The sequence below is a fragment of the Diabrotica virgifera genome, chromosome 10, assembly GCF_917563875.1.
Source record: "Diabrotica virgifera virgifera chromosome 10, PGI_DIABVI_V3a".
Lineage (NCBI taxonomy): Eukaryota > Metazoa > Arthropoda > Insecta > Coleoptera > Chrysomelidae > Diabrotica > Diabrotica virgifera.
In genome coordinates this window covers 12092320-12364565 of record NC_065452.1, presented here as the reverse complement: position 1 = coordinate 12364565, position 272246 = coordinate 12092320, and the positions used below count along the sequence as shown (strand labels likewise).

Genomic DNA, 272246 nt, shown 5'->3' with positions numbered 1-272246 from the left:
AGATATAGGGCTGCTAAAGACTGTTAAACATCAGAAAATGTCTTATCTGGGACATACCGTGAGGGGAAATCGATATAAAATATTACAACTGATCTTTAAAGGCAAAATAAACGGCCGTAGGGGTGTAGGAAGAAAACAAGTTTTTTGGTTAAAAAACATTCTGAATGGACTCAGTTATCAAATGCAGGACAATTCCACACTGCAGAAGATCGAGAAGCTTTCGCAATGGTAGGTGCCAATGTCAGATAATTCTGATATGGCACGTGAAGAAGAAGATTCCACAGTTCCGGGTTCAATTTTTGCATGCAGTCTCTTGTTTGTCCTATCTATTTTTTATGTCTTCTTCAGTCGTTCCTTTGTTCGACATTATGAAACCTAAATATTTGTACTTGTCTGTCCCTTTGATTTGTTGATCTTGTTATATTTCCAGCTGGTTTATTTCTCTATTCTCCGTTGCTAGGTATTCAGTTTCTTAAGGTTTATTTCCAAATTTATTTTTAAATTTTAAAAATATATTTAAGTCACGAATATGATATATTGTGATTATCACAGGCACAGCATAATTTCTTTCGCAAATTTGTAGAATTCATTCATAAAATAATTTGACTTTTCCAGCAAGGTCAGTATTAATTCAAGGGTTAAAAATGATGTAGAAAAAACAATAATTGCTGATAAATTGTAACACATTTTGATTGCTTAAATAATTAACTCGTGTGGAGATGAATAAGCAAAACTAATCACTTTAAAATAGCTCCAAGTGTAAACTAAACTGCAACTTGCAAAGGTGGCAATTATCTTAAAAATTAATTGCTGCTGATAGTAGTAGACTAAAATTGTGAGTATTTTTATAGATAATTCAAGAATAATAATTCTTATCAATAATGACGTTTGCCGAACTTTGAAAATTGAAGAATGGTTACATGTGAATGAATAAAGATAAAAAACTCTAAATTTAGAAATGCACAAATTTTGTTAACCATGCTTTCCCATTTCCTTACTTATATTTCGATCAATTTTCATTAGATTTCCTATAGACCAGGGCTTTTGTCGCAAAAACACTGGAGGAATAAATTGATTTTTAAATACAGCACCTAGAGACTTGCAGTTTTTTTTTATTGTGTACGAGATGATACCAGGATCTACTATACAAAATTGGGTGGAAATGCAAAATTTCATCTTAAAGTGGATCAAATGCACCCAAAAGTGCATAAACATGTCAAAATAAGCATATTAAGGGTCCCATTTTGTTACACGGGGATTTTTGGGGTCGCTGAACATGAAAACGCCATCAGAACCGACAATTGAAGCACCTTTTGTCTAGGGTTACGTCATCTTCTGGAGTTTCGAAGGTTTTTAACCTTGAATGCATGCAAATAGATTTTAAGGCGGTTTTTGGGGTCGCTGAATACGAATATGCCATCAGAACCAACTCCTGGAAGACCTAGTGCCCAAGGTCACTACTAAGGCATGTTATCTTCCATAGTTTGGAGGGTTTTTGGGCACCAGGTGTACTGGGGGTCGGTTATGATGTCGTATTTTTTTCAGCGACCCCAAAATCACCCGAGTAATCGGTTTGCTGTATGAATTTAGTGCTGAAAACAATCGAAACTTCAGATGACGTGCCTTAGCAGTGAACTGAGCAACAGGTACTAGGTACTACGGTGGTAGATTCTGATGGCGTATTCGTCTTCAACGACCCCAAAAACCCCCTGCCTGGCTATGTCCTTCCATTCAGATCTCTCTTGTGTCCTTCTTCTCCATCATCTTATGTTCATGGTTTTCAGGTCGTCTTCTACGTCATCCAACCATTTCTGTCTGGGCCTTCCTTTTGTTTGCCTTCCTATCGGCTTCCATTGTAATATTTTCTTCCTTGTCTATATTTATGATCTTGTCTCTGGACATGTCCCAGCCATGACAGCCTTTTGTCTTTTCACAAATCTTACAATATCATAACCTTCACTCCATTAACCTCTTCGTTTCTCCTGATTCTACATGTGCCGTCTTCCTCGTGCACCTTGCCATATAAAAGTCTGAGATGATGAAACTCAGCCCATTCGGCGATTTGTTCTCCTTGTTGGTTACATTGGTTATATCCCCATGTAGTATGGTGGCTGTTAAAGTCTCCAGTGTATATTGTCGGGTGAGAAAACGTGGGAAGTACGTTTGGTGGCCATCCAGCGTTTGGTGGTTTGTATATATTGACTATAGTTATTTCGTCTACTTTCACAGCAAGTATAAAAATCTTTTGTGTCGAGTTAGAGTGAAATATGCTGTAATGTTTAATGTCTGCTCTACAATAAGTCGCGATACCATACTGAGCGTGGTTGAGTGAAGCTATTAGTGCACCGAGAGAAAAAAATTCTTGACATAAAGAAACTTTATTAATATTTAAGAAAGATCGACTTGGCATATTGCCTAAGAAATATATCTTTGTATGTAAGATATAATTTTCTAAAATATTTCAAATAAATTCCACTATAGCCAAAGAAATATATCTTAACTATCACTTTCTGGCAAACTTCAAACCCATTTATCAGAAAAAGATTACACTTGATGTTAATTAATTTTATTAGTCATAAAAATATATTTTCTACACATTACAAAACTATTCTTTCTGAGCAATAATATTTCTTAGTAAGGAATATTATTATTTTACTATTAATAATTAATGTATTTAATGTTAAGAAATATATTTCGCAGAGATAAACGTATATTTAGAGTTAAGTTAATATTTCTTGAAAATAAAGTGATATTACATACGGCGAAATAAATCATTGTGTTAAGGTAAAATCATTAATTATTAATAAAACAAGATATAAAACGTTATTATTACATACAAATATTTTCTCCACTCTTAAAACCACTGGCTTCTACACAACAATAGAAGGATGGAGAGGCAAATCCAACTTCCTCAAATTTTCCTTCTTTTGTTAATAGCACTTTGTATATCAGCAATTCACTACAACAAAATCGTTATGTAGAAAGAGTAAACTTACTTTAATAAAAAATTTTTTATAAAGATATCTATAGATATTTATTTTGATAAATTTAGGAAATACAAAAAAAAACAAATACACGGCCCCATATAAGAACTATTAATACTAATAATAATCAATCATATTTAGTTCAAACATGGCATTATTTAACCTATACATCTTTGTTTATTTTTTTCTTTTTGTTAATGAAATATTAATTATTATTTATCTGTATAATATTAAGTCACACAATAAACATTGTTTAGCTAAAACAAGAGGGAAAACAACCAATGTAAAACATTGAAGCAGACATAATAATATGTAATTTTCTTATAATCTGAAAGAGACAGCTTACCTAATCATTAAGAAATTTTATTACGGGAAAGTATTATTAGTTTACATCTAAGTCATTTAATACATATTAACTAATTCACGGTTTTCGGCAATAACATTTCTTAACCATAAACATATATTTCTTTTAGACTAACTGATTTCTTTATTTCAAATAAATTAACAGAAAACATCCTCAGCGTTGCAACCGCCATGTTTGATATAGCGTTGTATTGTATATTTTTATAGAAGACGATACATTCAAGAAACCTATTATAGTTGATACATAAGTATACACATTTTTAAAAAGGTACTTACATGTATGAAGTTCTACCCTGGAAGGCCCCGCAGTTGGTTAATAACTCCTTTCTTAATATTGTTCTGAAGCTATATATTATATCATTCTGTCCCAGCTTTAAATTGTGGCATATTTCCCAGTTAGAATAATAAGCTCCTTTATTTCAGAGTCGTCCATTATTATACCTAAAAAGCATATAAAGATACTATTATGTTTCTTTTTTAACCATTCGGATACGCAACAATATTATTATTACATCTTCAATTACTCAATTTACTTTTATTTAATACCTATATATGTACGTACCTTCAAAATATCCGTTAATTTTTAAAGAACACCAATAAATCCAACATCCATCTATATTCTATATGAACATGAACATATCACGCCATCTTGACAAACACTGACGACTAAATCATAAATAGTTAATCTGCGCAATTCTTTTGTGGAAGAAAATCTCTTTGCAAGTAACATTTAGGCATTAATGACAAAGTTTTTATTTTATAACCACAGTTACTACAGAGGGTATTTCGGAAGAATTATTTCTTGTGGTTTAAAATATTTATTTGATTGCAAGAAAATTTCTTGTTCACAAATATAAATATGGATTAACTTAACATTATATTTCTTATACTGCAAAATATTTGTAGTTTTCAATTTAAGAAATAAAAACTTTAGGATAAGAAAATTAAATGTAACCATTAATGCATTTCTTAGTATTGAAGAAATTATCTGTAAGAAATTATTGAGTTGTGTTTAAAAAACTCGTTTCTTTATATGTGAACCGGTGTGTTTAAGTTAATAGGATATGTTAACTTTTAAGAAATATTGCTCAAAGAAATCGGTGTTTTAGGAGAAAAGAAATTGTTCTCTCGGTGGTGTATCCATAGGGATTTGGCCACGGTTTTTTAATTGTATGTCGTCTGCAGTGTGTGTTTCTTGAACGGTAACCACGTCAACATTATTCTTTGCCAAGAGCTTGCCAAGATACTCGCTCTTGCTTCGGCTGATGCCTTCGATGTTCAATTGGCATATACTCGAACCGTTGGTCCGATTGTCAACTGGCTCTGACAAGAGCCAACATTTGATCGTTTTGTGTTGTTCATTGCAATGTGTTCGCCAGGAGATCTACGATAGACAGGTCTGGCGGTTCTATTGTTGCTAGTTCATTAAGCGTTACCCAGGGTGCACGTGTAGTATTCTACTACGGACGCGAACTAGCTTTACACCCCACCTTGCCATATACAGTAATGTCTCATTTTATGCGGTGGATACGTTCTACAGAAAAGCGCATAAAAAAAATCGCATAAAAAAAGACTTAACTTGCATTGAAAAAGTAGGGATACGTTCCGTAGTTTTCTAAAATCACATAAAATGGTGGACGTTTGTCCACCAAAAATTGTATGTGTTTGATGTTTTTCTTCTCCATTAGGCCAAATAAAATCTTAAAGAAGGAATTAAAAACGCAAACTAACGATATTGAAATTGCAAAAACCTCTTCTAATAAAACATAAAACTTTATAATACTTAATTAAATGTTTCAACCCAGAAATCAAAATGGGCTGTTTATTATACTGCAACTTGAAATCAGCAACATTTACACCCGGTTTCATAATCAACTTATAGTGAACATTAACTAAAGTTAACTTTAACGTTGACATTTACCCGTATGAATTGCGTTGATAAAGGTACCAACTTAAAATTTAAAGTCCACTTTAACTGATTATGAAACTGAGCGTTAAACTCTTAAATACTTAATAGACCAGGGGGCATCTGTAAAAATATTAGTACATTTGGACGTTGAGAGGTGACTCAAATTTTTTTGCAGAAATTGCTTGAAAATAATTCAAATATTAATATTTGAGTTATCCTCCCTCTCAAAAAGGTCCGGAACATTGTTTAAATAATCAAAATGTCAAAAAATGAAAGAAAAATTCGATTTTTTTCTTGGTTTTTTGATTATAACTTTAAAAGTATTCATTTTCAAGAAAAGTTGTATTTACATAAAAGTTGCGTAATTAAATTTCCTATAACATAGAATTGGTGAAATATTTAAAAAATAGTCACCCTTGTTGCAAAATAGCAATAATTGCCAAAAAACCATACAAAAACAAGTATTCGCATTTTACGTTTTTAAACCATTTATGCTACACTTAGGACCGTCATATTTCACCCAAAAAAACTATATAATACAGTAAAACAATACTGTAAATTTCATTAAGATCGGTTCAATAGATATTGCAAAATAAATTTTGCAATCCAGCTTTCGCAAAAAAGATTCATTTTTTCAAAATGGTACAGGACTGAAAATAAAGCAGATAGCAAGTTGAAATTTTTTTTGCTTATAGAACTGTACTGTACCTTTCATTTGCAATTTGTAAAATTAAAATCAATTAACTACCACGGCGTCAGGATTTTTTTTAAATAAACATTAATTATTGGTGCTGTGCGCAGGACAGCGGATAGTTTGCTCTGATTGGGCATTCCAATGACCTTTGATAATGATTGATACATTTTAATTTTTATTACATTTCGATATAAATAAATAAATTTGTTTATTGCAAAATAAAAACACATACTCTATCCTTTGAAATAACACTTTTTTAGCAAAAACTTTCTTTGTTCATATATTTTAACTTAGAGAATAAAAGTTTACTATTTTTATACATATGCAATTGTTTAAACAATATTTCACAAACAATAATAAAACTAGTTTGATTTTTGTGGAATTAAAATATTAAAGTACAACAAAATGTAGAGTAAGAAAATAATATATTACATAAAGATTGAAAGAAATTTTGGTGGAAATCAACTTGTGTGAATCCAACACCGCTGTCCTGCGCGTAGCACCAATAATTAATGTTTATTTAAAAAAATTCCTGACGCCGTGGTAGTTAATCAATTTTAATTTTACAAATTGCAAATGAAAGGTACAGTACACTTCTATACGCAAAAAAATTTCAACTTGCTATCTACTTTATTTTCAGTCCTGTAACATTTTGAAAAATTGAATTTTTTTGCGAAAGCTGGATTTCAAAATTTATTTTGCAAAATCTATTGAACCGATCTTAATGAAATTTACAGTATAACTTTACTGTATCATAAAGTTTTTCTGGATGAAATATGAATTTCCTAAGTGTAGCATAAATGGTTGAAAAACGTAAAATGCGAATACTTGTTTTTGTATGGCTTTTTCGCAATTATTGCTATTTTTCAACAAGGGTGACTATTTTTTTAATTTTTAACAAATTCTATATTATAGCAAATTTAGTTATGCAACTTTTATGTTAGTACATCTTTTCTCGGAAATGAATACTTTTAAAGTTATAATCAAAAAACGAAGAAAAAAATCGAATTTTTCCTTCATTTTTTGACATTTTAATTATTTAAACAATGTTCCGGACCTTTCTGAGAGGGAGGATAACTGAAATATTATTATTTGAGTTATTTTTAAGCAATTTCTGCAAAAAAATTTGAGTCACCTCTCAACGTCCATCTCAAAACAGATGGGCCCTGGACTATAAACATTTAAATTTAATTTCAAAAGAATTACAGGTTATACCTTTCAATGCGAAACTCAGATTGATGTAATAGCTACATGCTACATCATGGAACAAGGGGAATACCCGAATTGCAAACCCTCAGATTAATGACATTTGGATGGGAATAGTTAATAATAATGATACTAGTTATTAATAATAGAAATTTTTGGATGAAATACAAACCGCATAACTTCAAAATCGCATAAAAAAATCCGCATAAAAAGAGACCTTACTGTACTTTTCTCTGTATTTTTTTCTCGAATGTCCTGAGTTGGGCTTCATCTTTTTTCCTTAAGCAAAATACAACCTTGTCTGACTTCTCGTTGTATGGAGATTTCATCGGTGTAGTTATCTCCAATTTTTACGATAGCAGTTTGATTCCAGTACAAATTTTTAATGACACTAATATATTTGTTATCTATTCCTATATTTTTCAGCATCAGCATTCATTTTACATGCTAGACTTTATCGAATGCCTTTTAAAAATCCATGAAAGATGCAAATACACCTTTTCATTGGTCACGGCATTTTTGTGATAGGTTCTTTAACGCAAAAAGTGCCTCCTTGTAGGTGCAAAAAGAGGGAACTCGTGTTTTAAATATGTTGCTTATTTCTTTTAGTTTTTGGACAAATTAAATAAGTTGTGCCTAGATATCACATCCTCCATTTCATCGCACCTTGCTCTTATCCATTTTTCTTTGGCCAAAGAATACACCAACGGCTTTGCTTTGACTAATTTGATCTCTTTTTTATTCTTCTCTGTAGGTGTCTATATTCTGTTTCATAAGATTTTATAAGTCGACTTTATTCCATCAATTTCAAGATGTCGTCTGTCATCCATGTACTTTTCTTGATTAAGTTATTTCTATAATTATTGTTTGTGGAGATTCCATTAACTTAGTTTTTAAAGTCATTCTATAGTTCTTCTGGACTTCTGGATATTCTAGTTGCTCTCCGATGTTTCTTATTCTATTGTTAAATATTTTTTTAATGTTATGTTTTATGCTTATACATATCGTCAAAGTTTTTTTTTATTTCAAAAAATCACAAATTTACAATAAATATAATAACAAAAATATTTGTAAAAGAACAATATGTGATTTTAGCCTAAGCGTTGGAACCGTCTAGATCATTAAAATTTATTAAAAAGAATTCATCCAGACTATAAAAAACATATTGACCTAACAATTTTTTAATTTTTTTTTAAACTTACATATTGAAAGTGCTTTAATCCCAGTGGGCAAATGGTTGTATACTTTAATACCGGAGTACAATGGACCATTTCGAGTACGTCTATAATTATAATTGAGAAGAATTATATCTTGCCTGCGTGTATTGTGACTGTGTATATCAGGGTTTTAACAATTCATGTCGTTTTCTATGTATAAGTAGAGACATCTTATAAATATAAATATTAATAAGCGTCATTATTCCATGATCTTTGAAGAGAGGTCTACATGAAGTTCTATTTGTTAAGTTGAATAGTGCTCGAATTGCTCGTTTTTGAGCCACAAATGTGGATTCTGCTGTGCTAGCCGCGCCCCAAAATTCCACACCATATTGCATAATACTTTGAAATTGAGCAAAATAAACTATTTTTGCCACACAAAAATTTGTATTTTGTCTAATTGCTCTTATGGCATATGTAGCTCTGCTGAGGGTTTTATTAAGTTCAGTTATGTGGTAACTCCAATCAAGTTTGCTATCTATGTTTATGCCTAAAAATTTAATTGTATGACAAGAAGTAATGCTTTCTTGATCTACTTTAATAACAACATCTTCCACATTTTGATATCTACAAATTAAAACGGATACTTTGTGTTTTACTAATATTCAGAACCAATTTATTGGCGAGAAACCAGTCTGATATCTCTTCAACTGTAGTAGCCGCACAGGATGTTAATGTATCAGAACTATCGCCTTTAATTACTATACTCGTATCATCTGCAAAAAGTGAAAATGTGGTATTCGGGAAACTAGCTACCAAGTCATTGATATAGATAAGAAACAGTGTTGGTCCTAAAACAGACCCTTGTGGAACTTCACACTGAACTTCTGCGAAATTTGAATAGGATGCTTCACAGCTACTATCAGAATTATTTATTCTAACACACATTTTTCTGTGTGATAGGTATGTCTGAAACCATTTATGTGGTGTACCTCTAATGCCGTAGTAGTAGATCTTGTCCAGTAGTATTTGATGGTCTACGCAATCGAATGCTTTCGATAAATCACAGAAAATACCAAGAGGATGGTGTTTTGCTTCCAAGATTTTATGCACATTTTCGATTAGAGAAAATGCTGCATCTGTAGTACTCATATCAGATCTAAAGCCATATTGAGAAGTTGTTAGAATTTTATGTTTATTTAAAAAAAGAAGTAATTGTTTATTTACGCAACATTCTAATAGTTTTGAAAGGGACGGTAATAGAGACACCCCGCGATAGTTCTCTATATTACACCTATCACCTTTTTTATGTACAGGAATAACTACCGATTTTTTAAAACATTTGGGAAATATTCCGTTTTCAAGAGACAAATTAAAAAGAAAAACTAAAGGCCTACAAAGGGTATCAATATTTTCTTTTACAAGGGTAATTGGAATTTTGTCAAGCCCCGCGGATTTCTTTGGTTTTTGTGACAAAATGCACTCCCTGACATCAGTTTCTATTAAAGGTCCAAAAAACAATGAACTTACATTATTTGCCGGTAAACTCTGCAAATAGTTATCACTAGATTTTTTACTTTTGATATTAGGAATAATACTTGATGCAATGTGTTGAAAATAAGATTTAAATTCTTCTGCAACTTCAGTTGGATTTGTGATATCAATATCATCTTTTTTAATAAATATATCTTTCTTAGCTGTTATGTTTTTTTTTTGTTAAAATGTGAAATTAAATCCCATGTCGCTTTAGATTTATTATTTGAGGAGTTGATTATACCGTGGAAGTACTTATTTTTTGCCTCTTTAATTATTTGTTGTAACCATCGACAATACGTTTTAATGTAGTTTTTTATGGTAATATTATTTGTATATTTTTTTAGTTGTAATAAGAATCTTTTGTTTTTTGACGATACTTTTATTCCGGGAGTTAACCAACCTTTAAAATTTCTTTTTCCTGTTTCCTCCAGAGCTTGTCTCCACTGTTCCAGTTTTTGTTCTAAGTCTCTTTCACTATTTCCTATTAACACTACATCATCAGCGTACATTACGCACCATGGAATGCTACCCTGTAGTTTCGCTGTTATCTGGTCCAAAACTAATGAGAATAAATAAGGAATAAGCACCGAACCTTGGTGCAATCCTACTTTCACCTGAAATTTATCAGTCTCTCCCACACCTGTCCTAACACTAGTCGTTACTCCCTCATACATATCTCTCACAATCTTTACATATTCACCAGGGACTCCTTTCTTATTGAGTGCCCACCACATAATCTCTCGAGGAACTCTATCATATGCTTTCTCAAGATCAATGAATACCATATGAGCGTTGGTCTCTTTATTCTTGTATTTTTCCATCAGTTGCCTTACAATGAAAATTGCATCTGTTGTTGATCTCATTTGTTGATTGTTGTCATTAACAATAATAAAATTAGAGACGTCCAACTGCTAAACAAGGCTACACCAATGGACCGAGTAAAAAAATATACCTAGCTTGGAACAATAGCAAACGAACAATGGGATCACTCACAAGAAGTGAAATGTAGAATAGAGAAGGCTAGGAGTACATTCAAAAACATGGCTGTTGGAAATTCCATACAATTGATTTGTTGTGTAAATAGTTCGAAATCATGTCCCTTTTTTTACCCTTGTCGACGCCCGTGGTTCCTCGCTTGCATATTTTCGAATGCACATCTGGGCCGCGGCCAAAAGGACTAATCACGTGAAAACCAGGAATTCTGTTCTCCCTTTGACAGACCAGAGAAACATTTAGACGGCCCACGAGAAAAGACGTAAACATAGTGACTTGGTCGACGCGTCCTGAGTAACGATTGTAAGTACCTTATTTTTTACCTTGTTTTGTTGTCACCTATATTATTTATCCATTGTTCCTTTGTTATCGTTTTTTGAGCTATTTGACCACCAACAATTGATTTAAATGTGTGTATTAATAAGTTTATATGCGCATATGAGAATTTCCATTAATCTCTACCAATAGTAGCTATTCGAAGAGACATAGTAATTGGCAGGTAATTTGTATTGTTTATTGCTTGTGTTGATTTTATTAAATTGTTTTCGTTCAATACCTGCTAATAACCTACAATGGCCAAACTCTTAAAAGCCACAACCTTAATCTGGAGCTAAAAGTAAGGCTCCTACGATGTTATATCTACTCAATATTATACTACGGAGTTGAATCCAGGATACTCACTGTGTCCAAGAAAAAACTTAAACCTTCGACATGTGGCTGGCTATACAAGCGAATCCTGAGGATATCATGGACGGACAAGATAACCAACGAGACCGTACTACGAAGAATGAGGAAAGAAAGAGAAGTAATGTATACGATTAAAATGAAAAAGAGAATATCTCGGACACATAATGAGAAACGGCACTAAATACAGATTACTGAAAATAATACAGAATATCATGGTTAAAGAACCTGAGGAAATGGTTCTCCACAACAAGAACTAATCTATTAAAAGCATCAGTTAATCAAATAATAATAATTATAGCCAGAATGATCGCTAGTATTCGAAACGAATAGGAACCAAAAGAAAGCGAATTAAGAGCGATATTGTTCAAATATAGAGGCATTTCTTCTCTCTCCCATATTTTAATATTTTATGAGCTCATTCTTCTGCTGATTTTATCCTTCATATGTAATAAGTTCTGGATTTATTCTATTTTTTAATCCCTAACTCTTACTGTTTTTTTTTAATATCTTATTTTATTTTTATTTCCTCCAGAGAAGGTGGATGGACGATTAATGTCATAGTCAGCTTACTGACGGTTTTTGCTCTAATTTTAAAGAACCGCTTGGATTGACATTAAAGGGCCTAGCCGGGTAAGATGGTGAAAAGTGCCCCCAACTCGATTTAAATTCCATATAGGCCACTTTTTAGCACATACAGAGGAACTCACTTTCTGAAATTTTTAGCCCCCTAAGTGGTCACGTGACCCCCCTAGAGCCTAATTAGGCTTTTTATTTTTTTATTTTTTATCTCAGCCGCATCAAGAGCTAGCCAAAAACTTTATTTAAAAAAGTTGTAAGTTTCAAAAAGGTATATATATAAAAAAAATTTTAAATTTTTTGGCAAGAAATTCGAATTTTTAGAACAATTTTAAACTTTTAAATAACTCTGAAATAAAAACTAAGATACTCGTTTTTACGAAAATCAATTATAACGTGTATTTTTGCACAATATTTCACCCTGAATTTTTTAGATTTTTAAAATTGGTGAAACGTACCTTTAAAAATAAAAAACCGCATTTTTTCGTTTTTTTTTTTCGTTTTTTGATACAATTTTATACATATTTTTCAAAAAAGGTAACACCGTCACTATAATAGGTAAAAAACTGAAAAATAATTGGGGTTTGTTTTATAAAATTTTTTTGTAACTCCATCCATTTTCAAGATACAGGGCGTTGAAGAAAACAAAATTTTACACATTTTTTACGATTTTGCTGAAACTACTGGCAACATTGTAATAAAACTTGGCGGGTTTTAAGAGGTAGTTATTGTGCATGTTTTGACATACAATTAAGGATTTGATATTCATCATTGGCGCGCATAGGGGTAATGGTCTGAACTTTTTAAAGAATAAAGATAGTACGCCACTGACCTATCTCAAATTAACAATCGTTTTTGAATTCCTCGTTCAATTTGTGACAAAAAATCTATCTTCTTATTTTTTCGTACGACGCGCCATTTTTATTCAAAAAATAAAAGATCTTAATCCTTACAAAGCATTTGAACTTCAAGTAGTTTCTACATCTACATTCATAAACTCGTACATCCATTATAAAAATTAATTCAAATACTTTGGAAGCGTTAAGATATTTTATTTTTTGCAACAAAACGGCGCGTTGTATGAAAAAATGGAAAGATAGATTTTTTGTCACAAATAGAACGAGAAATTCAGAAATGATTGTTAATTTGAAATATGTCAGTGGCGTACCATCTTTTTTTCTTTAAAAAGTTCAGACCATTACCCGTATGCGCGCCAATGATGAATATAAAATTCTTAATTGTATGTCAAAAAATGCACAATAACTACCCCTTAAAACCTGCCAAATTTTATTGCAAAGTTGCCAGTAGTTTCGGCAAAATCGTAAAAAATGTGTTAAATTTTGTTTTCTTCAACGCCCTGTATCTTAAAAATTGATGGCGTTACAAAAAAATTTTATTAAGCAAACCCCAATTATTTTTCATTTTTTTAATTTTTTTACCTATTCTAGTGACGGTGTTACCTTTTTTTGAAAAATATGTATAAAATTGTATCAAAAACAAAAAAAAAAACCGAAAAAATGCGGTTTTTTATTTTTAAAGGAACGTTTCACCAATTTTAAAAATTTGAAAAAATTCAGGGTGAGAGATTGTGCAAAAATACACATTATAATTGAATTTCGTAAAAACTAGTGTCTTAGTTTTTTTTTCAGAGTTATTTAAAAGTTTAAAATTGTTCTAAAAATTCGAATTTCCCGCCAAAAAATTTGAAAAAAAAAATTTTCATATAGATCTTTTTGAAACTTACAACTATTTTAAATAATGTTTTTGGCTAGCTCTTGACGCGGCTGAGATAAAAAATAAAAACATAAAAAGCCTAATTAGGCTCTAGGGGGGTCACGTGACCACCTAGGGGGCTAAAAATTTCAGAAAGTGAGTTCCTCTACGTGTGCTAAAAAGTGACCTATATGGAATTTAAATTGAGTTGGGGGCACTTTTCACCATCTTACCCGGCTAGGCCCTTTGGCTACACATGGCTAGCCTGTCAAGTAAAAAAAGGATAATATGCCTATAATGTGTGCTTTTGCCTTGGAGGTGAGTTTCAAAAAAATATACGTCCAAAATAAGTCCAGACTGACTAACCTAAGAAACTTTTGTTCTATAGAGTTTTTTCACTAATTCAATACTTTTCGAGTAGGTTCATTTTTCAACAAAAATACCACGTTTGTAGACGGTTTTTCAAAAATAACTCAAAAAGTAAGTATTTTATCGAAAAAGAAAATATATTCCTAGCAAAATATAACTTATAAAAAAAGTGAAAAAAATTGTGTATAGGTATGTGAAGTCTGTAGACCTATTATCAGAAGCAGAGTTGTAGATAATGGAAAGTAGGTTCTTATTTGTCAAATTTCAAATAGAATATTTCAACGTAAAATAACCAAAAAATGAAGCACTTTTTGTGGAAAACTCACTACAACTTTTTTAAAGTTTTTAAAAATAGCTTTATTTACGTTTTTTAAAAATGTTTCTTGCAACCAATCTAGCTCAAAATAAAGTTGGTCCCTATTTTTGGGTAAAAAAAAATCGTAAAAATTATCCCCTTATTAGCATCCCAAATGAAATTAGTCATTACCTCTTCACACAAGTTACTTTACTTATGTATTTTTTATAATATGATGTGTGAGTTTCATCCGTTCAAAGTGCCCATTTTTGATAAAAATTCGTATTTAAGTATTTTTTTATTTTGAAAAAAATTCTTTTTGTTCAAAAAAACTTAAAAATTATTAGTGATACGAAAAATCTCAAGGAGTGAGAAAATGTAAGCTTTGCTTTTCTAAATATGTTTGATTCTTTGTTTACTGTAAGACAAAATTTGGTTAAGATATGGCTGTTCAAAATTTGCATACACTCGGGATTAGTGCCTGGTTCAAAACTTTTTAACCACAGCTTTTACTAAAATAAAACACTTTGAACTGATGAAAATTACAGATCATGTAAATACTAAAATATATAAGTAAAGTAACTTGTGAAGCTAGAAATATTTTTCACGATTTTTTCTTTGCCAAAAAAAAATGGGCCAACGCTATTTTGAGCGTAATTTACTTACTTTTGATGTTAGAAACTTTTTTAATAAACAAAGATAAAGATTATTTTAAACACTTTAAAAAGTTGTAATAAGTTTCCCCGGAAAGTGCTTGATTTTTTGGCTATTTTACGTTGAAATATTCGATTTTGAATTTGACGAATAAGAACTTACTTTTTATTAACTACAACTTTGCTTATACTAGGTCTGCAGACTTCATATATACCTACACCATTTTTTTTTTAATTTTTTTATAAGCTATACACTCTGGACCAAAATTAACCGGCCACCTTAAAAATGGGTTATTTTTGATGTCTTATATTTCCTAAACCTGTTGTCCGATTTAAGTGATTTTTTAATATGTTATAGCCTTATTCCATGACAATATCGTTATAATAATATTGTTGCTAAACACATAAATTTTCATTGTATACCGGGTGTACGAATCAAACTGTGTTTTTTTCTTAAAGTTTGCATCACCCTGTGGAATATTCTAGGATTTGTAGAATACTGAAATGAAAACCTAACTATTGCCTCATACTTTCTCAACATTTTTTTTTTGATTGATTCGCTTATGTTGGATAATAAAAAAGTTAGGTGCTTTAACAACTAGACATGTTGTTTATCAATACAGGGTGTTTTTTTAAAAAAATGTCAAAATTTAAGGGGTAATTCTGAGATGAAAAAATAATGACAGTTTGCTTTATAAACTTATGTCCGCAAATGCTTCGTTTCCGATATAGGGGGTGTTAAATTTTTTCTGACAAACTGATGATTTATTTATTACTTTAAAACCGGTTGAGACATGCACATGAAATTTAGTGAGTTTTAATACGTAGTTATTGCACATTTTTTTGGCATACAATTAAGCATTTCATATTCACCATTGGCGCGCATACGGGTAATATGAAGGCTCATCCCGTATGCGCGTCAATGGTGAATATTAAATTCTTAATTTTATGTCAAACATATGCAATAACTACGTCATAAAACCCACCAAATTGCATTTGCATATCTCAACTGGTTTTAAAGCAATAAATAAATCGTCAGTTTGTCAGAAAAATTTCAACAGCCCCTATTTTAGAAACTAAGCATTTGCGGACCTAAGTTTATAAAGCAAACTGAATTACCCCTTAAAATTTGCCAAATTTTTTTAAAAACACCCTGTATTGATAAACAACATATCTAATTGTTAAAGCGCCTAACTTTTTTATTATCCAACATAAGCGAATGAATCAAAAAACAAAATGTTGAGAAAACATAAGGCTATAGTTTGATTTTAATTTCAGTATTCCATAAATGCTAGAATATTCCACAGGGTGATGCAAACTTTAAGAAAAAAACACAGTTTGATTCGTACACCCGGTATACAATGAAAATTTACGTGTTTAGCAACAATATTTTTATAACGATATTGTCAAGGAATAAGGCTATAAATATATTAAATAAATCACTTAAATCGGACAACAGGTTTAGGAGATATAAGACATAAAAAATAACCCATTTTTAAGGTGGCCGGTTAAGTTTGGTCCAGAGTGTATTTTTGCTAAGAATATTTTTTTGGATAAAATACATATTTTTGGAGCTATTTGCGAAAAACCGTTTAAAAACGTATTTTTTTGTTGAAAAATGAATATATTTACTGGCAAATAACTCGAAAAGTATTGACTTAGTGAAAAACTCTATAGAACAAAAGTTACTTAGAATTAGTCAGTTTATCCAAATCCGTGCTTATTTTGAACGTATGTTTTTTCACTCCCAAGAATGGGTAAAACTCACCCGTGGTGTAAAATCACACATCGGCACAATATCACGTTTTTCTTAGACATGTGTATGCCAAGTTTCATGTCAATCCAAGCGGTTCTGTAAAACCTGGAGGTATAGCAATATTTCACCGTCAGTGAATGGACTATCAATAAATACATCGAACAATAAAACAAAAGCAAACGAATTAGACACAGAAATGATAAAAATAATTTAAAATTAAGTAAATAAATTTTAGTTAAAATAATACGTTACAAAAATCGCTGTTGCTATAATACATATAATATTATAAAACTCATTGATAGAGATTATCTTAAGAAAATGCTGAATCTGCAAATCTCGCAATTTTTATCGAATCTGCGGGTATAAATAGTGGAACATCTTTCTGATCTGTACACTCCGACCAGTATCCAGTGGTAAAGATGTGGTCGCAAGTTGTCCTCTGTATGTTAGGTAAGTGTTGTCCAATTTTTATTTGTATATTTTTTAATTATTATTTTATTGTCTTTATAATTTTATTTCAAATATTTTGTTTACAAATTGAGGATTCTATTTTTATTCTATTTTAAAAACTTCTGATAAAATTACAATATGGTCATAAATGATAAATGAGCAATTTCAGTTTATCCTAAATTACTACAGTAGTTTCTTAAAACTAAGAGCTTATATTATAGCGCCTTTTATCTAAACTAACAAGACTATTCTAACATTCATACGCAATCAAGCACTATGTTCTGCTTTTCAGTATCACTCAAACTAGTTCAAAAGGCTTTGTCCTCTTCAATCTTCTAGCTTGCTCAGTAGTATCGAGGAGTTGGATTGCCTCAATATTCTCGTGCCTATGAAGTCCTTGTTCGTGACTTCCTGTCACCTTCTTGATAATTATATCCACAGTTTCCATTCCTAGGTTCTTATGGAGGTCACTCTTTGCCACGTAGCAAGGAGCATCTACAATGTTTCTCTACAATGTTATATTGCTTGGTTTATCACATTATAATAGTGGACATGCATAAGTGCATACAGGTCTCAATATTTGTTTGTACAGTAGTAAGTTATAATGGATCGAGTGAAGTTTCTTCCAAGTAGCCAATACAATTTTTATACCTTATATATAGTTCTTCACTTTTTTTCTTGGCGTGCACCTTCCAGCCAAGTTTGATCATTAAAACAGATTTAGCACCATTCAGCCTGATTCTCCTTTCTTATGTCCATTTCTGGATTTGGTTCACTGCTATTTGGATGTTGTAGGTCACATCTTCACTAGCCGTCCCTACTGCTTGGATAGCCGTATTATCAGCAAAGGTAGCAACTGAGTTGTCTTTCAGTGCAGGTATATCACACACTTTATGGGACCTGACCTATTCACTGGCTCGTGGAACACCTGTTCTAATTTCTTAGTTTGAAAAACAGCCTTTCTGCCTAATTCTAAAATGTCGTTTATTTATGTACGACTAAAAAAGTTTTAAGTACTTATTGTGCAAGAAACTTAATTTAAGTATTAATTTGTTTTCCTTCTGTATTTTCTCTGTTGATTTTATTCATAGTAGTGGAAACATACTATTAGGTCTTCTATCATCACCATTTTCCATTTGATGTTCTTTATGCTTTATGATCATCATCATCCAACCCGGATCTATCCACTGCTGGATACAGGCAGTACCGGCGCTCGGGTATAAGGTGCCCATCTGCAAAACTAGCAAAAATAGGCGCCCTTCTGTTTTTCTAAATTAGTATTTTGTACCACACTAGCAGAAAAAAAGCTCATTTTGGCGCACCCTAAACAGGGGCTGCCTGCAGTGCATCCCTTTTAGGCCCGTTAACACCGGCCCTAGATACAGATATCCCTTAATCTTTTCCATGTATTTCTCTTTTGTCTATTATTCGCTGTGTCCATCTGTTATCCGACATTCTAGAAATGTGCCCTGCCCAGTTCCACTTAAGGGTCATAATTCTTTCTATGGCATCTGTCACACCTGTTCTCCGTCTTATTTCCTTGTTAGTAATTCGATCCCTACGAGAAATGCCTAGCATTGAGCATCCCACGGCTCTTTGGATAACACAAATTTTATTTTTTACTTTCTTGGTTACTGTTAAAGTTTCTGCACCATATTAAGTACTGGCAACAAGCACTGATCAAAGACTTTTTTTTGAGACACATAGGCAGTTCTGACTTAAGAACATAGCTCAGCTTGCCGAATTCCACCAAGTGAGTCCTATGCGGCGGCTTAGTTCGCACGTTTGATTATCTCTTCCTATGCGTGTCTCATGCCCTAAGAACTTACAAGAAGTGGTCTCTTCAATATGCATGCCATTTACTGAAATTTGTCATGGTTTGTGTTCTTGTGTGGTTGATTTTTAATCCAAGTTGTAGGCTAGGTATAGTTTATCCAGTTGCGATGCTACATCATCGATGCTGTCAGCAAAAAGAACAATATAGTCAAGGAACCTCAAATGACTAAGTATTTCTCCGTTGACATTAATTCCTGTTTCCCTCGGATTTGCGTTCTTAAACATAATATGTTCTAATAATGTTGTAAACAATTTTGGCGAAATTGTGTCTCCCTGTCGCACTCTCCGTTTTATTTTAAATGCGTTGGTATATTTACTTACCCGTTTCACGCTTGCTGTCGCATTTTGATAGATATATTTGGTCATTTTTATATAGTGATAATCTATACGGCATTGTTTTAAGGCTTTTAACATTTTTTGATGACTTATTTTGTCGAAAGCTTTTTCGTAGTCAACAAATATCAGGACTAATGGTTGGTCATATTCAACACTCTTTTCTATTAAGTTCTTAATTACTTGTAAATGTTCATTCGTGCCATATCCTGCTCTAAAACCTGCTTGCTCTCTTGGTTGATGGAAATCCAACTTACTTCCTAGCCTCTTCCTTTATAGCTATTCAATATTTAGTGCTGTATATAGTGGCTGTCCAGCTTTTTCCTGTCTGCCATAATGCTTTCATACTTATCCAGATATATTTCTTGGTCCCACTGCTTTACCTTTCTTTATTTTTGTATTGCTTTAGTAACTTTTTCGTTGGTTATTTTGGTTACTATTGATGTTACTCTTTCTATCAGTTATACTTATTTTCTGTAAAATTCATTAAGTAAACTATTCAAGAATTTTTCATCGCCTTTTGATATGTTTTTCTTACACTCATTATCATCAGTGGCGTTACAACTCTCCGTGAGTCTTTGCAGCGTTTACTATTGCCTTCCAAGTTTGGTGGTCCTGTGCCACTATTTCCCATTGTCTCACTCTCATTTTTCCAGATTGCTTTTCCACTGCATCTTTCCAATTTTTTCTAGGCCATCTTACAGCTTTCTACCCTGGTCTTTTCCAAACCACATTGTTTATGCGACGATTGTCGTTACTACCCATCACATGTCCTGCTCATCTTAGTTTATTGGCCTTTACACCTCACTGGATTTTCCTTTCCGAAAAGAGACTTTAAAGGCTGATTCACATTATAGCTCGGGTCACGCTCCGCTCACGCTCAGTTCAAGGTTCGGTCAACTACTCCATATTTAATGTTTTCATCCTTTGTTTTTTTTTTTTGACCATATACTGGTTTGAGATTTAGTCTTGTCGCTTTGTATTTTGTCTTCTATTTATATTTTTACTGAGGGTTAATGACTTTTTATTTTTTCTAGTGGGCCTTGCCTACGCAACAAATACCCCTTCATGGACCGATAACCAGGAATATGTTTACCAAGTCCGCGGACGGACTTTAACAGGACTTATGGACGTTTCTGATGAGTACTCCGGTATTTTTTTGAAAAGTAAGTTGAGGATTCAAACAAGAGGTGATGGAAAATTGCAAGGTTCGATCGAAAATCCACAATACACTCAGATCCATACAACTTTAGATGATGGATGGGATGCTGAGGTTCCCGAAGAAGAGCTTAGTTGGAAACCTCTCCCAATGAGTTCTAAACCTTTCCAAATTCAAATGGAAAATGGTAAGATTGAAAAACTTATTCTTAACAGAGACTTAAACAACTGGGAAGCCAATATGATCAAGAGTATTGTAAGTTTGTTCCAACTTAACACCAACGGAGAAAATACTCTTCCTAGCCCACTCAACAGCTTACCGGAACATGGCTCAAACTCTGGTGTTTTCTTAACTATGGAAGATACCATTTTAGGAGAAACTGAGACTTTATATAAGATTAGACCTGTTCCCGAGCACACATTACTTTCTAATGAAAAAGAAGCCCGATTTGTTGAATTGAAACAAAAGAGACAACAAAACGGAGACCTCATTGAAGTTATTAAGCATGAAGATTTTACAAACAACCGTGAACTTCCCGCCTACGTCTATGGATTTGGTGACTATTTACTTCCTAACAAAGCTGCAACCAACCAAATGGGAACTTACTTTAGCAGAGATTCTAGCAGCCGCGCTATTCTTGCTGGTAACTTGAATCATCACGACGTATTGTTTACTAGTACAAAAAACACTATTCTGATTAGCCCATCAGTCAATGACGAACAAAAAGGCGCCGTTTACAGTTACTTAGAAGCTACAATGGAGGATGTAAAATCTGGCACACAAAAAATTGGAGAAGTTAATCAAGCTGTACACTTGGAAAATCTCGTATATTCATATAACCAACCCTTTTCAAAGGATAACCACGTTGAAGGAGATGAAAACCAAAACCAAAGAAACCAAAGAACCAGCGATGCTTATAGATACAGCTCTGGAGAAGAAGAATATGAAGATCGTGATTCCTATAAAAGATTATCTCATCGTCGCTACCAACGCTCTCTTGCTAAGAAATATGGACCTAAAAATGACAACTCTGAAGAAAACCTACAAAATCAACCCAGAATTAACGAAGCCCCTGAAAGTCCTTTATTAACGTTAACTACTGGATACAAAGGAATGTCAATTAAAAATTCAGTTAACGTAGTCAAGGAAGCAGAAAAGCTTATTAAAAAAATTGCCAGCGATCTCCAAGACCAAGAAAAAGATCACCATGAAAAAACATTGGAACGTTTTGTCAATCTTGAAACTCTAATGCGCCTCATGAATTTCGATGAACTCAAACAAGTATCCGACAAAGTTATGAGGCAATCTCGCAACGCTCAAGAAGCAGCTACCTCAGCTGTTACTAGAGACGTTATTGCTCAAACTGGAACTGGTCCAGCTCTATTGGTTATCCAAGAATGGATCCAAGAAGGTAAAATTGAAGGTGAGGAAGCCAGTCAAGTTGTTATCGTTGCTTTTAGCTCAGTTCGTCTACCAACTATGGAACACTTGAGAACAGCCTTCAAACTAGTTAAACACCAAAAAGTTGAAGATCAATTCCCTCTTAACAACACCGCTTTAACTGGATTTACCGATCTGCTCAGAAAAGCTGTTATACAGAAAAACGTTGCCAAATCTGAATACCCTGTAAATAGTTTTGGTCGTTTCCGTACTGAAGAATCAAAACAATTTGTAAGAGAAGAAGTTATGCCATATCTTAAAGAAAAACTTCAAAAGGCTGTACAAAGAGCAGAAACCCACAGAATCCATGCATATATCCGTGCTGTTGGAAATCTACCAGATCCAAGAATTCTAGAGATCTTTGAACCATTCTTGGAAGGAAAACAACAATCCTCTCAATTCCAACGCTTGCTAATGGTTTTAGCTATGGGAAAGCTAACTGAAACTCATCCAGAAGATGCCCTTGCTGTATTCTTCAGGATATACCAAAATCCTGCTGAACATCAAGCCGTAAGAATTGCTGCTGTATTCCACATAATGCGTAGCCGACCAACACCACAAATTCTTCAAGTTATGGCATCCAATACTAACAATGAAGATAACGACTACGTCAACGCTGTTGTCAAGCAGTCCATTGAAGAACTCACTGAATTGGAAGCACCTGAGTTTGCATATATGTAAGTTATATATAAATAATAATAGTATGTTAAATACTTATATAATCTTGATAATTTTTCAGTCGCTCTATAGCCAAAGGAGCACAACCTCTTCTTACGGATAAAGAATTCCCTGCACAATTTGGTGGTAATTACATTCGCGATTACGTTATTGAGGAATTAAACACTTTATACAAAACATCAACGCAAATCATTCCTAGTAAAGACGAATATGTTCCTAAAGGATTCAGATACACCATGAGAGCCAACTTCAACGGATTATACCAAAAGCTAATCAACATGCAAGCCATTGTTTCTAGCGTTGACGACTTAATGGCAGTTGCCTACCAAAAAACACAGAGTTTTGCCGAACAACAACAACAACAGCAACAACGTGCTCAAGAACAACTTAATAATCCTTGGTCAAGTCAAAATATTGCAAAATTGTTGAACCTTAAAGCTGAAGAACGTGAGCAACTCGAAGCTTACTGGTATTTGGAACTACGTGGTACTCCCGTTGGTATGTATGGTTTTGATAACACAACCATGAACCAGTTGCCTAAACGTAAGTATTACATGATTGTACATATGCCATTTTTTGTTAGTATTTTAGTAGCATTCTACATTTGTTGGCATCTTCTACTTTTTATATTTTTTACAAGGTGTGCGTACATGTCTCGTACTGAAGTTCTTTTTGAAGGCATGACATGGTTCTTTACTGAAAGAAGATATTTTTTCTGTCAATATATTTGGTCAAGTGTGAAGATAATTTTTTTGAACTCACTCACTTCATTCTCAATTAATCTCTGGTTCCCAGCTATACCAAATAATTTAAAGATAGAGTCCCCGTGTTTTGTTTTCAAATCTACCACGTTCTTGCTACTTTATTATATTACATTTACTAGTTGTCTTAATCTTGTCCTGGTTTTATAGCTATATAACACAAAACCTTATAGTTTAGCTTTGCTCTTATACCATGCTGTTGCATTCTCTTCTTCTTCTTGAAGTGTCTAACCGGTTCGGATGTTGGCGACCATCATGGCAATCTGTACTTTGCACACTGCTGCTCTGAAAAGATTTGTGGTTGTTGTGTTGAACCACCTACGTAGATTTTTCAACCAGGAAATCCTTTGTTTTCCTTCTACTTATCCCTATAAAATTAGTTGCAGCAATCCATATCTTTCGATGTTCTTCATGATGTGACTGAGGTATTCTATTTTGGCTGTTTTTATTGTGGTAAACAGCTCTTTTTCTTTTTGCATTCTTAATAACACGTCTTGATTAGTAACGTGATCGATAAAGCCACATTTTGAAAGCTTCAATTCTCTTGTTGGTGTCGTATGTGAGAGGCCACGACTCACCTCCCACGGTTGAGGAAAAATATAACATCCAAGTAATCTGATTTTTATGGGTATTGTCATATTGTTATCGCACTTCCACAGTAGGTACTATCTCAAAGATCTCTTTTGTGTATACCTTTAACATAAATATACGTTTATACATATATGTTTAACCTATTAGAGTTTTAAGAAAATCCTGTAAAATCACTATCCCTACTCTTTTATGTGTTTTGTTTCATTTAGTTCTTTGTACAGAAAGTTTTTATTGTTAAATCTGGTTGGTAGTCAAGAGATGTAATAAGAAACCAACACTGGTACTCTTCCAAGTAGATCTCCACACACTGTAAATATTTATATACCTACAGTTTATGTCCTTTATATCAACGTGTTAAGTAAATTATTGTTATTTTCAGTTCTTAGCACAATGGAATCCGCAATGAGCAAAGGCAAACAAATCAACCTGTTCAAACTTATCAATGACCAGGAAATGGCCATAGCTGTCCCTACCGCAATGGGTATTCCTTTCTTATATACTTACGATTCTCCAATGCTCGTTAAGGTTCAAGGACAAGTTGGAGGGCAAGTTAAACCACAACTAGTCCAAAACCAAAAAATTCAGACCCCAGAAAATATTCAACTTCAAGCTACAATCAGAGCCACCGTATCTGGAAAAACACAAGGGCGCGTGACTGTCATTGTTCCATTCGAACGTGAGCAATACATCTCTGGTTATGACAAACACTGGGAAGCAAACACCCCCAAGCTCAGCATTCAATTAAATGTCAACTTGGAAAAGCAAGAAGTTAAAGCTGAGGTTGAACTCAAACCCGAAGGCAAAGAAGGCAAAGTTAAATTCTTGCATTTCCGTTCTTGGCCATACACTGCTAAATCTGATGTGACTGACTTAGAACCTCTTTCCGCTCAAAAGAGCACTAGAGAAATTGTGCCTGATAACATGCACGCTTTCAAAACTACTGTAGGACAAAAATCAGTTGGACTTGCACTAGAAGTAGAAGTTAAACATGAAAGAAAATTCATTCATTCTGAACTAATTAATCGTTTGTTTTCACAAAATGGAGTTATTGATGGAGCGAAGGCATTATGGGATGTAAATATTCTCCAAAGCAGTGAAATTAACGTTAACTTGGATGCTGAGCAATCATCAGTACGCAAAATCATTCTTCGGTCTCGTTACGATCAAGATTACCAACAAAAAGGTGAGTCGCCTAAATCTGAATACAGATTAAACGAAAAAATGAGTCAATCGCAGAGACAACAAGAAATTATGGATGCAGTTGCATCTGGAATTAATAGTGTATCAGTTAATTCTTTGGACACAATCATTGAACTTAAAGGTGAAAAAACCATTCAGTACCTCTTGACTGGAGCAGTAGCAAAGAGTAATGTTGATCCTAAATCTAATGTAAGGATATGTTTCAAGAGATCTTCACAAGACAAAGAATTGAAGGACTACGAAGCTCATTTCGTATCCGAAAGTATGATTCCCAACACAAATGCCCTTGATCTCCAATACTCACTGTCCAAAAATGAACCTAAAATTGACACCAAGATGCAACTTGTTTTTGGACCTTCTAAAGAAAGCAAAAAATCTAAAATCGTGGCTGAAATTAAACATAGAAGAAGTGAAGAGCGCAAACAATATTTGAAGGAACTTCCACTATACGAACAATGCAAACAGGAAATGAAAGAGTCCAACAAACAACTCTTCTCATGCACCAACCTCACCATGGATTCAAACTTACTCGATCGTATTGAAGTTAAACTCCAATCTCAAAACCTAAAACCTGAATTGTTAGAAGCCATCGAAATGACATATGAGGCTGCTCGTTTTGAATTACTCCCAAGCCTACAAATTAAAAACAAACAACAATCTGTACAGCCCAACAGTGCTGAAATGGACATCAAATTCCACCCAGATCTCTCCTTTGTTAATGTTACAGTCAGGACCCAAAACCAAAAGGTATCCGCTAAAAACATAGAAGTTAATGATAACGTCAGAATCATAGCAGTTGCCCATCCAGTTTTCAACCTTCGCGACAGAGTACTCTCAAAACTCTTAGGAGGCGATACTTTCAGAGGTATTTATTTTTTTTATTATTTTATTACCATCTTATTCACTGTTTGAACATATTTGGTTATTCTTAGATTATTCACGTAGTATCAATACATATTTTTATCATTATCTATTATTCATCCTCTTTGAATGTGAGTGTGATAAGTACCTAATCATCATATGATAAGACCTATACATAATCATTAACTTAAACCTCTTTTTAGATTTCTGTACTGTTGACCGATCTGCAGTAAACACCTTCAGCAACAGAACCTACGATGCTGAACTGTCTAACAAATGGACTGTAATGGCTCAATACATTCCTAAACTACCTCGTCAAAGTGGCCAACAACAACCACAAGAATCTGCTCATAAACAATTACAAAACCAACTTGAAAACTATGTAGTCCTTGTACGCCAAAGCAAGCAATCCGGTAAGAAAGAGCTACAAATCGTTCTCAGTAGCCCTCGCAGCGATTTTGAAACCATCAGTATTCTATTGGAACCAAACCAAGGACAACAATCTAAAGCACGAGTTAGCGTCAACGGACAAAAGATCCAAGTAAACGACAAGCAAAGTAATGACATTAAAGACGGATACATTCAAATTTATGAACTCCCTAACGGAGAAGTTAAGGCTGAAATTGATGGAGTTTTCTACGTCATCTATGATGGAGAACGTGTAAGAATGACAGCTGTAAATGGAAAAATGAAGAACGCTATTCGTGGTATTTGTGGACAGTTTAACGATCAAGACTCTGAAGATTTCTTAACATCAGAAACCTGCATTGCCCGCAAACCACACAAGTTTGTCAAGAGCTTCGAAGTTGAAGGTGATGAAGGAAAGCAAGTCAGAAAAGAATTTGCAGGAAGCAGCAGCCAGTGCGTTGAAATGCAAGTTCCTTTGTACATTAACGTTATTACTGACGAAAACGCTAGACGCAATTCCCAAGACAGATCTAGCAAGAATTCCCAATATTACTCCGGCAAGTCTTCTTATAGAGGAAGTTCTAGAGTAAGTTCTAGAGGAAGTTCTAGAGACTCCTCTGAAAAAGGAAGCGAAGAAGATAACGATTGTTTGTTCCATCAAACCAGGTACGTCTTCCAAGGAGGAAAAATTTGCTTCAGTACCAAACCTCTGCCTTCATGCAGAAGCCATTGCCAACCTCGTGATCAAAGAAAGAAGTCTGTAGGTGTACACTGTATCCAAAAGAGCGACGTAGCCATGTTGTGGAAGAAGCAAGTCGACAAAGGAAATTCTCCTGACTTCAGTCAGAAGAAGGAACACACAACTTTGAAATTCGAAGTACCTGAAAGTTGTTCCGCTTAAATTAATTGACTAGTGCGAACTGTATTTTTGAATAGTTTGTAAGAGCATCCAAAAAATGTAAAAAAAATTACAATGAATAAATATATTGATTTTATTATATCTCTCCTCTTTTAATTTCACCATTCACTTTACCTTTACCTCTAGGTACCACTATGAGCAGGTATTTCTAGCTATATTCATAAGATTCTATCTTGACTAAACTAAATAGAGGACATACTAGACTGAATATGTTTGAATATTTACATACATATAAGAAATCAAATTAATAAAAAACATGAAATTATTAGTTTTCTTCCTACAAAGAAAAGAGAAGAAAACCAAAGAACAATAAATGACAATATTCTTCCAAGCTAAAAAAGTTTAACAGTAAGTTAAGAAGAAGAAGAATAAATGGCTATCTAAGTATTACAGAATATTCACTGGTTACATTATGATCACGTATTCACTAATCCGATAATTTATATAAAAAATGTTATTTAAAAAAATTATCTATTAAAAATCTTTTATTTGGCTGGTACTAAAACTGTAACAAATCTATTGGTTGTATCATTGCAGTTATACTGTAATTAAAAAATTCTTCTCCTTCCATTGGGTTTAAAACCCCTCCCAGGGCATATAAAAAAATATAAAGAATAGTAGGAAAATGTAACTTGTCTTTCAAAAACAATACAAAAAAATTTCGGTGCCCAAGCTAAGCTAGGACAAATAATCCCGGACAAAAATCTCCACAAATTATCTCTGGACAAATAATCCCCGGACAAATAATCCCCACAAATTTTTTTTGACAAAATATCCCCACAAAAAATCCCGGACAAAAAATCCCCAAGAAATATTTGCTGTCGAATAGTTCTCTAAAAATCTCCCCATGAATGCAATCGACTCAAATGTTTTTCATTTCATGTCAGTGCGTGAGAGCTATAGCAATCGCCATGAAACCGCTTTCGGCACGAAAATAATGTTTGGCAATTAAGATTAAGCATGAATTGTAATTTCGATTACCAAATTTCAAATTTCAATTCCATGCCGAAAACTTCAAATTTTACATGACAAACGAGTGTGAGTTTTTTCAAAAATCGTGGAGGATATGGGAATCATACTGTAATTATTCGCTTAAATCTTTTACTCACTCTGCTTTGAATAACTGTGTTCAAAATATTGCCTATTCGTGATGAGAACTGCTGGTCCCAAAAACGATAATCTTGATTGTTATGCAAAAAACCTTTTACTTTTTGTAAATTTAACGTCAAAAATATTTAGTTATTATCATTATCAATAGCGTTATAAGTTATAACTAAAGACTGGATTATATGCAAAATGCATATGCATATATATGCTGCATATTTCTCATGTTTTTCATAAATGCATATGCCTTGCATATTTGGAGATTTAAGAGCATATAAATGCATATTTTGATGGGAATTTACTCTACCCCATTTAAAAATAAGGTATATATTAGTAACATCAACATCCATTAAAATAAAATGTGAAAGTAAATATTTTGCTGTTAAGCTCCTTTGTTGTTGTACCCATAAACATAATGGGCGTTATTTATAGCTGCAGGTATCATTATCCGGATATTTAAGATTTATAGACTTCTCAGAATTTACAAATTACCTAAGTAAATACCGATTATATTTTGAATAACATTACAAATATTACCTGTACTTTCTGCTGGTGTCGGCCAACTATGAATTATTCTGGGAAAACCAACCAAAACGAAATTTTAAGCATTTTAAGGGTAGGATAGATTATTTTATTTTATGAATGGTTAGTCTTAAATCAATCGCCGATTATTCAACTTTTGTGATTGCAAGTTATTGACTATACTGTGTAAAAAAATCATTTTATTATTATTGTGAAAATGCCTAAAGTAGCAAGGGAAAAATCAAGTCTTCTCAGAAGTTGGATTGGAAGTAACAATCATCTAAAAGTTATCGACAGTGAAAGTATGTTTTGCACCATTTGTGATAAAAAGGTAAGTTCTCCACTTCAATAGATTTTTAAACTTATCAAACTTCTTTGCACATCTATGTGTCTGTCTATTCTAAAATGACAAACCGTCCCATTTCTTCAAAAACTGTTTTTTAAAGTTCGCAACGGTTTGGCTTATACAGAGCGAGGTGTTGAGAGTGGCCCACCCTGTATACTACGGTACACTGACTGTACTTTATTGTTTGACGATTTCAATTTCACTTTGAGAAATAAAAAAAAATTGGGGGAGGTTTAAAAAGTTTGATCATTTTAATGTAGGTATCTATTTACGAAAACATCTAAAACATCATTATCATTATATTCCAGATTCCATGTCAAAAGAAATTCCAAGTAGTTCAACACATAAAAACTTCACTTCACCAAACTAAGCTATCAAAAAATGATAATAAACCTCGCCAGCAGATTCTACAGAACAGTTTGCAGATTCAGAATACGTCAGTTGGGCAAGAAACCTTTGCAAAGGATTTATGCCATTTTTTTTTGAACTGCAATATCCCTCTGCACAAGTTAGAACATAAATCGTGTCAAAACTTTTTAAAAACTTATTGCAAGATTAAAGATAAACCAGCTCAAATACCAAGTTCTTCAACTCTTCGGAAAAAATATGTCAGTGCATGTTACAAAGATGTGATGACGAGTATTAAAAATCAGTTAAAAGCCGAATATCTTTGGATTTCCGTCGACGAAACAACGGATACAAAGGGTCGACAAATTGCGAATCTAATTGTTGGAGTTCTTAACGACTCTGGCGATTTTAAAAACTCATACTTAATTAGTGTAAAATGTTTGGAAAAAACAAACTATGCTACAATAGCTAGATTTGTTAACGAATCCCTAACAAATTTTTTTTTACCTGATCAAGTACCATTTGAAAAAATATTATTAATGCTTAGTGATGCCGCCTCATATATGATGAAAGCTGCATCCAATCTTAAAATCTTTTTCCCTAATTTAATTCACTGTACATGTTTGGCGCACGGCCTAAACAGAGTTGCAGAGAAAGTTAGAATTGAATTTCCCAATGTAAACACCTTAATAAATAATGTAAAAAAAGTATTTCTGAAAGCACCACTACGTGTACAGGTATATAGGGAGATGCTTCCCGATATTCCTTTACCACCAGAACCAGTATTAACCAGATGGGGAACTTGGCTTAAAAGTGCTATATTTTTATCTGAACACTACGACGACATCAAAAGCGTTATTTCAAGTTTTGATCCGACTTGTACCGCTATTGATAACTGTCAAAATATTTTTAAAGAAAAGTCTATTAAAAATCAATTGTTGTATATAAAATCGAATTTCGATATCATTGAAAGTTCAATTACAAAATTAGAGGCTCAAAATTTATGTCTTCACAATAGTATGTCTATTGTTGATTCGGTTAAACAGAAAATAACAAATCTGAATGGGGAAATTGGAGTAAAAATTAAAGATAAACTTGATGACGTTTTAAACAAAAATGAGGGTTTCACTTTATTGCGTTCAATAAATAATATAATCAATTTTGGAAACTTCGATGAAAATATTAATATGGATCCGTCTCTAATAGCAAAGTTTAAATATGCCCCAATTACATCTTGTGACGTTGAGAGATCTTTTTCTGCCTATAAACAAATATTAACAGATAGAAGACATAATATTAGTTTAGAAAATATGAATCAATATATGATTATTTATTGTAACAATAAAAATATGTAAATTTGTTTTATTGTACTCTTTTTATAATATTAGTTTAGAAAATATGAATCAATATTGTAACAATAAAAATATGTACATTTATTTTATTGTACTCTTATTTATCTTGTGGTCAAAATAAAATATTAAGAAATAATAATACAATTTGGTTTAAATTCAAACCTATTTATTTATTTTTATTATTTTTTATTTATTTATGTATTTAACGTAAACCATAAAATTATTCATATAAAAATAAGTGCATATATAAATGCATATTTGCATGTTAATTGTGCATATTCAGCTTGTTTTAAAATGCATATTGCATGCATATTTTAGACATTTTTTAGTGCATATTTTCCAGTCTCTAGTTATAACTCTTCGAGTGTCCTTGCGAATGGTTTACTATTGCCTTCCATGTGTCGGTCCTGTGCCACTATTTCCAATTATCTTACTCCATTTTCTCCATATCTTCTCTGACTGCACCTTTCCACCTTTTTCTAAGCCGCCTTACAGACTTTCTTCCATCTGGCCTCTCCCCTAGCAGCTATCTCGGTTTGATCGGCAGCTATCTCAGCAATCTCGTTTGATTTTTGGATAAATTTTTCGCATGGCATATTCTAAAGCCAGGTTAAACAACAATGGGGACAACGGATCTCCCTGTCCAGTCCAGAATTTACGCAGAAAGCATTTGATATTTTCCCACTGTGCAAAGAAGTTACTTACACACGTTTGCGTTACCGCAGTTAGTTTCTTGGGTACAGTGGCGTGCTGGAACTTTTTAAGCGACCCGGTGATTTTATAGAAAAGCAGCCTCCCATCCTTATTTTACCTTCTATTATCAGAAATTTGTTTCTTATTTATAAAACAAAAATACTTCTTCTCCTTCTTCTTCTTATATTTGTATAAATATGACTGTCTGTTTTTTCAATGTGCCTCTAGTAAGTTGTCGTTCCATCGTTTTCATGGTCTTCCCACTGATCGTCTTTCTATTGGGGAACTGTCTCTCGCTGTCCTTACTACTCTATTTCTTGTCATTTGGCGTATGTGGTCATTCCATTCTATTCTTCTGTTTCTTATTCAGTTATTAACATTATCCACCTTGAATCTCCGTTGTATATCTGTACTTCTAGCTCTGTATCCCATAGAATCTTACCATCGATTTTTCGAATGGTTTTCATCTCCGCTGTTTCGAGCAATTTTTTTGTACTCTCCGTGTCGGGTCGTGTTTCTGCCGCGTATGTCATTTTTGGTCTGATGACTACTTGGTAAATTCTGCCTTTCATTTCTTTTTCGATATTTTTCTTCACTTGATCTTCCACTTCTGTTTTCAGCCTTCCGTAGCTAGATAGTGTGATGTCTATATGTTCTATCAGCCTTCCAGCTCCAATTTACGTCTTATTGGATTTGCTGTATAACCATGAATTTTGTCTTTTTGGGGGAAATTAACATGTTAAATATTCTGGCGGTTATGTTAAATTGATGCAGCATACGTTGTTAGAAATGTTTGATCTCCTGAGAAGAGTTGAGTACGAAAGCAATAAAGTTGCTGTGAAAATCAATAAAGCTAAGAACAAGACAAAAATAATGGTGTTCGACAGATTCGACACTATTCAACTAACTAACATGCTACAGGAATATCAGAGAGTAAACACCTTTGTCTATCTCGGGTCTAGTATAACTAACGATGGTAACTGTGAAGTAGGAGTTCGTAGACGTATTCATCATCATCATCATTGGCTCGACAGCCATTTCTGGCTCTTGGCCTGTTCCAGGATTCTTCTCCACTCTGATCTGTTTCGTGCTCTTTTTCTCCAGTTTTTTATTTTTAAGTTTTTTATATCATTTTCTATTTGTTCTAAATATCTCAGCTTCGGTCTTCCTCTTGTTCTTTTTCCTACTGGCATCTGTTTGAATATTTTGTTTGGTATTTCGCCTTCTTCCATTCTTTCTACATGTCCCATCCAACGCAGCCGTCCTATTTTAATGAATGTTATGATATCCGGATCCTGGTATATTTCGCATAGTTCAAACTTGTACCTTCTTCGCCAAATTCCATTTTTTTTGTGCCCTTATATATGTGTCGCAAGATTTTTCTTTCAAAGGTGTCTAGCAATGTTTCCTCTCTTTTAGTGAGTGTCCAGGTTTCTGAGCCGTATATGAGTACCGGTCTTATTAAGGTTTTGTATATTTGGCATTTTGTTTTCCTTGCGACGTTGTCTGATCTTAGTTGCCGAATTAAGCCATGGTAACTTTTATTGGGAATAAATATTCGCCTCTTCACTTCCTCTGCTACGTTATTATCAGATGTTACTAGGGATCCCAAGTATGTAAAGTTTTTTACCCCTTCAATGTTGTATTCTCCTATTGTTATATTTTGTGGCTGCCTTATTTCTGTGTTTTTACTTACCTGCATATATTTTGTTTTGTTCTGGTTGATTTTAAGGCCACTATTTTGTGCCAAAGTGTGACAAAAATAATGGTGTACGACAGATTCGACACTATTCAACTGACTAATATGCTACAGGAATATCAGATAGTAAACACCTTTGTCTATCTCGGGTCTAGTATAACTAACGATGGTAACTGTGAAGTAGGAGTTCGTAGACGTATTGGTATAGCAAAAGATGCGATGAGTCGCCTAACTAAAGTTTGGAAAGACAGATTTATCTCTCAAAATATCAAGATGAGACTGGTGAATGCCCTTGTATTCTCAATATTTCTATACGGAACAGAGACTTGGACTCATTGAGTCCAAGTGTGATGCGGATGCCTTTGAGATGTGTTGCCGGAGAAGAATGCTGCGCATACCTTGGACAGCTCATAGGATAAACGTTTCCATTCTAAACCAACTCGAAATTAAAAAAAGGCTCTCCACAATATATCTGCAACGAATTCTGCCATTCTTCGGTCACGTGGTTCGCAGAGGTGACGATAGTTTGGAGATATTAATTGTTTCTGGAAACGTTCCGGGGAGAAGATCAAGAGGACGATCACAAACTAGATGGTCCGATTCAATTAAGAATTCAGCTGGAAAGTCATTCTGCGAAGCTCTTAGAGCAGCTAAATATAGAGAGCAATGGAATAAAATTGTTAAGAATATTGAAGGAAATCACGATCCTCAGTAATGGGGAAACGACAAGAGAGAGAAATACGTTGTAAATCATCTTCACTTTGAGACATTATTATTGCATCGTCTGCATAGCAGATTTATTTAAGTTGTTTTTCCATTTATAGAAAATATTATAAATTATACATATTATTATATATTTCTAATGGATCTATCCTCGCTAATTTCAAGATAACCGTTATACTCCGCCTGGTTCTGTCCACTCAGCAAAACCGAAAACATCCAAAAATACTTGACGAACTTTTTCCAGAAACACATACAGGGTGTTTCAAAAAAAGGTAACCCCGTCTCTAGGGTAGGTAAAAAACTGAAAAATAATTGGGGTTTGCTTAGTAAAAAATTTTTGTAACGCCATCCGTTCTCAAGATACAGGGCGTTGAAGAAAAAAAAATTTTACGCATTTTTTACGATTTTGCCGAAACTACTGGCAACATTGTAATGAAATTTTATACGAATATGTTTTGGAAGCTGATACATCCCATGAATTTGTTTTTATATCTGATTCTCATAGAGGGCGCTAGTTACACGGATCGTACTAAGTATTAGTCAATATAACTTTTTTAAGAGTATAATTATTGATCAAAATTTCAAGTACACTTAAACATCATTCAATTTTACACGAAAAAGGTACGCTTGGTAAAATTCGATACTGTGTACCGTTTTCGGAATATTTTGATTTGAAAATTATGAAGTAATAATTGATGCTGGTAGTAATGATAAAGTTCTAATAGGTATACCTCTATTTTCTCCAAGTGTGCCATGGAAATCTGACATTTATTGATTGTTATGACGATAAATCAACAATAATTAGAGTTTTTAAACCTTGTTTCAATTTTTCAATTTTCAAAAATGCGTATAATTTTTTTTCTTCAACGCCCTGTATCTTCAAAACGGATGGCGTTACAAAAATTTTTTACTAAGCAAACCCCAATTATTTTTCAGTTTTTTACCTACCCTAGAGACGGGGTTACCTTTTTTTGAAACACCCTGTATATGAACAAAATATATACAATTGCTGAGTCGTATTTTGTGTAAAAATCTGTGTTTATATTATTCGCCGAATAATGCCTATTCATGGCTCAATTTAACCTCTTAATTTTAACCGTTTTGAAATACAGGATGTGTACTTATAAGACAACTGGAATTAATGCAATATTTTTCAAATGGCTCGAACACTATGTATGAAAATAAAATATTTTTGAAATGTTTTAATATCATTCGATTAGAAATTAAAAAAAAATTGTTACATCTAAAATTTTTTGTGAAAAAGACTTATTTGACCGGCCTCAAAAGGCCGCGGCCTCTCGGTGATTGCACCGATTCGTTTATATGGCCAGCACGCCACTGCTTGGGTACACCCAGCTCGACCATTGTATTCCATAGCGTAGGATGATTAATTGAATCATAAGCCTATTTGAAATCTATAAAGATCTGATGCCCGTCTTGATTATACCCCCAATCCTTTCAAGCATTTGTCTAATAGTAAATATTTGATCAACAATCGATCTTCCGGGCCTGAAATCACACTGGTAGTCACCAACTATTTCTTCGGCGTATGGTAGTAATCTTTTTAGTAATACATAACGAAAAATATTTAGTCATCAGTTTCAATTCACTGCAAGCAACATTTCAGAAACCTGCTTCAAAAGCTTTCAAAAACTATGTCAAAAACCCGTTTTCTGCATTTTCATAACAAAGCTCATTTTTAATAGCGCAAAAATTTTTCATGGATGCACACAGCTAATAGGCAATGTTTTGAACTTAGTTATTCAAGGCAGAGTGAGCAAAAGATTTAAGCGAATAATTACAACATGATTCCCACAGCCTTAGCTCATTCCCCATATATTCCACGATTTTTGAAAAAACTCACACTCGTTTGTCATGTAAAATTTGAAGTTTTCGGCATGTAATTGCCTGTATCTACCTTAATTTTATATGATGTAGAATAAAAAATACATACAACCCTCAATTTTTACTCTTCTATCACCAACCCCTATTTGTTAATAGTCATCTATATATTTACATCTATACAATTCTCCTCTCACAGTGTTAGTCCATACTCCTCCGAGACCGCTTGACCGATATTTATGAAATTATATATGTATATTCGGTAGGTCTTAGAATCGGTCGTAATCTATTTTTCATATCCCTGAGTGATAAGCGGAGTTCTCCCTAACATTTTAGATTTAACACTTAGTTTAGAAAATTGATGCCTTTATTTAGATAATTTAAAATATATATCACTAGCTGACCCGGTGAACTTCGTTGCACCTTAGATAGTGTATCATAATTAGATAATCTGTCATAATTTTGATTCTAGATCAGTTGCTTGAACGCAATTGCTAAAAATCAATTACTCAAAATCAACTGCTCGAAAATGAATTGCTAGACATGAAAATTGATCGAAATGCAATTTGCTCGAATAAAAAAGAAAATTATATGTCTAAATATTTTTTCACAATATTGCAAAATTTGTAGGTATGGTCGAATGAAATTCGATAGTTTTAAGGCATTCCAGAAGCCGCTACAGATAAAATGTTTTAACAACTCATTAATCATTCAGAATTAGTCGACAGTTATTAAAAGTTAAAATAATTAAGACGATAACTTAACGATAACGATTTAATGAGTGAAATTTAAATTTTTTTCTACTTTAATGACAAAAAAGCAAACTCATTAGCAGAACCCAATTAAAAATTATTTTGCACATCATATTTGAAACAGTATTTGGTTGAAAAATCTCATTTCTGCTGGAAAAAATATATTAATTTGTCTGGACTAAATTACAGTTCTGTTTATCTTAAAAGGGATATGTTACTATCAACATTCACACAGTGTTGCCAAACTGGATTTTGTTATGTTGAGTGTAAATTTTCCTCCGAGGGTACAATACATAAAAAAGATACATAATATGACAAATTATATTATATTCCACGTATACAGTATGTAAATCGTTCAGCTGGACATAGGGAGCATACAATATATAGATTTAGATAGATACATAAATACATACATTGTATTATATTGAGATAATTGAAGCAACTGAGCTTTCTAGATGACAATATGGTTGTTAGCATTAAGGGGCATTAACCTCAAAATTGACAAATCATTTCGACTGACACAAATAAACGTCAAAATATGAGAATGTAGTAGGTAGCTAAATATTTTTGGCCGAAGAGAATGGAAAAACTGTTTAGTTTTTAAAGTAAAATAAATTTTATTATTTTAATTCATACCTTAACCTTTAACTACACGCGCTGGCGTATTTTTGTACGCCACATATAAGAATTCTATTACAAATGTATTTAAAAATTTAATTTTTGTCTTTGTTTATTTATCTAACCTACCACTGGAATGTGCTTTACACTGGATTTAGTTTCGTTATAATCGGCGTTCTAGGAAGATCGTAATTTACAGTTTATTATTTGTTGTTTCCGGTGGTGGATAACATATGCCACAATAAATTATAGTAATACAATTAGTAATATAAGTACATATTTCAAATGTTTTTTAGTCATTCTGGCACAAAATATATTTTTCTTTATAAACAATACTTTTTCTCTGGTAAAAAATATTTAAAAAAAATTTTTATTAGCAATTTTATTTATCATGGAATCAGATTCCAGTTATATATCCCAATTTGCTTACTGAGAAGGAACTCCAAGTACTCGCTGACGCCGAGTAAGGTTTATAACAAACAAATAAGTGTAATTTTTCAAAAAAAAAACAAATCCGCTGTTTTTAAGTGTATTTTCTTGTGGCGTATAAAGTACGCCACGCGTGTAGTTATGTTATATTTTGATGCGCGGGTAGTTCCCACATAACAATTTCATGTTCTTAGTAGATTCATAGAACATACTTTTCAGAAAAAGTATATACTGAGAATGTGCGTAATTACCATTGCGAATGTGCAGAGCAGATACTGAGTATATACTACATTACAGTACTTAAACGTTCTATGTATATACTTAGAATGTACTACCGCACTTCTTTTCAGTATATACCAAGAATGTTCTTTTTAGAACATTCCAAGGACGTGCTATAAACCTTCTATGTGTATACTTAGAACATACTACCGCACATCTTTTTAGTTTATACCAAGAAGGTACTTTTTAGAATATTCCAAGGAAGTGCTATAAACCTTCTATTTATATACTAAGAACTTACTACCGCACATCTTTGTATGGGAAGAATATTATATTTTTAAGAATATTCTAAGAAAGTGCTATCAAGTGCTATATTGCTTAGAAGTATGTTTTCAGCATCACCTAATCTCATCTTAGGTTCTACTGGTTCTACCAAATATCTATTTACATATTTTAATTGCAAATGAGAATGTAGTTAGTACCTACATTCTACAATATTACTTAAAAAGTAAGTACATATTTATAAATTTTAGTTATTTATATAAATCATTATATAATATTTAGCTAAACTAAACTATGCATAATAAGTAACTAAAATTTATATAATACTTATATGTACTTACCTATTTAAGTAATATTGAGTTATCAAAATAGATTATATGTATTTTGAAGCACCGCAAACAAAATAAACAGATTATGTATGTTCTTTAGTCCTAGTCCTACTACTACATCATTCGCCTTCATCCTTAACACTGCATCTGCATAGATCCATAGATGATACAAATAATGAAATAATGCCTGTTTTCTTTTTCATATTTTACGGTTTTTTCCTATCCCTGATCCATTCAGGTAATAAGAATAGAAATGGTCAGAATATGATGGGGGAGGGGGGGGGGGGTTATGAATGTATTGTGGAATAACAAAATCGGTGTTGCCAAACGGAGAGAAATTTCCCTTTTTGCGGGAATTTTCAACATAAAAGGTGATAAAGGGAAAAAGTTAACTCAAAAGGGAATTATTGTTCCAGTCCAAATTGTAAAATATTAAGAAAAAATCAAAATATTTGAAAATAATTCAACATATCTTCTCAGATTTTGTAAACAGGAGGGATGTTTTTTTTATAAAAGTGGGAATTTTTAAGGTAAGTTGACGGAAAAAGCTTACTCGACGGTTGGCAACGCCAAAGCCTCTGGTTGCTTTGGTTGTGCAGTTTGGCACGTTTTGGTTCTGCGAAATGGCCTATTGAATTGAATGTACCTAAATTCAAATTCCAAGGATGTAAAAATACTAATGATTCATGATAAACTCGAAATGGTAAAGTCATTTCAATTATGAAAACGAATTTTTAATAGTATCTATGTAAACGTTAATACAATTAATGTTTAAACTTTTTTACCCTACAACAATTTTGAAATGAAATTCGTCCAATACTACCTACATACATAAATTTTATTAATTATGTATTCTAAAAAATAACGAAGTTGATAATCTATAAGGCTAATATTATACTTCCTATACATACAAATTATTTTTAAGATATTTTAAAAGTATCTACTTATAAGTATGTGTTAAGAATGTACTTATAAGTATGTGTTAAGAATATTCGATAAAGGTATATTCTAAGAATAAACCTTTACGAATATTCCGAGATCCTACGTACACGAATATACTTAGTATATTCGGTACGAGAATATACTCTGAAGTATATGCAAAGAACATGAAATTTAGAATGTTTTTTAAGGTAGATGCTATGCTTGTACTACACATATACTAAAAAGAATATACTCCGACGAATGTTGGTAGTATATGCTTAGAACATGATGCGAACATCATTGTTATGTGGGTTAAAGCTTAAAATTTTAAATATTAATTAATTATGACAATAACAAAAAATATTATCAATCATTTAATACATGCAATAGTGTACATGATATTTTTGAGTCCAAAAGTTAATCTGTTGCACTTTTCTTTTACGAAATTTCCCGTTCGTTCTTCTTCTGTGCTCAGAATTTTTCTACGGCTTACGGTTCGCTATTTCGGAAACAGACTGCGTTAGAGAAGAAAAATAGCAGCGTTTTGTTCGGAATTCAGCAGGGAGTCTACCTGCCAAATTTCATAAAAATCGGTCAATTCGTTTCGGAGGAGTATGGCAAAAAAAATGTAAAATATTTAAATGGCTATTAAAAAATAACGGTTGAATATAAAAAAGTGAAAATTTAGGATTGTATGTATATTTTGCTTCTACATCATACAAATTAAGAAAAAACGGTTTGTCAAAAAATTAAAAAAATATGAGTTTTTGAGTTATTTTTGAAAAACCGCTTTACACCCTGCATTTTTTTGTTTCACGAAAAAATTCAAATTTTTGATCTTTAATAACTCAAAAAGTATTGATTTACTTTAACAACATGATAAAACAAATTGTACTTAAAATTTGTCCCTCTATCGATTTGTGGGGTGATTTTTAATGAAATAATTTTCACCCCCGAGAAGAGGTGGTATCCAACCCCAGGGTAAAAGTGCAGGTTGGCACCAAATCAGTTTTGTTTCTTGAGGTATGCTCTAACTATATAGTCACCAATTTTCATGCAAATCGATGGAGGTATAACAAAATAGAAGGTGAAAACCTTTAATGACTGCACAAACTTTCCCCTTTCATCCCTTATTGCTACTTCCTGTATCCCGGCGCTAGGGTATAAGGTGCCCGCCTGCCTGCAAAACTAGCACAGTCGCCCCCTCCCTCACACATACATACACACAGATACTCGTACAACCCCAGCCTTGGAGACATTATGTGTGTTCTAATGGAATAGTGGGACCCATGGTACAATAAAGTTTCATGGTACAATTTGCGCATGACATTTGACAGCTGAGGCCAAGCGAGTGACGTAGCAAAGATCCCTGTGAGCCATTATTTGTAATGGTAGTTACTGTTATATATTGGATTATTTTGCAAAACTCTTATAATTAATTCGTTTTCAGGGATTTTTTCCGTTTTTTGGATATTATATATTATGTGTTATAGTTTGTATAGACTACTTTAAGAACATTTACTCGTTAGTGACTAGTTTTATTTCCTTTCGTGTATTTGTTTGTTTTGTGTTTGGTGTTTGTGTAAAATGCGCTGTGCAGTTGCTTGTTGCAATAATGACAATAAAGATAACTACTTCTTGTAAATGCCAAGAATTGAGTTGTAATTCTCTATGATTGTTAGAGGAATGTTAGTTGAATAATGAATGGACATTTTACTATCTATTCATTTTATTTATTTTTATATGTATTATATGTTTACGAATGTAATAATTTAGAAATTTACATGAATAAATCTATCTATCTAGTTTTTAATTTTGCTACTAATATATATTTAAACAAAACGAAGATAATTTTACGAGTGAAAATTATAAAAGATTTCATATAAAACATTGTGTAATATTTCGTGACCTCGCTGTGCTCGTATTCGATGACCAGCTAGCTCATCTCATCTAAATAAAGTTTACTTTATAATTATTTATTTCGATTTTGTGTTTAGTTCATTATATAGCTACAAATTTTGAGTACCTTAATTACAAAGTGATCCTTAACAAATTAAGAAGTGGGATACCCTGTATATTTGAAAATAATTTTAAAATTTGTTGCTGTACTCGACCCATTTTTATGTGGATATTCCCTTTTTTGTATCTTTAAACAACTGAAATATCGAACTCTGGAGTACCTACCACTTGATAAACCTGTATGTATAATAAACAAATAATAATTAAAAAATGTTTTATAATGGATATCTATGTTAACAAAATAACAAGTTTCTAAAATATTAGTTTCAAAACCTCGCTAAAGTAACTACCCGAAAATCAATAAATAACCTCGTCCAATTTACTTACCGTTGCACGTCATCCGCGCCATAGCCTGTGACACGATACCAACACGAAATATCTAGGCGGTAGGTGTGTTCCCCTTTAGAATCATTTTGATTCTAAAAAAGAACACACCCACCGCCTAAATATTTCGTGTTGGTATCGTGTCACAGGCTATGGCCTAAATATTTCGTGTTGGTATCGTGTCACAGGCTATGGCGCGGATGACGTGCAACGGTAAGTAAATTGGACGAGGACGATTAAATATTATATTACAACTTTATCATTTCTTTATAATTACTATAATTAAATTAGCCACATTATATTAAAAATTTAAAATTAATTAGTCTTTCCTATAAAACTACATTCAAATATTGCGTGAAGAAGGATCTTTACTACGTCATGCGCGAAAGCGACCGATTTTGGAACATTACGTGCCATACCTGGCGGAATTTATTGTACCATGAGTGGGACCCACATGCCCGAAGATCAAACCGGTCACACTGCATAACATGGAGTCAGTGTTACCAATGGCTGAGCATGGAAAGATGCACCTCCATGTCAAAAATTATGCGATTTTATCCAAAATTATGCGCTCTGTCGTAAAACGTAAAAACTTATTTTAAAATTTACTGCGCATGCGCAGAAATTCAAAAGTCTTGACGTGTCAAAGCATTTTTTTGACAAATGACATTAAATATTTTTGTAAATAAATATTTACGAATAACCTATCAAATTTTTACATATAATAAGATCTTAGACCCAGATAAAAATTAAAATCATTGAAAAGGGTAAAAAGGTGAATTTAATTATTTTGTCATTTAAAAAATACCATAATCCATAATAATCATCTTATAATTATGAAAATGCAATTATTAGAAATACTACTTATTTTAGGAGTTGTTAAAATACTTTTGCATATTATGGGTATAAAATGGGGAATTTATGGACAATGTATTATTAGGGAATAGTGGACCAGTAGTCAACTACCTAAAATGACACCATTAGAAGATTCACCAAGAATTGTGATTGAAAGAACATTTGGTATTTCGAAGAGATTTCCCATTTTAACGTGTGTAATAAGAAGCAAGTTACCATTTTTTCAAAGAATAATATGAGCTTGTTGAGTTTTACATAATATTGCATTAGTTAATAGAGGAAACATTGAAATACTGACAAATAAGGGTGCTGTTGATATTGATACAGAACATTTTCAACCAGAAGCAAATCTACACTAAAATCACAATAAAGATGCACTAGAAATAAACAAACCAAGACACGTTGAATGTTACGAGGAGCACTCCCGAATCATGATTTACAATGTATAAATTTTGTAAATCATTATTTGGGATTTACAATGTATTCACATTGTAAATTATGATTTGGGAGTGCTCCTCGTAACATTCAACGTGTCTTGGTTTGTTTTAGTGATGTAACAAATGTCATTTTTTTAACATTCGTGAATACGATTGTGAATATCTGCTAACGACATTCGTGAATGCGGATGCGAATGCAAGTGTTAAATTTTTTTAAATTTGTTTCTATTTTTGCAGTGGTTTATTTTATAATGAAAAATTAATTGATATTTAGTGAAAATCAATGTGAATCTTAAAGCTTTATTGCATAATAGCAAATAATAAAATAAAGTGAAGACTGATAGATAATGTACCTAGAAGTAAGTACCTTCTCTGAATAAATAAAGATGAAAAGTGAATAGATTTTGAAAAATATGAGAATATTCGCGAATGCGAATACGAATATTTGTTACATCACTAGTTTGTTTATATCTGGTGCATCTTTATTGTGATTCTAGTATAGTGCAACTAAATTTTGTGTGTTTGTTTTAAAATATTATTCACCATTCAAGAAAAGCTTACTGTTGTAATTTTATTTTTACTGGACTGCAGTTTGTTAATAATTTTATAAATAAATATATTATGTAGTGGCTGATTTTAAGTATTTTATTATTATTAGCAGTTTATAAATACATAATTGATATTGGTGTTTGACTTTACGTATCATTTAAAATATATTACATCTCTTTTGAAAAAGTAATATTTTGATTAAAAACTTTACGGATTCTACTTTATAAAGGATTAAAATTTCAAAAATAAATACTTAAACATTGTTTGTTTTATTGTGTTACCTGTTTATATTATTAATACCACTTCATATAACTGTTGAGTTGAACTCTGTAATTGTAATACCTGTTAAGTAATTTTAAATCCATAATTTTAACAAATCCTAAACTTTTCCACAATGCCTGAAGCATATTTGTGTAAAAATATTTATTTCTATACAAAAATGTCAAATATATTGAGTTTAATAAATAAGTTATAAAGATATAATGTCTGATCATTGTAATTATTAAGCACTTTAAAATCATTTAAAAATTCCTTTTTGCAAACTTTTTAATAACTCCAGTTTCAATAAAATGTTCTTTTTATATTTGTTTGAGTCAAAACATTAATAATATATATCAGAGAATCAACTTTAATTTACGAGTTATTTTTAATAAACAAAATTAAAACAGAACATGATAAAACTATGATCAAAGATAATCATAATCCCATCCATAATTAAAAATGTGATAAATAATATAAGTGAAGTTAGACATATTCATATTTAGACACATTTGACAAATTTGTCACATACGTTACGTCAAAATATTATCCTGTATTTTCTTTTACGTTTTACAAGAAAAAAGAAGACGAGGATTCTTCTTATAAACTGACGCTTGTCATTGGTTTTTTCGTTTTTTCTTTTGCTTTGCTGGATTGTGCGAAATTATGCGTTTTTATGCAGGATGCGAAAATTATGCGCCGGCCCTTAAATTATGCGCAAATCGCATAATTATGCGCCGATTGGCAACACTGCATGGAGTGGTATGTATCTGGCCACCAAGCTATACCACCTCCCCTTTCTATCGCAGTACATAACGAATGAGGAGGCTTTGTAGTGAACGTTACCTTGGATGCCCTGGGTAATGGGACATCCTCAATATTACTTGATGTGGTTAAACCCCTGATTTTAGAAGTAGTTAGACAAGCTTTTCTCCCTATTAATAACTTGATTTTAGATTTGTGTCCTTGTATTCCGGGCAGCGAGGCACCGACTTAAGTCGGTGTCCCACTATCCGGAAATGTCCCAGGTAAATAAAATTACAGTTCTACGGTTAGAGTTTTATTGGACCCATCATCTGACAAAACAACTTTTTTAAGAACTTTTTTAACTTTTTTAAGAAATTGGCTAAGAAAACTCAGATTGTTTTCTCTTTGTCATTTCTTCTTTTTAGATTTGTGCCCCAGATAATTTTTTTGAATCCATTTTTATTTAACTAAATAAAAATAATAACTTTAAAACCTCAAAATGATGCTTCTGCAGTAATGTGAAACCGTAATTTAATAATATTACTGAGTACTTAATAAAATTTTATATTAATTGAATGCAACACTAGATTCTTTAACAGCAGAGTGGAACTGACAAACTATTATGTATTATAATTACATGAAATAATACTAAATCTAAAGAGCTCTAAACTAAATTATTTGTAAAATGTTTATTTTAAATATTATGTTTTTATGGGATTAATACTTGATACCGCTTAATAGGTACATACCTAATACTTAAATTAGACAGGCGGCAAGAAAACAGTATCACGATCTTGTTTATTTCACTAGAAATCATTCATTCCCTCTCATAACATAACTGCTGGTATAATACAAACTAACAACTTGCAAGAAATTTGAAGAAAATAAACAAAGCATTCTCATTCTAAGTTGTTAGTTGAAAAATGATATCTTTGACCAATAAATTATATTATTTACTAAATGGTAAGAATTCTATGCGGCATTGCATATTTTTGTATATTTTACATGTGTGATATGCAAAATTAACAAACACAGATTTAGGGTATTCTAAAAAGTTCATTATGGCGCCCCCCAACAGGGGCGCCCGCCTGCAATGCATCCCTTGCAGGCCCGTTATCGCCGGCCCTGTATCCACTGAGGTGTCGGCCTGAAAGGGGTCATAATTATCAATATACAATAGACACATTTCACATGCCAAACTCCATATTACTTATGACGATGATTTTTCGGCTCTAGCTCTTAGACTATAATATGTAATAATTATTATTATAAAACTTATTGATGGTTTTATCTTGAGAAAATGCATAATCTACAAGTCTCGCAACTTTTATCGAATCTTCGGGTATAAATAATGAAAAACACTTTTGATCTCTACATCTCTACACTCCGACCAGTATTCAGGGGTAAAATGTGGTCGCAAGTTGTCCTTTGTATGTTAGGTAAGACACCTTTCATTTACATATTTTTTAAGTACATATTATTTTATTCTCTTTACATTTTTATTTCAAATATTATGTTTATAAATTGAGGATTCTATTTTTATTCTTCTTCTTCTTCTTTATGTGCCATCTCCTCTTAGAAGGTCGGCAATCATCACGGCAATTCGCACTTTCGATACAGCTGCTATAAACAGATCATCAGAAGTGCAGTTAAACCAGCTCTCAAATTATTTATCCAGGAGGTGCGTCCTCTTCCACGACTTCTTCTACCCTGTATTTTTCCTTGTATTATTACCCACATAACAATGATGTTCGCATCATGTTCAAAGCATATACTACCAACATTCGTCGGAGTATATTATTTTTAGTATATGCGTAGTACAAGCGTAGCATGTACCATAAAAAACATTCTAAATTTCATGTTCTTTGCATATACTTTAAGGAATATCCTCGTACAGAATATACTGAGTACATTCGTGTAAGTAGTATCTCGGAATATTCACAAAAGTTTATTCTTACAATATATCTTTATCGAATATTACATAAAAGTATATACTTGACACATACTTATAAGTACTTTTAAAATATCTTAAAAGGAATATGTGTATGGATAGGAAGAATAATGTTAGCCTATATATATAGGCTAACAGATTATCAACTTCGTTATGAATAATTAATAAAATTTAAAAATATATGTATGTAGGCAGTACTATTGAACTACCGAATTCATTATTTAAAATTGTTTTAATTGTATGGTAAAAATGTTTAAAAATTAATTGTATTAACGAGAAAGGAGAAATTCTCGTTTCGCTTTCATCATTGAAATGCATTTACTATTTTGGTTTAATAAGTTTATCATGAGTATTCTTAGAATTTTATTTTTACATGGAATTGACATTCAGATAAGCTGAGCCAAAACCCACAAACAAAGAGGAAACGACCGCTTCATACCTGCATAAGGGGTAAGGGGTTGGGAACAAAGGCAAAATACAAAATATGAAAAACAGTTAGGCAAGGCATTTGGCATAGGGTCTAGGACATTTCGCCGTCGCCGCTTCGCCGTCGCCATTTCGCCGTAGCCGTTTCGCCGTCGAGCCATTTCGCCGTCGCCGTTTCGCCGTCGAGCCATTTCGCCGTCGCCATTACTTGTATATAAGTTTTGAATGGCTTTCGAACGATTATTTTTCGAACACTTTTGCATAATGAAGTTTTTTATTTTTGATACAGTAAAAACAATTGAAATTGAAATCCCTTTTCTCAATATTGTTTATTTCCGGGAATCTGATATTAGTCATATTTTTAATACTGTAAATATTTTATTTTTCAGACAAAAACAATCTATAGTTGAATACGAAAATATAACTTGGTTTAACTACCAACATCAGCATTTTATTTACACTGACATTTAGTATAAAAAAAGTTAGTATGTTATCACGTTCTTGTAAACTTAACCAATGCCGGGATGGCGAAACGGCCGACGGCGAACTGGCTCGACGGCGAAACGGCCGACAGCGAAGTGGCTCGACGGCGAAACGGCGACGGCGAAATGGCGACGGCGAAATGGCGACGGCGAAACGGCGACGGCGAAACTTCCCAGTCCGTTTGGCATATTGGCATTTGTATTTGTATCTACACTCAACACTATCACTGTCTATGCGGGATGTGTATTTTGGTCTGTGCTGTGTTATGAGGAAGACCGAGTATTTCTACAAGGAATAGGAACATGCATAATTAACCTATTTATTTTGTTTGCGGTCAACTTACAAATAAAAAATTCATTTTGGTACTTCAATATTACTTAAATAGTAAGTATGTATGGTACATATAAACAACATATAAATTTTAGTTATTTACATACATATTTTACATAATATATATTTGGGTACTATAGGTATATTCAGCATTTTTATTTTTATATGCAAGTAAACTAAATATAATATATACCTAAATATATATACCTACTTACCTATATAATATTTATATAACTAACAAAAATTTATATATTTCATATTTACTTTTTAAGTAATATTGTAGAATGTACAAACTACATTCTCATATATAATATGTAAATTTAGTAGAAAGTAGAACCTAGGATGAGATTCGGTGATACTGAAAACATACTTCTGAGCAATATATAGCACTTCCTTGGAATATTCTTCCCATATACTAAAAAGTGCATTCTTCCTATATACTAAAAAGATGTGCGGTAGTACATTCTAAGTATATAAATAGAAGGTTTACAGCATTCTAAGTATATACATAGAACGTTTAAGTACTGTAATGTAGTATATACTCAGCATCTGCTCTGCACATTCCCAATGGTAATTACGCATATTCTCAGCATATACTTTTTCTGAAAAGTATGTTCTATGAATATACTAAGAACATGAAATTGTTATGTGGGTAACTGCAACAACTTATAAAGGCGGATCCACATCAATAAAAATTTCAACGCACACGAGCAAAGTGGTGTGGATCCGTCTTAACGCTCGACCCTCATGACATGTCCCAGACATTGCAGTTTTCTAACTTTAATTGTATTTAAAACTTCTTTCTTTTTCCATTTTATCAACACCTCGACACTCGTTACTCTGTCCACCCAACTTATTATTAATATCCATCTGGAGGCCCATAACTCGAAGTCTTCTAATCTGTCCGAAACATCTTTCTTTAATGTTCAAGCCTCCAACCTATAAAATAATACAGAGAACACGTAGCATTTCAGAAGTCTTATCATTAAAGAAATTTTAATACCTACCCCTGCTACTGAATACTTTTTTCCGTTTGTTGAAAGCATTTCTTGCCTGTCCTATTCTTAGCGTCAGGACGGTAGCAGGGTTTCCAATTTAGTAGATTTTCTACTAGATCTAGTAGAATTTCTTGTGATTTAGTGGGAAAATTTTAAATCTAGTAGATTTTAGAATCTGGTAGAAAATTTAGTAGATTTTAGTAGGATTTGGTTGTAAGTAAAGGAATCTTTTATTTTGACAAATGACAATGACATTACATATATTTATTATTTTTGTAAATTTGTAAAAAATAACTTCTAAAATGTGCTAAAATTCTATTTGTTACCTCTGTAATATAGATAAAAAGTAAAATAAGATCATGGAAAAGAGTAAAACGTTGAATTTAATTAGTATTTTGTCATTTAAAGAACAACATAGCCCATAATACTCATCCTACAATATGGAAGTGTATTCAGAAATACTCTATTTTAGTAGTTAAATACTTTTACATGTTATGGGTATATAAAATGGGGAATTTATGGACAATGTATTGTTAGGGAATATCAAGTTCTCAACTACCTAATAAAATGACACCATTGCAGAATCTTCAGACAGCAGTTAAAGTGCTGTTTAATCAATCATAAATTATTGCTTCAATTGTTATTGAAAGAAGGTTTGGTATTTTAAAGAGATTTTTCATATTAATATGTGAAATGAGATGCAATGCAAGATACCTTTTGTTCAAATAGTATCAGCTTTACAAATATTGCAGTTGTTTAGAGAAAACATTGAAATACTGGCAACTGAGCCTGCGGTTATTTAATCCAACAAGCTATGGCAGTACATTTATACATTTTTAACCAGGACAAAATCTAGTGCAACTTTTTGTGTAGTGTGTGTTTGTTTGTTTTAAAATGTTGCCATTTAATGCAAATACAGTAAAACCTCCGTTAACCAAAACATCGTTAAACCGAAATGGCTGACAGTTTCAATAATTTTGTCAACGAAAAGTAAATTAAACAAAAAGCAATTAAATTAAGGAAAATGAATATGTTGAGTGTTTTTTTAAAGAAATCTATTTTCTTTTGTGTTTCCCTTTGACAATGATAATGTTTTATAGCTGTATCTCTCCAATACTATGTAATTTGATAAAATAATAGTACAAAAAACAATGTCATTTTTAACTGAAATTCTTGTTATCCAAAACGGCCTAACTCCCCAATTATTTCGGTTAACGGAGGTTTTACTGCAAATGGTTAATATTGATAATATATTATTTTTCTTGGACTGCAGTTTGTTAATAAATTTATAAATACATACATGATATTGGTGTTTGATTTGAAATGATTTTAAGTATCATTTAAAGTATGTTATATCACATTCCGTTAAAAGAACTTCCACAACTAGCAAAAATGTATGAATAAACAAATTGTTTTAAAGGACAAAAAAAATAATAGTAAAAGAATTGGCTTTATGGTGGTTTTTTATAGCACTTTAAATAAACAAATGTTGGTGGCATGCAAATGAAAGTGTAATACTTTTGGTTCAAAACTTTATAGATTCTAATACATAAAGTATTAAAATTTAAAAAATTAAATATTTAAACCTTTGTTTTATTGTATTAACCTGTTTATATTGTTAATACCATTTATGTTATATATCTGTTGAATTGAACTCCTACTTTTGAATCTTTCCACAATGTCTCGTCTCAAGCATGATATTTGTGAATTCAAATTAATTTACATTGCATCTTAAATACCTTAGATTGCGTATCAACCAAAGGATAACATGGAACAAACACCTCCAAATGAAATGCAGGCAGTTGGATCTCAAGTTCAGACAAATGTACTGGCTCCTTGGTAGGACATCCAAATTGTCATTAAATAACAAATTACTACTGTACAAAGCCGTGTTGAAATCAATTAGGATGTATGGTATCCATCTCTGGGATTGTGCTAAATTAACACACATCACAACAATTTCAATCAAAAGTCATTAGACTAATTACTGGCGCACCCTGGTATGTCAGTAATCTCACACTGATCTGAATATTCCCTTCGTAATAGATGAAATACAGCGACCAACCATGAAAGTCGAACAAGAAACCAAGACAACGAACTGATCAAACATATCTACCAATGGACCAATAATCAGAAGATTCAAGCCACAGAATATATAACCATACAGAAGCGAATCTTACTGTCGTTTCCATTGATTTTGTGGTGACCGAAATATTTTACCTTGTGCACCAGTTACAGAATAGAACTTGATGTTCTGAGGAATAGACCATTCCAAATTAGGTAATATTTTTTACAAGTAGTTATTAATTAAATATGAAATATAAAATTTAACTATATAATATAAAATAAAACATATATAAATATAAAATTTAACTATAAACAACTGTCACGTCAGTCGCAAAAGTGAGGTTGCACCAGTTACGTTGACACATGAGCATGAAAATTATGTTACCGTTTTCTGCAGGAGTTTCGCTTCGGTGTGGTTATTTATTCTGTGTTCAAGCTAACGCAGTGGCGTGCTGCAACTTTTCAAGCGGCCCGGTGATTTTATAGAAAAGCGGCCTCCCATTATCATTTTACCTTCTATTATCAGATTTTTTTGTTCGTTATTTATCAAAAAAATATAAATTATTTTAAAATAAAACATAAAATTTTGAATTTTTAAATTGACTATGTTCTTTTATTTAAGAATAAGCAATCTTACAAATAATAATAATAGATAAATATTATCACATGAATTTCCTGAACAAATATATGAATTTAATGTAATTAAAAAAATAAAATTTTGAGAATTTTTCAATTATCTAAAGTTGAATTTTAGTAAATCAATTATACAAGAGAGTACAAATTTAAGTAGGTATTAAATGCTTATACGCTGTGAGCTCGTACGTAGAGGGGATATTTACAAATTCGCGAACGCCAGTAGTGGCAAGTCTGTAAACGTTTACCGGAAATTTGACATAAATGTCAAAGTGATTAATATAAAATTAAAATTAAAAACGTTAATTATAAAAAATATTAGTTGGTCAAAGCTGTGGTATATATTTTTACCTTAAATATACTTACGTTTTAAATACTGAATTTAAGTTTTTTTTAGTGTTCCGTAATATGTAATGTAAGTGTATAAATTAATCTATTAATCTTAGCGCCATCTACACGATAATTGTGAAAGTATCCGAAGTAAGAAATTCATATTTTATCAATAGAACGTCAAAATGATTAGTAAAATCTTAAAAAAATCGATTACAATTTAATTACTTTTTAGCGTTGTAAATATTAAGCAATAAAAATTAAATAATAAATTTAAAAATTACCGGTGAAAGTTTTTTGCGCTATCAACAACATTATCATTTGTTACGTGCACAATCCTATTTTTTAATACGATTTATAATCAAAATCGACAAAAAGTCATAGCATGTGATCTGTCTTTAAAAAGACACCCACATGCTATGAATTTTTTTGTGATGGATATTCTTGAGTTAAAGTTGATTTCTTGTAATCGAATGAACTATCTTTCAATAAAGTGGTCCCAGGAACGCAACTCATAAATATTGGCAATATAATTTTAAAGTCTTCTACTTTAAAATGTATAATACCTATATGTCTGAATTGCCGATAGAAATGAGTAAGAATTAATTAAATTATTAGAAGAATTTTTTACTAAGCAAAAACATTTTTGTTTAATTTATTAATATTTTGTATTTTGACAACGACGTCCGATCTGGACATCGAAACGTTAATAAAATCTTTTTTTTTTAAATTGTGGCTTATTTCCCATTTGGAATAGTTAATTACAAAAATGCCACAAATAAACAGCTTCAAACCAATATCATTCGATTAGAAATTAAATAAAAAAATGTTACATCTAAAATTTTTTGTAAAAAAAAACTTATTTATTTGACCGGCCTCAAGAGGCCGCGGCCTCTCGGTGATTGCACCGATTCATTTATATGGCCAGCACGCCACTGAGCTAACGTAGCTACAAGATTTAATACAACAGTAAACAATACAATAAACCTATAATCATCAGTGATCATCATCCTTCCTTGCTTAAAATTTCATTCAAACTTGCTTAAAACTTTTAAGAAATTGATTGTAAATAAAAGTTCACAAGGAGATTTTTTTGCCTAGAACTTATAGTTGTCTTTTACATGTTTAATATGTAGAACTTTCCTTTCAGTTAAATACAACTTATTTTTAACTACTTATTTCTTCTTAGAGATGATATTTTTGTGATATGTGTAATCAGATGAAATTGTCAATGCTTGCAGCATTTTATCAGTTGGGGTTTATTGAGTGTTAGAAATGAACTTTAATGCACTATTTTTACTGGGAATAAGCTATAGTTTTACATTAAAATAAGTTTACAATTCGAATCGTTAAACTAACTTAATTTTGAAGTAAAAGTTTGGATAGTAAACTGTGTTAAGCACAAGAAAGTGACTTTAAAAAAATTAAATGTACAAAATGTATTAGCATTGTTTAAAAAAGGGTAGTTCTTAAACAATGGTATTAGTTAAAATGTAACTTGTTTCTCTTGTTTTCACCACTTTCTCCTAGATATGAATATTTTTCTATAGAATAAGTATTTAACATTTTTTTAAATTATTTTTTAGAAGTTTCAGTTATGTTGTTCATGTAAATATTTATAAAAATTATTATATTTTAAATAAAAATGGTTTTTGTATATAACAAAATAGCCTGTCATCTGTCATTTCTTCTTCTTTTTCGGCTGTCATCTGTCATTTCTTCTTCTTTTTGGGCAGTCATCTGTCATTTTTTCTTCTTTTTGGCTGTCATGTGTCATTTGTGAGCAAATAATTTAGTAGAATTTTTGGTAGATTTTATCCTCAATCTAGTAGAAAACGAGGTCGATCGAAGAGGTTCGGTCGTTGGCAACCCTGGATAGGAGACAGGACACAGCCCTGCCTGACGCCCCTCTCAATCTGTATTTCATTTGGAAAGACGTTGTTCTCTTTTATTTACCACAGCGATCCGATTATAATAGATGTCTAAGTTTTTCTTTTCAAGTAATTCGATATGGCGGTTATGTCTGACCTTATCGAAGGCTTAGTTGTAATCCAAGAATCACATATACCTACGCTGGCTGATTAACATACATGCACCTTTGCACAATTACACAGTGGCGGATCCAAGGGGGGTGTCACGGGGCGCATGACCCGTCCCCAGACGAAAATAAATGTCAATTCAATAATCCTAAAAAAACCGAGAGCCGTCAAACACAAAAAATTTAGGCCTATCCAAAAAATAATTGAAAACCCACTTATTCTAGGGGTGCAAGACTAAGTAACCTTGCATCAGGGAAAAGTAATTAAATCACTCTCAAGATCCATGACTTCCCCCCAAAATTTCTGGATCCGCCACTGCAAGTACATTTACAGCGAATAGAGCTTCCCTCTTTCCCACCGTGCATTCTAAATCCACCCCATAAAAATTTTATGGTGGTTTTGTTCCCTTAAACCCCCAGAAAACTTTTGTTTACGTTCCAATTAATTTGTTATTGTGATACCATTAGATAAACGCAACGTTTTTAAAACTTTTTTACCTCTTAGTATTTTTCGATAAGCCAGTTTTTATCGAGATATGGCTTCTTTTTTAATATATTTACCTAAAAATGTTATGGAGGTTTTGTTCCTTTAAACCCCCGAAATGTTTGTGTACGTTCCAATTAAACTATTATTGTAATACCATTAGTTAAACACAGTGTTTTTAAAACTTTTTTGCCTCTTAGTCTTTTTTATCGACAAGTCACCTTTTATCGAGATCTGGCTTCTTTTTAAACGCTTTTATTTAGTTCAATAGTTTGCGTCAAATCTTTAGACGTTAATTTGACTGCCTTTTCTTCAATGCAAATGAATGAAAACTTGTAGACATTTGCATTCGTGGGAACAATACACGAATAGTGAATAAATTTTTTTTTATGTTTATTAATTGTTTAAATAAAAAAAAACGATTTTAATGGAAAATGCTTAAATTCTCTTGCTATTTACAATGTAGAAACTTGAAACTTCTACGGATTGTAGCTAATGATATGAACTATACATAATTTCACTTTTTACGTTAATTGTTTACGTTATGCTTCATAAATAAACAATAAGGTTTCAAATTTTGAACACTCATATATTTGTTTATATAAAAATCCGCGCTTATTCGTGTCAAATTTCAATACGATACGAAACCAAACTTCAACCAAAACTCGAATTAAAAAGATTCGGGTTTTTATCGTAGTCTTAGAAAAACCACCGGTAGAGACGTTTTGTGCTACAATTAACATTAGAATTCGTTTTGGCGTATTAATTAATTAAACGCTTTTCTTTAGTTCAATCGTTTGGGTCAAATCTTTGGACGGTAATTTGACTGCCTTTTCTTCAATGTAAATGACTAAACATTTGCAGACATATGCATTCGCGGGAACAATGCAAGAATAATTAATAAAAAAAAATTTATGTTTATTAATTGTTTAAATAAAAAACGATTTTAACGGAAAATGCTTAAATTCTTTTGTTTTCTACAATGAAGAAACTTGAAACTTTTACAGATTGTAGCTAAATATATGAACTATACATAATTTGACTTTTTACGTTAATTGTTAACGTTATGCCTCATTAATAAACAATACAAATTTTTTGCCGATTCCGACTACTTTTCATGTTTGTACATCATATGTTTTATGCATTTTATGCATTGTTTTATGCACTTTCGTTAAAGAAAAGCGTGGGGCGAAAACCGTTTATTCGATGAAGACGCGCCACGCTTTTCTTTGACGAATGTGTTAGATTTCTTCAATTTTTTTTTATTTTTGGCTTTTTAGTTGATTTTTTTATAATATTTTTAATGTTTAATTTTTAATGTCACTGGTAACTAAAGAAAAGCGTTTCTTAAAATTTTTTTTTCATATTTTTTTTATTCAAAATATACCTAAAAATGTAAATTATAAATAAATTTTCAGATTATTAACAGGTCTCTAGAATCATACTTAACCATATACAAATATGTGGTGGATTCGACAAATATTCAAAATATGTCGATAAACACTGGCTTATCGAAAAAGTACTGAGGCAAAAAAGTTTTAAAAACATTGTGATTAACTAACGGTGCCACAATAATAATTATGTTGGAACGTACACAAAATTTGGGGGGGGGGGTTAAAGGAACAAAACCCCCATAAAACTTTTATGGGGTGCACAAATTTCACTTTAATTTTTTTTAAGACGTTGCTGCCATAAGAATGTCACATGTCCATTTTCAATAAAAAATCTCTAATAGTTTTCGATGAAAAAAAATCGATTTTCATTTTGTAACTTCAAAGGGCTGTAACTTTTTTTGTGTGCACTATTATATATAGATAAGTGAGGTTCAATCAACCTATTTTGACCCCAGAATCTGTGGTATAATAATTATGGCCAATCTTTTCGGGACACCCTGTATAATGAAGGCTGTTCAGCTTTTGGCCTTCTGTGATAATGCTTCTACACTTATCCAGACATTTCGCTTGGTGCTAGCATACTTTACTCTTTGTATTGCTTTAGCAAATTTCTCGTTGGTTATTTTGGTTACCATTGATGTTACTCGTTCTATCAGTTATCCTGATTTTCTGTAAAATTCTTCGTTAAATAAACTATCCAAGTATTTTTGATCATCATTTAATATGTTTTTCGTGCACTTATCATCATCAGTGGCGTTACAGCTCTTCGTAAGTCCTTGCTGCACTTACTATTATTGCCTTCCATGTTTGTCAGTCCTGTGCCACTATTTCCAATGGTCCCATTGCTCCCATTTTCTCCAGATCTTCTTTTACTCATCTTTCCATCTAGGCCGTCCTATAGACCTACTAATAAATCTTTACTTTTCCAAAAACACATTGTTTATAAGGCAATTATCGTTACTATGTATCACGTCCTGTCGATCGTCCCAGAGAACGGAAGTTCTCGCCAGTGGCGCACAGCCTCCCTACATGCGACACTATATATTCACGAAATTATCAATTTTCTAAATAGTCCAGGGCTCATCTGTTTTGAGATGGACGTTGAGAGGTGACTCAAATTTTTTTGCAGAAATTGCTTAAAAATAACTCAAATAATAATATTTGAGTTATCCTCCCACTCAAAATGGTCCGGAACGTTGTTTAAATAATCAAAATGTCAAAATATGAAGGAAAAATTCGATTTTTTTATTGATTTTTTGAATATAACTTTAAAACTGTTCATTTTTGAGAAAAGTTGTAATGACATAAAAGTTGCGTAATTAAATTTACTATAATATAGAATTGGTTAAAAATTTAAAAAATAGTCACCCTTGTTGAGCAATATTTGCGGAAAAAAAAACATACAAAATTAAGTATTCGCATTTTACGTTTTTCAACCATTTATGCTAAACTTAGGACCTTCATATTTTGCTCAAAAGAACTTTATGATATAGTAAAACCGTTGATTGATAAATACGGAAAGATACGAAACCCTATGCATTATTTTGTTGTCTTTAAAACCTGCCCGTATAGTGGCGCGCCTAGCTTAAATTTGTTGGAACTAACCTTAGAGGGAAGTGTAAAATTCCCCCTACTCAAGGAACTAGCCAAGAACACGCGGTTATTTCACGTGGCCCGTATTCAAAATTTTAACGCAGCAGTCACTATCATATTAATCTGTATTAATTTTTTTTTTGTTTCTGCAAAAATGTTGAAAATATAAATTGACTATAGGGTTTTTTTCACTACTCTTGACCTCACAAGTAAATACTTTTCGAGTTATTTGCGAGTGAATATATTCATTTCTCAAAAAATAGTAGGTTTTTAGACGGATTTTCGCAAATAACTAATAAAGGAAGTATTTCACCAAAAAAACATTCATAGCCAAAATACAGCTTATCAAAAAGTGAAAAAAATGTTTTATATAAATATGACATATTATGAAGTCGTAGACCCAGTAAAAGTAGAGTTATAGCTAATGAAAAGTAGGTTCTTATTATTTGTCAAATTCAAAAGTGAATATTTCTACATGAAATAACCAAAAAATTAAGAACTTTTCGGGGAAAACTCATCATAACTTTTTTAAAAAGTTTAAAATAAGCTTTATTTTTTGAGTTTCTAGTATCAGAAGTAAACAAGTTGCGCACAAAATAAAGTTGATCCTTTTTTTTTGTAAAAAATATCTAAAAATCACCTCCTAATTAGCATCTCAAATGAAATTAATCAGTAGCGCTTCATAAGTTACTTTACGTATGTATGCTTATTATAGAGGATCTGTAAGTTTCATCGGTTCATAGTGCTTATTTTTGAAAGGCTGTAGTTAAAAGGGCTTCAATGAGTCACTAATCACGAGTATATGCAAATTCGGAACAGCCATATCTTAACCAATTTTTGTATTACAGAAAAACAAAATATTCAGAAAACCAAAACCTTTAAACTTTGGGATATTTCGTATCACAAGTTATTTAAAAAAAAAAGGCATTTTTTTTCAAAATAAAAAAAATACTGTAAAACTAAATTTACGATGAAATTTACAGATCATGTGTATGATAAACAATACATAAGTAAAGTCACTTGTGAAGCGGTAACAATAATTTGATTTTATTCGTCTTGAGGGGCCAAACGAAAAACACTAACTACTTTTTTTCTTTTTAAATCGTGTGCTGTTGTGATTTATAGCAAATTTATAGCATCTCTTTCGAAATAAAAATTTTATGCAAGTTCCCTTTTAGAGGGTGATTTTCACGCTTTTTTAAAACTATTTTTACAAAAAAGGACCTACTTTATTTTCAGCGTAACGTGCTTACTTTATGCTAGAAACATTTTTAAAAACAAAAGGAAAGCTTTTTAAACACTTTAAAAAGGTTGCGATGAGTTAGCAAATTTATAGCATCTCTTTCGAAATAAAAATGTTATGCAAGTTCCCTTTTAGAGGGTGATTTTCACGCTTTTTTAAAACTATCTTTTACAAAAAAGGATCAACTTTATTTTCAGGGTAACGTGCTTACTTTAATGCTAGAAACTTTTTTAAAAACAAAAACAAAGCTTTTTTAAAGAAATGTGCTTTATTTTTTGGTTATTTCACGTTGAAATATTCGATTTGGAATTTGACGAATAAGAACTTACTTTTTTAGCTACAACTCTGCTTCTACTGAGTATAAAGATTTTATACAGACATTTTTTTTTTAATTTTTTATAAAGTATATTTTTATTGAATACCTTTTTCGATAAAATACTTACTTATTGTGTTATTTGCGTAAAACCGTCTAAAAACGTGTATTTTTTTGTTAAAAAACGAACATATTCACTCTCAAATAACTCGAAAAGTATTAGCTTAGTCAAAAAACTGAATGGAATAAAACTTGCTACAATTAATCAGTTTATCCACTTGATAGATACTAGATAGTATTAGACTTATCGATATTATAGCTACCTAGCCTTATACAAAGTGGATTTAGAAAGTCCACATCTACATTAGACAACCTAGTGGATATTGAATCTGTAATTCATGGGTAATTTGGATGTGATAAAGTATGTTTGGCTTATGGCTATCTTTTATTATATTGTATAACGCGTGCCATTTGGAGATTAGATATAAGAATTCTATTAAGTTGGTCAATTCTAGGAAACATAAAATTTATTAGTAATTTCCTATATAGACGAAACTTATTCGAATAGATAACGTCCTTTTAGACTCAAAAATCCAATTAAACGACATTCCTCAATGGTCTACTCGTTGCACTTTTCCTTATTGCAATCAATGACATCGCTAAATCACTTAACCCACTAGTCATTTAGAAATTAGAGAATTGGTCAAACACTACTGGCCTAGAATTTTCTCCCACTAAAACGAAAACAATAATCTTCAGTAAAACTCCAAAGAAGCACATTATACTACCAAAAATCTACCTAAAAAATTTCTTCTTCTACTTTTTCTTTTATATAGGCAGTACTGCCTGTTTTTCTTCAACGGTGCCTTTCATTCTGTCCCTAAATTGTCATTCCATCTTTTCCTTGGGCATCCTATACTTCTTCGGCCTAACGGTGACTTGTCCCTGGCTATTCTTATTATCCTTGATTCAGACATCCTGCTTATGTGTTGATTCCACTCTTCTTTTCTATTCTTTACCCAGGTATTTATATTGTCTACCCCACATATGCATCTGATTTCCTCACTTCTTACCCTGTCCCGTAGTCCTTTTCCAGCAATCCTTCTTAAAATCTTCATTTTGTTGGTATCCAGACATCTTTGTATTTTGCTTGCATCTGGTCTTGTTTCGGCAGTGTAAGTCATAACTGGTCTAATAACTTCAGTCAAATGACTTATATATTCGGTCCTTTGATTCCACTCTAAGGTATTTGTTTTTCCAAATTGTGTCGTTTAGGCATCCGGCCGTTCTACTGGCTTTAATTATTAGTCTTTAACCTCTTCTTCGATATTATTGTCGGCTGATAGATTAATTCTCAGGTATTTACTTTTATTGTCTAAGTCCAATTGGCATCTTATTGGTTCTTTGGATATTACTAAGCTTTTTGTTTTTGGGCTGATATTTTCATATTCATTTCTTTTGCGCTAATGTTGAATTCGTGCAGTAATCTTTGTAGGTCGTCTTCGCACTCTGCTACTAACACGGTGTCATCAGCGTAACAGAGTATTTTTATCTCTTTATCGCCCATTTTTTACCCTCTTTTTTCTTCACTTATTTTATCATTGCATCCAGCGTTATGTTTAACAGTAGAGGGCTTAGTGAATCTCCTTGCTTGATTCCTGTGTTTGCTTCTATATGGATTCTGTTATTATTCCATTGACTTCATTTCTATTTTATTTCGTACATAAAGGTTTTCTATCAGTTTTATAATATCCAGTGGTAAATTTTTGTCATATAGTAGGTGTATCACGTCTTTTAATTGTATTCTATCAAACGCTTTCTCTAGGTATATAAAACAGAAAAACCCTCGCTTGTTATACTCTAATACTCTAATGATTTCTCCGCTATTTGTTTTATCACAAAAACTGCATCGTTATGATCTTCCCCTTCTAAATCCTTGTTGTTCAACTGGTATATTTATGCACGCCATTATTTTCTTCATCAGTATTTTTGTTGGGAGTTTCAGTATAGTGCTCCGTAAATTAATCCCTCTATAATTACTGGGGTCTGCCCTATCACTTTTCTTAAATAACGCTATCATCTAAGTGGTACTCCATTCTTCTGGAATTCTTCCTGTATTTATTATTTTACTTATCAGGATATTCAGTTCTTTGTGAAGTCTCTCTCCTCCGTATTTTAAAAGTTCATTAGCTATTCCATCTTTCCCTGGTGCTTTTCGATTTTTCATCTGTTTTAAGGCGTTCGTTATCTTCCTCTTTAATTTCTGTTTGCTCATCCGATTCTAATCCTGGTTTTCCAGTTCTTCATGATTAGCTGTTTGATACAGGTTTTCTAGGTAAGTTGTCCAGGTATTTGTATCAATATGTTTTACTTCTACTATCAATTCCTTCATCTCTGCTGTTTGACCTCTTATCATTTTCCACATTTCCTTTTGCATCCCGTATAAGTCGTGCTTCATCTCTTTTGAAAATGCTTACCAATGTTCTGTTTTCTTCCTTCTTACTATTGAGTTTAACTCATTTCAAACTCTTTTATATTCTTCACATATGTTTGTCTCGTTCTTTTGAATTTGTATTCTAGCTAGATTTTCTTTTTTTTTTGGCATTTTATTTTTATTTCTTCACAGATCCATGGGGTGTTCTCCTTTTCTTTCGTATATGTTTACTTATCTTACGATCTCCAAATGCGTCCGTTGCTGCCATTTTGATATTATCTCTAATCTTCCTCCAAATTTCTTCTATGTCTTCATCTGGTGTTATGTAGTTTTCGTTCAGTACTTTTTGCAGTCTTCTCTGGTATAAATCTCGTGTTGACAAGTCTTGTAGCTGTTTTACCTTTATTCTTGTCTCACATTCAATAGGGTCTTTTTTCCTGTTTTTTTTTGTAGATGTATTCTGATTTTTCCAAGTACTAGATTACGATCACTTCCGATATTAGCTGCACTTAAACATCTTATGTCTAGTACTTGAGAATGATGGATGTTTCTGTTTGTCAATATATAATCAATATCGGATCTGTGTGCTCTTGTATTTTTGAATGTATATTTTTCTTGATCTTTGTGTCTGAAGAACGTATTGTTTATTCGAAATTCGTTCTGAGGGCAAAAGTTAATAAGTAGTTCCTAAAGAGTTTACAATAAAATATTCATAATTGATTAACTTCTTGGGAATAAAACTGGATAATCGTCTATCTTGGTAAGACAATATACACTCACTCCGCTCAACTTAATGAAAAATATCTCTCATAAACAATGGGATGTCGACGTCCAAACTCTTATGACTGTTCACTGAAATTTGGGTTTCAACCTGAGATACAGTCGGAAAAATGAAAGAATACCCATGAACGAACATATAAAACACGCTGTATTTTCCTGTCATCATGTCGCAAAGAAAATTGCCCAGCGCAAGTACATGTAATAATAATTATTACATGTACCTGTGCTGGCCAATTTTTGTGTGACACGGTGACAGGAAAATACAGCGTGTTTTTTATGTTCGTTCATGGGTATTCTTTCATTTTTCTACTGTACAATACGCTAAAGTGTTACGTTTGGCTTGTTCTCTTGTATGTAATGAAAGCATGGATAATAAAGGCCAGCTCCACTAACAAACTTGAAGTCTTTGAAATGAGGTGCCTGCACCGAATGCTTAAAATATCATGGACATATTTAGGGACATATTGCTAGGAGAACGATATACTTGTCGGCAACTGGAACTCGAAGGAAATATAGAGGGTAAGAGAGGTCTAGAAAAAGATGTCATGGCTGGTTAATATTCGCCAAATAATATTAATGAAATTACTCTTAATAGAATAATGTAATCGTGACTATCTAATATCTCACCTGACAATACAATGCACGGTGGACGTCTACGCAGAAATACACGGCACCTTTAAGAAGTCAAGTTAATAATAAATAATTCAATAATTATACTTAGTCACTATTTTCCCCCTAACTCGGAAAATATCAACGGCACGAAAAAACTTGGAAGAAATTGTTGGAAATCGCGATTGCAACCATTCATGAGTCCTTACCATTTTTCTCTCGAAGAGTTTAAAGTGGCCGAGCGGGTTACTAAGTCAATTTCATTTAAGTAAATACGTTTGCAATATCTCCAAACAAAATATACAATTATCAGAAGAGACTGTAATTAACGAAAATAACTACCTATTTTTTTATCGAGATTATGAGGCAAATAAGAAATGTACAATATCTAAAATCACCGAGTGAGTATTTTCTCGTTAAATAAATTTTTTATTAAATAAATTATATTATTATACATATATATTATATAAAATTATTAAATAAACTTTAGAATATTTAATGATTTGTTTCAAGAATTCAATGTTTCATGAAGGGATATATATATATATATATATATATATATATATATATATATATATATATATATATATATATATATATATCCCGTTCACAGCGTAATACGCCTTTGGGTTCCCGTTCGCCAAGCCTGTCTATTCTGCCAGTCTTCTTCAGATAGATTTCTTGCTGACATTGCTTTTGAGATTCCTTGGATCCATGTTGTTGGTGGTCGTCCTCGTTTTCTTTTCTCTGGTGGTACCCATTCTAATATCTTTTTGGGTAGTCTTTCTTCCCCCATACGTCTAACATGTCCGTACCATATTAGTTGTTGTTTTTCGATGTCTTCTATAATTGATCTTTGTACTTTCATTTGTCTCCTGATGTCCTCATTTTTCACATGTTCTAATCTAGACTTTCCCGCTGCTCTCCTCCAAAAATCCATTTCAACTGCCAATAGGTTACCTTTAAGTTTTTGTGATAACTGCCACACTTCTGAGCCATAGACGATTACTGGTTTTAATATGGTATTATATATTCGTTTTTTCGTTTCCGGTCTTATATTTTTTTGCCATAATACTGAATTCAACGCACCTATAACTTGTTTTCCTTTGGTTATTCTGTCTTTTATGGCTTCATCACTTCGTCCTGTCTTTGTCAGTTTTACCCCCAAATATGTACATTGGTCACATTTCTTAATAGTTTCATCTTCTAAGTCGAGGTCATCTGGATTATTTTCTCCTCCTGCGCAAAGATATTGTGTTTTTTGGACATTTACTTCGAGGCCCCATTTTTTGTACTCTTCCATTAGTTTTCTAGCCATATACTCCAGGTCTTCTTTGTCTTGGGCAATAACTACCTGGTCATCTGCATAGTGCAACGTATATAACGTTTCATCCCCAATAGATAGCCCCATCCCTTTACACTTCTTCTTCCAGTGCCTGAGTGCTTCATCGATATATATGTTGAACAGTATGGGAGATAAACAACAACCTTGCTTAAGTCCTTTTGTTACCTGAAAACCATTAGACACCTCTTTTCCTATTTTAACTTTTGCTATTGTGTTCTTATAAAGCTCTTTAATAGCATCGATTAGTGTAACGCTGATACTGGTTTTCTCCAATACTTTCCACAACTTCGCAACAGGCACGGTGTCATATGCTTTTGTTAAATCGACTAAGAGTAAATGCACTTCTCGAGATCTCAGTGTTCTTTTCTCAAGTATTTGGGATAAGCAGAAAATACTATCTATTGTGGATCGTCCTGCTCTGAATCCGTTTTGTTCTTCTGACTCAAAAGGGCGGTATTCTTCGCATATGCGTTCTTTTATAAATTCTTCCATATAATCTGCTAAGCGTACTCGTAACAGTTATACCCCGATAGTTATTGCAATCTTCCTTATTTCCTTTCTTATGGATAGATGTAATCCATCCTTCTTTCCAACTTTGTGGCACTGGTTCTCCATGCAAGTGCCTATTGAAAACTTCTGTTAGAATCTGGAATAGTTTGTTGGTTCCATTTTTTATTAACTCTGCATATATCCCCTCTGGACCAGGAGCACGTCCATTTTTCAGCAGTGATACAGCTTTTTTAGTGTCTTCTACGTTGATTGCTAATGGCTCCCCTTGAATCAGGACTTCATGTTGTTCTATGTTTTTGTATTCCGGTCTTTCTTCTACTAACAGTGTTTTATAGTGTTTTTCCCATTTTTCAGGTTCTATGGAGTGTATGGCTATTTGTTCTGTTTTGTTGGATCTGATGTTTTATTGGTTTGGATGTTTTTGTTGGATCTGAAATTTAGCAAATATTATGGAAAAATATTTCAAAATAAAACTATAATTTTATTTTCCATCAAAATGAAAGTACATTTTTGCGCCACGTAATATTCATAACAGCTCTTTTGTATTGTTCAAGCATGTATAGTGTAATGGGTAAGATTATTGTAGCTTTGGGTTGTTCTTCTTTAATATTAGGCCGGCAGCTGGTGTTTTCTGGTAATTAAATATGTAGTTAAAAATATTTATTTATACTTAGGTAAATACCGTTAAAGCAGGACATAATATTGTGTTAAAATTAATTTTATCAATTTTTTAATAACATTTAACCTCACAGGGACCTCCCTCTTACCGCATGCTTGTATTAATAACTGATGTAGAATAGCTTTTATAATTAATCTTGTTATTGTTAGAATTACTGATACTAAAAGAACTTTATAAAAACACAGTTAGATCTAAAATTACTTTAGGTATACAGTTCAAAACTTTTAAAATTCAGCACAAAATGCAAGCATGTCCCCGTTCTTTTTTTTATTAAAAATACAAAATCTAAAAATATTTTTTTAACCGAGTCTTTTCATTAGTACACTTATGCTTGGAAAATGAATTGCACAACACAACAATTAAAATACTGATACACTTAACTCATTTTCTCCTTCTTCCGTATTTTCTTCGTCACTATCATCGCCCAATTCAATAATAAATTTATTTCCACCATTAATGTGGAAGTGCCCAATCTTCTTATAATATTCTTCTACTTTGATCACGTTGGCGATTCTTTTCTGCCAGTCTACTTTGGTAATATTGGCTACTTCTTTTTTAATTATCTCAATTACCTTTTTGTCAAATTTAGGAAATGTATTTGAACGCCTTATACTTGGTTTTAATTGTCCCCAAATTAACTCAATAGGATTGAAAACACAAAAGTAGAGGGGAAGTCTCAATATAGTGTGTCCATGCTTTTCGGCAATACTCTCTAGAGCGTATAATTTTCTAAATTGCTTCGTGTGTAGAACTTCAATAAGTTGTTTTTTTTGTGTAAAAATCTTCGAAATACAAATAATTTTCCATTAAAAAATTTTGCAGGTCAGCTTTGAAGATGTATTTGGTATTTTAGTGAGCTGTCGGGAATGATAGGAACCGTTGTCAAGCACTATTACGCTGTTTTTCTCCAAGTTTGGGATCAGCGAGTTTTCAAACCAATCTTCAAAAATGTCAGCTTCCATATTCTTGAGGTAGTCAACGTTACAATCTTCCATTTTCTTCCCACATAATTTTAAAGCATTCGGAACCCATCCCTCACTTCCTCCGCAATGTACAATAATTAGCCGCGAGCCTTTATTTGCAGGCATTTCTGGTATGCACATGCTTGAACCATCTGTCCATCCTTTCTTTACTGTATCGTGGGTATCATACCAAGTTTCATCTAAATAATAAATTCTCCTATTTTCTTGCCTATATTTAGTAATTTCTTCTAGGTACATGTTACGTCTGTTGACTATTCTTTGGCTTTCCATAATTGCTTGACGTTTATTTATTTTTTTTTACTTAAAGCCCATTTTTTTATCCAATTTTGAAGAGTTTTCTCACAGCAGTTCATATCTCGACCGGTTGTTTCTAATTTCTTTCTTATTATTTCTATTGTAGGTATTTCATTGCTTTTGTAGCAGTCGTATATTGTGATTTTGAATAGTTTTACGAGTGAAGGATTTAAAGGTCTTGAAAATTTGTAGTCACATCGTTTCTTTCGATGATAGGGTTCATTTTTAACTATTTTATATACATTAGAAAGTGGAATTTCTGTTAAATCAGAGGTGGCTTGTGCCAATAGTGTTTCATCGAAGCCGAATTTCTTACGTAGATTTTTGTATACATTCAAACATACTTGCTGTGTTTCTGCATTTAAATGCATTCGAATCTTCTTTACGAGCTCTTTTTTTAGTAATTACATTCACACTAGCACTGGCAATTTCTACAATATCAGCGTTATCGTACGCGATATTTACATTATCCCACGGGCGACACATCACTATTCACATTAATTAAATTACAATAATTAACACTTGACACTCTCCAAACGAAATACTAAACCAATATTCAAAATAATTACAGCAACAAAACACTCGTATCACTTAACACACGTACACTCCAGTACTAACACACTGCTAGCTACCGAACTAAAACTAAGATTTTGCACGAAACTTGTGAATAGATATGCGGGAGGTCTGACCGTAAAAACACAGATGCTTCAAAGGGCCGCTTCTTAAACGTTTGACCTAATATCTATATTTGAAGAATATCATATTTCACCGGCTTAAAGCTATTCCACAGTATTTTTACTTGGACAATAGCTGGAATATTGTGTGCGCCTCTCATTTTTACGGTGTTTAGCTGTTTTTTTTATTTTTGTAGTAATATTGACCTTTATACGAAAAAAAAAATTAGTGGAATCCTTTAATCTGTTCACGAAGAAATCATCTATGAAAATGGGCATAATTTTCTATATTCCTAACTTATGCCTCGTAGTATACAGGGTGGTCCTTAAGTAATTGTACAAAAAGAAACAGTACCTAGATTCTACACTCTAAAATACTACGATTTAACCCAATTTACCTACTTTAATAAAATGTTGATATTAGGAAAGATACAGGGTGGTAAAGTTGAAATTTAAAATTTAATTTTTCGTCATAACTTTGATGTTTATGGAGATTTATTTACAAAAATTTATAAGTAGAGGTTTTGAGTATGAGGAATTATAATTTGATGCATAATTTTGATGTATCTCATAGACGACGCCACATATGCCACATATTTGACATAAATTCGCGCTTAACTTTTTTGCTTTTCGACTTAACACTATTTTTCTGATAAAATATTAAAGATACGATATTTCAACAAAAAAAGGTATACTTGTTAATAGCTTCAAAACTGAACAGTTTTCGAGATAATCGCATTTTACAAATAAGCTACATAACTCTGTTTAACGCAATTATTCCAGGCAACGAAGGAAAAATAGAAAAAAACATCAATACTTAAAAATTTTGGTATGGGATACCCTCAACTAAAGTTGATAGTTTCCAAATCATTAAAGAAAAAATAGTATGCGCTATTTTTTTTACATACATCAGTGATTCTCAACCTGTGGGGCGCGCCCCCCTAGGGGGCGCGGTTTTAGTAATGGGGGGGCGTGAGCATATAAAAAAAACACCAACAATATTGACTAATTTACTAAAATCAAAGCAAAACAAAATTCTGACAAAATAAAATACATATGAACACTGATAAGGAGTTATAGTTATAAAGAGCACTGAATACTAAATTAATGTTTAATGTAAATTAGAAAATTAGTGACTTATTCCTTGAGCCTCTTTTACAGAGTTTATCGAAACAGGATGTAATATTAGAAATAGAAGCTTGCAGTTCTTTTTCTATATTTAGCTGTGATCTACATTTGGTCTTCAAAGCCTTCATCGCGGAAAATCCTGTTTTGCAAAGGTAGGATGTTGAAAACGGTAATAGTAAACGGAACCCTTTGGGTTTCAGTGCAAAAACTCATCATTTACCCCTGCCCAAAATTCAAAGAGGGATTTATTAGGAAACTGTTTCTTGATTTCGGAATTTGCCGTGAAGTCTATGAAGGTTTCTTCTACAGCAGTAGAGAGCCCTTCGGGTGTAATTTGAAACGAATTCCAGGACCTCGATTTTTGACCCTTCGCTTCGTTATCGAACGTATTCGCTTCGTATCTGTTTAGTATACGAAACGAATACGTTCGATAACGAAGCGAAGGGTCAAAAATCGAGGTCCTGACCCACTCGTAACTACGTATTAATTTGTCGTCGGCAAAAAAAGTATCTTTTAAAATGTTTTGTGAGCATTGTTAAATGATTTTCAATGGTTACAAGAACAACTTTCACGTGTTGTTCTTCAACATTGTTAGTTTTAAAACATTCATCCACATTTTCAAACATTTCTAGGTTTTTTGCTTTAAATTTCTGCTCCACAATTCCAATTTTGTACAGAAAGCGTTAACTTTATCATTCGTATCCAATATTTATGTTTATTGGCACCTTGAAGCTGTAGGTTCAAAATATGTATTTAGTTTCTCGAATATATCAACCAAGTAGCTCAATTTCAACAAAAATAAACCATCGCGAAACATCTCGGCTTCCGGTATCTTTTCTTCTTCTAGAGAAATGGCGATTTCATGTCTTAACTCAAAAAGACGTAAAAATTTCCCACGTGATAACCATCTTGCCTCATAATAAAATAATAATGCTGAATGTACTGTCTGTAATGTAGATGTCTTTACAAAGTGCAGAAAAGATTCTAGTTTTCAAGGGTCTTATTTTTATGTAATTAACTACTGTTACAACTTTTGTTAGCACAATATTTAGGCCAGGAGACATTTCTTTGGAAGCCAGAGCTTCTCTGTGGATCATACAGTGTGTCCATATACACATTGGAGACTTTTGTTTCACAAGCCCTTGTAGACTTTGAAACTTTCCGGACATTGCACGAGCACCATCAGGGCATATTCCGATGCAATTCTTCCACTCAATTTTTGCTTTATTGATGTAATAATTTAAGATCGAAAATAATGCAAACGACGCTGCTCTCAATTCTATTGGTTTGCAGAAGAGTAGTTTTTCTACTACTGATGTGCCATCACAAAATCGAACGTAGGCAATAAAATGAGCATCTTTATTGCTATCTGTTGCCTCATCAAGCTGAATCGAAAACAGCTTGTCACGCAACTTTCCGAGTAGCTGATCTTGTACATCTTCAATCACCAATTCGACGGGCAACAGTATCATGCGAAAGAGGTATACACTCCAATTTTTTGGCAAAATTATCTCCAAACATAATTTCTACAATTTGAATTGCAGCTGGCAAAATAAGCTCTTCACCAATAGTGTGAGGCTTTTTAGACCTGGCTTTTTGATATGAGACTTTATAAGAGGTAAGTATAGCTTTTTCATTCACAGTCAAAGTTTTTATTAAAAAAGATTTTTGCTTTTCATGTGAATTTAATTTTAACTCGAAGAATTCTCGGGGTTTGTTAATGTACTCACTATGAATTCCAAATGTCTTTTTAGTTTATTAGGTTTCATGCTGTCGGCTGCTAACATTTTTGAGCAAATGGTACATAGAGGCCTTTCCTCTTCATTTACTCTTATTTATATTTTTATATATTTATATTATATATATTATTTATATATTTATTATTGCATAAATAGATTGTTATTGTACCAGGGGGGCGCGATGAAAATAATTATAGAACATTGGGTCGCAAATGGTAAAAGGTTGAGAAACGCTGACATACATCATTAAGATAATATTAATAATCTGTTATTGGAATCAGCTACATAATAATTCTTAGTTGTGATATTTGTGCGTTAAAGCACTGAATACCTGATAAATGCTTCATTTAGAGCCAGTTTGGATGTCATAATTAGACAACTCCATTCTTATTTAATTCATTACGGCAAATTTTAACATAGTAGGCTGATATCACGAATGATTTTGACAACTTAAAATAAGTATTGTTTCATTAACATAGTAGGCTGATGTCACTAATGATTAGGGAGCGGATTTATATGCGATCAATTTTGATGAAATATGCGCATATATATGCAGTAAAAAATTTCGAAATATGCGCAAGATATGCACAAAAATTAAAAAAATGCGGATTTCGAGAAACCACAAATTTTCTGTTCTATTCTATTCTAGGGGGTTCTTTTATAGGGGGGGCGACAATCTTATTTAATTATTATCTTTTAAATAAAATCATTATTTTTTATATGTATATGCAATTGATTCACATTTTTTACAAAAACTAATACCAATAGTTACCTATTTAAAATAAAACAACAATATCACTATATATATCTTCGATTATAATTCACTATAATATGTTTTTAAAAATTTCTTACGAGGAAATATTTTCTTTAATCAGATAAAATATTTTTATAACTTGAAAAACTCCTTTCAACATCAACAGAATTAATTGGGGCGTATTTAAAATAACTTGTTAAAGCCGAAAATTCTGGACCAAAATCAATTTCAAAATTTCTATTAAAAATTTCGCATATGTCCTCCAAAGTTTTAAAGCCGTTTAAAGACGGGATCTGATCTAAAGCATGAATATTTCAATTTCCGTTAGAAAATCGTAAAACAATATTCTCAAACAAATTCTCTTAACAATAGGGGATTTAAAAGAATCACCAGAATTATAGGTACCTACTAAATTGGGATACAAATTGTACTAAATAATAAAATTGTACAAATAATAAAAGTAAATAAAATTCGGATTTCCCGGTAATACACATTTCGTCATTTTAACATCCTACAATACTTTTATAACGGCGTACTATAAGTACTTTGGGTAAAGATCGGGTATGAGCCGTCTCTCTTCAGGTAGTTCTTGAATTAATAGAATATCCTGTGAGGGGAAATATTTTGTGTCGAATTAAAAAATTAAATTTTTTTTGGACTTAAATGTTTTTAAATAGGCACACAATATGCATGTTTCTTTAAAAATATGCAAAATTTAGTAAAGTTCTCAAATATGCGAAATATGCATGCAATATGCATTTAGCATAAAATCCGCTCCCTACTAATGATGTTGACAACTTCAAATAAGTATTGTGTCAATAAATCAGTGACTTTTGTAATATTTAGTTTATTTTGGTTTATTAAACAAAAGCAGAAAATGCTAAGGCATAATAATTTTTCAAATATCGATATGAGAGATACGATTGCTATTTATTGTCAGCAATATTTTAACGGGCGTGCAGCGAAAAGAGAATATTTAAGACGATACCCAGACAGGCTGCAACCTAATCACCAAACATTTCAACATACTTCGGAACTTAGGCGAAAGTGGTTCATTTCGTCCTAAACGTGACAATTTAGGCCGACCGAAAATGATTACGCCTGATCAAGAAGATGAAGTAATTGTTCGCGTTGACGATGATTCTCAAGTAAGTACACGACGTTTATCTTCAGCGTTACGAATCAGCAAAACTTCAATTTTAAAAATCCTACACCACGAGCATTTTCAACCTTACCAGTTTACACCTGTACAAAATCTATTGCCAACAGATTTACCTTTAAGATGCAGATTTGCAAATGATATCCGAAACAGGCAAAATCTTGACCACTTCTTCGTCGATAGAATATTATTTACTGACGAAGCTACATTCACACGCCGTGGGGTTTTTAATTTAAGGAACAATCATTCCTGTGATATTGAAAATCCTCATATTAAAAGGGAAAGGCATTTATAACATGAATTCAAAATAAACGTATGGTGTGGAATCATTGGAAATCATTTTTTAGGGCCATGCGAGTTACCTCGTAATTTGAATGGTGATTACTATTTACATTTTTTACAAAAAATGATTTTATTGATTTGCTGGAAGAATTGCCATTCAACTTAAGGCAAAATATGTGGTTCATGCAAGATGCTGCACCACCACATTATACGAGAGCAGTGAGAACATACCTAGATAACAACTTTCCTGAACGCTGGATTGCTCGTGGTATATAGTCATTTTCCTTGGCCACCACGTAGCTCAGAATTGAATCCGCTCGATTTTGGTGTATGGGTAGCAATGAAACAACATGTCTACAAGAATGTCATAAACACTCGCAACCAACTTTGGGAAGAAATAAATACTGCAGCTGTTTCTTTTCAACCAATGATGCTATTTAATATGAGACGATCTTTTATGGAACGCATTGATAAATGCATTGAAGAAAATGGTGGACATATCGAACAGTTATTTTGATAAAAAGTTTTATGTTATTCAGTTAAACTATTTCTTAATTTCAATTTGAAATAAAATATGATATTATTATGGCTTTAATTTAATATGAAATGTAAAATGTTTGATGTCAAATCCAATAACAGATTATTAATTATCTTAATGATGTATGTAAAAAAATAATAGCGTATACTATTTTTTCTTTAACGTTTTGGAAACTATCAACTTTAGTTGAAGGTATTCTATACCAAAATTTATAAGTATGTATTGATGTTTTTTTCTATTTTTCATTCGTTGCCTGGAATAATTGCGTTAAACAGAGTTATGCAGCTGATTTGTAAAATGCGATTATCTCGAAAACTGTTCAGTTTTGAAGCTATTAACAAGTATACATTTTTTTTGTTGAAATATCGTATCTTTAATATTTTATCAGAAAAATAGTGTTAACTCGAAGAGCAAAAAAGTTAATCGCAAATTTATGTCAAATATGTGGCATATGTGGCGTCCTCTATGAGATACATCAAAATTATGCATCAAATTATAATTCCTCGTACTCAAAACCTCTACTTATAAATTTTTGTAAATAAATCTCCATAAACATGAAAGTTATAGCGAAAAATTAAATTTTAAATTTCAATTTTACCACCCTGTATCTTTCTTAATATCAACATTTTATTAAAGTAAGTTGGGTTAAATTGTAATATTTTAGAGTGTAGAGTCTACTGTTTCTTTTTGTACAATTACGTAAGGACCACCCTGTATCTCTCACTAGATTTTCCTTTCCAAAGAGAGCCTCTAACTCTTTGTTGTGTCTGCGCCACCATTCGTTTTTCTCACTATCTGTTTGACGATCTGCATCTGTGTATTTTTCTCAAATTCTTTCAAAATGATTAGATCTATTAATTTGAAGAGCTTGTATTGTGAAGATGTGTTAACATGACTTAGATATTTATTTTATTTTACTGCTCACTTATCTCTCCGTCTCACTTACTAGTATCTATTAGCCTATGATATCGTCAATAATATCCGCTATAACCACACCTCAACCCCAACTCCATCCAGATATTTAGCATAATGCTTTTATCTTTCCGTTTTTTTTTGGATCGTGTAGAAGTACTAGTTTTAGTTTTGGTCTTGTTATTTCGCATTTTGTTTTTATCTTCTATTCTATTTCTATTAAGGATTAATGAATCGATATTTTTTCTAGTGGGCCTTGCCTACGCTAAAAATAACCCTGCATGGACGGATAACCAAGAATATGTTTACCAAGTCCGCGGAAGGACTTTGACAGGACTTATGGACGTTTCTGATGACTACTCCGGTATTTTTTTGAAAGCTAAGTTGAGGATTCAACCAAGAGGTGATGGAAAATTGCAAGCTTTGATCGAAAATCCACAATACACTCAGATTCATACAAACTTAGATGACGGATGGGATGCTGAAGCTCCCGAAGAAGAGCTTAGTTGGAAACCTCTCCCAATGAGTTCTAAACCTTTCCAAATTCAAATGGAAAATGGTAAAATTAAAAGACTTATTGTTAACAGAGACTTAAACAACTGGGAAGCCAATATGATCAAGAGTATCGTAAGTTTGTTCCAACTTAACACCAACGGAGAAAATACTCTTCCTAGCCCACTCAACAGCTTACCGGAACATGGCTCAAACTCTGGTGTTTTCTTAACTATGGAAGATACCATTTTAGGAGAAACTGAGACTTTATATAAGATTAGACCTGTTCCCGAACACACATTACTTACTAATGAAAAAGAAGCCCGATTTGTTGAATTGAAACAAAAGAGACAACAAAACGGGGACCTCATTGAAGTTAATAAGCATGAAGATTTTACAAACAACCGTGAACTTCCCGCCTACGTCTATGGATTTGGTGACTATTTACTTCCTAACAAAGCTGCAACCAACCAAATGGGAACTTACTTTAGCAGAGACTCTAGCAGCCGCGCTATTCTTGCTGGTGACTTGAATCATCACGACATATTGTTTACTAGTACAAAAAACACTATTGTGATTAGCCCATCAATCAGTGACGAACAAAAAGGCGCCGTTTACAGTTACTTAGAAGCTAAATTGGAGGATGTAAAATCTGGCACACAAAAAATTGGAGAAATTAATCCAGCTGTACACTTTGAAAATCTCGTATATTCATATAACCAACCCTTTTCAAAGGATAACCACGTTGAAGGAGATGAAAACCAAAACCAAAGAAACCAAAGAACCAGCGATGCTTATAGATACAGCTTTGAAGAAGAAGAATATGAAGATCGTGATTCCTATAAAAGATTAGCTCATCGTCGCCACCAACGCTCTCTTGCTAAGAAATATGGACTTAAACATGACAACTCTGAAGAAAACCTACAAAATCAACCCAGAATTAACGAAGCCCCTGAAAGTTCCTTATTAACGTTAACTACTGGATACAAAGGAATGTCAATTAAAAATTCAGTTAACGTAGTCAAGAAATCAGAAAAACTTATTAAAAAAATTGCCAGCGATCTCCAAGACCAAGAAAAAGATCACCATGAAAAAACATTGGAACGTTTTGTCAATCTTGAAACTCTCATGCGCCTCATGAATTTCGATGAACTCAAACAAGTATCCGACAAAGTTATGAGGCAATCTCGCAACGGTCAAGAAGCAGCTACCTCAGCTGTTACTAGAGACGCTATTGCTCAAACTGGAACTGGTCCAGCTCTATTGGTTATCCAAGAATGGATCCAAGAAGGTAAAATTGAAGGTGAGGAAGCCAGTCAAGTTGTTATCGTTGCTTTTAGCTCAGTTCGTCTACCAACTATGGAACACTTGAGAACAGCCTTCAAACTAGTTAAACACCAAAAAGTTGAAGATCAATTCCCTCTTAACAACACCGCTTTAACTGGATTTACCGATCTGCTCAGAAAAGCTGTTATACAGAAAAACGTTGCCAAATCTGAATACCCTGTAAATAGTTTTGGTCGTTTCCGTACTGAAGAATCAAAAAAATTTGTAAGAGAAGAAGTTATGCCATATCTTAAAGAAAAACTTCAAAAGGCTGTACAAAGAGCAGAAACCCACAGAATCCATGCATATATCCGTGCTGTTGGAAATCTACCAGATCCAAGAATTCTAGAGATCTTTGAACCATTCTTGGAAGGAAAACAACAATCCTCTCAATTTCAACGCTTGCTAATGGTTTTAGCTATGGGAAAACTAACTGAAACTCATCCAGAAGATGCCCTTGCTGTATTCTTCAGGATATACCAAAATCCTGCTGAACATCAAGCCGTAAGAATTGCTGCTGTATTCCACATAATGCGTAGCCGACCAACACTACAAATTCTTCAAGTTATGGCATCCAACACTAACAATGAAAATAACGACTACGTCAACGCTGTTGTCAAGCAGTCCATTGAAGAACTCACCGAATTGGAAGCACCTGAGTTTGCATATATGTAAGTTATATTATATAAATAATAATAGTATGTTAAATACTTGTATAATCTTCATAATTTTTCAGTCGCTCTATAGCCAAAGGAGTACAACCTCTTCTTACTGATAAAGAATTCCCTGCACAATTTGGTGGCAATTACATTCGCGGTTACGTTATTGAGGAATTAAACACTTTATACAAAACATCAACGCAAATCATTCCTAGTAAAGACGAATATGTTCCTAAAGGACTCAGATACACCTTGCGAGCCAGATTCAACGGATTATACCAAAAGCTAATCAACATGCAAGCCATTGTTTCTAGCGTTGAAGACTTAATCGCAGTTGCTTACCAAAAAACACAGAGTTTTGCAGACAAACAACAACAACAACAAGAACATGCTCAAGAACAACTTAATAATCCTTGGTCAAGTCAAAATATTGCAAAATTGTTGAACCTTAAAGCTGAAGAACGTGAGCAACTCGAAGCTTACTGGTATTTGGAACTACTAGATACTCCCGTTAGTATGTATGGTTTTGATAACACCACCATGAACCAGTTGCCTAAACGTAAGTATAACATGATTGCACCTATACTATTTTTTGTTAGTGTTATAGTAGCAGTCATCTTCTACATTTTATGCTGTTTTACAAGGTGTACATACATGTCTCGTACTGAAGTTCTTTCTGAAGGCATGACATGGAACTTTTCTGAAGGAAGATATTTTTCTGTCAATTTTGTCAAGCACCAAGAACATTTTTTGAAATCACTCACTTGATTCTCAATTAATATCTGGTCACTAAATATACCAAACAATTAAAGATAGTGTCAACATATTTTGTTTTCAAATCTACCACGTTCTTACTACTTTCTTTCTTTTAGGTAGCTATTTAACAGCAGGCAAAATAAATCTCCACTTTATCTTAATCTTCTCCTGGGTTCAAAGCTATCTAACACAAGACCTTATAGTTTAAGTTTGCACTTGATACCATGTTGTGGCATTTTCTCCTTCTTCTTGTAATGTCTATCCGTTTCGGATATTCCCGACCATCAAGGCAATCTGTACTTTGCACACTGCAGCTTTGAAAAGATTTGTGGTTGTTGTGTTCAACCACATACGTAAACTTTTCAGCAGTGAAATCCTTCGCCTTCCTGGCGTTGTTTTCTTTCTACTTTTCCCTGCAAAATTAGTTGTAGCAATCAATATCTTTCGATGCCCCTTATGATGTGACCGAGGTATTCGATTTTGGCTGTTTTTATTGTGGTTAAGAGCTCTTTTTATTTTGTATTCTTAATAAGGCGTCCTGCGTCCTAATTAATGATGTCGTCGATATAAGATATCTTTAGGATTCAAGGATACAGCCACATTTCGAAAGATCCAATTCACTTGAAGATAGCGTCTGTAAGTCCACGACTCAACTCCGTACATCAGTATAATAAAGATATAGCATCGAAATAACCTAATTTTTATGGGCATTGATAAATCATTGTCATCAATGACATTTTCACCAATATTATAAACGTACTGGGAATATAAATCAGTCATTGATGTATTGACCGCTTTCGTTTCACACTAGACTGTATGTTGTGGATTTCAAAGATATTGATTGAGGTCGTAATCTTTCTTAAGAGGAAAACTCACAGAACGTGGCGCTACATTTTGAGTGAAATAGAAAAATGTAACAGAAAAAGCTAAAAACTGAAGACGGGATTCAACCCAACGTGAAATAGAGAAATTTCTGTCAAAATTTGGTATTTATGACCCTTAAGATAATACCAAATGCTAAAATTTATTGTCCTGTAGATCGTCTCGTATTTTTCCACAAAGTATCGGTAAAGTGACACACATCAAAGAAAAAAGAGACACGCTTTAAGATCTGTCAAGTGGCCAACCGAGGGTACGATCAGTGCCGTAATTTTATAGTCAAACTACGTTTTGTTTTAATTTGTATCATTATAAGAATTATCCAACTTACTAATAATTTTACCGCCACCACTGAGGGATGTAATCATTTTGGTTGTCTTTATTTTTCGAGACATATGCTTCGACCCATTTTATCACAAAGTCTTCTTCTTTTAGTGCCTATTCGTTTCGAATATTGGCGATCATTCTGGCTATAATTATTTTATTAACTGATGCTTTAAATAGATTAGTTGTTGTTGTGGAGAACCATTTCCTCAAATTCTTAAACCACGATATTCTTCTTCTCCCAATTCCTCGCTTTCCGAATACTATACCTTGAAGGATTACCTTCAGTAATCTGTATTTAGTTCCGTTTCTCATTATGTGTCCGAGATATTCTAACTTTCTCCTTTTAATGGTATACATCACCTCTCTTTCTTTGCCCACTCTTCGTAATACGGTCTCGTTGGTTATCTTGTCCATCCATGATATCCTTAGGATTCGCTTGTATAGCCACATCTCGAAGGCTTCAAGTTTTTTCTCCATTGCTTCAGTGAGTGTCCAGGATTCAACTCCGTAGTACAACATTGAGAAGATATAACATCGTAGGAGCCTTACGTTTATCTCCAGATTAAGATTGTGGCTTTTAAAGAGTTTGGCCATGTTATTGAATGCAATCCTAGCCTTATCTATTCTACATTTTATTTCTTGTGAGTGATCCCATTGTTCGTTTACTATTGTTCCAAGATAGTTATACTGTTTTACTCGGTCCTTCTTCTTCTTGACTGGCTTTACAACTCGGGGTGAGTCTTCGCCGCATCCACTATGGCCCTCCATCGTCTGCGATCTTGCGCTTCGATTTGCCATTGTTGTACCCCAATCCTAGATAGATCGGTTTCAACATCATCCTTCCATCTTTTTCTGGGACGGCCCACTGATCTTCTACCGTCTGGTCTCTCGAAGAACACTGTCTTTAGCACTCTGTCTTCCTCTGATCTTACTACATGACCTGCCCATCTTATCCGATTAGCTTTTATATGTCTGACGATGTTTTCAGTACCATATAGAGTCACCAATTCAGCATTGCGGCGCCTTCTCCACTCTCCTGTCAATTCATCTCTTTGAGGACCAAATATCATTCTGAGGACTTTCCTTTCAAATATCAGCAATTTATTTATTTCTCGCTGATGCAGAGTCCATGTTTCACTCCCATATGTAACAACTGGGCGAATAATTGACATGTACAGTCTTAATTTAGATTGTCTTTTCAGCAGCTTAGATCTTAATAATGATGATAGGGAGTATAATGCTCTATTTCCCGCAGCTATTCTTGCTGAGACCTCTTTTTCTATGTGATTGTCCTCTGTGATTACTGCTCCCAGATATTTAAACTCTTTTACTACTTCAAAGTTGTGGCCATTAATAGTTACGTTCTGCCTAACTCTTGGTCTTGGATTTTTGGTCACCAGCATATATTTCGTCTTCTCTTCATTTATTCGAAGGCCCAGGTTACCTGTTTCCTCCTCGAGCTGTGAAAACACCTCTCTTACGTCTCTTGTAGAATGAGCAACTGCATCTAGATTATCGGCAAAGGCCAACAATAGTTTTGATCCTCGATTTGCGAATCCCCCTGTTAGTTCAGACGATATTTTACTTATTGCGTATTCTAAAGCCAAATTGAATAGCAATGGTGATAAAGGGTCTCCTTGTCTAAGCCCTGATGTTATACTAAATGGCATCGATGTTCTGTTTCTATCTTTACCTGTGCATATGAGTCTGCCACGCACATTTGAGTGAGCTGCACTAATTTTCTTGGTATTCCCATTTCTAGCATTGCTAGCCATAGTCTGCTTCTTTTTATCGAGTCATATGCTTGCTGGAAATCTACGAAGATTTGGTGTACATCTCGGTTAAATTTCCAGTTTTTTTCTAATATTTGTCGGATGGTAAATATTTGATCTATTGTTGACCTTCCACTTCGAAAGCCGCATGGTCCACTGGTGTATTATTGATAAGTAGTTGGGCGTCTCTTATTTAATTTTTGCTGAAATCACAAAGTAAATATTATTAATTTTACCGTCTTGTAGGGTGGTAACTGCGTTCTCTCTCTTTTTCAATATTATATTATTTATTATATCTCTCTTTGCCGACGTCTAAATTTTTAAACACTTGAAGTTCGCTTCAACACGCGCTTCAACCTCATCATTGGTTTGGGCCTTTATACTTCCACAGTAATATCTGAAAGATCTCTTTTTTGTAGGTATAGCCTGCTAGCATAGCTTTTGTAGGTATGTTTAACAGATTAGAAATCAAGTAATCTTATCAAATACTAATTCCTACTCATTTCTATGTTTTTATTTCATTTAGTATTTTTTGTGGATAGTTTTTATCGTTAAATGTGATTGGTAGTCAACTGATGTAATAAGAAATCAACACTGGTACTCTTGTTGTCCACACACTGTAAATGTTTATATACATAGTGAGGTTCAAAACTATGGAATAAATTCATTTTTTCGAGAATGTTAAAAAAAATCCCGAGGCAGGTCGATTTTTATTTTTAAATTGCGATTTTTTAGCATATCCCAGATAGCAATATAAACTTGTTTCAAACTTGCAACAAGTTTGATACATCAAACTTAAAGGCTTGCTGCAAGTTTGCCATGGCAACTCTGCAAACTAGCAGCAAGTTTAAATCAAACTTTCTAGTTACAGTGTGACAAACTTGCATGAAGTTTGTTTTTTCAAACCTGATACAAACTTGATATATCTAACAAACTTGCTGAAGGTTTGTTTTGTTTTGTTGCATGAAGTTTGTTTTTTCAAAGTTCATACAGACTTGATTAAGGTTTGTTTTGACATATTAGCCACAATTTGAATAATTGTTTTATTTGAATAAAAAACAGAATACCATTTTATATAACTATTTATTAATCAATCAACTAAAATACAATCTATTGTATAAAATTATTCATTGGAACTTACATTAAACACCCTAGCTTCAGATTCCGATGTTTGGTTTTGTCTAATAGCTCTGAAACAAATAACAAATAGAAATTGTTAAAAACTCTTGCTGTGTGAACAGAATTAATCTATGTTATTAAAGAGGGAAAAAGATGTTAAAGTAACAATTTTACAATAAAACCTAAAATTTATTTATTATACCTATTTTATAATATATAATTTATTTTAAATAGTATGTGAGTACAGTTAGAAGCTACAAAAAAAACATAAAAAGACTTACCTCAATGCCACCAGAGCAAAATGAGTAGGAGTACTAGTTTGTAATAATGCAGTAAGCATGCAGTTTGGTCTATTAACCCGCCGTTACACGCGTCTTCTATTGTGACGTGGTTGCACGCGTATGAGCGTCGCCCTCACCTACATAAATTCGACTTATTTCGAGGAAGAATGAATGTCAACATGTATAAATATAAAATAGGTTGTACTCACATATTATAGAAAGTTTAGTAAACCAATTTTTTTATTAATTTAACAAAACAAAAGTAAAAATAATATAGATCAAAAGCAAGTTTTCTTAATTTTCAATTTCAGCAAGCCACTGAAGAAGTTAAACGTTCTTTACGCGAATTCATTTTACTAAAAATACAAATTAAAATTAACAACTATTCTGAAGCTATTTCTTTGTGGCATTTATGTAATTAACTATTAATATTTTGTATTTCGATAACGACGTGCGAAGTGAAATTCGAAACGTCGATAATATTAATTTTTCAAGTTAAATTGTGGCTTATTTCCCAATTAGAATAGGTAAATTTAGAAATGGGTTCTTAACCAGTGGCGCACCTAGAATTTTCCTCTAGGGGGGGGGGTTTGCTTGGACACCGAAAGTTTTTTGTATTATTTGTAAAAGGCAAGTTACATTTTCCTACTTTCTTTTATATATATTTCTATATGCTCTGGGTGGGATTTTAACCCCCAACCCCCCCTCGGTGTGCCACTGTTCCTAACCTAATCCAGACAATCATATTCTAATTAAACCTACCTAAATATTAAATAAAATCCTAAAAGTTTCTTTGAGATAACAGAAACGTGATTTCACCGTGATTGCACGCGCAGTGAGTAATTCCTTCACTTGAAGAGGGATGTCTCTTCTTTCAACTATCACACAGCACACTGACCGCCTGAAATATTCTATAACTTTTTCATACCCTCTCATGAACCATGCTAAAGGCATTCCTGGGTGCTTAAGGTTATCGTATTAGTTTACACAATTTCATTGGTTATAAACAAATATGGTGAGGGATTCCCTCATAGCGCGTGTAATGGCGGGTTAACAATGAAGAAAATAGGCTTCAGCTTAGTAATAATAATTAAGGTAAGGTAATAGTCTCGGAGAATTGTACGGAAAATTTAAGTTGTAAAAAACTTTTTAAGAAAAATATCAACATTCAACATAAAACATAACCACAACAAATCACCGCGTACGGCGCGTAGCAGATTATTTTTCCGGTGTTGCCAGCCGTCGAGTAAACTTTTTCCCTCAACTTTCCTTAAAAATTCTCACTTTTATGAAAAAATTCACTCCTATTTACAAAATCTGCGAAAATATGTTGAATTATTGTCAAATATTTTGATTTTTTTTTAAATTGTGCAATTTGGACTGGAGCAAAAATTCCCTTTTGAGATAACTTTTTCAATTATATGTTGAAAATTCTCGCAAACACAGAAATTTCCCTCCGGGTGGCAGCACTTTCGTTGTCGTGGGCGGGACATCAGTCGGGGCGCCGAACGAAAACCGAATCGAACCGGGCTGTGCAAAACTAAGCTTGCAGCAAAGTTGCTACAAACTTGAATAATCATCTTTGTCATAACAATATTGCAGCAAACTTATCACAAACTTGCCTCGTCATATTTGACGCGACAATGAAAAATCAAAGAAGAATCAAACTTGCTACAAGTTTACATGCTATCTGGGATATATATCATACTAGTGACGTCATCCATCTGGGCGTGATGACGTAATCGATGATTTTTTTAAATAAGAATAGGGGTCCTGTGCTAGTTAATTGGAACGGTTATTCAATTCACTATTCAGTAATATAAACATTCACATAATTATTTATAGAGGGTGCCCAAAAAGATTTTATTTTATATAAATTAATTGGCACAAAAAGAAGAATATTATGTAATTTATTTAATTAAAAATATAATATAGTGCTGTCAGAAAAGAGAAAAAAATGTAAGGTAAAGTTTTCAATCCTAACAGCAACATTAATAATACTGAAAAATATTAAAAATATTACTAAAAGATTTTTAAATTGAAACACTTATTGGTCCATTTCCCTGGTAATACCTCCCTCAATGGCTTCTAAAATTTGCAAGCCAGATGGATGCTGCAGTGAAGACAAGAGGGAATTCTAAAAAGATGCAATTCACAAATCCCGTCTGAAGCTCGGTAAAGTTCCAACGGAAAATGGACCTAGTTACTCTATAGGAGTAATACTAATATAAAATAAAAATGTGTACCATTTTTATTCAATTGCAATGCGAACGCAAAACAATCTTATTTTTCACTTAAAAGAGGGAGCGCAGTCCAGCACCAGTCAGTTTTCAATGCTAATAGCAACATGAATAATATTGAAAAATATTAAAAATATTAATATTAGATTTTTAAAGTGAAAACTTATTGGTCCATAATATTAATGTTGCTATTAGGATTGAAAACTTTACCTTTCAATTGCCAGATGACGCTAGTCACCTAATCCATACACGTCAGTTGCAATGTGGGGATAAACTTTCATGGTTTGGTCACTTCGAGCAGAGAGCAGCAGGCCTACGCCTCTCCGATGATGACTCCAATAAGAGTCGAAAATCGTCGATTCAGAGTGCTGGACTGCGCTCCGTATTCTAAGTGAAAAATAAGATTGTTTTGTAAAAAGGTATACATTTTTACAATATACATATACAACTTAGAAAAAAATGTTTTTCACAAATAAACATTGTTTTTAGCTTAAATTCAAGATTCAAGCTGCCACCCACCCGCCTCTTGGCAGTTTAGACATCTAATTTAAGCGAAAAGCAATGTATTTTTTTGTCAAAAAAACGTATTTAAAGTTATACTTTTTTAGGCACGAGGGTGAATTTTTACATTCCCTGGCGCATGCGCACACCGACAGTATGGTATTAGTCGCTACATCTTTTAAGTTATGTAGCGCAAATAAGGTGCGCGTGAAAAGAATATATTATTAGTGTTTTTAGTAAATATATTTATTATAATTTTTATGTCTGTGGATTTGTCTTCCTCCTTATAAGTATTATTGAAAATGTTTATTTTCAATTAATGTATCTGTCACCGTGATTGTAATTATGTCCGAGAAATGATCGACTGAATACAAAAGCGGTGTTCGAATCATGACAAAGTCATATCCTTTTTTTTAATTTTTGGTATTCTTTTTGTTCTTTCTAAAATTAGTTTAATATTTAAATACAATACAAAAAACTGTTTAAAGTAGATAGGTATATTGATTTCGTTGAAATCATAATATGAAGTTAGATTATATTATAATAGAAGTAAACTTCTTACGTGCGCACAAAGTACACACACATTCTTTTTTTTTTTTTTTTGTTTTCTGACAGCCAATTCTAAATTGTATTTTGAATTAAATATATTACATAAATTAAATAATACTTTTCCGCCGAAAAGTATAACCTGACACTATCAACTGAGAAAATCCAATCGATGGTAATATCCAAGAACCCAATTAGATGTAAATTAGTAGTGGACGACCATACAATCGAACAGGTAATGGATTGTAGATACTTGGGTGTGGAAATATCTAGCGACAGGCATCTGTGGCAAATAGTGTTAGACCCGTGCTGACATACGCAACTGAGACAAGGGCGGAGGCAACAAAGACCAAACAAATAATGAGAACAACAGAGATGAAAACCCCAAGATCCATAAGAGGTATCACACTCAGAAATAAAATACGAAACGAAGACACATTGAGAGAGCTAGGAGTTTAAGACGTAGTGAGATGGACAAGAGCACGACGACGCATGTGGAGAGACCACCTAGATCAGATAGACCCTGAACGTATGGCGCATTGGGCGAAAACACAGAAGCCCAACACCAAGCGACCCATAGGAAGACCCAAACAACGATGGTACGAGAGCTGGAGCTCCGGATCGCAGCAGAGACTGTAGAAGACTGTAGAAGAAGAAGAAGGCATAAATTAAATATAATCTTCTTTTTGTGCCAATTAATTTATATCAAAAAATTTTTTTGGCCACCCCTTATAAATAATTACGTTAATGTCTATATTACTGAATAAATAATTGATTAACCTTTCAAATGAGCTAGCACACGACCTCTATTCAAATTTAAAAAAATCATCGATTACGTCATCACGCCCAGATAGATGACGTCTTTTAGTATAATATATATATGTCATAGAGCCGCATTGATAGCCGATATTCGAGGCTAATATGTAATATATATAAAAATGCGACAAGCTCGATACAACTACACGCTAACAGCAACCAAATAAAAATCCACAGAGGTATCCGACAAGGTGATACTTTATCACCTAAACTTTTCATATCGGCTCTAGAAAAAGCGATCAAAACCCTCGAATGGGGTGACAAAGGAATAAATGTGGACGGAGAGATGCTACACCACCTAAGCTACGCAGACGATATAGTCCTGATTGCAGACGATTTGGGACAAACAAAGAAAATGTTGGAAAAACTTAGTACAGCCTGTCATAAAATAGGCTTAAAAATGAATATAACAAAAACAAAATATATGACGAACTTAGTACCGAGTAAACACCTTGAAATACAAAATGAACAAATAGAACTGGTAGACTATATATATATATATATATATATATATATATATATATATATATATATATATATATATATATATATATATATATATATATAGGTCACGAAATTAACACGACAGCATACGGAGCTCTTAGGAACGTTTTTAAGAGTGACATTCCAACTAATATGAAGAAAAAAGTTTTCGACCAATGCGTGCTACCGGTGATGACCTATGGTGCAGAAACATTATCGCTCACAAAGAAAAACGCACAAAAGCTAAGAGTAGCGCAGAGAAGAATGTAGCGATCAATGATAGGGGCCACTCTGCGAGACAGGATTAGATACGAAGATCTACGAGCTAAGACCAAAGTCATAGACGTCATTGAAAGAAGCTGTAACTTAAAATGGAAATGGGCTGGACACGTTGCCAGAATGAAGGACGGAAGATGGGCTCGTAAACTAGTTGAATGGAGACAAAGAGCCGATAAACGTAGCAGAGGAAGACCACCAACACGATGGCAAGATGACTTACGAAGGACAACAAAAAGCTGGGTACAGCAAGCACAAGATAGAACACTTTGGAGACAAACAGGGGAGGCCTATGTCCAGCAGTGAATTGAGAGAGGCTGATGATGATGATGATGACATGTCAAAATAGCATAATTTAAAAATAAATATCGATCTGTTTCGGGATTTTTTCCAAAATCCCATTCACGAATAAATTAATTTTTTCCATAATTTTGAACCTTTCTGTATCGAGTTTATGTCCTTTAGATAAGTGTTTTTCAATCTGTGGGTCGCGACTCCCAGGATGTCGCGAAGCCTTATTAGGGGGGTCGTCGACTGAAAGAAAACGTTGAGGTTCTTAAAACACAGTTTTAGTGGGAAGGATGTGCTTGTTTGTTTTCAAACGGATATCAGATTGTGGTATTATGTTTGAAAGGTTACTAATCAAATCATTTTCTGATTGCAGTGTATTTCTCTTTTAAGTTTTAATGTCTACCATTGAAGAAAATGTCAGTTCACACAAGTATAAAGTGGCGAATTGCACTTTATAATTTAAGAGCTTCCCTGGCGAGCTCTGGATATTGGTGTTTTATTTTTATCCAAAATACGTCGACACTTTGCGAATAAAATTCCATTTTAAGCATGCCATCATCAGCCAAACTTAAAAGAATTTCATTTTTTTGTTGACATCAGTCAGATCTATTGATGTGTCTAACAAAGGGTTTAGAATCCATCTACGCCTATTGTCAGCTTCAGAGTGCAACTCTGGAAAGTATGTCAAAAGTTGCTCTGTAAATTATGCAAGCTCTGTATACTGCAAGGAATGTGAGCCGATACTGCAAAACTTTGGTTTGTGGCATTATCTTCATCAATCTTCTGAACACATGGAAAAGACTCAAACATTTTGTTTTGCAGAGAGGTTGACCACAAAGGAAATTTTGCGTGAAATGGTTTCACTTTATCTTTAGATGTTAAAATATTCTGTATTCTCTTTCTTGAATGTCCTTGTTCAAATAACTTAAACTACTTTCTAACAGACATCGCTAGGACATCCCTGCCATTCCGTTCGTTGCAATCCGTGGCTGCTCTCGGTGTATTATCCTGGTTCAGTCAGAGAGAAGATGTATCTCCTGATGAGGGGCTAAGAAGCCCCGAAACCGGTAAATATATGTACTCCTGTACTCTTTGATTGGACTAGAATATAATACAACTACAGTTTTGGGTTGCAACGAATTTGAAAATGTTTGTTCATTTTTAATATTTTTTCAGTTCTTAGTGCATTGGAAGCCGCAATGAGCAAAGGCAAACAAATCAACCAGTTCAAACTGATCAATTCCAAGGAAATGGCCATAGCTATCCCTACCGCAATGGGTATTCCTTTCTTGTACACTTACGATTCTCCAATGCTCGTTAAGGTTCAAGGACAAGTTGGAGGGCAAGTTAAACCACAACTAGTCCAAAACCAAAAAATTCAGACCCCAGAAAATATTAAACTTCAAGCTACAATCAGAGCCACCGTATCTGGAAAAACACAAGGGCGCGTGACTTTCATTGCTCCATTCGAACATGAGCAATACATCGCTGGTTATGACAAACACTGGGAAATAAACATCCCCAAGGTCAAAACTGACGTAGAGATCGACTTGAACCTAAAAGAAATTAAAGTTTTGTTTGAACTCTTGCCCGAACGTTCAGTTAACCTCTTGCATTTCCGTTCTTGGCCATACACTGCTAAATCTGATGTGACTGACTTCGAACCTCTTTCCGCTCAAAAGAGAACTAGAGAAATTGAGCCTGATAACATGCACGCTTTTAAAACTACTGTAGGACAAAAATCAATTGGACTTGGATTAGACGTAGAAGTTAAACATGAAAGAAAATTCATTCATTCTGAACTAATTAATCGTTTGTTTTCACAAAATGGAGTTATTGATGGAGCGAAAGCATTATGGGATGTAAATAATCTCCAAAGCAGTGAAATTAACATTAGCTTAAATTTTGACCTAGCTACGGTACACTTTATCATTATTCACTCTCGGTACGATCAAAATTACCAACAAAAAGGTGAGTCGCCTAAATCGGAGTACAAAGTGGACGAAAAAATGAGTCCAGACGAAAGACAACAACAAATGATGGATGCAGTTGCATCTGGAATTAATAGTGTATCAGTTAAATCTTTGGACACAACCATTGACCTTATAGGTGATAGATACATTCAATATCTCTTGTCTGGAGCAGTAGCAAAGAGTAATGTTGATCCTAAATCTAATGTAAGAATATTTTTCAAGAGATTTTCACTAGACCCAGAGTTGAAGAACTACGAAACTCATTTCGTATCCCAAAGTATGATTCCCAACACAAATGCTCTTGATCTCCAATACTCACTGTCCAAAAACGAACCTAAAATTGACACCAAAATGGAAGTTACTTTTGGATATTCCGACGAAAGCAAATCTAAAATCTTGGCTGAAATTAAACATAGAAGAACTGAAGAGCGCAAACAATATTTGAAGGAACTTCCACTATACGAACAATGCAAACAGGAAATGAAAGAGTCCAACAAACAACTCTTCTCATGCACCAACCTCACCATGGATTCAAACTTACTCGATCGTATTGAAGTTAAACTCCAATCTCAAAACCTAAAACTTGAATTGTTAGATGCTATCGAAATGGCATACAAAGCTGCTCGTTTCGAATTACTCCCAAGCCTACAAGTTAAAAACAAACAACAGCCTGTACAACCCAACAGTGCTGAAATGGACATCAAATTCCATCCAGATCTCTCCTTTGTTAATATTACAGTCAGGACCCATAACCAAAAGGTATCCGCTAAAAACATAGAGGTTAATGACAAAGTCAGAATAATAACAGTTGCCCATCCAGTTTTCAATCTTCGCGACAGGGTACTCTCCGAACTCTTAGTAGGCGATACTTACAGAGGTATTTAATATTTTTATTATTATATCATCTTATTCACTATTTAAATATTTTTGGTTAATTTTAACTTCTTCACGTAATGTCAATACATATTTTTTATCTTTATCTATTATTCATCCTCGTTTAATTTGAATATGATAAGCACCTAATCATCACATGCTAAGGCCTATACGTAATCATTAACCTAAACCTTATTTTAGATTTCTGTACTGTTGACCGATATGCAGTAAACACCTTTAGCAACAGAACCTACGATGCTGAACTGTCTAACAAATGGACTGTTATGGCTCAGTACATTCCTAAACTACCTCGTCAAAGTGACCAACAACAACCTCAAGAATCTGCCCATAAACAATTACAAAACCAACTTGAAAACTTTGCAGTCCTTGTACGTGACAGCAAGCAGCCCGGCCAGAAAGAGCTACAAATCGTTGTCAGCAGTCCTCGTAGCAATTTTGAAACTATCAGTATTCTTTTCGTTCCAAACCAAGGACAACAATCTAAAGCACAAGTTAGTGTCAACGGACAAATGATCCAAGTAAATGAGAAGCAAAGTAATGACATTAAAGACGGATACGTTCAAATTTATGAACTGCCTAACAGAGAAGTTAAGGCTGAAATTGATGGAGTTTTCTACGTCATCTATGATGGAGAACGTGTAAGAATGACAGCTAAAAATGGAAAAATGAAAAATGCTATACGTGGTATTTGCGGACAATTTAACGGTCAGGACTCTGAAGATTTCTTAACATCAGAAAATTGCATCGCGCGCAAGCCACACAAGTTTGTCAAGAGCTTTGAAGTTGAAGGTGATGAAGGAAAGCAAGTCAGAAAAGAGTTTGCAGGAAGCAGCAACCAGTGCGTTAAAATACAAACTCCTTTGTACATTAACGTTATTACTGACGAACATGCTAGACGTAATTCCCAAGGTAAATCTAGTAATAAATCCCAATATTACTCCGGCAAGTCTTTTTCCAGAGGAAGTTCTAGAGACTCCTCTGAAGAAGGAAGCGAAGAAGATAACGACTGTTTGCTCCATCAAACCAAATACTTCGTACAAGGAGCCAAAATTTGCTTTAGTACCAAACCTTTACCTTCATGCAGACGCCATTGCCAACCTCGTGATCAAAGAAAGAAGTCTGTAGGTGTACACTGTATCCAAAAGAGCAACGTAGCCATGTTGTGGAAGATCCAAGTCGACAACGAAAATTCTCCTGACTTCAGTCACAAGAAGGAACACACAACTTTGAAATTCGAAGTACCTGAAAGTTGTTCCGCTTAATTGACTGGTCTGAACTGTATTTTTGAATAGTTTGTAAGAGCATCCAAAATATGAAAAAAAATATTACAATGAATAAATATTTTATTTATAATTTGATTATTAAATTATTTTATTATATCTCTTTTCTCTTTTAATTCACCATTTTCTTTACCTCTACCACCATGAGTAATTCGAGGAACATTCATAAAATTCTATATTGATCAAACTGAATAAAGAATATATTAAACAGTATGTTTGAACATTTATAAGAAAAAATTAAATAAAAAACGTAAAATTACTAGTATTTTGTCTTAAATTCTTTCTTTAACAACATGTTTAAGATTTAAGACCAGAGATACAATATTCTTCTAAGATAAATCATATCAATCAATTAATGAATGATACAAATAAAGGATGATTGCTAATTAATTAAAACCGCGTTTAATCTATCCAGAAAAGGGCAACCTAACACTGTACAAAAATTGGAGAGCAATAACCTTGCTTACCGCCATAAATGGGATTTTCACGACCATCATACTGAAAAGAGTTGAAACATCACGGCCATCAAACAAAGTTGAATTTCAAGCTAATCAAGCAGGTTTAAGGGCTTGTCCATATGAGTGCGGTTTGCCAACGTCGACTGCGCGATTACCTGTTTTCCCCCCGTTTTCCCTGGTAACTTCAAAGGCGGCATTAGGGTGAGATCAAGTAAAACAGGTAAACCGCGCAGTCGACGTTGGCAAACCGCCCTCATATGGACAAGCCCTTAGGCCAGAATCCTGATACGTAGACCACATTAATAGAGGAAAGGCGCCAATTATGGAATACCATTTTGTTTTGGGGACATAAAAAAATAACTATATAGAAATGAAAACAGTTTAATGTTATGACAAATCAGTCAAACATTTACATATAGTAATTAAAAGAATTCTATGAAATATCTTAATTAACAAAAAAAAAACATGAGCAAAAAACAAAATCGCATTTTAGTAACCAAATATGGAATAGGTACCCATATATGGAATACAAGCATAAATCAACATATCAATAACAAAAACAAACATAACATAATATGAAATCAAATAAATTTAAATAAAAACGTTGTGAAAAATAAAAGAATACTTAATTCACTTGCAGAAATCACAGATCCATGTATCAAACTCTGGACCAGCACATTCATAATGAGCCCAGAGCCCACACATTAGACACTTAATCCAGTTTTCTCCACTGCTGTCAGTGGAAAAAAGTCTTTGGCAAAACATACATTCAGCATCAGCAGAGTCAGGAGATTCTTGGCCCAACAACTCATCAGGCTCACTGTCTGAGTCAAACTGGATAACGTCCTGTTCCTCAGAGTCTTCTTCATTTTCAGAATCAATCTTACTTTTCTTTCTTTGTTTGTTTGTCTTCGTAATTTTCTTTTTACCCTTTATTTTGGCTGATTTATTTTCTTTTTCTAGTTTTCTTAAATTTTGATTTATTAGATCATTCTTGTAGGTTAAAGATGTTATGACAGCTCTTACGCTTTTCTTCCTCTGTTGGATATTTTTTATTTTTCGCTTTTATGACACTGGACTTATTTCATGTGAAGACACCAGACCTAGAGTGCTCCGATTAAGCCCGGAAGTCGAAGGTACAGGTTCAAGTTGTACATTAGCACTTGCTTGTGGCAAAGGTATTTCTCTCAGGGCTTGACCAGGTTCAGATACTGATTCCAATGTACTGATGTTGGTTGTACAACCGTCTCGTACAGCATTTTGTTGTGCAGCAATAAAGTCCACATCACTGAATACATTTTTATTTAAAGGCCATAATCCAGTGACTTTAAAACCGTTGGCTGCAATCTCGCCTGTTTGTACTTTCAAATAAGATTTTCCAAACAGCTCCACGATATCATATGGACTAGGAGGTCTGTTATTGTTTCTAATTCACATGCGTATCTCCTCACTGTAATATGTTTTTAGCGGCCCCATAAAAGTCTTGTCAAACGGCTGCAACTTATGAGTTGTATGTGGAGGTAAAGAAACGATTTCCACGTCTTTTTCCCTAGCGATGTCTATTATGTCGATATTACGAGTATGACTATAGTGTCCATCTAGATTGAGTAAACCTTCGATTCAGGAGTTGAGTTGGTGTGTTAAATAAAGTGCTTGAACCAGTCTGTGAATATGTTCATTTGAATCCACCCAGATGGATGTGCAACTCCGACTGATTCTGGCGGACAGCCTCTCATTAGTTGATCACTCATATTCTTTCTGGGGAAAATAATAAACGGTGGCACAAAATGACCTGTAGCATTCATGCAAACAACTATTGTCATAAGGGATCCTCTTTCTGCTGAAGTAAGTGCAGCTATCTGGCGTTTCCCTCTGTGACCGATGATTTGTGGTATCTTACTCTGTACTATTGTCAGGCCAGATTCGTCCACATTATAAATGCGGTTTGGTGGATAGTTATTCTTGGAGTAAAGGTCTTCCAGGAGGTTGAAAAAAGCGTCCACTTTTTCCTTACTAAAGCCAAATGCTCTGGCAAAAGATGTACCAGTTGGTCTTCTTATCGAAATTTCACCTTTATGACGTTTTAAAAATAGCCTCAACCACTTTTTTACAGCCACACCTGATTGATTAAAGGGATTCTGCAAATTTTTTCTCTTTGCAAGCATATATACCATACGCCGAAGATCAGTTCTTGTCAAACCGTGAAATTTGCTCTCCATCATCAATATGTATTCTACCAGCTGACCTTCGAGTTGGGAGCCCAATATTGTATGTCGTCCTAATGTGGTGGCTGCTGCCTCTTCTGGAGAATGTTCATCTTTTTGGCACAAACGGAATAAAGTTGTCCTAGGCACTTGAAAATGATGTGCCGCTTTCAAATATCCCATTTTCTTTTCCCGGACGAACCTTATAGCTTCTGCCATTTTTTTTCATCCCAGGTCGTTCGTTTCTTGGTCGATTTTGAAGCCGACATTATAAAAACAAAAAAAAAACATAACTTTAAAATAAATAATAGCCAGTTTCTTAATGTTGTTTTGAAGCTATTTCCTTGTGGCATTTTTATAATCAACTATTTCTAATGGGAATAAGCCACAATTTTACCAAAAAAATGATTTTATTAACGTTTCGAAGCCCAAATCTTCTACTTTAAAATGTATAATATACGTCTGAATTGCCAATATAAATGAGTCAGATTAAATAAATTATTAGAATTCTAGTAGTATTTTGTATTTTGACAACGAAACCCGATTTGGGCTTCGAAACGTTAATAAAATCATTTTTTTGGTAAAATTGTGGCTTATTCCCATTAGAAATAGTTGATTAAATAATAGCCAGTACCCAACATGTGGAAACAAAAGACCCAATTATGGAATATTCCATAATTAGGCGCCCATGACTGTCCATATTTGGAATTTTACAATCAAACGTTCAAACAAGAAGGAACAAGACGTTCAAACTAGTGTCAATATTTTTTGAAATCACAATATTTTAATAACAGAAGCTGATATATTGTTAAAATAAACGTAATATCGATATATTCAAGACTATAACAAGTCTGTATTCATGCATAATAATGGATAAAACTTGTTTAATACATACCCTTTTAAACTTTCTGCGAGACGATAAAACAAAACACACCTGCCACACGGATATCTTTCGAACAACTGACCGAGACCGAACTGACCCAAAGGTTTCCGTGCGATAGTAAAGGGAGCGAGTGAAATATATATGAGGCCCGTTCCCCGTTCCAAGTGACATGAAAACCGTCCTTCGTACGCCCTCGTCATGCGCATTATAAAAAATGCGTTCCAAGCGAACATGAACGATGATTCGTATCGTACACTGTGTGCGAGATTTCAGTTTCTCCAGGACTTGTGTTATGGGAGAATTTGGACCAATCACGAGTCACAGATTTTCGATTATTTGACACTTGAAGGCCGCGTCTCACCATCAAATAATTTGATCAAACAGTTTGAGCAAACTCCGGAAGTACGTCAAAGTGACGTCACAATTGCAGTTTTTTTGAAATTCTAAAAATCTGTGCTCTCACTATCAGTCTAGCTTGATCAAATTTTTTGTATTGAGTTGTCTAACTTGTTTGTACTTTATTTAAAATTAAAATTTTTCATTATCATCCAGAATGAACACTCAGGATGTGACGTCACTAACTGTCATTTTCAGTTTGCTCAAACCAGTTTGATCAAATTATTTGATGGTGGGACGCGGCCTTGACAGTTCGATTGTCAACTTTCGAAAATGAAAATAGATCCATTTACCACAATAAAACTAAAAACAAATTTGTTTTTTATATTGTGTGTTTACCTCTTTAATTTTGTTATTTTTATCCATTTTTATTTTGTTCTGTAGTATTCTGTACTTTTGTTGATCTTTGTAGGTTAATTGGATGATTTAGAAGTATAATTGGATTTACTTACTTGTATTTATCAAAGTGCACTCTAAAAATGAATTCAAATTCAGAAGATTAAGTGTAATTATATGTAGATAAATAATGATAATAATTTTAATACTATGAAAATGTAAAATAAAATACACCAATATAAATACAAGTGTTTTAATTTATTACCAAAACAAATTTTAAATAGTAAATGAGGTATATTTTTGTTATTATAGATCCAAACCAGTAAAAATTAGACAAGTTACAATCAAAGAAATAAAATGATTGGGATTTTTTAATTTTCTATAAAAAAATAGTATGTATGTCTTTTACCTTTCATTATAAGACTTTTTCTATGCTGGAGTCACACAAAATAATAAGGTAAATAATTTTGAATGTTCTATAATTTCTTTATACAAAAACAACCAATGTCATCTTGTTCTTATGGTATTCACTACAGTACATCTACTTATAACTTATACAATACTTTTGCTTATATAATTAAATATATAAAACGAATGTAATTAAAAGTGCCTTGATACTTTTAAATACATAATGCATATACAATTTTATTTTAAATAATATATAATCACACACATTACCCATTAAACGTACACACATTTAAAAAATAGCCAGAAAAAGCCTAAAATGAAATAAACACGTAAGTACCATTCTAAATTCTTTACCCAAATCCAAATTAATTATTAAGCTGGATTTATAGTTTGACGGACTGTAGAGGAAGACGCACTGCTTGTCACGCACGGGGAGCTATACTACATATAATATATCACATCGCTCACTATAGTAAATGAATGAGCCTGCACACATGTAACCATTCGTTCCTAGTTAGGAATCGCTGTAGTGAGCAATATGATACTATATAGTAATGATGAGTGAACCTGCACACATGGAACCATTAGTTCCTAAACTAATTAGGTTCCTAGTTAGGAATCGTTATAGTGAGCTATATGATATAATATATTATAGTATAGTTCCCCATGCGTGGCAAGCTTTATAAACAAGAGTACACAAACTTCTATGTTGATCTTTTTTCAGAGTGTCTAAGTATCGTTCGCGGTAACGATCCCGTACTTGTCCAGGATTACTTCGCATGCGCACTTTAAAAATCGCATGCGCACTTTAAAAAAGAAAACGCTCTTTTTTAAAGTGCGCATGCGAAGTAGTCCTGGACAAGTACGGGATCGTTACCGCGAACGATACTTATGTCTACAGTCCGTCAAACTATAAATCTAGCTTAATAAATAATTTGGATTTGGGTAAAGAATTTTAGAATGATACCTACTTATGTGTTTATTTCATTGTAGGTTTTTTCCTGTCCATTTTTTAACTGTGTGTACGTTTAACAGTTTAATGGGTAATGTGTATGATTATAGTTAAAATAAAATTGTATAGGTTAAGGTATGTATTTAATATTTAAAAGTATAAACGCCCTTTTGGTTACATTATATAGTTTTATATATTTTATTTATAAAGCATAGGTACATAAGCAAAAGTATTGTATAAGTAGATGTACTATGTACTGTAGGGAATACCATAAGAACAAGATGATATTGGCTGTTTTTCTATAAAAAAAAATTATAGAAAATCCACAAGTATTTATCTTATTATTTTGTGTGACTCCAAGCATAGAAAAAGTCTTATAATGAAAGGTAAAATATACCTCGTCCAATTTACTTACCGTTGCACGTCATCCGCGCCATAGCCTGTGACACGATACCAACACGAAATATCTAGGCGGTAGGTGTGTTCCCCTTTAGAATCATTTTGATTCTAAAAAAGAACACACCCACCGCCTAAATATTTCGTGTTGGTATCGTGTCACAGGCTATGGCGCGGATGACGTGCAACGGTAAGTAAATTGGACGAGGTATACATACCTACATATTAGGAAATTAAAAAAACCCCAATCATTTTATTTCTTTGATTGTAACTTTTCTATTTTTGGGGGTTTGGATCTAACAAAAGTGTACTATTTAAATTTACTATTACTATTTAAAATTTGTTTTGGTAATAAATTAAAACACTTGTATTTATATTTAAGGTGTATTTATTTTACATCTTCATAGAATTAAAATTATTATCATTAATATTAATTATCTACATATCATTACACTTTATACTACAATATATTTACAATATATATTTACAATAAGCCACAATTTAAGTTTGAGATTAAATTTATTTGACGTTTCCATTTCCACTTCGGAAATCGTTACCAAAATACAAAACATTAATAAATTAAACTAATTAAATAAATGCTTAATTTATTAATGTTTTGTATTTTGATAACGATTTCCGAAGTGGAAATCGAAACGTCATATAAATTTAATTTTAAACTTAAATTGTGGCTTATACCCAAATAAAATAGTAAATTGCATAAGATATCACAAGGAAATAGCTTCAGAAAAATATTAGGGAAAAAAGAAATAGTTTCAGAGATAAAATAAAAATAGATAAATATATAGATACACATATATTTGAGGGAAATACCATGCTTAATTAAGTGCGAATGCTGAGAGGGGTAGGGTTTAAAAAAAATTTTTGTTTGAAATTTTTGATTTTTTTTTTATTATTTTCAATGAAAGTACATAAATAAATAAATAAACTTCAAGAATACTGTCTAAAATTGTCAGCTTGACCGGAGTAAAATTACCGCAAGTAAAGCATGTTTAATATCTCTACTTTCGACTCGCTTTGCAGTAGCTTAAGCGTAGTGAGAAACGTTCAACAGCTGTTCCCTTCTCTTTTGTAAATTACTCTGCGATTCAAAAACATATTCAGGCGTGCATCACTTTACGATTTGATTTGACAGACAAAAAACAAATTGAAATAAAAGTTGTCAAACCAAACGCGTTTTTCTCAAAACTGCTTTTTTCAAAGGCGGTGGACATTGTAACTCAAAAACTACCTACTTGACAGATCCACCTGAAATTTTTCATAGATTTTCTTTGAACATTTCGTGAGGTAACTCTGTCGAGATATGTTTTGGCTAACAATAATAAATATGTTGATTTTCACCATTTTTTACAAAAATTTCCTTATTTTGACTGGTATTTTGAGTGATATCAAAAACTCAAAAATCGTTAAAACTAAAAAACTCAACAGCGTTACCTCGAGAAACTCATAATCTAAAAAAATATTTTTGAATTTTTTGTTTCATATGATCCATTAACGAGTTCTACTGCAAAATCCGCAAAATCCATTTTTTCTTGGAGCTGCCTGTAAAAATGTGCCACCGTTGGCTTATTTTTCAATATTTGGTCTTGAATTTTTTTTGAATAATCTTTGAAGTAAACTGAATATGTTTATTTAATTTAACCATGCCCCCCACCCGTAAACAAAAATAGTAAAAAGTTAAAAATTCGAACATGTGAAGGTAACAAATATTGCGGCCCTCGGTAATAGACCAAAAATATTTTGTGGCCCTTACTAAAAAAAGTTTACCCACCCCTGCCTAGACTTTGTTCTCTCCAAACTAGACTCCGACACAAGAGGGATACAATGGACGTTAACCACGCGCCTAAGCGATCTAGAATACACCGACGATATCTATCTATTCAATATTCCACTGTACATATATGCTTTATAGATTATCATAAGGCGTTCGACAGGGTCAAATGAAGACACTTATGGCGAATACTAAAAGAAGTACGCGTACCACAACATCTTTTTTCGAACACACTACTGGATCAGTTAAAGTGCTTGACACACTTTCAAACGAATTTCATCCAGAACGGGGTGTCAGACAGGGATGTATGCAATCTCCACAATTATTCAATATATATGGGCAGCATATTATGAGAAGAGCACTTGAAGGATGGAAAAAAGGCATCTCAATAAATGGTCATAAAATAAACAACCTACGTTTCGCGTATGCATAGCCCTTCTTGCAAAGAGTCAAGCAGAGCTGATTCATCTTATACGACTGGTTGAAAACGAAAGTCAAATATTTGGTCTGCAATTAAACATATCAAAGACAAAGATCACGATAGTGGATAGACTACATAACATTCATCAACACATAACCACAATTGACCGGTTTGAGATTGTGAGCTCATACTTATATCTGGGATCATTAATCGCAAAAACAGAGTCACTACAGGAAGAGATAAAACGTAGATGTGATCTAGCAAAAGTTGCTACAGCAAAAATGACCACAATATGGAAGAACTGTCCAAAAGCGTTAAAGATGAGGTTAATCAACTGCTTAATATTCCCAAACTGACCTATGGATGTGAATGTTGGACCCTAAGAAAATCAGAAAGAAGAAAGAAAGATGCCACTGAAAGTTTCTGTTGGAGTAAGTTGGAGACGAATGCTACGAATTCCTTGGACCGACTATAGGACAAATAATTCAATTTTAAGAGAACTAAAAGTTAGCCAACGACTCTCCAGTAAAGTCCATCTCCAGCAATTAAAATACTTTGGACATGTTATGAGAGCAAACACAGAAAACATGGAAAGACTCATGATACAGGGAAAGGTGGAAGGCCGAAGATCACGAGGAAGATCCCCAACTAGATGGATCGATCAAATTACAGGAATATGCAAAAGACCTATGCATGAATTAAAAGAAATGACCAGAGACAGAGATCTATGGAGACGGACAATACACGATATCACGTCGACCACTACACTCTCTCCGGGGAGTCAGGATTAGTGTTGCCCAAAATCGGTCTTAGTCTTGCAGTCTTGGTCTTGTTCTTGCATTTTCGCAAGACCAAGACCAAGGCCAAGACCGCTTTATTTTAGCAAGACCAAGACCAAGACTGACAGTGCAAGACTTGAGCAAGAACAAGACTAAGCCTGCAAGACTCTTGCGTCTTGCAGTTAGGATTGAGTGTCGTTTTAGGGAATATAGTAGTTCGGGTATATGCTTAGAGAATATGAGACGCAAAAAAAGGTAAAAGAAATTTGGAAAATTGGACTTTGGATGCGCATTATGAACAATACAATAAACATACATAGCGAATCAAAATATACATTAACCCTCGTAAGGCGGTGCGGGGTGCAGCTGCACCCAGACCTCGTTTTTCTCACCTATCTTTTTTAATAAATTTTTTTGATTTTTGTCCATTTTTTTATTCGCATTAAATTCAATTCTAAATACATTACACCCATTGCAGCATCTAAAACGTTTTACGTTTACGTGATTTTTTAGAAAAATGACTGTATTGTGCAAATGATGAAAATTTCATATTCTGAATTGGACATTTCTGGTGTTCCACTTGGAGCTAACAGAGATACGGGACAAGGTCGGTGTTACTTATGTCAGAGAAAAAAGACCGAAAGTCCCGACATAACTGTATTTTGTGTAAAAACTTTGTGTTGGTCACTCTGTGAAAAATTTCATGTGTTTATCTTGCAACGATAATAATTTTTTTTAAGAAGAAATGGGTTTTTTTTGTAAAATTATGTCTCATACTATAATAAACAAGTCCTAATTATCTTTCAAATCAATTTTCCCGACGTTCACATATAAAAAAATGGATATACAGATGGGGTGCAAATGCACCCCGCACCGTTGTTTACGTAAGAATCTAAGCACCGCTTTACGAGTGTTAAAAGAACACTTGACATATTTATTTGACACGTACTCAGAGGTCATAATAAATTTGTACAATGTAAAAATAAAATATTTTATAATACATTCTTTCTTATATAGCAGACGACGCCTTCGCTCTGAAATTCATTGTAATTGTCTAGATTTTGAGAATAGGTCCTTTCATAAAATAATCTTGTGTTTTGACGCCGACAGTAATAAATATCATTTTGAAACTTGTTATGATGTCACAAAAGCTGATATAATACGACACCCACTTAATTGTTTTTCCTTATCAGTTTAAAGACTATCGTAGGTATATAAACTTTTTGCAGAGTGTGCAATTATATCAATGGTCAAACAAAATACCATTCTAGACAAATGTTCTTTAATACAGTCAAGTTTATGCCATTTATTGGATTTTTTGTGTTTTAACCATGTTTTAGCACATGTAAGGTTATTAAATGCAAATGTTTATTAAGAAACAGACTGACTCCCGTGGGACATCGTAGATAGCTCAGTTAGTGAGAGTATATAGGCAGGGATAGTTTCAAACTCCACCCAATAATTGTTGAGCTATCAAAATACCTACGTAGTTAAGATTGTTAGTGCGATTAACAATTAAGCACAAATTAAGGCAGTTAGGTATAGAGAATGCTTAATAAATAAAAAGTACCATAAAATATCATTTCAATACAATACTAAAATACAGGGCGTTCCATTTAAGAAAACTCAGAAAATATTCATTCCGAGTTTCGACCAACCCTGAATACCAAATTCAACATTTAGCTACACTAATATTTTTTAACAATAGTAGACTATATTAAAAATCATTTGAACATAAATAAAGTTTTTTATGTCAAATAACCAATTCTACAGGGTGTGAAAACTGCTACGAAATTAATAAGAAAACCTAATTATCTTTTAAACTACCCTATATAATATTACAAAACCTCATATTTCAGAAAGAAGACATGGAAGATAATTCAGAAATGTAAAAATATACAGGGTGTCCCATTTAAAAAAACGAAGTTATAATCAACTTCCGGTATAACTGGAAGTAGGAAATAGATAAAATATTTTCATTAAATAGATCACTTTTCAAAACACTATATTTCAATTTTCATGATTCTGTTGTCTTTAGTTCTGGAGATATTTTTAATAGGAAAGTTTATCTGCCTCACCCTGTATGTTAAGTCAAGCTGAAAATGTACCTATACTGTTACGTTGTTCTAAGATCTAAAGTAACGTTTAATAAATAGTAATATGTTAGTGGGCAACTGCGAGATTTGCAAGACTCTTGCTGCAAGACCAAGACCAAGACCAAGACCGGGAGTGCAATACCAAGACCAAGACCAAGACCAGGTGTATTGGTGCAAGACCAAGAAAAAGACTCTCTAAGTCTCGTCTTGGTCTTGCATTTGGGCAACACTAGTCAGGATTAAAGAGATCTATCTATTAGGACAAAGGTTTCAAGATGTGGCTGACCAATTGGAAACACTTTCCAATGAAGCCAATAAAATAAGTTTGAAAATCAATATTAATAAAACCGAAGCCATGAGAACCATGAGAATAAATGCAAGAAACAGCATATAGGCGAAGCAATAAAGCACTAAAATCAGCCTTACCTCCGAAAAAAAAACGACAAGACGGATCTTAATAATTCTTTTTGCATTCGATTTATGAATGCGCCAGGAAACTTTGTGACCCCTAGCCATGAGATAACAAAAAATGCATTCTTAAAGTGCATCTCAAACAGACAATAAAAAATTCAGAACTCGTCAATTATCGGCAGAAATGAGTTCAATTTTGTTACTCGTGGTTTTTTGGGGTCGCTAAAAATGAATACGGTGTTGTAAGTGATCTCCGGAGTAGTGATGTACAATTTCCGGGAAGATTCAAACGCCGGAAAGTTTCTGGAAACTTTCCGGGAATATTGGAAACTTTTGGAAACTTATGGAAATATTGTATTTTTATTTAAATTCTTATAATAAATCATACAAATCAGTAGTTAGCTTTATTTATTGTTGTAGTATTCGGACTACAGAAAAAATCTGTTAAAAATTAAAGTAAAATTAAACGTCCAAAAATACTTACATACCTAAAATTTAATTAACTTAATTAAAAAACTCTGAATATTTGTTATTAGTCATAATAATTAAAACTAAAAAAGTTATTTTGTTTAAAAAAATTTAAAATAAAAAAGACAACAAAAAAAAACAAAATTGATTACATAGGAACTTAATTCAGGTAATCTGTATTCCTATATAGTATTAAAGCAGGAACTTTTTTCTTAACTAATAATAATAAAAGAAACTACAAAATTCTTAGAAATTATAATTATAAAATATATAAATAAATAAGAGTCTATTCTTGTGAGTCAGAGAAATTTTTTTCACACAAGCTGGACTCTGTATTATGAAGAGAATATACTGAAGAGTCTCTCTCCGTCCCGCTTAATCTTTCATTTTCTGCTATGGATTTAGAGCAGGGCCGCCGCTACCATGTGTGCAAAGTGTGCAACGCACACGGGCGACCGATTATAGGGGCGGCCAAAAGCAGGCGACTGATGATAATATTTTTTTAAAACGAATATAAATTCAAAAAATTAAATAGTAATGATTCAGATATTTCTATAAAGTGGTAATATTTCAATCAATCTAAACAAAAATGCCAGAAAATGTTATTTATTATATGAACTGTCCTTTTGCAGCTGTAGTCATAAAGTAGTTCCGGGAATGCTTTTTAATTCAAAGTGGCTGGTGGCTTTCGAACTTAAGATATTTTTATCTACGTGGCCCATATGCGATTTTTTCAAATTCTGAACATTTATGATTTGTTAAAAGAGTACGATACGACAATAGGATAGGTACTTTCCGAGAATTTAGATAAGTGCTTGTTAAGTTGCTCTCATTGAGTAAAAAAAAGTTTTTTTTATTAATTCGATGGTTTAATTATTTTATTACTCGTTGTATTCGATATTTTATTACTCGTTGGTTGCTCTGTTATAATATTGTTCCTTTATGCTTATGTATGGTTATCGATGGGTTATAGTTCAGTCAAGTTATAGCATTTGATGATTTTACACACGCTTTTGATAAACGATTTTGTTTGTAATATATAGTAGTGTGCCCGTTTCTTTTGCTCACTACTGTATTTCAAATAGGCCAAATAAAAATTTGGAACGTTAGATTACGAAAACGTCCCATGTACACCCATACCTCGTTTTACGGCCTAGATTCCTTTATTATAGATACAATTATTCTAATACAAATTCATAAAAATTTAATGGGATAGGTTCCAAATTTGTTAAATATGTTACATGGTTTGTCGTTAAAAATGCATTTTATCTGTTTATTTTATTTAAATCAAAAATACATACAAAACAAAGCACATACACTGGTATATAAAATAATAATAGATTCCAAAAACCAAAAATAATCTACAAACTCCAAGCTTTCTTGTTGTATCTCGATATAACGGGTATTTTGTTCAGGTTTATAACCACCTTTTTCTGTAATTCCCTTTAAAATGTTAAGATATTTCTTAGATGGGCCTCATCTCATTTTATTTTCAAATTATGCATACACAAGTGGAAATAGAAAATATTGTGCATCGAGATTGCGTTTGCTCGAGAATGACAAAATGGGGCCGTTATAGCGAAACATTTTAGGCCGTAAATCGAAACCGTGCCGTAATTGAATAGGGCCGTTATAGCGAAATGCCGTATACAGAACGGCCGTATAGCGAGATATGGATGTATTTTGTCTGACAGAACATCCAATTAATTTGTTACCCTTTCATTAAACTCTCATGCAAAAATCAGACTGCCATTACTAACCAACATAATTCCTGTCATTTGACATGCTCTTGGTGTTCCACTCATTAAAATGCTCAGTTGGTGATAAACACCAGTCTGATTTTTGCATGAGAGTTTAATGAAATGGTAACAAATCAATTGGAAGTTATGTCGACAAAATACATGGAACACGGATACACGTTCCAAATTTTTAATCTGTTCCACAATTAAAACTTCCCCTGTTTCAGTGTTCCGATACATCAAAGTTTGTACGACTAGACACCGTTAAGCTATTAACAAATTTTCAGCTTGCTATTAATCTACTTTTTTTGGTACGCGCGATCCAGGTCTAAAAGTAACGTCGAGATCAGAGCAATTTTTATTCATATACTACGCTTTACGATAACAATGTATCTCCTGCTCATTTCTTTAAATACTAGTACAGTAAAACCTCCGTTAACCGAAACCTTTTTAACCGAAACATCGTTTAACCGAAATGGCTGACAGGTTTCAATAATTTCGTCAATAAAAAGTGAATTTAAAAAAGCAGTAAAATTAAGGAAAATAAACATGTTTGAGTACCTAGTGTCCAAGGTACCTACTGTTTACCTCATGTTCTGGAGTTTAGGCAAATTCATTAAAAAATTAGTCAAAAATCATTACTCGGGGGGTTTTTAGGGTCGCTAACGACGAATATGACATCAGAAGTGATCTCCAGAGTACCTGGTGCCCAGGGTACCTACTGCTTACCTCGTCTTGGGTAGTTTTCGGCAAAAAATGTATTAAAGAATTAGTCAAAAATCATTACTCAAAAGGTTTTTTAGGGTCGCTAACCACGAATATGACATCGGAAGTGATCTCCGGAGCACCTTGTGCCCAGGGTACTTAGTGTTTACCTCGTCTTCTGGAGTTTTCAGCAAATTCATTTAAAAAATAGTCAAAAATCATTCCTCGGCGGTTTTTGGGTCGTTGACGACGAATATGACATCGAAAGTGATCTACGGAGTACCTGGTACCCAGGGTACTTACAGTTTACCTTGTTTTCTGGTGTTTTCGGCAAATTCATTAAAAAATTATTCAAAATTCATTCCTTGGGGTTTTTGGGGTCTCTGATGACGAACATGACATCGGAAGTGATCTCCGGAGTACCTGTTGCCCAGGGTACCTACTGTTTACCTCGTCTTTTGAAGTTTTCGGCAAATTCATTAAAAAATCAGTCAAAAATTATTAGTTACGAGATAAACAGTGGGTACCCTGGGCACCAGGTACTCCGGATATCACTTCCGATGTCATATTCGTCGTCAGCGACCGCAAGAACCCCGAGAAATGATTTTTGACTAATTTTTAATGAATTTGCCGAAAACTTCAAAAGACGAGGTAAACAGTAGGTACCCTGGATCTGAGGCGGATCCGGTACGGATCTAAGGCCTGGACATTGAAGCAATAATTAGAGAGTAAGAAATTGCAAGCTTTTGAGCGTTGGTGTTATCGAAGAATGATCCGAATATCATGGGTAAATTAACAATATTGCAGTGGCGACGCGTGACTTTTTCTAAAGTGTTACCAAAACCAGAGGCAAAAAATCTTATTTAAAAAAATTAAGATATGGCTAAATGTATATATAGCTTCAATAATATAATTTTGTATATCACTTGAAACTCTCGAAAAAACAGTTGATGTTTCTAGATATTGGCAAAATGTTTGATCTTTTTTGGCAATTAATGCTAATAATTCCCTGTAATTGCCTCGATTGTCAGAGTCGTCGCCCTCAAAATGACCACGAAACGCCAATTCTTGTTTGGCCAAAAAACATACGGTATCTATTATAAGTGTGCTAAGGATATACCTATCTGTTTTTTAACAAACTCATTATGTTTAGCAATATTTGCTTTAAAAGCTTGGTTAAGAGAACTTTAGATTCTTTTGCCAAACTGAATCAAATTGGGTATACATCTTACATGTAGGTAACGGAGAAATTTCATGTCTCCTTTTTAAAACTCTAAAACTATTTAAATCGTGAACCTGGTCCACCCATTTTTCTGTAGAAACCAGAAGACATGGCCAACAATACAGTCTATTTTTCTTGCAACCACATAACCAAGGATTTTCACTGTACCAACTAAATTTAAAATATCGAACTACTTTTTTTGATCCATTTTTTAAATTGTTTAAAATAGGTCTTTCATTTTCAATAATCTCATTTTTTTCTTCAAAATTATACAAGAGAATTACTTTTCAAGTAGTTGATCGATTAATTACGCAGCGACACTCATCCATGGTTAACTGCACGCACACTTTTTATAGGTACTGTAACCAAATTTAAATCGGGTAACAGGGCTACTGATATACACAGCGCGCTTACGGGCTTACGCCGACGCTCCTTCAAAATTTTCAGACACTAGCCGGTCCCGAGCGACAGCGAGCATATAACCATTGTAACCACAAATGAGACTGGTAACAGAGTATAATAAAGTGCAACTGAGTCACATGAACTCGCCAATATTTTCGTGTCTCTACGAGTAGTTGGCTATTTACTGAATTAGGTACTATTAACACATAATATAATAATATATTTCTATTGGTAAAAATATTGGTAAATGGAATTATTCATCGTCATAAAATATTTATTTGCAAGATTTTTAACTGTTACCAATGGTAACAGTTGTTACATGGACGCTTCGCCAGTGCAATATTGAATAGCAATATTGAATAAGAGGGAAGAAAGTATACAGACAATTAGGAGGCGGAAGCTTGATTATTTCGGTCATGTAATAAGAGGCCCTCGTTATAGTCATAGGCGTAACCAGGATGATCCTAAGGGGGGGTTACAACTACTGAAAGGTCTCTGAGGGGTATGGTGTTAAGCGTATAAAGCTCAAAGTACATCCCAATGGGGGGGTTATAACCCCCAAAACCCCCCCTGGTTACGCCTATGGTTATAGTCTGCTGAGTTTGATTATAGAGGGTAAAATAAAAGGTAAAAGGAGTGTAGGAAGAAGACGAAGCTCCTGGTTACGAAATCTATGGGAATGGTTTAGTCCAGCGATACTCAACCTGCGGCCCTCTTACGTTTTTTATGCGGTCCGAAGGCTAACTAAAAGGCCCTGTAAATGATCAAATTGTTTTGAACTCAAGTAAATAGTTTAGCATTTATTTGCAACATAACAGAAAAATTTGGCGAAATTAATCGTCGTTTACACGTCGTTTACACGTTTCTGCGTTACATATGTAACGCAGAAACCGCTAAAATCTTAAGTCGGGTAAGCTTAAAGCCTCAAATTCGGGAAGTGATTCTAATTTTAACTAGATGATGATGCAAGACTTTCAAGGGACATTTGCTTACTAGTTTTCAGCAGTTGGTTCGAGGATTTGATCTAACCTTTTTATTTAGTTGAGTGTTTTATGTGACAGTGTTTATTATTCATGGTAAAAATGGATCTCAAGTTTGAGTGGGTATATTATATTTGGTATTATATTTTTATTCCGGTAGGTGTGGGTTGACGGAATTAATTAAAAATAAATTGTACAACGGACAGTAATGCATTTATTTATTTTCGGTAAACAAGCGGTGTATTTGCTTATATCTCGAACGAGGGTTGTTTGTTAGCGAGAACGAGGGCACGAGGGTGTGTCTTCATCGTTCGCAAGCTGTGTAGTAACTGAGTTCCGTAGCAGCCCTTATTATGTCAACTGGTTTTGCGGTTTTCTGATAATGACCAGAAAGGGGCCATAAATTCTGCTTGGATTTTAAGAAATTGACATAATAACGACTGTGGCACTCTTATGGGGAATTCTCACGACGAGGTCGAGGCGCGTGTTGAAGCGAGCTTCAAGTGGGTCCTAATTTAAACGTCGGCAAAGAGAGATATAATATATATATATATATATATATATATATATATATATATATATATATATATATATATATAATAGTGGAAAAGAAAGAGAACACAGATACCCTACAAGACGGTAAAATTAGTAACATTTACTTTGTGATAAAATGTCCCGAATATGTCCCGAAGAATACAGGCAACCAAAAAGTTGACCGCCCTCAGTGGTGGAGATAAAAATATTAGTTGTTTTTTTTAATTTTCACAATGATAAAAATTAGAACAAAACGTAGTTTGACCATAAAATTACCACGCCACTGATCGTACCCTCGGCTGACGAGATATCCACACTATCCACAGGCTAATAAATTTTAGCATTTGGTGTTATTTTAAGGGTCATATATACCAAATTTTGACAGAAATTTCTCTATCTCTTCTTGCGTTTAATCTTTTTCACGTTGGGTTGAATCCCGTCTTCAGTTTTTATCTTTTTCTGTTACATTTTTTATTTCACTCATAATGTCGCAACACGCTCTGTCAGTTTTCCTCTTTAGGGTTATCGTAATCCAATGCTTCCTTGAAAGAAACATTAATCTTACACAATCTGTTTAAGGGATAATATTTCGTTTCTCGAAATCAACGGCATATGGTTTTTATTTACATGTGGATTTTAAATGACTAATGTTGTTTCGTTTTTGAGAAAAATTATTAAAAATTAAGAAAATAAAATTAGCAGAAATAGTAATTATAGCGTATCGCTATATTTTGTTTAAAGTGTTTTCAATTGAGAATAAATGAATGTCTTTTCTTATTGATAATATAAATTTTTAGAAATTTTACCCTGATTTTGTAAAAAATGCCTTTAATTTTTGGTGTTACATGCATGTAACGCTAGGAACATAGGACTTTAAATCCTGAATCAGGTCGATTTTTATTTTTAAATTATGATTTTTTTACATATATATCACACTATCGTCATCCATCTGGGCGTAATGACGTAATCGATCTTTTTTGAATGAGAATAGGGGTCGTGTGCTAGCTCATTTGATATTCTCTATATGGTAATATAAACATTAATATAATTAAATATATAGTATGTCCAAAAAATTTTTGTTTTGAGTTAAATTAATTGACAAAAAAAAGAAAAATGTATGTAATTTATTTAATTTAAAATACATTTTACTGCTGTCAGAAAACAGAAGAAAATGTTTATTTGACAAATAAACACTGCTTTTCCCTTAAATTCAAGTTCAAACTGCCAAGAGGCAGGTGGGTGGAAACTTGAACAATAAATTTAAGCGAAAAGCAATGTTTATTTGTGAAATAAACATTTTTTTCTGATTTGCCACAGCAGTAAAATGTATTTTGAATTAAATACATTACATACATTCTTCTTTTTGTGTAAATTAATTTAGTTCAAAACAAAAATTTTTGGGCATCCTGTGAATAACCTTTCAAATGAGCTAGCACACGACCCCTATTCTAATTTAAAAAAATGATCAATTACGTCATCACGCCCAGATGGATGACGTCACTAGTATGATACATATGCCAAAAAATCGTAATTTAAAACTAAAAATCGATGTTTCAGAATTTTTCCTTAAAGTCGCCGGCTTACGAAATAACGAATTTATTCCTTTCATTTGCACCATATACTGTATATTGCTTCACATAGATTGCGGCCCGCAAGCTGTGGCAATAGCTGCTATATGGCCCAGGGAAAAAAAAGGTTGAGTATCGCTGGTTTAGTCTGAGCTTTAACTAAGTATTTAGAGCCGCTGTCAGTAAAATAAGAAGAAAGATGCACTCACAAAAGATCTGGAGAAAATGGAGTGAGATATTGGGAATTAGTGGCACAGAACCGACAAGCATGGAAGGCAATAGTAAACGCGGTAAAAACTCACGTCAGAGTTGTAACGCCATTGATGATATAAGTAAAATAATTACTTAAGCTCACCACAAAAGTCCTAACCAACAAAATCAATAAACTAACAACTTTAACAGATGAACAACAAGGATTCAGATCCGGAAGATCCTGCGTAGACGCCGTATTTGTACTGAGACAAATCACAGAAAAGGCTATTGAGTACAATAAACCAGCATATCTATGTTTTATAGACCTGACAAAGGCTTTCGATCACATCCAAGTCGAAGACGTCTTACATTTACTGTATAGAAGAAACATACCAATCAATATTATACAAACCATCGAAAACATCTACTTTCATAATCGAATACAGGCAAAGGTAAATGGACAACTAACGCAGTTTATACCAATACAAAGCGGAGTCAGACAAGGTGACTCGTTAAGCCCACTACTCTTTAATATAATAATGGACGAGATAATAGAAGCAGTACGTAAAGGTCATGGTTACAGAATGGGGAACAAAGAAATCCAAATATTATGTTATGCAGACGACGCCGCATTAATCGCCTAGACAGAAGACGATCTCCAAAGATCAACACACATCTTCAACACAACAGCCAAGAAATACAATATGTTAATATCAGCAGAAAAAACCAAATGTATGAAAACATCTAAATACCCACTACGATGTAAAATCGAAATTGATGGGAAAATAATAAAGCAGGAAGCAAGGTTTAGATATCTGGTAATAGATATAACCAGTTACGGAGATGTTGAAGAGGAAGTACGACAACAAAGCTTAAAAGCAGGTAAAGTGGCGGGATCTCTTAATGACACAATCTGGAAGAACAAACACCAAGACAAAACACAAAAGCAAGAATCTATAAAGCAGCAATTAGACCTATATTGACATAAACGGCGGAGACAAGACCTGACACATCTAAAACGAGACGAGTACTAGAAACAACAGAGATGAAAAACTCCGACGAATATCAGGGAAAAGTCCGTTGGATAGGAAGAGAAGCGAAAACATAAGAATATCATGCGATGTAGAAGACATAAATGGATGGGTGACAATGTGACAAAACGGAAACAGGAGTGGAACGAACACATTAGTAGAATGGCAGAGGATAGGATAGTAAGAATAGCACGAGGTAAGTCACCAAATGGACTAAGAAGTATTGGCAGACCAAAAAAAAGATGGTGCGATAACTTAAACAATTTAGGAGGCTAATAATGAAGAAAAAACAGGCTTTAAAGCCTACATACAAGAAGGAAGAAGAAAAAGAAGAAGAAGAAGAAGAAGAAGAAGAAGAAGAAGAAGAAGAAGAAGAAGAAGAAGAAGAAGAAGAAGAAGAAGAAGAAGAATAAGAAGAACAAGAAGAAGAAGTAAAATAAGAAATGCGATGTTGATATCCAACCTTCGATAGAAGATGGACATTAAGAAGGAGAAGGAAATAAAAGGGCTGAAGTAGCGTCGTATTTAAAAAATAACACGAAAATTGATATACTTAATCGATGTTTTAATTACTGAAACTTAGAAGGGCCAACAATAATTGGTAAACTTACGATGCGAAGACTATTTTGATATTAAAACCCCAACACAAAAAACGAGTAAAAACAATGTGTTTGCATACAGACACAAGATAACAGTCAAAGGAGTTTTTCACAAAAAACAAAACTGATAAAATTCTTTTGTGCACAGAATGTATGATAACACAATTTAAATTTTAAATAAAATTCATAACAACTATTTATCTTTGCTGATTTTGCTGACTAGATGTTTGCTCTGCGAGAATAATCAATGCAATGTAAGATGTTTCCAGCAATTGGTACTAGTGCATTTTTTACAAATATAATAATATAGAAAACAGGGCTGTATTTTATTATTAAAGATATTAATATTAGAAAATATTTCTAATTTTTTCTGTCCGATATAACGTGCGATCCGAAATTATTGTCACCATAGGTGGCTCTGAACGACAGAGATAGGTATACAGTGCATGTCTATTATTAATTCAGATATACTTTCCAGTTTACGTCAACTTTGACAGATACTTGTCAGTGTACGTACGTCAACTTAAAAAATACTATAATTATAATTGAACATAAAAAGTGACAGAGGAAGCAAAATTTTAACTTTATATTAATTAAAAGGTCTTGAGATTGGGTAACTTTTCAACGTATTTTCAATATTTTCTCTTTGTTTGGAGAAGTGATCATAACAACACTGAATATAGCCGCAGTTGGTCGTGACGTCACACTCCGGCGGTCAGATTAAAACAACAAGAAAACAACAAGTAGGTACGTAATTTTTTGCACGGATAGCTTTGATCCCAATAATTGTGGATCGCTCGTTATTTTTCAAGTAACTTTTTTGGAAACAATAGATATTGTGTGCCATTAAATGAAATCAAATTAAGAATCGAATAAACGTGTAATTGGTGATTCAATTTTAAATACTGAGAGCAGAAGAGAACAATCAAAGAAAATTGGTGGAAAACGCTTAGGAATGGCATGTATTTGAACTGGATACATCTTGGTATAACAAAAAATAGAAACTTATGTTTCTATGTATGTATGTTAAATATGAGAAATGTATGTAGGAAAGTCTACTCCCCGTAGGCATAATGAAAAATAAATAAAGACGAACAAGAATCAGACGAGAAAATGATTGCTTGGAATTGCTTTCAAATATCCAGAAGTAGCAAATGAAAGATACCTACAAGGAATAAAGAAAAAACTTCAGTTATAATCATCTGATTATAGGAGGTGACTTAAATGATAGATCAAAAATTAATAACCATTTTCAATGTCGTTGCAACACGAAAATACAGCCGCATTACATTCTAGTTCAATCAGACAGTGCAGCAAGCACCTCTACCAGTTTCGAAACTTTTTAGTCTCTCATCAGGAGGCACATATGCTGCTCTCTCTGACCCAACTAGGACAAACACCGGCGTGCAGTCACGGATTGCAACGAACGAAATGGCAGGGATGCCCTAGCGGCAACTGCTAGCAAAAGACTAAGTTTTCAATCTAATAGCACATAAAATAATATTAAAAATATTACTCTACATCCCACCAGATTGAAAACAATGGGAACCTTCTCTGGTTACACCTTTCTCTGGATGTAAATCTAAAATGAATAACCATTTTCAATTTCGAAACTACAGCCGCATTATATTCTAGTTCAATCAGACAGTGCAGCAATCACCTCTACCGGTTTCGAAACTTATTAGTCTCTCATCAGGAGGCACATATGTTGCTCTAGCTGACCCCAACCAGTCTAGCTTTGCTCTGTCCATTGCCCTTTCTGTTGTGGCTAGTTTATCCATATTGGCCTTGGTTAGGGTCCATGCTTGACATCCATATGTCATGATGGGAAGGATGCACTGGTTGAACACTCTGCTCCTCAAGGATTGAGGTATTTTCGGTTCTTAAGAATCCAACTAAGTACCAAATCTTGCCCACTATTCATAAAAAATATATAGGTTACATTTTATATGAATTGATAATACGGATTTTTTCCTTGGATTTTTTTTATCTGTACCATTGTGTCTGTGTTGGTCAGATGGCTTAGTGGGCTGAGGCGCTCGATCGGCAACTCTAGTGGATTTACAATCGAGGTTCGATTCCCGGCCCGGACATCGAAAAATAAAAAGGACAACGTCGTAGTATAAAATTCTATTGAGGCGTCTAAAAGCCAAGGGATATAAGTGCAGTTTTGGTCAAGTTGGAGATAAGTACAGTAATAGATAGGCAATACCCATTTTAATGTTGTGGACAAAAGATACAAGTGAATTTAAAACCAGAAGTGACATCTATGGGTATTTCACTTATATCCTGAAAACACTTTGGTTATCATTTGGCAGCCACTGGATATGAGTACGCTTACATTATTTGGCCTCCAAACAAGTGTTAGTTATATCGTTTGGCAATTAACTCGTTAATACTAAATGAAATTGTCTAGTAATTCTAAACTAAATATATTGTCTAAACTTGTCTAGTAATTTTAGTAATTATATTTTTGCGAAGTTTTAGTTACATTTTAGACGTGGCTGGAAACTACTGTACAACCAAGCACACGTGTTCATAGCCAAATATTATGAGTAAACAAACATAAATACCAAAAATCTTACGTTGATTAATAATATATAATATGTATATATTTTTCTGCTGTATTTTCGTTTTGCAACGAAATTAAAATTGGTTATTCATTTTTGATTTACATGTTCACTCTGATTGGAGTACGAAGGGGACCATTCTCGTTGGAACTGTACCGCGCTGAGCAGATGGGACGTGAATTGTAAATTGTAGAATTCCCTCATCTTCCTTAGTCTCAGCATCCGTATGGCTTGCAAATTGTAGAAGCCTCGGAGGTGTAACCAGAGAAGGTTCCCGTTGTTTTCAGTCTGGTGGGATGTAGAATAACATTATGTTGTTTTATATGCCATTGGATTGAAAACTTAGTCTTTTATAGATATATGATATATAAAGATCATCCTGATACATTGTTTTTCAAGAATAGTGTAGGAACTGAATCTCTTTTCGAAAATTTGAGCATGAAACCGAATCATCGGGGAAAACCTCAAATATTACAAAATAATTTACCAAGTGAAACCAGAAAGCCATTATTAAAACAGGCAACACATGCTAATTTTATGGAATTAATGCAGTTTGTGCCTCCCATCCATTACAACTTCTACAGAAATTTGCCTTACCCATAATGGGAAAGACAACAACTCCCAGAACAAGTTACTCAGGATAATATTCAGGAAGGACCCGATGACCATGACCCAGATAACCGCTTTGAAAGCGATGATGACTAGTTAAGTTTATTTCTAGTGTGTTTCTTACTTTTTATAATTACGTATTTTTTATGGGAAATAAGCCACAATTTTACTAAAAAATGAATTTATTAACGTTTCGAAGCCCAAATCGGGTTTCGTTGTCAAAATACAAAATAATTTTGACAACGAAACCCGATTTGGGCTTCGAAACGTTAATAAATTCATTTTTTAGTAAAATTGTGGCTTATTTCCCATAAAAAATACGTAATTATAAAAATGCCACAAGGAAATTACTTTTTATATTGTAAAGGTATGCCAATTATTTACTTTTTTTACAAAAATTCGGTGTTTTGTTAATTAAATTTTATTTAAGAGATATCAAAGATACAAGTACAGTCCAAGTATGTAATTGGAAGACAAGGGGTATAAGTGCTGTTTATTATTCTAAAATATCTTATAAAATGCTAAGTTTTTTCAATCTGATATAAATATACTATTACATAAAAGTTTTACTACTACTATCGGTTTACAGCGTTCTCCGACGCCTTCCGACTCCTAACCGCCATTCTTCTCTGTTTAACCATAGACCTGGAGGGATTTCTCTTTCCTCTAGTTCTTTTTCAATTCCCTCCCTCCAGCTTCTTCTCGGCCTTCCTCTTTTTCTTCTCCCTTGTGGTGTCCATGCCAAAATCTGCTTAGGGATCCTGTCATCTGGCATTATCTGTACATGGCCGTACCATACTAGTTGTTTTGTTTTTATGTCATCAATTATTGTATGTGTTACTCCCATCATTTCTCGTATTCTCTCATTTGGTATCCGATCTCTTCTTGATTTGCCTGCTGCTCTTCTCCAGAAGTCCATTTCTGTTACTAATAGCATTTTCTCCGTTCTTTGTTTCAGTGGCCAAACTTCACTGCCATATGTGATTATACTTTTAAGTATGCTATTGTATATGAGCTGTTTGTTCGCTTTAGATATTGTCTGGTCCCACAGATGCCGTTCATCATAGATATGGCTTTTCTACCCTGTATGTTTCTCTCTTTTATAGCAGCATCGAGTGTTCCATCTTGAGTTATCTTCATGCCCAGCCAATCACTAACTATTTTGAAAAACAAGCGGTAGAATTTAGGAAAGGTGTTAAACTTCAAACTTGATTTTCTCAAAAGTACCAAAACTGCACTTGTATCTCTTGGCTTCTACACGCCTTATATAGAATCTACGGCTTGGTTTCAATCAAGCAAGGTGTCTGATCGGCCTAAACAGGAGAATAAAAAGAGGAAGGAGTGGTTCGACATCAAAAGCCAAAAGGAAATAGAATAAAGAAGTTCATTATTAAGGATGGAAATTATCACGAAAGAAACAGTAGAGACAAAAAATCGATATATAGAGTAAATACAAAAAGTAGACAAAACACGTAGGTAGAAAATAAGCTAAGTGAAATAGAAGAGAAGTACAGAAATAAAGGAATACAAAAACCTGTATCAAGGTGCCAGAAATGAGAAAAGAGGATACCAACAAAAACCCAAGCGGGGAAGCAGAAATAGTAGAGAGGTGGAAAGAGTATTTTGACGAATTACTAAATGGCAAGAATAAGTCAAACTAAAAAGAATGCATGGAAGAAGAAACAGGAAATGAACACTTGGAGGACGTAGAAAATAATTCACCCTGCAATGAACAAATCGAGGAAATCATATAAAATCTGAAAAACAACATATGCTCTGGAAGCGACAATATAAAAGCAGAGATGATGAAATATGGTGGAAAATTGCTAAATGATTGGATATATAGAAAATCATAAAGAGGAATTTACACAAGAAAGGTGACAAAACACAATGCAGTAATTACAGAGGAGTAGCAATACTAAATATCGTATATAAATTCATATTTAAATCCATAAAATTAGGCGAAGCAATAAAGCACTAAAATCGGCCTTACCTCCGAAAAAACAACGACAAGACAGATCTTAATAATTCTATTTGCATTCGATTCGTGAATGCGCCAGGAAACTTTGTGATCCATAGCCATGAGATAATATTGAAAAACTGCATTTGTCCATACAAAAATGCATTCTTAAAGTGCATCTCAAACAGACAATAAAAAAAATTCAGAATTCGTCAGTTATCGGCGGAAATGAGTTCAATTTTGTTACTCGGAGGTTTTTGGGGTCGCTAAAAATGAATATGACGTTGGAAGTGATTTCCGGAGTACCTGGTGCCCAGGGTACCTACTGTTTACCGCGTCTTCTGGAGTTTTTGGCAAATTCATTAAAAAATTAGACAAAAATCATCGTCACTTCCGATGTCATATTCGTTTTCAGCGACCACAAAAACCCACGAGTAACAAAATTGAACTCATTTCCGCCAATAATTGACGGGTTCTGAATTTTTTTTATTGTCTGGTTGAGGGTTCCATGACATCTCGTAACGCGACAGTTCGTCGTAACCGGACAATTGATAACGGACAATTCGTAACAGCGACAGTTCGTAACGGCGACACTTCGTAACGGCGACAGTTGGTAACCATACAAGTTCGTAACGGACAATTTGTAACGTCCAAATTGAATTATGCTGTTTATTTTTGTTGTGGAAATTACTGTTATTACAGTTATAAATTAAATTATGTTTATCAACTTAACCAATCAGTATCAGGATAAACATTTTGAGGCATTTCATATTTTGTGTTTCAGAATATAATAAAAGTATTTAAACGCGCAAATAAAATTATTTAAATAAAATACTTTACTTAGAAAAATGTTTACTTAGAAAGTTAGGAATGTCTAAAGACGGTTGCCGGCTTAAAGATTTCACGAAATTACTTCATTATCTATTTGTCTAAGTAGGTGTATGCAAATTTAAGGAACAATAAGAGGGATAAACTTTTAAAAATATTGTTGAAAGTTTGTATGTATTTAAATATTTTTAAAGTTTTTATGTGTTTAAAGACTTTTAATATATTCTGAAACACGAAATATAAAATGTGTTAAACATGTTTATCAAGGTACCTACTATTTCGTTAAATTGATAAACATAATTTTAATTGTAACTGTAATAACAGCTAATTTCGACGTTAACAAAAATAAACAGAATAATTCAATTGGGACGTTACGAATTGTCTGTTACGAATTTGTATAGTTACGAACTGTCGCCGTTATGAAGTGTCGCCGTTACGAACTGTCGCTGTTACGAGTTGTCCGTTACCAATTGTCCGGTTACGAACTGTCGCGTTACGAGATGTCTGGTCATGCTGGTTGAGATGCACTTTAAGAATGCATTTTTTGTATGCACAAATGCAGTTTTTGAATATTATCTCATGGCTACGGGTCACAAAGTTTCCTGGCGCATTCACGAATCGAATGCAAAAAGAATTATTAAGGCACGTCTTGTTTTTTTTTTCGGAGGTTCTGTGCTATATTGCCTCGATTAAATAATATAAACTTGAAAAAGAAGTTCAAGATATAATAGATGAATATTAGTGCGGATTTAGATGAGGGAGAAGCACAACGGACCAAGTATTCATAATCAGAGAATTACAAGCAGAAAGCTATAAGCACGACTTACTACGGTTATTCATCGACAGGAAGAAAAATTAAAAGAGGTGCCTGAGGAATTGGGACTTATAAGAAAGTCGCTGAACATGATACATCTTACTTTTTAGAGAATACAGAATACAGAGTCAAAATAAAAAATCAATCATCGGACAAATTTATAGTAAACGAAGGAATAAGGCCTTTGTCATCATTACTCTTTAACTTATACCTAGAAAAATAATGCTAGAAGCGAAAAACAATAGAGGAGGGCTCCCATATAAAAGAAGACACCCAGTTTTGTCATTGGTGAATGATGTGGTGTTGCTGGTCAGAAGAAAAAAGAGCTACAGGAGATAGTAAAATGGACTGAAAATAAATGAAACTAAATCAAAATGTATGGAATGGACAGATGATCAGTTCAGAAATGAAGAAAAGTTTAAAGTAGAAGTAAAAGAAGGAAAATCAGGCATGGTAGAAATATTTACGTACATAGGAACAATAATATCACGCAAACCGAACATTAAAGAAGAAATACAAGCTAGAATAATAGCGGGCAATAGAAGTGTTCGTACGCTTAATGGAATGTTGAAAAGCAAGTTTTTCTCAAGAAAGACAAAAATACAGTAATACAAAACAAATGTACAACCAACAGTAACAAACTGCGGTAAGACATAGACAATGACAAAAAACGAACAAAATTTACTGGAATTCTGGGAAAGGAAAATCCTGGGGAAGATATATGGAGGAACAGGAATGGACAGTTTATGGATAGGAACAAATGATGAGTTACCCAAATGAATTCTACAACCAACGTAATATAATAGGAGTGATAAAGGCGGCACAGAGACTTAGATGGCGAGGTCACCTAGAAAGGATGCTGAACACGACGACTCCAAAAAGGGCCTAAACTACACTATAGCCTCAAAAAAGAGAAAAGGGAGACCGAAAAAATAGATGGAAGCAAGAGGCCGAATGGAAAGAACGGGACTAGAAGGCCAGAAAAAAATGAATAACAGGAAGGAGTGTGGAGAGTCAGAATTTGATACTCCTGGAGCAGTAACATCATTTCTAACCATTTTTTTCAACCACAGATTGCTATGATCCATAAGATCGAGACCAAAATTTCATTTGTTCGAACAGATACACAAACTAAAAAAATGGGTTATCAAATCTTCCCAGGATATCTTAGATTTTCTTTCTTTTTCGGAACGATTTCTGGATTGGAAGGCGAAACTTCAAAATATTAGTTAATTAAAAATGTAATTTTCATTAAGAATTTTAATAATATTAAGAATATATTAAGAATCTTCCAATAAGAAGAGGAGTACCACAAGGATGTGTACTACTCCCTCCCTGTATGACTCCCTCTACTTTTTATACAGGGTGTTTCATTAACAATTGTCCATATCGTAACTGGCGAAACCTTAGCATAAAATACGAAGATTTAACCTAAAACACTTAAATAAAATATTCTTCGTAACCGAGATACAGAGTGTTTTATTACAAATGTTCTAAAATGATTTTAGCCCATGGTTAAAGCATCTTTTAATATTTTTTTTTCAAAGTTAACACACAGTTTACACATGCTAGAGTACTTTAACTAGTCTTAAAACATAATTTTCCGCTGTTACCAGAGGCGTGCTGTAGGGATATATACTTCATTTTCGCCCCCCTTTTCCCCTCACAATCTACGCCACTGTCGTAATAATCATTTCAGCATGTTTTTTTATTCTTCGTTACTTTTTAAGTCAATATCATCCTTTGTCTCAATGCGATAGAGTAAGTAGTTTTCAAGTTATTTGCATTTTAATGTAATGGATTCAATAAGATTATGTATTTTAAACACATAATCTTATTGAATGTAGTTTAAAGTATACAGGGTGTTTGGTAAAGAATGAGCCATAGCTTAACCTTAGATTCCTGAGAATAAAATAGGTCGATTTAAGCTAACTTACCTTAGTATAAAAGTTGATAATAAACAAAATACAGGGTGTCAAAGTTAAACTTTTATTCTATTTATTCTTCAATATTTCATGACAGGCATGTGATAACAACACGAAATTTGGTAAGCGGAGGTTTTTTGGGATGAGAAATGTAAATTCGCCACCAAAAATGATGTATTACCCAGAGGACGCCACATACGTCTTTCAGTGCTCATTTAATACGTTCAGTTTTTTTATCCCCCACTCTACATACTTTTTGAATCAAAATTTTTATTCTCTTAATATTTTTATTTAAAAAAGGTATACTATATTCATCTGCCTAAACTTAACTGTTTTCGAGATAAACACATTTAAAATCTTCGATACAACATATTTTTGTGCATAATATCATTGAAGTTAGACCCGAAAAATAATCTTGAAACCATAATAATTGTGCCAGTTCTCATATTTATGTCATTGCATCGCAAATTCCATTTAAAGAAATTTACGATACGTTTTTGTAAATTTTTATGGGTTTAAGTTATTTTTCGGGTGTAACTACAATGATGCAAAAAATTATGTTTCCCCGCAGATTTAAAATGCGTTTATCTCAAAAACGGTTGAGTTTAACGAGATAAATATAGTATACATTTTTAAGTAAAAATATTAAGAGAATAAAAGTTTTGATCCAAGAAGTATGTAGAGTAGGTAATAAAAAAAAATTGAACCCATTTAATGAGCGATGAAAGGTGTATGTGGCGCCCTCTGGTCAATACACCATTTTTGGTGATGAATTTAGATTTCTCGTCCCAAAAAGCCCCCGCTTACCAAATTACGTGTTATTATCCCATGCTTGTTAGGAAATATTCAAGAATAAATAAAATAAAAGTTTAACTTTGACACCCTGTATATCGGTATGTATATGTAAGGTTTCTCCAGTTACGATATGGACAATTGTTAATGAAACACCCTGTATATGCCCAGAAGAGATGTTTAAAGAGACACTAGAAATCATCAATGAAGGCATTTCAATTAATGGAATACTAGTGAATAATCTCAGATATGCAGGCGATACAATACTCCTTGTGGACTAGTGATGTTGAAAAAGTAACTATTCGTTACAAAGTACTCGTTACTTACGAATACCGAAAGTAACGATTACTAACCAGAAAAGCAAATCGTTACTTTGATTAAGTACTCTGATTACTTCGTTACTTAGTAGCAATCGTATCAGAGCTAGTAGCGACTATTGTATCTACTGTGATTACTTTGATTACTCTGATTACTTCGTTACTTCATACCAATCGTATTAGAGTGAGTAACGACTATTGTATCTACTTTGATTACTCTGATTACTTCGTACCAATCGTATCAGAGCGAGTATAACGACTATTATATCTACTTTGATTACTTTGATTACTCTGATTACTTCGTACCAATTGTAACGACTATTGTATCTACTTTGATTACTCTGATTACTTCGTACTTCGTGAAGGTCGTTATTATATCGGAATACCTATACAAAATACCTACCTACTGAGAAATACGATTCTGGATATGATTACCGGTGCTCAAATACTCAAATGCAAAAGTAACAAAAATAATCATAGTAATCAAATCATGTTTATCCCTTAAACAGATTGGTGAAGGTCGTTGTTATATCGGAATATCTATACAAACCTACCTACTGAGAAATACGATTATTGATATGATTACCGGTACTCAAATACAAAAGTAACAAAAGTAATCATAGTAATCAAATCATTTTTATCCCTTAAACAGATCGGTGAAGGTCGTTGTTGTATCGGAATACCTATACAAAATACCTACCTACTGAGAAATACGATTCTCGATATGATTACCGGTACTCAAATACAACAGTAATAATAGTAATCAAAATAACGAATACTGTAAATGATTACTTTATACAAAATACCTACCTACTGAGAAATACGATTCTCGATATGATTACCGGTACTCAAATACAAAAGTAACAAAAGTAATCATAGTAATCAAAGTAACGAATACTGTAAATGATTACTTTATACAAAAGTAACGAATACTCGAAAGTAACTATGATCTTCCACAGATAGACCTTACCAGTTCATTTACTCTTTTTGCTGATGATACTAGTATTACCTGCAAAGATTGGGATTGTAAGGCAGCAATAGAGGCATCAAAGCAAGCACAAGATAAGGCAGAACAATGGTTTGCAGCAAATATGTTGCTTCTAAACATCAATAAAACCCAGTCTTTGATTTTTTCAACAAGACAGCTTCCATCTGGAGATGCAGACAAACAAATAAAATTTTTGGGAGTTTACTTGGATGCAGGACTATGTTGGAAGGCTCATACACGGTCCCTTGTTGCTAAGTTAGGAACTACAACTTTTCTGATTAGAAGACTTTCTGACTGTGTATCTCAGTTCACTTTACAACAGGCCTATTTGGCACTGTGTCATTCACACATCAGCTATGCAATTTTGGCATGGGGTCACAGTGCTGGAGCCAAAGAAGTCTTTCTTATTCAGAGAAGAATAGTAAGGATAATTGCTGGCCTGTCCTATCAGAAAGAATGTCGGCAAGCATTTGTTGCACTGCACATACTAACTCTGCTTTCGCTATTTATTCTGGAGAGTCTTGTTCATGTGAAACAAAATATAGTGAAAATGGTTATTCATTTTTTAAAATATAGATTGTCATCAAAGACATGAGGATGTACACCAATATGAAACCAGAAATAAGCATGCCTTAATACTGCCCTACACCAGGCTCCAAAGAAGTAGAGACGGACCAAACTCATATGGTTTAACATTCTACAACAAGTTGCCTACTGAAATTACTGAATTGCCAACTTTACAATTTAGAAAACAACTAAAGAATTTTCTCATAAGCCAAGCATTTTACAGCAGTGATGAATTTTTAAATTTTAACTTTAATGTTTGGAACTGGGTTGTGAATTGTTGAATGGTACTTTGTTTATTCTTAGGAACCCAGAAAATGTTTGTCTTAATTGATGTATGTATTGTTTCATATTATGCCTTGTGTTTTTATACTTGTATTTTATATCTTGTGTTTTTATATTTGTATTTTATATCTGTGAACCAAAGTTGTATACTATTTTTCGACGTATGTAAGTACTTTTGTATATTGACATGAATAAATGACTTGACTTGACTTAACTATAATCAACATCACTATTTAGCCCGATCAAGGAACACAAAACTTTACAAAAACCTCAAAAAAATTAAAGGAAGGATGAAAATTTGGAAATAGGTAGTTGAAATTGTCTATTATTATATAAGTAAAAGTTTACAATTCTAAACCGTCTCCATTTTACAAAAATAGGGAAATAAGGGTTGGTTTTTCATTAAAAGTGCTGTATTTTAAAAATAATGAAATAATAAAAAAATGTAACAGTGAAAAATAAAATAGTCATCAGAGTGATTTAACCTTAAAGATTGGTCTTAAATTTTTTTTAGATCTCGATTATTTTATGAGATATAGCCTATTTTTAATAAGGGTTGAAAACCAAAAATTTTTAAAACGGTCTTATTCGGTTAGTTTTGTATCAATTAATCTGAAAATTGGTGAACACACTCTTTGCAGATCTATTAAGGGCTTGAGGTTAAGATTTTTCAAAAATTTTCAAAAAAATTTACGGCCAGTGGAAAAATTCTGGATTTTTTTTTTAATTTTAGAAAAAGAACTGAAAACTTTCGGTTTTCTTGTAAGTATGTACTTACCTGAACGAATTACATGCGCGTGCACGTATCCTATATTATTTTCTTTTTGAATTAAGTTATTAATTTGAAAAACTATAATTTTAAAGTACATACTTGTATTTTTAAGTTAATTATTTCAATATAAACAATAAAATGAAAATATATCAAAATTTCTCAAAAAAATATTTCTTTTACTAAATATTTATTAAATTTCTAAAGTTCATTTAAAAATTAAATTAACTTAATTAAAAATAAATGTACTCTATTAAGAGGCTACATCAGCGCGTCATCAATATTTTTTTTCGATAGTTCTCCGAACTTTCAACAGTACGGCAACAGTGTGTCGGCAGTACTACAGTGTCAGTGACATTATACACTATACTGACAGAAACAAAGGCACAGTAATGTGATAACAATAATTACAATAATTATTATACTCATAGGCTCGCTAAATGTTGCCATGTCAGTCAAGTTCGATTTCTTGTTACAGATAATCGTTTTTTGGTAATTCCATTGTGACACAAAATCTAGACATGGGACAAAAAAGTTTATTTGAAGAAACTGTATTTTTTTGTTCTTCTTAAAGCGGCACAGACTCGTTTTTTATATTTAATTTAATTTTAGAGTAATTTCTACATACTAACATGTTTCTTAAATTGGGCTCTGTACCACAATTCTTTACTATATTGCGAATATGTGTGCCAGATATCTCGACAGAATATTCAAAATTAAAGTTGCAATCTTGGAAGCCGTTTTTCGGGCGCTGATGTTGCCTCCTATGTTATAAAGGATCAAATGAGTATGAAGTACTAAAATGATAAAAGGTGCAATGAAAAATCGTTTATTGTATATCGAACTGGATCGTCACTGTTTACATTTAATTAATTAATCTAAATTATTCAAAGTTCATTTTCATCTTCGCCTGATGTAAAATTTGTGCCTGAATCAACTTCATTTATAATAGAATCAACTGTAAAATCATAATTTTGGTTCTCTTGGCAGCTGCCATCTAAACTATTATCATCTTAATCATCAGAAACTATAATGTCTTCCTTTTTATGATTTGTACAATTACCAGTTTGACAACTTCCGCATGCAGCATGAAAACGTTTCTCCTCTTTTTAATACATATTTTTGTCTACATTCTAATTTCATCACAGTCCAAAAGCATTTTGTGTCTATCATCTTTTCTTCCTAAACTTACACTTTTTAATGTTTCAATTCCACGTTTGGACTGTCAAACTAACGTCAGAACGTGTATGTATCGATCTGTTAATTGGTGCCGAAATTTGTAATTATTACTGTAAATACTAGTTATTAAAATTAGTTTTCGCTCAAATAGTGACTAATAACAATTGTGTTACCTGTTAATCATCAAGAACAAGCTGTAACTTCAGTCAGTAAGATGTTTTACTTAATAACCTTCCAACTTAAAAATATTCAGTGTCAAACTCTCAATAGTTTTTCACTGTTGCTATCCCGTCCCAACGGACGCCAACGGTTAGGCAACCAGTATTGCAGTGATGTATCCAAGGTTATCACCTATTTTCAGACATCCAAAGCGTAATATAAACAAATTAAAGTTACTTTTGACTACATGAGTAACAATTTAAATCAATGTTCCCCCACTGTTAACATCACCATATCTGGACCCAATTCTTCCAGTAATCTTACTAGTTCATATGAAACTGCTACTATGACTAAACAACGTCCGAAGTATACCAAGAAGACCGAAGCAATTTTATAATTAGTTGTACTTCTCTATAGTATCCAATGATTGTATATCCAATTTTTTTTCTTCATAATTTTTACCTAATGTTATTTAAGATTTAGAAATTAACTGTTATAATATTTAGTTTTAAGTCCTTAATTTAAGTTTGTAATTAATTATTGTATAACCAATATTGTTTGTGTTAATGTCCATTGCTGCCGAGACACATAAATTTAAATAAAAAAAAATTCCACGTTTGACAATAATTACAATTTTTTCGTTATCGCATTCTAAATGTTTTTCACAAATAAAACAAGAATTATTATTATTTGTTTCACTGTTCGCACTCATTGTAAATATTTACACAATTATTTTATAACAAACAGATCACTTTTATTGATAATAAGTTATAAATTCAAAAACTTTGACAGCCGAAAACGATAACAAAACAATAGAGAGATTTTGCACCTCTTAAAATAACCGCTGATTTTGGTTCCGCTATGGTTAACTTTATTAAGCATAACGATTACGGCAACGTTAAAAAGCTGAGTTTTTGCAGCCTGTCAAGTAGGTTTTTCGTGTCATCGTTATCGTTATCTAAACATAACCTCACTTCACAACGTTTTGTAATTTTAAGCATATACTTGAACAGTTTTTGATATTTTAATTTATAGGTCATCAAAATTAGAATCTATGTAAATGTAATTTTACTGATTTTTTTTACATTCTGGCAACAAAGCAATTTAACCATTACTATAACCATAGATATATAATACTCTAGATTGCGCCTTACGATCTTAAAATGGGTGACGGTTGCGACAGAGATAAATGAGCCTATTTGGTCGGTAGTCTCTTTCTAATTCAAGGGGAGTATCGACGACGTCACTATCCTACTCTGTCGTCGAGTATTTTAGATGGTTTGACAGTTCGAGCGGATGGCGACGAGAACTGGTCGTTTGTCTTCGGACGTGGATAATCCTGGTTCGAATCCCATACCAATCTTTACTTTTTTTATTTTTTATTTAATCAATATTGCGTTTATCAGATATTATTACATCTCTAAAATAAATCTATGCAAAGAAATATATAACAAATAAGAAAAACTGTGTAGGTACCTATAGATTTTTAAAAATATAAAAGCCAATGTTATTTTTTTAATAAGTTAATTGTAGAATAGTAAAAAAGTAATTGTTAAAATATTCGTAAAAAATTACCAATAATTAATATCAACATAATGTACCATCGATTTATTAATTGAATCGGTCATTTCAAAAACAACATGAGTCACATATTCCTAATTTTACAGAAGAGCAAAGAAAACTAACTAATATATACCTAGTCGATAGATGGATGAAATGAATGACATCAAAATTCAGAGTTATATTGTAGTTTTGTTCCTAATGCTTTTACTGGACTGGTGTCGTTTTTGCACACAACGTTTATCTTAAAGGAGTCTATTCCTCTCAAAAAGTTAGTTTCTGAAAATTGTGGACTTTGCTGTTTTTGAAATGACCGATTCAATTATAAGTAATTAGACATTATTTTTATTTATGAAACTATTGTTACAATTTTTTAAAAAAGTATAAGCAAAACAAACATTCACATCATTCGAATAAGGACGAATTTATATTAATAACGAATGACTTTTATTTTACTATGCAGTTCACAAATTATGTATTCCAATATTAACTTACTATACATACATTTATTATCTGCTAGATTTACTTAGGTCCATTTTTCAGATGTAAAAATATCTAATAAACGCAATATTGATTAAATAAAAATAAAAAAGGTAAAGTTGGTATGGGATTTGAACCACGATTATTCACGTCTGAAGACCAAAGACCATTTCCCGTCACCACCCGCTCCAACTGTCAACACATATTACTCGTAAAGTGGGGTATTCACGTCGTCGATATTCCCCTTAAATTAAAAAGAGACTACCGACCAAATAGGCTCATTTATCTCTGTCGCAACCGTCACCCATTTTAAGATTGCAGGGCGCAATCTAGAGTATTATATATCTATGACTATAACGATAACGATAAGCACTACTTTAAACCTTCGTAAATTACGGAATCCCTTATGTTTAATAACGATAACGGATCATATATTCGCTACTGCGCAGACGTAGTATAACGATAACCATAACGAAATTGCAAAATAAGAGGTGCAAAATCTCTCTATTGCAGCGTGAACATTGCTCCAATTTTTTAGGTTATGTTCGTCTACTGTGTTTAGGAAGCGCGCCGTTTTCTCTTTTAAGCAACTTTTTCACCTGTGTTTACGTGCCCCATATATTTTTACCTTTGCAATAGGCCTGTTGTATATATATATGTAATATGTTATTCAAGCCTCTTTTAATATGTTCCCATATTTTCATTTAAAAAAAAAGGCTTTCAGAATAGAATGGCATCGATTTTATTAAAACATGACATTTTTTTGTAGTTGTTTATAATAAGTGAGCCTTATTTAAAAAGTATTCTATGCATAAGAAAAATAGATACCGCTTTCGAAAGAGTACATTTTCAAGTCCCTACAAGCATATTTTTAAAGTTTTTTATGAATTTTCAACAAAGATATTATTGATTGAAATCTTGAAAATTGACTTAAAATCAAAATCAAAAAAATATCCATTTTTTATGGCCATACAAATTTTTATCCTTTAAAGTAACGTTGTGCAATTTTAAATCTAAATGTTAATTAGCCATCTTAAAACGTAAATCTAAAAGGAATTTTAATTTAAATGATTATGTAAATTTTTGTGACAAAAAATATGTGTTGCTCTCAAAACTGGTATTAGTATATTTTAAAACATATTTTTCTAAATTAAATAATTTGTAAATCACAATGAAAATATATTCACGTTAAAATTGATATATATCTAAAGGTATTGTGTTTTTTTCGTACACTTTAATGTTTGATAAATGCCCCAAATTATCGATATAAAAGGTAGATAATTTTAAAATGTGACATTTTTGTTGCGCGCGCAATTCAAATAAGCGCCCCTGTTAAGTACTTTAAAAAGGGCTATAGGTTAGAAACGAATCAAGATGCAAACAAAGTTTTTAGTCAAAATGTTAGGATAAAAGTACCTTGATGATTTTTAAATAAAATTTTTTGTTATATTTGCCTTATTTTCCGAAATACAGCACTTTTAATGAAAAACCAACCCTTATTTCCCTATTTTTGTAAAATGGAGGGGGTGTAGAATTGTAAACTTTTTTTTATAAAATAATAGACAATTTCAACTACCTGTTCCAAAATTTTCATCCTTCCTTTATTTTTTTTTTGAGGTCAGATTGTTCTTTGATCGGGCTAATTGTGGACAGCGGCGAAAGGCTTCACATTTTGGTTGGTCGCACTACGCAGTATTGCGTGTAGTATGGAATGGCTCTGAACACAAAAAAAATCATGAATGTCAGTAAGAATAAGATTGAAGACGAAACAATCTATGTTCAAGGAAAAGCTTTAGAGAAAGTACTCAAATACAATTATTTGGTATGTGAGCTAAATGATCAATGGGATCACAGCCTTGAAATAAACCGACGCACTGAGATGTCCAAAAGCGCAGACAATAAAATCATCATTCTTCTTCTTATTTTAGTGCCTATTCTTTTCGAAAAATGGCGATCATTCTGGCTATAATTATTTTATTAACTGATGCTTTAAATAGATTAGTTGTTGTTGTGGAGAACCATTTCCTCAGGTTCTTTAACCATGTTATTCTTCTTCTCCCAATTCCTCGCTTTCCGAATACTTTACCTTGAAGGATTACCTTCAGTAATCTGTATTTAGTGCCGTTTCTCATTATGTGTCCGAGATAATCTTTTCTCCTTTTAATGGTATACATCACCTCTCTTTCTTTCCCTATTCTAAAATCAGTATTATGCAATGGAAAACTGGGAATCGAAATCAGAACTAGAGCATTGAGATGTTACATATTCTCTGTCCTTTTATATGGAGTTGAAGCCTGGACAATTACGGACGCAACTCAAAAAAGACTTGTCAGCTTTCAGATGTGGTGTTATCGAAAAAAATATCATAGACACAACACGTAACGAACGCGAAAACGTTAAGAAAGACGAAAAAAGGAAAAGAAATACTCCACACTATGAAGGAAAGAAAAATGAGCTACTTTGGTTAGATACTAAGAAATGAACAATATGAGTTGATGCGATTAGACGGAAAATAGAACGAAAAAGATGACCGGGGAGTCCTGGTTGAAAAATTTAAAGCAGTGGAGTGAAAAAACAAAAATAGAACCACTGCAGACCGAGTAAAATGGGGACACGAAGAAGAAGAATTTACACCAATAATTGTGGCTAAATCCCATAATATAAACATAATACTTACAAATTTCAGTAAGTCCTGTCCTGTATCATGCACCCTAAGCAACATTTTCATTGACTAAAATTCTTAGATTAAAATTCTACACATTCTACATGTTTGATAATAATCAGATTTTTAACAAAAATAATTCTAAATTAGAAACATTACAGTATAAAAGCTTTCATCTTCCAAACTTCAATCACAGTTCTGACCGGTCAACACATTGGTCAAAATGTGGTCACCTCTTGTCTTCTGTTTACTCGGTAAGATATGTTTTGTTGTTAAGTTATTAATATTTATTTATATATTTACTTTGAACATACGGTTCTTTAATATGATACTTCATTTGCCAAATTTTAATTGCATTTTTTCGGTTTTTCTAATTTTTCCTTTATTCATCTTCACGTTCCATATCAGAATTATCTGACATTGGCGATCACCATGGCGAAGGCTTTTCGATCTTCTGCAATATGGAATAATTGTCTTGCATTTGATATCTGAGCCCAATGACGAATATTTTTTAACCAATATACTGTTTTCTTCCTACACTTCTACGACCCTGTATTTTGTCTTTAAGGATCAGTTGTAGTATTTTATATCGATTTCCCCTCACTATATGTCCCAGATAAGCCATTTTCCAGTGTATAATAGTCTTTAGCAGTTCTCTGTCTTTGTTCACTATCTTTAGTTCTTCCTCTTTCATTTTTCTTGCTGACCAAGGTATCTTCAGCATCCGTCTATGAATCCACACTACCAGTGCTTCAATTCTGTTCATGGTCGATGCTTTTAGTGTCCACACTTCTGCACCATACAAAAGTACAGACCAAACATAACACCATTCTTTGTTTTAGTTCTAAACTGACATTATTCAAAGAAACGACTTCATTTTCATAAAAGTAGTTTTATGTCATTGCTATTCTGCTTTTTATTTTTATGTCTGGATCTAGTTGGTTTGTTCAGTTTGGACAGTTCCTAAATATGTCATTTTGTGAACTTTTCCAACTTGGATTCAATTTAATTCAAGCTCTGCATCTGGGTGTGGGTTAGTACCAAAGACTAAAGATTTGGTTTTGTTTGAGTTTATTTTAATGCCCTACGATCAAGCAGAATTTCGAGATCTTCAATATTTTCTGACAGAGTTCCCCGTTGATTTTTATTCCAGATCTGTCTCTCAAGTTCCTTTTTAAATAAGTGGTCTGAGTAAACATTGAACAATGTTGGAGATGAAATGCACCCTTGTCTGACTCCTCGTTGTATGAAAATTTCGTCAGTTTTGTTATCTCCAATTTTTATGAGAGCAGTTTGATTTTAGTGGAGATTTTTAATGACATTAATATTTTCTACACGTCATCTATTCCTACATTTTTTAGCATTTTCATTAATTTTACATGTAGTACTTTATCGAATGCCTTTTCGACGTTCACGAAGTATGAAAATACATCTTTTCTTTTATCACATTTTTGGAATAGGATATTTAACGTAAAAAGTGCCTCCCTGAATCCCATAGCATTTCTAAAACCAAATTGAGTAGGTATCTTTTATCACTTGAACCATAAGCTTTCCCGATTTTAGTATTTTTTATAGCCTGTTCTACCTCTGATTTCATAATTTCTGGGTCGTCAGTACAATTTTGGTAGAATCCAATAATATGATTTCTTTCATCTTCAAACAAGTATGATTAGCGTTACCAGGTGTCCCGATTTGCGCGGGACGTCCCGATTTTCAGGGGTCTGGGGACGCGTACCGATTTGTACCTAATCGGGACACTAAATGTCCCGATTTTCACCGACGAAAACCAATTTCAGGAGGACTTGCAGTGAATTTTATAATTATGTTATAAAAACAAGGCACTCCTAAGCGGCAAAATCGAATGAAAAATATAATTTTAATAAAAAATAAATAATTTACTTAATCTACGATTTTTTTGTAATTTCCTCTGATTATTATTATTATGTAGGATTAAATACAGATTATAGAAATACCTTGTAGTCCAGTAAATGAACGGGAAATACGGCGATACCGTGTAATTTTCAGGATCAACTCCGAATAGCATGAAAATTTGGACGGCTTGTGCCGTTGGTTGCTTTTACTATAGGGTGACAGTCACCCCTAGTTGGGGGTGAAAAACCGCGCGTTTAAAATAATTCCGGAGATGGATAAATTGATTAATTCTAAGCAATTTTAGTTCTATAGAATTTTTAACTTAGTTAATACTTTTCGAGTTATTTACGATTGAAAATGTGTATTTTTCGACAAAAGAAATCACGCTCTCCGGAGATTTTCACAAATAACTCAAAAAGTAAGTATTTGATCGAAAAAAATATTCTTAGCAAAAATGTAGCATACCTAATATAAAAAAATGAAAAAAAATTCTGAACTCGTAAAGTCTATAGACCCAGCAAAAGCAAAGTTGTAGCTCATGAAAAATACGTTCTTATTCGTCAAATTCCAAATCAAATATTTCAACGCGAAATAACCAAGAAATTAAGCACTTTTCAGAAAAAACAATTAAAACTTTTTTAATAAAGCTTTATTTTTATGTTTTAAAAAAGTTTCTAGCATCAAAACTAATCAAGTTGACTCCTTTTTTTTGGTAAAAAAATCGTGAAAATCTCCTCCGACTTAGCAATCCAAATGAAATTAATCTTTACCGCTTTACAAACAATTTACTTTACTTTTGTATTTTTTACATGATTGAAAAGACCTGAACGACTCACTAATCACGATTGTATGCAAAATATGAACAGGCATATTTTAACCAATTTTTGTCTTACAGAAAAACAAAATAAATCTATCATATTTACAAAAGCAAAACCCACCTACTTTTTACTCCTTGAGATTTTTAGTATCCCTAATACTTTTTAAGTTATTTTGAAAAAAGGGCACTTTCTAATATTTTAGGAAAACTTTTTTTACTATGAAACCAATTTTTTTTAAAACTAAGACCTCCCAACCGGTAAACCTTACAGATCATATAAACAATACACATATCAAGTAAATGGTAAAGCGGTAAGGATTAATTTTATTTACGGTGTTAAATAGGGGGAGATTTTCACGATTTTTTTACCAAAAAAAGTAGACAACTTTATTTTGAGCGTAACTCGCTTAGTTTAATGCTAAAGACTTTTATATAAAACAAAATTAAAGATTTTTTAAACACTTTAAAAAATTTTAATAGGTTTTGCCCGAAAATTGCTTAATTTTTTGGTTATTTCAAGTTGAAAAATTCGATTTGGAATTTGACGAATAAGAACGTATTTTTGATGTGCTATAACTTTGCGTTTACTGGTTTTATAGACTTTCTGAACATACAATTTTTTTTTGCTTTTTTAAAAGCTACATTTTTGCTAAGAATATTTTTTTCGATAAAATTACTCGAAAAGTCTTGACTTAGTTTAAAAATTATATAGAACAAAAGTTTTTAGAGTTAATCTGTTGATCCATTTTGGGATTTACTTTAAACGTGCCTTTTTTATCCCCGAGAAGGGGTAACTGTAACTGTCACCCCCCAAGTAAAAGCAACCAACGGTACAAGTTCAACTTTGAAGTAAACAGTAAGTAGAACCTCAAACCAGATTTTTATGCAATTCGGAGTTGACTCTGAAAATGACACTCCAAAACGGTTATTTACTGGGCTATTGTTGTTTATTTGTCCCGATCTACAACCCTAAATCCCGATTTGTTTATGCTTATGTACCGATTAAAAACAAATCTGACCTGGCAACACTAAGGGCCGGTACTTTATGTCTCCGTTAACAGCCGGTTAGTTAACCGGGGTTTAATCGGGACAGAAATATATGCATAACATAGACATAAACGCAATTATACTTATTATTATATTCATAAATAATTATAATAATAATTATAATTGCTTTTATTACAACGCAAGAGGCTCTATGAGGTACTTTTCTGTCCCGATTAAACCCCGGTTAGCTAACCGAGGTTTAACCGGGACATAAAGTACCGGCCCTAAGTATGATATATACAGCTGTCATTCTCTTCTTATTTCGTCTTTATTTACAATCATTTAGTTGTCTTTATTTACAATCATTTGGCAATCTTTTATGGGGATAAATTATCATAGGAGGTAAAATATTGCCTATTGCAGAAAATGTGAACATAACTGTTAAGTTAACCTTTGGGTTATATTCAATTTCATAGACGTTTCTGGAACCCTTCATAGCCAAAACCTATTTATTTTTGGGACATAAATAAAAACATGTCTTGTCACCATTGAAGATTCTTGTTGGGTCTTGAAGAACGTCTGAAATTCTTTTTTTATCTAGTTAAGATTTTATGCTGTCAAACCATTAATTTGGTAATATCTATTTGATTAATGTTTGAACTTGCTAATGTCACTCCCTCTGAAGTCCTTAGCGAAATGTTGGGATTGCGCTTTAGAAATGCGTTCTACCTGGTATATTTTCAACAAATGGATTACCTCTAGGGTTACTCTCTAAAAATGATTTAACGGAGTCCTTAATGTCGTCAACACGAACAGGAAATCCTCTATTTTGACAATGAAAAATCCAGCGTTTCAGTTGTTCCTCTTCATCCTTCGAAAGAAATGGATCTGCTCCATGCGTTATCTTGTTATGAAATTTTTCACTTTTCCGGTAACTTATGGTGTCTCTGGGAATATTAAAAATTCTTAAGGCTTCTCGCTCACTCATACCATTTTTAATTAACTCAAACGCTTTTTAACATCGTCTTCAGAATATTTTTTTTTATAATTGTTTTCAGTTTTAGATCGTTTTCGCATATTTTCTAAAACAATTTATAATAATTAGTTATTGGCCACACATAAAACACTAGTTATTAACATATGTCAATCACTAGATTCTTACAAAATCTAATGTTTCAGTTATTGGCCATCGAGGCCAATAACTGATACATTGATAATTTCATGCATTAGTAATTAGCCTCCTTAAAATTTACGTTATTTGAATAAATAACGTTATATTCGTTATACAGTTTGAAGCAGGACATACACTATATTCTCACAAAAACATAAAATATAAAGTAGAAAGTGAATTGCAGTATATAGTACTTACCGACCAACGCAGGTTTCTCGAGGTAAATAACAAAATTTCGGTTGCAAACTTGCAGCACACAACAGTGTCTCGTTCAACATAGAATACTGACCAAAATGTAATGGTTACCTTGAAACTAGATGTGTCATACTCTAGGAGACAAGTTTCCAAACTTAAAAAGAGTAGTTAGAATTAACAAAATACAACATTTTCCTAATTCTAATCAAAACATATTAGTAGGCCAATAACTAGCACATGGCCAACAACTGGTGCATTTACCCTATTACACTACTGTGTTTTATTCACTATGAGTGATAATGTCGAAGATCAGGTTGAGAGCAGAGATATAAGAACGTGGAAAGAACGTTTTTTGGAAAAGATCTTAAAAAAGGAACAGAGCGAGAAAAAAGACAGTCACTACAATGTTGTGACCAAAAGCATGTATAATAAATTAATGGCCGAAGTACAATATGCGCCCGCTTTAATACGCTTCTTGCTTCTTTTGTTTCTAATTTGATGGAGACATTTTCAACTACACAAGTACATACATAGGAAATGTAACTGCTTAATAGATTTTAATTTTTGTGTAGGTACTTATAAACAAAAACGAAGAATACCTATTCCTTAAAAAATTTGAAAACAAAATTTATTGAAATACAGGGAACCCTGTTGTAAGGTTCCTTAAACGTTTTACCTGCTTTCCAAAGCCCAAGTTTCAACATTTGTATAGACTAACCGACAGGGCCTTCCTCACGTGATAACTCAAACACTTGTATATTAGCAAGATTTATAAATAAGATGTAGGTAAACTACAAAGTTGTAAATATGCATTGCAAGTTTTATAAGGCCATAAAAATAATCCCAATACAATAGGCTCGATACTCCTCTTTATTGAACCGTCATCATTCAGCCTGTACTTTTATAGAGGTAGGTAATTCTTAAAAATTGAAATTAAATTCTAAATATAGACAATAGTGGTAAGGATAACAAGACACTATATTATACAGGGTGTTTCATTGGGAAAGTAACATACGTTAACTGCAGAAAGAGGACACTTAGGTGGTCTCAAAAATACCATACTTAATGGGTCTTACTTCATTAATAACAAAGATACTGAGTGTTCTATCTATTTTGCCATTTTATTAATTGGTTCATAACTTTTTAACCACACTGTATATTTATTTTATATTTATCACGCAAATATTATTTAAGGTGTACAATAAATTAAATTATTTACAATTGTAAAAAATCCAGGTCCGGATTAAAAAAAATTGGAAAAATATTCCAACCCAAAAACAACACCCTGTACATTAAATTTTTTAAAATGGATTTCTCAGTTGAAAAGAGGATGAAAAACTGAATTTAGTGGTATACTTTGAATTTTTGGCAAAATGATTTTTCTGGTCAAATTTTGAATTTAAATTCTGAAATTATGTGAATTTCGAGAGTTCTAAGTAGAAAAAAATTCAAATACAGCTTACAACTTGTCAACCGCACTGTATATTCATTTTATATTTAACACGCGAATATTCTTTTAGGTGTCCAATCAATTAGTTTATTTACAAATAAAAAAAATCCAGGTTCGGAATAAAAAATATTGTATAAATGTTCCGACCCAAAAAAACACCCTGTATATTAAATTTTTTTAAAATGGATTTTGCATTTAAAAAGAGACTGAAAAACTAAATTTAATGGTATGCTTTGAATTTTCGGCAAAATAATTTTTCTGGTAAAATTTTGAATTTAAATTCTGAAATTAAGTGAATTGCGAAGCTTAAAGTAAAAAAAATTAAAATATGATTTAATTTTAATTAATACCATTATTTAATCTAAATTGGTAAAATATTAACATTTTGACACATAACAATAATTTTTGATGGTGGTAATTTTGAATAAGTACTTTAGTTTTGAATAGTTATGCTGCACATTTTCTGTTTTGTTATAATTTTTAGATACTTTGTTGATTAAAGTGATGTATTCTTTATTGACTCTTTATTATTTATTCATTATTTAAAGATGAATATTCGCCATAAACTATTTGTCACAGATAATAAAAAAACACTGAAATGTTTTAACATTTTACCAATTTAGATTAAATAATGGTATTAATTAAAATTAAGTCGCATTTTAATTTTTTCTACTTAGAGCTCTTGCAATTGACATAATTCCAGAATTAAAAATCAAAATTGTATCAGAAAAATCATTTTGCTGAAAATTCAAAGCATACCACTAAATTTAGTTTTTCATCCTTTTTTCAAATGCAAAATCCATTTTAAAAAAAATTAATATACAGGGTGTTTTTTGGGTCGGAACTTTTTTACAATATTTTTTAATCCAGACCTGGATTTTTTATAATTGTAAATAAAATAATTGATTAGACACCTAAAAGAATATTCGCGTGTTAAATATAAAATAAATATACAGTGCGGTTAACAAGTTGTGAGTTGTATTTAATTTTTTTTTCTACTTAGAGCTCTCGCAATTCACATAATTTCAGAATTCAAATTCAAAATTTGACCAGAAAAATCATTTTGCCGAAAATTAAAAGTATACCACTAAATTTAGTTTTTTATCCTCTTTTCAACTAAAAAATCCATTTTAAAAAAATTTAATGTACAGGGTGTTGTTTTTGGGTCGGAATATTTTTCTAATATTTTTTAATCCGAGCCTGGATTTTTTACATTTGTAAATAAATTAATTTATTGTACACCTTAAAGGATATTTGGGTGCCAAATATAAAATAAATATACGGTGTGGTTAAAAAGTTATGAACCAATTAAGAAAATGGCAAAATAGATAAAACACCCAGTATCTCTGTTATTAATGGAGTAAGACCCATTAAGTATGGTATTTTTGAGACCGCCTAAGTGTCCTCTTTCTACAGTTAACGTATGTTACTTTCCCAATGAAACACCCTGTATAGACACTAATTTCTTTTTAAGAAAATCTTGTCGTTTGATAAAAGATATCAGCCCCACCGTTATCCAGGGGTTTTTGATATATTTTTTAAGCGTTTTATCTCCCTAGAGGTTTGTATGTACATTATTTAACTTATTTATAAATGTATCATATTATGCAATTTCAGAATCTATTTTGTTGACATAAATTTTATTCCAATGTTCATTTTTTAAAAGCTGTGTTAGTTTTCCGATATTAATGAGGTTTTTAATCATAAGGTCTTTAATTGTGACTGGAATTTTGGATGTAGAAAATTTTCTAGTTTCATTATTTATAAAAACAGCTGGCGTAAAGTGATCAATCATGTGAGTATGAAAAACGATAGGATAAATATTAATTTACTGTTTTAATAGTCTATAGTTTTTTTAAAAAGTTTTTAAAATCAAAAATAATTAAATTTCGATCAAAATAATGTTGGTATCTTTTTTTTTGGTTGGCAAAAAAAGTCGTGAAAATCACTTTCTAATTAGCATCCGAAATGATATTACCGCTTCACAAATTACTTATTGTTCATAAGATACGTAAATTCGTTGGTTCAAAGTGCCTATTCTTGAAAAGGCTGTAGTCAAATGGGCCAAAATATTCACAATAGGAAAACCTATATTTTTTTATACTAGTTAAGATTTTTGGTATCACTAATAATTAATAAAGTTATTTTGAAAAAACAAAATTTTTCACAATTATAAATTTTTTTTACAGTAAAAACGTCGATAATCCGGACATCAAAAATCAGGACCGTCAATAATCCGGATTTGTATCTAGCAAAAATATCTTATTCTTTTTTTTTAATGGCATGGACTTGATGTCATTCAGCCAGTCACAGCATGAGGTACTTAGTGTATGTGTTATGTGTGTGTGTGTGTGTGCTGAGTAAGTGTCTTGTTACTTTGCAAAGTCGACGTCATTGTCTTTGCAAAGAGACGCTAATTGTATCCGAACATATGCGGTCTATCTTATTCTTTTAAAACGAATTAAGAACTTAGCTGCAAAAAAAACGTTTGCCTGTTAAACATTTTTTTAAAAGCTCAAATAGTGTCTGATGTTTGTACTGTACACATGTTGCTATAAATAAATTATAATACAGTGTTTGAACATAAAAAATGTTTTGATTAATTTCACCTCTCTAGACACTTTACTGTATAAGAGAAAATATAAAGTTTTAAAATGTTCATTGTAGGTACTTAAATGTCTATTCTAGCCTTTTTTAAGGTAATTTCGATAATCCGGATAATTTGATAATCCGGATGGGGTCCGGTCCCAATTAATCCAGACTATTGACGTTCTACTGTAATTTAAAACCAAATTGTTTTCAAAAATGAGCACTTTGAAGCGGTAAAACTTACAGATCATATAAGCAATACATAAGTCAAGTAACTTGTAAAGCAGTAACGATTAATTTCATTTGGGATGCTAATTAGGGGGTGATTTTTACGATTTGTTTACCAAAAAAAAATGTCCAACTTTATTTTGAGCGTTACCTACATAGTTAATATTGATGCTAGAAACTAAAAAATGACAAATTGTGATGAGTTTTTCTCGAAAATTGATTCATTTTAGTTATTTCACGTTGAAATATTCGATTTGGAATTTAACGAATAAGAACCTACATTTCATGACCTACTGGGTTTAAAGACTTCGTATATACACCATATTTTTCACTTTTTTTATAAGCTATATTTTATAAGAATAGATATTTTTTTCGATAACATACTTACTTTTTGAGGATATTTGCGAAAAACCGTCTCAAAACGTGTTTTTTTTTGAAAAATGAACATATTCACTCATAAATAATTCGAAAAGTATTGACTTAGTGAAAAAACTCTATAGAACTTAAAGGTTGCTTAGAATTAGTCAGTTTATCCAATTCCGGACTTATCTTGAACGTATGTTTTTCACCCGAGAAGGGGTAAAACATATCTAGGGCAGAAGCGCACATCGGCACAATAGGTATCACTTTTTTTTTGTTTGACATGTTAACTATGTGTATGCCAAATTTCATCTCAATCCAAGCAGTCCTTTAAAATGTACAGCAAAAACCGTGAATAAATGGACTATAAATTAGCTTGAGTTTTTGTGATATATTTTATGATATAATATGATGATTTATATTTAATGTTTTGGGAGGGGGCCCGCATCCCAACTGGAACCAGGGCCCGCTGATCTATCAGTACGCTACTGTGTGTCTTCCCACTAAAACTATTTAGAATTGTTGAAGTTACTATTTAGAAAACTATTTAGAAATAGTGAAACAGGAAAAAGTTTTCAATAGAAAAATGGGTGGAAATTCATAATTCCAGTATAAAATTCATCCAAAAGTACATAAACATGTCAAAATCAGTATATTAAAGGTCAAACTTTGTTATTCGGGGGTTTTTAGGATCACTGAACATGACTACGCAATCAGAACCAACCTCCGAAGCACCTGGTGCCCAGGGTTACTGTTAAGGTACGTCATCTATTAGTCTAAGAGCTAGTGAACCCTCCGACTAACGGTCGTCCTGTAAGGCTAGAAATTTTTCTAGTGATAATTCATAGCACGCCAAGGTTAAAAACCATGACCTGGCAGGCATCAGCGGTGCACGTGTATCTACCAAGTGAATCGAAAAGTGCAAAAGGAGGTAAAATAAACTTTCTTCTGTAAGGTTTAAATTTAAGTATGTGTTTGAGTAAGTCATTTAGAAGAAATGTGTACAATGACAGGCAATTCTGAAGAGCATAAGACTGAAGAGCATTTGCAATTATTCATTATTCATGGGCTAATTAATGGGCATTATATTTCTTTATTATACTGTTTACTGCCAAACAAAAAAACAGAAATGTGCAACAATATTTTTTATTTGTTAAAGTCAGAAATTTTTAAAGTTCTCAAAATTGAGTTTAATGCTAGTAAAATTTTTGAAGATTTTGAAAAGGAATGCAATCATTGAAATGTGTCCGAACACTGAAATACATGGTTGTAAATTTCACCTACACTAAGCTTGGTATGGAAATGTCTTGGTCTCTTGATTTAATATCAGAATATAAAAATGATTCTGAAAGAGGCAAGTGGCTCAAAAATACTTTTGGCCTTACATATAAAACCAGAAGATGTATCAGATTGTTTTGTGTTTGATTTAATGTCATGCAAACCAGGAAATGAAATTTAAGATAGATATGTTGATTATTTAGTTGAAACTAATATAGACGAAAATGCCATATTCTCCCCATATTTGTGGACAGAGGCAAATTCTTCTGTTATTCGTATTACGAATGCTTGCGAATCTTTTCATTCGCATTTTAATTTATCGTTTTGTAATACGCATCCATCCATATATATTTTCTTTGAAAAAATTAAAGATTTTCAGGTAGATAGTAGATACGTATGTTAAAATTTAAAGTTTGCATATTGCAAAACCTATCAAATATAAACAAGTTAAACTGAAATTGAAAAATGTAGTAAATTTATTAATAAGATATCAGTCTAATCAAATGACTAGAATGGATTTTGTAAAGTGTCTGTCTTATTATAGTAAATATTAAATAATAATTTATACGTCTTGCATATTATCTATATTATAAACTATTATTATAATGTAAGGAAATTAATGTCTTGTATTCGGATTTCGGATGCTTTCATAATAGACATTCTTAAATTAAACCTATATTTTTATTTTATTACCTGAGTGAGTTGGTGAGGAAAATGGACACGAGCCAACTCGTAACTTTTAATGACAAAAACTTTCAAATCAAAATGTACACCGGCCAATTCGTAACTTTTCTTTTATCTGACCTGCCAACTCGAAACGTTCTTCAGGTGAATTCGAAACCATTGATTAAATATAATACCTTAAATCTAAACCGACTGTTTCTTGGTTTGCTTAAAAACATTATATTTGTATTATATGTACCTATAAAAAATAGCAAAAGTTGAAATATCTTAATAAAATAATTGAAACAATATTATAGTGTTTCATTAACACGTGTTATAAATATTATTTCCATCAAGTATAGCTCTACACGAGCTTGGTTTTTATCAAGTAATTGTAAATTCAATATTAAGATGTTTAGCAAAGATAAATTATTTAAATCCATCTGATAATTTAAAAGCAAAGATATTTTCCATATGTTTATTTCAAATCTAAAAGTTTATACCTTTATTTAGTTACGAATTCACCGGTAGTTGATTGGTTACGGAAAAATTACCTGAGGGCCAGAGTTACCAATTGGCCTGTAATTAGGATGGGGGATTAAAATAGTTACGAATTCACCGGGACCCAGGAAAATACCTACCGGATTAATAGGAACCTTTAAATTTGGTGAGGAAAATACCTGTCGGATTATATGTTTTTACTGGTTGGTGAGGAATTTACCTCCGCCCGAAATGAAACATAATAACAAGTTGTAACACTGGGAGGAGTAAGCGTGGAATACCAACAAGACCTGGGAGGACGCTTAGGCAGGATATGTCAGTAAAAGGGACTGATATTCATATAAGTACTAAGCAGAAATTAATATATACATATAATATGCAGATTAGAGAAAATAATATACGAAGAATAATAATGAAACACGGAAATAAACTGAAAATGTATTAACGAAAATGGAAGAAAAAACCACTGGAATTGAAAATTATTGCAAAGGTAATTAAATCCGGCAGTGAAAATTCAACAATTTGTTTATACCATGGATGATCCAATCTCATAAAATAATTGTTTGTGAGTTGAAACAGAAAAAAACTTTTCCACTTCTTTCTTTCAATTTTATATAAATAATAGTCTAAAGATTTATTATGCTATTAGCTGACGGGGATTTTAAATCAAAACACGTAAAAGATTAAAACCTAATCCTTCTCACGGCAACCTTTATTAATTTTTTATCGAACTGGATTTAAACTCAAATTAAATCTGAGGAAACGAAAGGTGAGTTTAAAGTTACTTACATCCCTTTTTTACGTTTACACGATGTAAAGAGCAAAAAGAAAATTAATCAAAGTTTTCCTCATTGATATTGGAATCCAAATTAAATTTGTTTGAAATTATCGATTTTATTTTTTATAAAAGAATAACGAATCAGCAATGTTTGGATTGGAGTTCTCAATTTATTATAATTTGTCAGTCATACAATGAATAAGAAAAGAATTTTCACAAGCGAAAGTGTTATTTTTAAAATAATATCAAAAATAAAACTGTATTGGGACCAATTTTTTGGTAACACCTTCCTGATTTCTAAAATTTGCAAACCAATGAATTGCTGGAGCAAGGAAAGCTGAGGGAGATCTAAAAGTTGCATTTCATTCTCGTCTGTCTAGCGCGGTAAAATTCCAACGAAAAATGGTCCCACATACTCAGATAGCAGTAAAACTAATCTAAATAAATAATGATTTCGTTGTAAAACGCAACACGAGTCGTCTTATATTTCAGTTTGTTCAGAGAGCATCATAAGCACCCTAAACGGTTTCAAACCTTATTAGGTTATCATCTGAGAGTGCATTAATTCGGGCTGCCAGTATCAAAAGAATTTTCGTTTGCTACGTAAAAATAAAATATTCCCCGAGGATATATAAAAAATAATGGTAACAGATTCGTAGAAAACAAACAGAAACATGAACAGAATATAGATGTTACCGTAAAAACCCGATTTGAATTAAAACCCGAATTTACTTAGTCCAGAAAGCCACTGCGCATCCGCTAGGAAAAATATTCTAATTCGGATTATTTGCACAATCTTACTCAAAAGACTCCTTTTAACAAATTTGCATGTTGCCAGGACCAAAAAGTGGTCAAAAATTTTTTAAACGTTTTTTTTTTGTTTTTTTCCTAAAATTATTTTTTTTTTGCACGGAAAAAAGTTTTTTTTAGGTTTTTTGGATCATTCCAAAGAGAAAAGGTCTTTAGTGACTTTTCTCTAAAAATGATAGTTTTTGACATATAAGCGATTAAAAATTGAAAAATTGCGAAATCGGCCATTTTTAACCCTCAAAAACTATGTGAAAAGCTGAATATTTGAATGTTGCCAAGATAGGTAGATATTCTTTAAACATCGATTGATGAAATCCCGAACAGTTTTTTGCAATACAACATTTAAAACTCATTTGTATTTTAATTGCTAATCAAGCGTGCACGACACTATTTTCCACCGACAGTATGGTGCAAATGAAAGGAATAAATTCGTTATTTCGTAAACCGGCGACTTTAAGGAAAAATCCCGAAACAGGTCGATTTTTATTTTTAAGTTATGATATTGTGGCATATATGGTATACTAGTGACGTCATCCATCTGGACGTGATGACGTAATCGATGATTTTTTTAAATGAGAATAGGGGTCGTGTGATAGCTCATTTGAAAGGTTCTTCAATTCTCTATTCAGTAATATAAACATTTACATAAACATTTATACAGGGTGTCCAAAAAATTTTTATTAAATTAAATTATTTGACAAAAAAAGAAGTAGAAGGACACCCTGTATAAAAAATTATGTAAATGTTTACATTACTTGATGGAGAATTAAAGAACCTTTCAAACGAGCTACCACACGACCCCTATTCTCATTTAAAAAAATCATCGATTACGTCATCACGCCCAGACGGATGACGTCACTAGTATACCATATATGCCACAATATCATAACTTAAAAATAAAAATCGACCTGTTTCGGGATTTTTCCTTAAAGTCACCGATTTTCGAAATAACGAATTTATTCCTTTCATTTGCACCATACTGTCGGTGGAAAATAGTGTCGCGCACGCTTGATTCGCAATTAAAAAACAAAGGAGTTTTGAATATTGTATTGCAAAAACTCTTCGGGATTTCATCAAACGATGTTTAAAGAATATCTACCTACCTTGGCAACATTCAAATTTTCAGTTTTTCACATAGTCTTTGAGGGTTAAAAATGGCCGATTTCGCAATTTTTCAATTTTTAATCGGTTATATGTCAAAAACTATCATTTTTAGAAAAAAGTCACTAAAGACCTTTTCTGTTTGGAATGATCCAAAAAACCTAAAAAAACTTTTTTCCATGCAATAAAAATAATTTTAGGAAAAAAACAAAAAAAAACGTTTAAAAAATTTTTGACCACCTTTTGGTCCTGGCAACATGGAAATTTGTTAAACTTTTTGAGTAATATTGTGCAAAAAATCCGAATTAGAATATTTTTCCTAGCGGATGCGCAGTGGCTTTCTGGACTAACTAGGAAAAGCTAGTTTTAACTATGGGCTTTAGACAATTCTAGTTTTAACTAGTAAAAACTGGAACTATCAAATATTTTCAGTTAATTCTAGTTCAGACTAAACATATTTCAGTCAAAACTAGTTTTTAATTAACTTTTCAGTAATTATTTCTAGATTCAACTAAAACTCGGTAAATAATTTGCTACCCCGTTTGTTTGCAAATAATTTCTCTAAAACATAAAATACTGGACAAGATCATAAACGTAAAAAACGCAAGTCCTTGGACCACGTTTTTGTGTTATTGTCTTTCATCCAGGATGCTAACATTTTGTCGATGTCTTGGTTAGCTCGCTCTACTGAATAGTGATGTTGAAAAAGTAACTATTCGTTACAAAGTACTCGTTACTTACGAATACCGAAAGTAACGATTACTATACAGAGAGGCAAATCGTTACTTTGATTACTTTGATTACTCTGATTACTTCGTACCAATCGTATCAGAGCGAGTACCTATTTGAGTATTGTATATACAATCGGTTGATATCGGAATCGGACCGGTATTCCATGAGTGTTCGGTATCAGTACAGTTAACTAAATGTTGCAAAGGTAAACAAGTTTATGGGATTTGGGAATTCTTGAGGGTGAAGAGATAGTTGTTGAAAGACAACCAACAAATCTGTGCCTGTTATTATGTTTGTGAAGTAAACTACAGTGAATGTCATATATACAATTTTTTAAAATGTGATGGTTTTAAAGATTTTTATTTCTATTTATTAAAATATTTTGTTTTTATTTATATTTATTAAAAGACTTCTATTTATTAGTGTATGTGTTAGTGTAAGATTGACAACGTTTGGATCAAAACGGGTCGAATGTTTAATATGTATGTTAGATGTGGATATGCAGCTGTAACCTAAATTGTTAAGGTCAGTACTTCTTGATGTTTTAATGAGAGGAGTAGTGGTCGTATAAGGGATGACCAATCGGAAAGCTTAAAAGTTGTAGCTAAAATATTAAATTAGCAGTCATATAATAAAAACAGTAATAAATGTGAATTGATACGACAACAATGTAGGTACATGAAACTAAGATATAAAGTACGTCTGTCTTTTACTTCATTTAAAATGAACTCTCACATGCAACCCATTCAACATTCTTTTCTTTTAGTTTATATTTTATTCACTTTTGTGGATATAAAGGGAAATCATTCGCTAAAATTATTATCACGGTGAATGACAGGACGAGAAATGCAATTTTAGATTTCCCTTGTCGAGTATTTCGCCTCTCTGTTATGCTTTATTTTTTCCAACTTTAAAAGCTCAGAGGATAAATAATCTCGAATTTTATTTCCTGACTCAACTTTCTATTCCTAGTATTACTTTTCCTTACCTACCTCAATGTATATCCCGCACCTTGTTATTTCGCCCTTTAGCCTTTCCACCTCGTCTCTTGCATGTAAGCAATTTGCACTCTCCTTGCTTTTAAACGCATCCACCAAATCCATACTCTTCTTCTTTTTCTTCTTCAGCTTTAAGTAATCCAACTTTGGACATAGACCTCCCCCAATTCAATCCAGTCTTTTCTATTTTGAGCCACTTGCTTCCAGTTGTGTCCTCCAATCTTCTTAATGTCATCAGCCCATCTCAATTGTTCTTCCTCTGCTTCTCCTTCCTAACCATGGTCTCTATTGTTGTATTTCGTGATTCCATATTTTATCCTTGAGTCGGGCATTGTATGCTGCGAAGCTCCATTTTAATTTGGCAGCATGTTCTCCTACGTCTTTTACTTTGGTTTTGCTTCTAATTCATGTGTTTGTTTTTTTTTTGACCTGAACATATCGAATAGGCAACCAAGTAATACCTGGAATTAAACAAAAACATAATAAGAATGTCAAAAACGAAAATGGAGAACTGATGATAAGCTTCTGCACGAATAACGAACTTCGAATAAACAACACCTTTTTTGACCACAGACCAACACAAATATATATTCAATAATACCCGTGGACAAAGATCTATGATAGATTATAATATGTTGTAACTAACAGAGATATACATCCATCAAAAATAATTGAAGTAAGATGCCTCAACTCAGCAGATGTAGGTAGTGACCACAGCCTAGTATTATGTAAAATTAGAATCACCATGAAATGCTTCACACCTAAGAGAGTGGCACCAACACAAACAAAAATCAAAGTCGAAGGACTAAGTACCGAATCCACGGAGTACTTATATAGAAAAAGAATATCAGAGTAGATTGCTGATAATGAAATACTAGAAAACGATAACATCGAGGAAAGCTGGGAAAAACTCAAAAGTAACATAATTAACGCAGCAACAGAATCACTTGGAGAGAGGAAAGTAACGAATACCAATATATCAAAAAAGAAAACTCCATGGTTTCGAGAGGAAGTGAAGATAAAATGTGAAGAAAAGAAGAAAGCCTTTTTACAATACAGAACACAACAAACACAACAGGCATACAACCACTAAAAAAGAATTAGAAACGAAACAAACACTCTAGTCAGACAAATAAAAAGAGAACACTGGGAGAGTTTATCAAAACAGATGGAACACAACTTCTACGGAACACAAAGGGAAATATGGAGAATGATCAGAGGACAAAGAAAAGAGATGAACGAACTAATAAAAACGAAACACATTCAGAAGGAAACTTGGGCAGACTATTTTCGATCTCTGTTTGTTAAAGATAACGATAACGAACCACCAACACCTGAAGTGACAACAAACGAAGAAACAAATATTGAAGAAGCAGAGGTAACGGAAGCATTAAGGAAATTAAAAAATAGAAAATCACCAGGAGAGGACAGAATATCGAATGAACTCCTAAAGTATGGAGGACAAGACCTGACCAAACAATTATTAAAATTAATCCAAAAAAATAATAGAACAAAACAGAATACCACAAGAATGGAGATCAAGCATTCTAATACCTCTCTTCAAAAAGGGAGAAAAGTCGGACCCGGAGAATTACAGAGGAATTAATTTATTAAACACAACACTAAAATTTACGACCAAAGTGATAACAAACAAACTGAATAAAATTATAACATTAGCAGAAGAACAACAAGGTTTTGGGTCGGGAAGATCATGCACCGACGCTATATTTATAATGAGGCAGATTCAAGAAAAATCGTTAGAATACAACAAACCGGAATACTTATGTTTCGTGGACCTTAAGAAGGCATTTGACAGGGTCAAATTAAAGGACGTTATCCATTTATTGTACGCAAGAGAGGTACCTCTAGTAATAATTAAAACGATCGAAAATATCTACCAGAACAACACAATAAAAGTAAGTAGATGAAGAACAAACTGACCCAATTGAAGCTGGCAATGGGATAAGACAGGGAGATTCCCTGAGTCCTCTGTTGTTCAACCTGATCATGGACGAAATAATAAAAAAAGTAAGAACAAAAAAAGGATACCAAATGGGAGAAAAACAACTTAAAATAATCTGCTACGCAGACGACGCAATACTAATCTCTCAAAGTGAAGATGATTTACAACGTATGCTGCACGAATTTAATATAACCGCTAGAAAATTTAACATGTTAATTTCCCCAAAAAATACTAGATGCATGGTTATAACAGCAGATCTAATAAGGTGTAAATTAGAGCTGGAGGGTCAAACAATAGAACAAGTCATGGAGTTTGAATATCTAGGCATCACACTATGCAGCTACGGAAAGCTCGAAACAGAAGTGGAAGATCAGGTGAATAAAGCAAACAGAGCCGCAGGTTGCCTGAATGAAACAATATGGAGAAATAAAAACATCGGAAAAGAAGTGAAAGGCAGAATTTACAAAACAGTTATCAGACCAATAATGACATACGCGGCAGAAACACGACCTGATACAGAAAGGACAAAAAGAATGCTAGAAACAGCAGAGATGTAAACATTGCGAAAAATCTATGGTGAGACGATGTGGGATAGAGCTAGAAGTGCAGATATACGAAGAAGATGCAAGGTGGACAACATTAATAACTGGGTGAAAAGCAGAAGAGTAGAATGGAACGACCACATAAGCCGAATGACAACAAACAGAGTAGTAAGGACGGCGAGAGACGGTTCCCCAATAGGAAGACGATCAGTGGGAAGACCACGAAAAAGATGGAATGACAACTTACTGGAGGCACATTGAAAAACAGACAGAGTAATGTCTATATAAAAAGAAGAAGAAGAATAAGTTTTTTTTTGTCTATAAGTCTCACCCCGAGTATTGATATTTCCATCGCTCTTTGTGCCTTTACCATTTTATCCATATTGGCCTTAGTGAAAGTCCACGTCTGTGAACCATACGTGAGTAAAGGGAGGATACATTGATCGTAAACTCTGGTTTTCAAATATTGTTCTCTTTTAGTGTTTTTCAAGATCCAACTCAGTTTTCCAAATCCTGCCCACGCTAACCTTATTCTTCTGGTAATTTCGGCAGTTTGATTTTCTTTGTTAACTTTCATTATCTGTCCCAGGTAGATGTATTTCTAAATTTATGTCATTTAACTTTATTTTTTGATGTTCGGTGTATTCGTCATTATTTTTGTTTTTTCCAAGTTCATCTTAAGACCTACTTTTTCCGAAGCTTGAAATAGTATCGTCATCATGGTCTGTAATTCTTCGAAACTCGTAGCGAATATTACAATGTCTGCATATCTCAAATGACTCAGTTTCTTGCATTAACATTTATCCCTTTATCTGCCCAGTTAATGTATTTGAAGAAGTCTTCCAGTCCCAGTGTAAATAGCTTTGGTGAGATAACGTCTCCCTGGTGAACTCCTCTGTTGATTAGTATAGCTTTGGTTTTCTCATCTACTTGTATTTTCATTGTAGCTTTCTTTTAAATATTATGTATGAGCATTCTGTATCTATTATGGTATCGGGAATCTATTATGCAGTTGTTTATAGCTCTCTCTATTGCCTTACTCTTTTGTCTTTATACTCCAAGTAAGAATTCCTGTAATGTGTCCACTTGTAAGAATTCCAAGAACCTATCCTGTTTTTCCTAACCGAACGGAGGCTCTATTTGCTTTCGAAATATGTCTTTCTGTCTCTGTCTCTCTCTTTCTCTCTCTTTCTCTCTCTCTCTTTCTCTTTCTCTCTCTTTCTCTCTCTCTCTCTCTCTCTCTCTCTCTCTCTCTCTCTCTTGCTATCTCTCTTTTTTGCATTTGTTAAGTATTTTTTGAAGTGATGCGTAGCCTATATCTAAATGCGTATTTTTATCTTTTTCAGTTGGACTTATTTCCGCCTCCTCTTCTCCGGCTTGGAAAGACAAAAAGGAGTATGTATACAAAGTATCTGGACGTACCCTTGCCAGTCTTGACTTGGCCAATGAATTCTCTGGAATCTTAATGAAAGCTTCACTGAAGATCCAACCAAGGCCTGATGGAAAACTACAATGTCAATTGGTGAATCCTCGATATGCCCAAATCCATTCTGAGCTATCTGAGGGTCCTATGACTTACATTCCAAGCGCTGAAGTTAGCTGGAAGCCTTTGGATATGTCTAAGAAACCTTTCCAAGTTGAAATTCAACGTGGTGCGATAACCGATGTTCTTGTTGACAAAGATCTTCGTAACTGGGAAGCTAACATGATTAAAGGTATTATGAGTCAGTTCCAAATGAACCTTAACCAAGTGCCTACTTCTAAAAGTGACGACCGTCCTGATTCTGCTATGTTTAGAATCATGGAAGAAACCGTAAGTGGTAACACCGAAACTTTGTATGAAATTAACCCAATGCCTGAACATTTGATGGTCAACTCAGACCTTGTACCTGATTTTCAAGAAGTAAAAGAAGATGGCAACGAATTCTTAGAAGTTTTAAAACACAAAAACTACACCAACAGTGCTGAACTCCCATCATTTGTCTATGGATTAGGAAACATTGACGACGAGATCCCAGCTGCTAACACTATGGGCAAATTCTTCACAAGAAGCACAATGTCAAGAGCTATAGTTTCAGGAAACCTTAGAAAATTCACCATTCAGAATTCTTTTACACTTAACGAGATCTCAGTCAATCCAACTCTTTCTGATCAACAACAAGGATCTGTGTTTAGTAGCTTAAATGTTACCTTAGAAAGAATAACTCAACAAGGTCAAATTATGGAAGATTTAACTAGAGCTGTTCGTTTAGGAGGTCTGGTCTATGCTTATGCAAAAAAACCATTCTCGCGTTCTGTTGAAACTGAAATTGTAGAGAAGCCATCAGCTATCCGTCAATGGCTCTCAATGCCCTCAATGCCAAAATTCCATCTTATGCGTTTTGGTTCTAGTGCCAGTTTCGACGCTGAAGAGTTTAATTTCGAAGATAACCAACAAGAAGCACCTCAAATCAATAAAGCTGCTGAAAATCCTTTCTTGCCCTATACCATTGGAAACAGAGGTAAATCAGTAAAACTTGAGGCTGACGTTCCTAGCGCAATTGTAAATTTGGCCAAGGAAATCAGCACTGACTTGCAAGACCCCACCAAATCTCTCCAAGAAAACACTCTTGCTAAATTTATTAATATGATCAAATTGACCCGTATTTTGGATGAGGAAGAGTTAAGAAAAGTCTCAAAAGGTTTGTCCCCTGACCGTCAAAACCCCTCCCAACGTGCCGCCTGGGAAATTTTCCGTGATGCATTAGCTGAGTCTGGAAGTCAGCCTGCTTTGCTAATCCTTGAAAGCTGGATTGAATCCAAAATTATTGCCAGACAAGAAGCTGCTCACGTTATCGCTTCATTCGCTAACTCTGTTCAACACCCTACTACACATTTCATGAAAGTTTTCTTTGAATTGATTAAAAAACCAATTGTTACTTCACAATGGCCATTGAATGAGACAGCCATGCACAGTTTCGCTGAACTCGCCCGACAAGTATATGTGGACGATGGTTACTATCAGACAAACTTCCCAACAAAGAGTTTCAAGAACTTAAGAGATAAAGAAGGATCTAAGTTTGTTAAACAAGTTGTAGTTCCATACTTCCGTCAAGCTCTAGACAAGGCTATTGCTCAAAACGAACCAAACAAAGTACACGCCTACATTCGTACTTTGGGATATATTGGCGTTCCAGAAATTCTTCAAGCATTCGAGCCTTACTTGGAAGGCAAAAAGCAAGCTTCTCAATTCCAAAGAGCTTTAATGATCGCTTCCATGGATAAATTAGTCAAGACTTATCCTGAAATTGCTCGTGTTGTTCTCTTTAGAGTTTATCAGAATGCTGCTGAAATCCAAGCAGTCAGAACTGCCGCCGTTTTCCAATTGATGCGCGCTCAACCCACCAGAGAAATGCTCCAACTTATGGCAGCTTACACCAAAGTTGATACTCAAGAACAAGTCAATGCAGCCGTTAAGAGTTCAATCCAAAATGCTGCAGCATTAAAGACTGGTGAATTTGTAGATTTGTAAGTATTATGATTATTTTTTATTACGTTTTGGTAATATTGTTCCTTTATTGGTGCGTGACGTACATATTTCGAATACGCATTTCGAATATTAAGCAGTTGATCAACCTCATTTTTAGAGTTCGTGAAATTTTAGAGTCCTTTCATATTTTGGCCATCTTTCCTGCGGCGACTTTTGCTAGATCACATCTACCTTTTATTTCTTCCTGTAGTGACCCGGTGTTTGTGATCAATGATCCCTTCATCATCATCATCATCATCATCATCCAGCCTTCTGCATCCATAGTTGAACATAGGCCTCCCCTAATTTCTTCCAGTTTTGTCGATCTTGGGCTTTCTACAACCAATTCCCAGCAATCCTTTTGACGTCGTCTGTCCATCGTGTAGGTAGTCTACCTCTACTTCTTCTGTCTTCTCTTGGTCTCCACACTGTAATTTTTTGGGTCCACCTCCCGTCCTTCATTCTGGCTACATGGCCCGCCCAATTCCACTTCAGCCATGCTACTCGCTCTATGACATCTGTGACGCCTGTCCTTCTTCTGATTTCTTCGTTTCTGACCCTATCTCTGAGAGTCAGTCCAAGTAGTGACCGTTCCATTCTTCTTTCGGCCAATCTAAGTTTCGTTGCTGTGGCCTGGGTTAACGATAATGTTTCGTAATGATCCCTTCTTCTTCTTCTTCTACGGCACTACAGCCCAAATTGAGCCTTGGCCTCCTTTATTTTTTGCCTCCACCCTTGCCTGTCTGTGGCTGCTCTTCTCCATACACGGACTCCTAAAAGGGCTTGTGCGTCGCTGTTTACTGTGTCTTCCCAGCGCTTTCGTGGCTTCCCAACCGGTCTCTTTCCTTGCATTCTAGCATTCAGTGCTCGTTTTGGTAGCCTATCCTCTCCCATTCTTATCACATGTCCGGCCCATTGCAATCTTTGTAATCTAATGAAGTCTGACAGGGGCGTTTTCTTATAAAGTTGATAAAGCTCGTTGTTGTATCGACTTCTGAAGATTCCGTTTTCCCTCACAGGTCCTAGTATTCTCCTAAGTACTTTCCTTTCGAATGTGTCGAGTTTGTTTTTGGATGTTTCTTTCAGCACCCAGACTTCACTGCCATAGCATGTTATTGGTCGAATTAAGGTTTTATAGATTCTCATCTTTGTATTTCGGTGGACACTTTTTGACCGAAATATATGGGAGAGGGCAAAATAAGCTCTGTTTGCCTGCGTTATTCTCTTCCTTATTTCTCCATCTTCTGATCCGTCGATCCCTTAGTTGTTTGAAATTTGTTTCCGAATTTATTTTTCACTTTCACAGCCACCGAGTTGTTTTCGTACAAGTTTATTGTTGCTTGTATAAATCTGTTCGATATGTTCATTTCTTGCATGGATTTCCATAATTATTCTCTCTTGGAAAGTATGCCTTCTTGATATCGATGAATATGGACTGATCTGTTCTTAGCTAACTTCTTTGCAATTCATTGCTGTACCGTATAAATATGTATGATCTAGACAGGATCTGCCAGATGTAAAACCCGCTTGATCTTCGCCTATTTTGCCTTGGATGTTTTCTTCTAGTTTTAGTTTGATCAATTTACCGTATAGTCTAACCATAGTTGATATGACACTGATGCCTCTGTAATTTTCGCACTCCTTCCCTTTTTTAAAGATTGATATTATATAGGCTTGGGTCCACTCACTTCGGGGTTTATCTCCCTTGATTATCTCCATTGGTCTCTTTCACACATTCGTTGAATAATGCGATGCAATTTGTCAGGGCCATATGTAATGAACTCTGGGTTTATACCACGGGGCTCAGGAGATCTGTTGTTTTTAAGACTTTGTATTGAATCTTTTATTTCTTTTAAGATGATTTCTCTCGGTGGAATTTTGTCTTGGTCTTTATTTTTGTTTTTCTGCATGTGGCATTATGTACCTCGGCATGTCCTTAGCCAATATCTGTTGATAATACTCTTGCCATTGCTCTTCTTTGATAAATGTTATCCTAGTTCTTTCTCTGTTATTTGTTCTTAATGACTTCATTGTTCGCCAGGCTTCTGTGCTTCCAGCTCCACCTAATTTTTGTTCTATGTTTATGCAAGCGCTTTCCCACTTTCTGTTTTTTTCTTTAGAAACGAGTCTCTTGACCTCTTTATTTTTTTTGCTGTAACTTTTATGAACTTCTATATTTTTAGTATTCATCCATCTGTTATATAGTTCTTTTTTTGTTCTATAGCCGTTTTTGTGTCGTCATGAAGTCATCTAAATGTTTTTGGTTGTCTGTTTCTATTTTCCCTAAGGCCTTCGCTGCTGCTTCTTTAGTGCAGTTTTTAGGAGCGTGTACATTTCTTCCAGGTTCCCATATCTGAATTCTTCCAGATTTTGTTCTATTCTTCTCTTGTATAAGCCTCTGATAGATTCATCCTGTAGTAAGTTGATTGTTAACTAATTAATATTTTGATTTATTACAGACAAAAAGCAGCAGAGATGGCTGAGCCTCTTCTAACAGAAAAGTCCTACGGAGTTCACCAAGCAGGAAATTATATCAAGAATTATTTCGCAGACCAACTAGGTGTCAACTACAAACAAACTGCTCAGATGTACGGAAACAGCGAAAGATTCTACCCTCGTGGAATGAAAATCGCTTTAAGGTCCGACAAGAATGGTATCAGAGATCAAAGAATAAACATTCATGCTTTATTGTCCTCTTCTGAACAACTTTACAAGGTATTAGCGGAACTTGGCCAAGGCTACCAACAAGAAAAAGATAGACAGAACCAAAGGTCAGATAAACAGCAACAGAACCCTCTGTCCAGCCAAAGTATCGCACGCCTTCTCGATATGAAAGCTCAAGCTCGTGAGCAACTTGAAGGAAGTGTATTCTTAATGGATATCAACTTCCCATACAAAATGTTTTCGTTCAGTAATCTTACCGTCCAGCAACTTCCAGCAGGTAAGTCAATTAATTTGAGTTCATTATCATCATCATCAACCTTCTTCTTCTTCCTCTTTCTACTTTATAAATAGGCTCATGCCTGTTTTACTTCGGTTCTTAGCCTCAATTGACATTGTCTGACCATCTTTTCCTCGGTCGTCCCAATGATCTTCTTCCATTTGGCGATTTGTCTCTTGCTATTCGTACTATTCTATTTTCTGTCATTCTTTCTATGTGTTGATTCCATTCTATCTTTCTCCTTTGGGCCACATGTTTATTTCTTCTATACCACATCTCGCTCGTATTTATTCACGTCTTATTCTGTCTCTTAAGCCGATGCCGCACTGCAGGATGCTAGATGGTGGCTTGGAGGGTGGATTTTAAAGGTGGATGATGGAGGGTCGCTGCATCCTGGACGCAGTGAAAGAGTGAAATGAAGTCAGAAGTCAGTATCCAACTGACTGCTTGGGAATCGTTTGTTTCATTTGTTACGTTACATTTGGTTTGTTTTTTTAGCATATCGTCATATTAGAGGTAAAACTCACTCACTAAACTTTTCAGAACGTGGAGAAAAATCGACTTAAAGGCAAAAATTGTTTTTTAAATTCACCTGACTTGAATATTGGATTTTTTTTAATGCAACTGCAAGGAATAAGTAAAACAGATATTTTAAGCCATGTTTCGTCACATAGTGGGTCTGCTGGGTCCCAAATTGCCCTTCTTTTATACACAGCACTTATTACGCTTTCATCCATAGATAGCGAGGCTACCCGGATGGATTATCAAACACGACTGATATGGGTGGATAGACGCCTGGCGGACCACCGGGTGGGTAGATGGTAGTGGGAGGCCACTGCGGCTACCATCGTTGTATTATTCGTGGTATAAGTAGCTGGATGGTCGCCAGGCGGGTATCTACCATCCACCATCCTAGCAAACTTCCTGCACTGCGGCATCGGCCTTTTAGAGTTTTAGACCAGGGCGCATCTGTAAAAATATTAGTACATTTTGATGTTGAGAGGTGACACATATTTTTAGCAGAAATTGCTTGATAATAACTCATATAAGAATATTTGAGTTATCCTCCCACTCAAAAAGGTCCGGAACATTGTTTAAATATTCAAAATGTTAAAAAATGAAGGAAAAATTAGATTTTTTTCTTGGTTTTTTGATTACAACTTTAAAAGTATTTATTTTCTAGAAAAGCTGTACCGGTATAAAAATTGCGAAATTAAATTTCATACAATATAGGATTAACTGAAAATTTTAAAAATTGTCACCCTTGTTGCAAAATAGCAATAATTTCTAAAACAAAACATAAAAAAAAACAAGTATTCGCATTTTACATTTTCCAACCATTTATGCTGAACTTAGGACCTTCATATTTCACCCAGAAAAACTTTATGATATGATAAAAAAACACAGTAAATTTCGTTAAGATCGGTTTAATAGATTTTGCAAAATAAATTTTGCAATCCAGCTTTCTCAAAAAAAATTAATTTTTTCAAAATGTTGCAGCACTGCAAATAAAGCAGACAGCAAGTTGAATTTTTTTTGACATATTAAAGAATACCGTACTTTTCATTTTCAATTCACAAAATTAAAATCAGTTAACTATCACGGCGTCAGGAATTTTTTTAAATAAACATTAATTTTTGGTGCTACGCGCAGGACAACGGATACGTTCGCTCTGATTGGGCATTCCAATGACCTTTGATAATGATTGATAAATTTAAATTTTTAGTACCTTTCGAAATAAATAAATAAATTTGTTTATTGCAAAATAAAAACACATATATACACTTTTTTATATGTTTTAACTTAGAAAATAAAAGTGTATTATTTTTAAACATATGCAATAATTTAAACAATTTTTCACAAACAATAATCAAATTAGTTTGATTTTTGTGGAATTAAAATATGAACATACAACAAAGTATAGAGTAAGAAAAGAATATACATTAGATAAAGATTGGAAGAAATTTTGGTGGAAATCAACTTGTGTGAATCGAACACCGCTGTCCTGCGCGTAGCATCAAAAATTAATGTTTATTTAAAAAAATTCCTGACGCCGTGGTAATTAACCGATTTTAATTTTGCTAATTGCATGTGAAAGTTACGTATTCTTCTAATTGTAAAAAAAAAATTTAACTTGTTATCTGCTTTATTTTTAGTCCTGCAACATTTTGAAAAAATAAAATTCTTTTGCGAAAGCTGGATTACAAAATTTATTTTGCAAAATCTGTTAGGCCGATTTAAACTAAATTTACAATATTGTTTTATCATATCATAAAGTTTTTTTGAGTAAAACATGAAGGTCCTAAGTGTAGCAGAAATGTTTGAAAAACGTAAAATGCTAATACTTGTTATTTTAAGGTTTTTTTTCGCAATTTTTGCTATTTTGCAACAAGGGTAACAATTTTAAAAAATTTTAACCAATCTTATGTTGTAGGAAATTTAATTACGAAACTTTTATTTTAGTAAAACTTTTCTTGAAAGTGAACACTTTTAAAGTTATAATCAAAAAACGAAGAAAAAAATGGAATTTTTCCTTCATTTTTTGACATTTTGATTATTTAAACAATGTACCTTTTTGAGTAAGAGGATAACTCCATTATTATTATATATGTTAATTCCAAGCTACTTCTGCAAAAAAATTAGAGTCGCCTCTCAACGTCCATCTCAAAACAGATCCGCCCTGGACTATTTGGTTTGTTATTTTTCGTAAGACTTTCATTTCTGCTGTTTCCAGCAGTCTTTGTGTTTTCGCCGTGTCTGCTCTTGTTTCCGCTGTGTACGTCATTATCGGTCTTATTGTTGACTTATATATCCTGGTTTTCGTTTCCATTGTGAGGTATTTGTTTCTCCAGATTGTGTTGTTGAGACATCCTCCTGCTCCTGCTGATCTGCTTCTTCTTCCACTTTTCCGTAGCTTGACAGTTTTACTCCCAAGTATTCCGTTTCCATCACTTGTTCTATTATTTTGTTATTTACGACCAATTTACATCGTCTAGGTTACGCTGATATTACTATCGATTTAGTTTTCTCTGTTGAGATCACCATGTTGTATATGAGAGCAGTATCTTCGAATTCTTTAATTAATCTTTGTAGGTCATCTTCATTTTCGGCTGTTATTATGGCGTCGTCGGCGTAGTAAATTATCTTTATTTCCTTTTCTCCCATTCCATATCCTCTTCTTTTTTTAACTTTCTTTATTATTTCATCCATTATCAGATTAAATACTAATGGGCTCAGCGAATCTCCTTGTCTAATGCCAGTTTCATACTTGATAGGCTGCGATAGTTTTCCCTTACATCTTACTATAGCTATGTTATCTTTATACATATTCTTCTTCTTCTTCTTCTTCTTCTTTTTCTTTTATATAAGCAGTACTGCCTGTTTTTCTTCAACGGTGCCTTTCATTCTGCCCCTAAGTTGTCATTCCATCTTTTCCTTGGGCGTCCTATACTTCTCCTGCCTAACGGTGACTTGTCCCTGGCTATTCTTACTATCCTTGATTCAGACATCCTGCTTATGTGCTCATTCCACTCTTCTTTTCTGTTCTTTACCCAGGTATTTATATTGTCTACTCCACATATGCGTCTGATTTCCTCACTTCTTACCCTATCCTGTAGTCCTTTTCCAGCAATCCTTCTTAAGATCTTCATTTCGTTGGTTTCCAGATGTCTTCGTGTTTTGCTTGTATCTGGTCTTGTTTCGGCCGTGTAGGTCATAACTGGCCTAATAACTGACTTATATATTCGGGCCTTTGTTTCCAATCTTAGGTGTTTGTTTTTCCAAATTGTGTCGTTTAGGCATCCGGCCGTTCTACTGGCTTTAATTATTTGGTCTTTTACCTCTTCTTCGATATTGTTGTCGGCTGATAGATTAATTCCCAGATATTTGAAAGTCATTACTTGTTGTATAATTTGATTGTCTAACTCCAATTTGCATCTTATTGGTTCTTTGGCAATTACTAAGCTTTTTGTTTTTTGGACTGATATTTTCATATTCATTTCTTTTGCGTTAATGTTGAACTCGTGCAATAATCTTTCTAGGTCGTCTTCGCACTCTGCTACTAACACGGTGTCATCAGCGTAACAGAGTATTTTTATCTCTCTATTGCCCATTTTGTACCCTCTTTTTTTCTTCACTTGTTTTATTATTGCATCCAATATTATGTTAAACAGTAGAGGGCTTAGTGAATCTCCTTGCCGGATTCCTGTGTTTGTTTCTATGGGTTCTGTTATTATTCCATTGACGTTCATCTCTATTTTATTTCTTACATATATGTTTTCTATCAGTTTTATGATATCCAGTGGTAAATTTTTCTCATATAGAAGGTGTATCACATCTTTTAATTGGATTCTATCAAACGCTTTCTCTAGGTCTATGAAACAGAAAAAGGCTGGTTTGTTATATTCTAACGATTTCTCCGCTATTTGCCTTATCACAAAAACTGCATCGTTACATGATCTTCCACTTCTAAATCCTTGTTGTTCATCCGATATATTTATGCACGCCATTATTTTCTCCATAAGTATTTTTGTTGTGAGTTTCAGTATAGTGCTCAGTAAATTTATCCCTCTATAGTTACTGGGGTCTGCCCTATCACCTTTCTTAAATAACGCTATCATTTGAGTGGTTCTCCATTCTTCTGGAATTCTTCCTGTATTTATTATTTTACTTATAAGGATATTCAGTTCTTTGTGAAGTCTATCTCCTCCGTACTTTAAAAGTTCATTAGTTATTCCATCTTTCCCAGGAGCTTTTCGATTTTTCATCTTTTTTAAGGCGTTCTTTATATCTTCCTTTTTAATTTCTGTTTTCTCATCCGATTCTAATCGTGGTGTTTCCAGTTCTTTGTGATTAGCTGTTTGATAAAGGTTTTTTAGGTAAGTTGTCCATGTATTTGTATTAATATGTTTTACTTCTATCAATTCCTTCATCTCTGCTCTTTGACCTCTTATCATTTTCCACATTTCCCTTTGCATCCCATAAAAGTCGTGCTCCATCTCTTTTGAAAATGCTTCCCAATGTTCTGTTTTCTTCCTTCTTACTATTGAGTTTAATTCATTTCGTACTCTTTTATATTCTTCATATGTTTGTCTCGTTCTTTTGGACTTGTATTCTAGGTAGATTTTCTTTTTTTCTTGGCATTTTATTTTTATTTCTTCACAGAACCATGGAGTTCTCCTTTTCTTTCGTATATGTTTACTTATCTTACGTTCTCCAAGTGCTTCCGTTGCTGCCATTTTGATATTATCTCTGATCTTCCTCCAACTTTCTTCTATGTCTTCATCCGGTGTAATGTAGTTTTCATTCAGTACTTTTTGCAATCTTCTCTGGTATAGATCTCGTGTTGACAAGTCTCGTAGCTGTTCTACCTTTATTCTTGTCTCACATTCAACAGCGTCTTCTTTCCTGTTTCTTTGTAGCTCTCTTTTGATTTTTCCAAGTACTAGGTTGTGATCGCTTCCAATATTAGCTGCACTTAAACATCGTATGTCTAGTACTTGAGAGTGGTGGATGTTTCTGTTTGTCAATATATAATCAATAACGGATCTGTGTCCTCTTGTATTTTGGAATGTATATTTTTGTTGATCTTTGTGTCTGAAGAACGTATTGTTTATTCGAAATTCGTTCTGAGAGCAAAAGTTAATAAGTAGTTCCCCATTTTCATTTTTGTTGTCTTCATTGAATCGTTGCTTTATTCCTGGTATAATACATATTCTTAATGGTTTTTATTAAATCCAGTGATATTCCCTTTTCATATAATAATCATCAACTTGTACGCATCCATTGCTGAACATAGGTCTTCCCTCAGATCTTTCCATCTGTTTGTCTTGTGCGCTTTGCATCCAGTTACTGATAATACGCTTTAGATCGTCGGTCCGTCTGGTTGGTGAACGTCTTCTGCTCCGTAGTGCTTCTTGTCGTACACTGGACAGTACTTTTTGTCCAACAGTTGTCTGGCAAGTTAAGCTGCCTGATTGGTTAAGTTGGAGACGTGTCCTGCTCAATTCCACTTTAGCGACGCAATTCTTTCAACAGCATCTGTCGTTTTTGTTCTATGACATTTTTTCATTTGGGTATTGGGATATGGAGTGTCTGTAGCAGGGCTTCGCCACCATTCTTGTAGAGCTCACTGTAAATTTGGTTAGTTCCTGGTGATTTATTATTTTTAATCTTTTTAATGGCTTGGACAACCTCTTCAATGGTAGGTGGTCTTTCGTTTGGGTTGAATAATTTCCTATTGTTTTAATTTGCTAGGGTGTTATTTGCTTCTTCGATATGATTGCCATTCAATTTTGCGTAAAAATTTCTAGTACCGATCATAGGCGTCCGTCTTGGGTAGGTCAACGGTTATTGTATCGCATAACTTTTTTGTCTTTAATTTTTAAGCAATTTTGCCAAAATTTAGATTATTAAATTATGAGGTCTTCTAGCACTAAAAGTTGTTCTTGCTTTAAGTCGGTAAAATACACCGTTTTATTCTGAATTTTTTTTTTCAAATTCAAAAACGAAAAATTTTCAAATCGATTTTTCTAGAAGACATCTTAGCGACTTACATCAAGAGTACCTTTTAGTACTTGAATACCTCACAATTTAATAATCCAAAGTGTAAGTAATTTATCAGAAATGCTTAAGAACTAAAGACAAAAAAGTTATACGGTAAAATAACCCTTGTCCTACTATTATTATTTGAAAAAAAAAACTAATTACAAGACTCCATCTTTAAAGAGCTCTAGCTCCCTTAGGAAGCATTTTCGTATAAGGTAAATTGGGTTAAATTGTCTTAAAATTCCACAAGGAAGAATTTCCTGTAGCTAGGTGTATACCATTAATTACAAGTAAAATTTAATAAAAAATTTTTGTCCTACTAATATACCTTTTACCAGGACAAAATTTTTTTATTAAATTTTACTTGTCTTAAAATTATCTGAGGAATCTCCGGTCTTCGTTTGTCGGGAGAGTTTCTGGACATCCTGTATAATTAATATATAGTGAGGGATAAAATTATGGAATAAATTCATTTTCTCTAGAATGGGGCATTTAGGAGATAAATCCCGAAACAGGTCGATTTTTATTTTTTAATTTATAATTTTTTGACATATATATCATATTAGTGACGTCATCCATCTGGGCGTAATGACGTAATCGATGATTTTTTTTTAAATGAGAATAGGGGTCGTGCGGTAGCTCATTTGAAAGGTTGTTTAATTTATTGTACAGTAATATAAAAAAAAGATTTTTAAATTAAATTAATTGGCGCAAAAAGAAGAATGTGTATAATTTTCTAACTCTAAGCAGATTTTACTGCTGTCAGAAAATATAAAAAAATGTTTATTTCACAAATACACATTGCTTTTCGCTTAAATTAAATGTCAAACAGCCTCCCACCTGCCTCTTGGCAGTTTGAACAATTAATTTAAAAGAAAAGCAACGTTAATTTTGCAAATAAACATTTTTATATTGTCTGACAACAGTAAAATGTATTTTGATTTAAATAAATTACATACATTCTTCTTTGTGCGTCAATTAATTTAATTCAAAAATTATTATTTTTTGGTCACCCAGTATAAATAACGATGTTAATGTTTATATTACTGAATAGAGGACTGAATAACCTTTCAAATGAGCTACCACATAACCCCTATTCCCATAAACTCATTGATTACCTCATCACGCCGAGATGGATGACGTCACTAATATGATAATAATATGTCCGAAAATTATAATTTAAAAATAAAAATCGACCTGCTCTGGGATTTATTTCAAAAATCGTCCATTTTAGAGAAAATAAACTTATTCCATAATTTAGCCCCTCTCTGTATATACAGGGTGGTTCATCTTATTCGCCTCGGTGTCTGTACGGAAAACCACTTTATATTTTAAAAAAATTTCTTCACAGTAATATACAGGGCCTTTAATACTACAATCTAAAAATAATGTGCATTATACAGGGTGCTCCAAAAAAGAGTGGTATATCAAAGTTATATTTTTTCTTATGGAATGCCCTATATATGATGACATTTTTGAATTGACCTTAAAAAATAAGCTATACTTTTATAAGGGTTCCCTATACCTAAATACAGGGTGTTTTGATTTATTTCGATTTTTATGAAAATGTAAGCATTTAGAAAAAAATAAATATCTACGAATCTAAGAATCAGTAACAAATTCCTTTTTGGATCTTAATAATAGACTATTTAGCATACTTAAACAGATGCTTACTGCAACAAAATTTCTTACAGGGTGGTCAAAATATGAGATTGTTCTATTAACAAATTCAAGCTGTAATAACTTACTTAATTTAAATGGAACACCCTATATCTTACTAGTCTATCGCGTAGAAAATTTACTTAGCTTTTAATTTATATTAGGGTTTCCTATACCTATCTTTTACAGGGTGGTCAAAATATTAGATTGTTCTATTAACAAATTCAAGCTGTAATAACTTACTTATTTTAAATGGAACACCCTGTATCTTACTAATCTATCGCGTATAAAATTTACTTTGCTTTCAATTCTTATTAGGGTTTCCTATGCCTATCTCCCTTCATTTTTGAAATATTTTGAGATTTCCTAATTTGCAAGCTTTAAAAATTAGAATTAAGTAAATATGTCGTGGTTACATATTATGTACAACACATCACCAACACCGGCAATGTACTTAGACATGATACTGTCAATAATACAATTTTCATTGTTATCATGTAATCACACAGAGTTTTGTATTATTTTAGTTGATTTTGGCCTACATGTGACATTGAATAATATGTTTCTATTAAACTGCCTACCCTATATTAGATGCCGTATTCTGGAAGATACTTAAATTATATTTCATTCCGTATAAGTATTTTCCATATTTTAAACCAACGGTTATTAAATAGTTTTATGAACACCACTTTTTGTTTGAATCTTTGAATCGCAATTACAGACAATTAAATGCAATGGCTACTATGACGAAAACGAGCCTATTGTACAAAAATATGTAAAAATGGGCATTTACAGAATAACATGGGAATTAACATTTACAGAATAACATGTGTATTGAGAATGTTTACATGGAATTGAAGAGATTTTAAATATCTTCCATTATAAAGAATAGAATATCGAGTATGTCATTTAAAATAAGAACACTCTGTGTGATTAAATGATAAAAATATGAATTTTATTAACAAAAGTATCTTGACTAAGATATTTAAGTATATTGCCGGCGTTGGTGATGTGTTGTACATAACCACGACATAGGTACTTAATTCTAATTTTTAAAGCTTACAAATTAGGAAATCTTTAAATATTTCAAAAATGAAGGGAGATAGGCATATGTAACCCTAATAAGAATTGAAAGCAAAGTAAATTTTATACGCGATAGATTAGTAAGATACAGGGTGTTCCATTTAAAATAAGTAAGTTATTACAGCTTGAATTTGTTAATAAAACAATCTAATATTTTGACCACCCTGTAAAAGATAGGTATAGGAAACCCTAATATAAATTGAAAGCTAAGTAAATTTTCTACGCGATAGACTAGTAAGATATAGGGTGTTCTATTTAAAATAAGTAAGTTATTACAGCTTGAATTTGTTAATAGAACAATCTCATATTTTGACCACCCTGTAAGAACTTTTGTTGCAGTAAGCATCTGTTTAAGTATGCTAAATAGTCTATTATTAATATCCAAGAAGTAATTTGTTACTGATTCTTAGATTCGTAGATATTTATTTTTTTCTAAAACCTTACATTTTCATAAAAATCGAAATAAATCACAACACCCTGTATTTAGGTATAGGGAACCCTTATAAAAGTATAGCTTATTTTTTAAGGTCAATTCAGTAATGTCATCAGATATAGGGCATTCCATAAGAAAAAATATAACTTTGATATACCACTCTTTTTTTGGAGCACCCTGTATAATTCACATTATTTTTAGATTGTAGTATTAAAGGCCCTGTATATTTCTGTGAAGAAATTTTTTTAAAATATCAAGTGGTTTTCCGTGCAGAGACCGAGGCGAATAAGATGAACCACCCTGTATACAGCGTGTCTACTTAAACTGGATACATACGAAAAATTGTTATGTGATTTATTTTACGAAAAAAAGTTATTCTTCATACAAAGTAAAACCTTAAGAGTAAACCATCGGATACCCAATTGTATCAATATTATACGAGATATGTCAAAAAATATGAATTTCGCATAAGCAGCATATCGTTGAATATGGATATCGTGAAACATGGATCTCGAGAATCCTCAAAATGTCATAGTCATCGCACACCTCAAGGGAAAGAGAGGACTATGAAGGAAAAGACTATCGTGGCTAAGAAACATCCGACAATAGACAGGGCTAAATTTTGAACAGCTAATAAGAACAGCTAAAAAACAGAGAAGAGTTTGCAATTGTAGTAGCCACCCTCCATTAAGGAGAGGGCACTTTAAAAAGAAGAAGCATATCGTTCCATATCTCTTTAACTCATTCTATTATCAATCAAAGTAACAATTTGAACAGATTTAGCAATCTCTCAGTCACAGTTTTAAATTTAAAAAGTTGAATACACCATACATTCCGTGATTTTCTTTTCTTTTTGCTTAAAATAAGCCAGGCTAATGCAAGCGCGTCGTCGTCTTCTATCGCGGATGACACGTTACAGTCTCTTCGGCAGGGAACTGATGATCAGGGTTGCCAGGTCAGTTTTGATGTCTTCAGTAGTTTTGCTTTCAAAAAATCAGTAGCCATCAGTAGATTTTTTAAGCCATTTATAATACAGCAAAACCTTTGTTAACGGCCACCTGGTAAAATCGGCCACTTCTACTAACGGCCAGTTTCTAAATAACGGCCAGTTTAAAATTCTCCAAACTTTATATTATGTAGATTCCCTTATTTATGAATTGGTATCTACGGTCACCTTTATATTACGGACGCGGCCAAGTAATCTCATATTGTTAAAGCCTTCATAGAAATTTGCATACTACATATTTATTTATTTGGTCTTTTATGTAATATATAGTAAGATCGTAACAGTTGGAATAAAAAAATTTTTTTGCGAATGGGTGACTTTGGAAAAAATCCCAAAATGGGTCATTTTTTATTTTTAGATTATGATTTTTTGGCGTATATAGTATTGATTTTTTTAAATGAGAATAGGATCGTGTGCTAGCTTATTTGAAAGGTTATTCAATTCTCTATTCAGTGTAATAAACATTTATTGCTTCAAACATTAAGATAATTATTTATACAGGATACAAAAAAATTATTGAATTAAATTAATTGACACAAAAAGGAGAATGTAGGTTTGTAATTTACTTAATTCAAAATACATTTTTAACATAAAAAAATATTTATTTGCTAAAAAAATATTGTTTTTCGCTTAAATTCAATGTTAAATCTTCCACCCACCTACCTCTTAGCAGTTTGAACATTTAATTTAAGCAAAAAGCAATGTTTATTTATAAAATAAACATTTTTTCTCTTTTCTCACAGCAGTAAAATGTATTTTAAATTAAATTTCATACATTCTTCTTTTTGTGTCAATAAATCTATTTATTTTTTTGGACACCCTGTATAAATAATTGTATTAATGTTTATATTACTGAATAGATAATTGAATAACCTTTCAAATAAACTAGAATACGACCACTATTCTGATTAAAAAAAATTATCAATGACGTCATCACGCCCAGATGGATGACGTCAGTAGCGTGATATATATGCCAAAAAATTATAATTTAAAAATGAAAATCGACTTGTTTGGGGATTTTTTTCCAAAATCGCCCATTAACGATAAAATGAATTTATTCCAACCTTTACGTGCTCACTGTATATTATTGGTTATTACCTGACCACGAATTTATAAATAAAAACTTTTTCAATTCCTGGGTTTGTCGATCTGTTATAAATAAAACACATTATTATTGCTTGCCGTTTCGGCTACTTGCCATTTTCAAAAGCACTTTAATTTTATAAACATTAGGTACCTACCTATACATCAGATACTCATAAATTATATCCGAGGCGTCGCAATACCCGATGGTTTGACACATATGGTCTATTGAAAACAAAGCAATTATCTCTCAACGCAAGAGTCCCTTGTTATCTTAGGCTAGCCACTTGACATCATTATTACCATGAAAATTCTAAACATCTCATATACCGACTATTTATAGAAATTTAGGTAAAGTGAATCGAAAGAAGATTAACACGTTGTTGGATGTGGGGTTTTGAATTTTTTTAGATTTTTGAGTAGAAGTTTTCGGTAGATCGGTAAATTGGAGTTCAAATCAGTAGGTTTTATAAGGTGATCAGTAGATTGGAGTTCCAATCAGTACACCTGGTAACCCTCCGTTGACAGGTCAGTTTTTACTTTTTCAGTAGTTTTGCTTGCAATAATCAGTAGAAATCAGTAGATTCTTTTTAGGCCATGTAAACACAGTAAAACTTGTGTTATCGGTCACCTGTCAAAATCGGCCACCTGTACTAACGGCCAGTTTCAAAATTTTCCAAACCAATCATATGAAGATTTCCTTATTTAATAATCCAATAATACCAGGTCATACTTAATTATGATTATGACCTGGTATTTACGGCCATGTTTATAATACGGACGCGCCCAAATAATCTCGTATTTTTAAAGACCATTTCATAGAAATTTACCTGTTAATAACGGCTAATTAATGTTGATAGATTTCAGTAGGTCAGTAATTGGAGTTAAAATCAGTAGGTCTACTGAAAAATCAGTAGACCTGGTAACCCTGCTGATGATCGATGAAGATATTGGAGACGTGTGGACTGTGGACACTCAATGGACGTTCGAGAATCTGCACCGACGAACTGTACAGTCACATCGTTACGAAAAATCGGTGCCGTGTATACGGGCCAATCGATCTAATTAAAGCAATCCTTCAGATGCAGGCACGTTAACTTCTCAGTGGACGCCCTTTCTTCTTTTTCTCTGGAGGCATCCACTCCACTATACCATCTTTTTTTTCTCATTCTTTTTACAAATCACTACTATTTTTTTATCTTCTCATTTAAGTTGCTGTTCATTTTCATTTCGTTTCATTATGTTCATTTCTGACTCTTTTAATTATCGATCTACCAATACTAACAATTTATAATTTTTGCAGCTATTGAACGTTTGGAAAAAGCACTGAACACTGAACGAGAAATAAATTACGTCAAAATGATAAACGGCGACGACGTTATTATAGCCATTCCAACTGAAATGGGTCTACCTTTCGTATTCAACTATGATGCTCCAATGTTCTTTAGAGTAGCTGGTAAGATAAGAGCTGCTGCTCAGCCACAAATGTCACAAAATGGAAGGATCCAAACACCCGACTCTATTAAAATCAAATCCGAACTCAGCGTTACTATTGGTAGAAAAGTCCAAGGCCATATTTCGTTTTTAACATCTTTTGACGGTCAGCAGTACTTCTCAGGAATCGATAAAATGTTGCAAGTGCATGTACCCGTCCATGGTACTTTTGAACTTAATCTAAAAGAAAACGAGATGAAACTCAACATTGAACCTAAAGAAATCCACAGGAATGCTCCTTTGGTCCACTACAGTACCTGGCCTTTCACTTCCAGACGAGACATTATGGATTTCAGACCACTAGTTGCTCAAAAGCATAGCCAATATATCAAACCAGATAACCTTCGCTTCGTTGACACTGTTGTTGGCAAGAAAGAACCTGGTTTAGCCTTCCACGTCCAAATGGTACACGATAAGAATACTCTCAAAATGTCTGATATGAAATTCTTCACCAATAAGGGCATGGCAGGAGTTTTAGATGGTGTTAAGAACTTATGGAATGACAATGACGTACAATACAGTCAACTTAATATTACATTCTTACCTGATGAATCTTCTGTAAAGAAAATCCAAGTTAAGTTAGGATACGATGAAACTTACAGTAAAAGAGGCGAAAACCAACCTCTCAGTTGGGAACAAATAGCTGAAGCTTCCAAATCATCTGAAAGAAGAGAACATTTCTTAAAGGGAGCCGCTTCTGATATTAAGAACGTTCAGGCTCAAGTGGTTGATGCTTCAGTTACATTCCAAGGTGAAAGACAAGTCAAATACGTTGTTGCTGGAGCCATCGCAACCAGTAACGTAGATCCAAAATCTCGCGTATATGCCTACTATAGATCCGACAGTGAAAATGGAACACCAACTGAGGTAACATTGGAAGCAGTCAACCAGGTTAGCAACACAAATTCCTTGAATATGCAAGATGCTTTTAGAATTGAACCTAGAGCGCAATCCGAAGTAGAAGTGACATTTAATTCACCAAACAAGGAAAGTGCTTACATCAAAGCAAATATTAGAGCATCTAGAAGCGACAAACGTAAGGAATATTTGAAAGAACAGCCAATGTACGCCCAGTGTCAACGTAACATGAGAGTAGGAAACAACCAGTCACCAGCTTGTGTCAACATGACTGTCTCTGCTCATTTCTTAGACAAAATTGACATGGATCTGAAACATGAAAATATTGATCCTGCTCTTGCAGATGCTGTTGAGATTTTGTTCGATCATTACAAATTCAAATATTACCCAAGTATTGAAATCAACCGTCAACAATCCCAACCTAAGGGTCACCTCAAAGTAGAAACTCGCGTAAACGAAGATTTAGAATCATTCAACGTCTCTGTCTACACTCGCAAAGATGAAACTACTTTCAGAGACATTGAGCTCAGTGAATACGCTAAGGTGTTGATACCTCACCCATCATACTCACTTTCCAGACGCTTGATGGCCAAGGCTTTGGACATTGATACCATTAATCGTAAGTATAAACCTTTAAATTATTATTTTAAGCATTTGATACGTCATTGTGACAAAATTAATGTGAACACATCTTTGAATTACGAGAAACCGATATGAGATAACAGCCTAGCTGGAGAAAAAGTCCCATATCTATTAGTTCTGAATGGAAAACGTCAAAAAATTCCATTTTGAGCTAAGTCGACATAATGCCTGAACGACTCATTAAATCGTGACGTACGAGGTGTCAATGGAAGGGGCCTGTTAAATATTACGTTCTACGTCACATTTAAGTTAAATTCCCAATTTCTATACTAACTTGATTCAGAGTTGGTGTTGATTTAACGCTGTCTAGATGCTGATATTATGTAGCTTAAGACTCTAAAAATATAACATTCATTTTAAAATGTGGCATAGAATGTGACATTTTACGTTAAATGTAACGTGGAACGTGAAATTTGACAGAAAGTGCGATATCACTTTCCAACATACATGTCCCATACATCACGAGAAAAAGAAACAGGACGAACCTTAACGTATAACGATTTTCCATGTCTCCGTTATAAGCTGTTCTTTCTTAGCCAATTTTGACGCATGTCAACATTTTCAATGTGTTTTAAATGTATTCATTTTTTTTCGAATCCTGAGAAAACTAATAAGTATTTTTGAAAAATCTAAACGCAGAATGAAAAACTACTTTATTACCGAGGGCCAAAAGTGCCTTGGAATAAATAAAAAGTTTCTTTTTAATGAAATATTTGCAGTTAAAAATCACACTAAATTTTCTGTTTTATTTTCACCCCTGTAACTTATGATAGGGGAGCCCAAGCGGTGATTTTTGCAGTTACTCGAGCGCATCAGATTATCATATGGGGAGAAACCTGGCACCCTGCAGATGTACCTGTACCATATATTGACTCTTAACACAGGGAAGTTCGTTAAGGCGGGCCCGAAAAAAAATCTATCCTTAAAAATACTCGAAATTGTCAGATTAAGATAAGGTAAATTAAGTACATGCAGAAGAGTGTATATTTGAAAAGTCTGACGATTTGAGCGGGGCGTAAGGAAATAGGTGAGACAAAAAGTTTCACAAAAAAAGCGAATATTTCGCGAAACGAACGTCAGATAGAAAAACTAAAAAGTACGTCTTCAATATTTTTCAAAAATCTATCGAATGGTACTAAACATGACCCTCCACGGAGAGGGGTAGGGGGTAAATTTAAAATTTTAAATACAAAGCCCGCGATATTTCGCAAAATGAAAATCAGATTGAAAAACTGTAAAATACACTTTCAAAATGTGTTTGAAAAATCTATCAAATGGTACCAAAAAGGCCCCTTCACGGAGGTGGGTGGGGGTTACTTTAAAATCTTAAATGGGACCCGCAAATTTTTATGCAGATTTGGATTCTTGACGTAAAAATAAGCAACTTTTATTCGAGATATTTTTTCGAATTATGGATAGATGGCGTTATAATCGGAAAAAACGATTGTTGGAAATGAAAAATTAAATTAAAAAATGAAAAGTCCCCATTAAAATGGAAAATTTTACTTAGCTTTTTTTGGTTTTAGGACCTAATAATTACAACCTAGTAGGTCCCCATAACGCTCGAGTGACTGCAAATTTAGAATACTTTGCTCCCCTACCATTATTAACATAAACATTATAGAAGTTTTCAGGGACTTTCGGCCCTCGTCAATAATGTAATCTTTCATTCTGCGTTTAAATTTTTTAAAAATATTTATTAGTTTTCTCAGGATTCGAAAAAAATTAATACCTACATTTAAATCACATTGAAAATTTTGACATGCGTCAAAATTTTGCATTTTGCTCCGTTCCCCTTAAAGAATAAGGCTATAACATATTAAAAAATCACTTAAATCGAACAGCAGGTTTAGGAAATTCGAGACATCTAAAATGATCCATTTTTGGGTGGCCTCTTTTCCCTGACGCGCAGGGTAGAATATATTAGCATTATTAATTTCTTCATACATTTAAAACTTAATGTTTTAAATATTAATAATAAACATTATTTTTAGCTGTATGTGTCATCGACCAAACACAAGTTACCACCTTCAGCAACTGGACTTACGGTGCAGCCATCTCAAAACAATGGACCTTAGTAGCACAATTGGTTCCTCGTCGGTCCAATGAACGTCAAGAAGTTTTCTCCGTCGAAAAACAATTAAAATCTCAGCGCCACAACATGGTGGTTTTGGTTCGTGATAGCAAAGAATCGTCAAAGGGCAAAGATGTTAAAATACTTGTTAGCAGACCAGAAACGGACTTTGAAATTGTCGAAATTACTTTGAAACCTGATGAACAACAGAGAACACAAGCTAAGGGAAGTGTAACTATCAATGAAAAACCAGTAGAACTCAGTCCAGCTGAAAGTCAAGATGTTGGTGATGGTCTTATTCAAGTATTCGCTCTTTCTAATGGAGAAGTCAAGGTTACAGTACAAGATAGGTTCGACTTGATTTATGATGGAGTTCGCGTCAAACTTGAAGGAACGACTGATGTACTTAGAGGTGCCACAAGAGGTATCTGTGGTCAATTTAATGACCAACAAAACGAGGATTCCTTAACACCCCAAAACTGTTATGCCCGCAACCCCAAAAAGTTCGTACAAAGCTACGAAGTTGAAGGACAAGAAGGACAACAAGTGAGACAACAATTCTCCAAAAAATCCGATGAATGTGTAGATAGAGATATGCCACTCTACATTAATGTAATTAGACAGGCAGATACCAAGGACAGGAAAGACGAAGAAGACTCAACGGAAAACGACTGCACCCAACATCGAACCAGATATGTAGAACAAGATGGAGATATTTGCTTCACTACCAAAGTTGTACCCACTTGCAAGAGCCGCTGTCAAGCTCAAGGTTACATTACCAAGAAAGTACCTGCTCATTGTATCAAAAATACCCTTGTATCCAAATTGTGGAAGAAGCAAATCGATAATGGAGGAAGCCCTGACTTCAGTCACAAACAAGAAGACAAGAAGGTTCAATTGGAAATTCCCCAATCTTGTTCTACATAAAAATATGTTTTTAGATAATATATGCGACAAACATGTAAAATAGAATAAATAAACTTGCAATTAATATTTTTTTATTTATAAACTATATGCTAAAGTTATAACTTACAATCAACCTGTCAATAGTTTCAAGAAAGAGTTAATATATGGCTAGCCTGGAACTAAAGTGGTCTAAGTAAAAAAACCACTTTTTCGAGAAAATTAAAAAAATACATTTTAATGTATAAGGCGGTTGGTACAGGAACTAAAACCAAAATTTTTGTACAAAAGTTTAATTACGGTTACCAAAAATCTTACAAACAAAAAAATCGTTCAAAAAACTTTTTTGGGTAATCAAGTAATTTAGTATGCAACGTGTAAAATTTCCCACTCAATAATGTATTACTGAGAATTTGATGCACCCAATACTCTCGGAGTCGTTTCTTGGTTTTCCTCATCCGTTGTATGAGAGCAATAATCACATTTCTGGACAATTTTTTCATTATGCAACCACTCACTTTAACAGTCAAATACGAACTTTAGTACTAATCGTTCGAGAATAGTTGGTTGACAGTTGTTGCTAGTCTGCGCCCCCTTCACCAACCCGGCTGTTTAGTTGGCTCGGTATGCGCACTAACAGCCCAACCCGACTAAACTATCGGCCGATAAAAAGTCTGCAGTTTGCGGGGGCTCTAAGACCATCGGCTGGGAAAGGTTAAACAACTACATCCATTTTTAACCATATGTGTATACACTTATCGACTCCATAAGACGCATTCAGTGTAAAAGTTAATGACTGACTTGATTGGACTTGACCTGACATGGCTGGACTCTATTGACCTCGCTTGGTGTGATATGAGCCTTATAACAATGATTCATGCAAACAAAATTTCAAAAGAGATCAGTCAATATTGGTAAGAACCGTGGCAACCCTGTAATTTAAGCCCCGAATGAATTCTCCATATCTTCTTCGATTTGTGCGCAGCTCATGTCTATTCCTATATATGTCTTCTTCTTCTTCAAGTGCTGTGCTCGATTATCGAACGTTGGCTATCAAATTGGCTATAGCAATTTTGTTAACGGCAGCTCGGAAAAGGGATGCAGAGGATCTGTTATACCATTCTCAGGTTTTTAAGCCATGCCGTTCTTCTTCGAGTATATATATATATATATATATATATATATATATATATATATATATATATATATATATATATATATATATATATATATATATATATATATATATATATATATATCTGTCGGAGAGTAGTAAACGTAAAAACTTCACGATATATTTTTAGAAGAAAGGATTAAATGGAAAAAATACAGTCCTGCTTAAAAAATGTATTTGTGATTAATCGAAAACACAGTTATCCTTACGTAATACTAAAGGTAATCTAAAGATAAATTTTCAAAAGTTCTATATAATTCCAGCTACAGCTGGAACACAAACACAACAGAAACTGGTAGAAAACAATGACATTAACAGATATATAATTTTATGACATCTAGCAGCCACATACATTTTACATTGACACTGATGTATATTGACATGGTTGGATATTCAATCATTATTTACTGACACTGGTGTTCTACTTGAGAATCATAATATAAAAACCATTCTGAACTTAAATTTCACAGGTATCGTTAGGTTTGCATGACCCTAGGCACTTGCGTGTTTTCAAGTTGCGTGCAGACTACGATCAAGCTGCTTGTTTTCAAGCTAAGTTTCCCGTCAACAAACCTTTGAGCGGTTTCTTTGCGTCAATACACGCCAGAAATAAACAGCTCTGTATCTACGTTGAAATCGATCGCGCGGTCAACGTAAACTGAATGATTGTCCATCACAGACTGCCAAACCGCCTGACTTGTTTTCAAGCGGCGTAGGAGATACTGGCGTGCTTTAGGTCCACATGGCTTGCAAGCAGCTTCAAAACACGCAAATGTACATCGAGACGAGCAATATTCCAAGATTATTATACATGTGTCAAAGAAAACTCTTATTGTACGACATTCGAGAAACAACTAATGTGTGAATTTGGTTTGGAAAAATCTACTTGACACAGTAAGTATGAAGAATTATTCAAGAATGGCATATATACAAAACTAATTCATAGGAAACATTTTTCAACAGTTTAGTATGTAAGATTAACTTAAACTATAAGGCAATCAGTGGGATTGTTTAAATTTCGGAACATAAAAAGTACTTGACGCACTTTTAAGTTATTACTTGAACGGTAGGTAGATTGAATATTCAAAAGAGGGCATAGTTGATAAACTACGAAACAAAAAACAGCAAATGTTCAGTTTTCGAGACATACATTGCTTTCAACTAACCTAACACAATATACAGTAGAACCCCGCAAATCCGAACTAATTGGGGGGACACCCTGTTCGGATTCCGAAAAGTTCGGATTATCCGAAAGTTAGCCTAACCAAGCATAACTAGTAATAAATAATAAATTCAAAGCTTTCGTTGTCGCAAAACGATCTCGCAAGAGCGTGGATAATATTTTTGGACTTAAGTTGACTGCAAGGGAACCGACGTACGTTTATAATATGTAACCTTTATAAGTACTACGTATAAAGTACATATTCGTTTTGAAGAAATTTTAAATGTCAAAGTCCTATTAATCCTACATTGTTCAATTTTCTGGTTTTACTCTGTATGATAAACATGTTTTCAAGTTTTTGTCGTGAATTTTTCAATTTTTTTCTCTTTCTGTTGGTTCGGATTAGCGGGGTTCGGATTATCGGGGTTCTACTGTATTAACTTTAATTTACTAAACAATGACTGAATTTCCAAAATAAACCAAAATGTCTCTTCCACGACTAACATTAGTAATATAAATTAATAATATTCTAAGAGAAATAACAATAGATAAATACGAAAATTTAGTTTTCCTAAGATATAAAATAAGGAGATTAAACGCAGAAACAGACGAACCACTCTGCAGAGCTACTCTGTGGATCCACAAAGTGGCTCTAACAGTGGCGTCCATTACAAAATCATCGGGGCTACAAAGTCGCCTGTTTAAGCCACTTTGTGGATCCACTTAGTAGCCGAGTAGAGTGGCTCGTCTGTTTCATCTGTTAAAGAGGTAAATCATTACCCACAACTATATAGTAGAAAATCCCAGTCTCATTCACAAGGCAGCGTTCACAAGCTACTGATAAAACAAAAACAATCCAAAAGGGGTGAAAGTTACTTTTGATGTATAACGTTAGTATGATAGGTCTGTTACTTTATAATAACAAAATAAACGTTGATACCTTTCATTATAAAGGGTGCCTGAGAACACACAATACATTTCGAAAGGTCTTATCCATACGTTGGTGCTCCCTGTAGTTGCTCAAATGGATACGGCATGCGCTCCCCTACATATAAACCGCAAACCGGTTGAACCGAAGAAGGTGAGCGCCGAGCATCAACCTATCTACTACGTGGAGCTGCTACACAGAGCAGGGAGCACCAACTAATGGATACATACCTTGTTATTCAAATTTGGCATTCGATTTATAATTTCCTCCTGGTAGACTACTGTACAAACTCTGCACTACTATATGGCTCAATATGTGTACATATATTGAGCCACAATATATATATATATATATATATATATATATATATATATATATATATATATATATATATATATATATATATATGTATATATATATATATATATATACAAACTATATTGTGGCTCAATCTCATATCAACACTAAATGTAACATGCCACAAGAAAATAGTTTCAGAACCTTGCTTTGTCTTTATGATTCATGTGTTCTTGGCTCATTGAACTTCTACATTGGGGCGGTATTCCATCTATATTGTGTCCCCCTTCAGTCGGCTCCAGTAGGCAATATATTCATCTTTTTTTAGGCCTTAAATTACTGGGAAACGCGATTCATGTGGAGGATACTAGCATTGTAGCACACGGTAATGCTTTAGAATTTGGCACTGCGGTCGTCAACGGAATTTATTCTTTTGTAGGTCAATTTTGCAGCTTCATGTTTTGCTTTTTTTTACTTGGTCCTTGTCCAATACTTTTCAGACCCACATACTGACATTCAAATGGCAAATGTATAATGTTTTTCTGCGTTATAGGTATATGTTGAGTATACCTATATGGTCCTAATTGACCATTACCATGTACTGTAATGCTAATAGCATGCAGACTAACCGGTATGCTCACGATGGCACTTCTTACTAGCGTTTCCTACTAATCCAAGGGCTTCTTGCGGTGCCTTATGTTTGCCTTCTTTCATGGGGTTGATATCATTCATTATAAAGAGTGTGAGAACACACAATGTATTTTGAATATCGCTAAGACATCCTAGCGAATATTGGTAATAATACGGTAGTGAATATCGACAAGAAAAACATAAATATATCGATAAATATATGATTGAATGAGGAATTATACAGGGCGACACCGTCTGCCCCCAACTATTTACTGCAGCTCTGGAATATGCATTTTAAAAACTAAATTGTGCTAAAAGGTGAATAAATATTGATGGTGAATATTTAAGCCACTTGGGCTTTGCAGATGACATCGTTATTATAGCCGAGAATTTAAATGAAGCTTACAAAATTATGGAAGAACTAAAACAGGCAATAGAACAAGTAGGCCTGAACATAAACTTTCACAAAACAAAATACATGATGATCAATTTAGTTAACAAGAAGAGATATGGTACCAAATAAGATAGTGAGAGAGAGGACTAAAGTGACAGATGTGATAGAAAAAATTGCACAAGCCAGATGGAGATGGGCTGGAAATGTAGCATGTTTAAATGATAATAGGTGCACCAGAAGACTCACAGAATGGAGATCTGGAGAAGCTAAGAGAACCGAGGTAGACTACCAAAAAGGTGGATAGATGGCTTGAGAAAAACAGTGGGAAATTGGATACAGAAGGCACAAGGTAGTGAATAATGAAAGAATATGGAGGAGACCTACATACAACAGTGGATTCAAGAGGTTGAGAAATGATGATGATGATGACCGATAAAGGAGAACAACATCGTACATTTACCATTCAAAGTCAGTATGCGGGTCTGAAAAGTATTGGACAAGGACCAAGTAAAAAAAGCAAAACATGAAGCTGCAAAATTGACTTACAAAAGAATAAATTCCGTATATGGACCTTCCACCAACCACAAAATTTGTGAATTGTTTTGTTGATGCATTGTTTGTCTTCTACATAAATTTTTCTTTCCTATATCTTCATTCAATAGAGTTTCATCAATGCTTTCTTAATTTTCCTTTGGCTCAAGCCGCAGTGCCAAATTCTTCTTCTTTATGTATTCATTTCAGCTTTATAAAATTGTCTTTTATTCCTTCCACTTTTTTCAGATCTACTTATTCATTCGTGTGCTGAAGACATGTAATCTTAACAACATTTTTTGAAACCAGTTGTTGTTGCTATTTTTGTTCTATTACTTATTTCATATTCCCACATAGTGTTAACTACAAAGCCTTCGTACTAATTGAAAAAATGAATGAATATTCTGGACTTTATGCCATTAGAATATTGACAGAAAATAAATATATGTGTGTACTTGACCTATCATACTAAAGTGCTTACAAAATGCTTTATCAAGAGGTTTAGTAGACATTCCTGTCAAGTGCGTTAGAAGCATCGTTTGAAACTGTAACCAAACTTTTGAATTATAAACCTAAACTATAGTCAGATAATCACTTAACCCAGATTCAAGAAACTTTTCTTCTTCAAAAGGTTCTAATCTAGGTTGAAGTTATCGAAGAATACATTAAAATTAAAATAATGTCACATTTGTGTATACAAAAGCTGAACAACTGTCAAAATTGTCAAATAAAATCGTTCTAAATGGCACTCCTGAATACCTGCAATGCTGTATTAGATTTTGGCGATTTTCATCTATTGTTCAGCGAACTTGTTGTTCAACTCCGGTGTACACTGCCTTAACTTATGTACATTATTACATAGTGTACAAGATACCTACCAAACGTGTGAAAAAACCTTACCTATAATAAAAACTTTTGATCAATTTATAAAATAAAGCCATATAAAAAACTTAAACTTATTTTCTTTTTCTACCAGCTTGGAACACTGACAAGATTTGATTACTTAACGTATTTTAATGGCGGGCACGAAAAATCCATGTTTACTTAGCCAAAGGCCCACGCCAGTTCCCAGAAGAAGAGAGATGAGATTAGTAAGGAACAGGGTGCACAGGCCTTTACGGGAAAAGACGCTACTATTGCCCACACGGGCATATCGAATACTTAGAAGATCTCGCTTTGGCGGACGGAAACTCCAGTTCTTAGGCGGTAGTTGATCAGGGCGACTGCTCCAATTGTTAAAAAACTCAGAATCCGATTCCTGTAACAACAAAATCATTATTATTCATCAATTTTTTATAACGAACACAATTTTTGTTAAAAATACAGATCTAACCAAACTTTTCATTAACAATGTCAAACAAAAATGGCGTCGGTCAGTATGGTGACATGCCTGCTTAAATTACGATTTCTTCAAGGAGTCTGTAGTATCCCTAGTGATGTAAGAAGAGAATATTCTCTTGACAGTTTTTGCGTCATTAATCGTGCTAAGACGATGCATAAAAAAGAAAAATGAAAAATGTGGATACGGTTTTTCTAAGTAAACGCGAAACAATGAGTAATTATGGAAATAATGCTAGACAATTATTTGTTTAAGAATTTTACAAGAATGTCAAAAAGTGATTTCGAACTATTAATAAATAAATAAATATGATAGGGCCAAGAATAGAGAAGAAAGATCAAACATAAGAAACGCAATACCAATCTCAACAAGATTAGCAATTGTTATTTATATATACTAAAAGTTTTAGTTTAATGTATTTATTCAGGGTGCACTATTCTTCCATTTGTCTCATAGTTTCAGAAGTATGCCAAGTTTCACAACTCTGGATGTACTGCACTAATAAACCTTATTGTGATTTCATTTGACCACGTATTCATCTTTTCTTTGTATGTCTTGACAAAACCAAATTAAATTTCAACAGAGTACAGGAAATAAAGAAAAAATACAGAGCAACATGTAAAATTTTCCACAGCAGTTCGGCTTTATCGGCAACGCATCAGGCACTGCAATAGTGTTCAAATACCAGTAAGATTTCGGCCACATGGCTCAGCCAAACGACGATATTTTCATTATATGGCTGTAATGTTGTACATTGCTGATGGCTGTTACACTGTTGATGGCTGTACCAAATACATTTTCGGCAACATATTGCTTCTAAAACTAGCCCGTCTAAATGCCCCTTTAGAAATGTTTTAAGTAAATGGCTCATAAGGCTTATAATTCTATAGTCTTCGCATTTTCTAGCATTCGGTTTTTTTGGAAGATTTATAAAAGTTAACTCTTACAACGAAGAAATAACAAGTCCCCGGGAATCGACAACATTGCTGCCGAAATAATTAAAACTGATCGGCATCTAACTGCTGAACTTTTGCTCCCCATAATCCGAGAGGTATGGGAAACAAATCTCATTCCAGCGGACTGGAAAAAATTAACATTGGCTGCGTAGGACGACCACAGCGGCTGACTGTCAGCAGAAATCGGCTGAGTTTTTGTATCCAGCGCTGATATGGCAAGCTTAGTAAATCTCTCAGAGGCTGACTTTCAGCGGTGTCGTCTAAACGCCACTGCTTAGGCCGATGTCAGATTATGCGTTTTGACCGGATGCGTTTCCGCCGCATCCGGTCAAAACGCATAGTGTGACAGATCGCTCCGGTTGCGTTGGAAACGGATGCGTTTTGGGTCACCGGTACGCGCTTACAAACTGCGCCAGACTAAACGCATAGTGTGACAGGTCGGTCCGGTTGCGTTGGAAACGGATGCGTTTTCACCGCATCCGGTCAAAACGCATAATGTGGCATCGGCCTTATTCAGCTGTCCAGCCGCTGTGATCATACGAACGCACCCAATATTAAGCTTCCAAAAAAGGGCAACCTCACACTGTGCAGAAATTGGAGAGGAATAGCCTTGCTTACAGCCATAAATAAAAATTTTGCGACCATCACACTTAAAGTATTAACAAATAAAGTTGAAAAATCCCCGAGGAAAATAAACTTCCTGTAGCTAGCTGTATACCATAAATCACAAAGAATAAAAGGTATATTTTAAAATACTCTAAATAAGGGTCACAATACAAAAGTTTTCGGATTTAGAAATCCATCAACAGTGTTTAAAAGCCCTAAAATTAAGTATAACCTAATTAATTGAGATAAAAGTTAAAAAATTGACAGAGGTTTTAAAAAACAAGAGGCCATACTTACAAAAATTGCATGCCTGAGCCACCAAAATGTATTGGGTAAAAACCCTTTAAATGTAAACGATTTAGTTGTTTTACATATTTATATAAAATTCATGCGATGTCAAAGATATGCCTGGATGTTACCCAGGGCAAGCACAGGACTCTTCCCACGTGGTTGGAATTTTTTTGGAGAAAACCTCACATATTGGCTTTCAATGGCCAACTGACAACTGAATTCAAGAGCAATCCAAAATTACATTAAGAACTGTCAATGTAACCTAGTTATAATATTACTTCGGCCACAACGTTTAAAGATTATTTTAATATTTAAGATAAAAAACAGTATCAAATTTACATAATATGCTGGAGTTAAAGTTGTTCGAAAAAAGATGAAAACAATTTTTCTTTGAAATAATCCATTAATTAAGTATTCAAATAGGAAAATAAAATGTTTACGTTACCAGAAGTTATGCAGTCAACAATACCAATAGATGTTGTATTAGTGGTATGAAATCAATACAATTAGACAAATAATGGGAAAGGCCTTATACGTATAGACGTCTGGGAACACAAAATTGTATGTAATGTGTACATATGTGGGTACACATGTGTAATGTGTAACATTAATAACTGGGTAAGAAACAGAAGAATAGACTGGAATGACCACATAAGATGAATGACAACAAATAAGATAGTCAGGACAGCGATAGACGGTTCCCCAATAGGAAGACAATGGGTCTATTGAATAAAAAGAAGTATTTGCTTTTACTTACAAATATTTAAGTTTTTACTTAATAGTAATTGAATAAAGTCATTTCTGTAATGCTTTATTTAATTATTATTAAGTAAATACTTAAATACGAGGAAGTAAAAGCAAATACTTTTTTTTATTCAATAGACCCGATCAGTGGGAAGGCTACGAAAACGATGGAACGACAATTTACTAGAGGCACATTGAAAAAACAGACAGAGTCATGTCTATACACAAAGAAGAAGAAGATTTTGCTCCATCGTAAAGCACACTGTGTACATAACATTTAATTAGTCTTAGTCTGAGGGCCAATGTCAAATATTTGCTGCATAAAATCTTTTTCATTTTCACGAAGTTGGCACGTGCTTTTTCAACTCTTACTCTTATTGACCGACCCTGCCATAGTATAAATATTACTATTTTTGGTCGTGGCAGTTAAGGGTTAAAACTATAATATATTTTCTCATACATATTTAAGGATATCCAAACATTATCTTCCATTCCAAATTCTCCTTTCAATTTGAATAAAAAAAGGAGTTGATTGCGTAAATTGAATCAAACAAATTTAAGTAAACGTGGCAAAGGAAATAATCTGTTTATTCTTAGATTTATAATAATTTATAAAAAACAAAACAACTTCCGACAAATATTTATCGCACGTGCAAAGCGCTTGCCAATAGATATCTAGAAATAAAATCCACAAACTATATAGCGCATTACAGATTGTAGGTTTTGTCTCACTCAGACCATAAATTAATTGACGAATTTCACAATAATTCGAGATAATAAAAACGCATTTCACAGCCAGACAACTAAACATTTTAGACCAGGACAATTAGCACAAAATAAATAGATTTTTAAGTACAGCATCCAGAAAATTGCAACTTTTTGCATTGTGTTCAGCAGTGGCGGATCCAGGGGAGGATGATATATATGAGGATTATAAAAACATTCATTTATTCATTTATTTTTCATAGAAATTTAACCAATCGGCCTCCCCTCTTGACGATGCTGGATCCTACTGGATTCGCCACTGGTGTTCAGGGTGATGTCAGCAAAAAGTCTACAATAAAAAAAATTGAAGGCACTCATGGGAATGCCGACAGAAGTGAAAACTTCTTATAGTATATAAATTACGAGGTGAATGCTTTTCCCCATCAAAAAAGAATTGCTATACCTATCATCATATACACGATACGTATGCCCTATGCTATTTATGTATACATACACATAATTTATATACGTACAAAATTTATTTCAGTCAAGTGATGACAGTCGCAAATTCAATACTCTTTCCCCATCCAAGAAGTGCACAAGAGCCTAAAGAAGTTTTCAAATTCAAAAATTTATTTCATCGATACTTTTTCCCCCATCCAAAAAGTGCACAACGTCCCTCAAGAAGTTTTCACTTCAAATATTTATTTCGTCGAAGCGATGATGGTCGCGATGACGGTCACTAATTTAATACTTTCTCCCATCCAAAAAGTGCACAAGGTCCCTAAAGAAGTTTTCACTTCAAAAATGTATTTCGTCGAAGCGATGACGGTTCCTAATTCAATACTTTTCCCCCATCCAAAAAGAGCACAACGTCCCTAAAGAAATTTTCACTTCAAAAATTTATTTCGTCGAAGCGATGACGGTCGCTAGTTTAATATTTTTCCCCGTCCAAAAAATGCACAACGTCCCTCAAGGAGTTTTCACTTCAAATATTTATTTCGTCGAAGCGATGACGGTCTCTAATTTAATACGTTTTGACATCCAAAAACTGCACAACGTCCCCAAAGAAGTTTTCACTTCAAATATTTATTTCGTCGAAGCGATGACGGTCGCGATGACGGTCCCTAATTCAATACTTTTGCCCCGTCCAAGAAGTGAACAACGTCCCTAAAGAAATTTTCACTTCAATAATTTATTTCGTCGAAGCGATGACGGTCGCTAATTTAATAATTTTTCCCCATCCAAAAAGTGCACAACGTCCCCCAAGAAGTTTTCACTTCAAAAATTTATTTCATCGGAACGATGACGGTCGCTAGTTTAATACTTTTTTCCATCGAAAAAGTGCACAATGTCCCTAAAGAAGTTTCACTTCAAAAATTTATTTCGTCGAAGTGATGACGGTCGCTAATTTAATAATTCTTCCCCATCCAAAAAGTCCACAACGTTCCTAAAGAAGTTTTCACTTCAAAAATTGATTTCGTGGAAGCGACGACGGTCGCTAATTCAATACTGTTTCTCCCTCTAAAAAGTGCACAACGTCCCCAAAAGGAAGTTTCACTTTAAAAATTTATTTTGCCGAAGCGATGACGGTCTCGATGACGGTCGCTAATTCAATACTTTTTCCCCATTTAAAAAGTGCACAACGTCCCAAAGAAATTTTCACTTCAAAAATTTATTTCGTTGAAGCGACGACGGTCACTAATAAAATTCTTTTTCCCCATCCAAAAAGTGCACAACGACCCTCAAGAAGTTTTCACTTATCCTTTTTCCCCATCCTAAAATAGGTTTTACATTTATTTTAAATTTAAATACTTCTATACAATTTATATATACATACAAATAATATATAGCATAAGCGATGACGGTCGCAATGACGGTCGCGATGACGGTCGCGAATTCAATGCTTTTTCCCCTATCCAAAAATCGCACAACGTCTCTAATGAAGTTTTCACTTCAAAAAAACAACGACTTGTGCACAGATTCACATTTAACTGAATACTAAAATACTGCACATTTTTATAACGCCAAGTACCAGTGGCTTTATAATTCAGGCCATTGAGGCGATTCTCGATCTACTACATTTATTGCTCCACCGATTTTTATTGCCGAGTTACAGGGTGTTTTGTCGATATTGCCAATTTCTTTCTGAATCCATAACTTTAGAACCACCTTGTATATGTTTTTAATATTTGGTATCTACACATATGTCCCGTTTAGAACCCTAACCACCCAACTACTAATCACAAGAAAAATGAAAGTCCGGATTAACAAAAAATATAACGTAATTGTGACATTGACACAACACTTTGAATATTGAAATTTTCAAAATCCGTTTGTATCTTTGAAAAGAGCACAAAAAACTAAGTTCAATTTTTTGCGCAGACAATTTAATTTTAAAATTATATCGAAAGTTTTAAGAACTATAACAAAAATTTCGACTTAATTTCAAAATTATTCATTTAAATTGTCTGCACAAAAATTAAATCTAGTTTTTGTGCCCTTTTCAAATGTGCAAACTTTTTTGAAAATTTTAATATCCATGTTGTTATTTTAATGTCACAATTACTTTATATTTTTTTGTTAATCCAGACCATGATTTTTTTGATTAATAAGTGTGCCATGAAGTAAACAAGTATTGAATTATTTATAAAATGAGTATTTGTTCATAAACTTTAATAATTTATTAAGAGTTAATAATACCTGCTTTCTAATTTCAGAGTTCTTAAAAATTTCAATATAATTTTAAAATTAAAATCATTAAATTGTCTGCGCAAAAAATTCAAGCGGGCCTATAAACTCATTTTTGTGCTCTCTTCAAATATGTAAAATCAATATACAGGATGTTGTTTCAAGCTCACAATGAATTTATATTTTTTGTTAATCTAGACCTTAATATTTCTGGTGAAGTAGTTGGGTAGTTTGGGTTATATTTTTTATATAAGACATAATTATACCCAATATCAAAAAAATATAGGTGGTTCTAAAGTTATGGATTCAAAAACAAATGGGCAAAATCGATAAAACACCGTGTAACTCGGTTATAAAAATCGGGGGTGGGGGATTGTATTATATCTAGAACCGCCCAATGACCTCTATTCACCATTCAAATGTTTTTTCGTTTCCCAATCAAACACCTTGTATGTATATAAAATTTATTTAAATAAAATATATATTTATTTATTTTTTATATAATTTTTATTTAAATAGAAATAAAATAAAATATGTATATAAAATTTTACTTTAAATTTACAATTGAAAAAAAATAAAATTTACAACACACAAAATACAACAAATTTTGACAATTGAAAAATTGAGTGATCTGTAAATAGGACGCTGGCCTATATTGGAATAAATTGATCTGCTAAAAGTAGACAATGAAATGCAAATTTGTGGACAAAAATTTAAATAGTCGAATTAATCGAAATATATATCACGTTTTAGTAAAACGGAGCTATGTATTATACAAAGAAAAATAACAAAGGATTGCTGGCTAAAATTATGCGCTATAATGGATCGTTTATTCAGTTTATTGTGACGTAATGAACAAATATTCGTGCTATTATTGACAAACGTTTCATATAAGCGTGCAAACAAATTAATCTCCTTTAAATACTCTTGTGATTAATGAAAAAGTTCTGTTTAATTACTCAAACAGATTAATAGTGTTGGTTTTTATTGTTCAATTATAAACTGTCAAGTACTTTTGTCTACTAATTAGACCAGGACATTTAGCACAAAATAAATCGATTTTTAAATATACCACCTATAAACTTGCAACTTTTTAGTCTAAGATACGATATAAGGTCAATTTGCACCGATCTGTTTAATGGATAAAAATTATTGGATACATATATAATTTAGCATGTTAACAATTACAAAAAACAAGGGTTTCCCGATCTAATCTTGTTCTAACTATAGACCAGGGCGCATCTGTAAAAATATTTGGACGTTGAGAGGTGACTCAAATTTTTTTGCAGAAATTGCTTGAAAATAACTCAAATAATAATATTTGAGTTATCCTCCCTCTCAAAAAGGTCCGGAACATTGTTTAAATAATCAAAATGTCAAAAAATGTAGGAATAATTCGATTTTTTTCTTCGTTTTTTGATTATAACTTTAAAAGTATTCATTTCCGAGAAAAGTTGTACTGACATAAAAGTTGCGTAATTAGATTTTCTATAATATAGAATTGGTTAAAAATTTAAAAAATAGTCACCCTTGTTGCAAAATAGCAATAATTGCGAAAAACCATACAAAAACAAGTATTCGCATTTTACGTTTTTCAACCATTTATGCTACAATAAGGACCTACATCTTTCACCCAGAAAAACTTTATGATACGGTAAAAGAGTACTGTAAATTTCATTAAGATCGGTTTAATAGATTTTGCAAAATAAATTTTGCAATCCAGCTTTTGCAAAAAAAAAATAATTTTTTCAAAATGTTACAGGACTGAAAATAAAGCAGATAGCAAGTTGAAATTTTTTTTGCTCATAGAAGTGTACTGTACCTTTCATTTTCAATTTGCAAAACTAAAATCGAATAACTACCACTGCGTCAGGAATTTTTTTAAATAAACATTAATTATTGGTGCTACGCGCAGGACAGCGGATAGTTTGCTCTGATTGGGCATTCCATTGACCTTTGATAATGATTGATGCATTTTTAATTTTTATTAAATTTCAATATAAATAAATAAATTTGTTTATTGCAAAATAAAAACACATACTCTATCCTTTAAAATAACACTTTTTTTAGCAAAAACTTTCTTTGTTCATATATTTTAACTTAGAGAATAAAAGTTTATTATTTTTAAACATATGCAATTGTTTAAACAATATTTCACAAACAATAATAAAATTAGTTTGATTTTTGTGGAATTAAAATATTAAAATACAACAAAATATAGAGTAATAAAATAATATATTAGATAAAGATTGGAATAAAATTTGGTGGAAATCAACTTGTGTGAATCGAACAACGCTGTCCTGCGCGTAGCACCAAAAATTAATGTTTATTTAAAAAATTTCCTGACACCGTGGTAATTAATCGATTTTAATTTTGCAAATTGCAAATGAAAGGTACAGTACACTTCTATAAGCAAAAAAAAATTTAACTTTCTATCTGCGTTATTTTCAGTCCTGCAACATTTAAAAAAAAATGAATTTTTTTTGCGAAAGCTGGATTGCAAAATTTATTTTGCAAAATCTATTAAACCGATCCTAATGAAATTTACAGTGTTGTTTTACTATATCATAAAGTTTTTCTGGGTAAAATATGAAGGTCCTAAGTGTAGCATAAATGGTTGAAAAACGTAAAGGTGGATACTTATTTTTGTATGGTTTTTTTCGAAATTATTGCTGTTTTGCAACAAGGGTGACTATTTTTTAAATTTTTAACCAATTCTATATTGTTGGAACTTTAATTACGCAAATTTTATGTCAGTACAACTTTTCTCAGAAATGAATAGTTTTAAAGTTATAATCAAAAAACCAATAAAAAAATCGAATTTTTGCTTCATTTTTTGACATTTTGATTATTTAAACAATGTTCCGGACCTTTTTGAGTGGGAGGATAACTGAAATATTTATTATTTGTGTTATTTTCAAGCAATTTCTGCAAAAAAATTTGAGTCACCTCTCAACGTCCATCTCAAAACAGATGCGCCCTGGACTACTATAATTAATTAATAATTAAAAAATGATATATTTTTTATAAATTAAAAAAAATTCGACCCGGGCAGATATTATTTCAGATTTTTTAGGTCATTCTAAACAAAAAAGGTCTTTTGTAATTTTTCTCTAAAGTTGGTCGTTTTTTGTTATATTATAACAATTTAAAACTGAAAAAAAAAACGAAAGATGACGATTTTCGAGGCTCAAAAACATAAGTATAAAATATCATTTTTGAAATTACAAAGTACCTAAATTCAAGTTCAAACCTTAATCTATCAGTTCTTGATAAGTCTTTTGGACTTATTTCATTCTGAAACATTGTTTTTTAGTTGTTAATGCCCGTCTCCCCATAAGAAACCTTCCTTATTAACAATTAAAAAAATATGTTTTAGAATAAAACATGGCTAAAATTCTTATCGAGCCCTGATAGAAAAAGGTTTGAACTTGAATTTATGTACATACTTGATGATTACAAAAATGATATTTTTTACTTGTGTTTTTGAGCTTTGAAAAATTGTCATCTTTCGTTCTCTTTTCAGTTTTAAATTGTTTACAACTCGAAAACGATCAACTTTAGAGAAAAATTACCAAAGACCTTTTTTGTTTAGAATGATCCAAAAAATCTGATATAATATCCGCCCGGGTAAATTTTTTTTAAATCCATGAAAAAATATCATTTGTTAATTATTATTAATTAATTATAGTTAGAAGAAGATTAGATCGGGCAGCCCTTGTTTTTCGTAATTGTTAACATGCTAAATTACATATCCATTAATTTTTATCCATTAAACAGATCGGTGCAAATCGACCTTATATCGGATCCTCTACTATTTTGCATTGTGTTCAGGATGATGTCAAGAAAAAAGTCTACAATAGAAACGTGCATAAAATGCATCCAAAAGTACATAAACATTATTTCAAAATAAGTGTATTAAGAGCCAGATTTTGTTACTCGGCGGTGTTTGGGGTCGCTGAAAACGAATACGCCATCAGAACCGACCACCAGAGCACCTGGTGCCCAGGTCCACCACTAAGGCACGCCATCTGGAGCTTCGAGAGTTTTCGGCACTAAATTGATACATGCAGATTGATTACTCGGGAGGTTTTTGAGGTTGCCGAACAAGAATACGCCATCAGAACTGACCCCGGTGCACCTGGTGCCCAAAACCCTCCAAACTCCATGCCTTAGCAGTGGCCTTGGGCACCAGGTGGTCCGGAGGTCAGTTCTGATGGTGTATTCGTATTCAGCGCCCCCAAAAACTGTCTAGGAATCTATTTGCATATATTTAATGCAGAAAACCTCCGAAACTCCCAAATATGACGTTCCTTAGCAGTGACCGTGGGCACCAGGTGCTCCGAGAGTCGTTTCTGATGGCGTATTCGTGTTCACCCGGTGCTCCGGGTGTCGTTCAGATGGCTTAATCGTTTTTTCAAATTCTCAACCCCCCCCCCCCCCCGAGACCTGTTTGCATCAATTTAATTCCGAAAACCCTCGAAACTCCAGAAGATGACGTGTCTTAACAGTAACACTGGGCACCGGGTGCTCCGGTGGCGGTTCTGATGGCGTAGTCATGTTCAGTGACCCCAAAATCCCCCTAGTAACAAAATCTGGCCCTTAATATTATGCTTATTTTGATATGTTTCTGCACTTTCGTATGCATTTTATGCACTTCAAGAATGAAGAAAGAAAATACATAACTTCAAGAATATCCTCTAAAAATTTCACTTTGATGGGATCAAAATTACTGAAAACACAGGATGTTGAATATACAGCAGTTTTGCAGCAGCTTCGCGCTCGCGCGCTTGAGCGTAGTGAGAAACGTTCAACAACAAATGTTCGCCTTCTCTTTTGTAAATTACTCCGCGATTCAAAAACATTCCGGTGTGCATCACTTTATGATTTAAAAAAGAAATTGAAAATACAGTTATCAAAATTTTAAACGCATTTTTCTCAAAACATATTTTTTAATTATTTTAACTATTTAAAACATTATAACTCAAAAACTACTTGACCGAACAGTTCGTGAGGTAACGCTGTCGAGACACTTTTTGTTTTATGTCAATTTTTTGTTTAACAATAATAAATATATGTATGTTGATTTTCACCCTTTTTCTACAAGAAATTTCGATATTTTGACTTCCGAGCGATGCTAAAACCTCAAATACAGTCGACTCTCGTTAATTCGAAACTCGAGGGACTCTTAAAATATTACGAATTATTGAGTGTTTGAAATATCACATGGTTCTAAATTTGTGAGAGAAAATAAATAAATCTTCGAATTATTAATTGTTGATCAATTATTATTTATTAACTGCTATTCTATAACGATGACAAAAGTTTAGAGGTACATTCGTGTACATACATGTATGTATTCATAATGTGAATTAATCAATCTTTCGAAAGAACTGTATTATAGGTCTGGATCCCGCGTATGAAAAAAAAGTTGATTAATAGCAAGCTGAAAATTTGTTAATAGCTTAAGGGTGTCTAGTCGGACAAACTTTGATATATGGGAACACTGGAACAGGGGAAGTTTTAATTGTGGAACAGGTTAAAAATTTGGAACGGTCAGACTACGAAAACGGCACATGTATTTTGTACGACAGAACAGACTTAAACTCTCCGAACAGAGATTAAACTCTCATTCAAAAATCAGACTGCTATTTATCACCAAATGGGCGTTTTAATGAGTGGAACATGTAGAATATGTCAAATGACAGGAATTATGACAGGTGATAAATAGCAGTCTGATTTTTGCATGAGAGTTTAATCTCTGTTCGGAGAGTTTATGTCTGTTCTGTCGGACAAAATAAATGTGCCATTTTCGTGTTCTGACCGTTCCAAATTTTTAACCTGTTCCACAATTAAATCTGCCCCTGTTACAGTGTTCCCATATATCAAAGTTTATCCGACTAGACACCCTTAAGCTATTAACAAATTTTCAGCTTGCTATTAACCAACTTTTTTCTCATACGCGGGATCCAGACCTATTATACTGGTTTGCTTTAAAGCACATTGCTGCTGCTCCGAGTGCTCAATATTTTTTTTCAAACAAAGTCAGAAAAACTCACACCGCTGATGTCGACTAATGGTTCTATTGCTGGTTCTTCATAATCCATAAGTATTGGAAGATTTTCCTGATCTTCTTTTAAGAAACCGGATTTTCTTAAGTAGGTACAGAAAAAGAAAGTACAAAAGAAAACGTACAGAAAACTGTACTTACTACAATCTTTCCGCATCTTTCTCTCTGCAACTTTGAATTGTCGAGTGCTGGACGCCGATGAGTTAGAATTAACGCGTCGTTTTGTTATATAGCAATGATTTTTTTCGTTCGAATTACCAAGTGCATAAAAATGTATTGATTTATTTCGAAATATAAAGAGATTTTGTAGGGAACTCGTGATAACTTTGAATTATAGAGAGGTTCGAATTATCGCAGGTTTGAATTAACGCGAGTCGACTGTATCGTTAAAACTAAAAAACTCGACAGCGTTACCTCGAGAAAGTAATAAGCTAACAAAATCCGTTTTTTTTATGAGTCTGTAAAAATTTGACACCATTGGATTATTTTTCAATATTTTGACTTGTTTTTTTTTTAATTGAAAACTTCTTTAGGGACGTTATGCGATTTTTTGATAGGGAAAAAAGCATTGAATTCGCGACCGTCATCTTTAGGGACGTTGTGCGAATTTTGGATAGGGGAAAAAGCATTAAATTGGCGACCGTCATCGCGACCGCTACCGTCATCGCTTATGCTATTTATTATGTGTATGTATATATAAATTATGCAGAGGTATTTAGATTTCAAATAAATGTAAAACCTATTTTAGGATGGGGAAAATGGATTGATTTCGCGACCATCATCGCGACCGTCATCGCTAAGGTGAAATAAATTTTGTACATATTATAAGTATATTATGTGCATGTATATATAAATTGTATGGAAGTATTTAAATTTAAAATAAACGTAAAACCTATTTTAGGTTTTATTTTTGTCATCGCTATGACGAACTAAATTTTGTAGTATATTATAATGTACGTATAATAATACTAATATTATTGAAGTGAAAACTTTTTTAGGGAAGTTGTGCACTTTTTAGATGGGGAAAAAGCATTGAATTAGCGACCGCCATTGCTTCTGCGAAATAAATTTTTTAAGTGAAAACATCTGTAGAAACGTTGTGCCCTTTTTAGATGGGGAAAAAGTATTGAATTAGCGACCGTCATCCCGACCGTCATTGCTTCGACGAAATAAATTTTTGAAGTGAAAACTTCTTTAGGGACGTTGTGCACTTTTTAGATGGGGAAAAAGTATTGAATTAGCGACCGTCATCGCGACCGTCATACCTTCGACGAAATAATGTATTGAAGTGAAAACTTCTTTAGGGACGTTTTGCCCTTTTTAGATGGGGAAAAATATTGAATTAGCGACCGTCATCACTTCGGCTAAATAAATTTTTGAAGTGAAAAGTTCTTTAGGGACGTTGTGCACTTTTTAGATGGGGAAAAAGTTTTAAATTAGCGACCGTTATTGGTTCGACGAAATAAATTTTTGAAGTGAAAACTTTTTTTGGGACGTTATGCACTTTTTAGATGGGAAAAAAGTGTTGAATTAGCGACCGCCATCGCTTCGGCGAAATAAATTTTTGAAGTGAAAACTTCTTTAGGGACGTTTTGCACTTTTTCGATGGGAAAAAAGTTTTCGAGTTTGCGACCGTCATCGCTTTGCTGAACTAAATTTCGTACGTATATAGGGTGAGGCAGATTAAGGGCCTATTAGAAATATCTCGAGAATTAAAGTAAAGAAAATTATGAAAATTGGAATATAGGGGTTTTGAGGTGTGAACTATTTAATGAAAATATTTTGGTCTCTTTGCTACTTCCGGTTATACCGGAAGTTGATTGTAACTTCGTTTTTTTTAAATGGGACACCCTATATATTTTTACGTTTTTGGATTCTCCTCGATTCCTTATTTCTTAAAATATACGGTTTTGTAATATTATACATGGTAGATTAAAAGATATTTACGTTTTTTTTTTATTAATTTCGTACCAAAATTCACACCCTGTAGAATTGTAAGTAGTTTTACATCAAAATCCCTTTATATGTTCAAATGATTTTCAATATGGTCTACTATTGTTACCAATTATTAGTATAGCTAAATTTTGAATTTTAGTATACAGGGTGGGTCGAAACTCGGAATGTGTATTTTCTGAGTTTTCTTAAATGGAACACACTATATTTTAGTATTGTAATGAAATGGTATTTTATGGTACTTTTTAATTTCTTAAGCATTCCCTATACCCAACTGCTTTAATTTATGCTTAATTGTTAATCGCACCAACAATCTTAACTACGTAGATATTTTAATAGCTCAACCATTATTGGCAATTTTAGGTATCAGTCTCGATTAGTATGTATTTATTTCCGAAAAATTATTTGTGATTGAATATTTTTACGGCCAACCTAATAAAATTTCAGGTATTTTGTGTTGCAATTAATGTTTGGCTTGAATCACCAATAACTCACAAATTGAAGGAGATAGGTATAGGGATTGCTTAAGAAATTAAAAAATATCCTAAAATAACATTTCATTACAATACTACAATACAGGGTGTTCCATTTAAGAAAACTCAGAAAATACTCATTCTGAGTTTCGACCAACCCTGTATATACAAAAAAGGAAAAATTTAACTATACCAATAATTCTTAACATAGTAGACTATATTAAAAATCATTTGAACATAAACAGAGTTTATTATGTCAAACTACTACAATTCTACAGGGTGTGAATTTTGCTACGAAATTAATAAAAAAAACGTAATTATCTTTTAACCTACCCTGTATAATATTTCAAAAACTTATATTTTAAGAAAGAAGAAATCAAGGAGAATCCAAAAATGTAAAAATTTACAGGGTGTCCCATTTAAAAAACGAAGTTACATTCAACTTCCGATATAACCGGAAGTAGCAAAGAGACCAAAATATTTTCATTAAATAGTTCACACCTCAAAACGCCTATATTCCGATTTTTATAATTTTCTTACCTTGAGTTCTCGAGATATTTCTAATAGGCCCTTTATCTGCCTCACCCTATATAAGGAATTATTGTTAATCTTTAAAAACGATTTACGGATTGGAAATCAAACGGTAAAAGTATAAAAGTATACAGAAAGTTCTAAATTATGGAATTAATTAATTTTTTCGTAAATAGGCCACTTTGGAGAAAAAAAGACAGGTCGATTTTTATTTTTAAATTATAATTTTTTGACCTATTTGCCATAATATTGATGTTATCCATTTGGCCGTGATGGCGTTATCGATGAAATTTTTAAATGTAAATAGGGGTCGTGTGGTAGCGCATTTGAAAAGTTATTCAATTCTTTATTCAGAAATATAAATATTTACATCGTTATAAATATATATAAGGTAGCCAAAAAAATAATTTTTGAATTAAATTAATTGCTGCAAAAATAAGAATGTATGTAATTTATTTAACTCAAAATACATTTTACTGCTGGCAGAAGAAATAAAAATGTTTATTTGCCAAATAAACATTGTTTTTCGCTTAAATTAAATGTTCAAACTGCTAAGAAGCAGGTGGGTGTCGGTTTGATATTTAATTTAAGCGAAAGCAATGCTTATTTATGAAATAAACATTTTGTTTATATTTTCTGACATTGGTAAAATGTATTTTGAGTTAATTAAAGTACATACAATCTTCTTTTTGCGCCAAGTAATTTAAGTAAAAATTATATTTTGACCACTCTGTATAAATAATGATGTTAATGTTTATATTACTGAATAGAGAATTGAATAACCTTTCAAATGAGCTACCACACGTTCCCTGTTCCCATTTAAAAAAAATCATTGATTAAATCACCACGCCTAAATGGATGACGTCACTATTATGACATAAATGTTAAAAAATCATAATTTAAAAATAACAAGCCTGTCTCGGGATTTTTCTCCGAAGTGGTCTATTCTTGAAAAAATAAATTTATTCCACAATTTTGAACCTCTCTAGACATATATTATGTGTATGTATACAGAAATACATAGCACAGGACATACGCAATGCGTATATAATATAGGTATAGCACTTATTTTTGGATGGGGAAAAGCAATGAGCTCGTAATTGATATAATATAAGAAGTTTTCACTTCTGTCGGCACTCCCATGAGTTCTTTAATTTTTTTTTTTTATTTTAATATCCTTTGAATTGTACTGAATATAATTATTTAATTAAAAAATTAAAATAATTCTACTACAGTTTCAAAAAAAAATCACAAAAATTTGCTTGAAATGTTGATTTCAAACCACACCCCCTCCCCCACTTAAAGAACTTTTTATGATCTACAACTTTTATTTGAACCATTTGTCCCAGGTACCCATATTATTGGTTTTAAAATTACTGTAACGATTGAGACAAGAAAATTTCAAATACCTAGGTTTGAAAGTCTTGTCTACATTGTAGATTATCAGCTATGCCATAAAAACTCTGCTATCAATAATTTGAAAACGGAGTACAGAAATTAATATTTTTTCCTTGAACACTTGCATTTTTAATCTCAATTATTTGTAGGTTGGCCTTTGGGCCACTCTGTATAAACCTGGTACATTTTATAATAATTCCTAATATCTGCAGTGTCTGCAATATTTAAATGAACTGTCTTCTCACCAAGGTTATTAATCTCATGTATAAAAATATAAATAGATATGAGATTTAGTTAATCAACAAAGGAGCAATCAGTAAATTGTATATTCTTGATAACGTCGTCTACAAATATACCATACACTAAAGATATCAGCAAATACAACCTATTAAATAGCCAATCTCTTCTTCATGTGCCGTGTTCGATATCGAGCGTTGGCTATCAAATTGGCTATAGAAATTTTGTTGACGGCAGCTCGGAAAAGGGATGGAAATGATGTGTTAAGCCATTATCTCAGGTTTCTAAGCCTTAACCTTCTTCGACCTGTCCCTCTTCTTCCGTCTACCTTGCCTTGTATTATTAAATAGAGTACAGTGGAACCTCGATAAGTCGGCCCCCGATAACCCGGACCGATTTTCATCAGACAAACATTTCAACAATAAAAATGTATGTAATATAACATTTGAGAGATAATGTGTATTTGTGTAATTTGAACTATACGATAGTAAAAATGACTCATGGCACACGGCGGTAGAGTCACGTCCATTGTCTCGGATTATCGGAAACAACAGGCACCTGTTTTTCCTTTATTTATTTCAAACTGTCTTAGCATTGTTTAAAAAAGACTAAAAGATTATTTAAAAAATTCTTTCCAATTGTGACCAAAGTTTATCTGTTCTGTAAGTATACCGTATTTTATTAATTTTACCATATTCTCCGGCTAACCCGGATTTACGATAACCCGGATTTACGATAACCCGGATCGGCCGTGGTCCCGGTTAATCCGAATTATCGAGGTTCCACTGTATATTATATCTCTCTGGGTGGTGCCAAGTCCAACCTTCGACACCATACAAAAGAGTAGAAAACGCATAACATCTGTCAATAGATGCGTGAATTTGAGCAAAAATTGTCTCGATAACAGCAAACATTTAAAATCAATAAATGTGCAATAATTTGTAGTTCTAGATTTTCTGAAAGGTATTTTCGTTATTTTTGACATACATATCAACAAATTTTGTCGTATATTAAATACTACTATCACTACATGGCCCTGATTCTAATTCAAATTTCGACTGAAAACAAGTCGCAATCAATATGGCGACGTTGAAATGCGATTGTGCAATCCATGTGGATTTTAGTTGAACTACCGAAATGACGTCATAAAATAGCGACTATCGAAATTAATAGCGACTCCAAAAAAGTGGTTGATATTATAATTTCGAGTCGAAATTATTGTGATAATTTCGAGTCGAAATTATTGTGACACGTACATGAATGAATGGCCGAAAGCGAGGTTAGGTTTAGTTTAGGAGATGTATTTTGTTGTTTCTTGCAAGGAAAACTAAAGCAAAAGGTATTAATATGGCTGGGTTTTATGGAAATTTGCTGGTTTTGGAGGAATTAGATAGAATAGTATTAAATTAGAAATATAATAAATAATGTAATAATTGAGAATTTCCACAATGTGAATTATCAAATGAAAGATGTAAGGTAATAATCTGGGAAAATTAGTATAAAACAAGGAAAATTAGTATAAAACAAGGAAAATTATGTACCAGCTATTTTTTGCTGGACATACTGGAATCAAATCTTAAGATTTCATATATTAGTAATATACCTATGCAAAGTCCGCAGAAAGTGTGCTATGTGGTTCATAAACAAATTAGCGCTCCGAAATCTTTTTTTCAATTATTGCTCTGTAACTCAGAAGATTTTAACGTTAAACCAAAAACACTCACATAAAAATTCACTGTAATTTAATTCTGCACATAGATATTTTTTTCCGATTTCAGTCGGCGGAAATTTTCCTCGGAAAATTCGGGGTTTCCACACAAAATCTTTAATTTTCAACTAAAATTTTAGGGCAGCAATTATTTATCAATAATTAAATAACTTGGTGACATAAATCTTTTTTGTTATGAGTGTCTTGAAGATATGAAAATTTGTATGTACAAAGAGGACCGGAATAAAAAGATAATGGTTCAAAGATTGAAATCCTGTTGTTTATAACTCTGTCACAAATGCCGGTCAAATTTGACCGGTTATACCTGGAACCACTCCTCGTAATTCATTTTTTTTTCTTCGAAAAGGGCACAGAACCCGTGCCCTTTTCAACAGCGTTAACTTAATTTAATTTAATCTAATATTTTCTGAGCGGTTCTATTTGTTTATAAGCCAAAAAATTATTTCTTTATAACATTCCTGAGACCGCTCAAATACATAGTCCAATTTCAATTCTGTAAAGTACGTTGAATAGGTACAGTGCTTTTTTATACGAAAATCATAGTTATTCTGGTGTATCATAATTTTTGTGGTTATTATTTCGACCGAAATTTTTTGATTAACATTTTAATTATTGCTAAACTATTCGTTAGATTGTCGCCCGTCTCTGATATACAGAGAGGGGCTAAATTATGGAATAAATTCATTTTCTCTCGGAAAAATCCCGAAACAGGATTTTTATTTTTAAATTAATTTTTTCTGCCATATATTTCAAACTAGTGACGTCATCCATCCGAGCGTGATGACGTAATCGATTTTTTTAAATAGGAATAGGGGTCGTGTGGTAGCTCATTTAAAAAGGCGTTCAATTCTCTATTCAGTATTATAAAAATTAATATCATTATTTATACAGGGTGGAAAAAAAAATTTGAATTAAATTGACGCAAAAAGAAGAATGTATGTAATTGATTTAACTCAAAATAAATTCTACTGCTGTCAGAAAATAGAAAAAAATGTTTATTTAGCAAATAAACATTGCTTTTAGCTTAAATTAAATGTTCAAACTGCCAATAGGTAGGAGGGAGGCCGTTTGTGATTTAATTTAAGCGAAAAGAAATGTTTATTTGTGAAATAAACCTTTTTTTGTTTTCTGACAACAGTACAATGTATTTTGAGTTAAATTTTAATAAAGTTTTCTTTTTGCGCCAATTAATTTAAGGTACTAGTACACTTTAGAAGACCAGAAATAATAATTTTTTTCAAGAATTTTTTTTTAGAACCTTTATTAAAAATGAACATAAAACTTTTTACATGTTAATATCTAACTCTTAGAGAGTACAAAAAGTATACCTTTTTTCGTTTATGCACGTACACTAACATTACAGAGGGCGTAAAAGTCGAGGCCTCCAAAAATGATGGCGGACAGTTGTTAATCTCAGGATTGGGATATCTGAAACAAAAAAATTGTACTGCATTTGAAAAAGGAAGGTTTCTTACGTGACAATTTACCACAATTTGACCAAAAAATAAAAAAAAAATATTGTTTAGCCATGAAAAACTGAAAGAAAACGGGCGATTTTTTCACAAAAAGTTTTCAAATTTCCGTAAAATATTTGTTTTGCGGAATTTTTCACTAACGGTAGTAAATTGTCACGTAAGAAACCTTCCTTTTTCAAATGCCATACGATTTTTTTGTTTCGGAGATCCCAATCCTGAGATTAACTGTCCGCCATCGGAACTACTTTTTTTCGAGGCCTCGACTTTGGCGCCCTCTATAATATTAGAGTACATGTATAATTGAAAAAAGCTATATTTTTTGTATTCTGTAAGAGTTAGATATTATTATGTAAAATGTTTTGTGTTCATTTTTAATAAAGTTTCTGAGAAAAAAAATCTTGAAAAAATGCTTTGTTTTGGTCTTCTAAAGTCTAAAGTGTACTAGTACCTTAATTCAAAAATTATTTTTTGGCAACCCTGTAATTAATGTTTATATTACTGAAATAATTGAACGCCCTTTCAAATGACCTACCAAACGACCCCTATTCCCATTAAAAAAATTATAGATTACGTCATCACGCCCAGATGGATGACGTCACTAGTATGAAATATATGCCAAAAAATTGTAATTTAAAAATAAAAATCGACCTGTTTCGGGATTTTGCTCCAAAATCGTCCTTTAGAGAAAATTAATTTATTCCATAATTTAGCCCTTCTCTGTATAATCTACTATAAAAAATCTTTCATGTCATCAATTTATTTAATTATTGATAAATAATTACTTCCCTAAAATTTTAATTGAAAATTGCAGATTTTTTTAAACTCGGATTTTCCGAGTAAAATTTTTGTTGAAGGAAATCGGAAAAAGAATAACTTTGTGCAGAACTAAATTACGGTGAATTTTTATTTGAGGGTTTTTTGCTTAAAGGAAAAATCTTGGGAGTTACAGAGCACTAATTGAAAAAAAAAGAAGATTTAGGAGTACTAATTTGTTTATAAATAAAATAACACACTTCCTGCGGACTTGTTATACCCATACCCCATATTACTAATATATGGAATCTTAAGATTCGATTTTAGCAATAAAATGGCTGGTAAATAACTTTTCCAAAAAATGGCATTTTTTCGATAATTTTCCCAGACTATCAACAAATGTTGCGGTGGTTGCATAGTCAATAAATCCAATAAACCGGAGTGCCAACCCAAATTCTGAGCAGTGTCAAAATGATAACGTTATCATATCCTCAGTTGTAACTAATATCGAAATGAATAAGAATCGCTATAAATTGCGACCATCATGGCGGTGTCGAAATTCAATAGCGACCTCGAAATGAATTAGAATCAGGCCCCAGATCGATTATTATTTATTCAAAACAAAGAAGAAATTACGTCTCTTTTTAAAAATATCCCTAGACTTTTCCGATGTGTGTATTTGCTCATTCATTACTCGATTTGTCCGACTGTCTCTACTTAAGCCGGCGACTCACGATACTGCGTCGTCGTTCAATTTTGTCGAATTCGACCAATTGACAAAAATTTGATTCGTGTGTGACCATGCATCCAACAAAATAAGACACAATTTAACCACATATTAACTAGTTTATACAGAGTGTAACAAAAATACAGGTCATAAATTAAATCACATATTCTGGGACCAAAAATAGTTCGATTGAACCTAACTTACCTTAGTACAAATATGCACACAAAAAAAGTTACAGCCCTTTGAAGTTACACGATAAAAATCGATTTTTTCCGATATATCGAAAACTATTAGAGATTTTTTAATGAAAATGGACAAGTGGCATACTTATGGCAGGAACATTTTAAAAATAAATTATAGTTGAATTTGTGCACCCCATAAAAATTTTATGGGGGTTTTGTTCCCTTAAACCCCCCCAAACTTTTTTGTACGTTCCAATTAAATTATGATTGTGATACCCTTAGTTAATCCTTAACTGGTCCGGCGTCGTCTGACAGACGATTCAATATTTTTAATTATTTTTTATTGAAAATTGGCACCGCCCACAGGCAAGTCGTTCTATCTAATCCTTAAACTATAGGGTTTTTCATTCACAGTCATTTGTTTCGAGCTTCCGTCATATGTCGTATAATCCGTGTATATTAATATTATAATGTCTCGAAACAAATGACAATCGATGAAGAGCCCTATTGGAGCTTGACACGTGGGTGTATTTGAGACAATTCTTTCAGTTCTAAAAAGTTATCGCAACACTTAGGTCGAGAGTAGTTTCTCAGACGACGCCGGGCCGTTTGTGTTACTTTTTTGTGTTCATACTTGGAGTTCAAGAAGAACAAGAGGACAATCAGACGGATATTCTTATTTTAGAAAATCGCAACATTTGCAGTATATGTCCGAGTAGAAAGCGCAGAATGACAAAATACCTGTGCTTGCGTTGCAAAAAGCCTGTTTGTTTGGTATGTACAAAACCACTACCTATGTAAAAATTGCATATAAAATTGGTAAAGTTTGACTGATACTGGAAACAAACACTTTTGATCGATTTTTATTTTACCTAGTTTTTGGTTTAGTGTGCAGTTTGAACATTTATCCTAGCAATACATTTTTTTTTCATGTTGTTTTTTATATCTTTTTTTATTTACTTTACAAAACTATGTACTTTTTCACAAATATTTGTACAGATTTCAGTTTTATTTTAATATTTTTTCTTAGCCCGAATAACGCCCAAATCTAATACGTTCACTTTTATATAAATATATCAGAGTACGTTTGTATTAACATTTGTTCTTAATAAAAAAATTATTTTTGAGTGTTGTTTTGCTTTCTTGAAAACAGTAGTTTCGCAGACGGCGCACGCCGGACCAGTTACGCTACTGCTACAGTACCGGACCAGTTAAGGGTTAAACACAATGTTTTTAAAACTTTTTTGCCTCTTAGTACTTTTTGGAAAAGCTAGTTTTTATCGAGATATTTTGAATATTTGTCAAATCCACCACATATTTGTATACTGTTACGTACGATTATAGAGACCTGGTAATATGATTTTTTTTTATAAATTACAGTTTGAGGTATATTTTGAACCATATTAGAAAAGAAGCCACATCTCGATAAAAGGTGCCTCATCGGAAAAATACTAAGAGGCAAAAAAGTTTAAAAAACATCCTGTTTAACTAATGGTACCGCAATAATAGTTTAACTGGAACGTACACAAACATTTGGGGGGTTTAAAGGCACAGAACCCCCATAAAATTTTTATGTCTATCTATCAATCGGTTTTAAAACGTCTTGCGACGTTGTCCGATGCCTAATTTCCATGACACTCTATCATCCCATTGGCCCTCTCTAAGATCTCTTGCGCTCATCGCCTTCGTTACTCCCTCTCTCCAAGATTTCTTGGGTCTTCCTCTCTTTCTGCGGTTTGGTGGTACCCATTGCATAATTATTTTAGGGAGTCTTGAGTTATCCATCCTCTGGACGTGTCCGTACCATATCAGCTGTTTTCTTTCTATGTCTGTTGTTAGAGAGCCGTCAACCCCCATTCGCTGTCTTATCTCATCATTACGTATTCTCTCTCTGCGTGACACTCCTACTGATCTTCTAAAAGCGTCCATTTCTACTGCCTCCAGTTTTCTTCTGTTGTTTTCGGTTATCCGCCAAGTTTCTGCTCCGTACAATAGACTGCTTTTAATAAGAGATTCGTAGATATTGTGTTTTCTTCTTTTTCCTATTTCATGATTCCACAGTACGCTGTTTAGACAACCTATTGTTTTTCTGGATTGTGTTATTCTTCTCTTTATTTCTTCATCATCTTTCCCCGTTGTGTCAAAAACGATTCCTAGATATGTGTAATGGTCGCAGGGCATGATGATTTCATTATTTTCTAATGTGATGTTCGATAGTTCGGTACCTATTGGCAGGTATTTTGTTTTTTCTGTATTAATTTCTAGTCCCCACTTTCTATATTCTTCTTGTAATTTCCTTGCCATGTACTCTAAATCATCTTTATCGTTTGCTATAACAACCTGGTCATCAGCAAACTGCAATGTATATAAGCAAATCTCTCCAAGGTCTACGCCCATGCCTCTACATTTTCGTTTCCACTCTTTCAATGCTTTTTCAACATATATTTTAAATAAGGTCGGTGATACACAACACCCCTGACGTAGACCTTTATTAACCAGGAAGCTTTGCGATAATCTGTTTCCAGTTTTTATTTGTGATGTTGACCCTTCATACAAATTTCTTAAGGCTTTTATTAAGGTGACACTAATATTCGTCTGTCGTAACACGTTCCAGAGTTTGTTTACAGGAACTGTATCGTACGCCTTCTGCAAGTCAATAAACATGAGGTGGGCTTCTTGATTTGTGCTTAATTTTTTTTCTATTAGTTGTTTGAGGCAGAAGATATTATCAGTACAGCTTCTTCCTGTTCGAAAACCGGATTGTTCTTCTTCCTCTTGGTCTTTGTACTCCTTCTCAATGCGGTCTCTAATTATTCGTCCATACAAACGGCTGAATGTACTAGTCACTGATATCCCTCTATAGTTTTCACATTTAAGCTTATCTCCTTTCTTATGGATCGACGAAATATAATCAATTTTCCACTCGTCGGGTATGGGAGAACCATTTATAAATTGATTTATGCACCAAGTGACGGTTTCAAACAATTTTTGTGATCCACATTTTATTAGTTCGGCTGGGATATCGCCTGGTCCTGGAGACCTACCGTTTTTCAGTTCTTTTATAGCTTTTATAATTTCTGTCACTTGTATTGTTATATCTTCTCCTTCAATGTTAACCTCTGTTGGTGATTGAGTTAAGTATTCGTCCCTATTTTCTGTCAGTAGTTCCCCATAGTACTTTTCCCATTTTTGTGTGGATATTAATTGAATGTTTGTGCTCTTCCTTTCGTTAGTTCTTATTTTATTGAGGAACTTCCATGTTTCTGTACATTTTCTGCCTCCCAGGTAGGTATTAATTTCCTGACACTTCTTATCCCACATTTCTCTTTTTGCTTTTACTGTTGTTCTTCTTGTTATTCTTTTGAGTTCCAGGTATTCATCTCTATCTTTTTGTTGTTTACTGCTCAGCCATCTGATATACGCTTGCTTTTTCTCTTCTACGAGTGCTTCTATTTCTTTGTTCCACCATAGTTTTTCACTTTTTCTTTGAGTGTTAAAGCCGAGTGCTTCTTCTGCAGCTTTTTTAACGCTAACGACTACGTTTCCATATACCTCCTCTACTGTTGATGTTTCAGTTATATTCATTAGTTTGTAATTTTTATGTAAACATATTAAAAAAGAAGCCGCATCTCGATTAAAACTGGTTTATCGAAAAAATATTAAGAGGCAAAAAGTTTTAAAAACATTGTGTTTAACTAAGGGTACCACAATAATAATTTAATTGGAACGTACAAAAAAGCTTGAGGGGGTTTAAGGGAACAAAACCCCCATAAAATTTTTATGGGGTGCACAAATTTAACTATAATTTATTTTTAAAATGTTCCTGCCATAAGAATGCCACTTGTCCATTTTCATTAAAAAATCTCTAATAGTTCTCGATATATCGGAAAAAATCAATTTTTATCGTGTAACTTCAAAGGGCTGTAACTTTTTTTGTGTGCATATTTGTACTAAGGTAAGTTGGTTCAATCGAACTATTTTTGGTCCCAGAATATGTGATTTAATTTACGACCTGTATTTTTGTTACACCCTGCATACTGCAGTACTGCAGAATTGATATCATCGACGACTTTGTCGAACGACACCACAGTACCGTGAATGACTCACAAGTGACTGGCTTTAGATTACTACATACTTCTTTACTATAGTATGTACATATTTTACGACTTATAATGCTCATGGCCCAATAAGTCATAAAAAAAAAATTTATATCGAATTTAATATCTGGTTAGTCACATATGAAATAATACAGGAAATCTTGAGGTTCAAATGTGTTTTGTTTAACAGTTGGAATCGTTATATTGAGTATCTAATCAGTTTGTTTTTACATTCCAAAAACAGTCAATTTGGTAAATAGTATAAAATAAGCATATTTTTTTATTTGCAATAATTATTAACAATATATCAGAAACTGCTAAAATATTTATCATTTTTAGGCGAAATCTTTAGAGTCTTTACGGACTAGAGTCTAGATTTAGATGCTGTATTTAAAAATCGATTTATTTTGAGCTAAATGCCCTAATCTAAGAGTTTATAATTAAAATATTTATTTTTTAAATTGGTTAAAGAATATTTATTTATTAAAAAAAAGACTAAGTTTTCAATCTAATAGCACATAAAATAACATTAAAAATATTATTCTACATCCCACCAGATTGAAAACAATGGGAACCTTCTCTGCTTACACCTCCGAGTCTTCTAAAATTTGCAAGCCAGAACGGATGCTGAGACTAAAGAAAATGAGGGAATTTTACAATTTATAATTCACGTCCCATCTGCTCAGCGCGGTAAAGTTCCAACGAGAATGGAGAATGGAACTTTACCGCGCTGAGCAGATGGATGTGCATTATAAATTATAAAATTCCATCATCTTTAGTCTCAGCATTCGTTATGGCTTGCAAATTTTAGAAGCCTCGGAGGTGTAACCAGAGAAGGTTCCCATTGTTTTCAATCTGGTGGGATGTAGAGTAATATTTTTAATGTTATTTTTTATGTGCTATTAGATTGAAAACTTACGTCTTTTGCTAGGGCTTCCTTGCTATTTCATTCGTTGCAATCCGTAACTGCACGCTGGGGTTTGTCCTGGTTGGGTCAGAGAGAGCAGCATATGTGCCTCCTGATGAGAGACTAATAAGTTTCGAAACCGGTAGAGGTGCTTGCTGCACTCTCTGATTGGACTGGAATAATGATGCGGCTGTAGTTTCGTGTTGCAACGAAATTGAAAATGGTTATTCATTTTTTTTTTATTTATTAGTTCGATACTTATTTTCTTTTGTCAATTATTTTATTTTCCACAATTAGAATTAAAAATAATAGTTAACTTCCCTAAATATCGACGCTAAAACGGGCTTCACACTCTCGGCGAAGTTACTTCGCCAAAGTTGACCGAAGTCCGAAGTACCCTCTCTACACACTCGTTCTACTTCGCGAGGAAGTGCGATACCGACAAAGATCCCTTTGACTCAGACGCGCCAGACCGACAGAGAACGGAAGTAGAACGAAGTTAGGCAAAGTTACACAAGGTGGCCGTCTACACTCTCGTACTTGTTAAACCTCGATCGACTTCGGCGAGAGTGAAGTGCGGGCATAAGATATTACATGAGTCGATTATTTTATACATTTTATACATTCTAATTTGAATGATATCAGGATATACGCTGAAAATGCATCACTTACATCGTTGGCAGAAAAGGAAGGATAAAGTACAGTAAACTTTCCGTTCTTATCATCAAAAAAAAACTAAATTCCTAAAAAGAAAGGCTAAACTTGTCATGATATCTAAACAAACTGCAAGATTATCTATAACGCATATTTTTTTCATTTGTAGTGTCAAAGGCTATGTTTCAGATTTGCAAATTAGTGTAAAATAAGCCATTAACTGGTAAATATCTACACAAAGTTAATGTTATAATGTTGTAGTATGTATATATAAAAGACTTTTTTATCTTCTAGTAAAATATTCGAGTGCAGCGATTAAATACATTTTGCGATGCATTTGATTGATCAAGTGCGTAGATCAAGTTAAGCTTCTTCTTTCAGTCTCGAAAAACCAAACCAAAAAATTCAAAAACCACATTTTTGAATTTACAAACCAAAGATTCGTAGAAAATATTAAACTCTCAAATCGACATAAAATTTATCAATGTCAATTACTTTAGTTAAGATTTACATTTGTCTGTTTAAACTTTTAGCAGTCTTTTATCAAATCTATCTAGAATACAAATCCAAAAGAACGAGACAAACATAGGAAGACTATAAAAGAGTACGAAATGAATTAAACTCAATAGCAAGAAGGAAGAAAAAACATTGGGAAGCATTTTCAAAAGAGATGGAGCACGACTTTTATGGGATGCAAAAGTAAATGTGGAAAATGATAAGAGCCAAAAAGCAGAGATGAAGGAATTAATAGAAGTAAAACATAATGATACAAATACATGGATAACTTAACACCAGTATTAGAATCGGATGAGCAAACACAAATTAAAGAGGAAGATACAACGAACGCCTTAAAAAAGATGAAAATTCGAAAAGCACCTGGGAAAGATGGAATAGCTAATGAACTTTTAAAATACGGAGGAGTGAGACTTCACAAAGAATTAAATATCCTAATAAGTAAAATAATAAATACAGGAATAATTCCAGAAGAATGACAGAGAACCACTCAAATGATAGCGTTATTTAAGAATGGTGATAGGGTAGACCCCAGTAAAAATAGAGGGATAAATGTACTGAGCACCATATTGAAACTCACAACAGAAATACTAATGGAGAAAATAATAGCGTGCATAAATATATCGGATGAACAACAAGCATTTAGAAATGGAAGATCATGTAACGATGCAGTTTTTGTGATAAAACAAATAGCGGAGAAATGATTAGAATAAGCCAGCCTTTTTCAGTTTCATAAACCTAGAGAAAGCGTTCGATGGAATAAATTAAAAGATGTGATATACCTACTATATGATAAAAATTTACCACTGGATATCATAAAACTGATAGAAAACATATATGTAAGAAATAAAACAGAAATGAAAGTCAATGGAATAACCACAGTGCCCATAGAAGCAAATACAGGAATCAGGCAAGGATATTAAATTCAGTAAGTCATCTACTGTTTTACATAGTGTTGGATGTAATAATAAAACAAGTGAAGAAAAAAAGAGGGTATAAAATGTGCGATAGAGAGATAAGAATACTCTATTACGCTGATGACACCGTGTTAGTAGCAGAATCCGAAGTCAACCTATAAAGATTACTGCACGAATTCAACATTAAAGCAAAAGAAATGAATATGAAAATATCAGCCCAAAAAACAAAAAGCTTAGTAATAGCCAATAGGATGGAAATTGGAGTTAGACAATGAAATTATACAACAAGTAATGACTTTCAAATACCTGGGAATTAATCTATAAGCCGATAACAATATCTAAGAATAGGTAAAAGACCAAATAATTAAAGCCAGTGGAACGGCGGGATGCCTAAACGACAAAATTTGGAAAAACAAACACCTAAGAGTGAAAACAAAGGCCCGAATATATGTCGGTTATTAGGCCAGTTATGACTTACTCGGCCGACACAAGACCAGATACAAGCAAAACACGAAGACATCTGGAAACCAACGAAATGAAGATCTTAAGAAGGATTGCTGGAAAAGGACTACAGGACAGGGTAAGAAGTGAGGAAATCAGACGCATATGTGTGGGTAGACAATATAAATACCTGTATAAAGAATAAAAAAGAAGAGTGGAATCAACACATAAGCAGGATGTCTGAATCAAGCATAGTAAGAGTAAGAATAGTCAGGGACGAGTCACCGTTAGGCAAAAAAGTATAGAACGCCCAAGGAAAAGATGGCAATAAAAGTTAATCACAAAAATTGTAGCCAACTTTCAGGTTTACATTACGAAATTAGTTAGAATGTTACAGGGTGTTCGATAAAATAGTGACAAACCAAACTTATGTTTTTTTGAAATGGAACACCCTATATTTTATTTTATATTCGAAATTCTCTTAACATACCCATCACAAAAATATAAAGGTTTGTTATGTTATACAGGGTATTTACAAAGTTATAACTAGAGAGCGGAATATATGCAAAGTGCATATAGATGCATATATTGCATATTTTCAGACAACAAACACAACATTGCATATTTAAGCTAAACACGATTTATTTTGCATATTTTAAAAATAAATTATATAAAAGTTTAAAATTTTCCTCTCTTAGTTGGAATTTTATAACTTCGATATGAACGAGCTCGTTATTTATCTATATATCGCTCATTATTATCTATCTGGAATTTCCCATTAGTACCTGAATTTAACAATTATGGGTGTTCCCAGAAAAATATTATTTTATTAGCGTAGCAAGTCGTAGGTACCTACCTGCTTTTAAGGGTCTAATATTTATTTTGTCAGTTTCCGGCCAACATTTGTTAGTAAACGTTGTATCGTATTTAGTGTTTTTGAAGTGATTGGTATATATTAAATTTAAATATGTCTACCATTCAAGAAAGTGCTTGGATAAAGTGTTTTCCCGAGTTAAAGCTAAGTGGAGACAAAGTATTTTGCCAGGCCTGTTCCAAAATCGTAAGTTACATTTATTTTCACATTTCATTTTTTAAATGAGGAACTGACAAACAAAAGCATCATGTCCCACAAAAGAAATTTTTCTGAAAAGACTGTTTTTATTCGACAAATTCGCTTTTACTTCTATAAAGACGGACATAGAAATGAGGGCTTCGATTGTTTGAGGAAAGTTGTACGTATTTTTGAAGGCAACTTTTCTGAAGATCTTACGACTTGGCAAATTAGTTTACTGCCTAAATTAAAATATTGTCCTGTAACATCAGTAGATGTAGAACGAACTTTTTCTGTGTCCAAACACGTTTTTAGTGATAGAAGGCAAAAGTTGCTAGTTGAAAATTTTGAAAAATATTTGATTATAAATTCATACCATAATTTAGATTCTTAATTTAATTATAATATCAGTTTTTGTGTGTCATTTCATTTGTTTTTATGTGAAAAATAAATATGTATTAAACATAAATGTAGGTTGAATTTTTTAAACATAAATGTTTATATTTAATATATTGTTTTATTTTTGAGTATTTTTAATATGCATTTGCATATTTCGACAAATTTAGAAAAAATACCTGCATATTTGTAGTAAAAGTAATGCATATATATGCGCATATTTTGGTAATGTTGTGTTGCATATATTCCGCTCTCTAGTTATAACCAATCTTCTATGAATATAGGGCTTTTACAAAGTTATAACCAATTTTTTATGAAAAACGTAACAAGTTCAGCTCCCTGTATAAATAAAAATAAGCACAACAGCAATGGTTTATTGGTGCTATATTTTTTTGTTGATTGTCAAAATTTATAAAAATGGTTGATGTTGCTAATTTTCCTTATATCGAATACAGGGTGAGTCAAAACTCAAGTACATTCTTTTCTCAGAAATTTTAAATGGAACACCCTGTATTTTATATCACCATCGAAAAGTATCATTACCGTACTTTAATTTTTGTCTAATATTCCCCATGCCTAAATTTCTTAGTTTTCGAGATATTTTCATTTTTCAGAGCAAGTTATTAATTAAGGTGTTCTATTTAAAATTACTGAGAAAATAATGTACTTATGTTTTGACTCATCCTGTATTCGATATAAAGAAAATTAGCAATATCAACCATTTTTATAAATTTTGACAATCAACAAAAAATATGGCATCAATAAACCATTGTTGTTGTGTTTATTTTTATTTATTTAGGGAGCTGAACTTATTACGATTCTGTGGTAGAACATTGGTTATAACTTTGTAAATATCCTGTATAACATAACAAACCTTTATATTTTTGTGATGGAGAAGTTAACAGGATTTCGTATATCTAATAAAATATAGGGTGTTCCATTTAAAAAACACAAGTTAGGTCTGCCACTGTGTTATCGAACACCCTGTAACATTCTAACTAATTTTGTAATATGAATCTCAAAGTTGTCTACAATTTTTGTTATTAATTTTTATTGCTATCTATTACTATAGCGGATCTACTAAGCTTTACCACACTAATCAATCAATCAGATGGCTGGTACGGTGTTCGAGTAAGCATAGGGCACAATATATGAAAGAATCAGCTGTCTTAAAATAGTTTCTCGAAAACGTTGCTAGCTTTTAGACCATTATTCATTAGCCTAAATTACAACATAAAACCAAATTAACTTTGATTAAATTTTCCTCTTTTTGGGGACGCCTATGGATCGGCCAAGGATACTTTAAATCACTATTTGTTGCGCTTAAATTGTGTTGAGTCCGTCGCGGCGGATGAACCCATTTTACAACATCATTCACCCCTAAACTCCGTCAGCCCGTCTGGCTTTCAATGTCAATATCCTGTCGACAAAAATCAATAAATTCTAGCTAAAATTCTATGTATTGTCATGACGTCTTCAGTCTTGTTGAAGCAACAAGCCGTTAAATCGGTAGTTTTAGTTGAAATAATAAAAGTATACCATGGCGTGATCAATCAGCAGTAATTTTTCAAAATATAATTTTTTTTCAGTAGCGTTCCACAAAAATTTATTTTTAAGATTACCTATTATTAAAAATAACAAATTTTTATGTTGATTCTTTTAGATTCCAGCTTGTATGAAGTCTAAATCAATTGGTAGCTGCTAAATAAAGCAAGCATACTAGTCCTCCTCTTTGAACGATGGCTTTGAGTCTACTTTGATCTTGTCTCTAGTAGTTTATAATAAGTGCCGTGTGTGCACTAATTTAAATGAAGGGGTATGAACCAAAACGGTCTAAGTGACATTTTTTTAAATGAGTTAAATGCGGATATCCATAGTTAAAACTAAACATCACTTACGGCCAGTTTCACAAAGTAAAATTAACTTGTGGTTAAGAGATAACCTCAAAATTACCCCAAAATATGCGTTTCAGTTTCATAATTGTTACCCTTCTGGGTATATCCATAAGAGTAACCCACTCCAACCTCTGGTTAAAAATTCTGTGAGTTAAGCATACTTCGCCATTGACCTGAAACTAAAACGCATATTTTGGGGTAACCTCTGGTTATCTCTTAACCACAAGTTAACTTTACTTTGTGAAACCGGCCGTTACTGGCAAAACGATCCAAGTCATTTTTAAACGTTCTGCGCCATCTTTAGGTAAGGAGAAAAATTAGGTTTACAGATGTGCTGTTTTCAGTAGTGCCAAAATGATCCAAGCGCACGTAGACCGTTATGCCGCTGATTATTATCAGTTTTTTAATAAACGCTTTTCTTTAGTTCAATCGTTTGGATCAAATATTTAGACGTTAATTTGACAGCCTTTTCTTCAATGCAAATGAATGAAAATTTGCAGACAGATGCATTCGCGGGAACAATACACGAATAGTCAATAATTTTTTTTATGTTTATTAATTGTTAAAATAAATAAAAAAAAACGATTTTAATGGAAAATGCTTAAATTCTCTTGTTTTTTACAGTGTAGAAACTTAAAACTTTTACAGATTATAGCTAATTATATGAACTATACATAATTTCACTTTTTACGTTAATTGTTTACGTTATGCTTCATAAATAAACAATACAGTTTCAAATTTTTTGCCGATTCCGACTACTTTTTATGTTTGTACATCATGTTTATAAACATCCTAAGCGGCGACGATTTTGACGCTTATATCTTTGTTCATATAAACATCGGAGGTTATTCATTTCAAATTTCAATACGATATGAAACAAAACTTCAACCAACACTCGAATTAAAAAAATTCGTGAGAAAACCCATCGGTAGAGACGTTTCGTGCTACAATTAACATTAGAATTCGTAGTTCGCGAGAAACTAACAATATCTACACCGTACAATAGTAAAGCATTAGAAGAGATGGAAAGGAAAACTGTAATAGGTGTAAATAATGATTTTGATTTAATAAATGTATGAAGAAATTACAGAAAATGTACAATGTGTGTATCAAAAATGTTGAAATAAATGCAAAACATGTGTCTATCATATACAAAGATATACATCTTTTTTTTTTTAAACATGACGATATATTTTAATACAAATTTTTTTTATTTTTAAAACATTTTTAAACATGACGATATATTTAGACAACAGGTCGACCTAGAAATAGTACTATCGGGGGATGGAGGAAGACAGATTTTAATCAAAACGAAACCCTAGATTTTCTTATTTTGTTAATGCCATACTCTGCATAGAGTACAAAGACTCGTTTCATATGGGCTCTCTGAACCGCAAAGTGGAATGTTTTCTTGGCGGTGCCTTTTGGTATGTTATACCTGGGTTAAGCAGAAAGCTTGAATTGAGTCGAAATTAATTTCGCTTATTCCCCGTTAGAGGGCGTTCTATCCATACTGCGATATAAATTATTTTAATTTATATCGACAATCTACGGTCGGAATGGTAAAAATCTGTCTTCCTTAGAGCCTCCTGACAACAGGTAGACCTAGAAATAGTACTATCGGGGGATGGAGGAAGACAGATTTTAATCAAAACGAAACCGTAGATTTTCTTATATATTTTAATGTTTGAAAAGTGCAAGACTACTAAAAAGTAAAAAATTAAAAAATATAAAAAAAACGATTTTCTTTAGTTACGAGTGACTAAAATTAACAATATTATAAAAAAATCAACTAAAAAGCAAAAAATAAAAAAAAATTCAAACTCGAAGGATTATTCGAAAAAACTGTTTTGACAGATTAAATATATAAAAATCTCACACATTCGTTAAAAAAGTGAAATAATCTAACACATTCGTTAAAGAAAAGCGTGGGGCGCGTCATCATCGAATAAACGGTTTGAGGATAGATACTTTGTACTTTTCGCGCCTCACGCTTTTCTTTAACGAATGTGTTAGATTTTTTCACTTTTTTAACGAATGTGTGAGATTTTTATATATTTAATCTGTCAAAACAGTTGTTTTCGAATAATCCTTCGAGTTTGAATTTTTTTTATTTTTTGCTTTTTAGCTGACTTTTTTTACAATATTTTTAATTTTAGTCACTCGTAACTAAAGAAAAGTGTTTCTTAAAATTTTTTTTCATATTTTTTTATTATTGTTCACGTTGTTACTTGCAAATTTCGTGTAGTTTTCGAAGTGAAATATTAAGTTTATAGCGTTTGGACAGAAAAGAGAATTGCATCAGGTAAATTTCGAATTATTCGAATAATATTCGATTATTTCGAAAAATTCTGTCAATTTGAAAATGTTGGCTAAAACCAAAGCCGAATGAGAACTCCGTCAAAGGAAAATCGAGTGTAAAAATGGCAAGTAATAGACATAGAACATGGAAGGGAAAATGCAGAAAAAGTTCGCGTAGTGTATTTTGACCTACAGAAAACTCTTTCAACTTTCAACAAATAAATTTACTATCTACGTCAGTTATGGACGTATAACTTCTGTTTCTATCATCTTATTAGTGGAATATCCTTTATGTATGTATGCAATGAGACCATTGGCCAGCGAGGATCCCAAGAAATTGGATCATGTCTAATTTAGGTAAAGCTACACCTTACTTAGTCATTGTTTATTATTAATTAAATATTATTTTTGCAGTAAATAGATTTGCAACAACTGTCGAACAACTGATTTGCTACATTGACCAATGTGGTGGCCAAAAAATAAAAATAAGAATATTGTTCATTTGTTCATGGTTTTAGTTCAAATTACTACTTTGAAAATAATACACTATAAATTTTTTGAGCCAGGACATTCGTATATGAAATGCGACCGTTCTTTTGCTCGAATCGAAAAAAGAAGAAAGCTATCATTAAACATTTTTATGCCAGAACATTGGACAGGTTTAATAATAAAAACTTCCAAAAAGTTTCAAGTATATACCATGGAACAAAATGACTATCTCAAGAAGAAGAAGAGAAATAGAGATAGAGACATAAATAGCTACTTAAAATTAATCAGGTCAAAACGAAATACCGGGTGTCTACTTATATTTTCCACCATTTTAACTGCCTATAACTTCTAAACGGCTCAAGATAGAAATATGTGGTTTTCGCTGAAATGTTTTATTTTAGTAATAGTTTTGTTTGAATGGATTAAATTTTTTTTATATTGCTTTTGAAACAAAATTGGCGGATTTAAAAAAACGTTGTTGACTTTTTTTAATGAAACACCCAGTATATTTTTTTGTAAGTTGAAAGAACGATCATTCACCTATTAAGCGATATAAAGTTTTTTAAAATCGGTTGTCAAATGACTTTAATTTTTAAAATGAGAGATGCAATGTGGAAATCACATAACAGGATATTAATTTGCTTAGTTATTTTGATCATGTTATTTAGTTAAGTATGTGATTTCCACGTTGAATCTCTCATTTTAAAAATTAATTACTCAGTCATTTGACAACCGATTTTAAAAAACTTTATATCTCTGGATAGGTGAATGACCGTTCTTTTAATTTACAAAAGAATATACTGGGTGTTACATTAAAAAAAAGTCAACAACAGTTTTTCAAAAATCCGCCATTTTATTTTTCGTAATTGAAAGCAATATAAAAAATTCAATCCATTCAAACTTTTACTAAAATAAAACATTTCAGCGAAAACCGCATATTTCTATCTTGAGCCGTTTATAAGTTATATGCAGTTAAAATGGGGGACACATAAGTGGACACCCGGTATATGCATCCAAGTAAAAAAAGCAAAAATAAGGCAGCAATAAAATCTAACATTAGGAGAATACAACATTGAGTGAAAAACATCATTATGTGTGATAACAACGTTGTAAAGGAAGTGAAGAGGCGAATATTCATTGCCAATAAATGTTACCATGGTTGAATTAGGCAAGTAAGATCGGATAACGTCACAAGAAAAACAAAATGCCAAATATAAAACCTTAATAAGACCGGTACTGATATAGGTTCAGAAACCTGGAAACTCTCTAGAAGTGAGGAAATATTATTAGCCACCACAACAGAATTCAACTTTGAACTATACAAAATATACCAGGTTACGAATATCATAATATTCATTAAAACAGGACGGTTATATTGGGTGGGACACGTGGAAAAAATTGAAATACCAACCAAATAAGCAAAAAAGTGCCAGTGTGAAACAGAAAAAGATGAGATAAATAGAACAAATAGAAAATGATATAACAACCTTAAAAATAAAAAAACCAACAAACGATCAAGTAATAATAGCTCAAGATTATGACGATTTAAACTATATGGCCCGAAAATTTATTGAAGAGATATATGGGCTCTAGAAGAGAATAAAAAGAATACCGAATACTTGTGCATTGAATAAGTCACGATAAAGCTCTGGTACCCAAGTAGCACCGAACGGGTTTATTAAGTCTTGTAAGGATGCTTTAAAACTGTAGAATAAAACTAAAATTAATACCAAATGGTTTTTAATAAGTAAACCTTAAGGTTGCAATAAAACCACCTTCAGCAAAAAAGGGCCCACACTGAAAGAGGTCAACTGGTTTTAAAGCTCTGCTGTGAAGGTGCTTTTAAAACCATGTTAAAAGACACTTTAAGTGAAGGCAGTTTTATAGCAAACTTAAAAAGGTTTCTTAAATTGATACTTTTAAAGACAATTTACCATATTAAATGATTCTTTAAACCCATAATATATGTATACTCCATATCGGCCAACAAATTTTTACGTGTGTTATGGTAGGTAGATTTACGTGTTTGTAACCATAAAATAATAAAAAAGTACTTGGTTATTTTGGATTGTCAAGGTAGAAAAACACTTGCGCACCCAACTTTCTTGATAATGTTAACAAACATAGGTCTAAATAACTCACGCGCCCTAAAATTTCTGACTTTTAGCGATTAAAAAATAATAATAATAAAACAATTTAAATCCGAAAAATATTAATTTGAAAGAAAAATAATTTTATCTACAATTTTAATGTTTTAATGTTAAAATAAATCGGGTTTATGTCTTTAAATCGCTTATCTATAATTTTTATGTAAGCCTTATATTGTAATCTATCATGGCTTCCAGCATCTCCAGAAAGCAATACGGCCGAAAACCAAATAAAACTATTTAGTCTATCGACAGACAATTGTTAAGATCAAATGGTTTTATTTTATACCTTTCCAAGAGCATATATCCTACATAAAAGCAAAGTTGCCTTAGAATTAAAACCGTTTAGTTTTAATGCTGCTGTCAATAATGCCACTCGGTTTTAATGTGAATCTAACCTTAAAATCGAGACGTCGTAATGCTGTGTCTGTTGTATTCTTTGAAAAATAAGCCGTAATGACCAGTTCGTTTATATTTTAAGTACTTGCGACTTATTTTTTCCATACTAACTGTACCTACTTCCACTTTTTACAACACACTACACCACTGTTTCGTTCTAAAACAAATAGCCGGCAATTTTGAGCATGAAAGAAGAGGGGATGGGTTTAGGTTTGTTGTTTATAACAAGAAGCATAGTTTAATCTTTACGATAACCAAATTGATTCAGATAAGAGCGTTTGGTTTTAATAAGCCTAATAATAAACTAAAAAAATAGTTTTAAGGCATATGATGTACTGACATAATAGTTTTGAGATCAAGTAGTTTTAATAATCATATTAGGAGAATCTTTAAAACTGCAATAAAACTAAAAGGTCACAAACTAGAATCTAATAAAACCAAGTAGTCCGGAAGTTCTTCAAAAAACTGATTAGGTTTAAAGTGAACTGAGAATACACCATTTTAAAACTACAATAAGAAAAATTATCTATTAAGATTAATTAGTTTTATTTGATACTCTTATTAGATACTTTAAAACTAGTGACAAATGCTTAACAGTTTTAAAGTTCTGGCAGTATATCTACAAGGTAACTTTAAAACCATTATCTTCTTATTTACCACAATAAAACCTTTATGAATCTTAAATGAAACTAAAATGTTTTTATTGTGCTACTTGGGTATTTACGACTACAAATATCTAGGTACGATGTAACATTAGACAAAGCCATAAGAGAAAGAAATACGGAAGGTAGAAAAGCCATCACACTGTTAAACAGTATTTTATGGGACTAATCCATCAGAAATAAAATAAAAAGTGGATAAACATATGAGGACTATGGTCAAAAGTATCCCGTTGCTGAGAGAAACGGAAATGGATTTTTGAAGAAGAGCAGCGGGAAGATCTAGAAGAGAAAGGATTACCAGCGAACGCGAGAATCAAACGAACAATCACATATGACTTATCAACCGAACAACTTATCTGGTTCGGGCATATACAAAGTATGGATGAACAACGAATACCAAAGAAAATACTAAAATGGCAAGCAGAAGGAAAGAGAAAACGAGTTAGACAGAGAAAAAGTTGAAACTAACGAACAGACAAAGAGCTCAGAGAAAGAAACATAAAAGAGGACCTATGGAACGACCGTACGAAGTGCATGGCGATTAGAAATCTGAGAACGTTATATAAAGTCCGGATTATAAGCATTTTGCTTTTTTTTTGCTTATAATTAGGATTTTTAGTAAAAATGCTGATTTTAAAGATATGTTACTTATCTTTGTTTATTTTACTTCTTATGATAAACTATAGTTAAATTTCATGAAGTACTTCCTGTCTTAAGCAAAATTCAATGAAGTATACAGAGCTATAAAATTCTAATAATTCAATAAACCATAACAATTTTAATCCCTTAGGCTTAGGAGATAAACGGGAAAACCCATCCTTATACCTGTCCATGTAATAAACTAATATTTGCCTGCACACAGCCCAAATTTATTATATTGTTGTAAAATACTTCTCCTTGTAAAATCACATCTGCAGTGATGTTGAAAGAACGTTTTCTACGTATAAATATATGTATACAGATAGAAGACATAGATTATTAATTGTTTTTATGCTAATGGCCATGAATAAAAAATATATTAATACACTGGGGTGTAAAATTAACCGGACACCTTAAAAATTCGTCATTTTGATGTCTCGAATTTCCTAAACCTGCTGTCCGATTTAAGTGATTTTTTAGTATGTTATAGCCTCATTCTTTATCAATATCGCTGTAATAATATTGTGGCTAAACTGGTAAATTTTCATTGCATACCGGGTGTACCAATGAAACTGTGTTTTTTTTTCTTAAACTTCGCATCACCCTGTGGAATATTCTAGCATTTATAAAGTACTCAAATTAAAACCCAACTATAGCCTTATGTTTTCTCAACATTCTGTTTTTTGATTCATTCGCTTAAGTAGGACCATAAAAAAGTTGGGAAATTTAACAACTAGCCATGTTCTTTATCAATTCTAAATAAGTCCGACAAACTTTAAGGGGTAATTCTATATGTAAAAATAATGACAGTTTGCTTTATAAACCTATGTCCGCAAATGCTTCATTTCTGAGATAGAGGGTGTTGAAATTTTTTTTACAAACTGACGATTTATTTATTGCTTAAAAACCAGTTGAGATATGCAAATGAAATTTGGTGGGTGTTAAGACGTAGTTATTGTACATTTTTTGACATACAAGTAAGAATTTAATATTCACCATTGGCGCGCATACGGGTAATATAAGCCCTCATATTACCCGTATGCGCGCCGATGGTGGATATTAAATTCTTAAATTGTATGTCAAAAAATGTGCAATAACTACTTCTTAAAACTCACCAAATTTCATTTGCACACCTCAACCGGTTTTAAAGCAATAAATAAATCGTCAGTTTGTAAGAAAACTTTCAACACCCCCTATCTCGGAAACGAAGCATTTGCAGACATATCGTTGATAAAGCAAACTGTCATTATTTTTTCATGCAGAATTACCCCGTAAAGTTTGCCAATTATGATTTAAAAACACGCTGTATTGATGAAAAACATGGCTAGTTGTTAAAGTACCTAACTTTTTTATTATCCAACATAACTGAATGAATAAAAAAACAGAATGTTGAGAAAACATGAGGCTATAGTTGGATTTTAATTTCAGTATTTTATAAATGCTAGAATATTCCATAGGGTGATGCGAACTTTGAGAAAAAACACAGTTTGATTAATAATACACCCAGTATACAATGAAAATTTAACTGTTTAGCAACAATACTATTACACAGCGATATTGCTAAAGAATTAGGCTATAATACAGCGTGTCTACTTAAGTTGGAAACATATGGGAAACTTTTTTGTTATTCATTTTACGAAAAAAAGTTATTCTTTATAAAAAGTTCTGCATGCTCTAAAACGTAAGATTCAATCATCAGATATCAAATTTTGTCAATATTATACGAGTTATGTCAAAAAATATGAACTTCGTTCAAGAGTAAAGTACCTTTATTTCCCTCAATATCGAAAATTCTTATTATGAAAAGTTGTTTGGAAATAAAAACTATGATCAAATATACAATTACATGCTTCTAATTGGAAAAAAATATTTTCAAAATTTTTCTCAAATTTATTGATACTAACTTCGTTTTTATTTATTACACATACGATAACTCTTTTATTATTACTTTTACGAAAAAAAGGTATTCTTTATAAAAAGCTCTGTATGTCCTAATACTGAAAATACAACCATGAAATATCACATTTTATTAATTTTATACGAGGTATGTCAAAAAATATGAATATCACTCAAGAGTAAAGTACATTTATTTTTCACAATATTGAAAACGGTTATTAAAAAAGTTGTTTAGAATTAAAAACTATGTTTCAATATGCAATTACATCCTTCTAATTGAAATATTGTGAAATATAAAGGTACTATAATCTTGGGCTAATTTCATATTTTTTGACACACCTCGTATAAAATTAATAAAAGTTGATATATCATGGTTGTGTCTTAGATTTTAGAGCATGCAAAGCTTTTAACGAAGAATAACTTTTTTTCGTAAAATGAATAATAAACTAGTTATCACATTTGTAATAATTAAAAACGATGTTGGATCCATAAATTTGAGAAAAATTTTTATTTTTTTTTTTTTGTTTCAATTAGAAGCATGTAATTGCATATTTGACCTTAGTTTTTAATTCCAAACAACTTTTTATCATAAGAATTTTCGATATTGAGAGAAATAAAGGTACTTTACCCTTGACCGAAATTCATATTTTGTGACATACCTCGTATAATATTGAGAAAATTTGAATCTGATGATTGAATCTTAGGTTTTGGGGCATGCAGAACTTTTTATAAAGAATAACTTTTTTTCGTAAAATTAATAATAAAAAAGTTTCCCATATGTTTCCAACTTAAGTAGACACGCTGTATATTAAAAAAATCACTTAAATCGGACAACATGTTTAGGAAATTCGAGACATCAAAAATGACCCATTTTTAAGGTGTCCGGTTAATTTTGCACCCCAGTGTATGTTAATTATGTATTTTTCGATTTTTTTTATTATATTATAGTTTAACACTTTTGAAATTTTTTATTTATTGTTAATAATACGATAATTAAAAATAAATGTAATTTAATTTTAATGCCCTTTATTCTTATTTAAATCATTATATTATCCATGTTTATTTACAGGTTTTTTTCCTGAACCTTGCTTATTTCATAAAAACTTTGCTTATTTTTGCGACATTTATTGCTTATATAAGTGCTTATTTTGACCTTTCTGACATGCTTATAATCCGGACTTTAGTTATAAACCGACATGTAGTAGTACATAGTAGTAAAATTAAAAAATTTTGATAACACCAGCACAAAGATCAGAATGGAGAAAAATCCTGGAACAGGCCAGGACTCAAAAGGGTTGTCGAGCCAATGAACTATTTGAAAATTTGAACAATGCTCTTAATCGGTTCCCGCGTGTTAATCATTTGTCATGGCCGTAAATACCCGGTTACAAACAGTACCGAAAATATAAACAGTAGTAGAACATACACACTATATCGCCAAGGTCTTGTTATAAATAAACTTATTTTAATACAAAGGCTTTAGACATAAAATCAGTTTATTTTAAGCTTTTATTAATACTCTATTTACAATCGCAGCTTGAAAAATAATCAAAATTTAATGCGTTGCATACGAGAGTTATTTCAGTACTAATACTAGCTGGCCAGTTAGTTTTTAATGAAAACTTCAGGAAATCTTCTTCTTTTTCTTCCTTCTTGTATGTAGGCTTTAAAGCCAGTTTCTTCTTCAATATTAGCCTCTTAAATTGTTTAAATTATCGCACCATCTTTTTCTTGGTCTGCCAATACTTCTCCGTCCATTTGGTGACTTATCTTGTGCTATTCGTACTATCCTATCCTCTGCCATTCTACTAATGTGTTCGTTCCACTCCTGTTTCCGTTTTGTCATCCATCTATTAATGTCTTCTACATTGCATGATGTTTTCGCTTCTCTCCCTATCCAACAGACTTTTCCCTGATATTCGTCAGTATTTTTACCTCCGTTGTTTCTAGAAGTCGTCTCGTTTTAGATGTGTCAGGTCTTGTCTCCGCCGTGTATGTTAATATAGGTCTAATTGCTGCTTTAGATTCTTGTTTTTGTGTCTTGTCTTAGGTGTTTGTTCTTCCAGATTGTGTCATTAAGAGATCCCGCCGCTTTACTTGCTTTTAAGCCGACGCCGCACTGCAGGATGCTAGATGGTCGCTTGGAGGGTGGATTTTAAAGGTGGATGGTGGAGGGGCGCTGCATCCTGGACGCAGTGAAAGAGTGAAATGAAGTCAGAAGTCAGTATCCAACTGACTGCTGAGGAATCGTTTGTTTCATTTGTTAGGTTACATTTGGTTTGTTTTTTAGCATATCGTCCTATTAGAGGTAAAACTCTATGCGGTATCGCAGATGTTGTAGAACGTATCACCAGGCTCAAATGGAACTGGGCAGGACACGTCGCCAGGCTGAAAGATTCAAGATGGGCACGAAGGCTGATGGAGTGGAGACCAAGAGAAGATAAACGAAGTAGAGGAAGGCCGCCTACACGATGGACAGATGATATCAGGCGGATTAGTAAAAACTGGCAAAAATCAGCACAAAACCGTGAAGTGTGGAAACAATTGGGGGAGACCTATGTCCAGCAGTGAACGTAAATTGGTTGGATGATGATGACACTTTTCAGAAAGTGGAGAAAAATCGACTTAAAGGTAAAAATTGTTTTTCAAATTCACCCGACTTGAATATTGGATTTTTTTAATGCAACTGCAAAGAATAAATAAAACAGATATTTTAAGCCATGTTTCGTCACATAGTGGGTCTGCTGGGTCCAAAATTGCCCTTCTATTATACAAAGCACTTATTACGCTTTCCTCTGTGGCCAGGCTACCCGGATGGAATATCAAACACGACTGATTTGGGTGGATAGACGCCTGGCGAACCACCGGATGGTTAGATGGTAGTGGGAGGCCACTGCGGCTACCGTCGTTTTGTTATTCGTGGTATAAGTAACTGGATGGTCGCCAGGCAGGTATCTACCATCCACCATCCCCCAAACTTCCTGCAGTGCGGCATCGGCTTTAAGCTTTGTTGTCGTACTTCCTCTTCAACATCTCCGTAACTGGTTATATCTATTCCCATATATCTAAACCTTGCTTCCTGCTTTATTATTTTCCCATCAATTTCGATTTTACATCGTAGTGGGTATTTAGATGTTGTCGTACATTTGGTTTTTTCTGCTGATATTATCATATTGTATTTCTTGGCTGTTGTGTTGAAGATGTGTGTTAATCTTTGGAGATCGTCTTCTGTCTAGGCGATTAATGCGGCGTCGTCTGCATAACATAATATTTGGATTTCTTTGTTCCCCATTCTGTAACCATGACCTTTACGTACTGCTTCTATTATCTCGTCCATTATTATATTAAAGATTAGTGGGCTTAACGAGTCACCTTGTCTGACTCCGCTTTGTATTGGTATAAACTGCGTTAGTTGTCCATTTATCTTTGCCTGTTTTCGATTATGGAAGTAGATGTTTTCGATGGTTTGTATAATATTGATTGGTAATGTTTATTCTATACAGTAAGTGTAAGACTCAAGAAATCAATGATTATTATGACGAATTGTACTTCTTTAAAATTATTAAAAATATGCGTCCTAAATTTCTACTGTCACAGTATTTTGTTAGTTGAATTTCTTTTAAAATAAGCATTAGATCATGATGCAGGCATTAAAATCAACGGAATTGTCTACAATGTCAGATATGCAGACAACACGGTACTGGTTGCTTCCAATGAAAGAGTTGCAACGACTTATAAACAGGGTGACCGAAACATGTGTTGAATATGGACTAACACTTAAGACTTTTAAGACAAAACTTATGATTGTCAAGCAAAACTGAGTTTTGCTTGAATGACCACGAAAACAATGGAACGACAACTTAGTGGAGCACGTTGAAAAAGAGATAGTCATGTCTACACAAAAATCAAATGTTATTGATTAATCTAATAAATGTTTATTAATTATATTTCAAAAATATATATTATACTATGTATTTTATTGAGAACTTTCAATTCTACAAACATTGATTAAGTTGCTAGAAAAACAAAGTTAATTAATGTTTAAAAATAACAAGTCAAGCGGTCGCCATAAAAAGAATCCAACAAAAACATTATTTTTCTCTCAAAGTGAAAGAGCAATGGAAAACTCACGATGTAACTACAAAGGAAATTGTTTTTTTTTAATGTGAATCACTTTTAGCTCTGACGTCAATATTTTTCAATAATTCTGCTACTTGCTTGACGACGCAAAATTTGACGTCCTCAATGTGGTATGGACTCTTGGATTCTAGTCGGTAATAGTCCGGGAAAATAATTTTTTTGTCGGGACACTGACCCAGCCAGATTGAAAATGGGTTTTTTTGTGCTATATACCTAATACATTATAAAATACAAAAATTCCTGTCACAGTTCGGAGGCATATAATAGTTATTAACAAATAAGGGTCAAAAATGACAGTTTTTCCGTTTAAATCGCTACAGGTAAAAATATGGTAATTTAATATGACATAACATTGTTATTTTAGAGAAATCACGTTTTAGTAGATGGGCAAACGTTTAAAATAGCAGTTTTTGAATTTTTGGTCCGATCATTTGTTGCTTGTGAAATTGCAAACTATAAGGCACATCACATCACACACATCAAAGAAACATGAAACGTGAAACATTAAACGTGAAACATGAAACAAATAGATTGTAAAAAAGTAACCGTTTCATGTGATAAGCTAATCGATAAAATAAAATTTGTATGGTCGGCAATGGATATTGACGTGGTCGTTGCTGTCGGCGCCGCTCTTTAATTACTTTTTAATATCAAAGAAACGTGAAACATGAAACAAAAATAAATTGTGAAGAACGAAACCGTTTCATGTTATATAGTGTAGGAATAAAAGGTTGAACTGCGCAAATAAGTCCGGTTATATATATATTTTTTTTCAGTATATCAAGGGGTGCTTTTAATGAGACTAACTTTTTCTTAAAAGATTCGCCCCGGAACACCCATGTTCATCCCTTTAAAGGGGGTAGTTTGTCGTTTTTGCGAAACGTAGCCCTTCCTGTACGTCATTGCAAAAAATTCCTCAATAGAAATATGAAGAGGACTATATTTCCTACAATTTATTCCGCGACAGCATATATGTCACACACCGTTTAGCGGAGGTGGCGCCCCAAAGTTGGCAAGTTTTTAAAAAAGATGTTTTAAAAAAAATTATTTTTCCCTAACCGTACTGGGAATCAAGAAGCAACCCAGCGGCAATTAATCACAAATAAATGTCTGATTTTTTTGGTATAGGTTTCATTTTAGGATAATTGTCCATTTTTTAATTACAGGGTGTTAAATTTTAAAAAGCCCCTTTTTATATACACCATCTGAACCGCTTATGCTAGCGCAAAAAAAACTTTCAGCGATTACCCATGTACAAGTATTATTTACAAATTTTTATAATTCACCCCCATATTTTCCCCGAAACGACCCAAAAAAAAAGGAAAATGAATAAAGAAAATATGCAAAAATTGACTCTGGACCACCATTGTGGCTTTAAGGCGCAAAGAAAGTTAAATATATATAGGTCCTAATATTTAGCAGACAGTGTGTTCTTTTATTTGTCATAAGTATATTATTAATAAAATGAATAGGTGACGAAAAAAAAAAACAAAAACTGGAGCCCGCCAAAGCATTTCTGAGGTTTGCGGCGCCACTGTGCTGTAACTGTTGCTTATACGAAAAAAATGGATAATAACTTATTTGTAGAGCAAATAGTGGTCTTTAATTCTGTATAAGCGTTGTTTCAAAAAAATATATAGGTAATGAGAAAATCGTAAAAACATGCTCGCCAAACTTATTTTCAAGGATAGGGGTAGTTTCCGCATTGATTTTGCAATAACCATAATATATAAATGTATATATAAATATATTTATAAAAAACCCTACTAATGGAGTAGGATTTTTCCCTGCCCCCTTTAAAGGAATGAAAATATGTGTTCCGGTGCAAATTTAAAAAAAAAAAGTTATCTCATAATAAGCACCTCTTGATATACCAGAAAAAAAAAATACCGGACTTGTGTCGAGTTTGCGAAGTTTAATCTCTGTTTCCTACACTAATATACTAATAAAAAAAAAACAAAAATAAAATTTGTATAGTAAATAATGGAAAGTGATGATGACGAGGTCGTTGCTGTTGTGGCAACTCTTTTATTACTGTCCAAAAATCATAACCATAGTACATAATTGTTGGTTGCAAACGAATTAAATAATCATCTTGCTAAATTTAAATCATTTTATAGAATGAGTATTCAAACATTTACATTGTTTTATTGTGGGTCCTGGTTTAAAAAAGCGATATTTTCTTGTTATTGTCTATTCGAGTACCACTTCAGGTTATAATTATTTTACAACTTTTACAACTAAATTCTTGGTCGCATTCATTTTACGCACGTAATTAATTATTCAAAACAATGAAACTGATATCGAAAAATAGAACACGTCCTATTTCATGAAACACGTTTCAAGAAGATAAAAATGTTTCATGGGCATGAATCACACTCGTTTCATAGATATGATATATTTCCATGAAACGTGTTTCACGTTTCACAAATGGCGAGACAGATCAATTTTTTATCTAAGGGGGACACATTTTTACGGTACATACATCTGTCATTTGTCAACTCCCTCCCTCCCACTCCCCCCCTTATTTTTAAATAGGGAATAGGGGTCGTGTGCTAGCTAATTTGGAAGGTTTTTGAATTCTCTATTCAGTAATATTAACATTGACATAATTATTTATACAGGGTGTCCAAGAAAAATTATTTTGAATTAAATTAATTGACACAAAAAGAAGAATGTATGTAATTAGTAATATTAACATTGACATAATTATTTATACCGGGTGTCCAAGAAAAATTATTTTGAATTAAATTAATTGACATAAAAAGAAGAATGCATGTAATTTATTTAACTCAAAATACATTCTACTGCTGACAGAAAAAAAATCTTTATTTGATAAATAAACATTGTAATATTTAATAAATCCTAAATTCAATATTTAACCTACCAAGAGGCAGATGGGTGGCAGCTGGAACATTTGGAACAATAGTTTATTTATCAAAAAACATTGTTTTCTGTTTTGTGACAGCAGTAGAATGTATGTATTTTGTATTAAATAAATTACATACATTCTTCTTTTTTGTCAATTAATTTAATTCAAAATAATTTTTCTTGGACACTCTGTATAAATAATTATGTAAATAATTATTTTACTGAATGGAGAACTGAATAACCTTTCAAATGAGCTAGCACAAGACCCATATTCCCTATTTAAAAATAAGGGGTAGGGGAAGCGGAAGGGAGGGGGTTGACAAATGACAGATGTATATACCGTAAAAATGTGTCCCTCTTAGATCAAAAATCGACCTGTTTCGTCATTTCCGTAAAATCTAATAAATACTGCCAAATGTCGGGGTAGACTCTTTTCTTTGGCCCACTCTGTATAATGTTTCACGAATGACTGTAAGTAGAACATTTTCTAGAAATAATTTAAAACGATATAAAAGAAAAAAAGCTCGTAAGTATGTACACACCAGCCCATTTAGAAAAAATTCCTAGATGTTGCAGTGCATTAAGATGTATTCATTTTCCTAAAATTCTCATTATGAATGATAAATAGCTATTTGTATAACAAGGGAGGAAAGTGTTACTTTTCCTCCCGAGAATGAAGTTTACTGCCCGACGCGTAGCAGAGGGCAATAATCATTCAAGGGAGGAAAAGGCACTTTACTCCCATGTTATACATAATATGGTTTTTCCACCTTCCTCAAATAACAAGTCATTTTTTCATTTTTACTTAATTTATTTATGTAACTAACCAACAAAATTTATTAGAAGTAAAACTAACAAGTAGGTACAATATAACTGTCAACTATCAAATATAAGTCAAATTATTAATGTAAACATTGTTAAATCAAAATAACAATTTACTGTTTTTTACCATTCTGCAAAATACAGGATGTTTTATAAATAAACATTAAAATGTATAGATACTTCGTAATAGAAAATAGATATTGTACAGGGCGTCAATAAGTTATATTTCATGAATGAAATACCATGACGTCACTTTTACTTTTCCTCCCTAAATACTTTTTACTAAAAAATACTTTTTCCACCTACCTCTACCGAAAGTATACTTTTCCGGACCTGATTGTAGGGAGAAAAGTTGTACTTTTCCTCCCTAGGGAGGAAAATATTTTTCCTCCCTAGGGAGGAAAAGTAAAAGTGACGTCATGGTATTTCATTCATGAAATATAACTTATTGACGCCCTGTACAATATCTATTTTCTATTACGTAAGTATCTATACATTTTAACGTTTATTTAAAAACACTCTGTATTTTGCAGAATGGTAAAAACAGTAAATTGTTGTTCTGATTTAACAATGTTTACAATAACAATTTGACTTATATTTGACAGTTGACAGTTATATTGTACCTACTTGTTAGTTTTAGTTCTAATAAATTTTGTTGGTTACTTACATAAATAAATTAAGAAAAATGAAAAAATGACTTGTTATTTGAGGAAGGTGGAAAAACCATATGTATAACATGGTAGTAAAGTGCATTTTCCTCCCTTGAAAGATTACCGCCCTCCGCTTCGCGTCGGGCAGTAAACTTCATTCTCGGGAGAAAAAGTAGCACTTTATAGCACTAGTTATACAAATAGCTATTACTTTATCCAATTCCGAAATGAAGTGCAACGACGGATTTTATACACTCAATGTAGATGCACCGGACGAAGTTAGGTTTAAGGGAAAAGTGAAATTTGCCGATAAAATTTTGGTATGGTGTGCCATCTCAGAAGCTGGTGTTTCACAGCCGCTTGTTGGGCGTGTTCGCGGTGAAGCTCTCAATGCTGACATTTACGTTGACAGGTGTCTTACAAAGCTTGTTCAATTCATAAATACTCATCACCATCACCCCAATGATGAAATCATATTTTGGCCCGATCTAGCGCCATGCCATTACGCCAGGAGAACGACAGATTGGTTAACTGCTCAAAATAGTATTTGCGCTGTACAAGCCGAATGTATTCAGAGTAAGTTCGGGATTAGTTTCCAAGGCGCAGGCGTCAACGTAAACTTATCCTGGACATGTTCAGGATTTTTCGCTCCATGAACAATTTTCGGATTCGTAATGTAATGACGGGTTGCCTACATTAAGGTTAGAGAAGGAAGCCTTTTCTTGTCCCATTCTTATTTCGAAATCAATGTTAACAAAAAATGCAAAGGCAACCAACAAATTTGTATTTCAACAAAGAGAAAGAGAATAACAGCAACAGGCAAAGGATTAACTTTCTATTTGATGCCTTTCTTAGAAGTTAGAAAATTGATTAGCGTCTTTATTATTTCGACAATATACTTTGGTATTTCCACGCCGAAATCCGGTTTAAATTTTTGTAGAAAGTAAAAGATTGTTGAGTTACTTGGAAATTGCAGCTTGTTATTTAGATATAAAAATTACGTTTAACTTCCTGGGGGTTGAACATTATCTGAAGGTAGGAATAATTTATTAAAGCAATCATTTCCAATTTTAATATAATATGTATTGAATTTGATAGGTTGTGGTATTGTGTTGTGGTTTATTACACCACAAAAATAATAATGAAATATAACAACACACAAGAAATAGTTTTAGAATAAGTTTGATGTGTTGTTTATGATTCATTATTCAATAAGAGACTAATTTAACTCATAAATTAAACTGAAAAATAAACCACCAGAATATGTAGGTACTTATAAGAATTAGAAAAAATTAAGTAAAAACAGAGTACAATTTATTTTAATATGTACTACCGTAATAGATAATATAATTATCGAATATCGAATGAAAAGTAATAAGATAATAATACTAGAAGAGGTACCTACTTATTTATAAACATACATACTAATGTTGTTTTGAAGCTATTTCCTTGTGGCATTTTTATAATGAACTAATTTAAATGGGAAATAAGCCACAATTTTACCAAAAAAATGAAGTTATTAGTTAATAAATTCATTTTTTTGGTAAAATTGTGGCTTATTTCCCATTTAAAATAGTTCATTATAAACATACTAAATGGAAAACATTGACAAAACAACTAAAAAAGTTTTAATATAAAAAATATTAAAATTTGTTTGAAGAATATTATTGAAATGATCCAACACTTTACATAATTTAAAAACTAAAAACCAGAATCTACATCTACAAGTTGTTTAACAAAACAATATTTTAGGTTAAGAATTGGACGGAGTAAGAACAGAATAATGGTAAGAATGTCAAGAAATTCTTCCCAAATATTTTGTGCGCCTGTGCGAACTTAAAATCCGAAACAAAATCCTCGAACGTCGAGAGGGTATCCCGGACACGTTCAGGATCTTTTTTCTGTACTGCGCGAACACCGAATTAAAAATCCGGAGGGTGTTCAGAGGGAAAAATTCGACCTCTGCGAACGCTCGATTTTGTAATGCGCAGGCGTTCTCCCTCTGGGTACGTTCGGGTTGTACAGCGCGATCAAAGCTATAATAAATTTTGTTCCCAAGCAAGACAACCCTCCAAATGTGCCTCAGGCGAGGCCTATAGAAGAGTTTTGGCCTGTTTTGAGTCGAATGGTGTATAATAAGGGACCGTTCAAGTATTACGTAACGCAGGTGGAGGGGGGGGTCAAAAATTGCGTTACGCAATAGTTAAACGCCCATTAGAGCTAAGGCGAAGTGGAGGGGGGGGGGGTCAAAAATTGCGTTACGCAATAGTTAAACGCCCATTAGAGCTAAGGCGAAGAATTTTCCAAAAATGTCGTGAGATCGAACAGTCAAAAGGCTTATTGCACATACGAGAAATACCTTTACGTGCTATCGAAGATCACGGACCTCTTTCTGTTCTATAAAAATACATTATAAACCTTAAATTAACATGTAGACTTAATTTCCTGTATTTAGTTAATAAAATAAACTTAATTTACAACTAGAAAATACATATTATGTATTTATTTTTTCCGAAAACTTTAGGAACATACGTTATACTAACCAAAAATCCCATTTGCAGCCTGGCTGGGTCAGTGTCCCGAACATGGTAATATTTTGCCTCATTTCCCTTGACTATAAGGTTGCATTGATAAGGTATTCTAATTGGAAAATAATTTTAGAAAATTACGCTTTAACAAATCATTTTTATTTGTGCGAATGATTATCAGAAGTGAATGATCTGTGTCGATTGATACGGAGCCAAATAATGCTGTCGGGGAATTCGTCCCAGCACCTGTGCATCCGTCAACACTTCGGAAGGAGTCAAAAAGCTTTTTACGACGTAAAAGACTGAAAGCGAAAAGTAATGCAAAAAAGTGCACAAGAAAGAACAACTTACACATATCGCGCCTCCGCTCAAAGCGTGGCATGTCAAAAAAGCAAAGTTTCGAGAAAATGACGTTTACACTTACATTTTCGGGTTTAATTCAAAAACTATTAAAATTAGAATAATAACTATTTTAGTCAGTCACAATGGTTTTTCAAGCTCTATAAAATAGCGTATTACGTATATTAAGAATATTTTAAAAAAATTCTTTTTCACTATACAGATAAAATAAAGAAAAATTTACGAAATATTATCTATCAAAAGTAACACTTGCAGTACAGCAGTGGTGCTCAAAGAGTCGATCGCGATCGACCGGTCGATCGCCAAAGTTTTTGAAGTCGATCGCGATTCACGGAAAAATACAAATGGAAAAGATATTATGTCTGCTATCAAAGAAGTCCCGTTGTAACGTCCAACGGTTACTATCATGCGGCTATCTCGGCAATGTTCAATACTTAACGTGAAACGCTCTATAGACGTATCTAAATCATAGGAAAGATTTGGAAAGCAAAGTTAAAAGTGATACAGTGGAACCCCCATAAGTCGGCCCCCGATAACCCGGAAGTCCGGCTAACCCGGACCGATTTTTATCAGACAAACATTACAACAATAAAAATGTATGTCCTTTATGCTGGATTTTCCAATTTCTTTGCAACATCTTAAAATATTTTCTTTTATCTTTCCTTATAAACATATTGTTCGAATACTATAATATCTTATATTTTTCAGGCTAATTTTATTTATCATAATAAACTTTCTTCGTAAAAATTTGTCGCTTTAGCGAATTCCTATGTAGTTCATTCGTTTCAATTTTCAATGTCAAACACATTATACAATGAGAGATAATGCGTATTTGTGTAATTTGATACATAATATACCTTAGTAAAAATGTGTTATCGAAACCAACAGGCATCTGTAGTATCCTTTATTTACTTGAAACTGTCTTAGCATTGTTTAGAAAAAACTATTAAAAAATTATTTTTCAAACAATGGTCTTAGTCTTCACTCTTATTAAATAACATAAGTTCGTTCTCGTTGCGAGACGGTATTGTGTGTAGTAAAGTCGCATTGTTCGTTCCGTTCTGTAATCGTTCGTAAATATATTCAGATTTTGTGTTTGCGTGATTTTTTGTCTACGTAATGGCAATAAAACTTAAAATGTTGTTTTTGTTTCAAAATGATAACAAAAGACAGTTTGGACAATCGGTGCAAAGATAAGAAAGCTAAAAATGAGACTCTCGACGACGCTTTGTATGTGTGGAACGCGAACGTGGTTTACAAGTGTCTGTGTGCCAATTATAACGGAGTTTATCTGTAAGCATACCATATTTTAATAATTTTTACCATTTTCTCCGGCTAACCCGAATTTTCGATAACCCGGATCGGCCGCGGTCCCGATTAATAAGAGTTAACGGGGTTCCACTGTACTATGAAGTGAACTTTTCTTTGCAATTTGACGACTCAACCGATATTAATGATACCGCCCAGTTGTGTATTTTTATTCGGATGGTATTTTCTGATATGTTTGCTAAAGAAGAATTGTTAACAACTCCTCTGAAAGAAAAAAATGGCGGAGAAGATATATACAACGTTTTGTTTTTTAATTTTGTAAAATAACAGGAGCTACCGATTTACAAACCAGTGTGTATTACAACAGATGGTGAACCATCCATGACTGGCGTTAACAATGGATGTGTTGCAGTGTGTCAAGCTAACGATGACTTTCCATCATTTTTTCATTTCATTGCATCATTCACCAGCAAGTTTTGTGTTCCAAAATTTTAAATATGAAAGACGTCATGAAGATGACAACAAAAATTGTGAATTCAATCAGGGCGCGAAGCTGGCAACGACGTTTTTTTAAAGCGCAGTTGAAAACTAGCGACTCTGCGGAACACACTGATTTACTTTTGTATACAGATGTGAGGTGGTCGAGCCGTGGAAAATTTTTAGATGGGTTCCAGGAGTTACTTTTCGAAACAATTTGTTTTCTAGAAGAACGAGGGAACGACACTCATCTACTTCAAAACCAAAAAATGGCTGAGTGATCTGGCTGTCGTATCAGATTCAGCAAATCATTTGAACCTTTTTAATTTGGAACTACAGGATAAAAATAAAACAATTATTATCGATGTGATGAGCACAGTAAATATATTCTTTTATCGACAAATTGAAATTATTGATTAATCAAATGAACAGAAAGGATTTAAACAACTTTCCATCGTTGAAAAAAGAGTAACCCTCATTTGAATTATGTTTATTATTAAGGATCGTTTAAACACAGCGATAAATCAAACAACTTATCAAGGTCAATCGAGTTGTTGCAACTTATCATTGTGTGTAAACGGTGCATCGCATAACTTATCAAAGTTGGAGTTGGGTTGAAGGTGGTATCGCATTGAATCGCAGCGTCTAAACAGCGTTTCAACTTGTCATCACAACTAGTTGCTGTGACTTATCGTTGTGTTTAAACGACGCTTTAGGAGACTGAGCTGCAAGCAGTTCGTAGTGAGTTTGATAGACGCTTCGCTGATTTTAAAAAACACATATTGTAATATTTATGTCTAATCAATTTTCTTGTGAACAGATGAAAAAAATTGCCACTGAAATCTCCATTACTTTCAATTTGATTCAATCAGCTAATTTCCGTCCAAAATGAGGTACTGAAAATAATATATCTTCAATCCAGAGCGACCAATACAAAATTGTTTTGCCTTTTATATCGCCAGACAAATATCCGTCTTTGAGGCAAGTAGCTCTGCAGTTCACAGCATTTTTGGATCAACATACTTGTGTCAGTCTGGATTTCCCCAAATTAAGGTAGTAAAAATAAATATTTCTCCATAATATGAAAAACTTGTGGATGATACGCAGTGCCATGCATTAACATCCAAATAAAATTAAGATGAAAGACATGATTTTAATTATGACTCTCTGTAGTTACAACTTTTTATCAAATAAAAATGTGCAATAAAGTGTTTCATTTTCAAAATTGTTATTTTTTTACTATCAGTCGATCGTTGGAAGCTTGAAGTTTATGTGGTATAGCTCATTCAACGAATATACGACTCTCTTGGATTACCTCGACAACGAATATTTTACTGTGCAACATAAGAAGTACGAAAGTAAATGGATCTAATAATTATTCCAATAAACAACAATGTAATTTTCAATTTACTTTTGATCTTCATATTTTGCACAGTAAAATATTCGTTGCCGAGATAATCCAAGAGAGTCGTATATTCGTTGAATGACCCATAGATCCCACGCAGTATAAGTCTGAGCACCACTGCAGTACATAATATAATATCATTATTATTATTTGGTTAACAGACATACTTTTTAATGATGTAACTTTAAATACAAGTAACAACATTAAACACAAAATACTGCAAAAAGAAAGATAAATAAGTGATAAATGTATCACTTTTCTTGAGCACATACGCAGATTGTTTTGAATAACGTATACTAGTGATGTAACGAATATTCGCATTCGCGAATATTCGCCTATTTTTGCATATTCGCATTCGAGAAATTTGTGCGAATGTTTTGCGAATATAAATATCAAGAAAAAAATAATTTGAAGATAATATTAGGTTGATAACATTAAAATCTGTTAAATTCTCATCTTTTTTTTATTAGGAAATGGTAACTTTACCTTGTATAATCACATTATCAGCCTTCACTTTATTTTATTATTTGGTATTATCATTGATTAATAACTACATAGATATGTACCTCACCTTTAGGTAAAACCGAATTCAGTGTTAAACTCCGCCCACTTACACCTCTTTACCCCTCAATTCTAAGTACTAACTGGCTGGACGGTGGCGACATTTTATTGAAATTTTTGCCAAGATTGAAAAATAAATTTGAGTTGCTTGGCTGGCGTAATAGACAACGATATAAGGGTAGTATTCAGCATTTTAACAAATAATTTTAACGCGATTGTAATCTCTATTTTGGAATTCCGATTTTACTTCAGATAAAACGCTAAAAATTGATTAATAAAAATAGTGAAGAGGTTTCTTAAAAATTATTTAATTATTAATACACTACAAAAAAAACAACAAAATAGAAAATACATAACAAAATTAGCAGTGATACTTCACTGATATATTGATTTTCCCAAACAGCTTATGGATATGATAGTGTGCACCATATTGGTCCACATGGCAGTCAACCTGTTAAGTGATTTTTTAATATGTTATAGCCTTATTCTTTAACAATATCGCTGTAATAATATTGTTGCTAGATAGGTAAATTGTCATTTTATATCGGGTGTACCAATCAAACTGTGATTTTTTTCTCAAAGTTCGCGTCACCCTGTGGAATATTCTAGCATTTATAAAATATGTACTGAAATTATAACCCAACTATAGCCTCCTGTTTTCTCAACATCCTGTTTTTGATTCATTCGCTTATGTTGGACCACAAAAAAAGTTAGGTACTTTAACAACTAGCCATGGTTTTCATCAATACAGGGTGTTTTTAAATAAGTATGGCAAACTTTAAGGGGTAATTCTACTTGAAAATATAATGACAGTTTGATTTATATACGTATGTCCGCAAATGCTTCCTTTCCGAGATAGGGGGTGAGATATGCAAATGAAATTTGGTGAGTTTTAAGAGGTATTTATTGCACATTTTTTGATATACAATTAGGAATTTAATATTCACCATTGGCGTGCATACGAGTAATATGACACTTATGTGCGCCAATGGTGAACACAAAATTCTTAATTGTATATCAAAAAATGCACAATAACTACCTCTTAAAATCAACCAAATTTCATTTGCATATCTTAACCGGTTTTAGAGCAATAAATAAATCAGTCAGTTTACAAGAAAAAATTCAACACCCCTTATCTCGGAAACCAAACATTTGCGGACATACGTTTATAAAGTAAACTGTCATTATTTTTTCATGCTCAATTACCCCTTAAGTTTGCCATACTTATTTACAAACACCCTGTATTGATGAAAAACAAGGCTAGTTGTTAAAGTACCCAACTGTTTTATTATCCAACATAACCGAATGAATAAAAAAACAGAATGTTAAGAAAACATGAGGCTATAGTTGGGTTTTAATTTCAGTATTTTATAAATGCTGGAATATTCCACAGTGTGATGCGAAGTTTGAGAAAAAAACACAGTTTTATTGGTAGTTGGTACACCCGGTATACAATGACAATTTACCAATCTAGCAACAATATTATTACGGAGATATTGTTAAAGAATAAGGCTACAACATATTAAAAAATCACTTAAATCGGACAATAGGTTTAGGAAATTCAAGACATCAAAAATGACCCATTTTTAAGGTGGTGGTGCGTTAATTTCTTGGAGAAGTGTATTATACAAACTGATTAAAAAGTGCATAAGACAAAGAGCTATAGCTAGATAAAAACATTTAAGGGTAGATTTACGAAGTAGACATTTACCAGTTAAAAAATTGTACTGTTGAATGTTGATTTTTGGCATAAAAAAAAATACGAAATAAGAGTGTATAAATGAAAGAAATAAACCATCACTTACCTCTTTGGCTTCGGTATTAATATAATAGTTTTGCCAGTCGAGATTTAGAGCTGTTCCCTGCACAGGGCTATTTGGTGGCGATTTGGGGCTGCTTCTGGGAGAGTCTCGTCGTGATCCTGCTAGAGAGACTCTGGCAGACGACTGGTTAGATTCCTGGGCTTCTTTAAGTAAACGTAAGTAGTCTTCAACGGACAGAGTGTGCGTTATGGACCCTGGAGTACCTCCGTTGGTGGAACCGCAGGTGGAGCCGGCGCCCACGTCCACCCATGACTCTGCAGAGAATTTATCTAGGTAGAGAATTGTGTAGAATGTTACATATAGGAAACAAGATTGTTAGTTTTATAAAATGAAAGTTAGGTATGATAATTAAAATGATATTTTCCAGTATTTATAGCCCGACCTAAACAGTACTGAAACTGAAATATAGGTGTCTCTTTGTGACCGCTGCCATACCCAAATTAACTATACTAAATTTACAATCAAGATGCAGTAGAAATAAACAAACCAAGACACGTTAAATGCTACTAGGAGCACTCCCGAATCATAATTTACAATGTATAAACTTTAAAAATCATGATTTGGAATTGTAAATTATGACTTATACATTGAATTATCATTTATACATCGGATGAGTAATTATAATTTCCGATGTATAAATGATAATTCAATGTATAAATCATAATTTACAATCCCAAATCATGATTTCCAAAGTTTATACATTGTAAATTATGATTTGGGAGTGCTCCTAGTAGCATTTAACGTGTCTTGGTTTGTTTATTTCTACTGCATCTTGATTGTAAATTTAGTATAGTATAGACCTGTCAAGTAATCCTTAAACAATTCATTAGTAAGGCCTAGTTGTTAAAAATGGTGTTAGATACAGATAGCCCGATCATAGAACACAAAACGTTGTGAAAACCTCAAAAAAAATAAAGGAAAAATGAAAATTTGCGGATACGTAGTTAAAGTAGGTACCACTATTATATAAAAAAAAGTTTACGCTTCTACATCCCCTGTATTTTACAAAAATTGGGAAATACCCCCTTCTCTCTGGGGTGAAAAAATATACATTCAAAATAGGTCCCGATTTGGATAACATGACTAATTCTAAGCAACTTTTGTTCTATAGAGTTTTTTCACCATCTTTTTCGAGTTATTTGCGAATGAATATGTTCATGTTTAACAAAAAAAAAAAACATGTTTTTGGACGGATTTTCGCAAACAACTCAAAAAGTAAGTATTTTATCGAAAAAAATATTCTTACGAAAAATATAGCCCATAAAAAGTGAAAAAAAATGGTGTGTAGAAGCAGAATTGTAGCTGATGAAAAGTAAGTTCGTATTCGTCAAATTCCAAGTCGAATATTTCAACGTGAAATAGCCAAAAAACGGAGTACTTTTCGGGGAAAACTAATTATAACTTTTTTAAAGTGTTTAAAAAAAGTTTATTTTTGTTGTTTAAAAAAACTTCTAACATTAAAAGTAAATTACGCTCAAAATATTGTTGGTAACTTTTATTTTTTGGTAAAAAGGATTGCGAAAATCACCCTCTATTTAGCATCCTAAATGAAATTAATCGTTACCGCTTCACAAGTGACTTTATTTATGTATTGTTTATGATCTATAAGCTTCATTGATTCAAAGTGCTCATTTTTGACAAAAAATAGTTTTAAAATAATTTTTTTTTAATATTGAAAAATATTCCTTTTTTTTCAAAATAACTTAAAAATTATTAAAAGACTAAGTTTTTCAACCTAATGAAAATATTTGTAAATTAAATATTTTTAAAAGATTTTTAATTGAAAAACTTATTGGCCCATCTTCCTGGTGACACTTCCAAGGCTTCTACAATATGCAAGCCAAATAGATGCTGCAGTGAAGACAAAAGGGAAGGAATTCTACACTATGCAATTCACAACCCCCGTCTGCAGCGTGGTAAAGTTCCAACGGAAAATGGACCTAGTTACTCTACTCTATAGTATAAAGTCTGAAGTATATAAGTATATAAGTATAGTCTGAATAAAAATGGTAAACATTTTTATTTTTAAAAATTATTAGTAATAGCAAAAATCTCAAAGAGTAATAAAATGTACCTACGTTTTGATTTTCTGAATATTTCGGATTTTTTGTTTTCCTGTTATGACAAAAATTGGTTATGGCTGTTATTGGTTATGTTATAGCTGTTCAAAATTTGCATACACTCGTGATTAGTGACTCGTTCAAGCCATTTTAACTACAGCCTTTTCAAAAATAAGCACTTTGAACGGATGAAACTTACAGATCATATAAAGAATACATAAACAAAGTAACTTGTGAAGCGGTAACGATTAATTTTATTTGGGATGCTAATTAGGGGTGATTTTCGCGATTCTTTTTACCAAAAAATAAAAGGAACCAACAATATTTTGAGCGTAACTCACTTACTTTTGATGTTACATAGAAGTTTTTTTTAACAAAAATAAACCTTTTTAAACATTTTAAAAAAGTTGTAATTAGTTTTCCCCGAAAAGTGCTCCGTTCTTTGGTTATTTCACGTTGAAATATTCGATCTGGAATTTGACGAATAAGAACCTACTTTTCATTAGCTACAACTCTGCTTTTACTGGGTATACAGACTTCATACATACACCATTTTTTTCACTTTTTTGTTAGATATATTTTTGTTAGGAATGCAAAATATACTTTGCTAGGAATGCAGGAATATTTTGCAAAAAACATGTTTTTTTGTTAAAAATGAACATATTCACTCGCAAATAACTCGAAAAGTATTGATTTAGTGAAAAAACTCTAAAGAACAAAAGTTGCTTAGAATTAGTCATTTTATCCAATCCCGGACTTACTTTGAACGTATATTTTTTCACCCCCGAAAATGGGGTATTTCCCAATTTTTGTAAAATGTATTGTAAACTTTTTCTTATCTAATAATAGGCAATTTCAACTACCTATTCCCAAATTTTCATCCTTCCTTTATTTTTTGTGTCACGATTATTCTTTGATCGGGCTAAGAGGAGAAAGTGTTTCTGGTGGAGCATTATTTTCGCTCATAAGGAATCGGCTGACGTAATGGTGCAAGTCTGCGCTACGTGTGTGATCAATTCACACAACGGTTTAATAAACGTTCTCCAAGCAATGCTGTAATTTTGAAGGTTATTGAAAAGTTCAGAAATACGGGTAATATTGTGTCAACTAACTAAAGTTTGGAAAGACAGATCTATCTCTCAAAATATCAAGATGAGACTGGTGAATGCCCTTGTATTCTCAATATTTCTATACGGAGCAGAGACTTGGACTCTTCACGCATGCGAGCGCCAAAAACTGATGCCTTTGACATGTGGTGCTGGGGTCCATTTCATATCAAATCAACCAGGGGTTTGGCAGACACCCTCTCCGATTTTGATAATTTTTGGTACACTTATTTTATCCATAAAGTAGATGAAAAATCTAAATTTTCAAAATTTTTGGTCCAGTAGTTTTTTTGTTATTAATTTTTGAAAATTATAAAATTGACAAGTTTTGCCTTTACATAAGTATAGAAAAATAGGAATATCTCTAAAACTACTTATCAGAAATTCATGAGCGATACCTTGTTTAAAAGGTCTTTTAAAAACCTTTTAAATAATGTATAACATGGCACATTTTAAAATTACATTTTTTTTTCAAAAAAATTGAAAAAAGTATTTTTTATTTTTTTTTCAAAAACACCATTTTTTATTTTTTTGAAAAAAATATATATTTTTTTTCAATGTTTTACTAAGACACACACCAATTTTCAAGATGGAGAAATGATGGGTTCCATATGAAAAAAAAATAAAACAATATTCAAACATGTAAAAAATGGTAGCTTTTTTAAGTAAAACACATAAAAGTCAAAGATACATGCTATAATATAGAAAACAATAATTTTTTATAAGTAACACAAACGCTTCTCTAAATTTCAAATAAATTAAATATTTTTTAAAGTTATTTTTCTTTCCAAAATGTGGGTGGAATCTGACATTTCCTCCTTTGTCAGGTTGAACTTTTCTTAAAATCATTTTTCTTTCAATAATTAGAATATCTGATTTAGGTTTGGGGTAATAAAAGGAGGGGGCTGGCCCGTTTGGATGCAAGAAACTAACTTTAATTTCATTTGTCTCATCATTTCTGCCTATAATACAAGCCACCCACCAAGCATTGTTATACTCTACCGTTACAAATCCAGATTCAATTAGTTTAAGTTCCATTTGATTTAATTCTGACAAATCTTTCTGAATTAGTTGTTTTTGTTGATCAGAACTTAATGAATAATTTTTGGTTATGATTTGTGTTTCTGAAAAAGGAATAACCGCATGCACTTTTTGTGTCCCTTGTATTGTTTGGGCTTTAGCAAATCTTGGTTCTAATTTTTGAGTATGTTCATTATATTCTTCAGTTGAACAGTACTTAAAAGTGATTCCGTGAATATTTTCGGTGGCAAATTGAAATAATTGCTCTGGTGTTAGTATCTGATTCTCGTAAGGCCTTTGCAAACTGGCCTTAGTGGCCAATCTTTTGACTGTGCCTTCTAGACCATCACAGGCACTTTTACCATGTGATGTGGCAAAAAAATGCCACTCAGCTGTAAGACCAAAATCTTTTTCGTGGTAGGACAGATTTAAAAAAATTTTTTTGTTCTTATATTGAGCAGCACATCCGTCAGAAAAGTAGAATATTTTTGATAGATTCATAATTTCATTTTTCAATTCCGGTATCAACACAGTTAGAAATAAATGAAAAGCTATTGTATTATGTATTAAACAATCAGATATGAAAACATAATTCATATGCTTTATTTCTCCTTGCTCATTTCTGTAGTAAATCACAAATGGGTGCAGGGTGGCTTGCGAATTATTCCAATGGTACGATTGTACCTCATCTTGTAAAACAAATGAGTAATTCTCTGCAAAATCTGACGTAATGAGCGCTTCTCCATTTTTTAAATTATTTTTGGTCTCATTATAAAATTCCTTTTGAATGTTTGAAATAAATGAATGTGTTTTTAATTTTAAAAGGTTTTCACCAAAGTCTTCAACAAAATCTTCTGTAGATTTAATCACCGTTTCCATATTGCACCGGTCAACAGAAATCCACTTTTTGTAGGAAACATTATCAATGAAGGATTCATTGAACTTTTCCATAAGATGATTTTTCAAATTTTCTATGCCAGGACATGTTGAGCATCGGTCCAAATAACAATCAATATTTGGGGGATTACACATTATTTTGGTTAAGCAAGCATAGTAATCCGGATAGCTAGGTTTGTTATTTTCATTAACAATTATTTTATTCAGTTTTGAACCATTAATCATTAATTTAATGTTTTGATGAATAGTGCAAACACATACTGAGTGTGTTCCACTTTGTCCTGCTAATATGCAATTTTTTGGTTTTAACTCATAAAATTTTGTAAATCCAACTTTAACTTCAGAATTCTCTTGTTTAAATAGGACATAAATTTCTTTTAAGTTGGCTAAAAGTAAGCGTTTTTGAACGTGTTCTTTCTGGTTTTCTTGCTTGACCACAACACAGTCTTTTTTTCCTGGCATCATACGACTTATGTCATCTCTTAAATAAAATTCTGTAACTAACTTGACTATTTCAGGGGAAACCGTTTTTCCTGGCTTTGGATTTGGGGTGGACAGAATCCCTTTATCTTTTACCATCTGCTTAACAGCCCTTGCCATATACTGACTGACTCCGAATTCTTTCACTATTTTTGATCTACTCCAACTAATAGGCAGGCAGGATAGCAAATGCATTTTCTCGCTCCTTTTTGTAAGTTCCCTAAATTTCTTCTTTAATTGCTGTACCATCTCGCATTCATGTTCTTTTACAGCTTCAACAGGTGGCTCTTCAGTTTCAGCTCGTCTTTCCTCTCTTAATTTTTTCTCAATAACAGTTTTAACCTTTTCCGCTTTCTGCATTGTCAATCTTTTCTTTTTAATTGGTGATTCTCCTAAAAACTCAAGTGATTGGTTAAGTAGCTCTAAAGACAGGTCTGGTCCAACCTTAGGTTCGGCTTTAAAATTGGGGGATGGATTTTCTGTTGAAGGTCTGAAAAAAAAAGAACTGAATAAGTGTTAAAGTTACAAAAAAATTATAAAATAAATAAAAAATATTTTTTTAATATAAATAAATAAAGTTCATGTCTATATAATAAAAAAATCCAATGTAGATGTTTACTTTTGTAAAAAAAATAATAAATTAAAACTTACCCGGCTTCAGGAGATTCAGCATTTTTCAAAGTCTTCATGTACTTTAGCCTACACCCATCACAAATCTTCATTCCTTTTTTTATGTCGACGCGATTGCACATGGCTTCAGTAACATTTCTAAGTTTTCCTGAATGTTTTCCAGTTTTAAATGGATCACAACACTTAGTTGAATACTTATACCATTCTTTTGCCTGGTTTTCAGACATTGTTTTGCCGTAACCCCTAAATCACTATTTTTCAAAAAACAACACTTGCAATTTTTTTACAGTTTTAAACACGTACTCTTACACCACAATAGATACGCCAACGTCTATTTGTTGAGCTCAAATAAATTAAAAATGAGTTTACCCCTGTGCTTCTTTTATGCAGGATTTTTCCTGCAAAAACATGCATTCTAATTTATTTCTAAGACTGACCAATCAGGGAAATTGAGGTGTGGCCTAGCTAAAACGTGAACATGCAAGTTTTTGTATCTAGTTTAAAAAGTGGTTCATAGAAACAAAATAAGTTTTACAAAAACCAAGAGAAACCAAATTAGCTTTAATAAAAAGTTAATTTTTTAAGGTAAAATCATGTGTATTGAAAACTTTATTTTTTGTACCTAAACCCATGATTTCTCCATCTTAAAATTTGGTCAGTATCTCACTAAAATATTGGCAAAAAATATATATTTTTTTGAAAAAAAATAAAAATGGTGTTTTTGAAAAAAATAAAAAAAAAAATTTCAAAATTTTTTTCAATTTTTTTATTTTGAAAATGTGTCATGTGACACATCGTTTGAAAGGCCTTTAAAAGACCTTTTTAACAAGGTATCGCTCATGCATATCCAATAAGTAGTTTTACAGATATTCCTATTTTTCTATACCTATGTAAGAGCAAAATTTGGTAATTTTGTAATTTTCAAAAATTAATTACAAAAAAACTACTGGACCAAAAAATTTGAAAATTCAGATTTTTCATCTACTTTATAAGTAGAATAAGTGTACCAAAAATTATCAAAATCGGGAAGATGAAAATCCAAAGTCACCATTTTATTGGTTGATTTCATATGAAATGACCCGCTGGAGAAGAATGCTGCGCATACCTGGGACAGCTCATAGGACAAACGTTTTCATTCTAAACCAACTCAAGGTTAAAAAAAGGCTGTCCACAATATGTCTGCAACGAATGTTGCAATTCTTTGGTCACATGGTTCGCAGAGGTGACGACAGTTTGGAGAGATTAATTGTTTCTGGAAACGTTCCGGGGAGAAGATCAAGAGGACGATACCAACTAGATGGCCCGACCAAATAAAGAATTCAGCTGGAAACTCATTCTGCAAAGCTTTTAGAGCAGCTGAAGATAGAGACCAATGGAGAAACATTGTTAGGAATATTGTGTAGGAATATAGCAACGAGAGAGAGAGAGAGATTGTGTCAACGAAAAGAAAATTTGGGGCGTCCCAGGACAGTTAAAACAACAATAACCACGAACGCGTTTTTAAGCGAATCGTGGAAAATCCGAAAGTCAGCCAGACAAAGACAGCGTTGCATCTTGGCTTAAAAAAAACTTCCTTGCAAAGAATCCTGAAGAAGCTGGATGCATTTTCGTATGTTATTCAGGTACATCAACAATTACATCCTGGGATTATAGCAGTAGAGTGGAATATTGCGCTAGAATTCTTACGTTACAGTATAAAAATCCTGAATTTTTGAAAAATATATGGTTTTCAGGCGAAGCACATTTTCATTTGTCAGGCCATGTAAATCGTCGCACAAATGATTTGTGGGCTTTGCCAGACCAGATGAAATTCAAGTTCCTTTAAATAGTGCAAAAGTGCTACTACATAGTGCAAGTGAGTGTCTGGTGTATAGTTTCGCGGGACGGAATCATTGGTCCGTACTTTATCATCCGTACTTTATCAAAGAAAATGGTAGGCAAGTCACACTTAATCAACAGAGTTAGGTACATACAAGTTTTAACACACTTTATCCCTGATCTACGTCAATTCTGTGGTGCACGTAATTTTTACACCAGGACGGGGCAACTTGTCATACTGCTATCGCAGTTCGTCAGTTCTTTATCCTTCACATTCTCTAGACCTCACATCTCTAGACGCATACATTTGGGGCATGGCTCAAACTATGTACTGTTTTTAAACTGGAACCACAAACCATGGATGAATTAAAGGATGTTAGAGCCTTCTTCGCCGACCTGAGACAACCCTTATTCCATAACATGACAATTGGAGAAACATGGAACAATTTTACGAAGTATATCTTGAGCGAGAAGGAGCACATTTAGAGCATGTAATAAAGTATCAATAATATGTATTTCTTAAAACACTAAAATAATTACAAGTTCAATACTGTTTATTTTGGGCTATACTGTAGTAACAGAACAAAATATTCTAATTCCAGTTATTCTATGACTGTTTTATAACTACGTGATCTACGAATTTTCCGCCTTTGGGATTTTAATGTCAAATATTTGGTGTGTTAATATTTTTCTATTGATAAAAATATAATCGTTGTTGATCCTCATTGTAATAATAATGTATATTATTTGTAGTGGGCATAATAATCGATTTTTTGATTAGTTTAAAATTTAAGAACTAATTTGTCAACTAGTAAATTAGTAAATCACTCAATATACAAAATTTCATCTGACAATTATCCAAAAGCCCCCTTATTTTCAGACTTGGCTCCTAGTGATTACTATCTGTCCCTCAGACTGAAATAATGGTGCTCCAGTAAAAGCTGGTTATGAAGTAGTCTCTGCCGTAAATACCATTTGAAGCTGAGATAAGTAGTGATGTTGAAAAAGTAACTATTCGTTACAAAGTACTCGTTACTTACGAATACCGAAAGTAACTATTGTCATGCAGAGAGGCAAATCGTTACTTTGATTGCTTTGATTACTCTGATTACTTCGTTACTCCGTACCAATCGTATCAGAGCGAGTACCTATTTGAGTATTGTATCTACAATCGGTTGATATCGGAATAGGACCGGTATTCCACGAGTGTTCGGTATCAGTACAGTTAACTAAAATTTTATCTATGAAGGGCGAAGGCTATGAAGAGTTTTACAGGATTACAGGGCGCTGAGAAGTAGCTGAAACAGAGGGAGGTAAATCATTTAACAAAGCATGCACCCAGAAACAGATGTCTATACGATAAAATACGATTTGTCGATGTAGATAATTCACAGATGTTTGTTCTTTTGAAATTAAAAATGCAACACATTTTAATAATAAATACACACTATTCTTATCAGGCCTAGAAAAAAAATATACCTAGCTTAGATTGACCGGAAAAAATGTAGAAATGATAATATTTCTAGACTGTGATCATCAACTTTTTACATGTAGGTATGGCATTGTTTTTATTAGACCAGGGCAGTTAACACTAAAAACACAGGAATAAATCTATTTTTAAATATAGTAGGTACCTAGAGACTTGCAATTTTTTGCATTGTATTTAGGATTAGGATGACGTCTGGAAAAAAGTCTACAATAGAAAAATGAGTGGAAAAGCATTATTACATTTTAAAGTGTATAAAACGCATCGAAAAATGCATAAACATGTGAAGATCAGTATATTAGGGGCCAGATTTTCTTATTTCGTGGTATTTGGAGTCACTGAACACGAATAGGCAATCAGAACCGACCTCCAAAGCACCTGGGTGCCCAGGGTTACTGCTAAGGTACGTCATCTAGAGCTTCGAGGGTTTGTTTTTGGCACCTAATTGATGCAAACAGATTACTCGAGATTACTGATATTGTGGAGCAGCAATGACAGAACAATTAACAACATTAATTAACAAAATCATAAAACACAATAAAATACCGGAAGAATGGAGAACGAGCGAACTAATCCTACTATTCAAAAAAGGAGATAAAAGCAGCCAGAAAACTACAGAGTTATCAACTTGTTAAATACTACCCTAAAACTTACAACTAAAATCTTACAAGACCTAATGAATCAGTGAATAAGTTTAGCAGATGAACAACAGAGTTTTCGTACTGGAAGATCGTGTAACGATGCAATATTCGTCATAAAGCACAGATAAATGACATACATTCTTCTTCTTTGTCAATTAATTTAATTAAAAAAAACTTTCTTTGCCACCCTGTATAAATAATTATGTTATTGTTTATATTACTGAACAGAGAATTAAATAACCTTTCAAATGAGCTAACACACAACCTATAGTCTCATTTAAAAAATCATCGATTACGTCATCACGATCAGATGGACGACGTCACTAGTATAATACATATCGTCGTACTAGAACAATACTAAGACAACTTAAAAAATATAAAACCATACTGAAGTAAAAACTTCTTTTGTATATTGGTATAAAAAGTTTTATTAAAAAAACATAAAAGTCCTCCAAAAGGATTTGCAAAACGTTTTCAATCTGAATCAGATCATCCTCAGTGCGTTCTGCTTCATAAAAGAAACTAGCAACTTATTTAAAAAGGTTACATCGATTTAAATGGTTTACATAATAATTAAGTGATATTTGTAGCGACTCCAAGTCGATGTTACAAGATGAAATGTGCTAGGAGTGCTCAAAGGGCAACATGGTTCCCTGCTCGTTAAGAACTCGTGGTTCTTGCCAGTTCAATGGACACAGACCAACACACAGATCAACTGTCCATTGAACTGGCAAGAACCACGAGTTCTTAACGAGCAGGGAACCATGTTGCCCTTTGAGCACTCCTAGCATATTTCATCTTGTAACATCGACTTGGAGTCGCTACAAATATCACTTAATTATTATGTAAACCATTTAAATCGATGTAACCTTTTTAAATAAGTTGCTAGTTTCTTTTATGAAGCAGAACGCACTGAGGATGATCTGATTCAGATTGAAAATGTTTTGCAAATCCTTTTGGAGGACTTTTATGTTTTTTTAATAAAACTTTTTATACCAATATACAAAAGAAGTTTTTACTTCAGTATGGTTTTTTAACTATGGTATACAGCCAGCTACGGGGACTTTCCCATTGATTTTGTTAAAAAATATACTTTCGAGTAAATTGAGTTTTAAATTTCCTCCATAGAAAGTATGAAATAAAAATACTTTATATCAGTTTATTGCATTGTATCTTAAATGTTATGGTGTCCTATTTGTTCTTGAGTGTGTTTAGAGTTCAACTGAAAATTTGAAATAATAAATAATGAGAATAAACTGAGATTTTGTAACATGTCCTCCTCTTACACTTTAAAAATTTGTGATATATACAATTTATCTTTGCTAAGTGTTGAAGTTGTCCTAGTATTGTATTTATTTTTTGTAATATTCTTAAAAAATATCTTTATTTTTCTTCAGCTTATCCTAGTATTTCACCAATTCTAGTTTTCAACAATTAATTTTGTTACTATTATTAGCATTTAAAAATATCCCACTGTTACACTATTTTTTGACGCAGTTGACCACTTTGTCTTGTTTCATTGATTTTTCAAGTTATCTTTACACAATTATTCGCAAAAAATACAGTAGGTATTGTATTTTTTATTTTTTACTGACTATTTCACTAGACTGTTTTTAACTGATAAAACGGCATAGCAACGCATAGTTTCCTACTGACAAAACTCCTTAACGACGTGAAATCTCAGCGACAAAATTATGACAGATCCGTCACGAAAGTGTCTGGTAATAGCAAATAAATAGAGATTATATTTCGTTGATATGGTGCATTAATTGTCTCGTGAAATAGTCTTGTCGAATATCATTCGAGAGAAAATTATTTCCGGCAAAATTTTCTCCTGGTTTCATTCAAGTTCGTTGCCTTTTGGTAATTTTCGCTTATGAAATTTTGACAAAATCACTCGACTGACGTCTCGTGATTTAAGTCAAAATTTAATTCGCGAAAATTGCCAGGCAACAAACTTTCATACCAGTCGAAAATATTGCCGGCTAAATTTTCTCTCTTGTGATATTATATACGAAAATTCAATAAATAGCAAACGTAATATTATTACATAAATTTATAAAATGAAATTAAATATTACCAACTGGTTAAATCATTTATACTAAAATTCCAATCAATAAACAATAATAAATTTAAAAAAACTTCCGCGAACATTTTTTAATCGCTAACTTCTTGATCTTGTTGTTGACCTTTCTTGCACGATTTTAGATTTTTAAAAAAATCGTGATGTTCAGCAGGGATATGTCGGATTAAACTTAAAAAATCTTCTTTTTTCTTAAAAGGAATTTTAGGGTGTTCCATAAGCTGGAGCAATATTGTCAACTTCATTCATTCGAACGTTAATTAGTTTAAATGAATCGGTACCAAAGGTTTCTTAGTAGAAAATAATATTTGGGCTTTCTTTGGTCACTCGCAGTACCTTAATATTGCTCCAAAGTATTTTCTCTCCAATTGAATTTTTAGAAAAACTTGCAAAATTCATGCTAAAATTTTTTGAATATACAGTCAAACCCGCTTATTAGAATACCTCTTAAAGGAATATCCCGGTTAAAGGAATAGAAATTTGAGGTCCCGAAACGTTTCTACTACCGACTAATCATCGGTTATTAGAATATCCCGGTTATAGGAATAATTCTGATTGGCACGAAGGCTATTCCAATAAGCGGGTTCGACTGTATTTTAATAAACAGAAGACACGTGTTTTCCAAACGAATTTAAGGAGGGGGTATGGTTTGAAATATTTAAATTTTTTTATTATTTCAAATAAAAGTGCATACTTTCAAGAATACTCTCTGAAAATTTCAAAATAATCGGAGTAAAATTACCAGAGATACAGGGTGTTGAATATCCCTACCTTCGACTCGCTTTGCCGCGGTTTCGCGCCAGCACGCCGGAGCGTAGTGAGAAACGTTAAACAACTGTTCGCCTTCTCTTTTGTAGATTACTCCCCAATTTAAAAAACATATTCCAATGTTCATCACTTTACGATTTGGCAGACAAATAAGAAGATGAAGATGCAGTTGTCAAAACTTTAAACGCATTTTTCTCAAAACTGCTTTTTTAAATGCGGTGGACATTGTAACTAAAAAACTACTCGGCCGATCTACCTGATATTTTGCACAGATTTTCATTACTTAGACATTTCGTGAGGTAACAACGTCGAGATATTTTTCGTTTTGTGCTTATTTTTTGTTCAACAATATTAAATCTGTTGGTCTTCACAAAATTTTTATCAAAAATTTCGTATTTTTGATTTTTGAGTGATACCAAAAATTCAAAAATCATTAAAAATAAAAAAACTCGACGTTGTTACCTCGTGAAACTCATAACCTAATAAAATCTTTTTGAATTTTTTGCTTCGTATACTCCAGTGATGAGTTCTGATGTCCACCGCAAATTCCTTTTTTTTGAGCTGCCTGCCAAAATTTGTCGCCAATGGCTTATTTTTCAGTATTTTGGATTGAATTTTTTGTTAAATATTCTTTGAATTGTACTTAATGTGTTTATTTAATTTACAAATAAAATAATTCTACCATAGTTTCGAAAAAAATTCACAAAAATGTGCTTGATATGTTGATTTCAAACCATACCCCCTCCTTAAGAAACGACTTCTAGCATCCGCACTCTATTGCAGTCGGAGAGCAACTTAAACTGACCAGTGAAAGTGAACAACTTTACTGTAACTGACCGATTCATCCACGAATTCGTAGGTGAGCGTGGGGATATACTCGCCCATTTACTCAAATAATCCTTATTTTTGAAGCTTAGGGAAATAGAGAGACAACTTAAAAAAACAGGTTAATTTAAAATTTTCTTTGCCACACTCGGTGAAATAGTCGGACAAGTTTGCTAGTAAAATACTAACACAACTTAAAAACACAGATATGTTAAAAAAATCATAATGCAGATGTGGGGCTAGACTAAGACATGTGGAAATGTCCGGGTATTTCACCACAACTATGATTAGAAAAGGCAAATATTAATCGGATAATAAAAAGGTATTTTAAGATATCTTCCTTTTAACCCAGGCATTTCCAACAAATCAATTAGTGCAATATTAGGATATTGCTCATAAACACCACAAAGCAGCCGATTGAACAAATCTTAGTATCTCTCCAGATAGCTTATAAAAGGACATCGCACACATCTTATGGAAAATATAATGTCACTCAAATTCAATAAAATTTATACCAATAGATTCGTTTTAAATTAACGATCAAATCTTATCATTGCGCCAAGTCTCGATTTTCAAAAATAAGAGCAGAAATTGATATAAATAAATCTGAAATCAAATGGGTAGGTACATAAGTTAGAGAGAGAAAAAATATTTTAAAATACCCAGATTTTCGGTACTCCATAAATCAGCGGATTAGTTTCACTAATCCGCTTAGGCCCAGCGGGATTTAAGCTGTTATGAATAGCACTCAGAGCAATAATGATTGTAAACTAACATTTTATGGACTCCAAAAATGTGATTTCGATAAATTTTAATTGCAATTTGCGCCGTAATTAATCATAATTAAGAGTTGGCGCAATGATAAGAATTGATCGTTATATTAAAACGAATCTAATCGTATACATTTTATTGAATTTGAGTGACATTATATTTTCCATAAGATGTGTGCGATGTCCTTTTACATCAGATAGAGCAGATAACCCAAAAGTCAAATATTTGTAGATATCCTAGTATTGTTCTAGTGCGACGATATGCCAAAAAATTACAATTTAAAAATAAAAATCTACCTGATTTGGGATTTTTCCTAAAAGTCGCCATCTTGCGACATTACGAATTTATTCCTTTCATTTGCACCATACTGTATGTGTGAAATTTATTTTTTTTTATGTTGAACCCATCACCATCCCATGATCAAATTTGTATATGTTATTAACAACAGTACTATGCATTTGTAAGAATATTATGAAAATTTTAAATTATATACTTTTTGGAAAAAAATGTATGAAAATATATTTTTTTGTTTAGAAAAACTTGTTTATCGTAGCATCATGCTGCATACATATATCACTGTAAAGAGCTTTAAAAATGCTGCAAAATGACACCTTTCCCAGCATTCTAGCTCAATTAGGACAGCTTCTACAACCATTCCAATAAAGTATGAACGCGGTGTTTTGGACCTTTTTGGAAAACTTTACATAAACATATTTCGAAAACGACTTAAGATAAAAATTTAAAATTTTGATTTTTGTTTCCCTTATTAACCACTATGAGTACGAGTATTTCAAATTATAACCAAATCTGAAGAGGGGTGGAAATTAGGTGTGTTGAGTTGATATGGAATGACCCAATACTCATAATTTTTTTAATTAGACTATTATTTTCAAAATTATGTTTGTTTGAATTTTAATCAAAGATTTTTAAACATTGGATTTTTGCTAAACATCCCTTGATAAACAACTTTTTTTTTTCAATCATAATACATATTATTGTTTTCTTTTCCTCAAAGATAGTTTTTACTGTATCTTTCATAAAATGTGGTCCAAGATTGACATTTTCTGCAAATTGAAAAAAATACAAGGTGGGCATGTAAGTGAAGTTATTGAGCAATTATTTTAGAGGTTAGTATGAAGTATCTATCTCATATGAAGTTAACAATGTTTATTTTACATTTACTGGTTGAACGTTTTCTAAATTATATGTACATTTTTTATTAAACCAGTGCGTATTTATAGGCATAAATTCCATTTTATTTTTTGCATATTCACCTAAGCCTATTAACCTTATATTTTTATGCATGAACATTATGTCAACATTAATTAAAACAAACAATGGAGTCTGAAACACTAATGTCTGGTTAACAAACGGTGGCACTTAAAAATAAGTGACTAATCAAGAAAAATTTAAGATAAGAAAGTCAGAGTATAAACATAAACATATATAATCAGTTGTTATATTCAACACAAACAAAATTTCAAACATATTTTTTAAGTGATACAAGCTATCCTTAGAATATAATAATATAGTTTGATAAGGGGACAAAATAAAAATAAATAAAAGAACGAACATCATTAGTAAACAAAGAATATAATGTTTTACGAAAGTTATTTAAAATTCTTCTAGAATAGTAATACTAGGGATGGCAACGATGTATCGATAAATTAAATTTATCGATATAGTTTAAAATTGTATCGATATTTTTATATCGATATTCAACTTTCGATTTATCGGAAAATATATCGATATTTGAGATTCAATATATCGCCCACACAAGATTAATATGCCATATTGGCAAGATATAAAATTATAATAAAAAATTATAATATAAATCATATCCTTATTTTTTTGAGACGCTCAGTATATTATAGGTACTAAAGAAATATTCTACTACACTATAGAAATATCATAAATGTGGTATGTAGGGAGTAGTAATAATAGAAATGGAGTTGGTATAATTGCTGATAGTGAAATGAAAGATAACGTAGTAGAAGTTGTAAGAACGAGTGATAGAATGATGTCAGTGAAATTTGTAATTGATAAAGAGGTATTGAATGTTGTGTGTGTATGCTCCTCAAACAGGTCTGGGTGAGAATGAAAGAAGAGCTTTCTATGGCCAATTAGGAGACGTACTGAGTGATATTCCAGCAGAGGAGAAAGTTATAATAGGAGGTGATTTCAATGCACATGTGGGCCAAGCCAAGACAAGATATGAGACAATACATGGGGGATTAGGCTTTGGAACTAGAAATGAAGCTGGAGATAATATGCTAGAATTAGCAACAGCATTGGTTATGGCGATTGTTAACACATTCTTTGAAAAGAGAGAAACTCGACTTATTACCTACAAAAGTGGACAACATCAATCCCAAATAGAATACTTCATAATAAGGAAAGAAGACATACGTGAATGCAAGGACTGCAAGGTAATAGTTAGTGAGACAGTAAGCCAACAACATAAGCTGCTTGTTCTGGACATCGAAGTAAAAAAGCGAAACCAAACAAAAATATCGGAGAGGACCACAAAAAATCAAGTGGTGGATGCTAAAAGATGAGAAGGAAGGTCTATTCAGGGAACTAATAGTAGAAAAAATATGTTGGAACATGAAAGGAAGCCCTAACACAATTTGGAGAAAAATGGCCAATATTATTAGAGAGACAGCTATTGAAATACTTGGGAAAACGTCAGGAAAGAAGTTTGAGGATAAAGAGACTTAGTGGTGGTGAAATGAAGTACAAGGAAAAATAAAAGAGAAGGGAAAATTATATAAAAAGTGGCAAGAAACCAGATCGGACATAGATCTTCAAAACTATAATATGGTCGCCAAAAAGGAAGCGAAAGTAGCAGTAGCAAAAGCTAAAGCAGAAGCGTATTAAAACCTATACGATCAACTTGATACCAGGGAAGGCGAAGCAAAGATATATAAAATAGCCAAACAGAGAGCAGAGAAAGCAAGAGATTTTAATCAGATTAGATGTATCCGAGATGAAAATAATAAAATACTAATTGACCAAAAGGATGTCAAAAAGAGATGGAGAAAGTATTTTGACAGTTTATTAAATGAAGAATTTGACAGACAGCCTGTGGAGTTAACTGAGACAGTAAGAGCAATGGTTACCAGAATACCTAACAAACGAAGAAGTGGCTCAAGCGCTTCAAAAAATAAAAAAAGGAAAAGCAGTCGGACCAGATGATATTCCTGGGGAAATATGGAGAGCATTTGGAGAGACAGGAACAAGGTGGCTAGCAGGCCTATTTAATAGAATTATGGAAGTTGGACCAATGCCAGATGAATGGAGAAGCAGTATATTAGTACCTGTCTACCTGTGAAGTTGAAACACGAATAATGGCGGCAAACTGAAACACGAATAATGGCGGCAAACACATCTTTCTTTGCAACGCAACATCTAATGTTACGTTGCATCTGTTTGAGAAGTCAAAACTTCTCTCACGAGATGCAAAAATCCAGACATAAAATCAACCAAAAGACATATGCCGAAGATGAAGAAATAAGGGATAATAGAGATTTAGAGGAAGACGCACCTTCTTCTTCTTCTTTAGCCCATTTCTATCCAACTTTGGACATAGGCCTTCCCCAAATCTTTCCATTTCCGTCTGTCCTTGGCTGCGCTTTTCCAGTTAGTTCCTGCAGCTTTTACAATATCGTCCTTCCATCGCATCTGAGGTCTTCTTCCTACTCTTCTTCCTGTCCACGGTCTCCAGTTTTGTATTTCAGCATTCCATCTTTTATCTTCCTGTCTCGCATTGTGGCCCGCAAACAAGTACGCTATTGTTAGTGGCCAAACCGTTCAAACGTATCGGTGCTATTTTATACAATAAAAAGTCTTTTGGGCGAGTACCTACTGGGTACAATGGCATATAAATGACATATAGTCTAGGGCGCATCTGTTTTGAGATGGACGTTGAGAGCTGACTCAAATTTTTTTGCAGAAATTGCTTAAAAATAAATCAAATAATATTTGAGTTATCCTCCCTCTCAAAATGGTACGGAACATTGTTTAAATAATCAAAATGTCAAAAAATTAAGGAAAAGTTCGATTTTTTTCTTCGTTTTTTAAATATAACTTTAAAAGTATTCATTTCCGAGAAAAGTTGAACTAACATAAAAGTTGCGTAATTAAATTTACTACAATAAATAATTGGTAAAAAGATTAAAAAATAGTTACCCTTTTTGCAAAACATACAAAAACAAGTATTCCCATTTTACGTTTTTCAACCATTTATGCTACACATAGGACCTTCATATTTCACCCAGAAAAACTTTATGATACAGTAAAATAATACTGTAAATTTCATTAAGATCGGTTCAATAGATTTTGCAAAATAAATTTTGCAATCCAGCTTTCGCAAAAAAAAAATCATTTTTCAAAATGTTACAGGACTGAAAATAAATCAGATAGCAAGTTGAAATTTTTTTTGCTTATAGAAATCTACTGTACCTTTCATTTGCAATTTGCAAAATTAAAATCGATTAATTACCACGACGTCAGGAATTTTTTTAAATAAATAATAGTTTTTGGTGCTACGCGCAGGACAGCGGTGTTCGATTCACACAAGTTGATTTCCACCAAAATTTCTTCCAATATTTATCTAATATATTATTTTCTTACTCTATATTTTGTTGTATTTTAATATTTTAATTCCACAAAAATCAAACTAATTTTATTATTGTTTGTGAAATATTGTTTAAACAATTGCATATGTTTAAAAAAAATAAACTTTTATTTTTTAAGTTAAAATATATGAACAAAGAAAGTTTTTGCTAATAAACGTGTTATTTCAAAAGATAGAGTATGTGTTTTTATTTTGCAATAAACAAATTTATTTAATTATATCGAAATTTAATAAAAATTAAAATGTATCAATAATTATCAAAGGTCATTGGAATGCCCAATCAGAGCAAACTATCGGCTGTCCTGCGCGTAGCACCAATAATTAATGTTTATTTAAAAAAACTCCTGACGCCGTGGTGTTAATCGATTTTAATTTTGCAAAATTGCAAATGAAAGGTACAGTAGACTTCTATAGGTAAAAAAAATTTCAACTTGCTATCTACTTTATTTTCAATCCTGTAACATTTTGAAAAAATGAATTTTTTTTACGAAAGCTGGATTGCAAAATTTATTTTGCAAAATCTATTGAACCGATCTTAATGAAATTTGCAGTATTATTTTACTGTATCATAAAGTTTTTCTGGGTGAAATATGAAGGTCCTATGTGTAGCATAAATGGTTGAAAAACGTAAAATGGGAATACTTGTTTTTGTATGTTTTTTTCGCAATTATTGCTATTTTGCAACAAGGGTAACTATTTTTTAAACTTTTTACCAATTATTTATTGTAGTAAATTTAATTACGCAACTTTTATGTTAGTTCAACTTTTCTCGGAAATGAATACTTTTAAAGTTATAATCAAAAAAACGAAGAAAAAAATCGAATTTTTCCTTAATTTTTTGACATTTTGATTATTTAAACAATGTTCCGGACCTTTTTGAGAGGGAGGATAACTCAAATATTATTATTTGATTTATTTTGAAGCAATTTCTACAAAAAAATTTGAGTCACCTCTCAACGTCCAAATGTACTAATATTTTTACAGATGCGCCCTGGTCTAACAACATATTGCTTGATAATATATTTAAACAAATTGATTACTGAAAATATGAATTTAAATTGTATAGGACTTGTGAAATTTTCAAATTATATTTAGTTGTATACAAGTGGAGTTATGCACACTTATACTAAATTTACAATCAAGATGCAGTAAAAATAAACAAACCAAGACACATTAAATGCTACTAGGAGCACTCCCGAGTGATAATTTACAATGTATATACATTGTAAATCGCAAATCATGATTTCCAAAGTTTATACATTGTAAATTATGATTTGGGAGTGCTCCTAGTAGCATTTAACGTGTCTTGGTATGTTTATTTCTACTGCATCTTGATTGTTAGTATAGATTTTTGTCCCTCCTGTACAATTAGGTATTTTGGACTTATACATTTTTCACATTAGGCCGACGATATACAGACAATTATTAAAAGAAATGAAAAGGATTGAAATACCAGCAAAGTTAATAAGACAAGGAGATAGTCTGTCAACGGCGCTACTTAAAATCAAACTAAATGGAGTAATCAGAGACACAGAGATGAAAAAGACAATTACAAAGTTCAACACAAATCATAGGATACCATGATGTAGCATTGGTAGCATGTGAAAAACAAAAATCTAGAAGAAACAGTTCTAACATTGAGAAGAGAAGCAAAGAAAACAGGCCTAATAATCAATCAGAATAAAACAAAATACCTAATAAGTACAAGAGATGATGTTAACAAACTAATATAAATACAAACAGGTGAAAATAAATCGCAGAGGGTCTTTAGTACTTTAAGTACTTTGAAGTAGGGCAGAAATAGGCATAGGAATTAAAGTGGAGAAGTGGGGTGCATTGGAAATATCACTAGTCACCCACTATGTCACCCACTATATCACCCACTACCTAACATGTTCGATGCCCATGAAGCACGAATAGCGTCATGAAGGTTTTATCAAAGGTACTGATAACGCAAAAGTACCGTCAGTAGTACTGTGTTACTAAATGAACGTTTTAAGTATATGGTACCAACCAAGTGGCGCTTGTTCAAGATGGGCAGCGAATGTGTTAAAGACAAAAACCTGCGCCAAGAACCAATGATAAAAATATAGAGCAGCAATTAGACAGGTGATAGCATATGGAGCAGAAGTAATGAATCATTACAATGTATCTTAAGAATAATTGAAAGAAAAATTATGAAAATACACGACTGAAAATTTATAATTTAAGCACAGACTGAAATGGTTGACACATACAAAGAGGAGAAGAAGACACACTAATTAGGAAGATAACAAACTGAAAACCAGTAATGAACAGATCAAGAGGACGACCAAAAATAAGATGGAAAGACCAACTACTAGCTAGAGGATATATCAAACATGGAAATTACAAACTGGAGAGAAAAGATTCAGAACCGGAGAAAGTGGAAAATGATAGTAGACAAAGCAAAAAACAATAGCCTATAGCAGGGGTGGGCAAAAGGCAGCCCGCGGGCCGGATCCGGCCCTTTTGATTATTTTATCCGACCCGTTTAAAAATTCTTCGTCAAATTTCTTTGTTAAATGCTCTAAAATGACACTTAGGTACCTATAGCATTTGTGTCAAAACATTTATTTACAGGGCAGTACAGGGAAAAAACTCCGCCAAAGAGATTGGTGGGTGCACAGCGTTAGTTCACGTTATAGTCTTCCGGCCCGGGAGACATTTTGAAAATGTCATTTTGGCCCACGCTTAAAAGTATTTGCCCACCCCTGGCCTCAGCGCCGGATAAAGGGGCGGGCGAGCCTGGCGACGGCCCGGGGCGCCGAATTTTGAGGGGCGCCAAATTTTGAGGGATGCTGATATAAAAATAAAATATTTTTTACATTATTTTTTTATAACTTTGAGCATTATTCCTAAGACATGATTGAATAATAATTTTAATAATAAGAAAACTATTGCTAGCTATAATCAGAATCAATAACTCAAAAAAAGAATAATAGACAAAAACAAAAATTTGCTAATCAATGTAATGCAACCTAAGAATTTTTATCGCCTATACAATATCAATGCAGACTAAAAATGTTTTTTACGATCTAAAAAGTTTGTTCAATTTTTAAAAGGACATTTTTATCACGTACCTATACTTATGGTAACAATGTAATACATACATATTTAAAAAAATTGACAAAGATCAAATTTATGAATAGTCAGGGATATTATAATACTGGCGCTTAGTATATTGTCATAGATGTTACATACGCCTCAGTGGTTAAGGTTAAATAATTTTGTCTTTCTGTTCTATAAACTTCCGTTAACAAGACTGGCGTGTGGCCGTGGATGTGTAATAATTAAAGTGAAATAAAACAAAGATTTGTTAGATATTGAGAATTTGTGGTATTGTGGTATTAATTAGGTATTTTTTTTTATTTTTACGTTATATCAATTTCGATAAGTAGGTATGGACATAAAACAATATATAAAATTTATGGTGGGAAACATAATATTGAATTGCACATTGTCAAGAGGTAAACAGAATTTTGAACATTTGAAGTGATTTTTTAAAATTATTATTCTCATCCGTGTTGAACGAATTAGAAATGACAAGTTCTTTTTCATATGAATATATTATAGAAACTTATTTCGAATATGAAAAAATGAATAACCATTTTCAATTTCGTTGCAAAACGAAAATACAGCGAAACCATATTCTAGTCCAATCAGAGAGTGCTGCAAGCACCTCTACCGGTTTCGAAACTTATTAGTCTTTCATCAGGAGGCACATATGCTGCTCTCCCTGATCCAACCAAAACAAACCCCAGCGTGCAGTCCCGGATTGCAACGAACGAAATGGCATAGATGCCCTAGCAGCAACTGCTACGTAGGGCTCCTACGCTAGGGCATCTATGCCATTTCGTTCGTTGCAATCCGGGACTGCACGCTGGGGTTTGTTTTGGTTGGATCAGGGAGATCAGCATATGTGCCTCCTGATGAGAGACTAATAAGTTTCGAAACCGGTAGAGGTGCTTGCAGCACTCTCTGATTGGACTAGAATATGGTTCGGCTGTATTTTCGTTTTGCAACGAAATTGAAAATGGTTATTCATTTTTGATTTACATTTACTCTGTGTGGAGTATGAAGGGAACCATTCTCGTTGGAACTTTACCGCGCTGAGCAGATGGGACGTGAATTGCAAATTGTAGAATTCCCTCATCTTCCTTAGTCTCAGCATCCGTATGGCTTGCAAATTGTAGAAGCCTCGGAGGTGTAACCAGAGAAGGTTCCCATTGTTTTCATTCTGGTGGGATGTAGAATAGCATTATGTTGTTTTATATGCCATTAGAGTGAAAACTTAGTCTTTATTTCGAATACTTTGTAAGGTTAAGATGTTTTATTTTTTGCATAAAAACGGCGCGTTGAATATTTTATTTGAAATATCAGTGGCGTACTTTTTTTCTTTAAAAATTTCAGACCATTACCTGTATTCGCGCCAAACTGTAGATATAAAATTCTTAATTTTATGTCAAAAAATGCGCAATAATAATTATCTCTTAAAACCCATCAAATTTCATTTGCATATCTCAACCGGTTTTATAGCACTAAATAAATCGTCAGTTTGTAAGAAAAATTTCAACAGCCTGTAATTTGCGGACATACGTTTATGGAAACTGTCGTTATTTTTTTATGTAGCCCTTAAACTTTGTCGCACTTATTTAGAAATGCCCTGCTTATTACTAAAGATTTAAGCAGTTTTCACTGTATTGGATTAAATCGACTGCATATTCTATTATTCATTTTGATAGCTACTTTTTTATTCTTGTAGACTGCGGTTATTAAGATTCGTGGAATTTCGATGTCTTCCATTGCTTTCCATAGTTTGGTTCTGAGTATCGAATCATAGTCCTACTCATTATATGAGATAAATAAAAAATTAATAAATGATTTTAACGACGTTCTACACCTTCAGCAAATAATTAAGGATTTGCATGAAATTTTAGTATGTTATAGTTTACTTCAAAAAACTAAGACTTGATTTTTTAAAAATTGTTTTACCGTACCGTTTTATTACTATTAAGGGTCAAAGTTAAGTTTTAACATGGGCTCTTATGGAAATTCTTATAAAGTTAATAACTTTTGACCCAAATTTACGATTTTTAATTATTTGTGCTTAAATTGGTTTTTTTTGTAAGGAATAACATATTAAAAAATGAGGATTGTTTACCGTACCATTTATTTTTAATTTATTTATTATAATTAATTCCGTAATTTATTCCGTAATTTCCGTAATTTATTATAATTTATTTTTATAAAGTATTCTATACTGAGATATATGATTTGAGTATTCTGCTATAAATGCATTGTTACCAACTTTCGCTTGCATATAAGTTTCCCCCTTTCCTCTGAGAGGCATACCAAGCAACAAGGTGTAGAACGTCGTTAATTGAATTTAGATTTAGATGATTGTAAGGTCAAGGATATGACAGTGGCTCTAACATGAATGACAAGTTCGTGTTTACAAAGACTATCGTCCTGCTTTTTTTTATGCCATATGGATACCACTCCCTCAATTTAGTCATTGGGGATGCAGCTATATCTTGCGCACAATCAACATTTTTTTTGGTATTGTACAACATTATTAACATTTTTTTTCTGCTTGTTGACAATGTGCATTTATCTTTATCTTTTATCTAGCTCCTTCGTCGTTTGAACTTCCTTATGCTATGTCATATTTATGTTGGATCAGTTATAAATAATAACTATTGTACTATTTTTTAAATAAATATATTTTCACATAGTTCTTTATAGTGAAATTTAGATTTTCTTGCCTTTTCTTCTATTTTTTTTATATTTGCCGTCAATTTGTAGGTATACTCTTGTATGAAAGGGCGCCAAATTTTATTTTGCCCGAGGCGCTCAAAACCTAGAACCGGCCCTTGGCCTATAGGATAGATGCAGACTAATCCATCATATTAAATAAATTAAAAGGGTCAGTCAGAGAACCTTAGAATAATAATAAAATAATCATTTATTTTTTGGGTTACTTAGTAACAACAAACTTGACATGTACGATTTTAAATAACATTTAATCTATAATTGGTAAGTAATTAATATTGTTGATCTAATTTAATCAATTATAAGGCATGGAATAATTAATACCATGGCCTGAACATCCTACTCAACAATCACCATCACTTGAGAAACATGTGTTCTGGGAGCAAAACAACTGATCTGATTTGTTTTCATTATTTTACTACAATATTTTTTATTTTTCTCCTTACTAAGTAATTAATAATTTTGATCAAATTTAATCAATTATAAATATGAATGAAGCCTACTGCGGCCTGAATATGTTGAATGAGCACCACCAGTTGATAAATCTGTATTGATATTGCTGAAGGCTTCAATTTTGAATAATTTACTCATGCAGTGCCTCAAATAATCCTTGAAGTCTAAACATGATTTACATTTTTGCTGAACACTCATCCTGAGATGCTGTTTTAAAGTCAATGACACAAAAACGAATGGAAAAATATGCTTTATTGCTTTGGAAAGACATAAAATATAAGATTGGCGTAAATCATAATTAAACTAATATTTTGAGGAACAATTCTAATGCGTATTAATAATTATTATATAAATACAGTAGAACTAGGATTATCCGTGCTCCTCGGGACCGGAGGTGGCACCGATAATTGAAAAGCACGGATAATCCGAACATGTATTTCTTATGTATAATACATATGTACGTATACACATACATGATGTACCTACCATAAAAAGATAACAGAAAAAATAAATCTTTCATTATGAGTCTCTCTTTGGTCATATCGAGTTTCCGTCAAGTGATTTACGATGACGCTATTTTGATAAAACCTCAAAAATGCAACTTGAGTAATAGAAAATCATAGCACGGATAATCCGCAGCACGGATAATCCGCACCCGGATAATCGGGGTTCTACTGTATTATATTAATTAATAGAAATTATTTTATGTTTATACATAGAAATATTTTGATGTTATGCTTTAATAATAAATCAAGACCTTGCTTTTTTAGTACCTTTTAACAAAGAGTCATTATAAGAAAGTAAACATTCGTAATAAAGCAGTTGGCATGTAAACATGTGTATCAAGTAAGGCATTTTTGTTTAAGTATTTTTGGTGTTTAGTTTGAAAAGTTCAGTGTTAAATTTGTACTAGTCTATTGAGAAAAGTGCACTGAATACGCTCATATAATTATGAAAACAAAATATCTTTTCAAGCTGGAGAAATTTCAAAGGAAAGTATAAAATAAAATCTACTAAAATCTAAAATAATTAAGTGGATATACTTTTTATAGAAACTGGTTCCAGTTTTTTGCTTCATTCAAGTTATTCACAAATTACAGTTTATCAGTAACATTAATTAGGGACCAGTGGCGTACATCTTCAAAATGACAAATAATATTTCAAAGTATTCAAAGTGCTCTATTTGTTCTGTGGATAACCCAAAGGAAGCAATTTGTTGTGATTCCTGTAAAAGCTGCATGTGTAGAAAGTGCAGTGATTTGACAGAAACGGAGTGGAGATGCATACTTTTAAAGAGGCGTACCTTATCTTATTTGTGTAAAAATTGCGAACAGGGGGTGCTGCTGATTCCAACAATGTTGAAGCAGATTCAGGAGCTACAAAATGAAATTGTTCAACTAAAGAAATTAAAATAATCGTTTTCGTTTTGATTCAATTCGAGTCTCTTGCCATCCTCTGACACAGTGTTTCTGGGTCTCTACCCTTTGTCGAAGAGGCTATTGCAAGTAGACTGAATTGAATCAACTCGAGACGAAGAAGAACTGCATCTATTAAAATATCTGCAGTATATTGTGGTTAGACTGTCCTCTAACGTGGAATGACAAAATAAAGAAATTAGTTTCTGGTGGAAACAATGCCAATGGTAATAATGTGATGAATGAATCAATTTATGCAGAAGTTCAGGAAAGAAGTGTCAGATCTAAAAATATACTAATTTTTAATGTTGATGAATCAAAGTCAAATGAATATTCACAACGTATTAATTATGATAAGGATAGATGTAATGAAATCTTTCAAAATCTAGATGTTCAACCTGGGGAGTTTAGAGTTATCAGATTGGGTAAAATTACAAATAAGCCAAGACCATTAAAGGTATGTTTTACAGATAATACAGTGGCGTTATCTTGCTTGAAACTTAAAAGAAAATTAATTCCATTCAACAAGGACATCAAAATCAATGCAGACCTTACCATTATTCAACGAGATTATATAAAGACCCTTTATAAGGAACTGGAGGAGCACAAAAATGCAGGTGAATCTGATTTGATAGTTAGATATAAGAATGGTGTTCCCATTATTAGCAAAAGGGGAGTTTTTGAATAAAAAAATATTAAAAACTACAGGGGTATATGCATACAATCAACATTACCTAAATTGTTGGATAAATTAGTGACTCGTCACTTAAATTGGGCATGTAAAAATGTAATTATACCACAACAGCATGGTTTTCAATCGAGTAAATCTACTGTTACAAAGGACATCGCACACATCTTATGGAAAATATGTCACTCAAATTCAATAAAACTTATACGAATAGATTCGTTTTAAAGTAACGGTCAAATCTTATCATTGCGCCAACTCTTAATTACGTATAATTACGGCGCAAATTGCAATTAAAGTTTATCGAAATCACATTTTTTGAGTCAGTAAAAGTGTCAGTTACCATCACTATTGCTCTGGGTGCTATTCAAAAGAGCTTAAAACCCCCACTGGGCCTAAGCGGATTAGTGAAACTAATCCGCTGATTTATGGAGTACCTGACAATTTGGGTGTTTTAAAATATTTTTTCTCTCTCTAAGCGTACCCATTTGATTTCAGATTTATTTATATCATATATGCTCTTATTATTGAAAATATAGAGTTGGCGCAATTATAAGATTTGACCGTTAATTTAAAACGAATCTATTCGTATAAATTTTATTGACCAGTTTATTTTCCATCTTACAATATTTACATAACAAAAATCGAGACAGTCCAACACAAGTTCTTAAGGTACATAGCATATAAACTGGGTATACCTTTTGAGTTAAATCAGTTAAATTATTATCAAATTGAAACCCAATTGGGTATTCTCTCATTGCGTGACCGACGAGTAATTAAGGATGCAAGGATGCTCTATGGCATAATTAATTCAACAGTTTTGTGTCCTCAGCTACTTGAGCAAGTTGGTCTCCATGTACCTCTCCGCAGAACTCGATTAAATCAAACATTCTATGTTCCTATCCATAGAACCAACTATGCATATAACAACTTTTTATCTCGAGCACTAAGATGGGCAAACACTCAACCTGATCTAGGTTTCTTTGCACCGAAGTCTGAATTCATCTCTGGCCTCAAACGTTTGTTTGTTTGAGTAGTTGTTGGATATTCATTATTGTGATATATGAATCTGATTTATGTGATTAAGTTTGTGATACTTATATTTTATTGTATTATTGTTTTATTATTACTATTTTATTGTAGTTTTATTATTATTGACACATGTATTATGTATATTGGACTTATAAACTTGTAATCTTATTGGGCAGTGTCCCGTTGAAAATAAATAAATAAATAAATGAATTTGAGTGACATTATATTTTCCATAAGATGTGTGCGATGTCCTTTACTTTGTTATCACAGTTTTATATTAGAGGCTATTGAAAAGGGATTACAAGTTGATTGTATTTACACAGACTTCTCTAAAGCCTTCGATAGAGTCAATCATGACCTACTTGTATATAAGTTGAAGAATCTGGTTTAGGGAATGGCATTGTGACCTGGTTCAGTAGCTTTTTCTATAGTCGTCAACAACGTGTTAAAATTGGCAGTTATATATCTAATGAAATTCAGGTTCATTCAGGAGTACCACAAGGCTCACATTGTGGACCATTATTATTTAACCTCTTTATCAACGATCTATCATCTGTAATTGAAAATGTTAACTTTCTACTCTTTGCTGATGACTTAAAATTATTTCACATTGTAGAGAACTTATTGGATAGTAAAATTCTACAAAATGACTTGGATAAAGTATATGAATGGTCTATTTCTAACAATTTATTATTAAATATCGACAAATGTCATATTATTAGTTTCTCAAAAACTAACACTACAGATCTGTATGAATATAATATTGGTATAAATGTGTTGTCTAGAGTTGAGGAGATGAGAGATCTACGAGTAATTTTTGATAAACAATTAAATTTTAAATCTCACCTACATGTTCTATCATCTAATGCTAACAGATCTCTAGGTTTTGTAAAAAGGAATACAAAAGTTTTTTCTGTATCCGTTCTTCGAGTTTTATATTGTTCAATAGTTCGATCATCCCTAGAGTATGCTTCCATTATTTGGTCTCCTTATTATGAGGTTGACAAAGTCTTAATTGAGAATATTCAAGTACAGAAGTATAGAAAACAAACGTTTTCAGTGTTTTATTATTAGATATTCAAGTACGTTTTGCTCGATACGCTAGATTTAAATTGCAGATTTTCAATAGTTTTAACAACAATGATGTTCTTCAGCATTTGAATTTGTCACTTCTTGTAAATAGACGAATAAAACTAGAAATGCTTTTTATTTATAAACTAATTAACGGCTTTGTTAACGTTAAATTATGGTAGAAATGATCCAATGACTAGAGCTCTTAGGCACTTTTAACACATATACTGTTGATCCATTTTTTAGTTCAATTTATTCTTTTAGGCAATTGTTAGATTGTGTTGATCATGTTTAGTTTGTGTATGGTGTTACATCATATTTTTAACACATTTTATATTTCACTGTTTTTATTGTATATGTTAGAATTTAACTATGTCAACTATTTTATAATTCATTGTATTACTTTTTTGAACAATGGTGAAACCGTTAATATATAAATAAACAAATCCATATTAATTTAACATTTCGTTACTGTAGGATATCTAGTAATCATAGTTCTTTTAAAAACGAAAAATATGATACACAAGAATTAATGCAAAGGTATACATATTTACAAAAAGATCAGATGTAAATACAAGTTTGAAGTGAAATTTGACATGCCAGATGGGAATATAAACAATAAAACTCACCTCCAAGAAGATAATCTACACTTGATTTCGTCAATGATATGTTGAAATTACTTTAAAATGCAAAAAACTGAACTTTTTTAGCCCTTTATGAAGATTACTTCGATCGTTTTAACTATTTACACGGAATTTGAGGTACCTAAGTATTTACCCAAATACAACTTTCTACTTACTAGAGGATATATCAAATGTAAATTACGAACTGGAGAGAAAAGACTCAGGACTGCAGAAAGTGGAAAAAGATAGTACACAAAGCAAAAAAAAACAATAACATTTGAGAAATAGCCTATCCTGTAGGATAGATGCAGACTAATCGATCACATTTATTGGATTAAAAGAGTTAGAGAACCTTAGAATAATAATGGAATAATGACTTATTTTTTCTCTTAAAAAGGCTACAAATCTGGCTAAAATAATAAACATAAGATTGTGTTACTTAGTAAAAACACACTTGGCATGTAGAGTTTTAAATAACATTTGTAAAATCTATAATTAGCAAGTAATTAATAATTTTGATCAAATTTAATAAATTATAAACATGAATGAAGACTACTGTAGCCTGAATCCGTTGAACAAGCACAACCAGTGCAACAGTGCAAAACAACTAAGTTTTTTTACAACTTTTTCTATCATCATCCTTAACAAAGCTACAAACATAGCAACAATAATAAAAAGGGAAAATTTTACAGAAACAAAAACTCGCACATTTGTAAAATCAATCATTAAAAAGTTTATACTAAGCATTGTTAAATATTTGCATAGAGGAAAACAAATTTATTAATACTTTAACAACAGTGATAAAACTGAAGGCTTCTATTTTAAATAATGTACTCATGCAGTGCCTCAAATAATCCTTGAAGTGTAAACATGATTTACATTTTTGTTGAACACTCATCCTGCAATGTTGCTTTAAAGTCAATGACACAAAATGAAAAACGAATGGAAAAATATGCTTTATGGCTTTGGAAAGAAATAAAATATAAGGTTGGCGTATATCATAATTGAACTAATATTTTGAGGACCAATTAGAACAATTCTAATGCGTATCAATAGAAATTATTTTATGTTTATAAGTACCTATATTAGATGTTATGCTTTAATAATAATCAGGACCTTACTTTTTTAGTACCTTTTAACAAAGAGTCATTATACGAAAGTAAACAAATCCGTATTAATTTAACATTTTGTTACTGTAGGATATCTAGCAATCATAGTTCTTTTAAAAACGAGAAATATGATACACAAGAATGAAGGCAAAGGTATATTTACAAACAAATTCAGACGTAAATACAAGTTTGAAATGAAATTTGACATGCCAGATGGGAATATAAACAATAGAACTCACCTCCAAGAAGATCATCTACACTTGATTTCGTAGATGACATGTTTAAATTACTTTAAAACGCAAAGAAACTGAACTTTTTCAGCCCTTTATGAAGATTACTTGGATCGTTTTAACTATTTACGCGGAATTTGAGAGACCTACGTATTTACCCAAACACAACTTTACGGCGTACGTGACTTAACTTGACAGTCTATTGCAATATTGCAAACAACGACAACGACAAGGAAACAATCAGTCAGCATTCATCTTTGTCGCCCGTGGAGTCATGGATCACGTGGTTGCTTACGCCAATCACAACCCACATAAATATAGTAAAATAAAGAAATTTTGGCTCGAATTTTAAAAATTAATTCTTGAAAATTACTATATGGGTAAATCAAGGTGATTTACCCATATTAGAATATATTATCTGATATATGTTGCTTGTAATTGCCTTAATATAATATAATATTATGATATTGAAGGCTACATAAAGTAGATGTACAAAATGTAGCATGCAACACAACAGTTTCTACCACAGAACACCTATAAATCTTTATTTGTGTTAACGTCTCGGAGCGCCAGAATGTATGCCACCTATTATACATTCACTATAAAAATGATCTCCAAAGATTAACACACATCTTCAATACAACAGCCAAGAAATACAATATGATAATATCAGCAAAAAACGAATGTATGACAACATCTAAATACCCACTACGATGTAAAATCGAAATTGATGAGAAAATAATAAAGCAGGAAGTAAGGTTTAGATATCTGGGAATAGATATAACCAGTTACGGAGATGATGAAGAGGAAGTACGACAACAAAGCTTAAAAGCAAGTAAAGCGGCGGGATCTCTTAATGACACAATCTGGAAGAACAATCACCTAAGACAAGACACAAAAGCAAGAATCTATACACGGCGGATACAAGACCTGACACATCTAAAACTAGACGACTACTAGAAACAACAGAGATGAAAATACTCCGACGAATATCAGGGAAAAGTCTGTTGGATAGGGAGAGAAGCGAAAACATAAGAAGATCATGCAATGTAGAAGACATAAATGGATGGGTGACAAAACGGAAACAGGAGTGGAACGAACACATCAGTAGACTGGCAGAGGATAGGATAGTACGAATAGCAAGAGATAAATCATCAAATGGACGAAGAAGTATTGACAGACCAAGAAAAAGATGATGCGATAACTTAAACAGTTTAGGAGGCTAATATTGAAGAAGAGACAGGCTTTAAAGCCTACATACAAGAAGAATGAAGAAGAAGACTATAAAAATAGTGTTGTTTTTGAAGTTATACTTCTTTAGGCGCGTTGGGAGTAAATTTATATGTGCGCGAATTCATCAAAAGTATTGGTCCTGGGCGCAGCTCAAACGTTATAATTACGGGCTCTGGTTGGGTAATTACAATGACCTGTCAAAAATTGTTCAAATGTCGGTTATGGGTAAACAAATGTTGTGTATATTAGTTTTTATTGTTGTGAGAACAGAGAAAAAAGCAAGTTTATAATTGTGGTGACTTTTTAAATAGTTTTTAAAAGCAACAGGTATGTAATTATTGTAAATATTTCAGTATTGTAATAAAAAATTACACAGGTGCTTACCTATTTGGAAAATGTATGTAATACCTATCTCTTTGATTTACATAAATTGATTACCAACATAATTTCTACCAATCTTCATCTAATATATGGTTTTCTTACTCTATGTTTTATTGTATTTTAATATTTTAATTCCACAAAAATCAAACTAATTTGATTAAATTCAGAACTGTCAAACAGTAAAACGATCAGTTGGCCTATCTTCGCGCATGACAGGTACGTGTAGATGACAAAATGAGTAAAGGCTTCGACTTCAAATCCTAAGCAATCGAATAAACCGGGGTTCGAATCCCAATGCAAGTTTTTATTTTTTTTATACATTTTATGATTGTAAGTAGTATATTTTTTATACAATTTTTTTTTTTTTCAGAAAATGCGTATTTAGTTAAAATTTTTGCCAACAATTATTGTTCAGAAATCATTTCTTTGTGGCATTTTTCAATGTGTTTGTGTGTGTTTTATTCTTTTAATTTTTGCTATTGTTTAAAATATATCTAAATAAACTGTTTAAAGTAGGTACATTAATTTCGCTGGAATCTATAATAGAAATATAACTTCTTACGTGCGTACATACACACACATTCTTTTTTTCTATTATTGTTTAGATTAAGTATAGTATTTGATATACTTAATAATTAATAATATTAGAAATTAACAGTCAAAAGGATGTAAAAAATAAAACTATAATAAATAATTAAACGATTATAGAGCAACATGTATGATACATCGTGGTATATAAGAAACTACTGATTTTAGCGAAAGATAGGGGCGTTTGAAGAATACCTACATCTACTTCTAAAAATAAGTTTCTCAAATTTAATGAGTTTGTTTCTGAAAGTACAGGTATTTGTTAAATATTTTAGATCAATAAGGATTCAAGACATATACAATTAGTGTTTATTTTTTCTCATAAACCTGCCATTGCGCGGAAGACAGACATTTAGCAGCTATTATTTTGTTTATATAGTTCTTCAATACTTCGACGCTGTCAAGCCAAAACGGCATAAACGACATTAACTTGATTTTTCAGGAAACACAAAAAACTGATTATTTTTATTTTTACCAATTCTGCTTATCTGCACAGTGATTCAAAAAAATTGGTGATTT

At 32.7% G+C, this 272246-nt stretch overlaps 4 protein-coding genes across 5 annotated transcripts; 3 read left to right on the top strand and 1 right to left on the bottom strand.

The window, feature by feature from the left end:
- The first annotated feature begins 17200 nt into the window (after window positions 1-17200).
- Window positions 17201-27608, top strand: LOC114329553 (vitellogenin). Its single transcript, XM_028278698.2, has 5 exons — window positions 17201-17341; window positions 20548-22786; window positions 22849-23330; window positions 24519-26204; window positions 26404-27608. The coding sequence occupies exons 1-5, from the start codon at window positions 17311-17313 to the stop codon at window positions 27507-27509; spliced, it is 5544 nt and encodes a 1847-aa protein (XP_028134499.2). The 5' UTR covers window positions 17201-17310; the 3' UTR covers window positions 27510-27608.
- An 18665-nt stretch (window positions 27609-46273) lies between these two features.
- LOC114329554 (vitellogenin) lies at window positions 46274-91011 on the top strand. Its single transcript, XM_028278699.2, has 5 exons — window positions 46274-46334; window positions 74249-76487; window positions 76553-77034; window positions 87939-89612; window positions 89810-91011. The coding sequence occupies exons 1-5, from the start codon at window positions 46304-46306 to the stop codon at window positions 90889-90891; spliced, it is 5508 nt and encodes a 1835-aa protein (XP_028134500.2). The 5' UTR covers window positions 46274-46303; the 3' UTR covers window positions 90892-91011.
- A 39447-nt stretch (window positions 91012-130458) lies between these two features.
- On the top strand, window positions 130459-173692 carry LOC114329557 (vitellogenin). The gene is made up of 5 exons (XM_028278704.2): window positions 130459-130593; window positions 150721-152881; window positions 155342-155823; window positions 168937-170604; window positions 172622-173692. The coding sequence occupies exons 1-5, from the start codon at window positions 130563-130565 to the stop codon at window positions 173626-173628; spliced, it is 5349 nt and encodes a 1782-aa protein (XP_028134505.2). The 5' UTR covers window positions 130459-130562; the 3' UTR covers window positions 173629-173692.
- Window positions 173693-174936: 1244 nt separating this feature from the next.
- Window positions 174937-269783, bottom strand: LOC114329558 (BCL2/adenovirus E1B 19 kDa protein-interacting protein 3-like). Of its 2 annotated transcripts, none has more exons than XM_028278706.2 (3): window positions 269535-269783; window positions 237873-238144; window positions 174937-179978 (listed from the first exon to the last, which is right to left on the bottom strand). In XM_028278706.2, exons 1-3 carry the CDS (start codon window positions 269572-269574, stop codon window positions 179724-179726), a joined length of 567 nt encoding a protein of 188 aa, XP_028134507.1. In that variant the 5' UTR covers window positions 269575-269783; the 3' UTR covers window positions 174937-179723. The 2 variants fall into 2 exon arrangements, with proteins under 2 accessions (XP_028134507.1, XP_028134506.1); XM_028278705.2 differs by having other exon boundaries at window positions 237873-238159; window positions 269535-269776.
- Between the last annotated feature and the right edge of the window lie 2463 nt (window positions 269784-272246).

Coding starts and splice junctions, on each gene's coding strand:
- LOC114329558 (XM_028278705.2), bottom strand. CDS start 269,574: ATGTCATCTACGAAATCAAGTGTAGATGATCTTCTTGGAG. Junction 238,160..269,534: donor TGTAGATGATCTTCTTGGAG/GTGAGTTCTATT, acceptor TTCTCTACCTAG/ATAAATTCTCTGCAGAGTCA. Junction 179,979..237,872: donor TTAATACCGAAGCCAAAGAG/GTAAGTGATGGT, acceptor TTGTTGTTACAG/GAATCGGATTCTGAGTTTTT.
- LOC114329557 (XM_028278704.2), top strand. CDS start 130,563: ATGTGGTCACCTCTTGTCTTCTGTTTACTCG. Junction 152,882..155,341: donor ACTGGTGAATTTGTAGATTT/GTAAGTATTATG, acceptor GATTTATTACAG/ACAAAAAGCAGCAGAGATGG. Junction 155,824..168,936: donor CGTCCAGCAACTTCCAGCAG/GTAAGTCAATTA, acceptor TAATTTTTGCAG/CTATTGAACGTTTGGAAAAA.
- LOC114329553 (XM_028278698.2), top strand. CDS start 17,311: ATGTGGTCGCAAGTTGTCCTCTGTATGTTAG. Junction 17,342..20,547: donor AGTTGTCCTCTGTATGTTAG/GTAAGTGTTGTC, acceptor TATTTTTTCTAG/TGGGCCTTGCCTACGCAACA. Junction 26,205..26,403: donor AGGAGGCGATACTTTCAGAG/GTATTTATTTTT, acceptor ACCTCTTTTTAG/ATTTCTGTACTGTTGACCGA.
- LOC114329554 (XM_028278699.2), top strand. CDS start 46,304: ATGTGGTCGCAAGTTGTCCTTTGTATGTTAG. Junction 76,488..76,552: donor GCACCTGAGTTTGCATATAT/GTAAGTTATATT, acceptor ATAATTTTTCAG/TCGCTCTATAGCCAAAGGAG. Junction 89,613..89,809: donor AGTAGGCGATACTTACAGAG/GTATTTAATATT, acceptor ACCTTATTTTAG/ATTTCTGTACTGTTGACCGA.